We start from the raw sequence: 288,358 nt of genomic DNA on the forward strand, positions 1-288,358 counted from the left end.
CCCTTTTACAAAGTATAGAATCTAAGAAGGGACATAGAAATGTAGAACTGAGGACAGATTTGCGGTGGCTTAAATTGTCATTTGACTTATGATGTTTTAATAAATTAGACTAAAACAACTGCTGTTACTGTGAATCCCAATGAAGTGATAGTGAGACTGTGTTAGACTCAGATGCTAGATTGGTTAAAACCCTCTTACACATCCATTTTACATGGTCTTCAATTTCTGTGCTGAACTTTTGTGAAGCACAACACAGAAACTCACTCTTTGTTTTCTTGAATTTCTTTTTCCTCTATTGACCCTCCACATTGACCCTTCACATAATATGTTGAACAGGGAATACAAGAACAAAAAGAAAATAAGCTAACACTGTTGCTCCAGGCCCTGTGGCTTTTTCCACTTTGCCACATATTGTCAGTAAAGTAAAGGTGACAGAGTTACCTAATACTGAAATGATTACCCTTGTTGATTTGCCCAGTGCTAATGTCATCTTCCTGTAAACATCTTTGAAATGTGCTCATGTACCAAATTCTCTAAATCCCCAACCAGTAATATAGATCTGTGAAATAATTTTGCTCCACTGGGAAGTATTAGGAAGAAAAATAGGTCATTCATCATTGGATCAGTTCTCCCTCTACTCTTTTCTGACCTCTTTCACCCTAGGTTCATATAAGGATTAAAACTGTCTTCTGCCCTTTCATGTCCCCTGACTTTTCAAGTTATCCAATCTCCTTCTGCTCTCCACAGCCCCAAATAATCAGAATATCTATAATTCTGGACAATTCTGGATGCTGTATCTATGTTTTTAGGTACATAGTTTGGGGGTAATGGGTATCAACCTTTTACCTTATCTCTTATCCCCAGAGGTTTCATGATAAAATACTACAGAAAAGAGATGGGCTCAGACTCAGTCTTTCTGATTTGTCTGTCTGGGTTCTTTTACTGTGCCTGTCACTGTAGCATCTGTGTTGCTAAGGAGCTGTGTCTTAATTCTTTTGAATTTTGAAAAAAATTCACATCCAAACACCAACATTGTTGATAAGTGAGCTCAGCTCTAATTGCAATCCACAGTGACAAGCATATGCATTAAAACAAGCCTGGGAATGGCTGCTTCACACATATATTCAGGAAAAGGGAAAGGGTGAGAATGAGATAACAGAAACCTGATATTGCATATAAACATACATCCACACTCATCAAAGAAGCACTGACTGCTTCATTATTAAGGGGATGCAGGGAGGGTATACGTGCAACTTCCCTCTCAAGTGAATGATGAGTCTAGGTTTCCTATTGCTTGAAAAAAAAAACAAGGAAGAAAAACAAAGAAAGAAAAGAAAGGAGAATATATATTTATTTTCATATAAATAAAACCCAAATGCTTACACACTCGCCTTAAAACCTTTGAACTGATACCTACGCTCTTTCCTGATCAAATATTTTTACACATATTGGTAGCCTCAATGTCATAATTATTGCTGTAAATAGGTATTTCAGAGCAGTGTTCTGAATTTATTCTGTATCTTTTAAAAGCAGATATTTTTGGTGTTTATTCATATAACATAGATTTCATAGATGTTTAGGGTCAGAAAGGACCTCAGTAGATCATTGAGTCTGACCCCCTGCTTCCACAAATTTTATTTAAATGCCAGTCATATAGTTAGTACTTTTTCCTCTCTCTGCCTGGGAAGAATAGTGCTTCTCTTCTTAGAGTCATAAGGTGTCAAAAGAAAGAAAAACATATCTTAATATGTATATTTCATGACTTTTCAAAGTATATTCAGATACCATGAATATAGGTCCCACGTAAAATGAAGGTGACATCAAAGATAAGTATTTGGGAATTCTTGGTATTAACACAAAAGGCAACAGCAGAGAATGTCTCAGGATTCACCAGGGAGAGGTGTCAGAACAGATGTTTCAGGTTCAGTTATGGTTTTGTTGCTTTACCTCCTTGCTCGGCTGTGATTTGATATCTTTGCTCACTATATATTGTATTTATACTAATCAGTACAGGACAAAGATGTTACTTTCTTTCATTTCTGTCAAATATTTTGCATACTTATTACTAAATATTTATTAAAATAAACCAGTGATTCTTAACCTTTTAAAACTCAACCACCCCTCAGAAAGTATCAGTTGTGAGTTTTACATAAATGAAACAGGACAGCATCTATTCTGTGTTGATACTTTGTTCTGTTATGCTGAATGTAAGAATAAAAACATCTTCAGATTGCAACAATGTGATTGAATGCCATAAAAGCCTGATGCAAAGGATCATCCTTTTATCCTTTATAATCTTCAACCCCTACCCATCAGATAAAGCTTTGCTTGTGGATGAGACAGCATTATCCTGCTGAACTCCCATTGTATAGAAAAAGTCATACAAGAAGCCAGACTGAATAAAATAAAATGCATTTAAAGCCAAACTTTGTCATTGCACCTACTTCTCTGGATGGGGATCAAATATCAGCTTGCAATCTGGTTATGCATTAATGCATATCAAATGTATGTGCTGTTCTATATTTAAAAATTGTTACTGTTTAAAAAGTAATTAAGAGACTATAATAGAATTTGTTTTTTGGTTGCATCTGTTTTGCTTAGATGACACGAAAGATAAAGTACTGGGTTTTACTGATTTAATTTCTAAGAACATTATGGAATTTAGAAAGAGCTCAATATATAATCCATGATGTAAACATGCCCTTAGATAAATGCCTAAAACCCAAAGATGTCATATTTTCTTAGAGGCTTATGTAAGGATTTCACTTGTCATCGGTTCATTTATTTTTAAGTTAAGAGCTACCATTTCCTTTAAGCTGAAGGAGTTATAGATAAATAATAGTATCAGTCCTAGAACTTTGCATTACATACCAGGGTTTTTTTGGAATGGGAAATTAATCCCATAGATCAATGAATATTTCTTTCAAGGATTCTGACAAACCCAAACCTTGCGTAGGATTTATCAAAAGGGTAACAGAACCACCTTTTATCCATGTACTGTTATGTATCTCTTTTTTGTAACTCTTTGTTATACAAAGAGGCTATCAGCTCTTAGTAATATAAACGTTAATACTAATAGTGTAAATAAATAAATTTAAATAAATAAATAAAGTCAGCAGCTTTATCCATTGTGTGCCTCAGACTGTAAATCTGGATTCAGATATTCTGTTGTTCAGTTATTGCATTTAGTGGCTTTAGTTGTCTTTTCTTGAACAGCAACTTCCACTGGCTAAGTAGATCATAGCTAAGTGATAGGGAGGCAGATTTGGCTTATAAACACTTGACTTTCTGTGGACTACAAGGTACAATTAGAACTAAGTAGATCTGTCAAAATTACACTTTTCTAGAGAGTGAGCAGCATGTGGGGAAACAATTGTAAGTACTGTACTGGTAATGCTTGGAAATGCGCCATGTCTACTAGGGCTGTAAGAAGCTTTGGTCCCTGATTTGATTCAGCCTGATTCAGTGGCTGTGATGCTGGGGTGGATGGAGCATCGCACAGCAGTGCGGGGGCTCCCCAGTGCGCTCAGCAGCAGATTTGGAGGTGGACCAGAAGCACTTCTGGGTCTGCCAGGGAACGTGCAGAGGGCCCCCCTCCCTACAACCCCCCCCGGGCTCAGCGGCTGGTGCCTCCTGGGTCTGGGGGGGGCACACGGGGTCCCCCTGTGGCTGATCACCAAGCCAAGGGGTGCCGGGAGGGTCCCCTGTGTGCTCCTTGGTGGACCCGGAAGTGAACCAGAAGTAGTTCCAGTCCATTTTCAGGTTCACTGCTGAGCATGTGGGGGCTCCCCTTCACTCCTGTGGAGCATTCACAAGCTGCTCCTGGTACCTTGAGGTATGTAGAAAAAACATGTAAAGCTGTGTCTATGTCCGAATTGTGGATTCTCTGAATCAGCATCGAATCTTCAGATCAGATTCGGCTGAATTCAACTGGGGACAGTGATCCAAATCAACTAATTGAATGACTGTCCCTGATTCGGGCCAAATCCAAATTGAATAGTGCCTGTTTTGCAAACCCCTAATGTCTACTGTTGCTGGCTAAGGTATGCCATCTTATCCAGCTGCAGTCACAGCAGGACAATGTACAGAGATCACAGCTAGATTCAAGCTAGCTACTTACCTATTAGAAAGCCGTCTGTCTATCCAAGGCACCCTGGAATTCAGTCCAGGCTACCAGGCTTCTTAGGGTGCTTTTGCAGCTAGACTTCCACTGTTATGAAAATAGTTATTTTAAGTTGGCTTAAGTTTATGTAAACTACACTCCAATTGTGGCTGTGATTGCACAGTCAACATATCCTTAATCGAAAAATTCTACTCATAATTCCAGTGTTTGTATTTAAAGCATAACATAATACTGAGATTAGTATTAGCTAATGACCATCTTTCTGAGATAATGGAAATGTATGAGAAAACAAATCTATATGGATCAAAAGCAATATTTGGATTGAACTATTGTATCTATCTTTCCATTCATGCACACTCCCGCATGTGTACACAAACACACACATACAAGCACACCACTTTTAAAAGTGCTCATTTCCAGACAGCAAGTCTTTACAGGGACCTGATAGTTCCTTGACAAATATTTATATCTTTGACAAATATTTTGAACTAGCATGGGAAAAAATTAATCCATTCCTATTTTACAACATACTGTAAGCTTCCTGTGAGATTTTAACTGAATTGAAAAGTAAAAATTAAGGAAAGGACTATTTAACTGATTGTATGTGCCATGCTTAGAGCTCATAAACAGTTAGGCTGAAATGGTACAAACCTCTACAGGAGCTTTCATGTGTATTTATAAGATTGTAGAGCCGCATTATCTCTTTATTCCTAGGCAACACAGTTGTTCCAAAGTGTGGGCAGTAATTATAATTTGTCACCAACTAGTAGTTTTAATGTTGTGATGTGAGATGGAAATTCCAGTGAGGATTTGGCAGAGCTGTTTATAGGGATCCTTTGTTGAGTTTCCCTAGAACGGCAATAATTGATTGCCAGGAAACTAGGCTGTTGGTATAGCAGGGCACCATCGCTCTTACACTTCCAGGTCAACAGCATGCAGCACTTGTCACATTTTCATCTGATAAGACAATACTTCAGAGATGCCTGAGCATGCCTGGCTGAAGAGGATTAGGACTCGAGTGTTTCACTTACCTCTGATGTGATGTCTCTGACACAAGAATGCAGTGCTTTGATTATGCCATCATGCATTTTCTTTTATGCTAGATCTGGAAAATAGTAGCAAACATTTTTGCTATTTTCCACAGCCATTTGACCCTCACCATGTCTGTAATAACATTTAATTTCTATCTAGAATTTTAGTTTTTATTTATCTAAAACGACAATTTTTCAGTTTTATGTTTTTTGAGAAATTTTCTTTAAAATTTATACAGGCTTCATCATACTAGAAAAGCTTTCTGATCTTCATATTCCTAAAATGGCAGATGATTCTGCAGTAAGATTAGAAAAGAGGATTTAATGTAAGGTCTTTATTTTTGTACCTGGGGCCTAATTCACAGTTGCTCTGCATTTAGGTTTTCACATGCACCAGCATAATGCAAGCATAAAATGCATTCAGAGTGATATACTTGAGTCCCTAATGCCCAGAAGTGGGGATAGTTAAAATTCCTAAGAAAAGTAGATTACAAGAGCATATGCTTCAGAGCTGTCCTCAAAGATTCAAAGGATAGTATTAGTATCAAGGACAGACTGTGTGAGCCAGAGGCTAACGATATAGGTAGGCAGTAGGGGTATGCGAAACAGGCCGTATTCAGTTTGGATTCAGATTCGACCCAAACCAGGGGACAGGGATTTGATTGATTGATTTGGATCACTACCCTGATTTGATTTGGCTGACTCCACATCTGAAGATTCAATGCTGATTTGGAGAATCAGTGATTCGGGCTTAGGCACAACTTTAAATGTTTTTTCTACATACCTTGTCCCAGGCATGGCTCGTCAATGCTGTGATGGTAGGGTGGATGGAATGTCCCACAGGAGCACAGTGGGGTGCCCTTCATGCTCGGTGGTGGACCCGGAAGTGGACCGGAAATACTTCTGGTCCACTGTCAAGCATGCAGGGGACCCCCCCCATGCCCAACGATTGGCAATGGGGGGACCCTGGGTGACCCCCAGACCCAGGAGGCACCAGTCACCAAGCCAGGGTGTGGGGGGAGGGTTCCTTGTGTGCTCTGCAGTGGACCCAGAAGTGGACCGGAAGTTCTTCTGGTCCGCTTCCAAGTCCACCACTGAGCATGCTGGGGACCACCCCCCCACACTCCTGTGGGATGCTTCATCCACCTCACCATTGCAGAATTCATGAGCTGCATGGTACCTTGAGGTATGTAGAAAAACATTTAAAGCTGTGTCTATGGCTGAATCATTGAATCTCTCTGAATCAATTCAGAGGGTTCTGATTCAATTCAGAGAAATTAAAGGTTCTCCTGATTTGATATGGATTCAGAGATTCAGCCACCAAATTGGTCTGAAACTCTGCTGAATTGATTCAGTAACTGAAGCTTCGCACAGCCCTAGTAGGCACCTGGGGCAGCTGTCACACAGAAGGACAGCAGTGACTACCAGTTGCTATCACACAGCCAGCACAATTATGTACCTGTGGCAACAGCCATGGGTGGCTCAAGGCTTTTGAAAAGAGGGGTGCAGGTGGTATAGTACATTATCATGTATAACATAAAATATTTTTCTCCAGTTAAAGAGAAATTAGAAGTATACGATTTTTATGGGGCTAGCACTATATTATTCAATTCAAATCAAAGCAAAAACAAACTAACTAGTAGAATGTGCACTAATTTGTTAGATAATATATAAAGTTAAAAAAATAAAACCATGACAAACATGACAAAAAACAGTCAAAACATATTGTGTCATTAATCCCATAATCAAACAGTTAAATGTACATCTCTTATTCAGATTCATCAAAAAACTCTAGCTTTCTTGAGAGCCTTGACAGTGCCTCCAATGCTTCACTGTCAGTCATTTCTACACCTGAGTTAAGGTTTTTAACTAAAGCTAAAAACAGTCTTCAGGGCTGTGAAATGGAAGAGACATAACCAGGAATGGTGAACAGACAACAAAATTGTAGAAAAAAGAATAGTTTGCATAGTGGAACATCAAGAGCATTAAGGGATAGAGGGTCATTATAACACCTATTGGAGTGGAAAGAGATTAGCAGGAATCAGGGAGATGGTAATGAGCCATGAAGTCAGTTGACTCTCTCAGCACTGTCTGAATAGTTTGAGAAGAGGTAAAGCAGGAATCAAAACGCAAAGGGGCAGAGGGGAGGGGGAATGTAGTCACACCACTGCACACCCCTTCCCTCCCCAACCCTCATCTGCCCTGGCAACAACTCTTTTTTGTATTTCCTAGTTAGTCAGATCCGTGGGCAGCTACCCCGGTCACCACACCCTAGTTACACTGTTGGTGTGAGCTGAGATGTATAAACCCTGTAGGTAAATATTTAGTATTCCATTCCCTCCTTTGCCATCTCAGTGAAAGGATCTATTCCACCTATGAATAGTATAAATACACTTAAAGGCCTAAGTGCAGTTTTAGCCATCCTGCTCCCCCTCATCCCCTTTTTGCTGTTTTTTTGTAGCTTGGTATGACAGTGGGCACATCTACACATGCCCCTCATCGTGCAGTTGCTACCACCATCATTTAGTACCTGCTTTACGAAGTACTAAACAACAGCACAGTAACAGCTGTTACTACACCGATCTGGCAGCACACGGTTATTTTTAGCAGTTACATCACCATAGTGACATGCTATAGTGAGGTAGCTTGTTGCTACAGTGATGTAGCATCAGCATCACGGTTTGTGCCTTCCAATGCTATGTCACCGTAGCTATGAGCTATGTCACTGTACTGCGTTGCAACGGCAACTTAGTGTCATGTGTAGACGTGCTCAGTGTGTTGAAAAAGGAGATTTATTAATGGATTTCTAGAACTTGTACAGGGTGGAACAGAGTCACATATAGGTGCCTAATGTCTACAGGATAGAATAGATCTGGACCAGGGTGTCATCAAAAAACAGGAAAGCCTTTATAAAGGAAATATTTGCAGGATCTAGTTTTTCCTGACTGAACAGATTGGTTTATAGCTTGAGAACAGAATAAATAAACCAAAAATAAAATCACAGACATACAGACCCTTGGCTCAGTGCATCTTTTGGGGTTTGATTTCTTGGCAAAGCATTTGGCATAGGTTCATTGTTTCTCTTCATGCTCTCGAAGTTCCATTAATCGGTCTCTCAATGGTCTGCATGCTTCTTAAGATCTGAATCAATTTATTTTTGTCTTTCAAAACAGAGTCACTGAAGTCCTGCAGGCAGAGCACTGGGACACAAGAGACCTGGTTTCAATTATTACCTCTTCTCATGATTTGCTATGTGACCATGGGCAAATCATTATTTTGTATTCTTCCTACGTGTTAAATGGAGATGATCATAATTACCAACTTTTTAAAAATACCTTAGGACTGGTGGATTTAAGACACTATTATGAGTAATATTAGGAATAGGGAGAGGATTAATGTTCTTTTTATCCAAACTTTTTAATTTTTATCTTATTCTTTGTCTCTCTCCTCTTGTCTTGTACTTTCTTGACAGCTATTTCAAACCCACTCACCCAACTCCCTTTTTCTTATTTTATGGGACTTCATTTTCTGTATTAAAATTGGTAGCAAGATAGTAATTCTCCATGCTAAATATTACAATGAAATATTCTGGCAGACATTTTAAGAATGCAAAGTTAACTTATTTTGACTAGTCAAATGAACTAAAGTAGGGAACTTATATATGTTTGAAGTACAATATAAGTTCCTTCTCATGTATTACTATATACTGATGGCTGACAAATATTGATTTTTAATGAACACAATGTAATTATATCATGCTGCTGAAAGATTCTTATCTTTTATGGTCCATACACACTGGCACTTATGTATCTTCTATCTTCTCCTTTCACAAGTAATACAGTTAATGTAAAAATAGTTGGAAGAAATCTGACTTAAAAATTATTAAAAATGTTAAAAATCAGAAACATAGAGAATGCTTGAAAATCTCAATAACTGACGTTATTAAAGTAACATTTGTTTAATTGTAGTTACCTAATAGATAGACTCTTCCTGACATCACCAGTTTTAATCAAGAATCAAGTTCACTGACATTCAGAAGCAAGCAGCAGTAGTTTGTTTACAGTGAAAGAGTAGAATATTATATGGTGGAGTAAACAATGACACCCAGTGGTCATGTGGTTTTAATGTGCATTTGTGATCCCTTTGGATTTCCTCTGAGCCATAAATATATGGCTTATTCATGGCATACATTACTGTTGGGTCTTTTTTTATAATGGTAGCTGAGTTTTCTTTAGGACTAAATGTTGAAACAGGTTTGATATACAGAGTAACTTCTCTCTAGACAGAATAACTTCAGCATGGCAGGTTTGAAATTAAGTTAATCAGTTTCATGAACAATAACAATTACATGTATAAATCTATATGAAACATGTGAATCAAAACTTACTACACGCAGTGCTAAAGCACAAGGCAAGCTAGCATAGCATAACAAGGTCATAAACCAGGGTTTTTTCTTGTCTTCAAGGGTAACTTGAATATTTTTGGCTTTGTTGCTTTGCATTATATTAATCTGACAAAAAGTGGAACCTCTGTAGAGGATAGAAAAAGGTTTAGTCATGCTTTGCAAATTTGTAGGTGACACCAAGTTGGATGGAGTTGCAGATACTCCAGAAAATAGGGCTAGGATCCAGATTGATCTGGATAAGGGGGAGAAATGGTCTGCAGTCAGTCAAATGAGATTCAACATGGACAAGTACAAAGTCCTACATTTGGGACAGAATAATCACATGCACAAATACAGACAGGGGAATGACTGGCTAGGCTGAAGTATTGCACAGAAGGACCTCAAGGTTACAGTGTACCATAAGCTGGATATGAGCCAAGTATACTCTTGTTACAAAGATAGCCAAGAGCATCCTGGGTTGCATTAACAGGAGTGTCATTTGCAAATCAAACCAAGTAATTCTTCTGCTCTATTTAGCATCAGGGAGGCCTCACCTGGAGTACCATGTCCAGTTTTGGACCCCACACTTCAAGAAGGATGTGGACAGTTTGGAAAGAATCCAATTCTAGTGGACTTCAAGATGAACATGAGTCGGCAGTATGACGAAGCCATCAGAAAAGCTAATGGCACTTTATCGTGCATCAGCAGATGCATGACGAGCAGATCCAAGGAGGTGATATTTCCCCTCTATCGGGCACTGGTCAGACCGCAGTTGGAATACTGCGTGCAATTTTGGGCGCCGCACTTCAAGAGGGATGTGGATAACCTGGAGAGGGTCCAGAGGAGGGTCACTCGTATGGTTAAGGGCTTGCAGGCCAAGCCCTATGAGGAGAGACAGGGGCACCTGGACCTCTTCAGCCTCCACAAGAGAAGGTTGAGAGGTGACCTTGTGGCTGCCTATAAGTTCATCACGGGGGCACAGAAGGGAATTGGTGAGGTTTTATTTACCAAGGCGCCCCCAGGGGTTACAAGAAATAATGGCCACAAGCTAGCAGAGAGCAGATTTAGACTAGACATTAGGAAGAACTTCTACACAGTTAGAGTAGCCAAGGTCTGGAATAGGCTCCCAAGGGAGGTGGTGCTCTCCCCTACCCTGGGGGTCTTCAAGAGGAGGTTAGATAAGCATCTATATGGGGTCATCTAGACCCAGCACTCTTTGCTGCCTATGCAGGGGGTCGGACTCGATGATCTATTGAGGTCCCTTCCAACCCTAGCATCTATGAATAAGACTGTGGCAGGGATTTGATAATGTTCTTCAAATATCTGCAGGGCAATTACAGAGAGAATGGAGACAGACTTTTTTATGGCCATAGGGGACAGAACTAGGAGCAACGTTCGTAAGCTGCAGCAAGGGAAATTTAGATTGGAGATTAGGAGGAAGTTTCTGAGGGAAGTTACATAGAGAATTTGTGGACTCTCCATCCTTGGAAATTTTCTAGAGCAGGTTAGACAGATGCCTTGCTGAGATAGGTTAGTTACAGATGATCCTGCCTTGAGCAGGGGGCTGGATTAGATGACCTTGTGAGGTCCCCTCCAGCCCTAGTTTCCTATAATTCTATGATCAGGAGAGATGGATTACATGAGTCTGACTGGAACTAAGAGAAAGTTTAAGAGGATTCAATCTACTGAAATGTGTTGCAAAATGCAGGTATAGAACTTCTTATCTGGCTCTAAATTGGTGTTCTGAAATCAGTTCCTGAGATACTCTATCATGCATCAACAAATACTAGATCTCTCAGGCCCCTCTTGTGTGTTATTTTCTCTTGCCATGTGCTACAGCCATGCATGATCTTGTTTATAAACCATTGTAGATTTTCTTATTAGCAGGGATCCTGTTTTTTTCTGATAAAAAAATCCCTGATGTTTCGGTTAAAAAAGTAACCCAGAATATACACTTTTCCATAATCAAAATGAAATACTACTACATATATGTGTGTGTATGTATATGTATCCACTAATATATATATATATATATATATATATATATATATATATATATACACACACACACATGTATCTACTAATACATAGATACATCTATCTATCTATTAGTGTTGTTTCCTTTTAATCATGGAAAAATGTGGATTTTGGATTACTTTTTTTAACCCAAAAATTGGGGATTTTTTTATCAGAAAAAAACAGGATCCCTGCTTATTAAAACAGAAATATCAATTAAACTGCTGTTGGGGAAAATAAAGTTTTATAATGTCTTTATCTCTGTTTTGGCAGGGTCAAAATTCACATCTATTTTTAAGTGTCCCATCATTGACTGTGCTGCCAGAAATCATACTAAACACTTGTTCCAGGTTTTAATATACAGGCAGTCCTCGGACTTATGACACAATTGGTTCCTGAAAACCACGTCTTAAGTCAAAACGTTGTAACTCAGAACCAATTTTGTCGTAAGAAACAATGTTATAAATGGTGGACTTGTTCCTGAACCAAGGCCCGATACCTTATTTTCATTTAAAATATCCCAGAATTTTGTACTCAATCAATTATAGATGAGTAATATAGCTACATCAATGTATTTATATTGTAAATAGCAATCATATTGATTTGGAAGGACTTCTTTGAGGTGACTTTGCCGGACTTTTTGAAGGGCTCTTGTTTGGACTTTTTTAAGGGTTCTTGGCTGGAGTTTTCTCAGGAGTCTTGGCTGCAGGTTTTTCTGGAGTCTTGTCTGCTTTCTTAAAGAAAGTGTCCAAGGAAGTTTGGACAGATGTTCTCCAGGGAGATGAGCAACGCCGTAAACTTGTTCGCTGGCATGGCATGACATTGGATCAAGCGTTGTAAGTTGAAACTGGCATTGTAAAGTTGAAACAGGGTGCCAATTTATAATTGTTGTAAGTGCGAAACGTTGTAACTCAAAATGTTGTAAGTCGAGGACTGCCTGCAATTTCTTTCCCTAATGGGAGAAATCCCTCAAGAAAGATTCAGAACTGTAAGCATGCATTGTTCTTGTTTTATTTTTCTATACTTGTCCTGCCTTACTTGTTTCACAACTCTCTCTTTATTATGATCTTTAACCTGAGCAGAGACTGCTTGATTTTATTTTGATTATACATATTTTTTTTATGTATAAATATCATGAACCCTGCTTGTACTGTACATAAATATGTAGGGAGAAAAATTCAATTTCTCTTTGTGTGCTTAAGTCTCAGTAGATGTTTAGGATTATTAGTAAATGTTTAGGATTGTGAGTCCAAAAAAAGGTGACAAAGCCAGTAGGGAAATACAAATTGCCTGACAAACATAAGAGGGATGGGGGTGAGGAGGGGAGCACAACTAGGTTACAGAAAATACAATGTTAGCCAACTAAGCTAACATTGTAGGTCCGCTGGTCCTGTGACATCTACGTGGAGCACTTCACAGGCCACCATCAGTACTCCGAGCCCACCAGACAGACTGCCGCCGGACCGAACCCCGCTCTGCACCTGATGGACTTCACTTGGAAAGGAATCTTCAGCAACAGATCACCCCGCTCCACCCAAAGAGGACCTCCATGATGAGACCCTATATGGACTGAAACATGTTACATTTCTCCCTGGATAAGTTGTGTCATGTTTGCCACAGAAGAAAAGTACCCTAGGATTGGTATGTACAGTTTTGCCCTTTTAATCAGGGTTTAGTGAGCGACAGAATGCAGTACTGATTTCCTGCCATCGGCTCAAAGATGCAATCCCAGGATAACTGTACAGGCATACTTGGCTATATCCCAGGATAAATTGTTACTACCTGCTTTTTAGGAGTTATCCCAGGACAACAGATGTAGATGTCTGTACACTTGCCCTTTGTCGTGGGATACAATCATTTATCCTGGGATAAATGTGATGTCATTTTCTAGCCTAACTGGTGGTTTTTGGTGTGGTTTTGGCACTAACACTGACGTTGCACTTCTACTATCCCTTCATTATAGATGCATGAGCTTGCACACACAGGCTAAGTAAGTGTAATGGGCTACACACTTATAGCACTATGTATCAGCATATTCTAGTGAAAGAGCAAGAAACAGTAGTGTTGAGAAACTCGAGGCTAAGCCCCCAGGGTTTTTATCAATTAAGATATTTAGTAAGAAAGCAGGAGACATGGGTTCTAAGCCCACATCTCTCAGAAGGAATTTGATCCTGCATCTTTAACTTCCCAGAACAGTGTTCTAACCATAATATCACAGGCTAAACATTAACCAGTGCCTTTACCAGTATTTATTTTGAAGCTGAACTACTACCCCTTGCATTTAATAGCCATTGGGTAAAATAGATGAAGAACACTGGAGAAGTTTCTGACCTATTAGGTGGAAGACAAGAAACCACTCCAGTGCAGCAGCCTTTTCACTGAGCCACACATCCTCCAGCTTGCTGTTTTCCTCGTGGTACCACATGTCTCTTAGTTGCCCAAACTTCAAAAGAAGCACAAGAAATGTTGCCTAACCAGCAATGCAATGTTTACAGCATTATGCTAGAAAGGCAGAGTGAAACAAGTCCCATACACCAATTGCGGAGTGACACTGAAACAATACACTCACCCTTGGGAAAACACGCCACCCTCCCCCCGGCTAATTTCAGAAGTATTCTGGCCTCTGATCACTTGGTTTGTGCTATGTAGAAATCGCTAAAGTTTTACAGCAAGCTATCATTATTTATATTAGTTATAAACCTAATTGTTCCAGAGGTCACTAACATCTCAAAGACACCATTTAGTGAAAGGCTAAAACCTGTTTTTCAAATTCATATTGAGAACAATTCTGTGACATGTTTTCATCTCTTATCCTTATCAGTGTCTCTAAAGATATTCTGCCTAGAATCTGTTGAGAAAACTCTTGATGTCTCCAGGTCCCAGACTCTTCCAGGTCTTGGAATGAAGATTGTTCTTGGGAGACTTGCATTCCCCTCATTGCCAGCTCCCTAGCTTGCTTGTCATTATAGACTGAACATTTTAAACCTTCAGTTAAATTTAAGAAAAATGTGTGGAAATCCTGACTACCCTGAAGGTAATGGAAATGTTTCTATTTAATAAGCTGAGGATTTTACCCTTATAGCTTATTTTCATTAACAGTGTTTTCCCATACCATATATTGTTCCACTGCCACATTCCTCCTGCTAGCAAAAATGAGGCAAACAAGTCCCTAAATTCATACATTGCCTTTGTTTGCCTCTGCTGTTTTATTGCCTGCTTTTTTTTTCAAATTAGACATGAAATGCTCATGACAGTAAAGACTAGGGAATTCCGTATCTTTGGATTCATTAAACTCTGTCTCTTATGGAGGTACACAGGACAGGCTTTTAATTCAAAATGCAAGTTAAACCAAACTGTCAGTTCTGTTCAGTAAAAGTGAAACCAAAAATGTGATTGCCATGGCTACAGAAGTTGTCTCTTCATGTGATGCCCATGAGATGCTGTACAGAACACTTCTGAAAGAAGAACTCATAGAAACAAGTTGTCTAGAAACAAGCCCTTACTTCCCTCTGGAATTTGCTTAAGGGGCCTGTGAAACCTATCGCTGCTAAAGTTGTTGCCCTACTCCCCTTTCTCAGCTATGGAGAAAACTGTTGAGAGCTTAATTTTTTTATATAGGCCTTACTCTGGGGGCTTAACAGTGTGTTGATTTAATCATGGTATCACAGAGAGAGATTATGAGGAGAAGAGCTTTGGGAGCTTCAGTATGTGAATAGCAAAAGGCCTTTTGGTATAGATTCAGAAGATTATATAAGCCAGGAGTGCTCAATCTTGTTTGGATGCTGGGCCAAATAGCCAGTTCATATGCAGGCCAGATCTGACCAGTGGTTTCAAACTGGCACCTGGGGTGGTCACAGTGGAACAGTAAACAGGGCAAGCAGTTTGCAGGCAGGTTTCTGGGAGCAAGAGGAGGAAGGGGAAGGGGAAGAGAAGCCAAGGATGAGATCCTGCCCATAGAAGGGAAATGATCCAGAGTTACCTATGCCTTTGGCTCGCTGAGGGTTGTTTGGTGGGTTGTGTGTGTGTTTGGGGGGTGTGCTCTGAGAAGCTGGGAGTGTTGTTAGCTGAGTAATTGCTGATTGCTGAGTGATTGCTCCCTGGGCCTGACAGAAGCCCTAACAAGGGGCTGGAGCCGGTCCAGGCCCAGCAGAGTATAAAAGGAGACTTCCTGAGGAACTGGGGACCCAGCAAACAGGAGTAGCAAACAGGGCAAGTCATTTGCAGGCAGTTCAGTAGCCAGTTCGCAGGTCACTTTGCTTTTGATTCTATGACCTGGCCCTAACCCCGCCCCATGGGTGGAGGGGGGCGTGGTCTGACCCTGATCCAGCTGTGTGGAGGGGAGGGGGCCCAGCCCCAATCCAGCCATGTGGAGGAGAAGAGGAATGGTGCAGTCCCAACCCCTTATGCAGGACTTAGGCTTTGGTAATTTGGCAGTGCGGGAGGGCAGCCTTATTAATTGCCACTGTTCCCCCATCACCAAATTACCTGACTCATGGGGAGCCCCATGGGCCAGATACTATGGCTTTGAAGGCCACATTTAGCCCACAGGCTGGAGGTTGAACAGCACTGATGTAAGTTAATATTTTCAAGTGTATTTACTCAATTAACAGGCAAAAAGTTTTGGATGCTCAAAGGGAAGGACCAACAGCTGTAGGTGCTGAATGTCTGAACTGAGTTTCAACTGCTTAAAGTAGCTGTAGCTGCTTAGCACATGTGAAATGGATTGTAGGTGGCTCAGATCTCAGCTCTTAGAAATGAAAGCACAGCAGAGTGCTCATTTTTTACTATGTTAACCTTAAAGCCTCAAATTCTAATCTGTAAAATTGGGATAATGATCCTTGCTTCCTTATCTGGATGAGGTAACGATTAATTTTCTAGTAAGGAGTTGATAACACTTTTAGCACTTAATCCCTCTTTAAAATTATGATATTGGTGATGAAGATGATGATGATTATTTTCTATAACAGGTTTCATTCATTAGACTTATGTAGAAGACAGGCGTTTGAGCTGATAAGCTGTACCCAGAATGATTCATAAGTAAAACTGTTTACCTTTACTCTTATATTCATTGTCTACCATGATCTCTTCCTGGCAAGAATCAGTGACCTTTGAAAAATTAGGACAGGATCATCAACACTGCTCATTCCTGAGATAATCCTGCTCTCAGTGAGGTCACTGATAAGCACTTTTGAAAGTCCCACTTTAGTGAGGTTCAAGAAGGCTTTTGTAAGTGTTAAGTAGTTTGTTAGGAGTTCTACAGAGTCTGCCACATACAATATTATATCATTTTTTCCCTTTAAAATAAGTAGTAGGAGCAGATTCACTTTGTGAATGGATGGAGGGGGTACCTGCAGAATGTGGATTATGCAGTTGTGGCTTGCCTAAAAGTGTGTGCAACATAACGTCAAAATATCCACAGTTTAAGTGATTTCTATGTATCACAAATAAGATGCATCTCAACACAAAATTCAAGTTTATGTATGAAGATTCTCCAGAGGTAGGAACTTTTCAGACTGAGATATGTATGAGGCTACTACAATGATTGTATCCAGATATGAACTTCTGTAAAGATCATGGGTTTTGAGATAAAAGGTTTTATTAAGGGCCTGGTCTTTCAGTGCTCTATATTTATGTCTAATTTCTATGTTGATTCAACAGTATTCTTAGCTACGATGGATGTTACTATGTCCAGGGAGACATAGTACTGAATACTGAATTTTATAGATACTGAATTTTAATATCACTTTTTACATCTTGCATTTACCTAAATTAATCTACCTTAGATATTAAAAGATACATGACAAATGATACCTGTCTGACTGGAGAATGCAAGGTTATAGGCATTAGACAGTTAGCTCATGGAGTCTACCTTACTTCCAGTTCATAATATGAATCCCCAGGGTACTCAAGAATTAGACATAAAGCTGTTATTTAACAATATACTTTATTTTAAGACAAAAGCCATGAAATTGATATAGTAACTGGACGCTGTATTCAAGAAGGGAAATCAAAGCTAATTGTGTTGGTCCACTGCCTTAGATACCACATTTAAGATCCAGTTTACTCACTTGTCAAAGCTTGTTCTTGGGTTTGAAGTCCTTGATATATTATACACATATGCGCATGCACACACGCGCGCGCGCACACACACACACACACACACACAATAATGAGAGTACTGTTCAAGTGGGCATATTTCTCTTAAGGAAATATATACAGTCACTGAGCTGAATGTTAGCAGGCTACTGTAACAGACTACAACAATGAAAAGAGGAAAAGGTTAGACACTGAGAAAAAAATGTACAAGTCTATTGAAAGAGATATGGAATGGACAGGATATTTTTTAATAAAAAATCTTAATGAAAAACTGTCTTTAACAAAGTAATGCAAATACAGCCTCCTCTCCATTCCCCAAAATAGGATATCTACCTCGTTTAAATGATGAAATTACCTTGTTACATATAAAAGCAGGATTAGGTTACTGTCTCAATCCACAAAGGGATGTATGTGCCTACATGCTGCTTTGTTGCCACTGTAGATGCTTAGGTGCAAAATACAGATCTTCAAAACTCCGTCTCACCTAACTCTGCAGGTGCCTAAAATCTGTAAGCACCTGAGTTTCTGACAATAAACAATGTATGTGTTTAAACATTTGCTTCCGGCCATAACTAGAACTGCAACCAAAGTGGTAGTGGTGGTTCCTTCTTTTACTTCCTACTACTGGTTGGTAAGAATAATATTTAAAAAATTAGCTAAAGTATCCCAACATGTAAACTCAAACTCTCATTACCTAGTTAACTCCTTTCACCTGCTGCACTGATTCTCTACTCCCTCTCCTGTTCCCACCACTACATTTCAGAGGTTTAGTCATGTATCCTTGGTTCCAACATCTAATGCTTTCACCCTGAGTTAGAGGCTAAACCAAGATGGACTTCTTTTTTAGATCGATGTTCAATGCTTCTCAAAGTAGGGTCGATCTCATTTGGAAGACTGAATTTGTGAATTTTCCATTATGTCAAATTTCAGGTATTCACTGTTTCAAAACTTTCTGAGAACTGCTTCCTATGGATCGCCAGTGGCTACTGAATTCTGAACTGGCACTCTAACCCCTGGCTTAATCCTAATCTATGTCTACATTTGAATTGAAACCTTTGGCCTACCTGAAAATATGTCAATATTCTGATAGCTAAATGTTAGCATTAAACAATAAATAGGATTTACAAAACTGCATACCTGTTAAATATATTCAAAATGCATACAACACCATACAAACAGAGGCCTATTCACCCTGTTCAATGCAGGGAAATAAATCTACCTTACATAACACATAAAGGGAAACTAGACCCCATTCATTTTTGTATAAGGTAGAAAAAATTCATTCATTATATCCCTTACCTTCACAACTCCTAAGCACTTATTAATTATTGGCTGTTCCTACATGTGCGAGGGGTTGTTTTCTATGGCTCTTGTATAACTGCTGTAATAGCTACATAGCATATTCATTTATAACAGTTTTCAGGAAAAGAAAATCGTACATTTTGTTTTCTGAAATAATATTTTATTAAACACCACAATTATATCAGAAAGCATTAACATGTCCCAAGAAGTAAAAGGCTCCATTTCTTTAACATCTCTCCCTCTATTTTTTTTTTTTAAATGAACATAAATTAGAGCTGCTTTAGGATGGAAAAAATGCTGCCTGGTGTGCAAAAAATTCTCGATTGAAAACAAAACAAAATAGGCCTCCAAGTCATCCTAGCACAAGGAGACAGACTGAATAAGTCAACACAGAACTTTTTTAAGGAAAACAAATAAAAGTATTTTAAAATGCTGGTTTTGTTCTGAGCTCACAAAGTCTCTTTCTTTTCCTAACTGGTTTTACACTTGAAAAAAATAACTTAACCCACACTATTAGCTATATCACTATCAATCAGTGTAGTTAAGGGACCATTAGTATTTCCATTCTAGTAAAACTTATATTTTTACTAGTATAAACCTGAGGCCAAAACAAAAACAGCAATGTTTTCACAGCATATAATTTAAGGGTCAGTCCAGGCCATATAAGCTTCTCTGCCCGTTTTTGAGCTGTGCAGGAGAGTGCGCCCTGTTATGATACCCAATTTCATTAATTATGTTACATGATAACCAAGCTTCTTACTTTGGCAAATGGATTCCCCTTCTCTTAACTGTCATGTTTATCAGCTATGGTGAATAGACACATGTATAAAGTAATTTTGAATTATCATTAGGAATTACTGTTTCTAGAAAACTCAAAAGATATAAATATATTTTCTGAGTTATGGTCTACAGTTGTCATATAAGGATACAAGAACATACACAAAGAAGGAAATGTTATAGAAAGATTGATGTTTGTTTGTGAAACTTCATTTCAAACATTGTTCCAGAGGTGCTTGAATATTTTTTTACTTTACATTTTACATTGCAAAATACTGATTTGATGAAATTTAAAGGTTTTACAGAAACTTTACAGGAATCACCACACTGCAGTTATATCAGAAAACATTAAAATATTAACAAATGGGGGATTATAAAGATGTTTTGTTTTAAAAAAGCCAAATTAGAGCTGCTCAAAATATGTTCAATATGGTTTTTTTTCATTAAAATGTTCTGTTTTGTCAGAATTGAAATGCTTTGGTGAGAAATATCAAGTTGGATTACATTTTTACTGAGAAAATTTTCAAATTCAAAGATGGACTCTCAGATTATTGAGAAAGTTGGGAAGGAGGCAAAAAAAAGCTAAACAGAGAGAAAGACAGAAAAATCCAAATAACACCTTATCTTCTTGATTAAAAAATGAATGTTTTTCTCTGTACAAATACTGGGGCAGTTTGTAATCCAGGGTGTTGCATACACATCTCAAGTATTCCACTCTTCCTTAAGGACTGATACATTACCCTGCTTTTCTCTCCACAAGGAGATTATCTGAACCCACTGGTACATGGGGAAAACAAATTTCTGAACCAAGGAAAAGGAGTTTTACAGGCAGCTCAACGTGTTCTGCCTTCACGTCATTTGTTCTTTAATTTGTGGTAGACGTAGTGCACAGAAAGTAATAATTCTGGCTTCCCTCTGGTTTTAACTGAGACCTGGAGAGGCTCTACTTGTGCTTCAATATCTAACTGATATTGTCAATAAGGGAAACAATTAATGGCAGTTATTAAAAGGAGTTTGAGAAATGACCTATTTCTACTAAGAAATAGAATGAGTTCTCCAATGAATTTATCAAAGGCTATAAGGCAACCGTTGAATGACCCAATATTTGGATTAGTCCTGACCTAAGCAGGATTAGAATAGGCAACTGGGATTGGTAAACCTGGTTGTTTGCCATAGTGTCACAGTATCCATGCTATTTTTCTTTTTTCAGGAAAAAATAAATTGCAGATATTCAAAACATCACAGTACTCATCTCAGACCAGTAGCAGTGCTAGGGTCAAAACCATGCACTGTGTAGAACCCATCAAAGAGTGGGTTTTTAAGACTCAAACAGAGCTAAGTCAGAGGCAATATAAAGGAAGTGGCAGGATTTTTAGTAAACTTGTCATCTAAAATAAAATGTTTCCCACCTGAGTCATCTTTAAGGCTTGAAAGAAATAGTTATTTTTAAAGAATAGGTCAAAAGAAGGGGGCAATTAACATGCCCTCTATTTGTCATGTCTATTTTGTCTTGTGTTCAGTATATGTATAAAGTAAAGGATGAATAGTTTCAAGCTGATTTGTCACCTCTGGGTTTCAGGCAAACAGTACTCAGTGTTCAGAAACTTTTCCAATGAGGTTTAGAAATACTTATTTTCCACAGTTTTATTCCTGGAGTAAAATTTGGCTCTAATAAGTCAATGAGAGCTTTAACATAGACTTCAATAAAGCCAGGATTTCGTCTGAGCAAATAGATCCCTGCATCTGTAGTTTCCGTATTTTATCTCCTGTGAAATTCTTGATGCCTGTGTTTCTTCAGAGAAATGTAAACTTTAAGCCATGAGATTTTACTGAAAGAACATCTGTTCCTATTAGCATTACATAGAAGGGGATAGATACAGGGATGTGAGGTCTTAGGGATCCAGTAAGTACAATTTTAAACCAAACACAGCTGGAGGAAAGTAAAAGGATCTTCCCTGTGATGGAAGGGCTATACTTTCACATTTGATTTACCTAAGCCTTTGTATGTTATAAGACTAATAAAACTTTTGTCAGATTTTAGATCCACTCAAAGCCTGAAAGCAAGAATCTAATTTGCATCTTTTTTCCTAAATCCATTTTTCTGCCAAAATTGCTTTAAGTTGGTGCCTAACTCAATTTGTAAAAATACCACTTAACAATGGGAAAACTTAAAAATGGTTTTGCAGAATCATGTTGAATTAATTATATGTGGTAACTAATTCTTCTTTTGGTCTGTAATTTGAGTATATATTAGTCACTCTAAAAATAATGTTCAATTAAACAACTATAGAGGTAATTTTAATATTTTACAAAATATTTTGCTTAATTATTAAGAGCCAGAATTTACAAAAGAAAGTCAGTGGGTAAATCTTTATTTCTGACTTCAATGACGAAGTTACAGAAAATGAGGCCAACTCTAGTGATAAACTTACCATCCTCAGCAATATATTCAAGCATGTTGTCCTGACCAGCAGGGAAGAACTGGTGGAGTATGTGAAGATAATGGGCAACTTGAGAAGAAGTGATCACGATACAATAGAATTCCAGATCCTAACTCAAAGAAAGCATGAGGTCAATAAACTTAGGATGCTAGATCTCAAAAAGCTGATTTCATCCAACTTAAGGAGTTAATGGGCACGGTGTCATGGGAGCATAGATTGAAGGATAAAGGCAGCCAGAAGGGCTTGGGGCTTCTCAAAGTCACAGTAATGGAATCCTAACAAGAAACTGTACTGGAAAAATAATGGCAAGAGCCAATGTAGCTACATGAGGAGCAAATACCTTAAATGCAACAGGAAAGCATACAGGCAATGGAACACTGGGCAGGTCACCAAGGACATGTATCAGGAAATAGGAAGAACCTGAAGGGACAAAATCAGGAAAGCAAAATTTAAGAATGAGCTGCACCTTGCGAAAGAGGTTAAGGACAACAAGAAATGGTTCTATAAGTATGCTGGCCAGAAAAGAAGGAGCAAGGAAGCTGTGGGTCCTCTGTTAACAAGCCAGGGGGGGACTCCTAACAGAAAATGCGAAGAACGCAGAGCTACTCAACAACTACTTTGCCTGCGTCTTCACAAAAAAATTAAGCTGCAGACACACACTTAATAAGGGTTATCTGGATATGGATGGGGCAAGCTGAGGGAGCAGACAACAAGAAAGAGAGCTTTTGTTGGCTCTGAATGAATTCAAGTCATTAGCAGGGATCCTGATTTTCTGATTTAAAAAATCCCCAATTTGGGGGTTAAAAAAGGAACCCAAAATCCACATTTTGGGGTTAGTAAAATGAAAATGCATGCCACTAATGTATGTATGTATGTATGTATGTATGTATGTATGTATGTAGTGGTGTTTCATTTTGATTATGGAAAAATGTGGATTTTGGTTTACATTTTTTTACCCCAACGTTGGGGATTTATTTTTTATCAGAGAAAACCAGGATCCTTGGTCATCAGGGCAAGGTGGGTTTCATCCTAGAGTACTGAAGAAACTAGTAACAGAGGTGATCTTGGATTCCTTGACAATGATCTTTATGAAGTTGTGGGAGACAAGCCAGGTACCAAAGGATTGAAAAAGAGTCAGTGTAGTGCATTTCATTAAAAAAGTCAAAAAGGAGGACCCAGTGACCACAGACTGGTTAGCCTTACCTCAATACCCAGGAAGTAACTGGAAGATATCCTAAAAAATACTCTTTGCAAGCATTTGGAGGAGGAAAGGCTGATCACAAGCAGCCAGTATGGATTTATGAAAAACAAATCATGTCAAACAAACTTTATCGTCTCCATTGAGACAGATGAAGGGGATGATATGTATATAGTATATCTGGACTTCAGAAAGGCTTCTGACAGGGTCCCGCAGAACCTTCTCATAAACAAATATTGGCTAGAGAAAATTACCATAAGGTGGACTGGACAGATAGCTGGCACAATAGTCACAAAAAAAGGATAATTATTAACAGGTTCATGTAAAAATGTCAGGAGGTTTCAAGTGGTGTACCACATGGGTGTCTCCTGGGCCCGGTGCTGCTCAACATGTATATTGATGATTTGGATGCTGGCATAAAAAGCTCTCTTCCCCCACTGCTGTCTCTTCCCTGGCAGGCCTCTCTTTCCCTGTGGGAAGATTTTCATGAGTTCCTGCCTGTTCCTCTCCACACATCCTTCCCCTTAAGATGTTGCTAGGCACCTTATTCCAGCCCCCAGTTGGTTTTTGTGGATCTGTTGGACTCACCCAAATGGGCGGTGTGTTGCTCTTCATGATCCTCTGCCAGATGACACCAAGACAGGAAGTCAGCCACCGTATTGTCACGGCCCAGCTCAGCCCAGCCTAAATTCAATGTTAAAACAAAACGGTTGTAAAGCGAGGGCCCAACATATTCTCTGGTCATTGTCTGTCTGTGTGTTTTTAAGTCAGCCTAGACTCCATTTTTGCCTTTCCCATGTGCCCTCCCAAGGGGTTTTCATGGGCTAGCTTCAATAGTGTGGCTTGGTAAGGTTGAGGGAGCAAGAGTTGTGGTATCTGTTGCCCTGTATGTTGACCTGATGTGATTCTATGAAGCAGGCCCTTTCTAAGTTCATATCTAGGTAGAATACAGTGCCATCTGGGGCATATTACCTGTTCATCATGTTTGGCCAATTCGGACTGGATAATGGATCAGAACAAATCCTCTACTTTTTGTGCTTCTTGGAAATGGATACTGCTAGATAAACTCTCGAGATCAAATCTGTTGGACTCTGAGGGGACTTCCGATTTTTCCCCCACCAGTCCCAGCCTTTTTTTATTCTGTGCCCTCACCACATCCAAGATGTGGTAAATTTCAGCCCAGTCCCGGCCCAACAACATCGGATAAGTAAGATCCTTGCCTAGGCCAATGGGCATCTCCCTCATGATGTCTAATACCTTCACTCAATAATTCCGTCGAGGATATGTAGAGGGTTCCCACTGTCACAGAGCATGGAGGTGCCCTGCTCCTAGAGAAGGGAAACTGCCAGGGAAAGAGCCCTAGCAGGGAATAAGGAGCCCAGCTGTGGGTTGCCAGGGCAATCAGGAGGTCAGCTGACTGAAAGGGGCAGGGCCTGGCTCCTATATAAAGCACAGACAGTAGGCCAGAGGCAGTTCCCTGTCAGCAGCCAGAGAAGCAGGAGTGCCTTAAGCCAGGATGCAAGAAGAAGCCTGATCACAGTTACAGCTTATGGCAGCTCTAAGATGCTTGAGCAATGTTGTTATAGCCAGGCAGCTTATGTTTAGGTTATAGCCAAGAGGCTCGAGTTTCTGTTTCGTTTTGTTGTTTCACCAGTGGTTTGGGTGAGGCTATTAGGGGTTGGAGAAGGTCTCATAGGGAACCCACAGTAGCATGGGGACCCCAGCGCCAGTAAGGGCGCAGTGTATGGGGTACATAGACCCCAGCTATTTGAGAAGCCCCAGTGCGGGTGTGGCGAGCCCCAGAGAGGGGGCACTATTGAGAAGCCCCAGTGCAGGCGTGGCGAGCCCCAGAGAGGGGGGCACTATTGAGAAGCCCTAGGGTGAGCATGGTGAGCCCCAGAGGAGGGGCAACACTTGAGAAGGCCCAAAGAAGGGGGGCAGCATTACGGAGAAAGCCCCGGAGAAGGCGCAGTGACTGGGAAGTCCCAGTGTGGATGTGGAGGCCCCAGAGAGGGGGCAGCACGGTTGATCACTGGAAGGAAGGCCCGGAGAGGATAAACAGGGGCCTGATTGTGATAAGGCTGAGACAACGGCTATTCCATCGGCGAGGTGTGGACTGAGGTGTAGGGGAGGAAACAGAGCCGCAGATAGAGCCCCCTGGCAGCGGGGCAGTACAAGGGCAGCCTCTTGCTAATTAACACTAATTAATTAATTAACGGCAAGGCGTGGCAGGTGAGAAGGCGGGCGGTTGCCCCAGGAGCAGGTGTGCAGGCCACATTTTAGCCTGGCCCCGAGCGGCCACCTGTTGCACCCACACATGCAAATCATCCAGACTGCTGTCATGTTTGGGGCCCAATATTGAGGTGCTAGGTCCACCTGAATCAGGGTCTGGGAACAACATGCGTCTATGATGGCTTGTATCTTCTTCTAACCCATGCTGGTCCAGACTGTGGGCTTCTCCTTTGTTTCTTCCCAGATTGATTTCCCTATGCTGCAGTCCATCATTTCCATCTGGTTGTTATCCCTTGGTTCATTCCACTACATCCGAGCTTTGAAATGGGACTCTCCAGAGTGGTGTACTAGTTGGGCGGCACTTGTACACTCTCTTGCCATGTGCCCCATTCGTCCACACTGGAAACACACAGTTGTAGCACATTGCCCTTCATGGACATCCTTGTGGTCAGTCTCTCGTGGTATTGGATTCGGCCTTCCCTTTGGACCTCATTCACAGTTACCTTCTCCTTGTGCATTATCAAAATCTTAGGCAAGTTACAATACTTCAACAGAAGATTTCAGATGACAACACTACACCATCACTGTGTATTTTCATCCAAATCTTGAAGAAAATATTCTAGCAAAATTTGGTAATGCAGGTTGACCTTAGATGCCTCTTGTGGTCTTAACCACTTTTCTAGCAGGTCTGCAAATGCTCAGATCCTTGCAGATTTATCTTCCATCTTCTTTTTTGCTTGGAAGACTTGGCAATACTTCTCTGGGTTGATGTAGAAGTGACACATAATTTCCTTTTTTATTTTATCATAATCTACAGCTTCTCCCTGCAGCATAGCTCAGAATGTGGCTTGTGCTCTTCCTATCAAGAGTACCCAGCAGCTTCTGTCTCATCCTGAGGCTAATGCTGCCTGCTTGAAGATTTCCAGGAAGGCTTCCAGGTCATCTTGAGGAGTCATCTTGGGGACTTTCAGCTTGATTTGGTTCCTCTGAGCCCATGCTTGTTGCTGGAGCCACTTTTCTTCAAGGGCGATTTGTCAAGCTGCCTGCTGTTGTTGCTGTTGTAGGAGCTGGCCCACCAAATGTAACATTTCTGAGTGATTTACAGGTTCTGAAAAATAATTTTCTGATAAATAGTAAAAATGCAAAAATGGAGAGAACCATAAAATGTGCATAAAGGGCTTGGTCTTTAGATATCTTCATTAGAGTCTAAGAAATGTGACTTTCCATGCCAGTGCCCCATTCCTGCACCAGCATCAAAGACCCTTAAAATTCATTAAATGTAATTTCTTTCTGCCTTATCGTCCCATTATGCCACAGTGGAGATTGGTAGTATACAACCAGCTCAAGCCACCTCCATCACTGTCCAAGTGCAGGAGAAGAGGAATCGAAAAAAAAAATGATAAAAAAAATCAGCAAATTAACAAGAATCTAAAGGAAAGGATCTCTACGAATTATACAGTGGGTCCACTAAAAAATATCACCAAAAATCCTTGTTCCATATCCTTCCTGGACCTTCACAGCCACAACTTCACTTGTGCATCTACAAGAACCTAGATGCAGCAACAGTAAAGAAGAATGTACTGAGGTAATATTTTAGTTGAAAACAAATTAAAGCTTAATACTATTATTTCTTATAAACCAAATACATTATTTCATACTCTATAAAGGATTCTTTTCTTGAAGAATAATTTTTTCAAAGGCTAGATTACATTGCAAAGAAATAAAAAATGTATTTCTGAAATTATTGCATTTTCCCTGTTTTTTCATTTCTCCCTCAAGTATTACTTATTTTTTAACTAGTGAAAGTACTCAATACAAATTCAATCAGAACAATCTGACTTCATTTAATGTAACAATAATGTCAACCTCTCAGTGAACATTAATTCAAACGTTAAAATTACTTCTCTGTCATTGTATAAGCTATAGTTTATTAGTTTGTTTTTAAATTGGAGACTTCTGAGACATAGTTTACGCTGGCAAGTGAAGTTAGAAGCATTGACAAGTTATTATTGGACAATGCTCCATTGTATTAATACTCTGTACAGTGACTTGGCACAAACTCTGACACTCCGGAGAATCAAAGCCATTCATGGAAAGTGCAACAGGTAGCTTAATTTGTATCTCATGCATCTGCAGAGCACAGCTAGGTTGAAGCACAACATTAGGCCCTGTCCTTATATGTATTCTCCTTTGAGGAGACTTTACCTACTTCTAATTATATTCCTTTTAACTCAAATTTAAAATAAAGAAGAAGTCAAAGCAGAAAAAAATAATCCCAAATAAAGATGAGAAGAACATAGGTAATCATCAGCTATCCCTTGATATGAGAAGGATGTCTGCTGGGCAGGGGAGGAGAGAGGGGAAAAAGTCCCAGGCTGTGATAGGAACCTGAGAAAAGATCAGCCTCAGTGTGCACCAGGATAACACAATTATCAGCATACTGAAGGTCAGTGATGCCAGTCTTGGTAACTTTTGTTTTGCTGTGAAGGTGCTGCAGGTTGAAAAGCTGACTATCCATTTGATACTCAACCCCAATTCTGGGAGGAAGGTGGTCACAGATAAGAATCAGAATCACAGCAAGATAGATGGAAAAAAGGTTTGGGGTAATGATGCAGCCCTACTTGACACTAGTACAAATGGTAAATGGGTCTGTCTCTGATTCATTGAAAAGGACTGTGGCAGTCATCCCATCACAGAGTAGCCTGAGGACACTGATGAACTTCAGTGGACAACCAAACCTAGACAACACCTTTCATAAGGCTTCACAATTGATGGAGTCAAAGGCCTTGGTTAGGTCAATAAATGCCATAAACAGCTCCTGGTGTTGCTCTCTACATTTCTCCTGGATCTGTCGTGCAACAAAAAATCATGTTGGTGTTACCCTGAGATAGTCTAAAGCCACACTAGGATTCTGGAAGGACATTTTCAGCAAGGGGGAGGAGGAGATTCAGAAGGATGTAAGAAATTTTCTGGCAATGGAGAGAAAGGTGATGACTTGGTAGTTCCTACATACTGACTTGTCCACTTTCTTGAAGATACGCACAATGTTGGCTTTCTTTAAGTCAGGTGGAACTTCCTTGTTAACCCATATTTTGATAAGAAGGTGATGAAATCTTTGCACTAGTGCTGTTCCACCAGGTTTAAAGACCTCTGAGGGGATATAATCTGGACCTGGCACCTTATTCTTCTTGGTTTGAGTGATGGCACACCAGATTTTCTTGAAGGATGGGGGAATCAGCAAGAGGTTCTCTTACTAGGTGTTGAGGGATGAACTCAATGGTGGCAGCTAAGACCTCAGATATACAGATGAATACAGTCTTGAAGTGCTCTTTCCAGAGTTGCTTGATGGATATATTGTCTGTGAGAAGGGTAGAGCCATTCTGGGATAACAAAGGGGTTGGGCCATTGGAACATGGCCCATGGTTGGCTTTTATTGATTCAAAGAAGCTTCTCATGTCATGTTGGTCAGTGAAACTCTGGATCTCCATGACCTTCACTTGCTACCACTGGTTCTAGATGACCTGTAGCCTCCTCTAAACTACAGCTTTGAGCCATTGGTAAGCCTCCCATTTTGCTGGTTGGAGGGTTCATTCAACTGCACAACATGGCTCTCTTCTGAAGGATAAGTGCTAGGATTTCCTCATTGCTCTTGTGAAACCAATCTTGGTGACAGTAAGTAGAGTATCTAATTGATTCATCACATGCCTTGTGAATAACATTCTTAAGCTCCTCCCAATGTGCCTGGATGACCTTGATGTCATCAGGTAGGTCAAAGAGCCTCTCAGTAAGGCATTGCTGAAGCAACTAGACTCTAGCTTGGTCTTGGAGTGCACTTATGTTAAATGTCTTCCACATTTCTTTCAGTTGTTTATGGTGTTGTGGTGCAAGCTGCATGTCTGTGATTAATCTGACTAAATGGTAGTATGTCCAGTAGTCATCTGCATCTCTCAGGACTTGGGTGATATGGACATCAGTACAATCATTGTCTCTGACAATAATAGAGTCAAGAAGGTGCCAGTGATTGGAGTGTGAATGTTTCCAACTGGTCTTATATTTGTCATTCTGTCTGAAGATGGTTTTTGTGATGAGCAAGTCATGCTCTGTATATTTGCTGAGGAGGAGGATACCACTGGAGTCAACTTTCCCCACCCCCTCTTTCCCAATGGTGCCACTCCAGAGTTCAGAGTGTCACCTGAATCTTGCATTGAAGTCACTGATGAGGACAAGTTTATCTTCCTTAGCAGTGGCAGTCAGGGCTGTGTCAAGAGCATAGTAGAACTGTTCCTTGTTGACGGCTTCATCTCAAGTGTGGAGGGCATATGCACTGATGACCATAGCATACTGGTTGTTACTGAGCTTGAGGAGGAGAGTCATAAGGCATTCATTGATGTCCACAGGGAGTTCTGAAATATGGCTGACAATCTTGCCCTTGATGGCAAGGCCAACCCCATGAGCAAGCTCCTCTTCAAGTGGCTTTCCTTTCCCAAGAGGTATATCCACCTCCTTCTTCTTTTATCTGGCCTTCATCTGCCTAGCAAGTATCACTTAGGGCAGAAATATCCATGTCATATATTGCAAGTTCTCTAGCTACTATGGGGGTTTTTCATTCAGGATGCTCATTGTTCAGAGAGTGTATGAGAGTGCAGACATTCCATGTGGTGAACTTCAGTACTTAATTTTGTTGATTTTGGCAGGAAGTAGGGTGATCCCACTGGATGCAGCAATCCAGCCAAGGGGGTTTGAGACAGCCTACATTTAGGGCACCTTTTCTAGCCACTGCCCCTTTCAGGGTGAGAAGAAGGGATCCTAAAGAGGACTTCTCAGTCACTGCCACAGAGAACCAACATGTCCTTAAGTGCGCTGTTCCACCATTGGGGTCTTCAAGAGTTTGGACCATGCTTAGTCTGGGACCTCACCTCAGATCTGTTCACTGGGGAAAACCCTACCAGGAATACAAGACTCCAGATGACATAGTTCTGAGGGTCATTGGAACACACAAGCCTCTCCACCATGAGAAGGTTACAGTCCTAGGAGAGGACATAGCTAATAAGGAATCAAAATAACAATTTTCAAGAAATGATTGGCAGAATAAAGAGTTGAATAGAAATTGATTTGTAAATCCTTGCATTTAAAGCCTGTTCAAAAATGTTAGATTGCTGTAGCTACTAAAGTTGTTCAGGATTTTTTTATGAGTAATTTTTGTTGGAAAATGATGATTCAATAAATCTCACATATGTGGGAAAAGGTCAGATTCAACAAATGTATTTTATTCATTTGCCATTTTTTTCAGATCAAAAAGACTCTTCAGTGTGAAATTTAAGTCATTATAAAAATTGATGTAGAGAAGGTCAACATTAAGGAACGATGGAGATTATAGCTATAAAGCTATAAAATATGGGGTATAAATACTATCTGAGTTTGATATTATTTGCTTTAAAGTAGAATGATACTCCTCTATACTCCTGCCCAGGCATGTGTCAAAGGTCTGGGTGACCTCTCACAAATACACCATGATCCAAAAGAATCAATGGTTGCCCACTAGAATAATACAACTCAGATTAAAAGAAAGAAGGAAGCTTTAGTACAACTTCAATATAAGAAATGTAGCCCACATTTCTGAAATATATATGATACCAACCTCAAGTCAATTCTTAGTAGCTGAAGAACAATAAGGTGCATTGTCTATCAGAAATCTAATGTTGGTTTTGTGTTTTACAGACACATAAAACGAAGGCAGCAGGTTAAGCATTACATTCTTCTATTTATGCAGGAATTATCTTATTAAGGTCACAGATTCTGTTCCCCATCCCCTGCCAATGTAATCCATACCAAATTCTCCAGTCATTTAATACATACGCCCTATTAAAAACAAGGAAGGAGATGAGGATGGGTGCCAGTTTTGGATAAGTGAACAAGTGAGTAGTTGTGTTATAAATGGGAGTGAGAGAGACATGGCTTTGTGGAGAAGGTGAGTTCAGGAGAGATTCATGGTAAATGAGGCAAGCAGAGACATCCTGAAGGGAAATTAAGAGATGAGCATAGAAAATAAAAATCTCCTGAGAAATTGGGTTTTAAGAAGAAGAGGTACAGAGGAAAGAAAAGAAAAACAGACTGAGACAAACTAAGGATGTGTACAGACCTTACTCTTAGAAGTCCAGGAGGTTAGATCAGGTAAAAAATGGCCACCTTATCTAACTCAGTGATTCTTCAGTTGAACAGTACAGATGCTCATGGACTCTAATCTACAGTTATGCTGCTTACTTTAAGTCATATTATTGTACATTGGGTGCCATTTTTATATACCTTTGTCAGTGCTGGGAGCTCAATCAAAGTATGTCAGGGTGTGGGGAGGGGTGGAAGTGAGGATCTATCTGGGTCCACAGGCAGGGGTAGTGTGACCTAGGGGTGGGGGTTGGTGAGATCAGAGCCCCTCTCTGATACTGCCAAGGCCTACCTGCCAGACCCCACCAATTCCCACAGGCCCCTTAATTCAGCCAAACAGCTCTCAACCCTGCAAACTGCCCCTAGAGATGGTTTTGCAGGTGCTTACCAGTGCCAGGTGCCAGATCTAACTAAGTGGGGGAAGTGGGAGGGAGTGGGTGAATTGGGAAAGGCTAAGACCTCTGCAGTGGGTGGATTGATGTGATCAGGGGGGTAGTGGCTCCAGGGGGAGGTTGGTGGGATCAAAGAGGTTTCAGCCACCCAACCCTCTCCCAATACCCAGACAGACAACCCCTCCCTGCTGCAGACCAATACGCACCCCCCCAATCTAGCCTACCCCTCTCCACACCCCAACTTGCATAGATTTGGGTCCTGTCACCAGTGAACACCTGTAAAATTGGCACTAGGGGCAATTTGCAGAACTGGGAGGGGGTTGACAGGATTGAGGGGGAGCTAGCTGGTTCACAGGGGCTGGTCCATCTAGGAGTGCAAAAGGGCTTGGGGGCTTAAAATAGCCCAGTGGGGGACAGGTAGGGATAGGAAAAGCATGGTCTTTGGGCTGGATCACAGCTGGGTTTTCCTGGGCCCAGAGCTGTGCTCCAAACATGTACAGATGTTTGATTAGATTGGTCTAACCCACTCCTGATCTAACTTAGTGCTCTTCTCATGGGAACTGAGTTAGATCAGGCCAGCCATTTTTTGCCCAATCTAACCTTTGGAGAACGATTGTACAGTTTGAAACTTAAATTGACCTAACTAGGGATCTACAGGTAAGGTCTGCACATGGGCAAACTAAGTTAGATCAGGTAGCCATTTTTTACCCAATCTAACCTCCTAAATATCTGTACACATCCTAAGGAAACAAAGGAGAAAGGAGTTTATACATTAAAGGACAATGGAAAGGACAAAGAAAAAGTAAGGCAACACGTAAAATAAGATGATAACAATTTTAGTGAGAGAATATAAATAGAAAAGGAAAAGGTCAACAAAATTAAAATCAAAATCTGGGATACTCTTACCAAGAAGAGCACTAACCTTGAGGATGATTACTGGGTGGTATACTGCAATGGTTTTAATGGAAACCATAGAAAACAAGGATTGAAGCAGTAGATTAGTTCAGAATGATATCTAGTCTCCAGCAAAATGCAGGCATATGGCATATGCATACAGAAACTGGGTCACTTAAAACTGAAAAGGAGCTCCAGTGAGTGGTGCACTGAGGGCATGCTGAATGACAGTTGTTTATATCCCTGTATTTTACTATTGGAATGGATAGGATATGCTATCTAGAAATCTTAACTCAAAATAACTAGACCTTATTGTTTATTGTGAAAATATATAACAATTACAGAATTACAAATAGTTCTGTATATTAGTATAGTTTATTACAGCATTAAAATAATCAGTTCAGGCTTCCTTCACTCACCAGTCCAGGTCTTGGATGCTGAGTTTGAGGCCTCTGAGAAGTGACTGGGAAAGAGAACAGAGGAATGTCAGGTAGGAGGAAGAGTGAATTTAGAGCACTGCAAATATGAGGTAAGCGTATGTCAGAGGAAAGTGGGCCTAAATCCCTGGGGTGTGGGAAATATAGATAAGAATATAATTAGTCTTAATCCACCTTTGCATTTAAATAAAGGTTGTTTTTAAGTGTCAGGCTTGTTTGTTCTGGAAAAAGATTTAATATGCTATGCACCAAGGAATGTAAATTTTATTTCAATGTGAACCTGACTTTGTTTTAGATTTTTGGAACAAACGTATATAAAGCAGGCAGGGAAATGTACTGAATATGAGAGTTTGAGAGCAGATGTATATTTTATGTGTAAAGAGTTCAATGTTTGCAAGCTTTTACTACTCTGTTCATATGAGAAAAATACCAAGGCCGTCTTCAGCATTGTGGCTGTTCAATGTTAGAGAAAAAAAATGACAGTTTCCTCAGGTTTAGGCTTATAATTTTGCAGCACATGGAATTATGTTTTACTTTATTATTTCTTTTAAAACTGATGTTAGCAAGTTGCAATTTAGCAGCCAATGAGTCCTTCCAACAAGACCTGTATTACAAAAGACATGGGTTAACTATGTGTGTTTTTATAGCGGTTCTAGAAGTCTTTCTGCCTTCCCCGTCTCTAATTTCCATGACAGCATTTTTGCCATCTTATGCTGGTTCTAGAAAGGGGATTTATTACAGGGTGTCTTGGTGATTTACCCAGCCGTAAGTGCATGAATGTAAACAATTGCCTAAGGCAACAATGTATTTCATCTGTGCTGTGAAAGTTACTAAACCCTGGGATTTAAGTTATGTCGACCTAACCTGTGAACATTATCTTCTAAACCTGAAAAGCAACTTGTCATATGCAAGATTTCTTACTTCAAAAGGTTTGTTTTATTTTCACATAGGTCAAAATACAAGCATTCCACTGAATATTTGTCTTGTCTCAGTGATTACATTGAATTTTTAGGCCTTCTCAAGGTTGGGTAGGATGTTGTTGGAAGATGGAAAATATGGAAATAGGCAGTGCTGAAGACCACATTTAAAGTTCATGGCTTAGTTATGTCTTAAAGTTGTTGCCTTAGTTATGTCACCAGGACATAACATCTTGTTGCCTTAGTTATGTCACTTACTGGCACTTTTCTCCAGTTACCTTAATATAGGTGTATTTCTAGGTTGCTGTCTTTTGCTGTTTTCTTACCTGTGCATGACTAGCTTAACAGGGGACTTAATTTTAAAGTACTTCATAAGTATGTTTTACCCTACCTCCTACATGCTGCTTGTCATTACTACTTTGGATTCATCCACAGAAGACTCATTTCTCAGTATGTTATTCCTTGAGAGACTAACAGGAGCATCTTAATTCACTTCCTGGACCCAAATGGCAGTCACCCAGTTACCATTTCTAGGACTTAAAATAGTTTGTGAACCTATTCCATGTGAAGTGTGTCAGAACAGCTACTTAGCATCAAAGTAAGCTGAACTTTGTTTGAACAGGTTCATGGTTTTACACAGCCTCCCTAGACAAGCAAAAGTCATAGAATTGTACCTGGAAAAATATCACAAACTGCATGTAGAATAGGATTGCAAATGGTAGGTAAGTGCCAAACTGTCAAATCAAGTCAAATTAGTTTGTAGCTGTTTGGCTGCTGCTTTCAGGAGCTCTCTCATTGACCCTATTTTCCTCATCATAATTTGAAAAGCTTCTATTTTCTTGCTTAGTTATGTCACCTACTGCCACTTTTGTCCAGTTACATTAATTTAGGTGCATTTCAACAGCTTGTTGCCTTCCAGCTTGCTGTCTTTTGCTGTTTTCTTACCTGTGCATGGCTAAATATAAAGCCTTTTGTTCTTCACATTGGGTGGCTACTAGGTAGCAAGTGGACAAAGGCTGACTGAGTATCTTAAAAAAAAAAAAAAAGATTTCAATCTGAGTAAAAATCCATAATGAGGATTATTTATTTTTAAGGAAGAGTCAGTATGTAATACATATGTAGCAGGGACTTGTAATGGAGAAAATAACATAATAATTACCTGGAGTTACTTTTTAAGACTATATGAAGATCTGTAATCCAATGGTGGGTGTCATGGTACTTTTAAGATATTTGGTAGTATGTAATATGAAGCATGATCTCAGTGGTTAATGTGAGTGAGGTGGTAACTAAAGGGAAATAAGGAATCAAAATACCTTTGAGTATGTGGGTCTTATAACATGGAGTCAGAGGTCCCTGTTACTTAAAGGGGAAGGGACAGCAGGCTAGCCTTGCTGAGCCAAGGCTGGCTGGACTGTGATGAGCTAGATGAATGGTACAGATTTCTAGGCAGCCAGAGGATAAAGTCTGCAAGCAGCTGTGATAAACTGCATCAGGGAAAAACAGGCTGCTGATTAGTTAAAAAAAGAAACTCCCATGCTTGATTAGGGAGTCACCTGACCAAAAGAGGCAGGGCTCCAGGGGATATAAACCCAGCACCTGGAGGAAGGTAGGTAGTCTGGCATGGTGCATTGCAGGGAACAGAACTCCCAAGAAAGAGGGGCTACAGAAGATGCCCTGGCAGGCACCAAACCACCCTGAGAGCTGAGAGCTCCAAGGGCAAGAGGGCTAGCAAGATGACTTTTACCCGGGGGGGGGGGGTGTTCAAAAGTGGCTGCTTCTACTTTTGTTGTACTTAGGTTTACAACCAGAGGACTGGGTGTGGCTATTAGGTGTGGTTAGGAGGCCAAGCAGAAGTGCCAGAGGGGCATGCCAGAGTTGGACCCTGCTAGGATCAACATAGGGAGACAAAGTTAAGCAGAAGCTAAATGTGAGGGTCTGAGGCCAGAGTGGGTACAGGTTACCTCAGGAAGAAGAAGACTAGGGCCTGAGCCCTGGGGGATGACAAGAGCCAAGTAATAATAAGGCTGAGACTGAGGACTCAAGCCAGTGCAGGTGGAACTAGGTTTAGGAGTCCACTAATGGGCCAACACCAAGAGGGCTAAAGCCTGGACAAGCTGGTGTGAGAGTCTGGAGGGACAGCTGTAGAGCATGGGCATGGTTATAGAGGTGGACATAGGCCATGAATCCATCTCATAAGGTGCCTGGTGTCCTTGGACACTAGGGGGGGCCAGAAGGACTACAACTGATAGCCCGAGTGGCAAGTTTGCAGTGGATTGGACCCATCCTGGTCTCTTGGGGCAGCCTCCCAAACCGTTTGAGCAACATCAAAGTGTAGTAGGTGAAAAAACAGGGAAGGGCAACCTGAAGGTTCAGAATGAGCAGGATCCATGTGTCCCTCAGGGAACATCATAGTACCTCTGGGGCGTGGGTCCTGTCACAGGCCTAGGTTTTACAGATTCTGTATATAGGTGGTTTGCAAATAAGTATTTTTGATCTTTTGTAAGTGAGGATTCTTTAGTAGGACTGATATGAAAAGATGCATATAATGTAGGCACAAATATTAGCGCAGGGCAGTGGTCTCAAACATTTTAGACCCAACACACCCTATAACAGGAGGCCCAGTCCCCTGTTATTTTAAGAGAGGCTGGAGCTGCATTCTGCTGGGGACAGTTGAGCTAGGGCTATCTACATGAGTAAGCAGCCAGGAGAAAGCCCAGATAGGGGTTATAGGACTTCCTGTAACTGCTACAGGGAGTCATCTCCATGATAATAGGCAAAAAGGGCAGAGCTCCAGGCAGGGAGGAAGAACTGCAGTTCAGCTGAGCCAAATGCAGTTGAGGAGAGAAGACTGCTCATTGAGGCTAGCCAGGAATATGTGATCAGAAGGGGTAATGCCCAAGGACATATCATCTCAGCTCCTGAGCCAGAGTAAGCAGTCTGGCCCAAGTGTTCCTGGCAGAGCTAAGAGGCAGTGGGAACCATAAGTAGGCCCAGGGTGACTAGAGCTGGGGAGAGGCCAGTCAAGCATAATAGGAGTTTAGGGAGACCCTGGAGAAAGACACCCAGCAGCAACTGAGAACGCTGGGATTTTGACTGTTGTAGGCTGTTAAAAACAGAGATTTAAGGGTTGTGGCTACAGAGGTAGTGGAGATCACTCACAGGTTGCCTGGGAGGCACATACCCTCTCTTATCGGGGACTGAGGTCAGGATAAAACCCTCCAAGGATCAGGGACCCCGTGGGTTGCTTAAGACAAAGCCAAGCAATGCAGGGGCAGTGAGTGAGCCACTATGCAAAGAGGGTCACGGGAACATAAGAGGCAAAGCTAAGGAGGCTGATTGGGCTAAAGCTTACCAAGAGGGGCCAGGACCTGAGTGACTAGAAGATAGTACAGAACCAGAGGATCTTGTGCAGATTAAGTAAGTGAGACTAATGCCCCTAAGACAATTAATGCCCTAAGGCATAGCTAGATAGGGCCAGTAGGCTACAAGAAGTGTTTGTAGATCAGGACAAGCAGGGTGCAGGATGGTTTTGGTAGCAGACTGCAGGTCCATAGAGAAACAAACAGGACCAAGCATCTGGCTCAGTCAGGTAGGTGCAATCAAGATCACTCCAGGACCCAGAGGCAGCCTCTTAATTCATATACATAAAGGTGTGGCAGATGAAATAGCAGGTGAATACACTGGGGAGCTGGAGTGGGAGCAGGATTAGGGTAGCCACTAAGGAGTACCATGACAGCCAGCAGAGGCTACTCCTACTACAACCACTTTATAGAGTCAAGGCACCCCTCAGAAAATGCCATCTCTTAGTCTTCACTTGTTTTTGATTGCACAAAATAATTGAGCAACTCTTCTGTTGTAAAGATATCAGAAAGACCACAAAAAGTCAGAATACTTTTAACACTATAGATTTCTATTTGGGATCTCTGAGTTTATCATGTGAGCCATTTGCAATGAATGCTAACATTCTGCCGCATTCTGTGACACCCTTCAAAGGCTCTGATGGCACCCAAGGTTGCCATAGCACCTTTGTTTAAAATCACCTTATTAAGCATTCATTATAAAAGGGAAACAGAATATTTTCAAGTAATATCAAACAGTAGGGAAGGCAATATAATGTAATATTGAGATTCTTTCCAATCTTCCAAAATTTTCCAAAAGTAATACTTTTTAAAAGAACTTCTATCAATTAATTCCCTGGGTTCTGCCCAAGTGATAGGAAAATTTAAGTTATAAATGAACCAGAACTGAAATTTTACATTTCATTTCACTCACATGATATTGTAAGTTATAGTGGATTAATGCTTTATTTAAACAAAGGATATGTCAGTACAAATTTGTCACAAGCAGATATTTCTCATCTCAATCTAGCCTCGTATATATTTTTTCCATGCTTACCCACCACAGATTCATTAAGCTTCTTTGCTCAGAAAGAGGTTGAAACAGCAGAGGGGCTGCAGCTCAGGAGAAATGTGAACTGGAGGGTTTTTCCCCAGGCAAGGAAGACTACTCAAAATTTGGTCACAATCTAGAGGGTTTTAATTTAAGCCAGATCTGTCCAATTGACAGCCAATAGGCTGTGTGCAGGGGGTTAAGTTGTGGCCTCAAGCTCCTGCCTCTTCACTTCTGTCCCCATTGCTCCAGCTGCAACAACAGCTGGAGCCTCCAGGCTGCCCCTCTCTCCTCTAACTGCTGCCTTCTGCCTCTCCCCCAGAGAGCAGCATGGCAAGCTGAGGTTGAGTTCAGGGCTGCACATGGGTGGAGATGGGGGCTTGTAAAAGAAAGCCAGAAAGCTCCTCTTACTGTAAAAGGAAATAGTGCCAGGCTGATCTGAATCAGAGAGGACTGGCAGATAGGGTACAAGCTGCTAATGAAATGGCTGCCAGCAGACAGCCTAAAGTGCAGGGCACAGGGAGAGGATAATTATGGGAAGGTAACTCAACCTCGGCAGAATAGTAAAAATGCAGTAAGGGCAGTCAGGGAGTCAGCCGAGAAACAAGGGTCTGCAGACAGATGAGCTCTGTTCTAGCAGGGAGAAGAGATAGGTCATCAGGCAGCTTCATAGTGGCTTGGGGAAGAGTATCCCACTTAAACTAGAACCATTAATACCTGCAAGGTATGGGCATTGCTGTAGGGAAGGGCAGAGCCATGATTTTAGCCCTTCAGCCAATGCGTGCATCCAAGTTTGAATGGGCCAGTAGTGCCCTACCTAGTGCCTGAGGGCAGGATGAGGATTGGCAAGGTTTGGGAGGAACCCATTTACTGATAGTAGACAAAGGCTCACTTCAGGACCCTGGGGCAGCCTCCCTTCTCATGAACCAACATTTACATCAAGGTGTGGCAGGAACAAGAAAAGGGAAGATACCTTAGTAGCCTACGCAGGGCAGGGGCTGTGTAGCCACCAGGGGGCATCACGGCTGTCCCCAGGGTCTAAGTCTGTTACAAGGCCTCAAGAGGGAGTGGGGGAATTATGCCTGTACAGGAGTGGGGGAGGCACCTGGTGCAGTGGTAGAGACTGTGCCTGTGAAGGCATGTGTTGCAGAGGTAGCAGAGCATGTCCAGTGCAGGAGGTATGTCAGCATGGGTGTGTAATGCAGTGGGGAGTGCTGGGAGTGTCAATGTGATACACAGCCTTGTGGCCCGTGCCTCAACTGGTGTAGGCTATATAGCGTGAGGCCCCCACTCGTGAAGCTCCTAAGCTAGGTGGGCTACTGAGGGCTTACAAGTTGCAGCCCCGATCTGACCTATTGGTGTCAGTTTTGTGAGCATTAAAGTTCCTCAAAGATATTTTAGAATTATTTCCTAATTCTCATAATTCATTCTGTTTATATCTATCGATTGATCGACTGATCGATTATATAGACATATAAAACAATCTTTTCACCAGTCTGCAAAGACTCTCACAAGACTTTTTACCTTACATGAAAAGTAATATTGTTCTGGTTTAGCTCAACATTGAATTGTAGGGGATGACTTTTTTTTCCCCCCAGAGATTCATTTTATTAATATCTAATGGACTCTGGGAATCATCACCAGGTTCTGGCCAGAACAGACTACCTGATGTAAGGCATTAAACACTTGCCAGCCAATGTCTTGCTAGTACAAATACCAGAGAATACTAAACTCTCTGACATTATCAGTATTTCCTGAAAATCTATATGGTTACTATTTGTAACTTGAGAGTTTTCAAAGAAAACACATAGCCTTTAATAGGCATATAATCCCAAACCGTTGCATTTTTTCATTTTGAAAGCATTGTTGTTTAATTAATTCCAAGATCTCTCAGCTATTTTCAGTAGGATATAGAGGACTGAAATGGATTAAGAGTAAGGTACAGTTTTGCTTTTAGAGATCAAGGCTCTCTTTGATGAAAGTTGCAGCTAACATTAAAAACAACTTAAAAAATACCAGAGAAGAAACATTACAATTCCTTATTGGAATTGCTAATAAAGCAAAATCCGCACTTATTACTCTGGTAAAATATTGATAAAAATTTAGATTTTAAATAAATAAAAAATCATTAGAAGATTCTTGCAATATCAAGAACAAATTGTATTAGTCTAAAATCATAAGATGAACAGTTTTATAGCAATTAGATCTTTGTATTTTAAACAAAAATATGGAATAATATTTAAAAAATGTGTTAATCTAGTAGAATGAAATTGCAGTCTGTTCCAAATAGTTTCTTATATCACTTCCTCACTACAGTATGTGATCACCTTCTATTTATAAACTAAATCACACAATTTATATTTGCCATGGGCTGTTTGTCCCCTCTTTCCCTTTCTCTACAGGGAGAACTGATGTATAGATTACTGTGGTATCTCGATTCTTTCCCCCCGCCTTTACATTAGCATGCTGATCTTTTTTTATGTTAGAGAAGACAAGGCCTTGAAGCAGAAGATAATGAAATTTGTGATGAGTCTTAGTTCAAGTCTCAGACAGGCACCTGAAAAAATCTATGCATAGATTAAAGTCCAATCGCGTGAGAAGATTGGACTCCTCAGCCATGGTTTTCATTCCCGAAATGTAGGTTATTTTTTCAATATTCTAGGCCTATCATTTTGAGTATCTTGAAGATAAGGGACAAAAGCCCATATCATCAAAAGTATTTAGGTGCCTAACCCCTGTCACAACCCAAAGTTGTGATTTTTGTTTGTGTGTGCGCTTCGGCACCGCTAAATTATTTCCCGCTATTTGTCACTTTCTTTGCACGGTAGAGTTCTCTGCTGCAAGAGAGAACTCTGGTGCAACGGGGGATTTCCCACCAAATTACAGCTTCTTTGCAGGGTGCATTTCTTTTGCATCATAGTGATACACGCTGCAAAGGAGTTCCCGCCATTTGTATTCGGATTAGCGCCACGTTATTGGCCAATTCCTAATGTAGGCACACGTGGCGGCTAGTGATTGGCTTGCTAGCCATACAAAAGGCTTGGGTAGTTTCCGCCCAAGCCGGAGGAGGGAGGACGAGTGAGATTCCGTGTGAAGATCTCCAAGCGCTGTGGACCCTCGCGGACCCGACGCGCCTCCCCTAAGCAGGCAATAGAAGCAATAGAACCGAGCCTACGGAGCTTTCGCTTCTAGCCTCTCCCCATCGCCGAGCGCAATCCCAGACGTATCCCTTTCCTGTAACTTCGGACCCGTGGAGCCTAAGTAACTCTGGGGAAACTTTTCAAACCCAACCGAACCGGACCCGCGGAGCTTGAATGATTCCATGGGAGCAATCGAATTTGTCGTGTTCCTCTAGCGAGGATCTAAGCGGGAGCTGTGCCTGGAAACCTATCCAGCCTACACCAATACCATCTTTGGGTGTAAGTAAACAATCTTTTCAATCAACCATTACACCTCCGTAACTAATTCTAACTCGCGTGTGCCGAACCTCTCCACAGTTCTCTCCAGCCCCACGTGCCCGGGCTGCCGGCCACAGCCCGTATGCAATGAAGACAGGCCCGGCTCGCCCCCGGCTCGCACATGGTGATGGGAATGAGATCAGAATCGCCACCGCACATGGCGACAAAGGTGGGATCGGGGCTCGGCCCGCACATGGGGACGAGGATGGGATCGGGAGAGAATGCGCACATAGCGACCCAGACGGGATTAAGAGAGAATACGCTAGAGTTAGAATTGGTTAGGAACTGCCCTTGACGCGATAACCAACGCCAAGTGAAAAGCTTTGAAGAATTAGAGATACATATCGCTTACCACCAGGCGGGCGGAACGGGTGAAAGATTTGTAAGCGGCCGTCTGTCGCTAAAGGGAGAAGAGGGAATCTCCGAAGATGGAGCCCCTAGAGAAAGGGAAGTGTACTTGCTCCCTGCAGCGTTTGGATGTATAAGGAGAGATGAGCGGGTCCTGTTTAGGCCCCTTGATACTGTGTCCCTCGCCGAACCCAACCCGGCGGGCAAAACGAACCTGACTTTCACCCGGGAGTGTGCCCGATGCCTACGATATGCTCGGGAGAGTGAAGAACTGGAGCCAATCGGCCCGTTCTCTCTGTGTATGGTAATGTCTAGATTATGGGGTCACGAGCTTCCATCCGAGCTCCACGAAGATCTGGAGACGGAGGAGCGCCCTGCGAATGAAAGAGTGGCCTTGCGGTATGACAAGAGCGGAGAAGGTAGTGCAACTATTCATACTATAATGAACCTAATGCAAAAGAATTTAAGTTTGAAAACCCAGCTGCAGATGGTGATCCGATCGGTCAAAGAAGTGGCTGAGAAAAAGGAGCCTGAAATGCCAGTTCAAGATGGCACCGAGCAAGAGGGAGACCGCGTGGAAGAACCGGAAAAAAAGGGTGGAGCTTCTAACGAACCCACAAGAGTTCGGTCAGTGACTCCGCCCATCGACGTAGCATCATCGCCGGCAACCCCGCCTAGTGATGCAGCGGCGTCTCGGCCGACCACGCCTTCCTGCCGATGAAGGAGAGAGTCAAGCGGAGGAGAGCATCCGCCCCTCCTGCCTGAAGCAACGACAGCAGCAGTAACCCCCGCGGCAGCAGTTCAGCCTTTAACAGCATCGACTCCCGAAAAAGCAGCTTGCCCTACAGCCACAGTCAACCAAGCAACTGATACACAAGATACTGCCATCAGTCGCATTCGTGTTTGGACAGATCTACAACAATGGTATAAAGAATCTGAGATGGAATCTGATGAAGCTATAATTTCATGGCTAGATCTTATGGCTACGGAATTTAAACGTGATTAAAGAGTAATCTTCTTTGTCAATTGTCAAGACTGCATATCCTGATGGAGCCAAGATTGTCTTTTGATCAGGACTGTCAACACCCGACCAGGCCTCAAGGCACCAGACGACGTGGATCCTATCTCCCACCACTGCCACCGAGAACCCTAGAGGAGCGATACATGTTTGGATTTCTCCTACAGCATTCCGGACTTAACAAGTGGCAGCTTCGGATTTTAGGGGACGCAGGCCAATGGCAGTTAGCTTATGCGTTAGGTTTCCGTTATTTGGAAGAACCAGATGATGAATCTTCGACGATTTCGTCTAATTAAGCCATGAAAATTGTTTAAAATTGTTTAAGTTTGTTAAATTAGGTTATTAATCTGTTCTGAGAGTTTTCTGTTTACAGATCCGGAATTCAGAGCACGTGGCGAAGAGGAGCCTTAAGAGAGATGACATCACTGAGGAAAGTGAGGAGACGTGTGACCTCGCTACGATGCCCACTGAAGCCCTGATCGTGCAATTTTGTTATAAATCAGATTATGTGTTTATGTTGATTATTATTTCTTGATTGTTATGTAACTTGATCCCAGGACAGCGAATTTTATGTTTGTGTATTTGTTTGTTGGCTTGTTGACTCGTTTGATGACCATGACAAACTTCTAGAATGCTCGGAAGAGTATGGCATAATTTAGCTATGCTCTCAGCAAGGGGGGATGTCACAACCCAAAGCTGTGATTTTTGTTTGTGTGAGCGCTTCAGCACCGCTAAATTATTTCTCGCTATTTGTCGCTTTCTTTGCACGGTAGAGTTCTCTGCTGCAAGACAGAACTCTGGTGCAACGGGGGATTTCCCACCAAATTACAGCTTCTTTGCAGGGTGCATTTCTTCTGCATCATAGTGATACATGCTGCAAAGGAGTTCCCGCCATTTGTATTCGGATTAGAGCCACATTATTGGCCAATTCCTAATGTAGGCACACGTGGCGGCTAGCGATTGGCTTGCTAGCCGTTCAAAAGGCTTGGGTAGTTTCTGCCCAAGCCGGAGGAGGGAGGACGAGAGAGATTCCGTGTGAAGATCTCCAAGCGCTGTGGACCCTCGCGGACCCAACGCGCCTCCCCTAAGCAGGCAATAGAAGCAATAGAACCGAGCCTACGGAGCTTTCGCTTCTCGCCTCTCCCCGTCGCCGAGCGCAATCCCAGACGTATCCCTTTCCTGTAACTTCGGACCCGTGGAGCCTAAGTAACTCCAGGGGAAACTTTTCAAACCCAACTGAACCGGACCCACGGAGCTTGAATGAGTCCGTGGGAGCAATCGAATTTGTCGTGTTCCTCTAGCGAGGATCTAAGCGGGAGCTGTACCTGGAAACCTATCCAGCCTACACCAATACCATCTTTGGGTGTAAGTAAACAATCTTTTCAATCAACCATTACACCTCCGTAACTAATTCTAACTCGCGCGTGCCGAACCTCTCCGCAGTTCTCTCCAGCCCCACGTGCCCGGGATGCCGGCCACAGCCTGTATGCAATGAAGATGGGCCTGGCTCGCCCCCGGCGACGGGAATGAGATCGGAATCGCTGCCGCACATGGCAACAAAGGTGGGATCGGGGCTCGGCCCGTACAACCCCCTTGATTTAACACAAGTAAAACACCTAAATCATGAGGATCCAGACTTCATTCTTGAATTTCAGTAAATCTGCTGTGTGAAGTCATTGTAGAGAACTGAAATCAGGCTTCATGTCCCCAAAGTGTTCCATGTCCCTGAGGAAAAGTATTTTATGTATATTAAGGTGATAAGGTAAGAAGGTCCATATAACTGAAGTCTAAGAGGGCAGGGAGTCTCCCTAGCCAACTGAAGATAGTGGCAAACATTATTTAGCTATGCTAAGAACATATTGCAAGTGTAAACTCCACCCTGAGTTGCAAGGGGATGAACAGAGAAGTATGAGGCCACTCCAAGCTCAGGAAATCTAGACACAGGGAACTTGGTTGCACTACAGCCCCCAGGATGCTTTGAAAACTAAGAGAAGGGGAAGTGGGAAAGAACTACTTGAACGTGGGAGCCGGGGGTGAGGGTTAGACTAGCAAAAAATTCAAGAGCATCCCTAAACCTGCTAATATGAAAAAGCTGAACACATTGGAAAAAACACATCCCAAAGACATCACATGTTCATTTCATAATAAGAACCATTTTCATGTTATGTTAATTCCTGTTAAGGGATCTTGCTCCTCCACTCTGGGTCAGGCCAAGCACCACATTTGGGATCAAGATGGAATTTTATGCTGCACAGGACATGGACTAAAGGGGTTTTCACCTTCTTCTGCAGCAGGGAGCATGCTTCTTTTCCTTCTATCTCTTAAGCATATCCTAAACTATTTCCTGTCCTTGCAGTGGCCAGATTTTGATAGTGCCCTTGTCTACTACTTTTCCTGTGGCAAGTTAAAGGGTGTTTTTGATGTTTCAGGCATTATACCTTCTAGTTGCATGTGAGGGATGTTTGCAAAGTTTTCAAGAACAGGTTATACCAAGGGTTGTCAACCACCTCCCCTCCCCCCACAACCCCCAGCTCTGCCAGAAGTGTACCCAGAAGGGGTACACTCCTTAAAAAAGGTTGAAAACCCCTGGGTTATACAATCATTTGTCTTGGATTTTTTAGATTGTTCTTTGGTATATTATACTCACTAGCCACAAATGCTCCTGTTCAATAGGACTAACTATGGGTATGTACAGGTATTACATTTAGGTCAACCTAACCCTGGTTAGGTTGAACTAAATGCCTAGTCATACAGGTGTTCAGAGGGCTTAAATCTCCCTCAAAATGGTTCACTCAATCTAAGTTAGTGCACCTGAAGAGGGGCATTAACTAAACTGAGAATGGTTTAACCTGATCTAAGAAACAGTTAACCTGATCTCCTAAACACCTATAAATGTAGTGTAGCTCCCGGCTGGGAAAGCCCAACCAATCATCCTATCCCAGCGGCTGTCTTATTCCCACTGTTCCAACACTGACTGGCCTATTTTTAAACACTAACACCTCCCCCCCTACTCCTTCCCCAGAAAAGGCAGGAAATGATTTTCTCTTCTTTCCCCCCACCACCCCCGCCCCTTCTTTTTTTTAGAAAATTTGAAAAATGTCCACCAAATTTCCAAATCATCATGTCTTTTCCTTCCCCCTGCAGACTTGACAGGACATTACTAAACCATCCCAAACTTTTTAAAACCTGTCAGGAATTTTAGGGGTGCCACTTCTCTTCTAGCCCTTTGCGACTGTAATTCTTGGAGTCACTAAAGCTGGTATTTAATATCAGCTAGTATCAGTTAAAGTACTAGCTGAAGATTAATTAAGTACTCATGAAGATGAGATGTTGTTTGATCCTGGTAAATTAACACACAAATAGATTAGTTGACTTTTGAAATGTATGTAAACAAAATTTTATTAGGAATACATAGTCAAATAATTCACAATGAACATGCCAAATCCCTAAATATTGGTACAAAACAATTTACTTGACAATCATTATTTGTAAAGTAAGATTTTCAAGCAAAATCTTCTATTCCACTATAATGGCTACAAAGTGGTTAATGAATGTGGGTAATGCTGAACTCTCCAGTCCTTATGTGATTAGAATTTTTTTTTTTTTTAGGCTAGGGTACATCACCTTTTTTAATGCCATTAGTGGTGCAAACTTCATACCACATTGGATTGCCAGATACTTTCCATCAGGGATGTTAACATGGCACAAAATGGACTAGATGAATGAGTACATCAGCATTTGCCTATAGTTTAAATGGGTTGATTGCATTTTGTGGGAACCAGATGATACTGGGCTGCATATGTAAGGGAGAATTGCACTAAGAACCTAGTGAGTTGTACTTAAAAAAAAAAAAAAAAAAATCCTTGCCTGTTCTATTTTTCCTTCCATCTCAGTTCATAATACAGTTCATGCACAAGTATATTCTGCAAATACCTCTGGGAATAAGAAATTATTCAGGGTTGACAAACTGTAAGTTAAAACCTGTAATCACTTAAGTAAATTAAAATTTTGTTATTGACTTCATTGATGTAGATTTTACCCTAAGAAAACGAAGCACAGAGGGTTTAACTGAGTAGAACATCCCCCTAAATTGAGAGCTGTAATTCTTGCACTAGCCATTGGAAAGATTTGGAAGTTTAATAGGATTGGAAACATAAGGAATTTCAAGGAAACAATCCCTCACTGTTTAAAACCAAAGCCATGATGTTCAGGGGACCCTGCCAACCAAAACTGTAAAGAACTGTGCTGCTTTCATATGTTTCAAAGACCATCTGAAGATTATTTGGCTCCTTCTTCTCCATTATCACAAGAGCCTAAGTCATTCTCAACAGAGGAAACATGATTGGTAGATCTACTTTCTATAGTCCACTACATTATGGCTCGGGCTCGAATAGTTTCAGAAGCTGCATGTGGGTGACAGATTCTCCTGTAATTTCACAAATAGGAAGCTGAATACCCTGAGTTATGAGTGAACACTGAAAACTGAAGCTCTGTACATTACAGCACACAACAATGTCAGCTGCTTAACTAGTAGTCCTGCTGGGTGGGAGCAGGAAATTCAATTTTCTACTCTCCCATCACAAGGATGTGTCAGAGTTTTGCATCAACATCCTAATGTTTGAATCCTTTGGGTTTGGGGGGCAACGAAAAACAAAGGGCAGATAATCAGTGCTTCTAAACTGCAGTGGGTGAAAGAATGACAAATTGGATGGAGACAGTTGGAGTTCTTTGCATCAGTCTTGGCTAAGAATTTGATCATCTAGCCAAGTTATGAAAGGAAAATAAAATATTTTCCTGACAGTGTTAGACTGTTTAAGAGTATCAAGAGACTAAATGCGAGACATAGTTAAGGAAATAACTGAGCACTGATTAAGTTTGGGTGGACACTTCAGAAACTAAGTGCTGGAATTGGCATATTACATTAGAATATATCATTTATATATACACCACATTTCCATATTTTGATTTACATTTCAGGAAAAGTCTAGAGAAAGCATTTAGAGATGTGGTAAATTATAATGCCATGCACTTACATAGAATGCCTTCATGCTCAGTAGGAGACGAGGCATTTTGCAAAAGAATTACTGGCACTTAGACAACATTATTGGGAGAGCATAATTCCTGTAGCTTTGGGCAAAAGGATAATGTACCTTATAGGGACATCAGCAAAATTACCTTTCTGGTTGTGGTCCTTTAATTCAATTCAACTAAACTTTTAGGGACGTGGTTTTATGCAACAGACTGAAAGGAGTTGCTAATGAGTTATTTGACTGCTCAGATACTATTTTACCTGTTTGATTATATAAAAGTCTATATACTGTGTTATGTAATGGAAAATTTAAAACATCTTTGGAGTCATTATTCTGGTGACCCTATAGTGTCCTAGAAGATGTCCAAACAAATAGGAAGATAAATACTGTAGTTCTATGCTGTCAACAGAGATATAGTACAATATTACAAATGACATTTTTGTTGCTGTTTTTATACTGAACTCTTATACTGGAGGAGAAAAAAAAAACAAGAAAAGGCATTATTAAAAACATCACATCACACGCTTTCTGAACTGTATTTCAACTAGAAAAGAATCATGATCAACTCATTGCTTCCAGTTTTGTCCTTCTCTGCACACAGAACTTCCATAATTAGAGCTACAGAAGAAACCCTATTTCTGTTTTATGGGCAATTATATGATTTCAATATTTTCTTTTGGTATACAGGGAATCTCAAGATTCCCTGATGAAATTATGGCTCCATCCATTCATTTTTATATTGATTTTTTTTTGTAATATTATATATTCTAAAGTAAAAGGCAGTCTCAGACAAAAAATGAAAACATTCCATTCTGAATGTCAGAACATTTTATCAATTTTTTAAAAATAAAATGTAATCAAAATAAGGTTTGACAAAATGTCATTTTCCAAAAGAAAGGTTTTCCTAGAACTTTTCTGACCAGCACTATGCATAAGTCAGCAAGTTCTTGTAAACCATAATGGCAAAGAATACTGGAGGCGCAGCTCCATGGTTTCCCAGCTCTACACACTTTTAAATTATGTACAGTCAGGCACCCCATGTCACTTGTAGTGGTATTGGCTTTTTTATCTGAATTTACTAGCATCCTATTAGTTCTAGATTTTAGCCAAAAATGGTGATTTCATTGATATCTTCACCCTTCTCCCTGCTAACCCAGAGGCTGGCAGGAAGAACTGGGTGAGAAGACAGCTGTCTCCTGGCCCCAGGGGGCTGCCTGCTGCTGGGGTGGGGACAATGTCCCCCTGCCCTGGCAGCAGGGACCTCCTGGCCCTGGCTTCCCAATAAGGGGTACAAGGCTTGGAAAGATCTATAGGGGAGGGGCAGGTCCCAGGCCCTGCCCCAATTCACCAGGGAGGCAGCCAGCAGCTAGCTAGCTGCCCCACCAGCAGATCAGAACAAGGGGCTGGGACTTGCCCCACCCCTGCAGCTCTTTCTAAGCCCCATGCCTCAATTACCCAAACAGGCATGGGGCTGGGACTTGCTCTTGACCATGACAGTTCCTGGCCAGCACCAGGCTGCATGGGAAAGTCTGCATGTGCTTTACAGCTTCCTACTGTGGAGCCATAGCTCTGGAGGCCTCAGATTGATGCAAAAAATCTTAGGGTTTTCTGAGCTCCTAGCTTCATGATGCCTCCTACTCCAGCAGAACAGAGCAAGGAGATCTCTGGGAATGGTGAGCTAAAATAAATTCATGTCATTCCACTGCAGAGGTTCCCCGTGCAAGCTAAGCCTACCAGGGTAGATGGCCCTTAAGATTTTCCATATAATACTATTGTACAGAACAGATGACCCTATTATTCTCATTACAGGTCAACACCATCTAAGTTGACTCTTATTTTATGGTTGTTTCTGAGGAAAGAAAGGTTTATTTATAATCAGAACAATACAATACCTACAAACAGGGTCAGTAGTAATTTTCTTATTTTATCCAAGAAGTCACAAAGGAACATCTTATTAACTAAAGAGGTTACACAAATATGTCCCTAAAACATGCATCAATAGTGTAGGACTGTACATGATGTTCTAAACATTGACATCATAATTATGCAATTTGTACTAAAAAGCGCTATACAAAATAGCTATGCAGCTGTTCAAAGAGAAGTAGAATGTACTCCTGCATTTCAGAAAGGATCATCATAATCATGTGTAGTAATGTGTCATTGTTCAGAGAATAAACCCTTGATTCTATGGGTGGAAACATACATCTCATGATGTCCTATTCCTGGCTCCATAACATTTTTTTATAGAAGCACAAATGTTTATCAAATATATGTTCTCACCCTTTGTTGCACTACATGAAAGGAAAATCAGTGACACACCAAAGGTGGTAACGGACTCTGCCACTTTATTGCGGTAGATGTATGTAACCTCTGTGGTGCTTCCCTTGCTCAGCCAGAATTATGACCCAGGTCTGGTTGAGTAGGGAAAAGTGCTTTCCCTGGGGCATGGATCTGGCTGAGCAGAGAAAGCAGGGAGATCCCACTGTCCCTTGTCCCACACCATCACAGGTTGGTCAATAGGCAACGTGTTTTGCCCAGTGAAGCAGATCTGCTGTGCCACAACACGTAGTGGTATAGCCGATCTGCTTGAAGTGAACAGTAACACCTTTGCTAACTTCAGTGGAACCAAGATGTACTATACGTCTATAAAATCATCATACCACAGAACAATCTCTGGTCGAAATTAAATGAAGCACTGAAAATCTGAAAATATTAACTGAAATAATTGGAATTTCTTCCAGCTTTGCTGTGCCCCTCATATTATGTATCCAAAGTAGTTATTCATTCTCCAGGTTTGAAATCAGTGCATTTAAAGATGGTCCCCATAGGATTTTTGTTAATGAGAGAGATAATATTCAGACTCTAGTCTCTGGTGATTCTTCAGTATCATTCTGCATTCTGGCTTTGCTTCATGTGAAGTTTATAACAATAATAAAAAGGTTCAGCAGGGCATGATCTCATCTATACATACCTCAGGACTTCCCAGAATACCATTTTCTCTGCTGTGTCCTCCTGTCCTTTGAGACAGTTTACTTCATTCCCACTTCTCCCTCCTAACAGCCAACCTATTAGAAATTTGCTTCATCCCAAATGCCATCCACTCCTGGTGGCCAGATTACCAGAAGAGATTCTGGATGGATTTGTAAGTACATGGCTGGTCAAATAACCTTTCCTACATTCACATCTCAGTGTTGGCTTTTACTTCACCTCTTCCCTTGTGTCACTGGGGAATTTCAGCACTGGTCCTGTTGCGATCCTCTCAAACTATCATTGTTGAGCTTTGCACTCTGTTTTTTGTTGCAGTAAATGGCACATAGAGGAAATAGTGGAGTTTTGCATCAACAGCAACAACATTCATTTTTCTTTAGATCTTAGTTGGCAGCACTTTAATTGTCATGTGGAAAGTTTAGATGTGAATCATCAATAGAATAATGAAAAAAAGGTATAGTTTCTGGTCAGTTTTAAAAAGACTCTGGAATCTAGTATTTGCTTCTGTATTCTCATCATTAAGAAAACAAAAAACAAAACAAAACAAAGCAAAAAAACCCTGAACAGCTATTTTATAGAGATGTTTGCATAAGAACTTGGAATCTAATATAAAGAACCCATTCCTAAAAATCTTGGCCTAAAAATATTCCAGATTTGTGGGATGCTGTTCATCAATGTAATCTTCTTTTTTTAGTTTGTTGAGTATCCTGTCCAGTTAAGACACAGGTCGTTTACTATTCTACATGCCCTGGAAAATCAGGGCAAATCTGCATTTAAACAGATCTTACTACTTGGAAAATATTGTATTCATTTAGGTTTTTTATCTCTCTCTTCCTTTTCCTTTCCTTTTCACTTAGTCCTGGAACCAAATCAGTCTAGCATGATAGAACATGAATAAGAAGAACTGAAAAAGGGGTGGGGGAGACAGCCCCATCAACAACAAGATTCAGGACTAAACTTTGAATCATTACAAAAGTTTGAAACAAACAGTTCGATTTAGTCAATTAGATACCGTTGGTAATTCTTGCGTTTAGTCGTCTGTTTTTCTTAAAGCTGAAGCTCTTGAGTAGAAGCAGGAATGGATTTCTTGTTTACGTGAAGGTATATTGGGTTGGTTTATAAATATGCTAAGCATCAGTCTGATTTTTAAAAAATGTTTAGTGATTTTGTGCACCCAGCTTAACACATTTAAAGGGATTTTGTTTGCAGAAATCACTGAGGAAAAAATTCTCAAAAGGGTCATGCTGAGAAGTCAAATTCACACACTTAAGTTATATGATTGAATTATTACAGCTGCATCAGTAAAGACTCCTACTCCCAGTTGTTTCTTATCATCAGAAGCAGTAGCTAGGGAAGGAAAAATAATATTATCAAGTTAAGTTTCATACATTTAAAACTGCAAAATAAATTCAAGCTCTCCTGAAACTATTCAAAATCTCTCACATTCTTCAATAAATCATTATTGTCACTGAATGAAACAAAATGGAAAATTAGAATTAAATAAAAGAGCAAGTTAGTAACTCAAGGTAGCAAAATAAATTTCATATATAAAAAAGGGAGAGGAACTGATGATGAAGACCTGCCAGAAAATTTTCCCGGTACTTATGAAAAGGTTTAAAATAATAAAACTTAATTTAGAAGTCCTATGTGGTGCTATGCCTCATCTGTACCATATAATGAGGAAAATATATGGTATAAAAGAGGAAATGGAGCCTCTATAAAAAATAATCACATAGTAAATCCTATGAATGGTCCCAGAATTAGAAAAATTGTTATAAACTGTGGTAGTCGAAAAAACTACTTTGTGTTTTTCTTTCAGGGACTGCATTGTCTTTGAGGATTATATATACAGATTAAAGAGAGAGTGTTTTTGTATTCCTTTTGACAGAAAGAGAGATAAAATGCAAGTTGTATTTTGCAGAGTATATTTAAAGGGTGATCCACAATACACCATAAAATTTATAGTTTTGTTGCTTTCCTAAACATTTCCAAGTGAATGAAATACTCCTGATGGACTAATTACACAGACTAATATCAGTTACACAAGCTTTTTCACACACAGCTCCTTTCACTTTCCCTAGCCTTGAGATTTCCAATGTCAGCTCTAAGTGGTATCTTTTACTGAAAAAACTAGGTAGATGGGAGAGGTGTTAGAGAAATTTTCAACACAAAGACTGTAACCTTCTCCTTTCCAAGACCTAAGAAAGGGCACTTTGTGCTCAAACACTTGTTTAACATCTCTAAAGAATCATCAAAAAAATATCCCTTGCACCTCATATTTCCTGAACCATTATGGCTACAGCATTATTCCAACCCTCCTAAGCCTTTCTAGTGCAGAAATTGTCACCATGTGATTTTGCCAAATTTTATTTATTGTTTGCTTAGTTCATAAATTTGTAAGGATTTCTTTTTTATTTCCATATTTTTTTCAAAAATTAAATTCTGTAATTACTATTAATTTATACTACAACAAAAATTGGGATGAAATTGGGCTAGACAGTGTACAACTATAAAATAAAAGAGTCTATGCCCAAAAAGATGTACAATCTAATGCAACTCACATTAAGGCTCCAACATATATCCAAGCTGATAACTGTCTTTATATTTTCATACTTTTCTAGTCAAAGACTCGATTGTACAGTCAAGACACATGTGGGTGAATCTTTCTCCTAGGCGTTAGTGAGGCACTGCACATATGCGTTGGTCTGTTTGGATGTGATTGACACTGAGGGCCCAGATGTTTCTTTTCTCTTTATCATGATACACCATTTAGTTCAGAAATTATTTCACCTATTAGGAAAAACTTAAGAAAAATTAAAAGTGTGCTTGAAAATAATGAATATCATATATATACTTAACTACCGTGGCCCAATATGTGGATAAACATTGCACTTTGGTTTTTTGACCTGTCAACCAAACATCTTTAACACTCAACAATGAAAAAAAAAACCTGAATGATTGCCCATTTGCTGTAGACAATTTTGCCACAGAAAAATACTTGTTACCTTTAATGGACACCTACAAAAAATAAAGATGTTAAACTCTTGTAGTGTTAATAGGAAAGAGCAGTTGTGCTTGTCAAGCTATTTTGATAAGAGCGGTTGACCTTGAAACTGTAATGAGAATTTGAGTGACAGGTTGGACACAGTAATCTAGGTACTCACCCTAAACCGGAAATCTTTCAAAATACATGTGAATTCTTTTACATGCTGCTTGCTGTTTAAATCCTCCTGCCAATATGTTAAAAAATGTCAATTGCCTTAAAGGTAAATATAGCCTCAGGGGTCATGTAATAAGATTAGGAGCAAATTAAAAGGTTAAATTGTAGTCTTGTTGAGAAATTTAAACTCCCATTTGCAATTTGCAGGTTGCAACCTTCCATATAAGCCTTGTATTGGGAACAATAATAATCTATTGATTTTTATGAAGAATCAATAATTTCAAAAATATGATTTCACTTCTGGAAGATAATGATAGGATACAGGATGATACTTAAACCAAATTGAGAAGAATGAAAAAATAGCTAGAGTTAATAAGTTATACCCAGTTACACTATTCTGTAACATTTAAAGAAGTCTGGGGGTTCCTATGAGTAAAAATAGAGTAGTGAGAAAATAGCTACCAGAGATGAATTTGAGGTGGAAATAAGTGCACAGAACTGCCATAAAAATACAAGCCAAGAATCAAGTAACCTATATAAAAAGAAAAACAAACGTGTAAGTCAGGATCTAAATATGAGATTCAATTAGCATCAACACATTATTATTTCTTAAACTATAATTATGAACATAATGTATAAACTAAATAACACCAGAGAAGCTTGAGATATCTAAGACACCAAGTTTCAACTTTTTCCCACAATGAAGTCCTTACATGACAAATATGTTCACTGGACGTATTAAAATGATGTTGATCATTAAAGGAGGCTTACAAACAGGGGGCAGAAGTCACATTTGATTAATCTAGACCTCCCTAAAAGGATGTCTACTTTTCTTTTTTTTTAATATTTCTGCTTTTGACATTATCGTTCTAGGTTTTAACCCACTCATTCTAGCAGGAGAGAATAACAGAAGACCAAAACTAATTTGTCACGTCAGAGTACACATACCACTTAAAGATTAATTGGAACTTGTTTACATAATGCTCTGTTGACTCTGAGCCTGACCGATATGTTTTAATGATTACAAAATTAGGTCTGTAAGTAGTATAACAGCTACAGCATATCAAAGTAGTTTCTCTCAATTACCAAGCTTAAATATTATATATTGGGGCCCATTTCCAAAGGCTTAGTGGTTTCTTTCTGTATATTTTTTTAAATACCCATCAACATAATGCTGTCAATAAAATATGATATTAATTACTATCCAATTGTATTATAGAGTTGCCCAAATGTATATTAGTACGTTAGTTGTCTTTTATAGGAAGCCTTATTTTCAGCATATCATTGCTAACTTAAGATCTGTTACCATTAATGTCATTGGGGCTACTCATGTTACAAAATTAAGCATGTGAATACATTTTTGTGGGATTAGTGAATAATATATTCTAAACTGAAAGATACGTGATTAATTATGTGGAAAGGTTTAGATTGTGATCCCATTTACATCTAGTATAAAGCCAAAAGAAAATACCCTTGAATTTAAACCTAGCCAAGAAGAAAATATCTTTAAAAAAATTGTTTTAAAAGAAAAAACAAACAAACCCCTGCACACCTCTCTTCCTTTAGAAGTGATTTTGCAGTTTTGTTCATGTCTTTATTTCTTCCTTTGCCATAACATTAATCATGGCTGGTGATAACAATGTGTGAAGTTTCTGACTATCAACAAAATGTTTAGCTATGTCTGGTTCTCCTTTAGTACAAGTTATTTTTCTTATACGCCTGTTCAAGAGACTAAGGAGGCAAATAAACTTTTACCTCCCTGCACCAGCTAGCAACATTGCGGATTGGGGAGGAAGATGAAAGTCTCTAGGAACTGTAACACCCTGAGTTGATCACATGGTCTGTCAGAAGTGCAGGACAGCTGCGACCTTGGTCCCCGGGCCCTATACCAATATGCTACCCACAGCTGAGTCAGCCTAAAGGCAAGATAATCTGCTCAAGCCACCATGTGCTTTCTAAACCTGCAACACAATTTTTTCTCTTCCTGAGCAAACCCATTTTCCCTTTAATTTAAGCTACAGATTCAGTTTAACTCACACATTATTAAGCATTACTCTCATGAACTCTTGAATCTACTGCTGTCTTCATAAGTGGGCATGAGATAACAGTTGATTTATGGTTCAAATATAGAAGCATATCACCATGATTCTAAGCTATTTTGAACCTTGTGGAAAACCCTAACTGTGAAATGATTTAAAACTAATAAAACACTCAGCAAGCTTCTCTCCTAGGCATGCTAGCTGTGTATGACATAGACCAATTTACAGAGATGATAAAGCAGGCATCTACTTTTTGGTGGCCATAACAAATGACTGTCTTCTTTCTTGCCTTGTGGTAATTTTCTGTCCAATGTCAATAGATGTGTTTACTAAAGCAATTATTCAATAGCCAATTTTATGCATGTTGTGTTCTCTAAGAGAGATATACCCCTGAAAAGGATGGGAATCAGGACTTCTGATTCTTAGATTCAGAATTGTAGACATGATTGTAATATATCAAGAACATGAATTAAAATTCTATGTAAAGTGAAAGTCTTTGCTGGTGAAATAATGGAGCAGAATTTTCCTCTAGTAAAAGTGATCTGAAAATACTTTTGTGAATTAATGTGCAAGTATTCAGATACCTACCATGTATAAATGGATATTTATAAATACCAATATGTTCATATGGTTTATCATAAATATTTATTAGTTAGAAATTCTATCTAGTTAGGGGTAAAAAATTACATAATAGGTACTGTGAAGTCATGTATTTATTAGAATCAATAGGAGTTTGCCATTGACTCAGGTGAAGGCAAAATGTTATCCATACTTTTTTAAAATGTCATTTAATAAAAGTTACCTTCAGTAGTTCTGTTTTTCAAAAACACATGCTTATAGCATTTAGTTGCTACTCTTAGAGACATTGGTAATTTTTTAAATAAACAAATGAATAAATAAAAACTTGAATTAGATTAGATTAAACAAATTTATGCAGGATAATAATTATATAACCTTATCATTAGGAGTGTTATCTTTGAATTAGGATTTTGTAGACCTGAATTCTTTTCTAAAATAGATGTGGATGGAGGTAGTATCAGACTCAATTGGTTTATGTTAAACTGGTCTATTGAACTTCTGTAACAGATTCCTTCCTGACTCAATTTAGGTCACTGTTCTCTGGCATCCCAGGATGCTTTTTGGTCCCCCCCACTACTCTCCCGCCCTCCCCCCCCAGAAGCCATACTGGAACTCTGCTTGGGCTTGGCAGTTCCAGCTAAATGCCCAGCGGGCCCCACTTCTGAGCTGTCAGCCTCTGGCAGGACAGAAGTGCGGGAAAGTGATGCTTGTGAGCTGCTGGGGGGAGATGGTGTCAGTGGCACACCCTGCATTCGTGGCCTTAGCCGCCGGGGCACATATTGTCTTTCCCCAGTCCCAGTTCCATCCAAGCCCTGGGACCATGCACTGGAGCAGTTCCAGGAAGGACTCAAAAGATTTCCTCCGCCCCAGAACCAGTGCTGAGCTCCAGGCTGATAGGGGTGTGTGTGAAGCGGGCTGTATTCAATTCAGATTCGTCCCAATTTGGGGGACGGCGATTTGATTTACTGATTCGGATTACTGTCCCGATTCGATTTGGCCAAATCCGAATCTGAAGATTCGATTCTGATTTGGAGAATCAGCGATTCAGCCATAGACACAGCTTTATATGTTTTTTCTATGTACCTTGAGGAACCAGGCATGGCTCATGAATGCTGAGAAGGTGAGGCAGATGAAGTGTTCCACAGTAATGTAGGGAGCGGGCCCACAGGCTCGGCAGTGGACCCCCCCCCCCCGCACCCTGCTGGCTCACTGATTGGCCATGCAGAGACCTCGGGTGCCCCTCCAGATCCAGGAGGCACCAGTTGCAGAGCCAGGGAGCAGAGCGGGAGTCCTCTGCGCACTCCACAGCATTCATGAGCCACTTGGTACCTTGAGGTATGTAGAAACAACATATAAAGCTGTGTCTATGGCCGAATCGTTGAATCTCTCCAAATCTCTCCAGATCAAATTGGAGGCTTCAGATTCAGTTCAGAGAAATTAAGGGTCTCCTGATTTGATTTGGATTTAGAGATTCAGCTGCCGAATCTCCTCCAAATCAAATCAGTGACCAAAGCTTCGCACAGCCCTACTGGCTGAAGCCCTTTTCCCTGCATCTGCATGGGCATGGCTGGCCCTTCTCCCCTCTCCAGGAACCAGAGTCCTGCAGCTGCAAGGGAAAGGAAAGAGTTTCAGCCAGGAAATCAGTGCTGGCCAAGGAGGGGTGGGAATCCTCTGGCACCGAGTTTTTCTTCCCCTGTGCTGGTTCCATCTGAACTCTGGGGCCCATGCATTGGAATGCCTCTGGGAAGAACTTGGAGGATATAAATCTGCCTATAGAGAGCTGATTATTAATGTAGATGTAAAAGTTACTTCTGTAGTCAACACAGTATCACCCAGCCAATAGCATAAGTAGGTGTGTGGGCAAGTGGGCACCAGCCTCTGATGCAGATACATAGGGGGTACCAGAAATGCAGCACCTGCAGAGCCTGCACTGAAGGCTTTCAGCAGCAGTCCAAGCTTATACCACTGTAACAGCCTGGGTGCAGTAAGCCCACTTCCTGTCCTCCACACTATTGTGCTCAGTACGATATCCTACCCCTCCTTCCTTCTTCCCAGGGCACCAAAAAAGCTAGCTATACTTTTGCACCTTATACCATATAGCTAACTATCAAATTTTTCTGAGTAATGCTAGTGGCCTAATTTGCCAATGTCTACACTATTTGGAAACGGAGGGAGGTTATTTATGATTTGATTGGTAATTTCTCATCAACCTGTCTAAAGCTCTGAGTTAGAGATTGGAAACACTGGTTGTACAGAAAGATGTAGCCATGCAAACCACTCTGCCTAAAGATGAATTCCTTCCTCTGGCTGCTGAATAGCTGATGTTTCACTATAACAGAGGAATCCAAACAGCTGTAGCAATTAGACATGACAAGACATTTTCCACATACTGTTTTGTCTAATGAACTGTCGAGCAGTGCAGCTTAATTACTACACCACCCACAGTTAGTACAAGTTTACCTCCTTCCTCTGTTTGAAAACTAATCCATCTTCTCAAATGTATGAGTATTAAAAGGAATGGGACCCTGTTTGGACTTGCATTTTAAAGTGTAGTATAACAAAAAGATATAGTTATGTTAAGCAGTGTCTTTGAGGGTGGCCATTCTTTGTTTCCTGTGGGAAATGGTCATTTTTCTTTTTTTAAAGGGACTAATTCTATTCCTGTTTCATGAAATAAGTGTTTTCCATTGACTTGGATAGAAACAAGTTCAGGATCTGTATGAGATAAAGGTTAAGACTGCCTCTGGTAGGTATATTTTTGAATACCTAATTGACTCAGAGAAATCAGAGCTGGAAAAAAAAATGTTAGATCATATGTACCAATATATACCATCCCAAAACCAATGAAGAATTGTTCCTGTAAGCTTATTTTCTTAAGCTTTTTAATATTTAGATTCCATTATTTATAAATAATGTTTTCACTTCACTGGACATAGTCATGTGAAAACTAATCATATCCATAGGTGCCTGCAGGACTGAGGCACAAAAAGATTTATGATAGTGAAAGGTAAATAAAATGAGGGGAGTTATCACCTCTTAAGGAACAATTTGTTCCATCATCTTATGGTACAAGCTGTCAGGATTGTGGATTTCTTGTTAATGGCCTTTTGGGGAGTTTAAATTAAATCATTACTTAATAAAAACTACAGTCAATTAACAGAAAAAAATTATGGGATTTTTTTTTCTCTTCCCATCATGAAAGTTTTATCAAACATGAAAATGACCTTCATAATAGTAGTATAATATAATATAGTAAACAATCACATGGTCATTCTGAAAAGCAGTTGTAACATATTGTATAGGTTCTTTTGCTGCTCTATCGCCAAATACCCCAAGCACATTAAAGGGAATTCTAAGATTCAGTCTTCAAGGATCCTGGCACTGACTTCTAGGTCTGTCTCCCTTGGAGCTATATTTTGGCCTTAAGACTAGGTACATACATTCAAAGAAGCCTGAAGCAGAATTGATCTAAGTTACATTGTTTTCTGTAAGCAGCATAGTTTAGAACAGTAGAACACACATTCACCCTTTGGTGGCGAGGGGCAAAACTTGCACCAGGTTCTGCCATTTTAAACCACTCTGTGTGCCAAACTTCTGTTCTGTTCTGGGTATAAACCAGTCTCCAATCACTAAAACCAGTAAATGTGTAATGTCTCTACCTTGCCTAAGAAATAGGCCACAGCAGGAGCCATGCAGAATTGCACAACCCTTGAAGAGTTCTTAAAGAGTCTGACTCACTGCTAGCAACTGGCTAGGAAGGAGTTGGGTGACAGCTGTAGTACAGTTAGCAGCGATTAAGCAGCGCTACTTTCCACTGTCACAAACAGGACCAGTTTTCCTGAGGAATGGGAGACCAGGGACCCTTGGTTTTTCAGACCCCACATCTCAGAATTTATGGGATGACAGTAAAAAGTCTCTGATCTAAAAGAAAAATTGGAATGGCAGTATTTTCACTTTAAAAACTAGTAAGAGCAGATAGACTGTCGGGTGCCTTGTAGAACAGTCTTGCAATTAAGTGGGAGTCATTTCACACATTTCCCCCCAAAATAAGAATGCACAGAGCCCTAACTTGGCTTTTTCTTTTCCCCTACATGCACAAAGAAAGAGAGTGGAAGCAGGTAAGGAGGAGGCTACAGGGAGTAAAATATCAAAAGATCCTTAGTCTGAGCTGGAAGCAAAGCTTTAGTTTAGTGAGGTGCAGATTAGCAGAATTAGGCACTAAGTTACCTTGTCAGCTCATGGAAGTCATCACAGCCCCTTCCATTTCAATAGAGGATTAGATCCAGGACCTTTATAATGGTCTGAGTTATATTTGAGAAAGAAAAAGGTGCTTGTTTCTTTAGACGTCAAGCAAAAGATAGAAGAATTATCCTGTTTATGGTGTTTTGTAGATGGAGATTTTATTCTTTGTGGCAAATTGTAAGCTATATAAAGGGAATGAGTGGATAGACTGAAGTTCATGTTTTTTTCTGGATAAAGAGCAGAACTGTTCTTCCCCCTGAACTATATACACAACTAGAAATTAGACAGCATAATAAACTGCTGCTATAAGGGAAGACTGACACACAAAAGGTGGAGCACCACAGATACAAAAAAATATATGTAATTGCACTCTCTCAGTAGATGCAGACTCCCCAAAAGCAGTGACTAACACATTTCTCCATGAAATAAGTAGATCAAGTTCCTGTAGTGTCTGGGGCTTGATAATTGAACAGACTGCCTTCTGAAGGAGGAAAAAATATTGTAAACGTTGTTTTAAAAGGGCAGTGTTTTTATATGATAGCGTGATATTTCATAAATCCAGCTTGGTTGACAGAAAATTATACAAAGAAAACATCCTTTATTGTGGTGAAAATGCTATTACATTCTCAATAAAAATAAAAAAAACAAGCAGATAATATGCAGAAATAATCACTTCACTCAAATGTCTGCCTTCCCTTTCCTTGAAATGCAAAAATTAGATCCTTTGATGGAAATATTTTGAACTATACAATGTGTGTGTACATGTATACACCATAAAGCTAGTCTGTGTGTAGTATATATTATACTGAGGGTTTGAATTACAAGGGAGCTGGGGGGGGGGGGAACTCCTGCCCCCCCCCCCCCCCCCCCCCCCCGCTACTATAAGAGACAAGAGTCCCCCTGTAAGATTTGAAAATCATAACCTGGGGGGGGGTTCCAATTTTATTAGGACATTGTGATGGGCAGCCAATTTTTTTTTTTTTTTGTAGACCTGCCCCCCAAGAGTCAAAGTGTAATTCAAACCTTGAGTACACTTAAAAGCACAGGGTATTTCATAGCTGTAACTCACTGTAACATTTCCATCAGAATTTTTATTTGTCAACAAGTACAATTCTACAAAATAAAATAAAACTTGTATAGTAAGCATGAGTAATATTTAGTATTCTTTGACTGAATTACTCAGATGTATATTACTCGCAGATCTGGAGCTCAGCTTTATATACACTTCTGGGACACTTCTAAACTGAAGTGAGTGAAGTTAGGGTTTACTGGAAATTTTGGAATTGTCCCTTTTCCCCCTATTTTTTTAATATGTTATGTTGAGATACTTGAATAATATTTGACACTTGAACTTTGACTCATCCTTCTTAATCAGGTCTTTCATTTAGTGTTCCATTAAACACTCATTATAGCTGTACGCATACTGTTCCAAAATTGTTCTATGACTTCCAACAAAATCATATCTTAAAAACAAAACTTTCAATCATCTGGACTTCACAGAAGCAGACCCCATAGCAGAGGGTTTTGCACTGGGTTAATTCTGTGTAGGGGAGGCAGGAGCCATATATGGCTAAATAGAGCATCCTCCACTGTACACTGTAAATATTCATTACCTTGTGATATATTAAAGTGTTGAGAATGGCTTCTCATTTCACCGCTGGTGATGACACCTGGCAACCTTTCTATATCTTTGGGCGAAAACATGTTCTGCAGCTTTGCCAAACCTTTCTTATAAGTTCTTCTGGCAATGAAGATCTTTAGTCATTATATAAAAAAACCCTGAAAATATCTCTTTAAACCAGAAAAATAATCACATTCAGAGCAGCATCTTTTCCAGATTCATGTTTACATTGTACCATTGAGGAACAGAAACTAGCTGACAAAGACAAAAGAATGTTGTGGTTTAGGTTTATGCAACAGTTATACTGTTAGTCTTTATTAACATTTTCTTTGAGGGAGCCTAGTTTTTGCTCCTGCAACTAACACATCATTATTTTTCTTGAATAATGAATACCTGGGATGTCTGCCAAAGTTGGACTTAACAGATGGTATTTTATCATTTCACTGAATTCTGTAATTTTTCTCATCCTGGTAATAATATTTAAGAGGGAGAATGCAAAGAAAAAATAGACCCTAAGAATAAATTTAATGAAGTCCTGAATGTCTAGAGTGCTGTACCTTGTGTGACTTGCTCTTTATTTTACATGTATTCACCATACCGTACTATGCTTTCTGTTATGATGCCTATAGTAAATGGACTGTTGAGGAAAAATGCATGCTATCTTTCATTTTTGGAAATGTAACTCACTGCAAACACATAAGGAGTCAGGAACTAATATTATATTATATTATATTATATTATATTATATTATATTATATTATATCTCTTGGTTAAATCTCATTTATCACCTGCCACTGGTGTGATTCCATATACCAGATTAAATAGCACATAATTTATATTGTTTTCTGTGTATATGCACACACACACACACACACACACATATGCACAGACATCCACACACACGTGCATATGCTTATTGAGAGAGTTGGTTTGAAGGATTATTTTGCTACTGAAAATTTCTTACTCCTCTTCTTTGGTAATGCAAACTGTCTGTTTTTCTTTCCCTCAAGAATTTATCCTGTACAGTTTTGTTGTGTCATTATCATGCCCTTTGAAATAATCAATTTAATGTAATAGTCTAAGTAGACTCTGTCAAATCTATAAATTAGTAAGTAAATTTGTTTGCCAGTCTGTCAGTTTCCATGTTACAAGGATCATTCAGATTTTTGGTGAAAAGTTTGCTCACTTTGAGTGAGGTTATATGTTTGACCACTACATCCCAAGTCTAATACTGGGACAACTCAAAAATGGGAGGGATGGGTAAAGAATTTATTTCATATTTTATAGGTCAGTCCCAGTGCCAGGTAGTTGAGGGTCTATAGTTTGCAACAGAATTCCAATCCTGAAAGAAGGTACTCAGTGGCTGCCATGTAGCAATTATACTATAGTCATCCCTCTGGAGGCCAGTGATGGGGGAATTACTTATATACAGCCAGCACCTTTCTGATTATGCAATGGAAAGATCTCTCCAGTTAATTAACAGTGGAGAATTACACTATATAGCCAAAAAGCAGAACCACCCTACAGCTTTCAGTGACATTTTTGTCAGGTGAGATGCACTGCCCTACTGGAAAACAATAATAAATCTAACATTACTTTTCCTAAAAATGCATTCTTGGATGTATGTGCATGCATATAAACATACAAACACATGTGCACACTTGCACACACTACAGTGTCTGGGAATGACAGAGGTTTGTCATCTCTCTCTGAAGCCCTATAGAAAATCACATTTTCCCCATCATTCCTGTTCTCTGTTGTTTTCTTCTGATAAAGACATGAAGGTTGTTGAATTGCCCAAGAAAAAAGGAAAGAAACCATAAAGAAAGTTTCAACTAAAACCAATTTTGTTTCCCCTGAGCAGCTTTTCATCTTCTAACCCCATAGTAGTGATATAATTGCTCTGGGCCCTTTCCCAGATTAGCAAAACTGTTCTCAGAATGAGTCACATTGGGCACATCCACACATGAAGTTAATGCATATGAATAAGCTCTGGAGTTTTTTGCTCTCAGGAACGCTGTTTGAACATGCACCTGGGAACAAAATACTCCAGAGTAGATTGCTCTGGATTTTATTTGTGAGCAGAACATTGAGCCCAGTCAGAGCAGCCCTAGAAGGAGGGGCCAGAAGGCAGCCCCCACACTAAATCACTCTCATGCCCCGGCCAGTTGGGCAGCATCTACACATGTGCTGCTACACACAAAGGAACTCTGGCACAGGCTAGTATTTGTATTTAGAAGTACTACACTGCTCCCAATTTTATTAGTTTTATGTGGCCCAATAGAGGCACGCATGTAGACAAAGAGACGTTCATTGTGGAACTGTTTAGGCAGCTCCGCAGTAAATGACTTGTGCAGACGCACCCATTGAGTTCCATGTGAAGAGCTGAAGTTTCACTTGCTGGTATGAAAAACTGTGGTCAGGATGTGTCCTTAAATAAGTGGTTTGGTCAGGAAAGACACATCACCTTTGATTTTCAGTAAGCAGAGTTTTGATCCCTCAAGCGCAAACTATACCAAGGAAGAAAATGTTCTCCGTGATTAGTGAGAAATTGTGTTTGGTAAAAAAATGAAAACCCAGTTGAATGACCAAAGACTTTTGAAGTCAGCAGAAGACTCCCATTGATTTGGCTTAGAAATGAAGTTAGCAGAGTTACTTTTAGCATTTTTGTGAAGCTTATGAAAGATAATTCCGATGATTAAGATTTCCCCAGACTCTGTGGGGAAGCAGATGTTTTTGCCAATATACCATGATATTCAATCCTTGGAAAGGAGAAACACTGGATTTCTGTACAAATTGGGTAACTCTATTTTTGATAGTTTTTACATTAAATTCTCCCATATCCACTCACATTTTTAAAGCCATTTTGTGCCATGGTTTATAAATGCACAGCACACATACTATCAGGTAAATGTAATGATTTAGTGCTTATAAACATGTACTTGTACAGCATATATATCAGTATACTATACAGAACTATAGATAAACTGTGCCAAGTTGAATGCCCCTTCCAAAAACCTTAGAGACTATGATTTCCACAGACATTTGAGGAAATGCTGGCTGATGAAAGAAAACAGTAATGGCTAAGTATAGACATTCAAGAAGCCAAAGGCAGAAATGCTCTGACTGAAGCTGTACTCTGAGAGCCCAAGGTTAGGTCAGGAGCAGCCAGAACTTTAGCCCCTGTGGGGGACTCGGAGCCTGCCTGGATGGGCTGAGTCCAGCAGGTAGGCAGGACTCTCACATATCTCCCAGACTGCCCCACAGGCTCCCCAGGGTGCTAAAGACACCCAAGCAAAGCAAAATGGTCAAGCCACCTCTGACTGGCTGGCAGGGACATAGTAGACACTGACCCGGACCTGATGTGGCAGTGGCTTATCATGACTTTAACCCATCAGCCAATGGTCCCATGTATGCCCACCCAGAGCACTCTGTCTCTATGCTTGCCATGTGTGTGTGTGTGTGTGTGTGTTGGACTCCTGGGTTCTGTGTGTGTGTTTGTGTCCCAGATTCCTTTATTCCGTGTGTGTGTGTGTGTGTGAGTGTGTGTGCGTGCGCGCATATGTGTTCTGGATGCCTTTATTCCCCACCCCCCAGCTGATGCTGGTAGCCCCAGCCCCACAGAGTGGCAAGGTGTCCAGATTCATGTTTAGACACGGCTAAGTAGCTTCTCACCCATGTGGGCCAGGGCTTTGAGTGCCCTGCCCTGGCACTGGGGCATGGGTCTCCAGTACTGGTTTCCTCTGGCCCTGAGCCATGGGCACCGCTGCCCACGCATGCTGTCCAGGCACCATTCCCCTTTCCCTCTCCTCCCCAATCCCCTCCCCCTAGAGGCATACACTGGGGCTGGGGAGGAATGTGGCCTGAGGAAGAGACTTGCCTCATTTTAATCAAATGTTGAAGCTGCCAAACTTTTAGTGTGTTTATTAAACAAAAACTGTTCAACATTGCCCGCTCCAGAATTTGGAAACTTCTCAGTTAACATTGAGCGAGTGGGGAAAGACACTGGCTGCACTGGGTAGTTATGAAGTTGAAGGGGGGAGAAGGGTGGGCAGCCACAGGGGTTGAACATAACAAACATGAACTTGGAGCATCAGGGGGAATGCCACACAGGAAAATGCCTTCCCTTGGTTTAAATAAATGTTGCACCTGCCAACATTTTCCTATGCATAATAAAGAAAAGCTGTGGAATGTTGCCTACTCCAGAACCTGAACCTGAGTCTATGGGGCTGCCTTTCCTTGCAGAGACTGTGCTGCTCCCCTGCAGCAAGACCCAGGCCAAGAATGGTCTGGTCCCATGGGCTGGTAGGCCGCTCCCCCCATCCCTCTACTCTGAGGACTCCTGCACCTTCCAGGACTGGTGTGGGACATCTGTGATGTCCTGTGCCTATGCCATCAACCACCAGCAGCTAAGTTAGCAACTTGACCTTGAATTGTTGGACTTGGCAGTGGGTCTTGGGCAGACTTGTCCCTCTCCCCTTCCCCACTGCTGCTTTCCAGTGGGCCCTGCTGGACACCTTCCTAGCTCCTTGGATCAGGGGCTCCAACATACCATACTTTCTATTCCAGGGCTCCCCAGACTCCAGCATCTCCCAATAAATGCATGGTATGTAACATTCCTCCACAGCTGGAATCCAGCCCCACTCCCCCATGGGGCTCTCAGGCATGTCACCCCAGGGGGGATTTCCTGGAGCAAGGTTTTTTATTGTGGGCCAAGTTGGGTGGCAGCATGCCCCACAACTCCTGCCCAGGACGGCAACAATCTCCCTGGAGGAAGTAGCACTGACTCCACTCAGGGATGTCATAGATGGACCCCAGGAGGTCTTTGACCCTGCACATAAACTTCTTATCATGCCACTATGATTCTCGCAGCTCTATAGCAGCAAGGGTGGCCTCCCTCAGATAGTGGGTGGCCATCTGTAGACCTCATCCTTGGACCTTCACAGTATGTCCCTGGGCCTGGACAGCTTGTTCAAGTGCCCCAGCAGTGTAGGTGCAAGCAGTGACCAACATGTCCATCCCGACCCCTCACATTGAGGGTCCCATTTGGTCCTCATTTCACCAATGCCATCTATGCACATGTCTCTGACCAACCACCCTCAATCCAACATCTTGGGCTCCATGACTGGGCTTCCCACACAAAACTTTGGAGTCTGCAGAGAACAGAGGCACTGAAGGACCTCTGGTGAGTCTCCTGTCCAGACCCTTTCCCCCACCCAGGGCTGGAAGCTGCTCAGCTGCCCACAACCTGGCATTGACCATGTCATGAAATGCCTGCTTTCTGCTTCCCAGCTGGGAAGACCCAGATGCCTGGGTTCCATCTCCCTGCTGTGTGAGCTGGAAGGGCTGGAAGTCCAAGTGTCCAGGGCCAGAAGGATGAGCCTTCTCTGGTTCTATGAGAAAAGGATGAGGGAGGGAGTGTGAGGTTGCAGATTTGCTAAAGAGAATTCCTATTTCCCGCTGCATCTTACCTGCAGCAATGCTCAGAAGTAGATGCTCTGCCAAACAGCAGCCAGAGACATGCCAGCAAAACCCAGAGTTGAGACTGTTGTAACATCTCAGCTGTGGGGCTTGAAAAAAAGTTTTCATTGTTTTTTGGGGTATGTTTGGGTGCAGGTTGGTGTTAAGGGGATCAGCATAAACGTATTGGCCTCTCTCAGGAAAGCAACACAACCTTGAGGGATGGGATGGCCAGTTGTCAATTAACCAAATTTATGGTCCCACTGAATGTAATACAGACTGCTAAGCCCCTAATAACAGTAATTGTGCCAATCCTGGTACCTCAGGGGTACCAATCCTGGCACCTCAGTTTCATTCCAGCCCAATGGTATGGGGGTTGGGGTGATTGAAAGGCCTGAGGTCTGTGGGAAGCATCAATAAACCAGTATCATCACTCTTTCACCTGGACAATCATTGAGCCAAGCACATTGAATCTCAGAGTAGGCAACCACATTCTTACACAAGCATACCCCAACTTACCAAGGAGTCACATTAAACTATTCTCTCACCAAAAACATCACAGTCAGAAGATCAGCAGTAATGGCTAGCTGCCTTAAGACGTTTAGCCAGCATGACATGGGGTGCCAACTTCGAAGTGCTCAAAATGACCTTCCAGATGCACTTGCAGTAATATATACCCCAGCAGATTACTGTGATTCTCTATGATCCAGGAGTTGTCATACTAAAAAGCTTGATACTGTACTTAACAGTGCACAGAGACTCATAACCAGTTCTACAATTTGCAACACACAAATACATTCCCTGAATTCTAGGGCATTAGACCAAGTTACATAAGAAGACAGACTTTAACCACTCCCCTGCTGCCAGGTTTCTGGGCCTGTGGACAGCCCAGCAGGCCAGGTACTGTGGCCTTGTGGGTTGCACTAAATTTAGATAAAGGATGGGGTGAATAGAAATGAAATAATAATTCACAGTAATCCAATCTGAAATCTATTCCTACAGCTTTTTATACCAATACCAAAAAGTCCCACATTGGGCATGACCATGACAGAGAAGTGTGGATCAAGCTGAACAGACTGAGATCTGGATACAGATACTTCAAAACAAGACTGTACAAGATGAACATCTTGGATAGCTCCCTGTGTAAATGTAGTGTCCAGCAAACAGTACAGCACTTAAGTGAAAGCTGCAATCCTTACAAATGCCCAGATGGGGTAGATGGAATTGGCACACATAGTGATAACACCAGACAGTGGCTCATAGCTTGCTGGAGGGAATTGAGGGGAAGTGGAGGGGAGGTTGGAAACAGATGCTTTGCCACCTTGGGTCACTGAGAGCCTGGGGGAGAGGCCGGCCCAGTGCTTGGGCAGACCACCTGAGCTCTCTCTCAGGCTAAATCATTGCCTTGGGAAACGGGAGTGAGTGGGGTACCACAAAGCCCATGGGTTGCCAGTGGAATGCAACCTAATGTGAGTCACGATGAGGTTTGGCACAGATGTTTGTTATGGCACTCTAACCTACAGTGAAATCTGATATCATATCCATTCAAGGTTATCTTAGAGTGAGATTCACCATTTTTACAGCACCCTATGTGCTCTGGCCATCTGTTCGCTTATGGTTGTAGAGCATTTTCTGTACGCTTACCACATAATAAGTGTAACTTCTTTACCCGGCCAATGATTTCAATTGATATTTGAACTAAAAAAGACCTGCTTGAAACCAGATATAACCAAAACTTTAGTTTAGGACTAATACAAAGTTCAAGTTGGAGAGAATTGGATCAGGGTCCACTGTGAGCTTTTAGGAACATGTCCTAACATGATTTCATGCTGAATTCCTACAAGATTTCTGCCATTTGCCCCATAAGCTGACTGTTTTCATGTGAATTTACCATTCTCTGCATCATCAGATAGTTTTCTTTAAGGCTTAAAACAACCTCAAAAGCAGAAATGTAGGATCATGTTCAAATCAGGGGAGTTTAATAATAACCCAACTTTCTGATTTACAACATTTGAAATTTGCATTTGTGATTACACTTTAGATTTATTCCTATTTGAATTTAGCCTAAGATCACAATCAGTGAGTGCATCTACATAAGCACCCAACTGAACAGTTGTTACTTCACAATCATTTAGTACTTGCTTTAAGGAAGCAGGTTCATGCCACCAATGATACGTTGCTATAGTGATGAACTATGTTGCCATAGCTCATCGCTTATGCAATGTAGCGTCTTGTATAAGAGCACGCAGTGATTAGCAATGTCGTACCCAACTCATTTTTAGCATTTATAGAAACTAGAATTTAACTTAAAACACAAGTAAGTTAACTTTTATAACGGATAATTCAAAATGAAAAGACCAGAGCATTTTAGATGTTTTCTGTATAGAGCTGTGGCTGGTTTACATTATAACACAGTGGGCACGCCTACACATCACTGTATGGTGACACTGCTATGGCACCATGCTTTAGTACTTCCCTTTGGAAGAATTCCAACCCTGCAAAGCAGGAAGTACTAAAGTACAGTGTAATATGGGCAGTATTGAACCATGTGTGCAGCATATGGTTAGATTTTGCCGTTATATCACCATAGCGGCACGCTACCCTGGGGGAGCGTACTTTCATAGCGACGTAGCTGGCCATGTAGACCTGTGTGATTACTACATCACCATAGCATGCCATATGGCAATGTAGGATATTGCTATGTCACTATAGGGTGGCGTGTAGATGTACCTTTTTTCATTCTTAAAAAAAATGGGTCTTTTCATAATTAATATTAGCACAATATATTTAATTCTACGAAGATATGAATTAATCCAGTGGCTGGCTCTAGCATCCAAAAAACCTCTTGCTTACTCATGCTTGAAATATTTTTTTAGCTCAAATGAGACTGGCTTGTAGTATTCATGCTAAAGATCTCAGATTCACCCCTTCCTTATTCCTGTGGTATCTGTGAGTATGCAAACAAAGCTGGTCTATTTTGAAGACATAGAATAGTTATTTCTGACTGACCAAGCATCTATATAATAAATATACTCTGAAAATTCAATTTGAGTTTCCAAGTGGTGAGCCAGATCTTTCATTACAGGTAGCAGATGAGTACATAGAACATAACTGGGGCATATTCATGAAAAGGTGGTACAAAACCCACGTTTGCAAACCTATTTGACTCTAGCTATGTCAGTAGCTTGGTTTCAAATGGAACAGTGTGAAGACTGGATTAGTGGCCAAAAAAGAAAACTACATAAGGAAGTTGCTTTTTTTCTAGGCTCATAATCCCACCCACCAGCTGGACTTGTGGTTGCAGGGTAGCAGACAACATTTCTCTGGCTATACCATTATAAGGTTATTCTTCAATGTGGTGATCCCTTATATGATTTGAGGAACCCACTATATTGCTATAGTTCACTTGCATCATGATACCATCTAACTGGAAAATTAGCTTGTTTCTGAATTCCTGTATGATTATTGTGATCCATTTACTTCTTTTTGACAAATCAGAAATATACCATGAGCTGCAGTTTTTGTTGAAGCAGAAAGATAGGGGATCTAAGATAGAAATATTTTTCCAAGAATTTTCCTTCGAAGAGCACATGAAATAGAAACAATATAGCTGAAATTCAACCCATTTATCAATGTTTTCACTGAAAGACAAGGCCATATTTAGGTGAAAAATCAAACAGAAGTTAAAATAGAAACATTTTAAAGGTTTAAATTAATACAACAGGCAGAGACAAAAATAGATTTAGACTCCTTCATCTATAATATCTATATTTCAACCTTCTGTAGTGTTTTCCATCCAGAGGTGCCCTGGAGAAATTATCTGGAAGCATCAAGAAATGGGTAGTATTTCCATGACCTTTAAAAAAAAAAAAAAAAAAAGGCCTTTGTCATTCTGGTGTTTTCTAGATGACAATTTCACAAATCTGGTGGGGGTACTATGTTACTTATAGGTTTAACTAAAACACATTGACACATGGTTTTAATGAATTTTAATGAATCCTTAGGATTTTTTTTTTAACATTAAATCAGTAGTTTGTAATAGTAGCACATGCTAGTATATAAACATCCCATATTTCCATTCCTTAGCTGGCTAAGAATGTACACTGTACAGCGGATGGATAGTTTTCAAGTAAAATTTGAACCTAGGTATCTATAAATAAATGGAAATCTATACATATATTTAGGTCCAGTTTCAATGGTAATAAAGTTAAGCATGTGCAAAACTGTTTGATGGGTCAGGGCCATAACCACTCTTTATAACATGTTCTTGAGTTTGGATATTTCAAAATGCTACGTGTTCAAACATGTATGCAGTTGGCCAAGTAGTAGATTTAAGCCCCAGATCAAGATGAAAGCAATGGGAAGAGTTGTGCTTCCACAAAAACAATAGCAGTAATATGGTCCAAATGAGCCCTCATTCGTCCACGAACCCAAAGGCTGTATGTGGTGCAACAGCAAATTTGCCAACTTCAGTGGAAGGAAGTCTGTGCTTTCCCTTCCTGAACTGATGCTGATTTATCTCTTACTGATCCGTACAGTAGGAAGAGTGCTACACTATCCCCTCCCTCAACTCCTTTTTTAGAAGGGGACCATAGAGATCAGGGATTATCTGCATAGCTTTTGGTCCTTTGTAAATAGTCATATTCACAGCACTTCTTGCTAATAGTATATACAAATAAACTGTTTTGTAAAAATATTTAGAAATGTTGTTCATCAAACAGAATAAAATTGATTTGATTGTGTTGTTATTAGCATAAACTTTAATAGCTCTTATTGATTTGCAGACTATGTGCTAAACAGCTTTGTGAGAAGAATGTCATTCCTACAGTCTCCGCTGAATTCCCTTTCACACAGTGACCTTTCACTTGAGTTTTGAAGGGTCAAAAGGAGTGGAACTTCAGATTTGAATGAGAGACTAGTTGTGCTATAGTGTAGGGAGCTATGCTGGGTCTCTAAATTGCCTTGGCTATGATGTATTATTTCTAGTACAGCAGCAACCAAGGATCAAAGACTCATTGTTTTAGACATTCATATAAAAATATGCTGAAATAGATGCTTCCTTCTGAAAAGGCTCAGAGTTTAGCTTTGGGAAGGTAATAAGTGGATGTAACAGACAAAGACACAGAAGGAGGAAAGGACATAATAGTAAAATGGGCATATTCTTAATAATAAGCAGCAATCTCATCCTGGCAGCTGTTTCAATGGTTAACAAGCTTTATTAATAGATTTTTTGTCTCTTCCCCCACCTGAAGTTCAAAAACTCTTCCACCTACCCCCATGGGAGCTCTGCATTATAGAAGAGCCAATTCAATCTTTTTCCTTCTTTAATGTTGCAATTTAAATGGCTACTTTGTTTCTAACATGTTTGGTTTTATGTTTCACATTTTTTATTGCTGTGTTGTTCATTCTGTTGACTTTTTTGTATAACAAATTTTGGGGATCAGACAACATAATACACCTTCCAAAACAGTCTTTCTTTTTTGCCTTTAACACTAAGGTGAAACAACATTCCCAACACAAAGTATTTCCAAGCGTGCAGAGAGTGGTGCACAATATTCATAATCAGCTATCAGTTCATACAAATGTTGCTTGGTGACCTGTTATTAAAGTGTAACTCACATTGCCTACCTAATTGTTATGGCGAGATCAATGTTTGACCTTTTCCTGTCTCTGCACACTGTGGCTAATTTGATATGACTGGTTTAGAAGAGTTCTGAATGTCTCATTGGTTTGTTATGACAAGTTCTGGGTTCAATTAACTTAAAAATATCTAAGTGTCTTAGTTTCATTTGCTTTGCCAAGGTTTAATTAGGTTGCTGTAAGAAATTATATCAGTCCCTTGGTGTATACATGGAGAGAGTAATTACTTACCTGCAATTCTGCATTTCTGAAAATAGAATTTTAGCAATCCCTCTCATAGGTATCAGTTTTCATCATAAAATAGACTAGAACTCATCAGTTCTCAAAAAGAAAAAAAAAAAAAAGACTTTTGAAACCCTACTATATTCATAAGGGAGCTGTGCCAAATGTAGTATCAATTATATTTTGTGAAGTGGAAAAAATCAGAAGATTATGCAAGGAATTGAGCAGGCTAAGAATGGGGGTTCTGAGTGAGCTAAGAACAGGCTCTCCCAACTTATTCCTCAACTACTGAAGCTGCTGACCTCTAGAGGATTTGAGAAAAGTTTCAGTTCAAATTCCTGTGACACTTAAAAATGTATCAATTTCTAGGAACTATAACCGAAAAATATATTGAGACAGGAGTATATTTCCTTTTCTTCCAGTAAATAAATTTAACACCCTAAAGAGAGATGAATTGGTTGCTGGGCAGCAACTATTCAGGAATCTTTATTACTTCAAAGAAATGAATGCATATTCCAAAGACAGAAAAAAAGGAGACATTTGTCCTAATATATATAAGTGTAATATGAAAAGATTGTTCAAGCAGCAGCTTAAGAGGTGAAAGTAATTATTTATCAGAGGAGTAACTCTGGAACAGATATCAGGAAAGTGAAAGAGAATCCACAGACAGGAGGAACATATACAGATCTAAAAGTGCCATAAACCTCACTCACAAACTGTTCCATAAAAGGGAAACTGGTACTTTCTTAAAGATACCAGGGAACTCCATAACAAAGTGAAGTATTTGTAGCCAGAGAAATGAAGAAGGGAATTAATCATCTTAATTCTTTCCTATCCTGTGTCTAATAAGTGATTTGAATGAATATCAGTTCCTAACTTTTATGCATGTATACAGTATTCTTAAATAATATGATTTAAGATCTTAAACCATGTGATTTTCAGTTGGGTTTGTAGGGTGGGAAAACAAATTTTCCTATTCCTAATTTTAACTTCATTTTCTTTCCTGGTGCCTCCCTACACTTAGTCCTAGGATTACATTTCTAAAACAATCTCAGAAATTGCAACAAGAATGTTGGACATATCCAGCATACACGCTATAGTACATGAAATATCTAGGTTTTGCAGAACTTCTTCAATAGGAATAAAACTGAGATGGAAGCCTTTAAAATTTGTGTTAGCAAACAAAGTTTTATATGCTTGCTAATAAAACCCCACAGCACTATATGCACAGTGAGCACTTGGGTCAGTACAAGTCATTTCTGTATTAAATAGGGAATATGCGGACTCAAAAGGCAAGTAATGATTGGAAAGAGAAGTCCTTTATTTTCCAAAAAACAAAAATGTTGCTGTGGCCACATTACAAACTGCATTGTAATGACATTATGTCTGACCCAAAAGAACAAGTCAGATTTTGATGAAGGAAATTTGATGAAGGATTTTCATATTTTGATGGAGGAAAAATAATTTAATTCCCATTACACTTTAGTCCTAGACCTCTTACACCTATCCAATTTAATAATTGGGGGAATGATTATACAATAGACACTGAGATCACCAAACATATTCAACTTACTGAGAGTACATAGATTTGCCATGTTGTGGGTGGAAACAAGTCAGTGGATTTCTTATTGGATGTGTCAACATGACCAACCTCATCCTTAACAGGTGGAAGGATTGAAACACTGCACCAGGTGGGAAGTATCCTGCCATCTTCTAACAAAGTCTATTTATTTGTACCTTGCAAAGTGTCTAGCATTTTACCCTGTTGGAATCTACTGGAAGATTAATTATAATAATGAGATATAAATACAAAGCATCAAAGATACTTCTAAGGTGTATATTTTGGAATGCTATTGCTTTATTTAAGATAGGATGTATATCAAGTAGAGAAAAGACAGACAATAGACCTGGCAGGAACCTTGAAAGACAACCTATTCTATCCTCATGCCAGAAAGCAGGATCAGCTGTACCTAAAAACATTCCTGACAAGTATTGGTCTGTGGCAGGGCACTGTTTGTGTCTGCCACTTTAAGGGCATGGAGCTGGCAGCTGCCAGGTGCCTGATGAGGGTACTCATTTTGAACCTAGGGATTCCCATATAAATAAGGAAGTTCTGCTGCTGGAGACCAGGCAACAACATTGCCTGGCTGGAGGGCTGCTGGTATGATCTGGAGGTAAGGGAGGAGCTGTAGGGGATGGTCAGGAGGCTCCTGGTCCTGGGTACAACCTAAAACTACACCCTGCTGGGAGTGGGTGGCCTGGTGGGGCTCCCAGTGGTGCGGAAGCCTCCAGGAAATGCCAGGCCAGTTACCACCCTGGTGAAAGGTGGGTTAGGGTGCCTTAACCCCTAGTCCCTACAACTGGGTGGGTTACCCCTTGTTGAAGGGTCTGGAAGGTGGACCCCATGGAGAAACAGTGAGGTCATAGACTCATGCTTGTCTGGACTTCCCCTGACTGGTCCATGCTGGGGCCAGGACTGGAAGGGTCAAAGGGCCAGACGCCCACTGCGAGAAGTGCCCAAGAGCTGCACGCCTGGGGTTCCGGCTAGCCTGGAGGTGGAACAGGGCTAGTGAGCTGAAGGTCCTGGGGGGGACCACATCCCCAGGAGAAGCAGTTCAGGGAGCTATGCTGTCCAGCATGAAGGTAGAATAGACTGCCTGAGGAAAAGAATGCAGGTGGGGTTCAATTAGAAGGATTCTGGGGCCCAGTGTGGGGGGGCAGGTGATTAGAGGAACATTTGGATGCCATCTGTGAGGCTTGGGCTGCAATGTAGGGGAGGAATGGAGCCACAGATAGCGCCACCTGGCATTGGGGCAGGAAATGGGCAGCCTCCCACTTAATTACATCACTTAACTAATTAATTCTAACAAGGCGTGGTGGGTAAGATGGCAGACGCTTAGCCCAGAAGTCACGTGGGTGGGCCACTGGAAGTCAGCCCCAAGAAGGCCCTGTGTTACATGGTCCAAACTCTTTTTTTTAATGAGTCCATGATCCCACAGAGTCTCTACAAAAACCATTCCAGGTTCAGGTGGTTGGTTAACTGTCTAATCTGCTATTCTTTTTGTCTGATCCTTACCATGCACAAAGTGGTAAGATACAAGGATAACCACCACCATCTTGGTCACTTGGGAATTGAACTGGGAAATTCTGGAACTAAGAAGCCCTTGGCTCAGCAAGGGCATTACGCAATGCCTGAGGACTAAAAGGGGGGTGTACAACCAGTGGAAGGGAGGAGCTATCACCAAGGAGGAGTACTCCTCCTTGGCCCGTGAGTGTAGGAGGGCTATTAAGAAGGTCAAGGCAGAGATGGAATTCAGGCTAGCGTCCAGGATTAAGGACACCAAAAAGTCCTTTTTTAAGTACATTGGGAGAAAGAAGAGGGCACCAGGCAATGTAGGGCCCCTGCAAGAAGCAAACAGTAACCTTGTGGCTACGCCAGACAAGAAATCTGATATTTTTAACAGTTTCTTTGCCTCTGTTTTCATGAACAGGGACCAGGATATCCCACCTACCAGAGGTAGGGACAAATCTCAGAGATAGCTCTGTCAGGCGTTAAGTCAGTGCAGATGTAGTTAGGGATCTTCTGGAAGGGCTAGGCATTTTTAAATCTGCAGGTCCAGATGCCCTCCACCCAAGGGTGTTGAAGGAGCTGGCAGGGGTCATCGCAGAGCCCTTGGCCTGGCTGTATGAGCATTTGTGGTCATCTGGCCAAGTGCTGGGGGATTGAAAACTGGCTAATGTGGTCCCAATTTTCAAGAAGGGGAGGAAGGAGGATCCAAGTAACTATAGGCCTGTAAGCCTCACCTCGGTGCTCGGGAAGATCATGGAGAAAATCATCAAGAAGCACATTTGTGGGGGGCCTGCAGGGGAGATCATGCTCAGGGGCAATAAAGGCAGGTCCTGACTGATCAACCTGATTGCCTTTTATGACCAAGTAACTAAATCCTTGGATGATGGTGTCACCATGGACATAATCTTTCTAGACTTTAAGAAGGCCTGTGATATTGTGTCTCACTCCATTCTCATAAATAAATTAAGTGACTGTGGCATTGATGCCTACACAGCTGGATGGGCAAAAAAATTGGCTGATGGGGAACACCCAGAGAGTAGTGGTGGACAGGTTGTATTCAACCTGGAAAGATGTGAGCAGTGGGGTACCCCAGGGCTCGGTCCTCGAGCCTGCATTATTTAACATAGTTTCACAGTTTCATAGTTGGTAGGGACGGAAGGGATCTGAGGAGACCATCTAGTCCGACCCCCTGCCGTGGCAGTGGGGTTCCCCAGGGCTCAGGGGGTGGCTGCCTACCAACTCATGAGGGGAGATCAACATCTTCATTGGCGACTTGGACGAAGGGGTGGAAACCATGCTGTCCAAGTTTGCTGATAACGCTAAGATGTGGGGTGAGGTGGACACACTTGAAGGGAGAGAGAGAGGCTGCAAATAGATTTAGACAGACTACAAAAGTGGGCAGATGAGAATAGGATGGGGTTCAACATAGACAAATGCAGGGTGCTGCACCTTGGGAGAAGGAATCCACAGAATACATACAGGCTGGGGAGTTCGCCTCTGGAAAGCACGGAGGTGGAACGGGATCTTGGAGTCATTATTGACTCCAAAATAAACATGAGCTGCCAATGCCAGACCACAACCAACGAGGCCAGCCATACCTTGTCATGCATCCAAAGGTGCATCTCAAGCCGGTCCAGAGAGGTGATACTTCCCCTCTATGCGACTTTGGTCAGGCCTCAGTTGGAGTACTGCGTCCAGTACTGGGCGCTGCACTTCAAAAGGGATGTGGCCAGCCTGGAGAGGGTTCAGAGGTGGGCCACCCACTTGGTGAGAGGACAGCAGGACAGGCCCTATGAGGAGAGACTGAGGGACCTGAACCTGTTCAGCCTCAGCAAGAGGAGGCTGAGGGGGGACCTGGTGGCTGCCTACAAACTCATCAGGGGAGATCAACAGCAAATAGGCAGAGCCCTTTTCTCTCCAGCACCACCTACAGTGATGAGGAACAATGGTAATAAGCTGATGGAGAATAGGTTTAGGTTAGAGATCAGAAGGCAATATTTTACAGTTAGGGTGGCCAAAATCTGGAACCAACTTCCCAGGGAAGTGATCCTCACCCCTACCTTGGGTAAATTCAAGAGGAGTTTGGATGATTACCTGTCTGGAGTCTTGTGAACCCAGCATTCATTCCTGCCTGTGGCAGGGGGTCAGGCTAGATGATCTGTTCAGGTCCCTCCTGACCCTAGCTACTATGAAACTATGAAGAGGATCATAGAATCATAGAAAATTAGGGTAGGAAGGGATCTCAGATTATCTAATCCATACCCCTGCTCAAAGCAGAACCATCCCCAACTTTATCATCTCAACCAAGGCTTTGTCTACCTGAGTCTTAAAAAACTTCTAAGGACAAAGATTACACAACCTTTCTGGGTAGCTTGTTCCATTGCTTCACTACCCTCCTAGTGAGAGAGTATTTTCCTAATATCTAACCTAAAATTTCCCTTGCTGCAACTTGAGACCATTGCTATCTTCCATCACTGAGAACAGTCTATCTCCATCCTCCTTGTTAGCACCCTTCAAGTAGTTGAAGGCTGTTATTAAATCCATCCCTCACCACCCCTGATGATGGGAGTACAAGGGAATAATCACTTCCCTCAAACTGCCAGCAACACTGCTACTAATGCAGCCCACTATGCTATTGGATCATATTCAGAGTATTGTTCATTGTGACTCCCATCTCCTTTTCTACAGAACTGCTGCTTAGCCAGTCAGACCCCAGCCCATACCAATGCATGCAGTGGCGATACATGGGGGTGCACGTGCACCCCCTGATAAAGCTGGTGCACCCCCTGGTAGCCAGCATTCCTGGGCAGGAGGGGCAGGTAAGAGTACTGGTTCTCCCCCTGAGAGTGCTGGCCAGGGAGTAGGGTGCCAAGAGAAATGATCCCCATAGTTCCCCTGTGGCTGATTGCGCTGACCCAGAAATGGCAGTGGTGGGAACCCCCCCCCCCCCAGCCACGGGGGGGACTCTCTTCTGGTCAGCAGGATTGGTCCCAGGGGGAACCCCCCTTCCAGATGCTGACTGGCCGCTGGGAGGCAAGTGCCCCCAAGTCAGGAGGCACCAGTCACTCATAGGTGAATGGGATTGTTCTGTTCTAAGTGCAGGACTTTGCGCTTGTCCTAATTAAACATCATGAGATTTGCTTTGGTCCAACCCTCTGATTTGTCTAGGTGTCTCCAAATCGTAGCCCCACCCTCTAGCATATCTATTATTTCTCCTAGCTGGTTGTCATCTGCAAACTTACTGAGTATGCACTCCATCCCATCTTCCAGATCATTGATGAAGATATTGAACAAAACTGGGCCCAGAACCAACCCCTTGGGTAATCCACTTGATACCAGCTGCCACCTAAACACAAAGCCTCTGAATCTGATGATCCAGCCAGTTTTCTATCCGCCTTACAGTCCATTCATTAAATCTTTACCTCCTTAGCTTGCTTGTGAGAATGTTGTGGGAGATCATATCAAAAGCCTTGCTAAAGTCAAAGTATATCACAACTACTGCTCTCCACACATTCACAAAGCCCACCATCACAGAAGGCTATCAGGTTGGTCAGGCATGACATGAACTTGGTGAATTCACACTGACTGTTCCTAATCACCAGGGATCTGGGTTCTCTCAGATTAAAAAAAAATCTCCAATTTTCAGGTTAAAAAAGTAACCCCAAATCCACATTTTTCCAGGATTAAAATGAAAGATCACTAACACACACACACACACCCCCCCACATTTCATTTTGATCATGGAAAAATGTGGATGTCTGGTTGGTTATTTTTTTTTTAACCCCAAAATGTATTTGTTTGGGTTTTTTTTATCAGAGAAAAGCAGGATCCTTGCTAATCTCCTCCTCCTCCTCCAGGGGCTTAGAAATGGGTTCCTTGAGGACCTGTTCCACATTTTTTCCAGGGACTGAAGTGAGGTTGACCAACTGTAGTTCCCTGGATCCTCTTCCTTCCCTTTCTTAAAGATGGGCACTATATTTGCCCTTTTCCAATCATCCAGGACCTCTTCTGATCACCATGAGTTTTCAAAGATAATGACTAGTGCCTCTTCAATCACATTGGCCAACTCCCTCACCACCCTTGGGTGCATGCTGTCTGGCCCCATGGACTTGTACACATCCAGCTTTTCTAAATGAGAATGAGAATGACTCACTACATTTTGAACTGAAGGACTAACCCACTTTTCTGGGGATCCTAGTAAAATCATGTCCTCTGTAGATGAAGCGTACAAAAGATCAGGTAAGAAACACTCACCAGTGAGTTGCATATGGTGTTTTCATATGTTTTAGATTATTTTAAATATTGTGAACAAAATAAAAATAATAATATATTTTTTGAATTATATGTATAATGATAAGATTTGTCATCAGTACTCAGAAGGGATCTGAATGTTTTTATGCCAAGTAAGGTTTGTATATACATCTTATTTTCTGATTGAAGACTTATCTCGTTTGACATCAGTGACAAAACTTCAACTGACTTCAAGGGTCAAGAACTCATCTATGCTTTTTTCACAAGAAATACATTACAAGGTTTCTTATAAACTGTGTCATTTTAGCAATTTATTTGGGAATATGCAATATGTGGGAGTCTTCAGTCTTCTAAAATGGACCAGACACTGAATTAATGGCAGAAGTCACTCTTGTCTCCCCCTGTCCCCCTACCAAATGCACAGATTTTCTTTACTTCTCAATGATCTGGCATTAAAAAAAAAAAAGTAGAAAGAGCAGCCTTTTCTCAAACCCTTTTAATAAATTGTTTTCTCTAGATATAAACTTTGTTCTATGCCTTAGAAGAAAAAAGAAAATAATATCTAACCCCATCCCACTTGGTTGACTTTCCCTAGTAATGCATTAGTGGCTGGATGTTGTGGCCTGTTTATTTTTTAAATTACATTCACATAGATTTAATGTGCAAGAGGGACCACCTCATTCGTGAAGCCTGTCTCATTTATATGGAAATTTATTGATCTGAGAGGTCACACAGCATATAAATCTAATAGGACTTTAGCCTTAATTTCTTTAAAATGCATGAGAAACTCCCCCTTGGTGCTTAAGTAGCCATCTGAGACCACACAGGAATGGTCATGTTGTGGTTCAGTCTCCTATTATTCCAGACTTGCAGAGACCTTCTTGTGCTAAATGGGGAGTATGTATGTAATGGATAAAACATGACAAAAGTTGAGTAGCTATATATGGTGTTTCTTCGATTGAAATCTCCTTGCCTATGCCTTAAGTAGCCATCAAAAAAAAAAAAAAGTTAAAAACATGAAGATTTAGGTGCTCTTTCAGGATCTGGACTTATTACCTGTCTCAAGAGAAATGCTGTAAGAATGTAATACTTCCTAGGACCAGGTCAACCAGCATGTTTTGTGTGTTATGGTGAAATCTTAAAGCCTCAGTGAGTATGAGGGGAAAACTTTCAATAATAAATGTGGACTCTATGTTCAGTAAAGGAAGCTAACAGTGATTTCCAGATCTCCAGCTTCAACCATTCCACAAATTTATGATACATTCTCATTAAAAAATATAGAAAACTATTTCAGGAATAATAATGGAAGAGTCTGTATCTCAGAAAATCACTGAACACCTAAAGGTCAAATCCTATTTCATTTCAAAGGTGTAAAAGGACCTCAAATTGGTATAGGATGTCTTGCCTAATAGTTAGACCACTGAGGGAAAGCAGTGGCCTGGGACTAGGTCGGAAGCAGGATCCATATTACCAATGCCAGAGACAAGTTCAGAAACAGAGTCCACAACACAGTCCAGGGTCAGGATCTGGGGATTTGATACCAGGTACCAAAATAAGAAACAATTCACAGGATGAAGTTCGGACAACACAGCCAAACAAGCATAAGGAGCCAGGAAATAGATCTGCAGGGAAACCCAAAGCCGAAGTCCAGAAACAAGCCATACACAAGGGTCAAGAACCAAGGAAACCAGAGCACAGGAAACAGAGACTTGTCACAGCAGAACTGTTAGCTGGCCTGCAAACCCAGGGCCTCATCTGCTGCCAGATGGAGAGGCAGCATTCCCATCAATCAATCAGGATGCTCGCTGTTCCTAAACTGGGGCAGAGTTCACTAGCTGAGTCTTCCCACAGATGTGGCTGCTGAGGTACTTGGGCCAGGTTGGCCTGTCTATGCAGAGTCCCTGACAAGTAGTGCTCATAATCTGTCAAATTTTGTAATCTGTCAACACCCCTTATTTTAGCTTTAGGACTATGTTACATAAAATAGCAAGAAAGAATGGGATCCATGCACATTTTTCATTGGCTTTCCAGCCCCCACCCGCTGCAGCAGTTTTTGCACTAATCTTTTTTTAATGGACTGGGGTAGGATGAAATGGGATCATACTTCGGTACTTCATTGAGATTCATATTGCTATACCAGATACATTAGAGAGACCATTGGCCTAGTAGCCTCTATCTGACATTGGCCAGACATTCAAAGGAAAACCCAAGAATCCCTGAAGTATGCAATTATTTAATATCCTACTGTACAAGGAACCCTTGCCCAGTTACTACAAGAAGACCACAGGGCAACAGGACTGTTAAGAGCAGGGTCTTTGTAGCCTGGGGCAAAGGCAGTTGGAACAGCCAGAAGGTCTGTACTGGGGACTGGCTGGACACCATGTGGGGATAGCAGCCAAAGGTCAGGCAGCTGGCAGGGCTGAGGCTAAGTAATGAGCAACCCCTATAATTGGACCAGACAATAAGTCAGGCTGACTAAAAGGGGAGTGGGGGGCATTCTAGCCTTGCCTAGGGAAGAAGCAGGGCTCCCAGGTAGGCTATGGTAGTATCCAGAAGCAATAAGGGGGTGCTTTGGTGAATAAGGTTGAAGAGGGTTTGTTTGTTTTATCTGCTGCCTTCTCCTTTTACCCAGCCACAGGACCCATAGGGGATAAAGGATTTGAGTTTGCATTGGGTTAGTTTGCGAGTTCCAGGGGCAGGGGAGTATTTTAGTTCGGAGTTATTGCTTACATATTTTTTTTTTGTTCCAGTTTAACTGGAGGACCTGGAGTGACTGTGAGGGGAAGTGAAGATGCCATAAAGTACATTGTGAGTTTGACTCCTTGTTGGGAAGGAAGAGGATTTAACCCCTTCAAGGCTGGGGGCAAAAGGGGCCCAGAGCCCTAACTGTGGAGCCCAATTCCCAGCTGTGCCTCTAGTACTGAAAAGCCAAGATTGGATTAAGTGCACCTAGGGTTGAAAGTAGCAGCTACAGAAAATAGGTCCTGGCCAAGAGAATCAGGGCCTGGGCAACTATAAAAAGGGTAGAACCAAGTAACCCAAGGAAACCCCACTCCTAGTTCGGGATGCTTCCTACATAATTGTTTCCATCAAGGCAAGACAGGTGAAACACAGGGCAGTTGTTCAGAAGAGCCAGAGGTGAGGGGCAGGCTAGCTAGCCACTGAGGGTTATGTCTTCCTGGTATGACTAGACCTGCCACACCTACATATAAGGAAAGATTCATTTTCCCTAAATCTTTCACAGACCTTGGCTTAGTCCTGGAAACAAAACATTCCAAAATTTGGTGTGTTGTTTTCATTATATAATTTGTAGATAGAAAAACAAATATTTTTTTACTATACATGCAATTGTTTGGTGTGTGGGGGAAGTGTCACGGTGGGGTCCTGCAGGAGGGCCGTGATCTCCTTAGGCCCCCTCTCCATGCCTATTCGGCCCAAGGGCACCCTCTATTCTCTCCCACCACGTCTTTGGTCTTGAATTAAATTGGGAGGCTACCTTACGTCTCCTAGGCACGGTTAGCTTGGACCTCCGTCCCCGTGTTCTCCCGGACCCGCCAGGGGTCTCTCTGTACACTGGGTGCGTTCCAGGCACCCTAGCCTTATGGGCTACGCGTGGCTCCTACCAACCAATAATACCACGCCCCAAGCCTTGCAGATGTACTGGACGTTGGACTGTCAAAATACCGGCCCACTCTCCTGGGCCTCTTCTGTAATCTAGCCCGCTCTCAGGCTTCTTGTCTATGACACTGCCCCTCACTGGGGCTCTTCCTCTAATCCTGCCCTCTCTTTAGGGCTCCCGGTGCCCACTGGGGGCCTTCTCTCAAATATACAGCCCCTCTCTGGGGTCTCGGTGCCCTTTCTGGAACTCCTCTAAAAACGTTGTCCCGCTCAGGGACCCTTGCCCACTTTGGGACTATGTCGAGCCTCCAGTCTTTCAGGCCCACTGCATGGCTTCCCCTTTGCCAGACACTGTACCGCTATCCCCTTTTCCTGAGGACCACCACAGCACCCTGTCCTTCTCTTGGGCGCACCATGCTACTAACCCTTTTTCCTGAGGTCCACCGCAGCACCCTGCCCTTCTCTTGGGTTTTCTGCCATGCTAGCCTGTTACCGGGCTCATTATGCCCCTCTCGGGCTTCTCACATGTTGCCCCTCTCGGGCTTGATACACCCGCACTGGGGCATCTCTAGAGTGCCCCTTTCTAGGGCGCACCGCAGCGCTGCCCCCTTCTCTGGGGCCTTCCGCAGCACTGCCCTCTTCTCTGGGGCTTGCTATGCCCACCTTGGGCTCTTCAAATGCCCCTCTCTGGGGCTGGGGTCTACACACCCCATAAACTGCACCCTTACTGGAACCTGGATCCCCACGCTATTGTGGGTCTCCTATGAGTAGGCTGTGCCCTCCTCAGGCACTGGGGCCCCACCCCTCTGGGGTCCCTATGAGGCCTCCTCCAACCCCTTATAGCCTCACCCTTGCCACCAGCCTAATACAAACACTAACCAAACAAAACACAAGCTTCCTGGCTATAACTTAACTTAAGGCCGCCTGGCTGTAACAAGATTGCTCCTGCATCCCGGAGCCACCATCTTTCAGTCTGCTCAAGCAGCACTCACATCCTAGCTTCATATGCTCGTGCTCGTGCTCGTCTGACAGCTAGCAGGGAACTGCCAGCCTGGCTTCAGCCCTGGCTTCAGCCACAGGCAGCTGACTCTCCTTAGTTGCCCCGGCAACCCACAGCTGCACTGCCTAATCACTACTGGGGCTCCTTAGGCACTGCCAGAGCTTTTCCTCTGGCAGTTTTCCCCTCTAGGAGTGGGGCAGTGAGGTGCCCCTCGACAGGGAGTAATAGGAGAAGAACTCAAGAAACTGCATTAGCTCTGCCTCCTCCTATCAGTTCTCTTGACACCTACAATGAGCAAGATTGGCTAGATAATAAGGAAGGTTTCTTTATCCACAAGTAAAGGAACGTTTGAGGGAGGAGTTATTTTCTTCTCAAGTAGCAGATAAGGGAAATTAACTGTTACCATATATAACATGCATTCTTATCCATTTTTTATAGCTTCGTAGCAATTAAGAACTGTCAGACTTGCTACATACTGTCTGACCTACTACATATCACGGGGCATCCCATTTCCTACCCTCTATTAAGCCCAACTAATTTAATAAAACAGATCATTTTAGCCCTTCAGAAACTGAACTGTGCCACAGACAAAAAAGCAGAGCAGATCAAGATGTGATCGATGCACTGGCAGGGGGTTGATTAAGTGAGAGATGCTCAGGTAATCCTAGCAGGTAAACTCCAGTTGATGCAGCAGGAAGGGAATTTTTAAAAATACCCAAAGCTAATATGATATGGTGGGGAGGAGATCCTTCACAATGCACATTTTTTGATTGCATGATTGAGCCCATCAGCAAGATTCAGCCTGGAGTCTAAGAAAAACTATCTGTGCCATCTCACCGGAGTTTCCACATTTTTTCCGATGCCTTTTCTACAGCTTTGGCCAACCTCTGATGCTTCTAACAGGAGGCAGGACTGAGTGGAAGCTAAAGAGACTAACTTATACAGCAAGGTGCAACTTCATCAGATGCCTCTGTGAATGTGAAGGGGGGAAATGACAAAAAGACAACACTTATCCAATTCTTCACCTGGAAAAAAAAAATGATTCTGGATCCCAGCAGGCCCTTCAGCATCAACTTTAATTAATTGTCTTAATTCAGAACTGCATCTGTTATAACCATGTTAGGGGTAATGCAGGCTGTCTCCCTAAGGTCTATGAAAGATAATGGTGAAGACTACAGGAACTGACATGCACAGACAGCAAGTCAAAAGAAAGACCACCACAACCATCCACCTCAACCTATCCCCTTGCTACTATAGAATTTCTCTTCAGCTACTGTACAAGGAAAATGTCTTATATATTTAAATTTAATTACAAAATAAGATGTAGTTCCTAGCAGAATGGGTAATTAAATATTGGAGCAGCTTAGTAGACTCCTATTACTCAGAGTCTTTAAAATGGGAGCAGATAGCTTTCTAAAAGGCAATTTTTAATCTAGCTTCTATCTGTTCCCTGCTACCTCTCACTGAGGGGCTCAAAAAATTCTAGAACATCTTTACATCCTTGTTTTCATATTAAGAAAAGTATATTCTTTCACATTTCTTCATTTTCATAAATACTTGAACAATTTTTTTGTTCAGAATTTTTAAAAAAGTGTTCCTTGAGAACAAACATGGCTAATACAGCTTACTGTATTACAGTTGTACCACTGACATGCTAGAGATCAAGGGCTTGAGGGTGAACTTAAAGCAGTTGGCTGCTTATACACGTGCTCGGAGGTGGGGGAAGAGCATTTTAATAAGAGTGGTTCCTTGGCAACTGCTCTATTTCAAATGACTCATTGTCATGCATATTAAGCCCCTGCACATTTCAAAATAGCCATAGGCTGCTTTATATCAAGTTCATTAGATAAGGTTTAGATAAAGCACCCCCATGGCTATTTTGAAAAGCAAGAGTGCTTAATATGCATGATGGTAAGGCAATGCTGGAGCTTTCTAATTAAAATGTGTTCTAATTAGAACATGAACAAGCACTTCTATAGTTTCATAGATTGTAGAGTCAGAAGGGACCACAATGGATCATCGTGTCCGACCCCCTGCCCCTGGCAGGAAAGAGGACTGAGGTCAGATGACCCCAGCCAGGTGACTACCTAGCCTCCTCTTGAAGTCCTCCAAGCTAGGTGATAGCACCACCTCTCTTGGAAGCCCATTCCAGATCCTGGCCACCCTGTGACAAATTTCTTCCTAATATCTAACCTAAATCCACTCTCAACTAGTTTACACCCGTTATTCCTAGTCACTCCCTGAGGCGCCCTAGTAAACAGTGCATCCCCTATTCCCCGTTGACCTCCCCTAATAAATTTATAGGCAGCCACAAGATCTCCCCTCAGCTGTCTCTTGTGAAGGCTGAAGAGATTCAGCTCTCTCAACCTCCCCCCGTAGGGTCTATCATGAAGGCCACTAATCATGCGAGTGGCCCTCCTCTGGACCCTCTCCAGATTCTCCACGTCCCTCTTGAAGTGTGGCGCCCAAAACTGGACACAGTACTTCAACTGTGGCCCGACCAGTGTTGCATAGAGGGGGAGTATCACCTCCTTTGATCTATTAGTCATGCACCTTCTAATGCACGACAAGGTGCGATTGGCCTTGTTGATGGCCTCGTTACACTGCCAGCTCATGTTCATTTTGGAGTCTATTATAACTCCAAGATCCCTCTCTGCCTCCAAGCTGCTGAGAAGGACACTCCCCAACCTATAGGTGTGCTGGGGATTCCTCCTTCCCAGATGGAGTACCTTACATTTTTCTTTATTAAATTGCATCCTATTTCTCTCTGCTATTGATCCAACATGTCCAGGTCAGCCTGAATCTGCTCCCTGCCCTCTGGTGTATTAACTTTGCCCCATAACTTGGTATCATTTTGAACTTGGAGAGGGTGCTCTCCATGCCCTTGGTCAAATCGCTGATGAAGATATTAAATAATGTCAGTCCGAGGACTGAACCTTGTGGGACCCCACTACCGACCTCCCTCCAGGGCGAGAAGGAACCATCCACCACCACTCTCTGGGTGCAGTCCCTAAGCCAGTTGGCCACCCACCTGACCATGTAGGCATCCACTCCACAGTCTGCTAGCTTCCCAATGAGGATAGGTGCAAAACTGTGTCGAAGGCCTTCCTAAAGTCCAGGAAGATGGCATCAGCCTCGGCTCCCACATCCAGGCAGTGTGTGACCTGGTCATAGAAGGCTACAAGGTTTTTCAGATAGGAACTAGGTAACCACTGTTCTTATCACTTCTCCTAGAACAGCTATTTTTGCCCTGGGAGAAAAATCCTGAATATCTGTATACTGATAGTATCTCATGGGAGAGCAGCAGCTCTCCCAGGAGAAACTAAATATCTGTATGTGGTCTCTGTCTCCAAGCCTTTGGTGCACATTCCAAGAGCATGCTGCATGTCTGACACTGCACTGAGAGATGTTTCATTATTCCAATGAAACTGTACCCTGAGCTGGCCTAATGGAAAATAGTACCCTGGGCTAGCCTGTATTTTGATGTCTCCCCACCATAATCACCTCCCAAGTCAGTCTGCAGGCAGACTCAGATGGGTAGGGATGCAGGACACAGTCTGGTGGGGAGGTGAAGCTGCTTGCACTGCCTGGCCCAGCTAATCCTGAGCAGTGACTGAGGTGGGGGAGCAGGCCAGGTTGGTTACCACGTCTGCCTCTGGCTGGGGCAACACAGGGCAGAGGGAAAGTGCTGCTGGTGTGTGTGTGTGTGGGTGGGTGGGTGGGTGGGTGGAGCCTCTGACCATGGTGCCCACCCCCAAGGCCTGCTCTGCTTGTATCTGTCCCAGATTTCCCTGGCAGCAGGTACCCCAGGTTTCCATTAAAAAAACACAGGATGGTTTTTTCCTTTTTTTTTCCCTCCATTTTCCCTCTCTTATCAGCTTGGAATCTGAAGAAATCATGATTTCACCAGAACACCCAGTTTCTCTCATTTAACCCTAAATATAACCCAGATCAGGACCCATACTTCTCTTCCTTTCTTTGCAAGAAGAGAATAGTTAATGCATAAAATACTTTCATCCATGTGCAGATGAGAAATGTACAACATGGCCCCAAATCAACCTTTTTATAAGATATGGCCCACAGAATTTAATTTTATGAACTAGTATTGGTGATTTCACAGTAGAAATAGTTTTGGTCATCCAGTGGCATTTTCTTCATCTACAGAAAGGCAAAACAACTAGCACTCTTTTGAGACAAATTAGTATTGTCATTAAACAGATGAGTCATATTCCTTCTGAAGGACATAAATATATGTGTTTGGCAGAGCATCTAAATTAAGCTCACTAAAATCACATTGACTTCATTAACATTTCAGCAAAGATTTACAGTTGGGAATTTACCGTGTGCTATTATCGTATATTAATACCAAACAGTCCATATCTGTTATACATTAGTAATATGTCTCTGTTATCTTTTCCTATAAGCTATGAGGATTTAAGGAATCCATATCTTCACAACTTAGGCCTTCTGGATCATGTTATAAAGTTGTTATAAAGTTGCTGTATTGTGGAATAATTCTGTGTTGAGGTGGAATCCACCATTTACCATCAGTGCCATATTCCACCCATCCCAAACCAGAGTGAGGAGGACACTGATAAAAGTAAATGCATGGGATTTTTATTATTTTTGCCCTCAGCTGTTTATATCGTGTACATCTAAATAAAGGCCAATTGTGTTTAAGAAGCCTGTGAAAAGTATGTGTATGTGCACGTTTCTGTTCACACCATGTGCAACAATTATCATGTAGTTCTGAACAATGAGAAAGCAAACCAGAAGACTTATACCTTTTGGGGGTTATGAGAAGAATATAAGAGCTTTTGTGGAGATTTGGGGAGACATCTAAGTTTCAGGACTTAGGCACATGAACTGCATAGTGCACATTTCACAGTGGACTTGTGGACATATGGGCAGGTGCTGTTAGAGCCAGGATTAGTGTGGTGAAGACTTGCCCTATGGAGCCCAAACCATGGCCTTGGGGGGCTTGGGAAGTCTCTGGCAGAGCAGGGTATGGCATGGGAACAGCAATGAGTCCCAATGTATGTGGTGCAGGCCAGGTGTTGGGGAGAGCATGGCTGAAGGGGGAGATGTGTAGGGTTGCACAGAGTTGTTTTCCACCATCTCCCACTCACCAGAACCTCATTCTGCCCAGCCAGGGCTCTCAGGAAGCCTTAACTTTCCCATGGAGGCCCTAGCCCTGCCCTAGTGGCTGAGGCCACAGCTAGATGCTCAGGAAGCATGCTTGGTGGGATGAGGAGGGGGAGCTGGCTGGTTGCAAGAGCTGGGGGGAGCAAGTAGCAACTCTGGTGGTGATCATGAGATACTGCACAGCTGAGCTCCCATGGACATGCTAGGACATTGTGCCATGGGCAGGACCTGCAGCTTTGGGCATCATCTGAGGCTACTGACACAAGAGTCAAATGGAGGACTCAACCTCCCCTTTTTGTTGTGACACCCACCACCATTTTCTTGATGTGCTCCAATCTGTGCATACTGTGACTGCCAGCTGTGGGGCTCAGGGCAGTGGGAGGGCTGCCAGCTTGGGAAGAGAGCTGCCTGCTACAGAACCACCAGACAGGAATGTGTGCCAAAGGCTTGGAGGGGCTGCAGAAGCTACATACAGACATCCAGTTTCTCTTGGGCAAGGTTCTGTTCTCCCATGAGAAACTGAGTGTACAGATGTTCGGGATTTTTCTCCCAGAGCTAAAATGACTGTTCTAAGGGAAAAATAACTCAGAAACAACCTGAGAGGGTAGGGTCACTCCTGGGAGAGTTTCTTTTGGTAGAGACAATATCTATACACATTCTTTTTCTGAGAGAAGCCACAGAACAATCCCCCAGCATGCCAGGGTGCTTTCTTCTCCCCCACCCTTAGGAAGAGCCTGTGTTGCTCATTGGATTCTACTGTTCCAGCTGATCAAGGAGAAGAATAATCCTCTTCACAATCCTCACATTGTGCTGCAGGGAGACACAAGCTGACCCTGAGAAGGTTGGGTCAGTAAATCAAGGGTTTCCTGTGCACTGCTGCCATTCTGTCCCCAGGCAGACTAAGGGAGCCTGCAGAGTATGCTGAGATGTATGCACAAAATTCCCCTGGGTGTGCATCATTCACAAGCTCCCTGGTCTTCACAGGCTCAGCATTCAAATGTCTGTTTAGGGGTTTCTAGGTAATTTTTTTTTCTACCAAAAGAACACACCCAGCAGACTTCTCCCAAGTCATTTGAACATTATGCAGCCAGAGGCAGTAGTTGGACTCTCCTCACACTCAAGAGGCATATTAAGGTCCTGGTGAGGTAGACCCCTTATCCAACAATTTAGGACCAATCAACCAGAGGGGAGCTCTGCCAGAGCTGTGAGTATACTATTTTTCTTTTGTGGGGTTGGAGAGGGGCATATTATTTGTCCCTGGGAGAAGTTCTTTTTATGCTACTTTTAGCTTGTTCCTAATACCAATATACTGAATGAAATCATTCCTTTACTTCCATTTACAAATATTCTTCAATGAAGATTAACTTTGTAGGGAGTTATCCAATACACCGAAAAGGGATATAACTTGGTTTTATTTTGCTGTTTTATACTAACATGGAGTTATAAGAGGTGAAAAACAATAAGATCAATTACAATAAGATCCTTTCTACCTTTGTAGGTTTTCTTTCTTATGAATGGAAAATCTCCTAACATCGTTTCCCACTGCATGGCAGCAGACAAATAATAGGAATGGACACAACAAAATGTGGACAGAAAGAATGAAAAAAGACCTTATAGTTCTACAAACCCCCTCATAGCCAGGGATTTCTACCTTAAAAATGGGAACTAAAAGAGTTTGGTTTAATTAGCCCAGAAAAATGATAAGTGAGACGGAATATGATTGCTGCTCATAAATACTTCAGAGATCAAACACCAGGGGAAAAGACAAGCTTTTAAGCTAGAGGACAATTTTGGCACAAAAACAAAAGGGTATAATCTGACCAGGCATAAGAAAAGGCTGAAAATTAAAAGCAGCAGAAAAGTGGGGTTCTGAAATTGCCTTCCACTACTAGTAAGGAGAAAAAAACATCTAACCACTTTGAAGGTGGAGCTTAGTCAATTCATGAATTACAGGATGGGCATAGGACTAGTCTTTCCTTTCTAATCTTCTTTAATCTTCTAATCTTTAGCATGTTCACCTGCACAATTACACTTGTGTTCATTGGCTTCTGAGAAACAAACAAATAATAAAATGTTGTGTATAGCCTTTTCAAAATATCTGGCTTGACAATGCTAATTGCTCATTATTTGGGTAGCACATAAGCATCCTGTTGAAATAATTCATTAGAACAATGATGATCACCATGGTTGTTTGGAGAACAGAGTTATTTTTAAGGGGGAAAAAGTTAATCTTTTCTTTCAAAATTACAATATTTATATAGATATCAAACTGTCCATGACATGTCTAAAAAGCAGAAAAAATTTGTGAAACACTATCTGCAAAATTTCAAAAATTCTGGTATTTTCCACCAGCTCTAGGGAACTCACTGGAAGTCAGCATAAGACAAAATTCTGACCAGCCCCTGCATAAATGCACAAGAAAAGGAGAGAGGATAAAATAAGCTATCCCCTCACATCCTTATGAAACATTTGGCCAGAATTCCAGTAAAGAGAATCTTAAGGGTGAGTGGAGCCTTTAGAGAGAGAGAGATTATTATGGTCACTGACAGATATGCAGCTCCCTGGTTTAACTCATGCACTTCATAGAAAGCACCATGAGTTAGATGGACTCCCCCAACCCAATAGACATTCATTGTTGGCTCAGGGAGGGAAGGAGGGGAGAGAACAAGCTCCACTTTGGAGTTGATCCAGCTGAGGAGCTGTCTGCCTACAACCTGTCTCCTGTAATCCGACCAGCCCCCTCCCTCCCCCCATGCTGTCTGCAGGAGGGGAGGGGGTGAAGGGAGGAGGAGGGACTGCAGGCTGGGTTTGCCCAGCCTGAGCTGGAGCTGGGACAAGTGGATTGGAGCCCCCTGTCTCAAGAGTGCTCTAATCCACCTGCTCCCACTTTGCTGTGGGCAAACCCCAGCCCACAGCTCCCTTCCTTCTCCCATTCCCATCCTGCAGACAGCATTGGGGCAGCCCCACACTTGGGGCAGCCCAGCACCGCATTAGCCCAGCCCTACCTGTCCACAGGGCCTTACAATGGTTAATGAAGTCATTCCACTTTGGAACACCTTCATCTGAATCCTTATGCAACGAGGGTTAATTTGTCATGCCATCAGGTATTTTTAAAGCATTTTGAAGCCATGCACTTCTGTCAGGGTAGAGCTATAAAGCACTTTCGAGGGGCTGATCACATGACAAATGCCACTTCTGTCAGCGCCCTGTGTATGCACTTCCAGGGAGCCCCCTTACAGTATCCTTGCTGTCTTCAAGAGTTCTTTCTGGGATGTGCAGTTGTAAACAGTCCCTTTAGTAGTCATTCATGCAGTGTCTAGCCTATAACTAGCAGTTAAATACACTGAATTTATAAAAAAAAAGAATATTTCTTAAAGGTTAAATTGTGATAGAAATTTGCTAAAGTTTTCACAATATAATACCTATTTACACAAGAGCTAGTTAAAATGAGAAAAAACCAGAAAGATAATACAGGCAGTTATTTCCATAATATCCGTTTGCCCCTGTGTATCATCATGTTTACAAAAGCCAGTATTCATTTTCAACCAGTATTTGCCTATGTGAGTTCAGCTACAAACTGGTTTAAAATGTCATTTAAACAAGTAATCCTAACTCTCTCTGATGGCTTTACTGTTTGCCCTTTCAATAAACCTTATGTTTTTTCCTTCTGGAATGTGAGCACTTGCACTTTCACCTGCAGTTCAAATCAGCTCCTGGTACTTAGGAAGACAACTGTTTTGCTAGAACAGCTTCACTCTGTAAATAATTCCAGGTGGCTTTTTAAAATTATTATTATTGTTGTTTTTCCCACCCCTTTCCATCCTAGAAAAAGATATTCTTCATCTGATCTGCATAGGTCATTTTGAAGGGTCACTGTCTGTGTTACATTAAACCAGTGTTTTTCAACTAACCCGGTTAACAAGGTTAACTGGAAATGTGACAGGCAGAAGAAAGAAGCTGGACACATGGTATACATTATTTTGTTTAGGAATTAAAACAGATTTCAGTGTGGCAAAAAGGCTTGCCAAGTACACATACACACAAATGGATTGGAAAAAAATCCATTTACCATCTCAGTTTTTTAAGAATGTCAAAGCTCCTAACATCCTTCAGGAGACTCAATCATCTGCCTCTGTATTGCTGCAAACTCATTTAGAAAATTAACATTTCACCTGAAAAGGGAAGTGAGAAGGAGGGATGGGGAATTTAGTTTTGGATGCTGCTGAAAAATGAGACTTAGAAAATATCTTCAACTTCCAATATTCCATCTTCCTGTACTGCCCCATTCCTGGCTCTAACGATTGACTATCTAAAGGATGATAAAAAAAACTTCATGTGCCCTTGGGCATGGTAAAATAATGACTAAAATGTAAAAAGTAATTGCATATGTAGCAAAATTATGTCAAGGATTGTTAATTATTAAATATAATGTAATTAAAAAAATAAGATGTAATTAGCACCTGGATAACTGAACACCTAAAGAATTGTAAGAATGGTTTAAAAGCATAAAATGTGTTCAAAATATAGTTATCCTTTCTGGTACATGTGAAGTGGGACCCATCCTCTACCACCACGATCCCTGCACAAAAAAGTTCCAGTTCCCAGCTGTGTTACATCCACTTTGATTTGCCTCAGAAGAGGAAATCTAAATCATTCTTAGTCGGTTGTGGATGCATCACTCCTGTGCAAAGTGTCTGCAAGAATCTGATTTGAAAGACTATCCAAAGCTCTCCTGATAGACGGTATGCCTAGAGGAAGGGCAGTATATTGCTGGGGTTTCCCTGAACTCTAGTAATTCTCCAGTGGGTGCCTTACTAGGGTATCAGTTGGCATCTCACTGCTGCTAGGTACAACTGGAGACCTCAGACTGGTATGTCAAGAGTGCATTGACAAAAAAGCAGACCTTAAGATTTTTACAGATTTCTAGATATTCTGAGGCAAATCCTGCATGTCTTGCTTTTTCAGCACAGTCACTTCTATGGGAAATCACGAAAAGACTGGGATCATGCCATGGTAAGCACTGTCTCAGGTACTTGCTCTCAGGGAGCTACTGTTTTCCCATTCCCTTCCCTCTCCAGAGGTTCCCATTAGGAAGGTACCCCCCTCACTTGTCTATGGATGGTTGACTTCTGCCCTAGATCACAATGAAGTCCACTACCTCCTCCCAAATCTGGTTCCTGCCTTCCTGCAGGAGTCCAAGGAGGACATACTCTGGTTTTGTTTGGTTCATGAAGCTAAGTGACCACTGTTTGCATTCATAGATTCATAGATGTTAGGGTCGGAAGGGACCTCAATAGATCATCGAGTCCGACCCCCTGCATAAGCAGGAAAGAGCGCTGGGTCTAGACGACCCCAGCTAGATACTCATCTAACCTCCTCTTGAAAACCCCCAGGGTAGGGGAGAGCACCACCTCCCTTGGGAGCCCGTTCCAGACCTTGGCCACTCGAACTGTGAAGAAGTTCCTCCTAATGTCCAATCTAAATATGCACTCTGCTAACTTGTGGCCATTGTTTCTTGTAACCCCCGGGGGCGCCTTGGTGAATAAGTACTCACCAATTCCCTTCTGTGCCCCTGTGATGAACTTATAGGCAGCCACAAGGTCGCCTCTCAACCTTCTCTTGCGGAGGCTGAAAAGGTCCAGTTTCTCTAGTCTCTCCTCATAGGGCTTGGTCTGTAGGCCCTTAACCATAGGAGTGGCCCTTCTCTGGACCCTCTCCAGGTTATCCGCATCCTTCTTGAAGTGTGGCGCCCAGAATTGCACACAGTACTCCAACTGCGGTCTGACCAGCGCCCGATAGAGGGGAAGTATCACTTCCTTGGACCTATTCATCATGCATCTGCTGATGCACGATAAAGTGCCATTGGCTTTTTTGATGGCTTCGTCACACTGCCAACTCATGTTCATCTTGGAGTCCACTAGGACTCCAAGATCCCTTTCCACTGCCATGCCACCCAGCAGGTCATTCCCTAGGCTGTAGGTGTGCTGGACATTTTTCCTCCCTAGGTGCAGCACTTTGCATTTCTCCTTGTTGAACTGCATTCTGTTGTTTTCTGCCCACTTGTCCAACCTATCCAGGTCTGCCTGCAGCTGTTCCCTGCCCTCCGGTGTGTCCACTTCTCCCCATAGCTTTGTGTCATCTGCAAACTTGGACAGAGTACATTTCACTCCCTCGTCCAAGTCACTGATGAAGACATTAAAGAGTATCGGTCCAAGGACCGAGCCCTGCGGGACCCCACTGCCCACACCCTTCCAGGTCGAGACCGACCCATCCACCACGACTCTCTGGGTGCGACCCTCTAGCCAATTCGCCACCCACCAGACTGTGTAGTCATCCACGTCACAGCCTCTTAACTTGTTCACCAGTATGGGGTGGGATACTGTATCGAAGGCCTTCCTGAAGTCTAAGTATACGACATCCACCCCTCCTCCTGTGTCCAGGCGTTTCGTAACCTGGTCATAGAAAGAGACTAGATTGGTCAGGCACGATCTGCCTGCCACAAACCCATGATGGTTTCCCCTCAGCATAATTTGTCCTGCCGGGCTCTCACAAATGTGAGCCTTGATAATTTTTTCAAAGACTTTGCCAAGGATGGAGGTGAGACTGACTGGTCTATAGTTGCCCAGGTCCTCCTTCCTCCCCATTTTGAAAATGGGGACCACGTTGGCCCTTCTCCAGTCCTCCGGGACTTGGCCCGTGCACCACGAGCGTTCGAATATTCCCGCCAGTGCCTCTGCAATTATGTTGGCCAGTGCCTTCAGCACCCTCGGTAGGAGCTCATTCAGGCCTGCTGACTTAAAGGCATCCAGTTCTTCCAAGTGACTCTGCACCATCTCAGGGTCTACTCATGGAAGTCTGGTGCCTTGCTGCTGCCTCTCTACAACCCCAGTGAGAGACTTGTCATGTCCCTCACTTAGGAACACTGAGGCAAAGAACTCGTTGAGGAGTTCAGCCTTGTCCCCCCTGTCCGTCACCAATTGTTTCTCCCCATTTAGCAGGGGTCCTATTCCTCCCTGGGCCTTCCTTTTATTCCCTATATATCTAAAAAACAATTTCTTGTTCTCTTTTACTTGGGTTGCCATCCTCAGCTCCATGGTAGCTTTGGCCCGTCTAACTGCCTCCCTACAAGCACGAGCAGAGGAGGTATATTCGTCTTTAGTGACCTCTCCCCGTTTCCACTTTTTATGTGCTCCCCTTTTGGCCCTTAGGCTGCCCTGGATTTCTCTGGTCAGCCAGGGAAACCTCCTGGCCCCTTTCCCTCTTTTGCCTCGCTCGGGGATCATCTTGCTTTGTGCCCGAAGGATCGTTTCCTGAAGGCACAGCCACCCTTCTTGGGCTCCCATCCCTTCAAAACTCCTACTCTGCAGTGCGTCCCTGACTAATCGCCTGAGTTCATTGAGATCAGCTTTCCTAAAGTCTAGCACTTTCACCCTACTAGTTACTTTACCCACTCGACGTCTTATGTTGAATTCTATTATTAGGTGATCACTGTCCCCCAGATGGCTACCGATCTGGAGGTCCCCTACCATGTCATCCCCCGTTGCCAATACCAGATCCAGTATGGCATTCCCCCTAGTGGGACCGTGTACCTCCTGTGTCAGGTGGAGGTCCTGTACACAGGTTAGAAACCTTCTTGAGTGGTGGGACTTTGCTGTCTGCGACTCCCAGCAGATGTCCGGGTAGTTTAGGTCCCCCATGACTACCGCCTCCTTAGCTTTTATGGTCTCTGAGAGTTGCCTCAGGAGCCCCGAATCTCTTTCTTCCGCTTGATGTGGGGGTCTGTAGCAGACCCCTACCACCAAATCCCTTTCTCCTTGCCCCCCATGTAGCCTAACCCACAATCCTTCTACTTCCTCAAACTTGGATTCTGTCTTGATGAGGGTCAATGTATATTGCTCACTGACATAGAGCGCAACCCCTCCCCCTTTCTTCCCCACCCTGTCCTTTCTGTACAATCTATAGCCCTCAATATGTACCGCCCAGTCATGGGATGAATCCCACCAGGTTTCTGTTAGCCCCACTAAGTCATAGGTGTTTAGTGCAAGCAGGAGCGCTAGTTCATCCTGCTTGTTTCCCATGCTCCTAGCATTAGTATATAGGCACTTGAGCCCTGCGACTGGTGCCTTTGCTGCCCCCCCGCTCCGAGCTTTGGAGCTTTCATAAAAACGTGACAGGTCCCAGTGAACCTTTGGGCTTTTAGTGGGTGTTCAGGATAATGCCATGTGGGCTCAAGTAACAACCCCATGGCAGGTGGGGGTGCTGCCTTGAGGTTGATACCACTTCCCTGGGCAGTTGAGTTCAAGCAGGTAGATAGACAAGCCCTTGGATGGAGATTGAGGGCTAGGAGCAGTGTACCTTGGGAAGTTGCAGGACAACAAATTGCTCATAATATCTCCATTGAGTAGGCTGACAGTATCTAAACAGGTGTTATTTAATACAATCTAGAGATTCTTCTTTCCTGAAAAGTCATAAATTTGCTACAATACAAGCATACTTAGCATGCATTTTACCGTTTGAACGCATAAACACTCACAATTTAAGTGCCTTTAAGTAAGTGTCCCTTGTGACATAGCCCTAAGGCTTTTGCTGCCCATGTCCAATATTCAGATCAACTGTGACAGTGTGGAACCTGCTAGTCCAATCCTACTTCAAACCCAAGCATTGTCCCAGTTCAAAGTCCCAACAATCTAATATGGAGTGAATTTCTCCCTTCATTTAGTCATTTTCTCCCCATGCACTCCACCCTTCCACCCGCCCCACCCAACACCTATCCTTTGTGTTTTCTTGAAATTTGAATTCTGATTTTGGTCATTTCAGTGTGTCCAGAAAGAAAATATTGTTTGTATGAGACAACTCTCAATTGTTTTGTGTTCTCAAAGGATCTTAAAGTTATAAATGTCTTTTACATGTGAGATATTAGGAATACCTGTGAGCTATGGAAAAAAAAATACCCATGATTTGTACATAATAGCATGTACTAATTGAGGTGTTTGTAAATGTGACCCATTATGAACATTTGCCACTCAGGTCAATAAACTCTGACTTTCAGTGCAAAGACACAGAATGCAATTCTCTCTTTAGCCAGAAATGTGTCCTTATCTCAAGATGGAATTTGCAATTTTAGTGTGGAGAATACTTGCATTAAAATGGTCCTCTTCTGCTTATGGAAACTGCCCTTTTATTTATTTTAACTTGTTTCTGTTTAGTAAGGGTCTTTTTTTTTTCTATTTCCTGCCTATTTCAAAAGAGCTGTATTAATGAATTAACCACTCAATTTTTTTTGTAAGCTCAATTTGGATCAACTTGACAACCAGATAGTCAAGATTTCACTGCCTTCCAACCACAAGGCCTCCCCAACAGCACTATTTCTCTGGTGGGGGAACCACATTGGGTTCTGATCAGCCTCAGCCACTAATGGCTTACATAACAGACAAAGATGAAGAAATTTCCCTTTATACCCTTCTGTGCTTGTTTGGATAGGACTCTCTCAGATTCTTATAACATGTTAATTACCAACTGCCTTGAAACTTCTGTTTCTCTTGGGCATCACGTTCTTTTACTTTGTTTATTATCAGAAAGCTACACAAGAGAGTGTGCTTCCAAAGTAAGGAAGTTATTCTACATAAATTTTTTATGGTGTATTCTGGGAGCAAGTTTCACCATTATGGGCCAGTAGCCATGAAAGCTTGCACAATATTGTCTCAGTATTCCAGTTCTCAAGAAAACTGGTGTCATACAGGACAGGAGCTGTGCTTTTGAAAGGAAAATATGAAGAACCAATGGCTACTCCTTAAGTTCAGAGGAAAAATCACCCAAAAGGCACTGGAGCAGAGGTGGACAATTATTTTGGCTAAAGGGCCACCTAATGAGTTTGGGGGACCTGTCAGGGGCCACTTTCATCTCTCTGTCATTTTCTTGCTCTTCTCTTCTCTCTCTCTCTGTCTCTTTCCTCCTCCTTCCCTTCCTCCTCTTCTTTCCCTCCCTCCTTCTTTCCTTCCCTCTCTCCAAATCTGGGTCAAGGCTGTAACTTGCCAGGAGCCCCACTGTTCAGCTGTGGACCTAGGCAGGAGCTTCTGCCATGCTGGGTAGGAGGTGGCTTCAGAATCTGCCAGCAGTGTCACAGCTGATGTTGGTGTCCATCCAGTATGGCAGGAGCTCCTGTCTGGGTCCACAGCTGAGTGTTGGGGCTCCTAGAGAACTACAGCTTCAGCTGGGTTCTGGGGGGAGGGGAACAGAGGGAGAGAATAAAGGGGAGAGGGCCAGAGAGAAGAGAAGAGACAGAGGGAGAGACCTTCCTGAAGAGGGCAACTGGACAAAGGAAAATTGAGTCACCAGTCTGTCTGGGAGAAGAAAATTCCTCATCAAGAAAACTTCATTTCTCATATTTATGAAGCAGTGAGAACCTCAGACCAAAGTTCACTTCAGTCAGGCTCTAGATTTGCTACAAACATCTAATTTCAAGCAGTTCTAACCTTAAGAATTTTGCCCTAGCTAAGTAAACATGGGCTTGTACATACCAGCACTTTTTATCATGCCCATGTTTTGCTTTTAGTGGAGATATTTGAACAACTCTTTGTTTGACAAGCACCATACTGTATATAGTATTACATCAATTTTTCATGACATCTTGTTTGAATATGGGCTGTTGCCAAGAACTAAGACTGGATTTCTATTGACTGCTATAGCACTGAAGTTCCAAGGATGTTGGTTGTAGCCATGTAACCTTGTCTGCCTATAGTACTAAAGTAACTTTCAAATTAATTTTTCTACTTGTAATTTTTAGCAACTCTATTTTACTCAGCGAATAATACAGAAGTCTGCTAGCAACTAATTAAACATCTGTAAGTTCCCAGGAATGAGAGTCTGTGTACACTAGTGGATAAAGTGCCTAACATCCTCTTTAAAGGTTAATTCAAAAAATTAGCACAGTGCTACTTTTATTAGGAATTCTATGGCCATTCTTGTTTCAATGTGATAGTAGGTTAATTCTTCCCCACCACTTTACTAAGGAATAAAATAGAATATACTTGGCACATAAAAATAGATAGGAGAGGACTCTCCATTCAGCTAAATACATTTAAAAAAAGATAACTACTCCAGTAAATCTGGATAATTAAATTGTGAAAAGAAATGTAGTCCGCTTGCCATTTGGGAGCATGAGAGAAGCAGTATCTACAGACACTGGCACAAAGGCAAAATGAAATTATAGCTACCTGTTTAGCCTGGGCCAGTGCCCCAACCCAATGGTAGGGTCTAGTCATAGAAGAAGAATGGGCATTAACAAGCCAGGTATCTGATCTACATGCCAGTGTAACTAATTATCAATCATGGCTGGGATTCAGGACGTGCACCAAGACTACACAGGCACTGTGTTTAAAGGAAGGAAATGAACAGAAGACAGCCAATTTATAGCAACAGAATGAATATAGCCCTTCAGCTACTTCATGAGGGAAGGAAACAAGGCACAAAAAGAACACAGGACCCATTAATTTTCAAGCACATCACTAGGCCATTGAAAAAGGAGGAATAAATTGTTTGTGCCACTCTTAGGGATAAGAGATGCTCCTGGATGGGGATTACATAAACAAATTAGGATTGGGATTAATTTTTGTCCTAATCTGTAAACCTGTCAAATATATGCAGAGCTGCTCTATCCAGACTGTCAAGCTACCACAGTACCACTAGAAGGTGGGGGTTGCATGGCTGGTGGGGGTGTTTTACCATAAAATCCAGGACCCCTAGGCCCCAATGGACGTGAAAACTAGTGGCATGAGGGTGAGTGGGGGCCAGTACAGCCTGAGCCACCCTCAGGCTGCTTTGCCTAGCCCCACCTCCTCAGCCTCCGGTCCCATGCCAGGGCTAAAGCATTCAGCAGTGGTGGTGGCAGTAGCTCCAGCTCTGGCTAGACATATGCAGCCATGGTGACAGCTGTTCCAGCTCCAGCATGGGGTGTGGAGCATATGATGGGAGCCAAAGTTGCCCCATGCCAGAGCTGGAGTTGTCACCACCACCACTACATGGCCTGGTCTGAAATTACCATACTCTCTGAACTAGATCAAGCCTTCAAGGAGCCCTAGAGTCTGTATCCAGGCCAGGGCAGAAAGGGAGTTTGACACCCCTGCTTTGGTGTATAGGCAGACATAACAATTGTAGGGCTATGTAGTGATTCTATTAAGATGCAATCATTACTTCTACATGCTTTTGTAGCAACGCAAGTGTAGCTAAACTATTGCAACTTTAATCCTGTTCCATTAAGTGTTAGAATGATTTAGGTAACTTGTACTTCTATAGGAGCCTGCTGATATGTGCTCTGGAGGGGCAGCTCTCCCGACTCTCTTAAAGAAGTTAGAAGGTATATTTGTCCCTCACCTTTTTCACATAAATAATTCCATGTAATGCAGGGGGCCTACACATACAGGAACCACTCTACAAGGTTTTGTAAGATCAGGCTGACCATCACCTTTATCATGAATTTCTTGTTATACATATGGAGGTAGTTAGCTGTGTTACTATGAAGTCAAGCAGAAAGTAGGGCAGGGTGGCACCTTTGAGACTAACGGGTTCAGAGAGTGTCTTGACCATTTAAACAGTAAACTCCTCTGTAATGTCCAGATATTAAAGATATCCAGATGTATCATTCATTGTAGGACTGCAAAGGGCTTCCTCCTCTCCCCCTTTGAAGAGGGGTTGGGAAGGAGAGGGATGGGGAGCATTTGGTTAGGAGCATGAGAAAAGCAGTATCTACAGACACTGGCACAAAGGCCAAATGAAAACGAAATTGTAGCAATCTGTTTATCCTAGCCCAAAGCCCCAAACCTGTCTTTTTGGCAGCATGTACTGGTTGGAATGAACCTGCATACTATTTATCTATCGCACTCTATTTACCATTTTTCAGACCTATGTCTGCACTAATGTAATGCACTATCAAAAAAATTAATAAAAACAAACCCTTCAAAAATATGTTCTGGTAATCAAATGATTTTGAGTTGAGCATAATCTTCATGAGAGCATTCCTTGAAATCTCAGACTAAGAACAAACTATATGCACTTTTACATTAGGGTATTATTTTTAGACCATTTTTTTAACTAACTAGCAAGTTAGTGTGGCAAGGGTATTTTAATAATTTAATTAACTAAAGCAGGATAAAAACATTTTAAAAAGGATATATTGGAGAATACCTTTGGGCTATTTGGCCTATTGCTTTCACAGGACTCATTTTTAAAGGTCAAAAATCTTAGTGTGTAACAGAGGTGAATACACATGGGGGAATGAAAGATCCCTTGAGTCCTTCAAAGCTTGGAAATGTTATCCTTTTTGTCATCTGGAGAGAAAAACATTTGAAGGCAAGTGTCATGAGCAGATTTCACATTGAACCTTTAATGCCAGCCAGGCCAGGTGCCAGGGAATTGTGCCCTGTTTACTGATCCTTCCTCTGATAAGAGCTGGCAATAAAAGGCCCCTGTTCATTTATAGTAACAATGAGGAAATCCCTTCCTGCACAGAACCTGTCACACTGGCTGCTCTGCCAGGATGTTACCTGCTGAGGGGCAGTGCTGTGCAGCTCAACAGGGCTAGCAGCCCATGACAGGCTATCATTCAATGGCCTCACATTTACCCAACTGACTTTTATGAGAAAAGGAAAAGGCTCAGCAGGAGAAAACAGACAAATGAGAGAATGAGGAGGTCAAATATTTATAGCAGAGCATGAGAGGCCTGAACTCCCACAGCAAATAGAACAAGATGGTAGGGGGAAAAAGTGTAAACATATACCAATTCACTGTAGAATTCAGTGTAACACAGTATCAAATAGCATAATCAGCAATGCTAATAAGTCATGGGTGGTACAAGTCCCAGTTTCCGTCACTTTAGACTTTTGTGTTTGATCACGGGAATTGGCTTTAAAACTGACAGGAATCTTCCCCGATGCCTTTTCTGTAGCAGGAACTGGCTGTATGCTAACATTCAAACACTAAGTTTCTGTTCCATGGAGGAAGAGTTGACAGGGGGCAACTTTCAATAAAAACAGACAGTAACTGAGAGGATGTCAGTTTCAATAACAAATTAAACTAGCTCATTTAAAATCCAAGGACCACAAAAGGTATAGTATATTTACAGTACAGTCTGTTCATTCAGTTTTCACAAAAAAAGATAATTTATGAAAAATATGCACATGTACATAAAAGCTGTTTGCAGGAAATTCATAACAGAGATGCCAACTGGTTTCTGAAGTTGAAAAGCCAAATCCTGCTTCCACTGAAATTAGTGGGAAACCTTCTATTTGACTCCCTCTATCTGTCCACACACATACACACACATAGATGCATGCATGCATACACAGAAACACACTGTATCTACCTGAATCCAAGATGACTTCAAATTTAAGACAAACCTCTTGCCTATAGTTACATTCTATTAGATGGTGTGTTTGTTATAATTTTCCATTTATAGAATCTAATTAGTGGAAGGTTATCTTAAATTTGTCCTATCCATTCCCCTCCTGCTGTGTATGGATGGCAGTGGCAGGGGAAGAGGGACCAGAGCGGCTCCCCTTTCTCTCCTGCCCCTTGTTCACCTGTTCCTGTCCCCACCCTGACTCCCTCTGCCTGTGCCTGCATTCCCTGGCTCCTCTACCTCCTGCTCCCCCCTGCACCCTGACCCTTTTGCACTTGCTGCAATCTGCCTTGCCTCCCCCTCTGCCTGCTCCCCCCACTCCGTGGCCACCCTCTCCCTTACCTTCTGCTGCAGTTTTGCTCCTCTAAGACAGTCAGCAGCAGCACAGCCCTGGCCCAGCCTTAGCCTAGCTCAGCCAGGGAGAAGTGGCACCAGCTGAGCAGGCTTGTGGGTGGACCAGAGCTGGAATACAAAGTAAGTGAGGAGGGATAGATGGGAGCAGGGGATTAGAGGGTTGGGGAGGCAAAGATAGTAGGGAAGGTACAGGTATTGGGGTGGGGGGTGGGGATGGAAGTTGCAGGTCCCCTCCACACCCTGCAATCTCCAACACGCTCTTCATAGCCACATTCCTTTCCTCCACCAAACAAGCTGTTCCAGCCTAGAGCAGGGGGTGACTCAGATTCAGCTTTGATTCCAAATCCAGGACCAAAGCTGCAGCTGAGCCAGCTGGAGCTGAACCACCAGCTGGGCCAGTACTCAGATGCAAGATGAGGCCTTCTAACTCCACAATTGATTGGTGAGGGGGAAACTCATCTTGGATTCAAGTAATACCATTATGTATACATTTACACATGCATATATGTATATGTTTATATGTATACTTTATATATATGCTAGATCTATCATCTATAGCCATGCTCTACATTACAACCAGATCTGCACTTACTTCACCCCACAACATCCAAGACTCATTCACCTGAAGCTCTATCAATGTCATATACACTATCGCCTGCTTACAGTGCCCTTCTGCTGTCTACATCAGACAGGGTGATTTCTACATGTAATAATGAATGAACACTGATCTGACATCAGTTGTAGAAAGACACAAAAGCCTGTGACCAACCTCCCTGGACACTCAGTCACTGACCTCAGGATAGCTGTACTCAAGCAAAAACAATAAAATAAAATTAAAAAACAGTTTGAACTGGAAACTGCAGAATAAGAAATTATCCATAAACTGGTAGCATGGTTATTAAATAGGGACCACAGATTCTTATCTCTTGCTTTTGTAATCCTTTATTCCTATAGGTTTACTGCTTATTTGCTTTTCTCTCCTAGCATTGTCCATCTCCCTTCACCCTCTTCCCACTATCTCACTCTTTCTTTCTCCCCCATGCCCTTGTCTAATTTCTATCTCCTTCTTATACTCTGCTTTTTCCTCTCACTGATGAACTTAAATTTGGCTCATAAAAGCTTGTGTAATATATAACTTTTTTGTTAGTCTATAAAGGTGTATATCTACTCTGCTTTCTGACTAACTTTAAGGCGAGATACAGGCATTACACTTTTACCGGTATAAGTGATCAGAAACCAGTCTATTCCTGTAACAAAACAGGAGTTCAGCAGACAAAACCAGTCAATACCCATAACAGAACATAAGTTTGGCACATGTAGACTGGCTTAAAAGTGGCAGAACCTAGTTTAAGATTTGCATCCTCCTCCACACCGAGGGGTGAATGTGTGTTTTAGTCACTGTCGATCTCAATTGTGCTGCTTACAGAAAGCTGCATAACTTAGATCAATTCTGCCTCAGGCTTATTGAGCGCCTGCACCTAGCCTAGATTAACATGACTAACTAACTCTCTCCATGTGTGTGCGTGCATATATATTATAATATATATATATATGGAGAGATAGAAAGAGAGAGAGAGAGAGGACTGTTTGAGTACTAAATATGTGCTTAAACTGTAAACTCTTCCCTAATGTCCAGATATTAAAGGTACTGTGTCATTATAGGACTGCAAAGTTTTTTTCATACACACACATAATTATGAACACATCTCAAAACTATGTTTTCCAAAACAGAGAAACAAAGCTAATCAAGAAATACATATAATATGAATAGGGACCTACTGAAATCCCAGTGCAAGTGCATTGTATGGCAGCTCCTTTAACCTTACTCATTTCGCTGAGTGCCACCCCTGCCCCTGATTGGCAGAGGGGCCCTGGTGGCCCTGCTGCTTGTTGTTGATTGGCCAGGAGGCAAAAACTACAGCATATTTAAAAACATGGTTTTTGCCTCCTAGCCAATCAGAAGCAAGCAGTGTGGCCACTGGGGGCTCCTCTGCCAGTCAGGGTTGTATAGACAGAAGTGTCAAAATGAGGAAGATTAAAAGAGCCACTGTACAGCACACTTCCACCACTATTTTGGTAGGTCCCTAATTATGAATAAACTAAGGGGCCTATGAGGTACTTCCTAGAGGACCACACAATGAAAATTGTCCAATTAGGACTGAAATCCATAAATAATCTTACGTGAAGGCAAAAGAAAAGTTGGTTGCCCATATACAATACTGACTGCCATCTAAATAAAGGCTTCTAAGGAATAGGCAAAATTCATCCTTAATTTAAATAAACTTTAGTTAAATACCTGTAAATACATAATGTATGATTCCTGCAAGTATTCTTTGTTAAACCACCTTTTGATTACATTTTGAAAAGATAAAAATACAAAAAAAACCTATTAAATCTTTTAATAAAACATTATACATGAATACTAAGAAAATAAGCAAAGACAATAAGGGTAATAATAAATATCAAATCTAGATCAACTTTTGCTTCATACAAAATATAAAATCAAGGGAATATCTGTACAGCAACCAGGTACAACATTAACAATAAACTGTGCCTGTCGCACAGGTCCACAAATTTCATTCAGATTCAGGTCTTGCCACAATACTAACTACACATGCCAGCACTGTACTCTCTCAGGTCAGAAAGCTGGAGTATTTGTGAGGTGGTGTGTATGAGCAGAGTTTACTTCTTGTCTGTGTGCCCTACCTTTTTCAAAATGCAGTGTAGACAAATACCCCCACATTACTTGGGTGGAAGGGCTTCCTACAGGAACTCTAGAATTAAAATGTCCTCTCTTTATTTAATTAATATATTTGTTTCTAATGTTTTAATAAATATTCTTATGGTTTTAAAGTGTAATCAATCACTGAATTTAACCATAGTTTACTGTTCAACAATTGAAATTTTTTATGGCAACATATAATTATTTTTCATTTGAAATAGGCTATAGAGAGATCATATTACACTTTTTTCCAAATATATACTAGAAATCAAGATTTGGCCTTGAATTTAAATCAAAACTAGGTCTTAGGCTTTGTGCTGAAATTGTCTTCTGGGTTCTTCAGAGTTTGGCAAAAAAATAGGGTGGAAAAGGACAAAATAACATATTCTTATGAAAATTTGGCAACACTCAAACTGATACCAGAAAAATACCAGGAGTGGGTAGCAGTCTTCTTGACATAGTATGTCCAGGGCATGAGCATCTACTGGATCCTTCTTTTCTCTAGCATGTGCATTGCATCATACATGTCAAGATGTTTTGTGACACTTCTCCAAAACTCTGGGTGAATATTTTGCCAACTGATTAGTGCCAGTGGCACCATGGATTGAATCTGGTCCAGTGAACCATTTGTAATATTTCATGTTAATTAGCAGTTTTACCGCAATTAGCTACGCTCAGAAGATTCTAGTTTGATCTCCCAGGCACATAATGTTTTTTATAATAGAAAGTAAGAAGCACTTTTGTTAACAGGAACACCCAGAGCTTGAGCAGTTTTCAAATATTTCTGATTTTCTCAATTCCAAAAAGCTAGTCTGGCAACTAATTATGTTTGAGCATTTTTCTAGATGGTGGCCTTTTGTTTGAAATGTATACCTTGGAAGGAAACCCGTGTATTATAGTCAACAAAGCAGTTGATTTAATTATGTGGAAATACACTCTGACTTTTCTGTCTTAGAATATCAACAGTACAAGCCATTTTTCTTGAAATGATTGTTTTAAAGCTACAATATACACGTACATACATTTTTCACATGTAGTTTCCTGAAATAGAACAGAAGAATATGAACTGTCCAAAAAAATCTCACAATGGAATCAGCATGGGAATTATTGAGAAATAATAATGCTATCACTTTACATGTCCATACTGGATAACATATGTAGTATATATAACGAGAAAGTAGGAACTACCAGTTAATGTTCTGTTGATTTCAAGACGGAATTCCTTTAAACCTGAGAGAGAAGAAAGGGGGAAAATGCATGCCTCAAACTTTGATCTTATACCAAAGAATAAATAAATAAATAAATAAAAATGTAGTGGCTCTCTCTTGACAACTCAATATCTATTTTTATGATAGTTAAGATAGATAAGATAAGCAAGTGGTTGTAAAAAATCTTACTTCAAAAATGGCCAAATAGTGTATTCTCCACTCTCTCTCCAGCTCTCTCTAGTGACTGAAATAGGACCTTCGAATCTGGGCTCTAATTGTGTCACCAGCACTGAGTAGAATCAGAGGCATAATTAGCAGGGTACACGCCCTGGGCAAAACCCTACCAGAAAGCTTGGTGGGGATGGTGGGGAAGAGTGTGCCACCAGTACCAGGGATGGAAGGTGGAATCTTTACTTGCCCCATGGATTCAAAATCCCTGGCTCTTGTTGCCGTGGTTTAGTCTGCCTATCCCAGTTGTCACTATTATAGCATCTGCACCGGGTCACCATTCTGCCACCTCATTAAGTAGGTGCCCCACTTGTCCACCCCAGCTTATGCTAATGAGAAGTACACAGAAGGAGCTTCTCCCTCACTCTTCCTCTTCCACTTAGTTGAAAAAATAGAATAACCCACTTCCCTATCACACTCTTTAGGTAAAGCACTCCTGCCTTGGCTTTATGGCCTGCATTCACGCAGGTCCTAAGCTCTCACTCAGAGCAAAAATGTGTCCCAAAAAGCAAGGAAGTCTGAACAAATTACAGTAAGATCTCTATTATCTGGTATTTTACCAACCAGAATACCTTATTAACCAGAATTTCGGTGCCACAACAAGAGCAGTGGGATACACACAGTGCTACACCGCGCCACTCTGCCCTGCTCTGAGTGGGGGCAGGCAAGGGAAGCTCGCACATGGCCACTGCCACCCACCACCCTGCACTGCTGCCGCTCTACACATGGCCACTGCCACCCCACCCCAGCCCCGACCCTCCACATCCAGCCAGAAACCCTGTGACTCAGGTAAACAGCACTTTTAGCTTACTGGCACCCTCCATTCCCCATTCATAGTGGATAACAGGGATTTTACTGTATTCACATTTGTTGAAAGACAATCAGAGATGCTTGCCTGGATGCAGCCAGTTGTTACCAAGTGTAGGGAACATTTTAACAAACATTAGGCTTATTAATCTAATTAAAGGATTGTTTTCACCTGAAATATTTACAAGGTAAGATTCTAGGCTGCATTTCTGAAAAGCATAGCATAGATGTCAAAGCCTATGAGAAGGAGGCTAAGGTAACTTTAAGCCGTTGTTGTGCTCTAGGCTGCTCTGGAAGCTGAAGTGGCATAAAGTTATTCAGTAACTTCCTTGGGCACTTCCCATAAGCAAACACAATGCTCCATGACAGTGCCCTGTCACCAATATGCCCTTCCCTCTTGCAGCCCTCTCCTGGCATCTCCATTTTCTAGGGTTTGTGCAAAGGACCTCAGAGAGGACAGCTATACAGCTGCGTTCTGCAGTTTCTTCACTAAGGGAATAGACTTTCACCTGGATATGGAGTTTCTTGAGCCCCTTTACATCATTTCAGTCCATTTACCTATTGCAAAAGGCCCAGAGTGGGAGGGAAAAGGCTTCCTTTCATAGATTTAAAGGTGCTCATCTGATTCTCACATCAGTGAATTCTATAGAGAAACCCATGCCTTCAAAACAGAGGTCTGAATTACATTCACTTTTAATAGATGTACATAGCTTGTCAAATGGTAAGAGCCAAAGGATTAAACTCAGGTATACTCAATAAGTGGCACTAGGCACATTCCCTATTACTCTGATCACTCCCTTTACATCCTAAGAGAAAATGACACGCATGTGTGACAGCTGAAATTATGTCTGTGTGATAAAGGTGCTTGCTGAAGGCTCTATGAAGATTAGACTAAGTGTTTTTTTCTGTATTTGTTTAGATATTAAGCTATATGTTGTTGCTAAGAGCCTAATTAAAGTTTAAGATGTAGTAAGGCCTTGTTAAAGTAAGGCCTAGTAAATTTAGCAAAGCCTTGAAGTAGTAAGGCCCTGTGGCATAGTTAAAATTACCTTATCAAAGGAATGCAAGGCTTATACTGCTATTGGTCAATCTAAGGACAGTTGAAGTAAAAAGGATTTGAGTGGTTGTACATTATCAGAACCATTCAGAAGCTATAAATTAGCTGAAATATCTGGAAACCATTCTGAGCATTCACAGCTCTGTGAAAAGGATTAATTAGCTGTTGCCTGGATCAGTGGGCCCGTGGACCTCGAGGAACCCAAGGACTGCATTCCAGGGTTCCTCCCAGTACCTCTCGAACAGCACTGATCGGGGAGGCCTGACTTCACTGAACTTTGTGGAAAGAGAAGCTTGCTGTGTATCAGGCATCAGAGGGGACTGCCGATAAGTTGCTGATGCAAATTGCTTTTTTCTGTCATTGTTTGTCTTGTTACTACGCGTAGTTGTGTTTTTGTTAAGTCAATAAACCTTTCTTACCTTTCTACCCCCAACCATACTCTCAATCCCGAACCCTCCGCAGGCGGATGGGACAACATGCCTCTCTCTCTCTCTCTCTCTCTCTCTCTAACATAAAAGACTTGTCTTTTAATAAAGTATCTACTTTCCTCTACATAAATTAAAATTTATGTACATATCTGTTCTTCCTGTTTTTGCAGGTGAAGTTAGATGTCTAACTATATTAATTACAGGTAAGAAATGATATAGGTAAGTGCTGGTACTTTGTTCTCATAAGTCACATTTTCAAAATTAGCCATAGTCAGGCAAGCATGTAAGCATGTCCTTAGGTTTAGGCAAGTGCTTCAATGATTTGCTAAATGAGAGCCAAAGTGACATTTGCAGAGCACTGTGCTGGCCCCAGCAGCCTTACCTGGGGTCCTGGAGGCCTTCCAGAGCTGCAGCCATGGCAATCCTGCTGGGCAGAGCCTGGCCAGCAGTTGCAATTAAGACCCAAGTGGCCCGACTCCACTTTTCATCAGTGCTCGTTGCCCAAGTGTGCGCTGCTTCGGGGGGGAGGAGGTTCTGCATTTTTTTTTTTTACCCCTGGATGTCCAGGGATCAAAAAAAATGTGGAGAAAAAAAACCAGAGTAGCACATACTCAGGCAGCAGGCTATTGCAGTGCAGAGAACTCTGGATTGTATGGTATGTGGCGCTGCAGACGTGTTTACAGTGCCACATACTGCACAACTGTGCTCATCTGGATATGCCCATGGAGTCCAAGATCATGGTGAGAGATGTTCACTCAAATTACAACAGAAACATGACTGAAGGAAACAGCTTGTCAGTACAGTAGCCCCTAACACCATGTACACCTATGACTGCCATGGCAGGACCTGCAAGTCTAACATCAGTCTTTACAGCCACAAGAGAAAATGTACCACCAGTCAGTGTAATAGCTGCAGTATTCACAATCTCTCACTAATGAAGAGATTCCATATGCATCTCTTTAAATAAATGAAACTAGATACAATTAGGCTAAATTCCTCCAACACCCTAGGGGTCATAAACCTATACCTCAGAGATCAAACGTGGAGGAGTGAAAACAAGTAACTCTATTCAGGTCTTGTTTAACTTTACAGTTTCAATTGCTAACTAGTTTAACAATCAGAAGAGAAACTTTGTTATTTCATTGTTAAATTAGCTGTTTAAAGTTTGACACAATAAAATTATAAAACAAATCAGTAGATTTACAAATGATCTACAACTGATTTATGGTTGTAGCAAAAGTAATGTTATTTTTTGACAGGATGATTATTGATTAAACAAAGCTTAGTATTGCCTGGTATAGTTAAAACTCTTTTAAAATCTGTAATTCCAAGTATTACAATGAGAAATATTTTTGTGCAAATTCAAGCTACTGGGCTAAATACATTAAGTTTTTTCTTGAAAATATATATGAGGACCTATGTAAGCTAAATTATATTTATATCCACTGATCTGCAACAAAATGAGAAATGTTTGGCCTAGAAAGTCAGGCCAATATTTCTGAAATCATAACATTTTTACTGTGCTTCTTATAAAGTGATAAACTCATTTAGAGGCCTGAATTGAAACATGCTGAAGTGAATGGAAATATTCCAGTGGATATCAACAAGCTTAGGTTCAAGCCTCGAGTCTTTAATGTGGGATAATAAAGGGGGAATATTATAAATATGTGTAATTAATTACAAATGTAGTTCCCAAAACAAGCAAAATAAAACAAACAAGGCAAAACAGAACTTTTGCCAAGCTCAACTTAGAGCAGTGACTGACAGTCAGTGGAAGGAAAAATCTATAGCTCCTAAGTCATCTCCTGTCCAGCTTCTCATGAAGATGAACTGCTTCATTTCTTGAGTTACAAAATCTTTTCCAGTCCCTCTGTGGTTTACAATACAGGGACTCATCCATCACTGTGAAGATGTGTTATAATGCAAAATGCATTATATTTTGAAATTTAGCTTTCATTCTTGTAATAATATTCTTGTCTAATGGAGACTTGAAATGCACTGCTGTTCTTCTAAGACTGTGTTTGTAATGACTTTCAGGCCAGAAACCAAGATAAAATTAGGAGTTAAGATATTCCAGACAGATGGAACTCTGGAAGAAATGAAATGACTGCTGGAATTAATTTTTGTAGGAGGAACACAAACAGACAGACAACCAGATAATCTCCTGTTATTTATAACTGTTCTGGAATGAATGAAGGCAATTTATTAGGCAGGCACACTCAAACACAATAAAACTGAATGAAAGCTAAAGTTTTAGTAAAAAAAAAAAGAAAAGAAAAGAAAAAGCTTACAATTTTTGCCTTATTTTGTAATGCATTTGGACCATTCTTCTGTTTTCTTATATAATAGAAAGTAGAATTGGGAATCTAACCAGTAGTCTTTATCCCACATTTTATCTAACTATCATACACTCATCAGGTAGTTTTGTATCACAAAACCAATCTGTTTGAGACACATCTTGGACACCTTTATAAGATTTTATAGGAATGATATTTTTCTCTCTCAATCTAGTAAGCCAACTTTACTTATTAACACATATCCAAATATGGAGGCATCAGAAAAAATAGAAATGGTAAGCTTTGGAAACTGCTAAAAATAAGTAGGCAGTAAAACTGCTGAGGTATTATTTGAAGAGTTGGAAACAGTCTTCAGGCCACATGTAACATATCAGTCCTAAATAATAATACTACATATTGATCATCTTGCAACTGCATCAGTATGATTTAGGAGGGAAACAAATAGTTAGTTGAGTATTCTCAGAGGTTGGATGCTAATGTATCTCATGAAGAGTTTAAGGGAACAGAATGTGCCACGAAAGAAGTTTATACCACCTTTCCACAATGTCTTCATTTTTATCCACACACACACACACATTAACAGAGCACCTTGGGGAACTTTTTGTGATAAAAGATAGATATAAGTAAAAGATAACTGCATACATATCTTGCTAAAAGACATGGAAATTCATATGTAGCTGGGTATCTTTCAGTCTGATAGTTTTGTATGAAAGCTCAGCTCTCCTTGTGGATCACCCTACCTATTACAAAATCACTTACCTTTTTCCTCGTGGAATGGGGAGATCAGAGTCCATGCCCAATGCACATTTGAGGGATGATTCTGTTTCTAAACCTGGTGAAATGGTTATAACAAATCTCAAGGTATCTGGTTTTCTTATTAAATGTTCTGTACAAATTCCTTCCCTCTCCAGCGCTAAGTTCATAGCTCACCCTGCCTTGTGGGACAGTACTGTAAAGTCTCTTCTGAAATCAGAATTCTTCTGTGACATTTTTTTCTGCACATCCAATTCCAGTACAGTACGCTCCAGTATCTAGCTGCCAGGACAAAAAGAAGGAACCCTACTACGAGACAGATAACTTATATTGTCAAACAAAGTAAGCTTCTGGGAATCTGGACATATCTTAGCGGAAGTTGAAATTCCTGTTTAAGGTTGCATAAGACATTCACCTAAACTGGTAGAAGTTTAGCAGTTTAGTTTAAGCTGTTTGTACATGCCACAAAGTTGACCTTTAAAATTGCTTACTTGCCCTTTTGCACTGCTTTAATGGCATTGCTGTTTGCACATTTGGTGGTGTATTCTACTTTAATGGCATTGCTGTTTGTGCACTTGGCAGTGTATTCCGCTTTAATGTTGTTGCTGTTTGCATGCTCGGAGGCGTATTCCGCTTTAAATTACTTTGGAATGTAGCAAGATAAAACACCTCCAAGGTGTTTTAGTTTTAGTTTGCTACCGGGGCACTGGAAGCCATTGTGCTTGGGGCTTGGCGGGCTTCCTGTGCCCCATGCACCATCCCTGCTGCCTTCTCCTACCAGCAGCACACCCAGCCACGGCAGCCTGTGCAGGCAGGCAGGCTCAACTAAAGGGGGAAAAAAAAGCAGCGAGGAGCCTGTTCTTTTTTTTTTTCTCCTGGAACCTGCCTGCCTGCCTGAGCTGCACAGTGTCCTGGTGCTTCCCTTTGTGGCTATGATCCCCCCCAGAACCACCTGGGTCAAGTGCCAGCAGGTGGGTATCGCCTGGGGGGCATCACCGCTGCTGTGGATGGAAGGACCAGGCCCCTGCACAGCTCAGGGACTGCTTGGACTACCAAAAGCATGCCGCCCCTCCTGCCGCCCCCTCCCTGCCACTGGAGAGGTAGGTAAGGATTGAACCCCTACCCTTGTGTACATGCCATGGAGGGTTAGTTTGATTTAATTCTCCCTAAATTGAAATGGTGGAAACAGTGGGTTTTTAAAAACCCACCTTTTCAATTTAGGGAGAACTAAACTGAATTAACCCCCCGTGGGATATACAAGCACCCTTAGAAACCCTACTGTCAAAAACCTGTACAAGTCTTCATGGGCTTGGCTGCATACTTTGCAGGTGGCTTGTGCTGCTGACAGGACCCAGCCAGGGAGTCCCAGAGCATGCATCCCAGGATGCTTTGCAGGCTCTCTTGTCTGCCTGGGAACAGGAGACAGTTACCGAGGGGCACAGGTCAGGGTTATGCCTGATGACTACAGGGGACTTGTTTCCCTCTCCAACAACACCCTTCCCTCCCTGAAATTCCACCACTAGAAATGTAATGTTTGTATGCATCCTAGAATGCCTAGGGAATCCTGTACTTCCTGCCTAACTAAGGATCCATTCCCAGAAACACCTAAGTGTTGGAAGACCTATGTGTCTCAGCAAGGCAAAGGAGGATTTACCTCAAGGCAGTATATGAGCTGCATATTTGCTCTGCATTGAAGGCATGTTCCCACAGGCACAGGAGTAACTCCCTGCATCCAGTTGGCTACATTAGGGCTTTGCCAACAGCTACACATTTAACATCTAGTAAGTGAAAGAGGATTTAGCCTTTAGTTTCTGACAACAGATGTGGGCCAGGCAATTCATTGCTTTAATTACAAAGGAGCATTTTGAAGGCTCAAGATAGGAGCTCATGGGATGCGATTTCTGTTTAGGACTCTGAAACTTTTATTCCTGTCTGACTGCAAGTACATTTAACCCTCACCAGCATATATTTGCCCAATTTATAGTAACCCATACATGTATACAATGTCTGCCCACAAATGCATTCTTACACCATGCTACCAACATGGGATTTCTCCAGGGTCCATAAGTAGTGATAATGGAAATCTATTAAAGGAAAGTTTTCATCTTTTGCTCTGATCATGAGATTTAAGGTTCCTAAAATCTTGAATGAATCACCATCATAACAAACCAGGTCTTATATTTTTTAAAAACCTGAATGGACTTACAAAAAGATCTGCTGTTTTTTCATTGAGAGTTTAACCCTTGGCAGTAATCTATATTGTCACAAACTATGGGTTCATAGGATATCTTGCATGATTTTTTGAGTTAATTTTTCAAATATGAAACGTGTAGTCTGAATGTAAAAGTAACATCAAGCTGTATTTAACCTTATTGTCCCTACATTTATATGCATCTTTCGGTATTTGATAATGACTTTCAAGCATTAAACAATGAGTTTCTTTGGCACCTAGGATGGCTAAAAAAAAAAAATAATGGTTTAGAATTAGCATTTCATTCAAATTGTTCACTGTTTCCCTTGAATTTACATTTTAAAGGTTTGACACCTGGCTGATCCAACTATTGAGGAAAGAGAGACAGTGTATTGGATGAATAAATCTCCATGTCTGAAAGGATGCACATAATCTCTTGGTTTTAACTGTCTTGATTTCCACCCCCCCTTTAGTCACTCTCCATTCTTAGCCAGGCAATTCATCCAGCCATTAGTAATCACCATTGGAAGTTTCCTTAATGAGGAATAAAGTATTTTCAAAATTAAAAACACATGTCTAGTCAGACTAGAAGTACTAGAGACAGAAGTTGGAAAGCCAGGCATATTACTAGAGCTGGATTTTTGTCTTAGCCCTTCTCCTTGATGGCTTGCTTCTTTACTTCCCTCATGTAGGCTACCACAACCTGGTTTGCCACCCAGACAGGTAACTAGGTAACAAGAATGCATGTGGTGGGCATCAAGAAAGTATAGGTAACTGCCACCATTCACAGACATTTTACAGAATTTCTTCATATATTGATGTCAGGCCAGATCCAGATTGGTCTCAAAGGCACTTCTATTTAGGCATTGCATCTCTTAAGAATGATGTGAATTATGTGCTGGGACCAGGAGAATAGTGTAGATAGGATTAAGTGCCTCTGCTCCCTATATACATAAAATAGAGATAGGCAGATGTCTCCAAAGCCAATTTAGGAGTATAGAGGAGCTACGTACAGGAATGTATTCAAACTGCCACCCATTTCTGGAACTTAAGCGTGTAACTCAGGCAGCATATATGTATTTCCATCCACTTGAGGAATAGTTTCAAATTTTGCCTAGTTTCTACCCTTAAGGTAAATGCCTGACTAACTGGAGGTATCCATTTTTGCACAATACCCTAATGGCTAGAACACTTGCATAAATTGTGAGGGATGAGAGTTCTAAGTCCCCCCCTCAACTTGAAAGAATCAAACCTGTATCATCAATTTTCCACTTCCCAGTGATTGAAAAATCTCCTAACAACCAGGCTGTAGAAAAGTGTGATGCATAAGTTGGGCTGCTGTGTAGCCAACAGTAAAAGAATCATGGGGGAGGACAAGCAAGTGGAAGCCTTGATCCATGATTTTCTGGTTCAGAAGCATCCCTGAGAGGAGGGGGAGATTTGTGTGCTGTCCCCTGTTCCCAGGTTATTTCTGCTTTTATCCAGAAACTATTTAATGTAAAATGCATAAATAGTCCAAAGAGTATGGACTAGAATCCAAGGATGATCATCATGTCCTGCCCCAGCTGAGAGCCATAACCATTTGGATACACAGGCCATGTCTACATGAGATGCTAAGTGTGCAGTAGCCTGTGACTACTGCGTAGTAGCATTACATCATGTTTCCTGCCTTGTTAGACTTCTGTATAGTAGTTACAAGCTACTGTGCAGTCAGCATCATGAAAAAGTCATGTTTATACAAGTGCTAATTGACTGTGCAGTAACAATTGTGCAGTCATTGTCTTGTGTATACTCAGCCACAGTCTGGTTGCACTGGCCCAGTTCCAACAGGTGGGGTTGTAGGTATCCTCACTTAGACTATTATGCAGGGTCTTGTTAAAGTCTGTGTGCACTTTTAAACTTTAATAACTTAGGTTGTAGGTATGATAGAAACATTCTGTAAAAGGCATTGACAAGCAAATTTTTTAAAGTTTTAGGACATCTAGAGTACACAATGCTAGACTTCAACATAACCACCATCCATCATGATACAGTGCTCAATCTGATCTTCCAACTTCTTGAAAACATTTCCCAGTTGCTCTCGAGTTATTGCATTAATTGCATTGGTGATCCTAGCCCTAAGTTCCACCAAAGAATGTGGTTTTGACAAGTAAACTACACTTTTAACATGTTCCCATAAAAAGAAGTCCAATGGTGACAGGTCAGGTGAACAAGGTGGCCAATCAATTGGTCCACCCCTGCCTATCCACTTCTCTGGGAAAACATCATTTAGGAACTGTCATACATTCAGAGCCTAGTGGCATGGAGCTCCATCTTATTTAAGAATAAATTCATTATTACTTATGAAGTCTAACATTGTATACTCTAGGTATCCTAAAACTGTAATACATTTGCTTTGAAATACCATTTACAGATTGTTTCTATCATACCTGCAACCTAAGTTATTACAGTTTAAAAGTGCACAAGGACTTTATGAAGACTCTGTATAGTCTAGTGGTTAGGACACTGTCCAAGAAAGTGGATAATTTGGCTTTTAGTGTCCTCACGCAGAAGAAAGCCTATAATACTAATCTTTCATTTTCTAGGCAAATGCACTGAGCACTGCACTATTATGCAGTAGGCAGATGGTACTACCACCAGCTGTGTCTTTGAATGAAAGTGACCACTGCTGCTATACTTAGTACTGTGTCTAAGCATGCCTAATACATTGATCTCTAGATAGTAGAGTTTAGGAATCTCTCAGTACCAATCAATCCGGATTGCAACAGAGCACCAGTAGCAGTTAGTCACCTAGGCAATTAAAATAATTTACTTCTGGGTCTGCTTAGATGCTCAACTGTAGGTATCTGGGGAACTTAACAGTCCAAAATGACAACACTGCATTTACCTAGGCACCTAATGAATTTAATGTCTGTTTGGATCATTGGTTGTTACTTAGGCACATGAATTCCATCTTAGTTTTATTTAAGCACCTACAGAATTAACCTAATTCAGCCCTTTGTGTCTTTGACGGTGGACATTGCATAAATTCTAGGTGGTATTCCAGTCTTTAGAAGCAACCCTAGCAGGCTGTGGGGCCTGGGGCAAATCAGCCTGTGTGGGGCCCCACCCCCAGACACGAGGAAGCTGGCAGCAGATTTGGCAGAGGGAAGTGGGGGTGCCGAGCGGCTGGAGGCACCAGATTTGGCGGTGGGGGTGCCAAGCTGCACGAGTCCCCCCAAAGCACAGAGCGCGGGGCCTGGGGCAGTCACTCCAATTTACCCCACCCCCCACAGGGACAGCCCTGCCAGTCTTTTCAGCTATCAAAATTAAAGAGAAGTAGTTAGCTTCCTTATTCTGGTGTCAGGTGGTACCTTATAGACTAACCAAATCAGAGATGCATAACGTTTTCTGAACAAGATCTCACTTCATCTTCATTTAGTATCTGCTGAAGTGAACTCTTGTTCATAAAACTTACGCATCTCTGATTTTAGTTAGTCTGCAAGGTGCATTTTACACTCTGCCTCCTGTAAGGATTGTTGCACAAGCAGGTAATTAGTAGTACAATTAATGTTATTAATACTGCCTCACCATCAAATTTCCAGACTCTGCAGGCTAAGTAATATGTTCTTCATCCCAGATCTGGCCTGAATACTGGACCCACATGCTGGATTCAGATTCGCCTCATGCAACAAATCGGGACCATGGACCAACCCATGCATCTAGCCTATGGATCAGCCCCATGGCACTCATCTAGCCTGTGGGTCCAGGTGAGTTAGACTCCACTGGTTTAGACAGTGATGTTCCTGCACTGAGAAGAGGGTTGTGAACCAGATAAGCTCCAGCCCTATGACTCTATAACTTCCTAAGTTATTACTTACTAAAAATACGTACTAAAAAGTGTATACAATCTGCTAACTACTTACTGATAGTCCATCAATAGTAGCACATTATTTTTACAATCTATGAAATCTCTATCTCATAATTTATGAAAAGATATAACCTCATGAATCTGGCATGCTCGAGACTGAGCACCTGCTGGAAATTTGAAAACTCCAGATTTTTTAAACTAATTCTAGTAGCTTCTAGATGTCCCTCAGGATATTTGTAGACAACTTACACCAGACCCAACAACTAGGTACAAGTGTAATTTGAATGTAGACATATTTTTAATATGCCTAAACTGCAGATTGCCATATACAGCAGCCATACCTGACCTAGTTTTAAACTTGGTACCAGTATTACACTAGCCACTCAGCAACATGGAGCTCAGTTCAACTTAACTGTCCTCTATGTACCAAACTTCTCAGGTGGGTTTTTCAGATCATGCCAAGTTCTATTCTGCCATGTGTAGACAAGAATTATTTCCAGTTTTAAATTAGCTAGCTAGGGCAGGTAATAATCTGATTATGTCTACATTACATTACCAGTAATATCTACCAGTTACAGTGGAAAGTTTGTATGCATGTGTGCACGCACGTGCATGTATATATACACACATAAGTAACTCAGAAACCACTTTTGGAATTTACTTCTAGCATTGTATAAAATTTTCCTTTAGGCTAAAACCCATCATGAGAAATTTCAAGGAAAAAAGTTTTGGCACAGTTAGCTGTGGCAAGGCTTAAAATGAAAATGTCTTACATCTTTATCTTGCAAGTCATCATTACTGTAGAGTCACAATCCATCAAGCTATAACTGAAAAAGCCTAACAAATAGCTACTGGTAGTTATAAAGTTGCATGTTTTGACTTTCACTTAAGAAAATGCCATAGGAAATATAATTTATATATCTTCCTTAAAATCAATATAAAGAGCCAGAGATTATCTGGCAAAACTTCTAAGAAATATATTTTTTCTTGATAGATGGCAGAAAAAATAGCTGTTTAATTCAGCAATACATGCTGTGCTCTATAGAACTTGTCAACAGTATAAAAATATTATTATCTTCCAAATTTCCCTATATTTCATTTTTGAATCTTCTCTAATTATGACTGGTAGTCCTTTGCTTCATATCTACATTAATACGTATTCCTCATATTTCTGATGCAAACATTGGTGTTGTCAAGTCTCTCTCACATCCTTCCCATTACAGGTCTTTTAGTGTTGGTTACCAATCAAAACAATTCCATTAAAGTCAACAGAGATTTTCCAAGATACCTGTGATGGAGATATTGTTCTCATACATATAACGTCCCCCCACCCCACCTTAAATATTTATTATATATCTCTTTGTGATCTTAATACAACAGACAGACACCCAGGCCATGTCCAGACGAGTGGGGTTGTGCTGTATGTGGCACCCCAGACATGTCTGTGGCACCACACACTGCATATTCAGGTGTTCTCTGCACTGCAAAGTAGCAGCATGGGGGTGGGGTTTTGCTCCCAGCAGATCCCAATGTCAAAAAAATCCATACAAAAAAAAATGGGGTGGTGCATGCAAGGGCGGCACACGCTGCCCAAAACTGGAGCCTGGCTGTCCAGAGCCATACCCTGGGTGCCAACCAGGCTCCAAGCAGCAGGATCAAAGAGTCTGCAGCCTTGAAAGGCCTCTGGGACCCCAGGTAAGGCTGCTGGGGTCAGCCCAGTGTTGGCCCCAGCCTCCCCTGCCCCACCTGGGGTAACCTGCCACACGCCAGAGGGCATGTGGCACAGGCCTTCCCCAGAGACAAGAAGCAGAGGCTCAAGATGTGCCACTGCTTCTTGTCCTTGGGAAAACAAACATGCATGCTCATGTGAATGCAGCCCCATGGTCTTTCTATATGCAGAATCGAGTCCTTCATGCTTCAGTTGCTTAACATTTTGGTTCCTGAGGGACTCAATGGTAGGATCAGGCCCTGTATTAAAATTTCCTTAAGCTTCGCAAATCCAAAATCACATATCTTTATTTTTCACCCTCTCCAGATCTTGAAATCATGGAGAGCTTGGAATACAGACAAGCTTTCTGTGTCTCCATTGCCTATCACTAACAGAAGGAAGTTTTTTATTACTTGTTTCCACAGCCCCCATTGAAAAAAAAAGTGGGAGTTCTGAACAATATTTTTCATCCAGATTCAAAGTTCTGCATATTTTTGCAGAGTGACAAACAATGCAAAACACAAACACTCAATGTTCAAAACAAACAAGCTAGAAAGAAGGTCTCCTTTATGTCAGGGGTCTCCTTCAAATACTGATATAATACACTGATGGAACTGGTAAAATTAGAGAATGTCTGGCCTATGCCTGAAGAGAGTGATTTTTTTCTAGGTTTCCCACTCTTTACAAAACAGGGAGTTCTATTTCAAACTCCCCTCAAAGTTCAACTGCCCAAACAGGGTGAAAATATGAAAATATACCTGTAATTGTGTTAGATTGGACGAGGAAGATAGTGGCATGAGGCTGCTTAAATTTACACATTCCATGATAACTAGATTAAATAAATATAACTATTGGTTATATCAAACACTATTTCTACAACCTAGAGGGAAGAAATAATTAGGCTCAGGCCTACATCTTGGGGTCAGTGACCCAAAACAAGGCCCCTTTGCCTTACTATAGTTTCACTGCAAAGATTTTCAGGCCAACAGTCAATGCTGCAGAAGAGAAAATAAGCAATGAAATGGAGAAGGTTGAACTAAATGTAAAACAATTTGCAGTCAGCATAAATAGTCGCTTAAAAATATAGATCTTTAAATGCCTGCAAGATAGACGCTTGAAATGGTGCACCACTACAGGATCTGTGTCAAAACAGGCTTTCTTATTTCTTTAGAATTCTTCATTTTAAAGGGTCCCAAGGTACTAATTTTTATATACAAAAGATTATGAAAGTATAATGTTGCCAATTGCTTCAGCCATAATATTTATTAACAATAAGTTCACTGCTGAATTGGAAGAAACATTTAACTTTCCTCTTTGTTCCCCATATTAGTAGCTTTCTAGTCTTTTTTATGATCAATTTAGACCTGGCTGATGGTCTGGTTCAGGCTCAGACCTGAAAAGCATTACCCACCATGGGCAGATTAAGAACCACCCCTCTCTTGCCATTGTTTATACTGAATTTTTCAAACAGCTTGAAACCTGCAGCTTTTTTCATTTTTCTCTTTTCTTTAGTATTTCCATGGGGTTATCTTTTTGTGGTCGATGTTACTTGAGAATTAACTATTAGCCATCTGATGGGATCTGAAACACCTTTTTAGGTTATCTAATGATCTTGGCATGATCAACATACTGTATAAAACTAATCCTTAGACTGATGCTGCATAATACAATATGAACTGCAAAGTACATAGATCTGATTGCTCAATATATTGTAGTTCTCAAAAATACTAAAAAAGATCCTGTAGGCCCAATACTATGTGAGGGCAGCAGCCTACCAAGCTCCCATGGGTAATCATAGTACATGAATGACCAAAGGTCAATAGGTCATGAGAATACAGTTACCAGATTAGCTCTAGAGTACAGCTACTGTATGTATCACTGAATTCCCAAGAGTGGTTGTGGTGCATGAGTGGCCAGGGGTCACCAGGTCATGAGAAAGTCAGGAACTACTCTGTTAGCTCTAGACTCCACAGGCACCAACCTAACCAGCAATCAGCTGATTCATATTATCTTTCACTTACCTCTTTAGCAATTTTAGGATGCCAGTAAAGTTTTCATATATCAAGATTAGCTAGAAGTAGCAAACATACACAGATTTGAAGTGTAAGACACAGCAAAAATTTGCATATATCACAAATTCTAGAATTCTGAATCAAGCAACCATGCTTCCACATAATTTTCACTAAATATATAACATGTATTTAGAACATGCAGGCATAGCTTAAGCACTGCAATAAAAGTTCCACAGCACGCACAAAAAAAATTTCATAGTTTCGTAACACGCGCGCGCACACACACACCAAAAACAAAGAAAACAGCATCAGAAATAAAGAATGAGTGATGTAAAGGAGAAGGATTATTTTTCGGTTTTGGGGTTTTGAATCTGACACTGACATAGCTCAAAACACAGAGAATCAGTGGGTGCATCTACACATTCATTTAGGTTAGTACTTGCTTAATGAAATACTAACTAAATGTGCAGTAACTACTGTTACTGCATAGTAGCACTGGCACACGGTTTTTTAGTGATGCTTACTGCACAATAGTCTAATACTACTGCACAGTAACATATTAGCATGGTTTTTGCGTGGCATGATACTGTGCAGTGTTATTAGGCTAGTGTACATTAAGTATCTCAAATAGACATGTCCAGTAAGAGTTATTAGCTAATTTGGAAAAGAAAAGCTATTTTAGGACAATGGGAGCTAAAATATAATTATAAAAGAAACATAAAATAGAGTTAAAATAGCTATTTTAAAACAAAATAACAAGAAAGAAGACATTTCAAGGCATTAAACAGGTAGATCATTAGTGTATCGATGTACGCCTTGAACTATTGAGGTATACCGCTAACCTGGATGCCATTGAAAACAAAAAGAACAACACACATAGGGACTTTTTTCAAAGGAAAAGTTTCAGTGAAAGTCAATAGAATGGTGACAGAGCTAAGAATTAGAGCTATATGAAGCTTCAGTCACTGATTCAATTCAGTGGAGATTCAGCTCGATTTGGCGACTGAATCTGCAAATCCGAATTGAATCAGGAGACCATTTAATTTCTCCTAATTGAATTGGAACCCTCTGAATTGATTCAGAGAGATTCAATGATTTGGATATAGACACAGCTTTAAATGTTTTCATACTTCCAGTCCACTTCTGGGTCCAACGCTGAGCATGCAGGCCCGCCCCCCCGCACTCCTGTGGGATGCTCCATCCACCCCACCATCTCAGCATTCACAAGCCTTCCCTGGTACCTTGAGGTATGTAGAAAAAAACATTTAAAGCTGTGTCTATGGCTGAATCACTAATTCTCTGAATCAGCATCAAATCTTCAGATTCGGATTTAGCCAAAACAAATTGGAACAGTGATCTGAATCAATGAATTGAATCACTGTCCCCCAAATCGGGATGAATCCGAAACCAATATGGCCTGCTTTGCACACCCCTACTAAGAATCCTTTTAATGAAAAGAGGTAAGGATTTTTGATGATGAAGAACTGTAGAAAATAAAGGAGCCCTTAAATAAATTAAATACATAGAGAAAATGTTTCTACATATATGAAAAAATAGCATTATTTAATTTTGTATTTTTTTCTTTAAAAAAAATCCAGGTCACAACTTTTTACTCAGTGGGTGCATCTACCCAAGACATTTACTGTCCAGTTGACTAATCAGCTACACAGTAAATGCCTCAGTGTCTATACAAGTACTGTCCTGCTGCAGAGTAAAAACTCAACAGTGCACGTGTAGATGCTGCCCCAGCCAGCCCCTCTGCAGCACACTGACCTGTGGGAAAACAGTCCTGGCTTCTCAGGCTGATCCTCAGAGCCCTCTGCCAGCTGAGGCTGCTCCGCCCAGGCTCCACGTGCTGTGACTGAATAAAATGCAGAGCTTATTTCTCCGGAGTTAGTTGCTCCTGGGAGCACATTCAAATGCCATGCCTGGGAGCAATTAACTCTAGAGAAAAACTCTGCAGTTTATTTAGTCATTGTAATTGCATGTATAGATGCTGCCAGTATGTGTCTGTTGATTTGATTAAAGAGAGAAGGTTAGATACCAGGATAGCAGCCAACAGACCAATAAGCAGCATAAAAAACATCTTTGTTTTAGTGTCCCTTAAAGAATTCATAACAGGCTTGGAGAATAGAAAAACTGTTATTCTTACATTTGGAAATTAAAAACAAAGTTAAGATGGTTCCAAGGGGGGCGGGGGGGGGGGGAGGAACATTTTTAATTTTGCCACAGAATTTTGGAAAAATATAAATTGACCTTTGCTCTCACATTTTCCAGGCAGAGGAATATAGCAATATTGGAAAATAAGAAAGCTAAAAGGAGACCAAAGGAAATATTTAGGAGAAAGATAATAAAATATTTAAAGAGCTTTGAAGATGAACAGAAACTTAAAATATTTTAACCTGTAAATGTTAATTATTACTGTTTTTATACAGGCTGAGTACTGTCACAGACAGTACAAATATACAAGAAGTCTTTATAAGATAGAATTTGGAGAAAAATCCAAAGTTTCAGGGGAGATACAACATTTACTTCATGTTCTTCACAAGCAGAGATTTTGCAAACTGTTGTGAAATTAAAACCAGATGACCCAAGTCTAAATCTTATCCCTTTTCCTAAAACAAACTTAGCATATTTTCACTTCACATCCATTCATTTATTAATTAATATCCTTTCTCCTCTTGTCATACTAGTTTCCTTGATCTCCCTCACACCCCACATTAGACTAAGGCAGGAACTGCTGCTGCTGAAAACATTTGCTCAAATAAATTTGTAAATCAGCAGTAAACTGGTTCTTGATGAGTGACTTCAGGCTTGGGTTAGACTTCTAAAATGTTGCGTCAAGGGGGATACCTATAACTAAACTGTCAAGAGGACTGGAAGGGGAATGACAGAAAACAGGAAAGAGAGAATATTTTCCTGGGTTTGTGAAAAAAGGAGTAGTGACAAAGTAGTAAATGGGAAAAATAAAATGCAAGGTTACAAAGAAATGTGGATAGCTGTTCACACTTTTGAAGAATTTTAGACACTTTTTTTTTTGGAATTTTAGACTGATAATTCAGCTCTTTAGGGATTCTTCAGCCATTTTTAGGGCAGCCAACAAAAATAATCTCTCCCCATTATGACTAATCAGAAGACTGCTTTCTGCTAGGACCCAGCCAAACTGATTAATTCCTTTGAGGACCTTCATCCTTGAATCTTGCAAAGCTCACAGTATCAAGACTAATAGGAATAATTAAATAAGTTGCACCCAGTCTATATCAAAGCAGCCCATCCCCTCAGTGGGGCCAGTCACCAAAACCCCAAACCTCTCTCTTCTTTGCTCATTCTAATGGCTCCTTTAAAACTACCAGGAGAAATTAAAGGTTTCTATTAATCTTCAAAGCTTTTCCAAGATTCATTTGTCTTCTTGCACATGACTTCCTCAACGGTTACATTTCTCAGCCTGTGTGATGCTGTCTTCCTCCAGGATGAAACTCATATTTCTGGTCACATTCTCCAATTTAAAGGAAATTTAATAAAAAGAGTTTACTTTTCTTTTGGAAATCTTAATATTTTAAAGTTTTCCACCCCCAGTTTCCAGAGAGTGGAGCATACAGAGCACCTTCAATGTTTCAGTTTTGGATGACTAGTGCAATTGTAGTTAGATTTAAATAGTTCACCAGCTTATGATTTTGAGGGTGAAAGTCTTTATCTACCCAGTGGGTCATAATTTTATTACTGTTATTTGGAATATTGCCAGCTGATTACTTGTGAGCTGTTTTGCTTTGTTTTCTTCCTCAGATAAAGTTCAGGGTGCAGAAATACTCTTTCATGTGCAACTGAAATAATTCCAATGATAACTGCTCAAACTCAAAGAGTTATTCAAATGTGTGTTTATATGCTGCATACTAGCCTGATTTGTCCTCAGAACAATCAGATTTAGCTAGGAAATTGAGGGTTGCAGAGGATTCAAAGAGGAATGGGATCTCAGGCAAAGGAGATATTTACTCTTGCATGTCTCTGTGAATGACTGAACTTTTAGGCTAAGTACAGACATTCAAAAACCCTGAGGCAGAATCGAGTTAAGTTACTTGGTTTTCTGTAAGTAGCGTAGTTTAGATCAGTAGCAAACAGCACACACTTTTGCCTTTTGGTGAGGATGCAAATCGTCGGCCAGGTTTCATGATTTTTAAATGAGTCTACGTGTGCTGAACTTCTGTTCTGTTATGGGTACAGACCAGTTTTGTGTGCTGAACTTCTGTTTACAACAGGTATAGACCAGTTTCTAATCACTTATATTGGTAAAAGTGTAATGGCTGTACCTGGCCCTAATGTTCAAGAACACTGCAGTGCTGAAGAGAAGGTAGCTGCAGAAAAGAAGAGAATTGCCTACATGGGGGAGCTCAGTCAGATGATCTCATAACAAATGCTTATGGGCTGGAGTGTTTGTTGGGAGGTTTGTTGCTTAAAGGGCTTGGGTCATACATACCTAAGGGGCTGGTATTATGTTTGTTCAAGACATTCACAAATAAATGACTCCAACCACAAGTTTGGGAAAGAGTGCTGCCAGACCCTCAGGCACAGCATATATTATTGTAAACATGAGCAAAACCAATAGATGCTCTTGCATTAGCATATCCAACAGAAAGTAACTTAAGATTCACACATGCAGATTCAATATATTTACATATCTCACAGTTGCCTTCTCCTATATACCTCATCACAATCCCTACGGTCAACCAAGAACAACCTCCTGCAAATACCAGGGTGCTAAGTTTGTTTGGCAAAAACACATGAGAGGACATTTTCATCCTCAGCTTTGAAAGTCCTCCCCTTGAGACACACCAAAGTCCACTTCTGACATATTCTGAAAGCACTGTAAGACCTTCCTATCCAAGCAAGCATTTAGTGAGCAAGGCTAAGATGGAATCTTATTTAGGAAGTTGTTGATTTGATATATTTTTTGAATATTGTAATTGTTTTTATAAATTACATGTTTTATCTTTTACTGTAATCTGTCCTTTGTTGGGATAGGTGGATATAAAACTAATAAATAAAATAAAACAAAACTGTGACAGTGGATGAAAAGAGAAGGATCACCCAGTGTTATTACTGTCTTTTTCAGGATTGGTCAGCAAGATTCCTTCGTTTGCTCTCAGGAACCATAGGGAAAGAAACTACAACACAGGAGAGCTCCAAAGGCAAACACAGCAGTGGAGATGGGAGTAGAAGCCTAGATTAAGCTTTCTAAGGGAGAATTTGGGTGACCTCATGAGTTTCCTCATTGGATTTCCAATAGTGACATTTTGAACCACAATCAGGTTAAGACGTCCTTTCAGGGCTCTACACCACTGAGAAGGAAGGTTAAGATTTGCCCCAGTTACATGATCTCTGGCTAGATGCAGGTTTAGTTGCATACTGACATCCCAATGAGATCAGTTTGCATTGGTAGAAATTCCAGGTTTTAGCTATTTCCATTTAAGGTGGCCCAGAACCATTTAAGATGTTGGTAGATGGATTGTTTACTTGGGAGTGACTATCATATACACAGTCTTTTACTCTTTATACTTTTGAGATCCTTTAACATGACATTCAGTTCAGCATGGGCTATTTTAAGGAGCTAGATTAAATCCTTAGTTGCCATCTAGATAATCAACAAAACATATTTTATATAGGTCATCATATTTCATAATTAAGCAGCTATATGAGTGTAGGAGAAATTATTACAGACAAGTGAAGAAATATGTTATTCACATTATGCTCTCTGAAGTTCAACAGCTACATTCTGCATATCTATCTGGTGGGTTTTTTTCATTCCCCATGTTCATCTATGAGTCAACTGTGTTTTACAACAAAAGTTGTGAGGTCACTAGGTTGAGTGGACTGCCCTGGGTAATTTGGGAAATACAATTTTAAAAAGACCATGTCGCAGGGCACCTTAGTGCCTGCTCCTAGAGAGGAGAAACTGCCAGGGGGAGAGAGAGAGCCCTGGTGGAAAATAGCCGCAGCGGAGGGTTGCCAGGGTAACGAGTACAGCTGCAGGTTGCCAGGCAACCGATAAGGATCAGCTGGCCAGAAGGGGGCAGGGCCTGGCCCTTATAAAGCCCAGGGCTGAGGCCAGGCTGGCAGTTCTCTGCCAGCAGCCAGAGAGGCAGGAGCTCATGGGGCTAAGATATGAGTACTTCTCGAGCAGGCCGAAGTATGATGGCTCTGCAGCGCAAGAGCTATGTTGTTGCAGCCAGGCAGCCTTAAGTTAAGTTACAGCCAGGAAGCTTGTGTTTTGTTTGGTATTAAGTGTTTGTATTGCACCGGAGGCTTGGGTGAGGCTGTAGGGGTTGGAGAGGCCTCATAGGGACCCCATAGGGGTGGGGTGCTCCAGCGCGAGGAGGGCGCATTGACCTCATAAAGGGCCCCATGGGAGTGTGGGGGCCCCCAGCACCCGAGGAGGGCACAGTGTCCTCACTGGGGACTCATAAGGGAGTGAGAGGCCCCGGCGCCAGTGAGGGCGCGCTAGGCCCTGAGAGTTACAGGGCAGAGTTGTGAGGTCAGTTAGCTCAGAGAGGAGCGGCTGAGCCTCATAGGGACCCCAGAGAGTGTGGGGTGCCCTAGTGCCAAGAGGGCGCAGTGTCCTCATAAAGGGCCCCACGGGAGTGTGGGGGCCCCAGAGCCCGAGGAGGGCGCAGTGTTCTCTTAGGGACCCCATAGGGGTGGGGTGCCCCAGCACCAGTGAGGGCGCAGTCTAGTGCCAGAAGGGCGCATCATTCTTACAGCGCCAGTGAAGGCGCAGTTTACACTCCAGTGCAGGAGCAACTGGTGGCAAGGAGCGCAACCAGTGGGTTGCGGGCAGGGAACGAAGACCCCGGGTTGTGTGCGGGGCACATAGACTCCAGCCCCAGAGAGAGGGGTGATTTTATCAGGGAGCCCGAGGTGGGCACGGCGAGCCCCAAAGAGGGGGAGCGCCATATTGAACTATTGGGAAGCCCAGTGTGGGCACGGCGAGCCCCGAAGAGGGGGAGTGCCATGTTAGGAAGCCCAGGACAGGTGCAGCAGACGCCAGCAAGGGCGTCACTTGCGGGGTGCATAGACCCCAGCCCCAGGGAGGGGTGATTACTGAGAAGCCCGGGAGGGGCCATACTGAGGAGCCCGGTTACAGGCTAGCACCGCGGAAAACCCAGAGAAGGGCAAGGTGCTGCAGTTGCCCCCGGGAGGACGGGGAGTAGCAGCACGGTGAGCCCGTACCAGAGAGGGTGGTGGTGCGGTGGGCCCAAAAGACTGGTGGCCAGAGAGGACGTCCTAGAGGGGACTAGCCTAGTATAGAGAAGGCCCAAGAGTGGGCTAGGTTATAGAAGAAGGGCCCGGGAAGCGGGCATGCAGACACAACAACATCTTTCACATCAGCGAGGCTTGGGGCGTGGTATTAGGGGTGGTAGGAGCCATGCGTAGCCCATAAGGCTAGAGTGCCTGGGGAGCACCCATTACACCGGGAGACCCCAGGGGATCCAGGAACACACGGGGACAGAGGTCCCGAGTAGCCGTGCCCAGGGAGTCATAGGCAGCCTCCCAACCTTATATTTACCAGCAAGACGTGGCGGGCGAGAATAAGAGGGTGCCTTGGGCCGGCCTTGACATGGAGCGAGGGACCTCGAGGAGATCACAGCCCTCCTGAAGGACCCTGCCGTGACAGACCACTACTCCAAAACATTTTTTATATTAAAGGTTTTGGAAAAAAAGGAATACAGTACTTGCATGATCCAGAAATAAATTTCTTTTTAATTTCTGTTTCTAGTAAAATATGATTAATCCCTTTATTTTTAGTTTTTGCCCAATGCAGACTGAGGAGTAAGACTGCCAAAATGTCTGTCTCCAGTCATCAGTAAACTTTAACTCTGTCTGAAGATTCTTATTTTGCTGAAAATTGTGTTTGAAGTTTGGTCAATTCATGCAATTCTGCAATTGTTGAGAATCTTATTTTTCTGGAAACTCTAGCTTTAATCCATAACCCCAAATCAATGTTTTTAGCTATTCATTCTTTTGTGGAAGTCTCTCACCAGTAGAAAAAAAAATACTTCAAGGTTAAATGTGTATTTACATGCAGTTTATAAACAAGCAAAATTATTTAGAATATACAAACATAACCCAGAACCTTAGGTAGTGAAAAGTTAATCTGTGGTCCTGACTCTGACTACAAGAAACTCTGATTACAAGAATCTTATATTAAGTTTTAATTGTGTCCTTTGGAAATGTGGTTATAAATTATTTTTGCTTCTGGACTGGGATGTAATGGCCAATAAGGGACTACATACTACAAGGAAGAGTGAAACATCATTTTTCTCCTATTAGGTAACCACTTTTAAGAGGACATTATGTGAGAACTTCATGTCCCTCACTTTACTTGTATATGCCTTGCAACATATAAGTGCCATTTTTCTAGTCACAAATTACAGTTTTGAATTCCTATGCATTCGGCTGTATGAAGGAGTGCCTTCTCTCCTGGAATGTGATCTCCCAAGCAACCCCCATTGGCTCTGTCCCTTGCAGATTTTCTAGAAATAGTTTCTTGGGTGACTTTTTTACATCCACAAATTCTGCTTCAGCGGGCTGGTCTCACAGCTCGGCATAGCAATGAGGTTATTGAGGAAGACTACTGAACCCATATCCGCCTAATCCCCTTCCCAGGTATCATTTTCTATCATAATAGAAAATTACACATCCAGAGACTTCTTGTATTGTACACTTCCTCACTTGTCCATTTCCTCAGCTTTGAAGAAGACTTTTTCCCTCCAGCTTAAATCTTGTGTAATATCAGACAATAGCCTAATTACATCCCAATGTCAGGGAGGAATATTATATTTTACAATTTATAGAAGACTATCAATCCTAATAATCAGCCAACCGTACTATCCTGGTTCCTAAGTCAAAGTGTAGAATGTAGTTAAAATAACAGCATTGAAGGCTGTTCCCAAACCAATAATGAGACACAACAAAAGGACACACTTTCTGATTTCAGAGTGGCTTTTCTCCAGTTTCCCTGCTGTGTCTCAAGATAGGGATGATCCCTTATCATGGAGCATTGTCAGAGGTAAACAGTTACAGCTTCTGATTTTCCAAGCTAAAAAATGTAGTTTCACACAATTCCCAAACAAGTCTTCTGAAGTCATTGTCAGAGGTAGTGATCATGTTAGGCCAGTATCTACCATTCATACTAGAGACTATAGATTAAGACTCATTATTTTGAACAATTAAATCTACCATTGTCTCCACTCAAATTGGGGTAAAACCACATTAGATTTTTCAGCTGGTGCAGGGAATCCTTGAATTGAGATAGGGATAAACCTGTGACTCTGAAGTGACTAGATTTTAAACGCAGATCAAATCATTATGATCGTGTACTTTAGAGCTGTCCAGCTTCTAAGCCCCAAGGGCCACACGCCCAAAGAACTGCATCAGCAGGGGCCACAAGGTGCACCAATTAAACCACAGGCCACTAGGTTTTGGACACTCTATCCAATTCCTCTGCTGAACTGTGCGCTCACATGAGCACCCCCTCTCCACCACTTCACCAGGATCCCCATCCTTGTTGCACTACTCAAGCACATGAGAACTCCTTCCCTTTCTCTTCTGCAATGTGTGCATGTATGTGTATAAGGTCCTCCTCACTGCAACACCCTCGGCGTGTAAGCACAATTCTGCTCCACTTCAGTGTGTGCTCTGGGTAGAAGCAGAAAGTAGCAGCCAAAGGAGGGAGGTGGAGCCCAGAGATTCTAGCTGCAGCCGAAGTGATGAGGGGAGTGATGGCTGGGCAGGAGTCCAGGGTCCTCACCTTAACCCCTTGGCAAGTACACAGTCAAAGCATAAGGCTGAATCAGTTCAACCTTTGTAAGTTAGTCTAAGCTGTTTAGACTGAACAGAGAAGCAAGTGAACAGACATTCCAGAAATCCCACCATATGCCTGCAGTGGCCCAGGACAGTAGCCGAGGGGTACTTGAGCATGACTCCCTGATCAGCTGGAGCAGACAGGTTGGGCCAAAGTTAGCCCACCCACCAGGGGGGAGGGGAGGTTATAGGGGAGGTGCAAAGCATCCTGGGATGCTGGTGACCGCAAATTAACTTGAATCTGGAGGGGATCTCGGACAGAAGTTCAGTAAACTGATTTAACCTAAATCAGTTAAGTCTGATAAATCCATCCAGGTTTATCTTAAACCAGTTTTGACCATTTTGAAAACAGTTTATGTGCACTGAACTTCTGTTGTGTTAAAGATTTGAACCAGTTTCTGATCCCTTCTACCTGTTTATGTATAATTTTTTATGCTTCCTATAACAGGGAACCCTAGCCCTGTTACCAGAAGACAGGTCAGCCCCTTTAAGACCAGAACTTTCTGGGCACAGCGTACTGGTAAGGTGGGAGTTAAAAGTTGAGCCTGGTTAGCTAGTCAGGTGACCAGAAGATGGCAGGCCAGGGCTATAAAAACCCTGGGCTGTGTGGCAGTAGGGGCCAGTAGTGAAAGGGGAAGGAGTGCATTCCAGAGCTCTATGGAGAGGCTTGGTGTGCAGTCTAAAGGCTGGAGGAGGGGAGCTATGAAGGACCCTGGAGAGAGGGCAGCAACCCCAGCAGGACTGTAGTCAATGGTGGGGAGCAGAAGCATGAACCTCTGCGTAAATGTAAGCTGGTGTGCTGCTTTCCTTAATCACATTGCTCTTGGTAGTGGTTATTGCCCATGGACAGGACTGTTCATATTTTTTTTTTGTTATTGAATAACACTGGTGGTTTGGGTGAGACTACTGGGGAAGGAGGAGGCCTCATTGGGACCCCACTACAGTGTGGGGACCTGGTGCCAGTGTGGGTGCAAGATTTGGGGTGCACTGATCCCAGCACCAGAGAAGGTGCAGTATGTGGGATACATAGCCCCTGGTGCCAGTGCAGGGGCAGGATTTTAGGGTGTACAGACCCTGGCACCAGAGGGCATGATCTTAAATGGCCAGGGTGGCCTGGTGCACCTGAGGTGCAGTTTTGTGTCTCTTTTTTTAGACTAGGACAGTGTGGGTTTGGGGCTGTTCCCTGGCCTTGAATTTGCGACCCCCTGGCTGTGGGGCCAGTGGCTGGGCCTCTGAGCCAGGGAGGCTGGGCTCCAGACTAGAGCAGAAAGGAGGTCCACAAGCCTCAAGACAAGAAAAAAAAGGCTGGAGCCTTGGAGTCAAACCCTGTTTGGTGGGTTTAGATGGGGAGGCCTAGCTACAGAAAGGCAGGGGTCAAGGCCCATGGAGGTGGAAGACCCCAACATATGAAATATAATAGGCAGTCTCCCACTTACAAGAACATCAGTATAATAATTTTCCATCAAAATGTGGCAGGAGAGTAGAAAGCGGGACATAAGAAACCTTAAAGGAGACTCCAAGGGTGCCCCACGTAGGGTGTGGATAACAGGGAAGATGGCGCTGGGGAGGGTGACCTGTTACACTTCCCTTGTGAACCATGTGCAACCCCAAAGCCACCAGTTGGACAGCCCTGTTGTACTGAGAATAAATAGAGACCATAGAACTTCTTTCAGTAACTCCTTTAGGGAAATGAATAATCTATCACTGAACTACAGCAGATCTTTTAATAAGTCATTGATTCCTGTAGTATGTACTACTGGTAAATTGTTCCAATGTTTAATAATTTCCTGTTAAAATTGCTGCTTTTTATTCAGTTTGAATTGTTGTCCTTTCAACTTTTAATCTTTTTCAGGTTTGTGTGTGCTAGATGAAAGAGCTTTTCTGTTATCAGGAGAAGTATAGTTACAGGCCTTAGAAGTTGTACCAAATAGGAGCATTCCAAGAAGGAAGATACGATCCATACTGGCAGTTCACAATACCATGAGCATTAACCATAAAGTTTACACCTAAAACTTCTTATCTTCTGAAGACTTTTATACAATCTTAAAAGCAAGAGTAAACAAAGAGAATTTATTTCTAATAGTTATAAAAGAAAAAGAACACTTTTTTCATCATTACCATACACCAAATTATCCAGAGAAGGAATATTTTCCTGGGGAGATTTATGATCTTTCACCTATGGATTGCCCTCAGGGCTTTGACATAATCATGTGTTCTATTCCAAAACCTCTGAGACTTAAAAAATATATGTTATTATTTTTTTTAAATATATCTTGCTTGCAACAGCATCTAAAGAGCTCATAAAGCCACATATCTCTATCACAGAGCATCTATTACAGACCTCACCTCTTCTAAACCGTTCTAAACCAAATCCTTATTTTAGACATTCAGCTTAAGTGCCACAGCTCTGACCTTTAACATTTCCTGGCCCAAGAGAAAAATTATAACAAATGTGTGTCAAGGTGATTTTTTTTTTTTTCCCTTCTTTCCTATAAAGGACTTTACTTGTATTTTGGCCTTCCTAAAGGTTAGTTGGTATTATAGCAACATTTAGAGAGATGCATTAAATGCAAAAAACTGAAACAAAATTAATTGAAAAGACAAACAAGTAAACAGGTTTAACCAAGTAGGAGATGAACATTTCCCTGTTATTTCCTGACTAAAATTCTTGCTTGGAGAAGGGAACCAACTGTTGCCAGAATCTCACTCCTCCACAGGTTTTCTACTTCCAGAAATGTGTTGATCATCATAATTTAATGTTAAATATAACCAAATTGCAGCTGCTTTCAGTTGAAAAACTTGCCAGAAGATATTGATGTCTTAGGATACTCATGTAAAGGTGGGTGCTACTACCTAAGAATAGTAGGTAGTACCATACCTACCAAGTTGGAGAGAAAACAAGGAAGAAATTATCTACAAATAATGTGATAATAACAGACTTTAAAAGGGACACAGACCTGTAAAAGGAAGCCTCTACAAACCAATGTAAGTATTTTCCATACTGGTTTACCAGTCAGGAATGCCAAAGCTAAGCCAATAAGTCATATTCCAAAATGAAGAAATATATTTCCCCCCCACAAAACTTTCATAGAAAACAGAAATAGGTAGGGATTTATTTATTCACCACAATGGCAACCCTTAAATTCTGTAGCTGTTTTTTCTTTTCCAGAACTTCAGGAAGTGCTGGAAAAGTTACTCATGTACTGCCCAGAGAATTTGATATCAAATTCACCCAAGGAACCTTTTCTGCCTATGTCCTTAGACCAACACGGCTAAAACCTATACCCCTGCCCAGAGAAGGCATTTCCTATCCTATGTAGCTAGCCATTCAGGACTCCAGAAACTTTTATGCAGTCTTGGCAAAGTCGATTGCTGGGACTCAGACATATGAAGGACAAGCTGAATCCTATAATGAAGATTCTTTGTTGACCGTAGGTCAGTTTGTGTTCAGGAATCCACACAAAATGCAGTTTTGGAGTATACTCTCAAACACAAGCTGCCAGCTTGTTAAGATGTAGCCAGTAGGCCTGTGTAAATAAGGACATATTTGGTTCAGGTTCAGATTCAGCCAATTTGGAGGACAGTGGTTCAATTTGGGGATTAGGATCATTGTCCCGAATCAATTCTGCTGAATTGGCTTCCGAAGATTCAGAGCTGATTTGGAGAGATTCGGTAATTCAGCCATAGACTATAATGGGGAATCACTGAAATACCTATAACTTTGTCATTTTTGGCAGATGAAAACAGCAGAGATGGTAGCCCTTTCTGAGGTGCCTGCCAAGTTTCATGGAGATTGAGGTACAGTTTCCCAGAAACCCCTGCGCCTAACTGCTAAAAGCAAAACTCATGTCACCTGTGCGTGCTAAGGCAGATTTGGATGAAAACAGCAGGGATGGCAGCATGTAACAGGTGGGCTTCCCAGTGCTGGTTAGATCTCCACCCACCCACCTGTTTTGGGGCCAGCTGCCTGTCCCTCTTTTGCTAAGGCAGAAACAGCTCACAAAAGGGACAGAAATGCTGCAAACAGAGGTTCATCTGATGTTTGTACATCCCTCCCCAAGAGCATTGTGATTGGAAAGGGACTCGGGGAAAGATTAGTCACTGGCCAGCTACAGATGTCAGTCTTCCCCTTCCTTCTTCTCAATTTGTTCCCCTGAAAGACTGCCTTCCGAATCTCTGAATCTTTTTCTGAATATTTTCTGAATTGAGTCAGAGGCTCCAAATTGATCCGGGGGGGGGGGGAGGGGGGGCTGGTATCTCAATTCGGTCAAATCTTCTCCAAATTGAACTGGTGACTGAAGCTTCGTGCATCCCTACTAGCCAGTAGATCAACAGATTTTACTTTGTGGATGAAACCACAACCTAGAAATTAAAATGATCTCTCTTGAAGCTGTGCTGCCTTCTTATTTTTGTGGAGTAATTGGAACCAGGCAAGTTCCAAAATCAGATGATTACTCCATTTTGGAACAGTTATATTTTGCTACCATAACTCACAAACAGATTCATAGATGGTTAGGGACTAGAAGGGACCTTGTAGATCATCAGGTCCAGTCCCCCTGCACTAGGCAGGAAAAGGCAACTGGGGTCAAGAGACCCCAGCGAGGTGACTGTCCAGTCTCCTTTTGAAGATTTCCAGGGTAGGTGACTTTGCCACCATTGCACTGAGTTTATTCCACAGTCTAGACACCCTGACTGTGAAGAAGTTTTTTCCTGGAATTGAGCCTGAAGCAGCCTTCAGGAGTTTGTATCCATTACTCTTGATCTTTCCCAGGGTGCCCTGGTGAGCAGCTGTTCACTGAGTTCTTGATGTACTCCCCTGATGTAGCAGTAAGCTGCTACCAAGTCCCCTCTCAGCCTTCCCTTCTGTAGACTGAAGAGGCCCAAGTCCCTCAGCCTCTCCTTGTATGGCTTGTCTTACAAGTCCCTGATCATGTGGGTGGCTCTTCTCTGGACTCTCTCAAGTTTTTCTACATCCTTGTTGAAGTGCAGCACCCAGAGTTGGATGGAGTACTCCAGCTATGGTCTCACGAGTGTGGAGTACAGTGGGCAAATAACTTTCTTAGTTTTGCATGAGATGCAATGGTTAATACATGCCAGGATGTTGTTTGCCCTGCTGGCCACAGCATTGCACTGCCAGCTCATGTTCATGTGATGGTCAATCACTAGCCCTAGGTCCCTTTTGGCCATGGTGCAAGTCAAATTGTTGCCACCAAGCCTGTAGGTATGTTGGGGATTTCTTGCCCCCGGATGGAACGAACTTATACTTCTCAAGTATAACTTTGTACTTGAACCTCATACTTCTGAGTGTTGAACTTCATCTGGTTCTGGTCCACCCAACTCTCCAGCCTGTCCAGGTCTGCCTGTATCTGCAACCTATCTTCTGGCATGACCACACTCCCCCATAACTTGGTGTTGTCCACAAACTTGAACAGCGAGCTTTTCACTCCTACATCCAAATCATTGATACAGATGTTGAAAAGCACTGGTCCAAGCGCGGACCCCTGAGGGACAGCACTGGCCACTTCTTGCCAGGATGAACCAGATCTGTTCATGAGAACTCTCTGGGTCCTACCATGCAGCCAGTTTTCCACCCACTGAACTGTTGAGCAGTTAAGCCCACAATCTTCCAATTTTCCCACAAGGATATTGTGGGATACTAGATCAAAAGCCTTTTGGAAGTCTAGGTATATAATGTCTACCTTCTCTGTGCCCAGGTGACAAGAGACCTGTTCATAGAAGGAGATGAAATTGGTAAGATGAGACCTACCCATGATGAAGCCATGCTGGCTGTCATTCAGAATCTTGCCCTCAACGAACATATTGCGCATGGATTCTTTAATGAGTTTTTCCAGGATTTTCCCTGGGATGGAGGTTAGGCTGATTGGCCTATAGTTGCCTGGGTCCTCCCTCTTCCCTTTCTTGAAGATGGGCACAATGTTGGCCCTCTTCTAATCCTCAGGGATCCCCCCTGTGTGCCAGAATTTTAGAAAGAGTTTTGCCAGGAGTTCTGTAATGACCTCAGCCAGCTCCATCAGCACTCTCGGGTGAAGTCTATCTGGTCCTGCTAACATACAAATGTCTAGCTTTTCTAGTTGGTTCTGCACCAGCTCAGCATCCACAGTGGGAAGGCTATCATTCCCATCATGCCGTCTGTGATCCTTATCTTGCTTGTCTTTCCCCTTGGTCCAGTGAAATACAAAGCAAAGTTCAGTTTTTTTCTGAGTGTCCATTACCATCTGTCCTGAGGTGGTAAGCAGGGGTCCCACACTTCCATTTATTTTCTTTTTGCTACCTACATACCTAATGAAGGACTTATTGTCCTTGATTCCCTTGGCTAACTTAATTGCCACCTTGGCTCCTAATTATTTCCCTACAAGTGCAGACCACCATTGTATAGCCCTCCTTGAGGACTGTCCCTAGCTCCCACTGTGTATATGCCTTTTTCTTTCTTTTTTTTTTTTTCTTATTCAAGAGGACCACAATGTCCCTATTGGGCCAGGAGAGCTTGCCAGCCCTTTTGCTAACTGTACTCTTCATGGGAACAGTTTTCTTTTGTGCTTTGAGGATTACGTCGAAGAAAAACGACCACTCTTCTTGTACCTCATTCACCTTCCATCCCTAGTCCCACATCACCTTTCCTACTAATGCCCTAAGCCTGTTGAAGCCAGCATTTTTGACCAACTAACCTGTCCTTTTACAGTAGAATTTGACAGCTAAATTGGCAAGTGTTTCAGAGTCTATTAGCAGAATCACATTTTACTTCATGTGCTCAAGTTGCATTTGCCCACCTACATAATTCTCACTTCTGGGACACACACAGTTTGCACCACCCCCTCCTTGCTCCTCACACTAGGATTGGGCCCCAGGGCTTGGTGCCACACCTTCCCAGCCTCTCACATGCTAGAATCGGGTCCTGGGGCCTGGTGCCATCCCTACACAGCCCTATATTTGGGATTGGACACCCAATCCAGCACATGAAGCCCAGGGCTCATCAAGGGCCTAGAAATCTGGTAGTGGGGGAGCAGTACCAATGCTCTCCTGCCGCCAAATTTCTGGACCTGCGGGGAGCCCTGCAGGCTGCATGACACAAGGTCACAGACCACATGTAGCCCATGGGCTAGAGACTGAGCGCCTCCACACTAAAACGTAGGATTGCATAAATACCAAAATTAGGATTGCAGACATCTGGATAACTGCCATTTGGATAATAAAATGAACTAGGATTCTGCCTTATCTTGATCTACCACCCAATATCTGAATTTGCTCTATTAAATACTGACAAACTATATTTATAAACCAAGATAAACATTTAACAGGCTACAAATCATTCTTTTTTTGTGGGCTAAAACTCGGCTAGAATCATATTCATCTGTATATGGAAATAATTGTTCTTGGGTGAGAGGAAGCCAAGAAACCTATCTTGCAGTACACAAGGATATCTGCCAAGGACTAGTGGAGTCAAGGAAAAATAAAGGATGGAGAAATGGAAAGGGATAAAGAAAGCTAAATCTGAGTGGTACTGTATTCTATCAAATGGAGAGAGAATTCCCTGCCATCATCACCCTTGAGAAATCTATGGAGTGCTCCCTTTACAAATATCAACAGCTCACAGCCCTCAGGTCCTGTCATCTGCTGCTTCTTGCATTAACTGCAACTACATTCACTGACTACCTAAGCCTATCATTTAAAAGAGAAGGAATATTCATCTTTTGGTCCTCAAGACGCTACTCTCCTTGATTATAGATGGTTCAGTAAAATTCCTATCACACCATCTGATCATTATATCTGGGATATATACACAATTATATAGTGTAATTCTTAATAAGACCATTTCCCCGGGTGATAACTTGTCTGAGTCCAAGCCTTAGCATTGTAAAATTTCTCAGTTTGGCTGCATTCATTGGCAATAAGAAGTCTGTATAAAAAACAAAACAACAAAAAACCTAGTGTAGAAAAGACTTTTGTGACAGGGATATAGATTTAAATTCTTTGGCAAATCATATGAGTAATTGTATGTTTTCTATCAGTGCTTTTCCAGATGTATATTAAAATAAAATTATCTGAGGATCAATCCCCTAAATAATGTTCCTATTTAACACATGCTAACCATCTGTACTATTTGTTTGTATGTATATGGTATAATATACACACATCCACATACTACACTTCTTTGTGCATGTATGTATGTGGATGTGTATGCATGTGTGTCTGAACACCCAGAAAAACATATTCTAACATTTTTTTATTTTTTTTTTTTATGCATGAGGCACCATAGAGGGGAAAAAAGGCCAAATAATGTTACTAGTGAATAATAAACAAAAAGCTCTATTGATAAGTGACACTGAAGTCACTTTGTTTATTATTTCCAGCTCCTCTTTTAATACACTGCAGTTCAATATCAGTAAATGCAGGAGTCTGCAAAGAAGTGCTTCATTATTGAATAATTTTACATTTTATTTTATAAATATAGTATTAAGAACATTAGAAGAAAAGTTTTTAGTGGCTTCTCTGTAAATCTGGCGCCATGCTGTAAAAATAAAAGTAATAAGAACCAAGCTGGCTGGCCTCAAGTCATAAAACATTATCAAGACATACTGATAAAAAAGAACATCCTTGCTTCTTTTATTGCTGCTTTTTATTGTATTGCAATGCCCCCTGCAGGATTTTTTTTCTATAATCCCAATCAAGCTATAGCACTGATATTACATCCTGGAATGGTGATTTTCATTAGATGAATAAAATCAATGTTTCTGAGACTTGTCTTAATTGTAAAACACTGTCTGAATTCGATTGCAAGCATACATAAAGCAGAAAACAGGAGCTGAAGGGGGCTGGGGGAAGGCTGATTTAGTCTGCATCTCAGAACCAGTACAGAGATAAAAATACAGTGACATATTTTAATGATCCCTTATGCCCCAGCATTAATATTTTAAGTCTTGAGAGGTTCAGACCCTGAGGGAAAATGTGACAGTACTATCAAAATCTATTGTCAGTTCCAAACTACTGACCTCAACTCATTGGATTCATAGATTCATAGATGCTAGGGTCGGAAGGGACCTCAAAGAATCATCAAATCCAACCCCCTACCCATGGCAGGAAAAAGTGCTGGGGTCATGTGACCCCAGCTATATGCTTGTCCTGTCTCCTCTTGAAGACCTCCAAGGTAGGGGAGAGCACCACCTCCCTTGGACGCCCATTCCAGATGCTGGCAACCCTAACCATGAAAAAGTTCTTTCTGATGTCCAACGTACATCTACTCTCTATCAGCTTGTGGCCATTGTTTAGGGTAAAAACATACAGCTAAACTGGATATTTTTTCCTCCTGGAATGGCCAGTAATGGTGGGGGAGGGGGGAACTATTAACAATGTTACAACGTTGGCACACAACTTTAGATATCACAGATGGGCAAATCATGGATTGGCATATCAGATATCATGGCGTGGCATAATCCCATTGAATAAGACCGCACCAGTGTATGCTAACTAAGGAAATAGCTGTCAGTATATAGAATTCTATGATGAATAGCAGAAACTCACACATCTCTCATGACAACTGTGACATTCCTCTAAAAGGCCCTGATAAATAAGCTTTGCATAGAAGATATGAGTGGTGATGAGGTGGGAAAAAATGTTTCAACTTCCTGACTAGTATTATGACTTGAAAAAAATAAAGCTTTATGGACAGTCTGTATTGTTTCTTTCCTGGTATACTACTTTTTTATACTATTATAATCACCTTGGGATATTCAAGCATTCTAAGAAACGAATTTGGTTACCTCTATGGACTGTATGTAAGTAACAAACAGCATTGTGTTCAGGTGTTATATAAAGCAGGGCTATTCAACTGGCAGACCACAATTTGCATGCCATCTTCAAGGGTTAAATTGGGGCCCCTTGGCTCCTGCCTAGCTGCTATTCCCCCATTGTTCCCACTGCAATAGCAGCCAGAGTCTCCAGGCTCCCCTTTCCTCCTTTGACTTCTGTTTCCTGTCTCTGCTCTCAGGGGCAGAGCAATGAAGCATGAAAGAAGAGTATAAAGAGTTGAGGGTGAGTCTGAGGGGGGTGGGGAGGGTCAGGGGAATTGCAGGAATGACATGCAGCAGTTGGCCAGGGGTTGTAGAAGCAAAGTGTATCACTGAGGGGAGTTCATGGGCACACAATGCAGTGGTGAGGGTGGGCACAGTGCACCAGGAATGTACACATGGGATGTGTAAACTGGAGGAGACTGTGGCTCACTCTGGTTCAACCCACAGGGTGTGCAGCCTCACGTGGTACCACCCATGAGACATGCAGCCCCCAGCCATTTGGAATTTGGACAGACCTGATATAAAAGTACCCAAGATGCTTAGGTATTTTGGTATCAAATTCTGTATAACAGTATTGAATCCTCTTTCATCTTATTGGTCTAAGCCAGGGGTTTTCAACCATTTTTTAACTCAAGGCATTCCTCATTGGACTAAAGGGACCCTTCACTGGAATCAAGGCACCTCTCCAAAACTTGTGAATTGAGTGACACCCAATTTCAAAAACAAATGTTACAGTACTTGTCTCCTTGCAGACAGGTCGAGCAGTGCAGTTGAGAGATCAGGGAGGCAAGCCTGAGCCTCCTTGCACTTCTTAACAAAGGATTTGGCCACATCCCAGGCTGCCAAGGTACTTTGATTGGGAATTGCTGATCTAAATGGCTTCCCACAACACAGCAAGGCTTTTGATATGGTCTCCCACAACACTCTCACAGGCAAGCTAAGGAAGTACAAGCTGGATGAATGGACTGTAAGGTGGATAGAATATTGGCTGGAACATCAGACTAAGAAAGTAGTTGTCTATGACTTGATATCTAGTTGGCAGCCAGTATCAAGTGGTGTGCCCCAGGGCTTGGTCCTGGGGCTGGTTTTGTTCAGTATATTTTTCAGTGACCTTGAAGATGGCATAAAGTGCACCCTCAGCAACTCTGCACATGACCCCATGCTGGGGGGAGTAGTAGATATGATGGAGGGTAGAGCTAGGATTCAGAGTAACCTAGACAAATTGGAGGATGGGCTAAAAGAAATCTCCTGAGGTTCAACAAGGACAAGTGCAAAGTCCTGCACTTAGGACAGAACAATCCCAGGCACCAGTACGGGGTGGAGACTGACTGTCTGGGCAGCAACTCTGCAGAAAAGGATCTAGGAATTACAGTGGACAATAAACTGAGTATGAGTGAACAGGGTGTCCTTGTTGCAAAGAAGGCTAACAGCACACTGGGCTGTATCAGTAGGAATGTTGCCAGAAGGTCAAGGGAAATTATTATTCTCCTCTATTTAGCACTGGTGAGGCCACATCTGGAGTACTATGTTCAGTTGTGGGCCCCCCACTACAGAAAGGATGTGGACCAGTTGGAGAGAGTCCAGTGAAGGGAAACAAAACTAGTGAGGGGACTGGGGGATATGACTTATGAGGACAGACAGGGAACGGGGCTTATTTAGTCTAAGGAAGAGGAGACTGAGAGGGGACTTAATGGTAGCCTTCAACTACCTGAAGGGAGGTTTAAAAGAAGATGGTGTTAGACTGCTCTCAGAGAGGTGGTGGAGGTTAAGACCTGGCTAGACAACACTTTGGTTGGGATGATCTAGTTTGGAATGGTCCTACTTTGAGCAGGGGGTTGGACTAGATGACCGCTTGAGGTCTCTTCCAACCCTCACTTTCTATGATTCGATAAACCCCTGTAAATGAGATTCAGGAAAATATTACATTTGGTCATAGTTCAGTTTACAATGCAGGCCCATCACTCAGACTGTATGTCATGTATAGTGACTATTTTTTGATTATGCTAATGATATAGTCTTTATATTAGGTAGGTAAATAAATAAAGAAGATTAAATGAAAATATATTTTTGATGCCCAGAAATTTCAGAGGTATTCGCATACTAGGCTGTAAAAGTAATTTAGCAGTCACCTATATTTCATTTTTGTATGTAATGTATATGATGTATGGGCTGGACATGTTTAAATCCGCAGGTCCAGATCCTCTCCACCCCAGGATGTTTAGGGAATTGGCAGGGGTTGTTGCGGGGCCCCTGGCATGGCTTTATGAGCACTCATGGTGCTCTGGCCAGGTGCCAGAGGACTGGAAAAAGGCCAATGTGGTCCCCATTTTCAAAAAAGGGAGGAAGGAGGACCCAGGTAAGTATAGGCCTGTTAGTCTTACCTTGGTCCAGGGAAAGCTCTTTGAGAAAATTATCCAGGAACACATCTGCGAGGGGCCAGCAGGGGAGATTATGCTCAGGGGCAACCAACATGGGTGCATTAGGGGCAGGTCCTGTCAGACCAACTTTGTTGTCTTTTACGAACAGGTCACAAAATCCTTGGATGCAGGTGTCACGGTGGATGTAGTCTTTCTGGGCTTTGGAAGGCCTTTGACACTCTCTCTCCCCCCATTCTCATTAAAAAAAAAACTAGGTGACTGTAGCATTGATGCCTACACAGTCAGATGGGTCACAAATTGGCTAAAGGGCTGCACCCAGTGAGTGGTGGTGGATGGGTCATTTTTGACCTGGAGGGATGTGGGTAGTGGAGTCCCCCAGGGCTCAGTCCTCAGGCCAGTACTGTTCAACATCTACATCAGCGACTTGGACAAGGGGGTGAAAAGCACCTTGTTCAAATTTATGGACGACACTAAGATGTGGGGAGAGGTGGGCAAGATAGAAGGGAGGGACAGGTTACAACTAGATCTGGACAGGTTACAGGGGTGGACAGATGAGAACAGGATGGGTTTCAATACTGACAAGTGCAGGGTACTGCACCTAGGGAGAAAGAACCAGCAGCATACCTACAGGCTGGGGAACTCCCTTCTCATCAGCACAGAGGCAGAAAGGGATCTTGGAGTCATTTTTGATTCCAAGATGAACATGAGCCCCCAATGTGAGGACATGGTCAGTAAGACTAACCGCATCTTGCCATGCATCCACAGATGCATCTCAAACAGGGCCAAGGAGGTGATCCTCCCCCTCTATGCAACACTGGTCAGGCCACAGTTGGAGTACTTTGTCCAGTTCTGGGTGCCGCACTTCAGGAGGAATGTGGACAGCATCGAGAGGGTCCAGAGGAGAGTCACTTGCATGGTCAGGGGGCAGCAGGGCAGGCCCTATGAGGAGAGGCTATGGGACCTGAACCTATTCAGCCTCCATAAGAGAAGGCTGAGAGGGGATCTGGTGGCTATCTATATACTTACCAAGGGGTACCAGTGGGGAATGGGAGAGGCCCTGTTCCCCCGAGCAATACCCAGAGTAACTAGGAATAATGACCACAAGTTGATTGAGAGTAGGTTCAGGCTAGACATCAGGAACCACTACTTCACAGTCAGGGCGGCTAGGATCTGGAACCAACTTCCAAGGGAAGTGGTGCTCACTCCTACCTTGGGGGTCTTCAAAAGAAGGCTAAATAATCACCTAGCGGCGGTCATTTGATCCCAGCATTCATTCCTGCCCATGGCAGAGGGTCGAACTTGATGATCTGCTCAGGTCCCTTCCGACCCTAACAACTGTGAAACTATGAAACTATTATCATTTATCTAAATGTTCTTTAAAACCATTTGAAAGATTAAAACTACCCAGCTAGATCTTTTCTCTTCAACGCCAGAAGAAGAGTCTCAGGAGCAGGGCAAACAAAACCTACATTTAGAAGTGTGGCTTAAACAAAATATTTTAAGGGAAACGGTGTGCATTTTATTCCACCTTTATGTTGTTAACAATGCTATCAGCACCTTCTTCCACTTCTCTAAAAGGCTTTAGCTTCTAAGAGATACCTAAAAGTTGTAAGTGCCCCAGCTTCATCTGACTAGCATCTAATGTAAAACCACCAATGTGATTCTATGTTTTCAAAGCAATTAGGTTAACAGATCAGCACATGTGATTGTCACACAGCCCATGCCTTAACATTGCACCTAGGTATTTGCATTAAGGAATTTTTTTTCTTTTCTTTTGGTTTGGTTTTGTTATTCTTAATACAACATTCATGCAATTATATAGATAATTCCTCAAGATCAGGGACAAGAGGAGTTGCACTAGCCTAAAAATCAGACGAAGAAAATGTGTTTTTGAATTTGTCCCTAGGTTGACCTGCCTGAGGAGTGTAAGAGTCTGCAACATGCTCCAGTGCTTTCAGAACATGCTCTTAGAGTGACATTTATCCTCATTTAAAAAGTTACTAAAAGTACATGAAGAGTAACCTTCTATATTTTGTGTTGACAAATAACCTGTCAGCAGGAGAAAACCTCCATGAAGAGGTCTGCATAATCTGTCACTCTCTAACGCACAGTACCCTCTCATGGCCTGGAAATAGGACTAAGCTAGAAACATCTTGGCACACATTCATGCATTATACTATGCCTTGGACTACTGATTACTTTTCTTCCCAGCTAACCTTCAAAACATATCCATATGGAAAATCTTCAAATAAAATTGGTACTACTTTGGCCAGCCACGGAGAATAAGCTAATGATCTTCAGAGCTGACAAACCCATGACTTTACAGATTATACTAAAGAATGTTTAACAGCTGAAATCTCTTCAGTATTCACAGATATTGTCAATGCCTGCCTTAATAAGGACATTTTATGATACTTATGAACAACTGGCAAAACTTTAATTAAAGCTTTGGATATAAAGTTAAATTTGAGGTGGTTGGTGTGTAGTAGGCTTTGCATATTCAAGATATCTGACAGTTGCCATGATATGAACACTTCTGCTGTGGCTGCCAAATACTGTGTCTTCAAGAGACACCAAAGGGCTAAATGGTAACCACCACCACATATCAGGGATGAAGCTCATGATCCAGAGACCACACAAATGATATGGCAGTGTAATCTTCATTAAACCTGACCTTGTCATCAACACAGCAGCTATGGCTGATGATGAACATATTAAAATTCTAATCGTAGATACCTATAGAATATATATAACATTACATCAGTCTACAAACCACAAAACAAAACTTTTAACTTTCTAAGTCCATTAAAACTCAGTCATGATTAAATATGAGTTACCATTAGTGACTTGTACAGTCATAGTTTTAACTAGGGATACAACACAAATAAACAGATGGAGAATGGGTTGAAACGTGGACAAAGGCAGTTGTGCTTCATTTATGACCTAAAGCTACCCAGTTCTTTTAATAGTAGCTCCTGGAAAGGGGACTACAACCCTGACTTGGTATTTGCTAGTAACATCGGGGTATGTATAGATTGATTGTTAAGTTGATCTAAATGCCCATCTATAAAGGTGTTCACGGGTGTTACATTGGGTAAAAATGGTGGGCCTGATCTAAGTAGTTCCTCAGGTGAACTAACTATTGATTGGGGTAACCCATGCCTGACCTATTGAACATCTGTGTGTATTTGGACAGCAGCCCCAGAGCTGGGAAAGCCCAGCCTCAAGTCTGTACTCTTTTTCTCCCCTCCCAACTCTGATTGGACTATTTTTAGCACCCTGAGCATGCCCCCCGCCACTCCCCCAACCACATGAACTTAAACCAGGTGCAGTAATCACCTGTATGCACCCTAAGCTGTATTTTGTAACAAACCTATTGTGGAACCTATTCCCCACTCACAGCATAGGCTGATCATCTTTACAAATCAAAACAGTCATAACATTAATCTTAGTTTCCCTTTGATGCTGCTTCCAGAAAGCAAAGTGGAATGATTTCACTAACTACTTTGCCACCATAGTAAGCATTCAACCGATACCAGAAACCTATGAGCAGTTTGTAAAAATGCTATGTAGTATCTCAAAAAGACGTATCTCAAGGGGTTACAAAACAAACTATGTACCAGGACTAGCACTGGAATCAGCTAATAGAAACAAAAATAAAATAAAACAGTCTGTATAAAACAGACCCAATTGTAGAGGAAGCTATTGCTGCTGGTTGCTTTACTACCAGAGGAAGGGAGGTAGTTGTGGCAGTACCTCCTTGAGAATATGGCTATGACACACAATAGCAAAAAAGCATGGGCAACCATCTAGAAACATCCAAAAATGAAAGTACAACACTATAATATTACTAAGATTCAGATTGTATGTTAACTGATTGAAAATACTGGGACGTCAAATAAACTTCCCAAGTTTGATTCCAGAGAAAAGACTGAGGAGTTCATCACTTTGGTACATATTTTACAATGGCTGAATTAAAAATTTACTGAATATAACAATAAATACTCTTAAACATGCCAAAGCTGCTGACTTTGATGATATTCATCCAGAACAATTAAAACACTTTTGACCAACAACAAGGACCTTGTTATTCCAATTGTATAGTATGTGTATAATGACATGCAAAGTACCCAAGATATGGCAGCAACCAAGAATTATAGCTAAAAATGGGAGAAGATTGCTCAGACCCAAAGAACTTCAGACCTATATCTTTACTCTGTCATCTTTTCAAACTCAATGAATGCTTTATCTAAAACCTTTTGTCACTGGTTGTTGAAGAACACTTAATCCCCAAGCAAGTTGGCTTCTGCCTAGGGAAATCATGCACAGGTCACTTATTAAACATTACACAGCACATCAGAGATGATTTTGAGAAAGAAATGGTAACTTCTGACACTGTAAACCACCAGAGACTTTTTGCAAAAGTATATGATATGACAAAAGATTACCAACTAGGGCCGTGTGAAGCTTCAGTCCCTGGTTCAATTTGGCAAAGATTCAGCCCTTTGGTGGCTGAATCTCCAATCCAAAATCAAATCAGAGGACCCTTTAATCTCTTGGAATTGAATCAGAACCATCCAAATTGATTTGGAGAGATTTGGAAAGCTTTGGTGATTCAGGCATAGACACAGCTTTAAATGTTTTTTCTACATACCTCTAAGTAGCAGGTAGCTCATGAGTGCTGCAATGCTGGGGCACATGGAGTGTCCCACAGGAGCACGGGGGACTCCCCATTGTGCTCAGCAGCAGACCCGGGAGTGGACCAGTGGACTTCCGGTCCACTTCTGTGTCTGCTGGGGAGCACACTGTTCCCCCCCCCCCCCCCGCATCCCGCTGGCTTGGAGACTGGTTCTTCCTGGGTTCTGGGGGGGCACCCGGAGTCCCCCTGCAGCTGATTACCGAGCTGAGCGTGCACTTCCCAGTAGACCTGGAAGTGGAATAGAAGTACTTCTGAAGTACTTCTGGTCCACTTCCGGGTTTGCTGCTGAGTACATGGAGGGCCCCTCACACTCCTAAGGGACACTCCATGTCCCCCAGCATCACAGCATTCACAAGACACACTGGTACCTTGAGGTATGTAGAAAAAACATTTAAAGTTGTGTCTATGTCCGAATCACCGATTCTCTGAATCAGCATCAAATCTTCGGATTCGGCCAAATCGAATCAGGGACAGTAATCTGAATCGACGAATCGAATCGCTGTTCCTGATTCAGGCCGAATCTGAATCCGAATCAAATAGGGCTCGCTTTGCACATCCCTATTACCAACTAGTATGAATAATATGATCTTTGCTAGAAAATCAACAATTCTATGTCAAATTTTGTAAGACATGGAGTCATTGACAAAAACAAAGGAATGGTCTACCTCAAGGGAGAGTATTTTTACCTATACTATTTAACACCGACACCAATGATCAGCCAGATAACCCAGACACAAGACATTTTATTTATGCAGACAATTTTTATACCACCTGGCAAGCTAAGAATTCATATCGGCATCAGTGTTCAATGGGGTATCAGACTATTACATCAAAAATCAAGACATTTTATTTATGCAGACAATTTTTATACCACCTGCCAAGCTAAGAACTTCTCCCAGGTTGAATTCATATCGGCATCAGTGTTCAATGGGGTATCAGACTATTACATCAAAAATCAACTACATGCCAACCCAAACAAAACAAAGGTACTAAAATACCACTCTCAGAACTGAGATATTAATTAGAGACTCAGTCTAACCTGGAGGAATAGCCTTCACCCAGTGCCTGAATCTTAACTATTTGGGAGTGACACTAGACCACATGCTTTCATATAAAGCACATGTTGAAAAGACAAAAATGTGAAGTTAATTCTTGGAACAGCATTTTAAAGAAGGCCATCAACTCCAAATGGGGGGCTAATCCAAGAATGTTCTGAAAGCTGCACTTGGACTTTGCTATATGACAGCTGAATACACATGTCCAGTGTGGGAAAGATCAGCACATGCAAAGAAGCTAGACACTATGGTAAACAAAAGTTGCTGGTCCATTACTGGAAGCCTTAAACAATGAATGTCAATAATCTCTATCTACTCTCCAGAACTGCTGCACCAGACATCAGGAAAGTAGTAGCAAGCAAAATAGAATGTATCTGGCAAATTGAGGGCAAAAAGGTACCACTATTTGGCCACACTATGGCTCCCACAAGGCTCAAATAATGGGAAAAAATCCTCTCTACAATGCAGGCATTGAATGAAATACTGACAGCCACATGACTAAAAAGGTGGTAGTCATGACTACAGATGATCCAGAAGGGAGTCAGGATGAATAACAGAACTGCCAACTTTCTCTGTGCTGGTACAGAGCTTGATTGGCCAACACGGAAGATTAGCAGTTGTCTATTAGCACAATAGCTGTATCCACACCCTGACATACCACTAACATTTCATCTTTATCCAGGGAGAATATATGAAATGAACTGTTGTAAGACACAGGAAAAGAGAAGTAGATTCTTATTAAACCTCCATGACATCCACATAAAAAGTGCTCACTCAAACTATAATCATTCTTAGGACTCTCTTTAAGCTACTCAATATTACACATTCGAACTCTAATTGAACTAGGTTTGATCTTAATTACAGGAATATTACATACCAGTCTCTCTTTGCCTGTAAAATTGGGCCAGTATCAACAAGATCCTCCCTACTTCTGTTAATCGTGATCATCCTCACTAACACTCCTTTTATTAAACAGATATTTACAGAAAATATAATACATAATAGTTGGTATGTCTGCTATCAGTCAAGATTGTACACACTTTATTAATTCAACCCTGTACTATACATCTCAGAAAATCTCCCGCTATTTTAAACACCTCCTAGAGCAGTGAGCACTAAACTTTTTGTTTATGATTTGACTTCATTACAGTGCTTCAATCCACCTAATAAACCAGAATTTTAAGGATCCCGAGTTGGAAGAAGAAGAAGGCACTGGGAAATGTGGGGCCTCTGCAAGCTACGCTGGGCAATCTGGTGGTTGTGCCAGAGGAGAAAGCAGACCTCTTTAACAAATTTTTCACCTCCGTTTTCTTGTTCAGGGACCGGGACTCCCCCACTGTGATTCAACACAGACTCGATGGGAATGCCTCCAGACCTAAGGTTGAGGAGGACCGGGTTAGAGTGCTTCTGGAGGGGCTGGACATGTTCAAATCAGCAGGTCCAGATGCTCTCCACCCCAGGGTGTTGAGGGAGCTAGCAGGGGTTATTGCAGGGCCCTTGGCATGGCTTTACAAGCTCTCACGGTGCTCAGGCCAGGTGCCAGATGATTGGAAGATAGCCAATGTGGTCCCCATCTTTAAAAAAGGGAGGAGGGAGGACCTGGGAAACTATAGGTCCGTCAGTCTTACCTCAATCCTGGGGAAACTCTTTGAGAAGATCATCAAAGAGCACATCTGTGATGGGCTGGCATTGGGGATGATGCTCAAGGGCAACCAGCACGGTTTCATTAGGGGTAGGTCACGTCAGACCAAGCTGATTGCCTTTTACGATCAGGTCACAAAAGCATTGGATGCAGGTGTTGCCATGGATGTAGTCTTTCTGGACTTCAGCAAGGCCTTTGACACTGTCGATCACCCCATCCTCATTAAAAAACTAGGTGACTGTGGCATTGATGCCTACACAGTCAAATGGATTGCAAATTGGCTGAAGGGTTGTACTCAGAGGGTGGTGGTGGACGGATCATATTCAACCTGGGGGGAAGTGGGCAGCGGAGTCCCCCAGGGCTCGGTCCTTGGGCCTGCACTGTTCAATTTCTTTATCAGCAATTTGGATGACGGGGTGAAAAGCAACCTGTTTAAATTTGCTGATGATACCAAAATTTGGGGTGAGGTGGGCACGCTAGTAAGGAGGGAAGACTGCAGAAAGACCTGGATAGGTTCCAGGGGTGGGTTAACAAAAACAGGATGCGCTTCAATACTGACAAGTGCAGGGTGCTGCACTTGGGCAGTAGTAACCAGCAGTACACTTATAAGATGGGAAACTCCCTTCTTGAGAGCATGGAGACAGAAAGGGATCTTGGAGTCGTTATTGACTCCAAGATGAACATGGGCCAACAATGCAAGGTCACGGTCGGCAGGGCTAACCGGACCTTATCGTGCAGCCACAGGTGCATCTCAAGTAGGGCCAAGGAGGTGATCCTCCCCCTCTACGCAACACTGGTCAGGCCACAGCTGGAGTACTGTGTCCAGTTCTGGGCACCCCACTTCAAGAGGGATGTGGACAACATTGAGAGGGTCCAGAGGAGGACCACCTGCATGATCCGGGGACAGCAGGGCAGACCCTACAATGAGAGGCTACGGGACCTGAACCTGTTCAGCCTTCACAAGACAAGGCTGAGGGGGGACCTGATGACCATCTATAAACTCACTAGGGGGGACCAGAAGGGTTATTGGGAGACCTTTTTTCCCCTAGTGCCCCCCGGGATAACAAGGAATAACGGCCACAAGTTGTTGGAGAGTAGGTTTAGATTAGACATCCGTAGGAACTACTTCACAGTTAGGGTGGCTAGGATCTGGAACCAACTTCCAAGGGAAGTGGTGCTGGCTCCTACCCTGGGGGTCTCTAAGAAGAGGCTTGATGCCTACCTGGCTGGGGTCATTTGAGCCCAGTTTTCCTCCTGCCCAGGCAGGGGGTCTGACTTGAAGATCTACAAGGTCCCTTCCGACCCTGCTGCTATGATTCTATGACATTTGTAGCCAACAATCATACAGATTAAAAATCAGTATACATGTCATTTAATCTTGTATATTAGAGCCCAGGCTCCCAACTAATAGATTTCTGTGGGGCTTGGAACTATCTCATAGCTTTTCTTTCTTGGATGGTATGTGTACATCCTTCAAGTATTATCAATGTGCCAAGTTCATGTGACAAAAACGTGGAAAATTGCTCGATAGTTATCCTCAGTTTCCCCTTGAGAACCACCAAAACCTGATCCTGGGGATCTTCCAGAAGTGCTCTCAGACTTTCTTTTTTGAACATATGTTTAGCAGTTAAGCTAAACTAAACTATTATTTGGGTTGTGGGGAGGGGTGTTCTATGGGCTCTACTGGCAAAAAGACATGATTTGTTTCTCTTGCTTGTTTAAAGTAACTTCATTTTGCTCTCTTTTGTAAGCTGCCCTAAACCATTGTTGGGAAGGTTGACCTATATATGTAATAACTAAATAAATAAATATGTAATCACCCGTGGGAATCAACTGGTGTCATTCTCAGGTCCAGTCTGCCTAATTTGTAAGACAGTAGAAATCAATGTTTTTAGGGTGAGGTATCCCACAGATGCCTCATTTTTGACACATCTACTAGTTAACTTAAAGGTAGGGTGACCACACATTGTGGATTTCCTGGGACCATTCTGGATCTTATAGGCTGTCTCAGCATCCTGGCCATTGGAGGAAATTGAAGCAAAAGCCCCAGATTGGCAGGAACCTGCCTGCACATGCCTGACTCCTGACTGACTGCACTGGCCAAGTGACTCCTGGCTCATGGCCCAGCAGAGTTGGGACCAATGAGCAGCTGCCACCCAGAACCCAGGTGAGGACAGGACTTCCCAGGGTGGTCAGCTCAGACCCCTACCCTGAGGCTGCTGGGACCCATATTTGCTGGGGGTGAGGGGAAGGGGACTCTGGGTTCTATCCTGGAATAGTGCCCCAGCCAGCCATTGGCAGCCGGGGAAGGCACCATGTGCTGTGCAGCACAGGTTGGCAGATCCCAGGAGGCATCCCACAAGGGCCAGTTCCACCCACGTCCAGCCTGTGCATGCAAGGGATGAAGCCCGACCACGGACCTCTGTGCTGTTCCACCTAAGCTCACTATTGGAAGCCATGGGGTTAGAAGGCTGTAGGTGGTCTGTGTGTGTGTGTGTGCCATGCTGTCTTACCTGGCCCTGCTCCTGGGAGTTGTGGGGTAAGGGGTGTGTGTGTGTGTGTGCGCCAACATGCACTGGTGCTCCCTGGCACCCTGCATTCTGGATTTCCCTAAAATTACCACCCAAGAGCTCTAGAGGCTAGAGACAGACATTCAAAAAGCTGGAGCCTGAACTGATTCAACCTTTGCAGGTTAGACTAATCTCCCTAGGCTGAACAGGTTTGTAACAGGACAAACATGCTCTCTGGACTGAGGCAATGCGGGTACATGCCTGCACTTGCTCAGGACAAGCGCAGGGGGTGCTAGAGCTGACCCCTGACTGCAGGGAATCTGTGCTGGGCCGTGGGGGCCGTGGGCAACCCAGGCTGAACTGGCCAGAGAGGAGTTTAATTTCCCCTTCCTGTGGCACTGGCAGGGACCTGAGCTGGGTCTGCTCACACTCCCCCCTCACTGCTGCAGCAGTGGGGCCTCATGGCCCCTGAGGCAGAGCGGGGCAGGGAGAAGAGTTCATTTTCCCTCTACTACATGGGCAGCCAGGTGGCTCCTTACCCAGAATAGGCCCCCGGCTGTCCCCTTCACCGGAGACCAGAGGAATAACTCTGTCCCAACACCCCTCCCCAAGGGGCCCAGCCTAGCCATGCCCCCTCCCCGCTGCTGCAGTGGGAGGGGCAGAGCTCTTACTGGGGGTGGCAGCCCCTGTCACATTGTGGGGGAGAGCAAGCCCCTTCCCAGCAAGGGGCTGCACTGAAAGCTTGCCCTAAGCACGGTAGCACTGAGGCCTGGGGTGGACCAGAACCCTACAAGCCCTTGCAGTGCTGCTGTGCTCGACAACTGCTCTGCCAGCCCCACAGTGAAGACCCACCAGGAAGATGTGATGGGCTCCTACCCGTCAGCATTCACTGCTCCAGCTGCTGGGCCAGAGAGGGGCCGGTCCCTGCAGCTCGTTCTGTGCCAGAGCAAGCCGCTGAGGGGGTTTATTCAGCCCCCAGTATTCTCCCCTCCCCAAGCTTCAGCAGCAGCCTGGCCAGGCACACCGCACAGGAAGGGGGTTATTCAGCTGTTGGCTGCTTGCATCACAGTAGGGTCTACCTGGTCCAGCTGCTGCTGCCCTGTGCTCGGAGACAGCTCCTTGCCAGCAAGAAGAGGCTTATTCAGCCACTGTCTCTGAGCACATGGGAGCAGCGGCTGGGCCAGGCAGACCCCACTGGGCAGACCCTGCTGCAGTGTGAGCAGCCCCTCTGTGCTTGGAGAAAGACCCTCCTAGCAGGAAGGGGCTTATTCAGCTGCTGGCCACAGGGTCTGCCAGGCTGGGCTGCAGCTGAAGCTTGGAGGGGAATAATGGGGGCTGTATAAGCCCCCTCAGTGGCTTGCCCCAGCACAGAATGAGCGGCAGGGGCCAGGCCCTGTTCCCGCCCGGCAGCTGGAGCAGCAAGAGGTGAGTGCCAATGGGCAGGAGCCCATCACAATTTCCCAGCAGGGCTGCACTGTGGGACTGGTACAGTGGCTGTGGAGCATGGCAGCACTGCAGGGGCTTGCAGGTCTCTGGCCCCAGACCCCGGTGCTGCCGTGCACAGCCTGAGCCCACAGCACAGCCCCTCATTGGGAAGGGGCTCACTCTCCCCCGCAGTGTGACAGGAGCTGCCATCCCCAGCAAGAGCTCTGTCCCTCCCACTGCAGCAGTGGGGAGGAGGCACAGCTAGGCAGGGCCCCTGGAGGGGCAGGGGTATGATTATTCCTCTGGCCTTTAGTGGAGGAGACAGCTGGGGCCTATTCCAGGCAGGGAGCCATGCAACTACCAGTGGGATAGAGGGGAAATGAACTCTGCTCCCTGCCCCCCTCTGCCTCAGGAGCCATGGTGCCTCCCAGCTGCAGCAGCGAGGGAGGAATGTGGGCAGACCCAGCTCAGGTCCCTGCCAGTGGCACAGGGAGGGGGAATGAAACCCCTCTCTGGCCAGACCCCTGGTCCCTGCTCGGGCTGCAGAGCAGAGGGGTCAAGCCAGCCTGGCTGGGCTAGAGCAGAGAGCCCCAACCAGAGAGCATGCTGGGAGGCTGGGGGTCTCTGATTTAAATCAAATCAGCAAAGGGTCCGGGACAGACAATGCATAAACCAGTCTGAGCAAATCTGTTAAGTCTGATACTACATTCAACCAGGTTTATCTCAAACTGGTTTCAGCCATTTTCAAACTGGTTTATGCACACTGTCTGTTCTGTTACAGGTTTAAACTGGTTAGTTTCTGATCACTTAAACTGGTCTATGTGTAATGTCTGTCCGTGGCCAGACCATTATCGACTGATGATTTCTTCTGCAGGCCTATTATATGGGAGGAAGTCTCACATTTAAAATGCTAGCTGGTATCTATGTGGGAACAGAAGCCACAGTACTTCACACCAGAGCATATGGGAATTATCTGTTACATACAGATCAGTTTGTTCAGTTGTTATCATTATACTGGCAATAGTATGGTGCCTTGAGGGACTAGTCACATTCATAAGGCTCTGGACCTAAGTGGATAAGGGTTGTTTAGAGAGTGTAAATTGCTTGATGCTGCAGTTCATAAGTATCACATTTTTAGATTAAATCATATTAGTCATTGGAGGTACTACAAAGACAAAGGCTGAAAGCGGAAAGTGGTAAATAATAATAATTCACATTCATAAGGAATTTCTCATCTCCAGATCTCCAGTGACTTAATCCTCACTAAGGATTATGACTGTAACTACCAGGGGAACTGCAGCAAATAAGAAGAAGAAGATATGATCTGGATTACTGACCTAAAGGACTTTGTCAGGCATTCACTTGCAACAATTACAAATCATAGGAATATAAGGCCTGCATTGTTCTCAAAAGACATGGGAGTTGAGTTTATAGAACAATAAAGCTTGTTTATTCTGAGAGCCATGCTCTGCCTGCTGTTCTGCTGTTCCCTCCTGCAATCCCTGGGGAAATGTAACAATTTATATAAAATACTCCATATGTCTTCACCCTTTACATGTAACATATCCCCTGTAATTCTAACCTTAGAAGTTTAGTTCAGCCCATTGTTAAAGCACATTTTAACAGATCTCTATTAGTCTTTGTGTTCACCTTTTAGCTCTAAGTGATCTTCTGAGTTTCTCTGCATTCTCAATCCTTATTGGTTCAGTTCTTGTTTGCTTTCCTTGTTCGGATGCCTCTACTTCTGTGTCAATTTTCGAATAAGTCAATGCCCATGTGATACCACGGGCTCCTCCATGACCATCATGGGCTCTTTTCTTTGCACTAATCTATGTTTTAGGCATGTTGTACAAGCCTTTACAGAATCTTCTATGTCATTATTTAGGTTGGGCCAATATAGAGCACCCTGGGCTCTCCTTTTGCATTTTTCGATGCCTAGATGACCATCATGTATTCTGTTTAACGTGTCTGTCTTTAGCACTGCTGGAACAACAAGTTGTGAGCCTTTGAACAAAATGCCACCCAGTACTGACAGCTCTTCCTTGAACTGAGAATAGGGGCTAGGTGTATGTTTTCCAGATCTACCAGCATAAATAGCTGTTACCACTTTTTTGCAATGTGGCATTCTAAGCAGTAGCTTATGCAATTAGTGCCCACATTTTGTGTGTGACAGGAATCACTCTTTTAATTAGATTAACATGTACTATGTCTTGAGTCTGGAATTCTGTCATTTTTCATTGTGTCATATGCTCTGGACAATGTATCTGCAATCAGTAGATGTTTTCCTGGCATGAATTGTATGTCTAAATCATACATTTGCAGTTGAAAGAAAAGTCTCTGTAAACTGGGTAGCATGTCTGATAATCCCTTTCTTTGCTATAGTTACCAAAGGTTTGTGAGTAGTTTCAGCTATCTCAGGCCTTCCATAGATGAATATATGAAATTTCTAACAGCCATATAGCAGAGCTAAACTTTCTTTATCAATTTGTGCATATAGATACTCTGATTTAGAGAGTGCCCTAGATGCGTATGCCACTGATCTCCATCTATCCCCATGCTTTTCAAGCAAAGCTGCTCCAATGCCTTCTTTAAATTGTTGACAATTTAATGGGTCTTTTAGGGTCATAGAATATTAACACTGGAGCTTTCATTATTTTTTCCCAAGTTTGTAAATTTAGCATCACATTCATGTTCCTGTATCCACTGAGCATTCTTTTGAAGGAGTGATTTCAAGTGTTTGATCTGCTCTGCAAATGTAGGTAGATAGTTCTCTACAGAATTGATCATTCCCAATAATCTTTACACTCTTATCTGTAGGGGGTAGCATTTTTGTAATGGATTTAATCCTTGCAGGATTGATTTGAACCCCTTTCTCAAAGAGCTTTTCTCCCAGCTATGTTATTTCTTTGACCCTGAATTTGCATTTTTGTTTGTTCAGTTTCAAACCTGTTCTGTGAGCTTTTTCTAGTACTTTTCTTAGCCTCAAGTCATGTACTTCCACAGTATTTCCCCAAACTAATATATCATCAGTATAAACCATAGTTCCATCAAGATCTTAAAAAAAATTGTTGCACCTTTCTGTGAAATACTTCAGATGCAGAATATAAGCCAGAAGGAAGCTTATAAAAGCAATGCCTTCTGAAGGGTGTATTAAAGGTACATAATCTAGTTCTTTTCTTTTTTAGGGGAACTTCCCAAAATCCAGGAGAGTCATCCAAAGTGGAGAAATATTTAGCTTCTGCCACATTGCCAAAAACATCTTCCCTGGTGGGAATGAGAAAATGCTCCCTTCTGATGTACCTATTCATTTGCTTAGGATACAGACACAATCTCAAGGATCCATCTTTTTTCTGTTATGACCAGTGAATGAACCCAAGCAGTTGGTTGTTCTACTTTTTCTATTATGTCCATTTTAACTAATCTTTCTCATTCCTTTTTCAGATTCTCCCTTAGTAAAAGGGGAACATTTCTTGGAGCATGTATGGTGGGAGTATTTGGTTCTCTTAATTCTATCTTGTACTCAGTTGACAGTTTCCCTATCCCTTTAAACACACCATGAAACTCCTCTTCTATGTTCTTGCTTTCTGGTCCCTGAATGCCATTCATTGTCTTAATCAAACTTAGAGTTTTACATGTTCACAACCCAATAATTGGCACTAGCTTTCCTAGGACTGTTACAAACTGATTTTTTACTATATTACCATTGTGTCTAACATGCAGTACACAAACGCCCTTGGTTGCAATCATGTTCCCATCATATGCTCTAAGTCTCATTTTCTTATTCTCATAGCACACAGGTTTAGTTTTCATTTTTTGAATAATGTTTTTTGGTATTACATTGACCTGTGCCCTTATATCTAATTTAAAAGTCACAATCAGTCTATTGGTGTCCAGTCCCCAGAAGAATGTACTTTTTCTTGCATTGTGCTAATAAGGAATTCTTCCTCTTCCTCGTTGCACAGAGCATGCACCTGCTGTTTCTTGTGTGTTGCATCCTGCTCCTTTCTGCAAACTGTTGCAAAGTGATTGAATCTTTTGCATTTGTTGCAGTGCTTACCAAATGCAAGGCATTGGATGGGCTTGTGGTAACCCCCACAGCATCTGCAGCTGACCATTGTTTCCTCAAGCAATTCTCTTTGGCCTCTACTTGCCTGCTTCATAGTGAGATCCTCCTTTCTGTATTTTTTGTGTGTTGCCTTAGGTTTTTGCAGTCTTGTAATTTTATCTAGTTCAGCTTGCTCTGTTTTTTCCTTCAGTTCCTTCAACCTGGCATTTGTTATCTCAGCCACTTGGCACATTCTAACTGCCTTTTCCAAATTAAGCTCAGGAACCTCTAGCAGTCTTTTCCTGAGGCTTGTATCCCTTATACTCAATACTATTTTGTCTCTGATCATGGACTTTTTTAGGTCTCCAAAGCTGCATGTCTGGTTCAGCAGTCTGAAGTCTTTGACAAACTTCTCTATTGTCTCTCATAGTTTCTGCTGTCTCGTGTGGAAATTATACTGTTCAAAGGTTTCATTTTGTTTGGGCATACAATATTCCTCAAACATTTTTATTACTGTACCATAACTTTTCTGTTCTGCTTCTGCCAGTTGTAGGCTATTATAAAAAGAGAGCTCCTGGGCCTTGTATTTTTTTTTAAATTGCTATCTTGAGTGAATCTTCCATCTCTGTAGCTCTAGTGGACATCATATATATGGTGAAGCTCTGCTTAAAATTTCTTCCAGTTTTCTGCTGCATTACTGGACAGCTTTAACTCCTCTGGAATTCTGAGATGCTCCTTTTTTTGTTCTTTCTTTCTTCAACCCCACTCCTAGTACCATGTGTTGTTCTCAAGAGACCAAAGAGTTAAGCTATAGAATGATAAAGCTTGTTTATTCCAAGAGCTGTACGCTGCCTATGGTTCTGCTGTTCCCTCCTGCAATCCCCAGGCAAATGTAACAAGTTATACATAACACTCTTAAAGATATCCACACAGTGACCATTAAAATTAGTATGGATTGGGTGCATCTACACGAGATGCGTTAATGAGCATTAGCCTAAGTTAATGTGCATTTTGGGTATATGTCTACACATGCAGATCCTTAATGCACATTAACTTAGGCTAATTGCACAAATGCAGGTATCAAATTTAGGCGCGATTATTTAATGTGCATTAATGCACATGTAGACGTGAGCCAGCACTAATTGTAGTGCTGAGTCTGCCCTACTACTAGGGGGCCAGCCTGAGCTCAGCCCCAGGGAACATCCAGGTTTTGGGGTGCTGGGCACCTGCCCTGGGACCCTGGTCCCTAGCCCTCCTGCTCTCCCACAGCCCCCTGCTCTGGAGTGGAAGACACAAAATCTTGTATATAGTTTTCTTCTTGCATATAGTTTCTCCCTTGTAAATAGTTTCCTGCTTGTGAGGTTTTTTTTTATTGTTGGTGAGTGGGTGGAGGGGTTCTGTTGGTTGAGGAGGGAGGGGGTTCCATTTGTTGAGGGAGACACGGGAGGGATGGGGTGGGTGTTGTGAGGGTAATAACGTTTTTTTGTTTCACCGATGTGTATGTCCTGAGAGTGGTGCTGGAGGTGGGAAGGGAGTAGGGTGTCTGTGGGTGGAGAGGCTGGAGTGGTGAGCCCAGGAGGAGGGGGTCAGGCCTCCTGCAGCCAGTGCCTTGGCCCCCACTGGCAGGTGTGCAGCTGTTCTGGGGCCAGGGGCAGGGGCTACTGGGGCCAGCACCATAGCTAGGAAGAGCACAGGGTGCTGGTTTTCACTGGCAGGGGCTGAGGTGGATCAGCAGGGCACTGGGTGTTGCTAACAGGGGCAGAGGCTGGAAAAGCCCTGGTGCTGAGAGGCATGGTAGGCAAGGATAGGGTTACCATATTTTCAGTTTCAAAAAAGTGAACACCTGTGGGGATTAAGGGGGGTATATGATTCTGCGGGGGGGTGGAGGGGAGAGTAGTTTCATAGTTTCATAGTTGGTAGGGTCGGAAGGGACCTGAGCAGATATGCCTGTGTCCTTCCCAGGGTTCCCTCTAAGCTGCGCAGAGTGCACAGCCATGCAGGTGTGCCTGGCAGTATGGCATGAGTGTGCCTGAGCAGCGGCACATGCCATGCAGCTTAGGGGGAAGCTGACCCTTCCCCCACCCTTCACTCCCAAACTACAGCCCCCCAGCCCTGCTGCTGCCCCTCACTCCTGACCCACAGTACCCTGCCCCCCAAACTGTGCTGCTGCCCTTCACTCCCAACCTGCAACCCCTCTGGCCCTGCTGATACCTGTCACTCATGACCTGCAGCCCTCTGCCTCCCCCAGCCCTGCTGGTGCCTCTCATTCCTGACCTGCAGCCCCCTGCCCCCACCCCCAGCCCTGCAGTCCATGCAGCTCCCTGCTGCCCCCAAAGAACACCCAGCTTCCCCCACCCTGCTGCAGCCCCAACACTGGCAGAGTAGACACCTGCCAAAAACTGCTTAATGCTCATTGTCACAACCCAGTGAGTTTGGTGCCTCGGCACTATGGAATTTTCTTGACACACGAGAGCCTCTTGCACAGCGAGGGTTTTTGCTGCATAAAGAACCCGCATGCAGGAGAGAGTTCCCGCCAATTTGCAGCTGTCTTTGCAGGATGCATTTTCCCTTTGCAGCACAGAAATGCACGGTGCAAAGAGTTCCCGCCATTCGGATGCAAATTCGTGCCCCGCAATTGGCTAACGCTAAATTATTCACACATGGCGGCCGGTAATTGGCTTGCTGGCTGTTTAAAAACTAGTGTGACTTCTGCCCAAGTCGAAGAGCTTTGAGCACGCTGCAGAGTGCCTCTTAGAGATCTGACTTGCGGCTAGCTGATCGATAGACTGATCACCTATCGATCCCTCTTCCCGTTGCCGAGCGCAGTCCCAGACGTACCCTTTCCCCACCTGCTTGAATTACGGACGGATTTACTGGCATTGGCCTCGCCAGCTGGAGCAACTCACATTGTTGTCCAGACGACCGAATCGTTTCCGTCGCAGCCACCCGCGACGTAAGTAAAGTTTTTTGCAACCATTAAGCCTTGTCAGCCTCTCCATTCACCAGCCCGCCCTGACGAACGGGTAAATTCTGAATCACCTCGAGTCGGCTCAGCCCGGCCGAGACACTCATTAGCTTAATGTGCATGGAATTTAATTGCACTTAAATGCATGTGTAGATGTGCCCATTAGGAAATAACCCTCACCTGAACAACTCTGAAACACAAGGGCACATAACTTGCTAACCTGCTTGAAAGTAAATCTGTTTGGATGGTAACTTCACTTAATAACTATTAAGTTGAATGTGTGACACCAGTGGCATAGCAAGGAGTGGGGTGGGGGTGAGTGGGGTGACCATTCTGGGTGCCGAAGTGAAGGAGCATCAACAAGTGCTGCAGCAGTCTGACTCCCAAAGCAAAGGGTCTAGAACTGTGACTGGCTCTGTGTTGGTGCATATGGCGATATATAGCCACGGGGTTGAATCCAAGCTAGTCATCCAAAACATGTTCCAGAGCCATATAACAAGCTGAGTAGGCAACTAAGTGAAAAATAAAACAAAAGTTAATGCCAAAACATCACAGAACTATGTTAGTATGTCAGTACATCACTTTAATCTATTTTATATGAGGTTCCAGCTAAACATTATTGGATGTTTTATCCAAGTTTAGTTATCTGCATTGCTTTCTAGTTTATTAAGATTACAAATGGGTACTTTGTCCCATAAACTGAAAAGATTTTTCAGATAAAGAAAGATATGCAAACTAAATACTGCTGAAATTCCTAATTGCATAATATATCCAGCAAAAGTGTACTGTATTTGGTGTTTTGAGAGAAGAGTTTTCTGTCTTCTTACCATATCCCTGGTAAAGCAACAACATTTTGTTACAATGTTATCTAAAGGCACTGATCTACTTTTTCCTACAGTTGATGCTTCTGAAAATAAACTGCTCCAAGCTATTTTGTACCTGACTTGATTAAACACACAGAAGATCAAGATCAGGCTGTTCAGTGACAACAGTGGAGTCTCTTGTCATTTCACAGCATCTGATGAAGTAAGCCATAAGCCACTGGTTACAAAAGTTTATGCATTTCTGATTTAGTTAATCCACAGGGTGAATATCTACCCCACCGTCTGCCTGACTTCAGTCTATAACACAGCTAACTACCTCTCTCAAACAGCTGACATAAAAAGCATCCTGGCTGTAGACTGGACAAGCAGTTTGGACCTTTGGACTGGGTTCATTTCTTATTAGATCAGATAACCAGCTGAAGTGAATTCTCCATACGGTTACTTAAAATTGTTCACAAATATATCCACCATAAGTAAAAACATAGGCACTTGCGACAAAGCTGGTTATTCACAGACAGTTCTACTTTAAGAAACTCAATTAAATATGGATCTGGGTTCATGTTTCCAAGCAAAACTGCTTACCTTTGCTTCCCGAGTGCGTGCACCATAGTCAAACCAATTTTTGACGTCATAAAGATAACTCAAAATACCCTACCCTCTGCCTGTTAATCTTACTATAAAGTAGCTTTTATCTTCATAGAAATAATGTTAAATGGTGGGTACTGGATCTCACTCCATTCTATTTTGCTTTCTACTATGCTTGCGTTTGCTTTTTCAGTGCTGTTATGATGAAGTTTTTCTGCTCTAATCCAGACAAGATTAGTCAAGCAAAGATCAGCTGAACAGAACAGGCAAATATTAACTGACATAGAAACACAGAAACACACAGACAAGGCCATTAATTCTCATGTTGTTAATGCACAAATCAAATGGTTCTGGGCTTAGACTAAGGACCTTGCTGTAGTTATTTCCAATTTAGGGAATATTTGCATGTTGCAATTTGTACTATGCTTTCTTGATCTTGCACAGCTTGAATCTACCACACGAAAATGATTTCCACTTAGATTAACCAGACTGTAAAGCACAAATATCCAGAAGCCATAAAAATATCTATTCTGTCAGTGTAACCCTCCATTTTATATCAAATACAAATTAAAGCTCTGATGGATAACAAACATGAATCTCTTGGCAGAGATTCCACTATTATATCCTGTCTGAAACCCAGATACCTTACACAACTTTTGATGGTTATAAACAAGTTAATTGGTTTTTACTGAATAACTTTAACACCTCCTGTTGCTGTATTCATATGACTAAATGTCAGATTTATAACACTTCACTGTCTTAGTTCTTAAAGTTCAATGACACCCAGAGGTATTCATATTTATTGAATTCATATTCAAACAGCCAAAGACTTCCTGATGAGGGAAGTGACAGAATACATACAGGAATTTGAAAAGTATAACAGGATCATTTAAAAGCTTATTAGATTTATGTGTCTAGGTCTGTCCCATTGAATAAAATGGGGCTTTATCTATTCACTAAAATGGAACTGGATCAGATGCTTAATTCACAATAAGTACATTTCATTTAATAGTGCAAGTGTCTTCACATTTTCCCCATGTGTGCACTTCAGCCATGACGTAGCGGGGACACATGTAAGGGGGATACTATTTAAGTTCCCAGGTGCTTTCAATTTTTGCCATCTCTTCAGAAGCCATCCCTCTTCAGGAAGGAGTTTGCAGCATATTAGCTACTGTATGCAGACTCCTGTGTACATGATTTCACTTCTTAGTAAATGAAAATTATGTTGTTTACCTTACCTCTCCATGACAGGAGGGTAAGATTACATGAGCTAGCCTTCACTTACCATGGAACAAGAGCATGTACACAGGCAGTTACCACAGAGTAGCTTTGTTGCTTTGTAAAAGTCCCCATCCTCATTTAGCTCATGGAAATATATAATGATAGGATTATGGGGTTGGAAAGGACCTCAAGGGTCACCTAATCCAATCCCATGCACAAAAGCAGAATGAATTATTGTTAAACCATCCCAGACAAATGCTTATTTAATCTTTTCTTGAAACTTCCAATAAAGGAGATTCTATGTATAACGTTGTGGTTGGTTCCCATCACACCTTTAGTTGGACATATGGCCAGTGCTCCGGGCCTCTGGAGCACACTCCCATATATTCCAGAGGCTGGGAACACCGATGCTCAACTAATCCCTTGGCTAGGAACCCCAGTGAGCTGATGGACCTCTCACAGGGAGTGCATAGTGCCCCACCAGCTAAGATCTCCAGTCAACTGAAGGGACTCCCAGCTACAGGATCACATGGTGCTCCCCTGCTGTGAGCTCCAGTCAGCTGACGGGGATGTCAGCTATGGGTATGCATGGTGCTGCCCCAGGGCTGGGAGCTCAACTGATGGGCAGCAAAGATTGGGGGTTCAGTGGGAGCCTGGGATCAAGATGGCAGGGTTTCCCTGCACCAGCAGTATGGCCTGAGACTTGACTCCACAGGCATGGCAGGAAACGCGATTGTTGGGATCACACTCAGATCCCATCATGTCTTCTTTTTAACATCTGCCAGTGGGACCTCAGTCTCTGTTTACTGGGCCTCTGGACCATCCTTGTAACAGCCCTCAACAAAAATCTTGACACATGAACAGTCGTCAGTCAAATCTTCAACCCTTCACATGCATTCACTAGCAGGCAGAAGTGCCTCTTCTCTTGATGGACTCAAGTTCCTTACAAGAGAATTCTGTTCTCCTCCACAGTCAGGATCAGCAGATCCCTGCTGCTCAGCATAGAGATTTCCCATTATCTCATTTCAGAGCACCTGCCAGAGACAAGGCCATAGGCCAAAGTCAGCTGTTTCTCATTTGACCATTGCTGCTTCTGCTTGTAGCCCACAGCTTCCTCTTGATTGCTTGACAAGGTGTTTATCCTAGCACCAGTGATGTCTGCTGCCCTAGCTACCCGCTCTCAGAACTGTAACTACCTTTCTCTGCCTTGCAGTGGATCTCCTGGGAGTCCAGTTCCCCGTTTTGGAGTCCTTGCCTCCTTGAAGCCAAAAACCCCTTCCTAGTTTTAAAAGGCCATGCAGGTTTTTTCTGGTTTCTCATTTCTTTTCCCTTTAACAGGGCTATGGTTTCCTGTTACACTTTCCTTGTATATTTTTCATTCAAAACTCTTTATCTTTTTGTCATTTGCCTCTGGATCTTTTCCAGTTTCTCTACATCCTTCTTAAAATGCATAGTCCAGAATTGCATACAGTGCTGCAAGTGTAGCCTGAGCAGCTCTGAATAGAGTGGTATTATCCTCTCCCATGTCTTACATGTGCTACTTATGTTAATGTAGCCCAAATTTGGGGGGGGGGGGGGGTATGGCAACTGCATCATAGTGTTTATTCATGTTGAGTCCATTGAGTATATGGTGTGCACCAGAACTTCATAACCTTCTGTGAGATTCTTCTGGTCTAGCCAATGATCTCCCATTCTGGATTTCTGCACTTGCAACATTTGTCTTGTTAAATTCTGATTTATCTTGTTATCTTGTTTATTTTCTGATTGTCTTGTTAAATCCTGGCTGGTTCTGCAATTTATCAAGATCCTTTTGAATGCTAAGCCTACCCTCCAAAGTGCTTACAAGTTTTAGAGCATCTGCAATCTTGACCATGAATCCTTCTACTCCTGCATCCAAGTAATTTATAAAAATGTTAAACAATCCATATCTAAAGCAAGCTTGTTGAAACCACCTCCCATTCTGACATTGATCCATTTATAGCAAGTCTTTTCTTGCACTTATTTAAACAGTTATATATCCACTTAACAGCAATTCTGTCTGGCCCACATTTCAACATTTTACTTATGAGGTTGTCATATGGGACTGTATCAAGTTTTATGACAGTCCAAGTATTTTATGTCCATCACATTTCCTTCATCCACCGTACTAGTTATCCTGTCAAAAAAGGAAATCAAGTTGGTATGGCACAATGTGTTCTTAACAAATCCATATCTTCTACCAGTCATCACTACTTCTTCCACCACCCCCTTTTTGTGGTAACTTATTTGTCCATGCTCTACCTTATAGCAAAGTGTTTAAATTATTATTTTCAGATAATCCAGAAGTTCAACTGAATGCCTGAATATTTACTATTATACTATCACTGTAGGCATGATTGTCTGTATGCCAATTATTCATAGCCCCAGTCCAGAACTGACCGAAAAATTAAAAGTGTCTTCGGTCATGGGTAGACATACAGTCTGTCCTAAGATATTCCCCTCCTTCAATCCCCACTGGAACACTTAAAAATTACCATTATGGCATGAAGTGGTACACTTCCTAGACAAAGGGGTTGCTCTGTCTTATGGCTCTACTCCCCTTCCACCCTCATATGAGGGGGGATAGTGGGGTGGAGAGCTATAAGTGCTCTCCTTTCTGCTCAGCCTCCAGCCTCCTGGCTCTGGAGGTCAAAAGGCATGCAAAGAATCATTCTCTTCAGCCCCAGGCCTGGAAAGAATGTTTCTTTGCATACCTCTTAGGCTCTGGAAGTTATGGAGGATGGTCACCTTCCCTGTTGGAACCAGAAGACTAGAGGCCCTACATCTCTCCACCTGCACTAGGGGACCTCACCTCTCCCTACTGGAAACCTGTATTCCAGGGATTCCAGATCTCCAACCCAGGATGGAGAGATTCCTCATATACCTCTTGTGCGGGCCGGGCCCCGAGCCCACCCTCGTCGCCATGCACGGCGGTGATTCTGGTCCCATTCTGGCCGCCATGGGCAAGCCGGGGGCAAACCGGGGTCGTACCGGACCCGTCTCCGGTGCATGTGGGCTGTGGCCGTCAGCCCGGACACGCGGGGTGGGAGATACCGCGGGATGGTCTTGTGCACGCGAGTTAGAATTAGTCACGGAGGCGTAACGGTTGATTGAAAAGATTGTTTACTTACACCCAAAGATGGTATCGGTGTAGGCTGGATAAGTTTCCAGGCACAGCTCCCGCTTGAACCCTTGTTGGAGGATTCTGACAAAACGATTGCTCCCACGGAGTTTGCTAGGCTCCGCGGGTCCGGTTAAATTGAGTTCGAAAGCTTCCCCGGAGTTTGCTAGGCTCCGCGGGGTCCGAAATTACAGGAAAGGGATACGTCTAGGATTGCGCTCGGCGACGGGGAGAGGCTAGAAGTGAAAGCTCCGTAGGCTCGGTTCTATTGCCTCTCTCTGCCTGCTTAGGGGAGGCGCATCGGGTCCCCGAGGGTCCACAGTGCTTGAAGATCTTCACACAGAATCTCTCTCTTTTCCTCCCTCCTCCGGCTTGGGTGGAAACTACCCAAGCCTTATGTACGGCTGGCAAGCCAATCGCTAGCCGCCGCGTGTGCCTAAATTAGGAGTCGGCCAATAACATGGCGTGGACTCTAATACAAATGGCAGGAACTTGTTTGCGGCGTGCATCACTATGATGCAAAAGGAATGCACACTGCAAAGAAGTTACAATTTGGCGGGAAATCCCCCGTTGCACCAGAGCTCTCTCTAGCAGCAGAGAGCTCTACCGTGCAAAGAAAGCGACAAATTTGGCGGGAAATAATTTAGCAGTGCTGAAGCGCACACACAAACAAAAAATCACAACTTTGGGTTGTGACACCTCTTTGACTCTAGTAGGAATATGAAACATGGCACAAAGGGACAGGTTTCACTTAGATTTTCTATCAGTCTTTCTGAATGTCCTATCAGCATGTTTAAATGTAAAGAGGGTGCTCATATACTGATGTGCCTTCAGTGCAATAATTTCATCTCATGGAAGTTCACAAAAGAATCGTCTCACATTTCCCTAATTATGGTTTCCAGAAATCTTTGTGTATGTTCTACTTAGCATTGTTGCAGTTAATCAAATATTTAAAGGAGCCTCTTGATTGACCAGTAGATTGTAAGAGAATGTATTTGAAAGAATTTTTTTTGACATCTTGATTTTGAATTTCTGGTTTACCAAAAAATGTTTAAGGAAGATTTATTTTGCTTCAATTAAAAGGAGTGTCCAGTATCATGTATAACCTGTTCTGGAGTATCATTATTATGCTGATGTATTTCATTTGGAGTTTCAATAGCCAGTAATGCTTAGTGTAAGTAATAGTTTGGGGAATTAACTTAGTATGAAAAATGAAAGCATACAAAAAGTGACCTCTTGCCAGTAACTTAAGAGGCAGCCAAATATCACAGTATTAAGTCTTATTCAGACATTGTGTACTTATAGCACAAGCCTGCCAAAGCTAGTCATGCACCATTTCCAGCACTTAAAAATGGCAATAAAATGGCATATTATAGTGGAAGGATTGCAATATTTTGAAGTATGTTTGCAAGGAGAGAAATATTTTTAGTTTAGATTTCACCTGTGAGGCTGTCCAGACACTTGAACTGTGAAATTATTTTGATATTCAAATCACTCTCTGGTCTTCCTCTGGTTCCCAGCCTTGTCACAGTTTCAGACTAGGTACAGAAGTGGGAGCACTGCCATGAGGGCACTATATGCACACGCTTTCAGGTTAGAACCTTCTCAAGGGTCATCTTCAGACAATCATGATCTGAGGCCTTACTCCAGTAGGCCCATTTGCCCTCTGCTGCTACATTTGCCCTGCAATTGGACATTACTGTCTCTTGTTTCTTTTCCTAGTACAAAATGCTATAAGACATTTGCATCAGAAACAACCCACTCAAAAAAATCAGTCATGTCGAAGGTGCCTAAGTACACCTCAAATAGGAATATGGCACAAATGGACAGGTTTCACTTTGAAAGTTTTTTCATTTTGTTTTTACTTATCACTAAATAGTATTTTTCATCCAAACAAAATCATGTTAGTGGAATTGACTAGTTTTGACAGAGTTTCTCTCAGAAAGGATCTGTTAGGTCCAGGGCTCTTGTCAGGTCTAGGATTGAATTATTGGTGACGAAGAGAAACCCCCAAAAGCACGGGTTAGTAGTGTGATTTGTGAGAATCAGGTTTAAGTCCCTGCTTTCCTTGATTGGGATTAGGGACTTGAACAAGTCACTCATCCTAGCTGAGGGTATTGATCACTAGGCTAATAGTTATTCTAGGATGAGTCTCTCAGCATCTACTGAAGACTTTCTCTATACAGAAATATTCAATGGGCCAGAGGGTATGTTTATATTGCAGACTGTACTTTAATGCAGAAGTGGCCAAACTAGCTTTGAATAAGCTAACTTGATCACAGGCTTAGCCACATTGCAAAACTTGGAGGGGCAGGGTGAGCAGGTCACAGTCCTGGGTGTCAATTCAGAGGGTCACCAGACTGGCAGCTTCCTAAGAGCCTGTGCCACTGCCACAACCTGCAGCGTACTGTGAGTGAGGAGGTAAGTGCTCACTCCTGACCCACCCCTACCAGCCTCTGTAACATGGAGTCACAGCGGTCAGCATGGAGTAATTTACTCAGCCTCTAAAGAAGGTAAGTTCTATGCTGAATTCTATTCTGTGTGACTATACTGAATCTGATACGCAAGCTACTCAAGGATAGAGAAGTTAGTGTGTGCAAAAAAAAAAATTCTCCTTGTGCCACCAGAATTTTTTGTGGAGGTGCCACTTACAAGAAAACAGACACCCTAGCCCCTTGGCACGCTTCTAGGGTGCCTGCCTATACATGTGACATTTACACCATTTAAAGTATTCTAAAGCCATCACTTAATACACATGGGCGACTTTAGAACATTTTAAAAATGGTGGAAGTTTCCTTAATTAAACTTCATATAAATGTTTTAAATTAAGGCAAACTGAAGTAGTGCATCCCGGCTAACCTAGTTCACCTTAACTGCATGTTTATTTAACTGGGGATTTTCAAAGTGGTAATTACTAATCGCTACCACCTGCTTCCTACTCTACAGAACTACAGCAAGGCACAACACTTGCACCAAACCATGGAATGTCTATTAAGTTTTATAGTGCTGTACCTAAAGCACTTCAAGTAAAGTGCAAAAGTTACAGTGTCTTTGGAAGTGCCTGCCCTTATATGTATAGACACCCCAAATGTCCACAAATGTTGCTGCAACCAAAGGTAATAAAAAACAACAATCCAAATATATCTTTTTACTATAATGATAAATACAATAAGAAATGAACAACAAACCAAACATGAACGCGTTACAAAGAAAAACATTTTAAAAATCACAGGATTCACATGCATATATTCTATCACTCCTTGGTAGCAGAATTCATCCCAACCCCATCCCCTTGTCTTAGGTGCTGTGAGTCTCAGGGATGGCCCAGGGAGCAAAGGGAAATTCCTCCGCTCCTGCACATTCGTTTTGCCTCAGACTCACAGCAACTAAGTCAAAACTGGCTGTGGAGGAGGAGAATTTCCCTCCAATCCCTCAAGCTGCCTGAGACACACAGGGACTAAGGCTGGTTCTAAGACAAAGTTCAGGAGGGAATAATTCCCTGAGCTTCTTGGGACTGCCCTGGGCTGGGGGATCCTGGGATGGGTAGGGGGCAGCCCCCGCCAAGTCAGAGGCTCCCTGGTGTCCCTATGCTGGGCTACAGGGGCAGGCACCTAGCTGGGAGGACTCCTTCTCCCTTTCTTCTGGGGCAGCCACTGAAGCAATCAGCAACAGGGGTGAGGCGAGGATTGCCAGGGTCTGAAAAGCCCTCACCACAGGGGCTTCCCCGCCTCACATGTGCTGTGTAGACCCTGGCTCGGGGGGGGGGTGCCTGTTCCCCTGCCCCTTCCCCTTCATGCCTCTGGGACAACAGACACAGGAAGGAAACAGGCTAAGGAGCAGAAGGGCAAGGCAACCCCTGCTCCATTGAAGCAGGCAGCTTAACCCAGGGCTGCAAAGCATTCTGAGATACTAGGGGGCTGTGAGTTAACTTGAACTGGGAAGGGATCTTGGACAGAAGTTCTATAAACCAGTTTGACCAAAATCAGTTACGTCTGATACTGCAGCCAACCAGGTTTATCTTAAACTAGTTTTGGTCATTTTGAAAGCAGTTTATGTGCACTGAACTTCTGTTCTGTTACAGATTTAAACCAGTTTCCAATCACTTACACTGGCTTGTCTATAATTTCTGTCCCTAGCCTTAGAGTCAAATCCTTATTGTGAATATGCAGAACAGGGTCTTGATTTATAGTCACACAGCTGAATGTTCAAACCACCAGACTTTTAGTCATTCTGATCTTGTTCTCTGCTGTTCCACAACAAAAATATCTTTGTTTCATCCTGATATGCAATAGGAAAGCCTTTGAAAGTTCAAAAACGTTTTTGCGGGACAGGAAGATTGCTTCTTGTTCAGATCCATTTTGAATATAACTGGTTAAATATATGCTTCAATTTCCCCTTATTTTCAATTAGCAAAACTTCCAGTTGTCACTTACTCTAATAACCTGTCTGACAGCTTGAAAATCAAGAAAATATAGCTCTTGTTGTAGGATATCTTAAGTTAGGCAGAAAATAGTATTGTAATGACTATTCCTTCTTCATCAAAGACCTGGTTTGTCAGGGAAAAAATCTCCTTCTCTTGGCAGATAATGTTATCATAAGAGTCTCACTCTTCTCACCCCTGTCTCCCCTGCAGATTCAGTGATGGTGTGAGGTTTTCCACAAAGGCTTCTTCAGGATTTTTCAGAATGCCACAGATTCTACTTTTTCAGGCTATCAAATTATTTTTAAACAAACTTTTAAAACTTTATTTCTGAGACCTTCTTTTTTGTCTATTCCTTCTTAGCTTCAGTAGGCCTGTCACTCAGTTTCTCCATTTCCTTAACTATGCAAATATCCCTACCTTTTAATGTAATGAAAGGCAATTGCCTTGAATACTATAATTCTGTTTATTATTCACAATGAACAGAATTTCACAGTCTAAAGGCTACAAGTTGCCAGGGAAGAACAGTCACAAATTGTTTATAACATGGCTGGAGGCCTTTAGAAATTTTATTTTGTCTGATTTTGTTTTCCTTCCCATTAATAATTTTAAATATAATTAATCTATATTTATACATACACATTTACTACAATATTTCCATGTCATATAGCTTCCAGAGCTTACTATGAAGTTACACCGATTATAATATATCTGATGTATGTATCAGATTAGATAGTAAAATCCGGGTAAAGCCTTAAGAGTTTTTAAAAAATTCACCCCATGCTAGTCAGATTTGAAGACTTGTCATATTTGTTTCAAATTAGATTGTATCAGATTTTGACATACTATTGTACTGAAGAAAATGTATTCAGATCTTTAATTGGTAGATGTTTATTCTATGCAGATTGTATATAACAGTTCTTTTGCTGTCACAATGCTATCTTGTAGTATTGCTAGATGGGACATATTTTTGCAGATAAAGACATTTGTATTAAAAAGGAAAATCAAAATTTTCCTATGGTAATAGTTATGACTATCACATCCTTGCATTAACTGCAGTGGAGTTTACCACGGACGCTTTTGTTCTCTTGCTACTGTACTCTACAGAGCAGCATCCTATCCATGTATAGCTGTTTTCTGCTACGCACTCGTGGGAAGGTATATTATCAAAATAGAAGCTGAAGTGGCAGAAATCTAAGGGAAACTAGTGACAGGCACACACTTTTTTCCCCTTGAATCCCTCTGTTGCCATTGTGCACTTCCATTGAAGTAGTAATATAACTTCTGTCTACAGCTGTTGCAAGTATTTGGCATTCTGGCTTTGATTACTGAACCAGTATTCCAAACCTCTGACTCTCATTTGATGCCTTTGAGTTCCCAGTGATCGAGCACATCCATGACAAACCTGAAACTGTTTCTACAGAAAGGAACTCTCTGCTAAGGATAGTGTGTAATCATAGGTATCTCAACTATATCACAACCATAGAAGAAATATAAACAAAAGCAAAGCAAAACAAAAATCCTACAAACACCACATTTAGAATTCAGGTTATCATTGTCTTCAGACTGCAAAATGATAAATTACTGCATATCACAGTAACCAAATACTGTATTGGACTTTTTTGGGCTCAAGAACATAGTGAACAGTTTCTATTTAAAATGGAATAGGGAAAAAAGGAGAGAGGATAATTTATAGTTCTTAAGCACAAGCAATTGGAAAGTAAATAGTAATGATGACTTGATGATCCTTGTGCTTGATATTTGCAAAGTTAATGCAGACCTTAATCCATGTTACACAGATTATATATTTCTGAGGATTTAGTATCTTAAAACATTTATTTCAAAAGTGTCACATCTTACCATATTCCAGTGTGGATAGCTGAATTTTGCTAAAGTGAAATTGCACCTGCAGTATATAGAATTCTTTTTTCCTGTTCCACTGACCAAAGATTTGGGATGGCTGCAATTCAATACTGGGAGACAATGGTTCCTGCTATAAAAAGAGTAAATTCTTTAAGACCTATTTCTTGCTTTTGTGACTTGGTTTTCTGACAGAACTGACAAGTAGCCCTAAAATTCTGTCATTTTTCCTCTTTCTGGTTGAGTATATACTGTGTACATTACATCTGTCCATGGGATTCCTGTACAGTGACTGCCTTCAGAATACTGTTAGATAAACAATAGATGTTTGAATAAAGGGCTTGAAAGCACCTCTTGTTGATGAATGGATGGCTCAATTACAATGTTTCAATGGCAGGGATCTGCAGTTTTGACAGGAAAGACTCACTGATTGAAAACAAGTGAGTTCTCTGTTTCTACTCTTTTAAGTACAATAGTCCACAGTGGCAATATGCACCCCCTAAGACTGCTGGTGCACCCCTGACAGCCAGCATTCCCAGGCAGGGGGGGAGGTGAGAGCGCTGGTGCCCTTCCCTCCCCTCCCCCCCCCCCCGGGGAGTGCTGGCTAGGTGGGGGCACCAGGAGAAGTGATCCCTGTGATCCACCAGCAGCCAATCGAGCTCACCCAGAAGGCCGTGGGGGAGCACCCTGGTTAGTGGGATTGGCTGTGAGGGGGTCACTGGGGGAGAAAGTGTCCCCCCTAATTCAGGAGGCACCAGTCACCCATGATAGTCAAGTTTCAAATAAGATTTAAAATTAATTTGCCTTTTCATGTTAGGCAATATGTATATAAGTTTCACTAATTTATTGAATATTTACAAAAGAAAACATATATACATGTATGTGTATCCATGTGTATAATCATACTGTGTGTATTGTATACGTGCATAATAGATATGTATACATATATGTACATACATAACAAATATATGCACACACATGTTTGTATGTGTGCATACTTCTATTATATATCCATGAAGACAAAGATATAAGGTAAGAATGCACTGATCAGAGTTGGGAAGAGATAGTGGTATTTGGAATTATGTCAGCATTTAAGATGCAAGCTCTAGGTCAATTCAAGGCTAGAGTTATGGGTTTTTACTCAGTGAGACCAAAATCTTTTTAAATCTCTTAAGCTGCTTTACCATTCTAGTAATTCTATTGCCATCTTACCCTGCAGCCATTTGGGTATATATCCATTATCTACTAAACCTAAAGTGGTTTCACGCATATTAGGATTCCGTCTGTAGTCTTTTTTTATTCTCTTGGATCAGATGGCTTCACTATTAGCATTGAGTCCTTCCCCCCAAATCTGAACCACTGTTATTTTTTTATCATAGGTCAGCCAGGCTGCTGTATAACTGACAAACACTGAACCAATGTCAAGAATATAAAGACAAACCATAAGTACAAAGAAATACATGAAAAGACAAGAGTTCAATGGATCTCCTACCCTTTTGTGAGAACATAGACCGTGACTCTCCACTTCCACATAACAATGTCATTGTATAGCAGTTCGATCAGCAAATTTTGCCTTGATCCATTATGGAATCCTGAAGTTGAGGTTATTGTTTGCCAGAATTTCTTGCAAAAAAATTCATTTATAAATAAAGATTTTAAAAAACAGCTACAGTGCATCAGCTGCTATTCTTTTTTCCCCTTCTGTTGAGAATCTCAGCCACTAACAAGATTAGTTAATTGGTGGTGCTGGTACAGTTATATAATATCTATACATAGCAAAGGGAAATCATGTGTTCTTCAGGTATGTTATTTGGTGAAGGAGAGGAGAAACTTCTCAGCTCTCTGAATGCAGTGAAATAGACACAGTGACAGAAAACTTTCACAGAGTTAACAGTTTTCAGGAAGACTGGGCTATGTTTTTAGAGGGATGTGAGGTCAAAAGGTCATTTAGAGATAAGAGCTGATGCAAGCAGACCAAAACAGCAATACTTACTTCTTTGAATGGCTATCCTGGGAAAAAATTCCCCCATCTCTAGCCTCCTTTTGAAGCTGCCCCCCTAGGTAGCTAAATGAAGGAGGTATGTGGTACAAAGGGGAAGGGAAACAGCTAGTGGGTGTGTGGTTCAGTAAAATGGGTGCATCCTACACTGTGAGGGAGCCCTTCATTATTTGCCTAAAACAGTATTTCTTAAACTTTTGATACCTGAAGCACACTTTTTTTTCCCCAGATTAAAACTGGCATCACACTTCACTCCTACGCCTGAAAAGGGGCGTGTATATTTAAAACATAATATATTCCATTCCCCCGCCAGAGGAAATCATATCAGTACTGAGGTGTACTGATGAAGAAATGATACCAAATACATCTTTCTTTAAGCAAAGGATTAATCTCTGTACCAATGGTTTTCAAGATTTTTTAGTCACAAGGGCACCCTCCATAACTTTTCTGAATTTCACACCACCCTAGTTGAAAATCGGGAAGATAGATCTCAATTCAGAAGAGATATGGAGGAGGGCCTTGTAGCTAAAAGTTGAAAATCTTTGTTGTAGCTACTGCCACTTAAAGCAGCATTGCCTTGCTGTGCTCTGTTCCTTCCACTGTCTGCCCACTTTCAATTCCTGCTCTATAAAACTCAGGGGGCAAGGACAGTGAAGAGATGGGGGAAAGAGAAAGAAAGAAGGAAAATCTCATAAAAAACAGAGAAATATGCCTGCCTTTCTTCCATTTTTCTGCAGACAAAGATAGGTGATTATGGTCAACCATCATCCACTATAAATTGTTTTTTCTTCTATAAAGTCAAACAATCAAATCAGTTATTGCACTAAGTTATTATTAATCCTATATTTCAGGAATATTATATGAACTGAAGGATAAGATTCAGCTTCCCATCATAGCAGCTTCAAATTCGGAATCAAAAAACAAGTAGGAAGTAATGGAGGTAGAAAGGAGCATAAAGTGAAGGTGTAAAGCTCAGCAAAATGAGGCTCCAGTCTCTTACTGAAAAAAAAAAAGACTGTTGAAGAATTTGGGAACTTGACTAGCAAGTAGCAGGATGTTTTCAGCCATTAGTTTAGTAGAAGCAGAGGTAGATAAATAAGAACAAATGTGAACATAATTGAATGGAAGAGCAGAAAATGGGAATGGTAAGGAATGATAGGGTATGGAATAAAACAGTATAGTATGGTAAGGAACAACATGATCCATGTTTTCTCTTAGGTAGCATTACTGTGGGAAGGGAAGGGAAACAAAGAGAATGGACAAAGGAAATGGTAGTGAGTTAAATGGGAGGAAACTGCACAGCTGAGTGAAATAATGAGGCAAGTAAGAAAGGACAGGTCTGAAAGAAGATCTAATGGAGCAAAGAACAAAGATAATGAAGGGGTGTAAACTTCATAAGGGAAAAGAGTTTGTCAATAGGGCCCCAGGATTGATATATGCTTCGCCTCAGCTAGATGTTCAAGTGAGTGAATAAGAGGAATGAAAAAAGAGAACTCTGCAAGTGGGATATAAGGAAGATAAAGGTGTAGAAAGACAGAAAAAAGAGAACACAGACAGAGATTGAAACTGGGATCAAAGGCAAGCAAGAGAACAAGAAAGACAAGAGCAATGGCTACAGAAAGAAATGTAGAGAGAAGGAAGGAAACAGGAATATAATAATAGACTCACAAAAATAGATATTTTGTATGGAGGAGATGCAAAAAAAGGAAATGAGAAAAATTTCTTCCAACTTCTCAGGAGCTTTCATAGGAAAATACAAGAATATAACCCAAAAAGAAACTATCAGCAGAAGTCAGGAAGGATCAAGATATAAGAGTTGACAAGAACATCTAAGTAGGAGTGAAAAAGAGTTCCCTGAAGTCAAAGATAGCTTAGAAATGAAATGCTAGCATATAGACAAAACAAATCCATAAGCAAGGGAAGGGAGGAAGTGGGTTGGCAGGAAAGAAAGGTGCAGTATTTTAAATTTAACCAAGGTAAATGCTTTGCAGGCCAGGACTTGGAAAGGGTATTTAGAGATACTGGTGACCCAGGACTAAGCCCCGTTTTGCTTCAGGATCTATGGCATGTCCTCAGTTACATAGCTGAATAGTAGAAGTAGGCAACCATCCACATCATGGTGTATGCATGAGAAGTCACCAGGACTTTCAACAAGTACACCTAGGCAGAAGTATGCAGAAGTAGAGGCTGCCCAGACCTTAAATCCCCCACTTTAGACCATTGAGACAGAATCCGAAAGCCAGACCAAGTCCAGGCACTTGGAGCCTCAATGGCTGTAGTTATATGCATGTCTGGGAATCAAATCTGGGTCTTTCATGTGGCAGACAAGGATTCTACCACTGAACCACAACAGCGGGTTACATAACTGAAGGTTTAGGCAATCACACATGGTTTGTAAATCAGCCCATTGTGTATGGGCCACAGATAGCATTTGAACCTCCTACTTCTCAACAAAGTGCTTAGACTTCACCATCTTTTCTGTTGAAACTGATCTACAGCACATTCCATTTAATATCCATTGGTTAAAATAGAGACCTGGAAATGCAAAGTCCCAAGAACCTGTCTTATTGAGCTACATACTCTTTGGCTTGTTTGCTTCCCCCTGACTCCACTTTTGCCTCCCCTATGGACCAGCTTCAAGAATAAGGTGTAGCAAGCTGTTACTCCTTTACCCAGGCCCAGGAGCCAGCCTTCCCTCTTTCCTACCTCAAATTAAATAGCTACCACCCTATGCAAAGCCCACACCCACAATATTGCCTTTCCTCTCAACTTCACTTCCCATCTGCCCCCATCTCTCTGGGAGCTTTTAACTTCCTCCAGGGCCAGCCAATCATCCCTGTCAGCTGGTCCAGAACAGGCAGGCTGGCTATTACCCTCTAATCCCCCATAGCTTAGCTGTAGCTGTTGTGGCAAAAATTTGGGTCTGTGTAAGTAGGTCACCATGTGAACTCCAGATAACCTTACCCTGCTAAGAATGATGTAAGGCATCTGAGAAGGGTGTTGGATGCAGATTTTGAGATGTGTGCAGAGCCTGGGTAAAAGCTGTGTGCACATCTAGTATAAAGGGCGTGTGTGGACAGAGTTCAGTGTGTGCATGTGTGTCTGGGGTTAGTTTGGTATGTGTTTGGTTGGGGTTTGCCTGAGGCATGACTGAGAGAAGGAAAGAAGTCGGGGTGCCTGTTGGCAGGAAGGATAGAGAGAGACAAGGAGAGGCTGAATGATCGATCAACTGTGTGAACCACGGAGGTTCCTGGTGCTGGGCCCTGTTACCGTGGGTCCCAGGGGCCCTTACCCTGAGAGATCTTTTGTTTGCCACTGGAGCAGAAAGGGTTGGCTTCCCAGGCTCTTCCCTCTGGGTGTGTCTATCATGTAAAGTAGCAGCCCTCTGCTCTGCTCGGTAAGCATTACCCTATCTTGTTCTTCCCTTCTGGGTTGTTGGGCTCTTCTTCTCGGTATGTGTCCAATGAAGATCAGAAGCCACTGCCTGAGGTGCAGTCATCTCTACCCCAACAACTAGAGCCAAACTGAATAAAGTTCTCCTGTCCCTTATAATAAAGTTTAATCCTTTTATTGTCATTGTTGTAATTAGATATTATTGGGTAAGGACTTGTATAGTATTGGTATTAAGATAAGTATAGGCAATGTAGGATTTGATAGGTAATTAGAATTTATAGTGACTGTTAAGACTAAGTGGGTTTCTGTGTAGCTGTATGGCATATGATACTTACTTTTTCTAGTTAGTTTTGTAATAAACCATTGATTCATATCAGTAACATCTTGGTGTGAGTCCTAATTAATCAAATCATAACTAATTACCAGGTGGATTGGGTGGTGATAGATATGCCTTGGTCCATCTGTTAACTATCTCGGGGGCAAAGACCACCTCCTCATTTGCTGCCGGACTGTAGGGGAAAGCAGCCCATTGAGTGACCCTAATTAATTAGGCACTAATTAAGTCCATGCGCAACATAGCCTGTGATCCATGCACTAGTTATAGGTTTGGGCAGTGCTAAGTCTATGACTTGGTGGTTAGTGCCTCTTGCTGAGAGGAAGGTGCAAACTCTTCAGGCTGTGTGTACGTAGAACCCAGATCTTCTGCTTGCTGGGTCAGGGCTCTAACCACTAAGTTATGGGCTAAAAGCTGGTATGGGCTCCCTTCTCACTGTTTCTAGCAGCTGTGTTCAGGGTGATATTCTCCTGTGGCAATATAAAATGTCTCAAGCTGTACATAAGTGCCACAAAGCTGCTTTGGAGTGGCATAAATTTATGCTGTCCAAATGGTGTTTCCCTGCAGTTATGTAGCTACCTATATGCCTTTTAGGAGCATAAAGTGAAACAGGATTCAGCTCTTAGCTGACATAAAGGAAACAATGACAATCTTAGAAGATCAAATCTGGGCAACTTTAAAGATAGATGAGAAGAAATCAAATGGGAAATAAGGGAGGCAGCCAAAAAATGGGGACAGAAGGAATGGAGATATGAAGAGAATAAAACAGATGGAAACAGCCATTGCAGTAGACAAAAGGAATGAATCTACAGGAATTTAAAGAATATGGAATCTATGGCTGGTAGAAAGATTAAGGAATAAAAGAATATAGTGGGGTTAATAGACAGTAGACCAAGAAAAATCTGTACATCTGTTAAGAATTATTGAAAAAAGGAGTAAATTACCAACAGGAACCAGAGCAGAATACAGAGTAAATGTAAAGCAAAAATAATGAACTAGTTTCAGAAAATGAAAGGGGCAGCTAAGCAGCCAATCATGTAGAAATAGGGACAAAGAAAATTAGAGAAACCAGTCACAGCACCTGATATGAAAAGAACACTGCTGTCTTTCAATGAAGCATTGTGGGGTGGGATAGGATGAGAAGGAATGCCACAGAGATGGACTACTTAAATTATTTTATTGGTTTTTAGGAGATATTTTAGTAAGAAATTGTTTTATGGTTAAAAGAATGGGCAAGAAAGATTGTTGAGGTGGGGGGGTCTCATTTTATTTTCTTAGCAGTAACTGTGATAGAGTTTAAAGAATTAGAAAGAGAGTGGACTTAGAGCTAATCTTGCACGGGGATACCCAGGAATATTAATCTAAATTAGTTTTTAAGTGGATTACTTAAACCACATTAAACCCCTTGTGAAAGCACTTTATTTAGTATTAAAATAACCTTATTTTTCTTAGTGTAATTGCTTTGGAAGTGAATCAATTTAATCTAATAACAATTAGATATCATTAGGGGAATTTTTAAAACTTTCTTTTTGGGTGTCTGGCAAATTTAAATCAAAGTAGAGTAGTACAAATTTAGTCAGAAGATGGATATCACGTATCACTTCCAGGAGGTGGAAGTCACTAAAAATTGTGAAAGAGATTTGATGCAAGAATGTTTAAGAAGTTTTCTCTCTATGTACTTTCTACTGGACTTATGCTTTAGAATAGTGATCTCCAACCTTTTTAAGTAGATCACCTTTGGTATTTAAAAGCTACACCAGATCTACCTGCTGCCACCCCATGCCTCCCCCCCCCCCCCCCAGCCCAGCAGGTAAGTCTGTGGGGAGGGAAAGGGATGCCAGAGCAAGGCAATGGGAGAAAAAATTATTTTGGGGCGCGCCTCCCCAGCAGGTAAGTCCTACCTGGCCAGGGTCCCACTCAACTTACCCCTGCTCCTGCCTCTGCAGCACTGTCCCTCACCACGGGGGCCTCAATCTAGTCCCTGCCCCTTCCCTCCCCCATGGACTGACCTGTTAGGCTGGGGTACGCACATGGGCACTCAGCTCCCCACACCAGCCTTGGATCAACTCCAAGATCTACTGCAAGAGGCTTTGAGATCTATTGGTGGATTGAGATCCACTGGTTGGTGACCACTCCTTTAGAAGGTAAAGAAGAACAGATAAAATAATAGGTAGGTGAGGAAGAGGGAAGAATTGAAAGAAAGATGAGAAAAACAGGAAGGAAAACAGAAGAAAATTATGATAAATGAACAGGCAGAAAGGAATCTACATATCAGAAGCGTTGTCAAAAGTATGAGAGACTTCAGAATCTTTTAGCAGCTCAACGGATCGGGGGAAAGCTGTCCTTTGTAAGTAGGAAGAGAAGTTAGAAGTAGCCTCAAAGAAAGAAATGGACACACAACTGGAACCTTAAGGATACACAGAAAATGGTAAATGATAAGTATTAGGTATATTATAGATTGCAAAGCAGACCAATGTAAGTGCTCAGATATTAAAATTGGACACGTGTAGAAATGGTAGGATCTCCATTGCAGGAGATGAATCTTAATGAGCTGCTGTTTTTGCCTATAGCCTCCTTTAAGTTATTTTCTAGGGACTAAATTCTACTTTGCTTCTAAGATATCACTGACTTAGTCATGGAGAGTTGTTCTTTTTGAAACAATCTAAGTGCCTTTAAAATATTACAAGCAGGGAGGGTACAGATGTTCATGTCTGATGAAAAACCTTAAAAAACAGCTAAACCACTTCAAAAAGGATCATCAAAAAAGAAGGAACATCTTTGAAGTGCTTCATTTTGAAGTGCTTCATGAAACGTGTACCAACCAGAGGAGGGCGGCAGGGGGTTGTTCAGTCTGCCAACATCTCATAGTGCTCTGCTCTCCAACCCATCTCCACACAAGAAAAAGGGCACACCAGGGCAGAGACCCAATAGGCATTCTAGTAGGACCCCAGCCATCCTTGGGATCCTCTGGAGATTGAATGCAGAGAGGCATGTGGGTTTCCTGCTTTCTAGCTGTAGCACTCATGCTTTCAAAGACATTTAGAAGCAATCTGGGGAGAGGGGAGACTGGAGATTACACATTTACATGGTGTTAAAATAAAATGCTCCAACTCTGAAGTGCTTCAAGTGGGAGTGGCATTAAGAGCTTTTCAAATGAATGTCCCCTTTGCCTTTCCATTTTTTTTCCAGTTGAATGCAACCAGGTACAGGGAGGTGCAGTCTATGTCCCTTTGCAGAACTGCATAGCTCTCCCATTCATTTTATTGGGTAGGACTTGCACATCTCCAGAGACCAATCCCCTGTTTCCCAGGAGGGATATCACTCATTGTAATGGTGCAATTTAATTTATGTTTAGGATCCACACATAGGTAGATCTATACCTGTGCCTGACCTCCTGTGCCCCCTGCCAACCTGAGACTGACCCCTGTGCCCCTGCCAGCCCACAGCTGCCCCCATGCCCCTACCAGCCCAGAGCTGACACCTGGGCAGCTGCAGCTGAAGCCTGGAGCTCTTCCTGGCTGCTGCAGGGGGCAGCAGAGCAGTTTAACGTGTCTGAATTTTCTGCAGAGAAAATGTAGGTGCATTAATTTCATGTGTAGACATGCCCAATCAGTCCATTTCCATTCCAGACACGTGTTTCTGCAGCACTTCTAGGACTAGTACTGTAGCAATACAGCTAAGCCCAGTCTCTCCTTCAACCCTAAATAGCTGCCAGTGACCTAGAAGCAAACAGTCATTTCAGTCTCCATGGTTGCTTCACTCATCCTCAGAGCCACAGTCTACACTGGGTCAGTTTGCCTTCATTCTGATCTTTTCTGTCAGGGGTTCACTACAGTCTGTGTACACCTCCTGAACACAGTGACATAATTGGCTGCCAGAAAATTGCTTTCCCTGAAGTTCTCACTAGCTTTTTTAGCAGGACAAAGCAATACCCAGACCCCAATTACTAGACAGCTACAGTACCCTCTTGCTTCATCCTACAGTTCTCCCTCATATTAACAGCCTGCTTTTAGTATATAAGCCTATGTAACCTCTGGTCTTCATTCATGTACTTTTGACCCGGGGAAGCCGATCAAACTCTGAAACCTGGTCTGTTACAGGTAAGAAAGGGCTAACACTGTGGCAAGGAGAACATAGTTGAAGAAAGTGAGAGAATGTTGATCAGGCTGAGTCTGGTAAAATTGATTATGAAAAAGGCTCACAACTGTAAAGGGATAAGAAACCAATGTAGAAAAGGATTATATGAAAAAGTACTAGTGGAGCAAAGAGTACTAACAGAGTTAATTTGGGGATTAACAGTTTAGGTGTTAAATGCAGTGCTTGATATAGAATTGGGGTTAAAATTTGGTTCCAAGGTTCATTTGGAAGTGCAGTTAGCGTTCACAGGACGCGTCTACATGAGACATGTTAATGCTCGTTAGTGTAATTTAATGAGCAATATGGGCATGTGCCTACACGTGCAGGCCCTTACTGAGCATTACACATTGTGAAATAAGGCTAATTGCACCTAAATTTGATACCTGCATTTACACGAGCACCTGCCTGCCTAAATTTGATACCCCACAGGTATCAATTTGATACCCTGCTCCCTCACTGGTGGGGCCACGGCTGTCCTGGGTCCTGGCCAGGGGGTGCCTGCTGGGGCCAGCACCCTGGACAGCAGGAGCACAGGGCATTGGTCATCTCTGGCAGGGGCAAGGGTGGAGCAGCGGGGCACTGGGCATCGCTAGCAGATGCAGGGGCAGCCATGGCATGGAGTGGCAGGGTGGGGAAGGAGGGATTTGGCACATGCTGCCCCTGCACTGAGCGTGCAGCCCCTGGGCAGGGAAGGGGCTGGTCAGGCACCAGATTTTCCAAGATGGCTGCCAAGTGCAGGCTGCTGGGTCTGGCTTCAACATGGCTGCCAAGTGCTGGCAGCCATGTGGCTGGAGGCTGGAACTCCCTCTGGTGGCTACAGGGGCACATGGCAGGACTGGAGGGACTTGGGACTAATTTTAGTCCCAAATTCCTGCACATGTAGACACCTATGAAAAAAATCGCTTAATGTGCATTAGCTTAATGTGGATTAAATTTAGTTACACTGATTTTCACCTGTAAACACACCCATAAAGAAGGCTCAACATTAGCTCTGGCTTGGGTGGGGTGGGTATATGTAGTGATTAGGGCTTCCTAACATGGTCAAAATAGGATAAACTTGAGAACTTCAGAGGTCATCTTTTAAGGAGGAGAAACTGAAAGCAGGGAGTGAGTGAGTTTGTGAAGGAAAAATACATTTCAAGATTGAATGCCAATCAGTTCTTGCCAGACACTCAAAGACAAAAACAGTACAAGAAATGTATAAACGGATTTGATTGCACCCAAAATAGCTGTTTGCAGCTACAGTGAAAAAAACAGCTAGTGATCATCATGCAGGGCACTATGGCACCCAGGGTTGCCTTGAGATCCTTTCAAGGGTGCCCCACGGTGCCATGCAATTTTAGCACTGTTAGGTATGCAAACATGATTCATAAAATAAACCTAGAGATCCACAGTGTTAAAAACATTCTGACCTCTTGTGGTCTTTCTAAGTTTTTTGCAACAGAAAAACTGTTCTATGGTTTGTTTGTATTTGTAGTAAAAAAAAAAAAAAAAAGTAAAAACTAAGACCTGGCATTTTTCAAGGGGTGCTTTGAATCTAAAAAGGTTGAGAATCACTACGTTAAAGTCACTGCAAAACTGTATCTGTGGGTTCTGTGGTACTCCAAGCATGTGACAGAAGTCTAACATAAAACCTGAATCGCTTCCAAGAGAGTTACAGTTAAATCACCCAATGACCCTAGAGGTAGTTATTTTAATTATTTGTGTTTTTCTTGGGTGTATTATTTTGTGATTGTATAAGCTAATTATACGTTTGAATTTAATTTCTCTGATATTAGTGTCTAAAGCTTGGACAAATTTGCATTAATTACAGTGACTGGTATATATGTGCTGGCCAGTAAACCACTTTTTAACAAAAGGTTACTCGACCATTTTTCTCTTGGCCCCAGTGGGAATTTTAAATGATAGGAGATTTGCACTTGACAGCACAGGCAACCTCATCTGTTGCTCTAAGTCTTATGTGTCAAAACTTGAAAAGGAGGATTTTAAAAGATGATTTGGTTAAAATTCCGGTCTCCCAAACCTTTACTATTTAGACAGACATCTATAGAAACTGCAGTTCTAGAATCAGACTGCACACATCTCTGACTGTATCTTCTTTGCTAAAGGCTGGGTTTATTCTTTTGGTGGAGCGGAGTTGCAGTGATTCACAAAAACCATCTGACAATTGCATTCGGTGTTGATTAGCTCTCCAACTTCAATCATGTTTTTTTATTGTACCTCAGTTTCAGCGGCTATCAGATTCAGCAGAGTTAAATACATTTTATGCATCACACTATGAGAGTACCAGGAAATTTTTAGAAGAAAGTTTGTAGAATATGACAAAATTCTGTTTAACATTGGTTAACTGATAATTGTTCCCTTGTTATATTCTAAATTAATTATCTTATAACAACATATGTAGCATACACATTTGCATTTGAATAAGATTTTTATTTCTGCTGATTATAAAAAGAATGAGCTCCTTGACTAGAATTAATGGAATCATTTAAGTGGAGACTGAATTACATGGAAAAAGGTAGTTATCCTAGGTAATTACAACACAGCTCTACACATTGAGACAAGACAAACAGCAGCACCACCTACTGCTTAGATCCCATTCTCTGAAACATCAAAAACCTGTGATCTGATATATTTTAAGGTTTGTGAGGTCTCTTCAGATAAAGGTTAAATGTGTAATAGATACAATATTGCTAAATAATATAAAATAATACAAAACTCCTGGAGAAGCTTAGATCACTACCCCATAGTATATCCTTATTTCACAAGCTGATTTTTTAATAAGGAGAAAAGAATATTCATAAGCCACAGAGACAGTAAGAAAGCAACTCTTTCATCACCAAATGGTTCTCTAATTTATCACATGGCTTTGTAATGTATCACCTTTATAAAATTAACACGTGTATGTATGGAGATATTGTGTACTATTAATACATATAGTATATTATACATGCATGCATATGTAGAAACTGTACCGTACTGAAAATGTAAATTTCAGATCAGTGATTAAAGCATATATTGAATAATAGCACAGTTTTTATTTTGAGTGTATGTTTATACTGAAATTAGAAATAAATTTGATTGAGCAGGAAGGTTCAACGTTCAGAATCATTGTTTTCCCCTCCCATTGAAAGAACTTTAGAATATTCTGCTAAAATACAAATCAGTATAAGTTAAAAAGGTTAATATTTTAAATATGCTTAACTGTTGTAAGTATTGGCTTTATCTCTTGAATAATTAAAAAGGAAAAAGGATCTGAGGGATAAATTCAACATTTTAATGTGCATTAAAGCATCACAAAAAAACATGTGCTTTCACTAATGCACATTAAAATAGGCTTATGTGTTTTCTAGTACCTTACAATGGAGGTACTAAATTGAATGAGCATTTGCAAAGGAGTATTATTGTGTAGATGCACCCAGTATGTAGTTTCTCCGATATCTTTAGGAATGTTGCCAAGCAGTGTGTCTACATCCATTTTCTTTTGCTCTGCACATACCCAACTGGGAAATGTAATGGTGAAGTCTCCCTGGAAGTGACCTCTGCTGATGCTCTTAAAATTTCTGTATCCAGAATGCTTGTGAGTATCAGTATTTTTAGGAGCTCTCCTGAAGAGTCTTTTCCACCTTGTTTCTAAGTTTGGTTATGCTGACCAATAATGGGTAGGCAGAGCATGTTTCCTGCAAGTGTTCTCCGGGTCCCTGCTGAAGCAGTACAGAGATACCCTCTCTCACCTACTCAAAATGTGGCCATATCAGAACTGAACAAAAGGACAGAGAACCTACCCAGATCATGACCAAACTCTATCCACCAGTTCTTTCTTTTTCAAAAGAAAACTACAGAAACAAGTTCTGCCTCCAATCTATGCTTGTATAGAAGAATTCTCACACCATTCTACCACTGAAAACATCATATGCCCAAATGCCTCTCAGCCTTGTATTTGAGTTTAAGATAAGATATAGCCACACTATATCTCATTACTACTTAGGATTCTAAAGGTGTGTACAGACATTTGGGCAGGTTAGGGGAAGGTTAAATCAAGTTTTAAATGGCAATCCAATCTAAGGTAAATTGGGACGGGGTAGGAAAAAACACAAAATGTTTGGTTTTCTTGGGAAAACAAAAATCAGTTTTCCACACAGCTCATTCCCACATCAGCAGGTAACTTTGTTAAACCTCTTGAGAATCTAGGTATAGTAGACTTAGTTGAGACTAGTTGATACCATTTCATCTCTATTTGTTTGAACACAGCTATAAATATTGGCATCTGCAGTGCACTTAAATTGTTTTTTTTGGCTAAAATCCAAAGAATAGAGAGGTGACCTTGTTTACCTTAAATTCTCAAACTTAGAGAAGAAAGGACTTTGTAAATACCTTTGAAACTCACTTGTCTGAAGACCTTCTTATGATCTCTGACAAAAATATGAATTTTCAATTTGGTTTTCTTTAATCAATTTGTCAGCTTGCTGGCCTGAAGTTCAAAAGGGCTTCTCAACTGGTGAAATACAATAAAAAAAGGACAATGCCCCCCTTGAGTATCTCAAATGGCAAAAAAAAATAAAAATGCACCAAGTACTTTAAATAAGGGTTCCCACTAAAAGGCTTTTCAAATAGGATAATATAATGGACATCTATTTGAGGCACACTCTAAGGAGTTTAAAGCAGGTGAAGCACTGTGTGAAGAGCCATAAACAACAATAGGAAAAAAAAAAGCAGACATATTTCCAATTACTATTATTAGAGGACCAGAGAGCCCTGATACAGGCTGCACCCTAGATGTTCCAGTAATGCAGGGATTAAGGTGCTGTTGCCAAGCCAATTTGGATCCAAAGTTTGTCTGAACTGTGTTATGCTATATTACATACAATTTAGCATTTGTATGTTAAATATTTCTATAAGCAAGGAGAAAAAAACTGAACAACACAAGAAGTTTGTGATCGAAAGGAGTTAAAAAAAGACTGACATCACTTGAATGGTTACCTTTGTGGTGATAAAGGTTAGCAAGGAACCAAACACTTATTATTTGAAGTATTTTGTAGTACTTTTTATAACATTGTGATTAATAATATTATATGAAATTAATATATTTAAATAATGGGGGGGGTGCAACCACATGCAAAATATGTCGATAGAAAATAACTTGAGATGTCCAATTCATGACATTGACAGAGCACATATGCAATACATGACATAAACAATCTTATACTAAAATCTTTGCTGAGGTGAGTGCTGCAACCAGTGATGGAAAGGACACCTGCTTTGTGCTGAGTAAGTCTTCAACAGATCTCTCAGAGACTGCAAGGCCCCTTACCTAACTTGTTCTTGTCGATCTAATTTAATTTTCTAATACATGGTTCAGGTTCACCTAGTTATCTGAACTCTATTATATTCACCCAGTCTCTGCGATACTATGCAATATAAAATACACATAGAACTTTGAAAGAAAGGGCATCTGTCTGAGCCACAGATTCCAGCTCCCTCTTGCTTATTCTTCTATCCTGATGATGCTCTTGCCTCTTAGCTATCTATTGACCCAACTTCATCCAGAAGGTGCTTTTTGACCTGGGGGTCAGGATGTTGCCTTCTGAGGTGGAGGTGATATGTAGCACCACCTAGTAGAGGTTATTTCAGATTTGACAGTGGTGAGACTAGGTTAATGTCCCATAAATGGGGCTGGGTAGTGACAAAAAATTTTTGAAGAGTGTTGGAGACAACTTCCTGTTGCATGTGTTGGAGAGACCAACTACAGACCGTGTTCTTCTAAACCTACTGCTCACAAACAGGGAAGAATTGGGATGTAGAAGTAGATGGCAAGGTGGGCAGCAGTGACCACAAGATGATTGAGTTCAGGATCTTGAGAAAAGGAAGAAAGGAGAGCAGCAGAGTATGGACCCTGGACTTCAGAAAAGCAGACTGACTCCCTCAGAGAACTGATGGGCAGGATCCCCTGGGAGGTAGGGCTAAGCAGAAAAGAAGTCCAGGAAAGCTAGTTGTATTTTAAAGAAACCTTACTGAGGGCTCAGGAACAAGCCATCCCAATGTGCAGGAAGAATAGCAAATGTGGCAAGTGACCACCTTGACTTAGCAGAGAATTCTTCAGTTAGCTTAAACACAAAAAGGAGGCTGATGTGATGGGCTAGCTGGTAGTGATTTTGCCCAGGGGTTTTGAAAGGGTAGAAGATGATTGGAGGGCTTGGGATTCCCTTTCCTCACCAATCAGGCCCCAGAGACTCACTTCCATGTCCCCTGATTGGCCCCTTGGGTCACCTGGAGGGAGATAAAAGGGGCAGCGTGTCTGACTCAGGGGAGACCAGTGAGGGACCACAAGGAAGGAGTTTCAAAGAGCCGGCAAAGAGCCAGGCCAGTGGGGTGGGAGCAGTTGCCCCCGAAGCACCTGAAGGAGTGGAACCTGTAGACAGCAGTTGGACTCTCAGCAGTGTGGCATGCAGCTGGCAGGAGAGGCTCCCCGCTGGGCTCCAGGATCCCCTACGAGAGGGTGCGGCCAGCAGGAGAGGCTCCCCAGCTCCAGCAAGCATCTTGTAAGGTTCGACCTAGAAACTACTATGCAAAGCCTAAGCAAAAGTGAATGTTATGTGACGAATGCCCATCTGCAATGATAAGGAGCAGACAGTCTTAGATAGAGGAAGCTTGAAAACAAAAACAGAATCAGAGTTACTGGAACAAAGAGCTCATTAAAATACTAAAAATCACACCCCTAGGCGGGGAAGATATATGCTAATGAAACATATATGTATGTTAATGAGATACATAGCTAAAACACAGGTATAGAGACATGCTCAGTAAAGAACTCCTTGTGTCACTCCTTTATAACTAATTAGCAAACAAGGATGCTTATGAAGATTCAAACTCTTGTATATAAGGGGCTTAGTATTGCATATATGCTGTGCTTGTTTTGTGAAATTATTCCGCTTGCACCTTTTGTTGCTAGCAATAAATCTTTTTTATACTTTCACCCCTGGTATCTTTATTGGCCTTTGCATACCGGGCACGAACCCAGACTTGAGCTGGGGCCTAACAATCTGAGCAGCGACCTGAGAGGTTCCCAGCTCTGCTTCAAGCTCCTCCAGCAAGAGGACAGGCGGCTCGATGTGAGGCCAGTGAAGTGACAGGGAGAAATTCTTATTGCAGTGGAAAGAGGCCATTGTGTTTTCCCTCTTCCCCCTCCCCAAGTTGGGTGTTAGGAAAAACTCTCAGTAGGAGGGTAATGAAGCACTGGAACAGGTTAATTAGAGAGGTGGTGGAATCTCCATCCTTGGAGGTTTTTAAGGCCCAGCTTGACAAAGCTCTGGCTGGAATGATCTACTTGGGGATGGTCATGCTTTGAGCATGGGTTAGACTAGATGACCTCCTGAGGTCCCTTCCAAACCTAATTTTATATCATTCTATTATTTTCGTGGTGGATGGGTCGGTTTCGACCTCGAAGGGTGTGGGCAGTGGGGTCCCGCAGGGCTCGGTCCTTGGACCGATACTCTTCAATGTCTTCATCAGCGACTTGGACAAGGGAGTGAAGTGTACTCTGCCCAAGTTTGCGGATGACACAAAACTGTGGGGAGAAGTGGACACGTTGGAGGGCAGGGAACAACTACAGGCAGACCTGGATAGGTTGGACAAGTGGGCAGAAAACAACAGAATGCAATTCAATAAGGAGAAATGCAAAGTGCTGCACCTAGGGAGGAAAAATGTCCAGTATACCTACTGCCTAGGAAGTGACCTGCTGGGTGGCACGGAAGCGGAAAGTGATCTTGGAGTCCTAGTGGACTCCAAGATGAACATGAGTCGGCAGTGTGACTGTCACAGCGGGGACCTTCAGGACAGCTGTGATCTCCCTACGGCCCCCTTACCGTGCCAAGTCGGCCCAAGGGCACCCTCGAATTCTCACCCGCCACATCTTTGATGTTGAGGTAAAGTTGGGAGGCTGCCTACGACTCCCTGGACACGGTTAGCTGGGAACTCTGTCCCCGTGTGTTCCTGGACCCCCTGGGGGTCTCCCAGTATGATGGGTGCTCCCCAGACACCCTAGCCTTATGGGCTATGCGTGGCTCCTACCAACCCCTAATACCACGCCCCAAGCCTCGCTGATGGGATAGACGCTGGTATGTCTCTTTACCTATATACTGCCCGTCTCTCAGGCCTCCTCTACGTACTCTCACCCACTCTCTGGGCCTCCTCTACTGGGTTGCCCTCTCTTGGGCTGTCTGAGCCCACTCTGGGTTTCCCTGGAATGTCACCCCTCTCTGGGGGTCTTCTCTGTAATGTTGCCCCCTGTCTGGGACCTTTGCAATAGTGCCCCCTCCTGGGGCTCTCCCTGCAATGCTGCCCGAACTCGTGCTTCTAAAATACAGCCCCCCATCTGGAGCTCTCTGCGCCCACTCTGGGGACTTCCCGGCAATGCCCCCTGACTCTCGGGCCCATCGCACTGCTCCCCCCTTCTCTCAGGGCTCACCGCGCCACTACCCCCTCTCACCGGGGCAACCGCAGCACTCTACCCTGCTCCGGGGTTTGTCACAGCACTAGCCCTTCTTCAGAGGCTCACCGTGCCCACGCTGGGCCTCCTAATAATATTGCCCCCTCTCTAGGGCTTGCTGTGCCCCTATAGGGCTTCCTAATAATACTGCACCCTCTCTGGGACTGGGGTCTACATACCCTGCACACAACCCGGGGTCTATGTCCCCGCCCTCAACCCACTGTTTGCGCTCCTCACCGGCACCACGCCTTCACTGGCGCCGGGGTTCCCATACCACTGGGGTTCCCCCTTAGAATACTGTGCCCTCACTCAGGCGCTGGGGCCCCATCCCCTGTGGGTCCCTATTAGGACACTGCGCCCTCCTCAGGTGCTGGGGCCCCCACACTCCTGTGGGGCCCCTTTATGAGGCCTCCTCCAACACCTATAGCCTCACCTAAACCACCGGTATAATATCAAAGCCTGAACATAAACTCGAGCCTCCTGGATATAACTCGAACTTAAAGCCTCCTGGCTAAACCATGGAGCTCAAACCTCTCAGAGCTGCCATCCTTCTCTCAGCTACAGCAGTTCCTGCATTGCTCGCCTCCTAGCTCCAGGAGCCGAGCCCGAGCCCGAGCCCGAGCCCGAGCCCGAGCCCGAGCCCCTGCCCCTGCCCCTGCCCCTGCCCCTGCCCCTGCCCCTGCCCCTGCCCCTGCCCCTGCCCCTGCCCCTGCCCCTGCCCCTGCCCCTGCCCCTGCCCCTCTGGCTGCTGGCAGAGAACTGCTAGCCTAGCCTCAGCCCTGGGCCTTATGAGGGCCAGGCCCTGCCCCTTTCTGGCCAGCTGACTCAGATTAGTTGCCCTGGCAACCCGCAGCTGTGGTTATGTTCTGCCAGGGCTCTCTCTCCCTGGCAGTTCCTACTCCCTTGGAGCAGGCACTGAGGTGCCCTGCAACAGTGACAAAGCCATCAGAAAAGCTAATGGCGCTTTATCGTGCATCAGCAGATGCATGACGAATAGATCCAAAGAGGTGATACTTCCCCTCTATCGGGTGCTGGCCAGACCGCTGTTACAGTGAGCAAGGCACTAACCCCAGGTGCTAGAATGGAGCTGGAGTTGTTCCTTCTCCTCCTGTGCTCCTGCACCATGCACTGCCACAACCCAGGAAGCAGAACTGGGCAGTTATGTCTTTTGCTCTTTTGCTTTGTGGCTGGGGGAAATGGACATTGTCTCCCTGAGCTGGGGAGTAAGCCTTTGATTCCAGTGTTGTTTGAGCATTTCTCATTACCAAGTCATTGGAAAATTGTGTAAATAGAACTGCACTGGGGCAGACAACAGATTTCCTCCTCACATAATGCTCCATCTGCTTGAAACTCGTTCCCAGGGGCCTGAAACTTATATAGATATGCTTTCTCTGCACTTCCTTGTTTTTGAAGGGCTAAGATTTGCTGAATATGAGATTGTTGGAAGGACGTGAGATATTACTGATCAACTTTGATTCTATATTAATGAAGTTTTATGTCACTGAATATGTAATTATTGTGGGCAAGATAATTTCCTGTCCTACAAGTGGGAAATGGACAGAATTGATGTGTTTGACCTCACCATACCTTCCCAATATGCCAGCTGACAGATTGAAGTCAGCACAGAAAGGGAAATAAATTGCTATTGATCTATATTAGTACAAGGAGAAACAGGGAATTAATTGTGGTCCCTGGTCTGCTCCTGAAGAATCACAGCTATGTGATACCCATTCTCAGAGCAATCTATGTCACTTTGTGTGTGTGTATGCATATATGCATATAAAGTAAACATATATATCTAAAAGAAAATCAGTGTTTCAAAAAAAACCCTATATCCCCAAATAAACTATTATCTAATCAGCCCATTCCATACAATTAGACAAGTTTAATTATCCCCCATAACTGTTATTGCTTCCCTTCCAAACTACCAAATGTATTCAAATCTAAGACAAGGTTTTTGCCTCCTCCTACCCCCGCCCCAACAACAACACGGGGAGAAGCCTCATCTTATATTTAAGTAAAGGCCCAGGACAGGTGGCAGCTCAGCTCTGGCTTTGACCTTGAACATGGAATGGGAGCTGTCCCAGGTTAGGGTGGCTTGTGCAGCAGACATGCTGCTGAGAAAACATGGGGGAGACCACATGGTGGGAAAGGAGAGGACATGCAGGGGAGACCTGCCTGTTTGGCTTGAGGGGAGACTGCACACCCCAACCCCCTTGCTTGTCTTCTGCTCTGGCTCTCTAGCCCTAACTCAGACAGGCCTAGAGCTGCCGCCACACCTTCTGCATGGGCAGGGCTGGGGCCATTGCTGCTGACTGCCTCGGAGCCAGATCAGAGCAACAGAAGGTAGTAGTGCAGGGGGGATGGTGGTGGTGCAGGGAATGAGTGGGCAGGAACAAGGTAGGACAGGTAACAGGGGGGAGTAGGGAATAAGGAGGCATGAAGTGGGTGGGGCAGGCACAGGATGGCTAGTAGCAGGAGAGGGAAACAGGAGTAGAGTGCAAGGAGTGGAGGGCTGGCCTAACAGCAGAGGGGACAGGTGTCAGGAAGGTAGGCACAGGCACAGGGAAGGGGACACGCAGCAGGGGGTAAGTTACCAGGCAGAGTTATGGGATGGGCAATGGGCAAACAGGGAGGGCAAAGTGCAGGGGTCTGTCCCCTCTCCCCCTGGGGCTGCTTTCTTCACCATAGTGGGGGGGGTAGGGTAAATTTAAGATGCAGATCCACTAATTTGATCCTATACATGAAAAATTGTAACAAATTTATAATTTTCCATGTATACAATCTAATTACTGGGGGGGGGGGGGGGGGCTTAAATTTAGAGTAATTTTGGATTTGGTTAAATATGGTATATGCTCATTCTACAAATATTTACTATAAATACTAGGGCTCATTACTAGCTCATTACTAGCTACCTCTATACTAGTCGCAACAGTAAGCAGTACACTTGCTACAAATACTAAGGCTACACCTGGTATTATTAGGCTTCATGTCTTGAATTTGATCAAGAAACAAGTTAAGTGACTAGGAGCCCAACTTGAAGCCCGTTCAAGTCAAAAACTTCCATATATTTGAATGGTCTTTGAGTCAGGTCTCACCAGAATCAGGTAAGCTGTCAAAGCATCTTCAATTTTAGGGCCAGGATCTGATTCTCTTCTTTCATTAACAGTCCACTGATTTCAAAAGAAACAAATACCATATTTACTTGAATCCAAGATGCGTCCCCCCACCCTCTTCCACATGGAGTGCGGGGGGGAAGCCCCTTATCTTGGATTTTAGTACAAGGAGGGAGGCAAGTGGGTGCTATGGCCCCAGGCCCTGCCTCTCACCTGTACTCCTTGTCTTCTCTCGTAGTATATGAAAGGGCACAATTGAAGTTAGTAAGCTAGGCTGCCTCTACATGTGCTTGGAGGCCAGTGGGGATATTTTAATTAGAGCAGTTTCTGGGCAGCCGCTGTAATTAAATGCTTGACCATCATATGTATTAAGCCCCTGTACATTTAAAAATGGCTGCAGGATGCTGTATCTAAACTTCACTTGACAAGGTTTAGTTAAAGAGCCCCCTGGCCATATTAAAATATGTATGGGCTTAATTCACATGACGTTGCACCAATGTGGCAGTGTTCTAAGTAGCACATGGAACAGACTCAATTAATCGATTCCACTCCAACGTGTTCTAATTAGAACACCAACAAGCATGTGTATAGGCAGCCCTAGTGTATGTCTGTTGATGAACTTTACTAAAAACAATGGAATTGCATTGGAGTTATACTGTGATCAATCACACCTGATGTTTGCAATCATAGCATCTTACTGATAAAGTTGCACTTAGGGAAGAACATAGCAAACAAGTATTTAATTCCAGTTTTAATGCCAGAATTGTAGGGAATAAAAAAAAACTCAAACAAAAAACCCAACAACAACAAAATAAAACTCTTTTTTTAGTCTCAGACAACAGTGTCTACAGCAGATAGACAACTATGATGGTTTATTGTTCCCAGAAAGGGCTGTTACTTAATGACAGCTTTAGATCTCCATCTTTGTTACTTGCATAAAAGTAAGTCTGACTCATGAACCAGATTTTTCTTAAATGCTTCTAAATTCTCCCTTCTTAAATAAGCACTCTTTATTCCACTTAGAACAAATGTGTTCTGATAATTAAATTCCCGTTCCCCTCAAACATCATTTAACTTAAAAACTGACATGACATACAAGCCATCACATGAAAAAACAAATTATGCCAGCTCATCAGTTTCAGCATGAACAGTTCATAAAGTAATATATACTTGAATGTGACAGCCAAGAATTTCTTAGGGGGAGAGCTTGTATTGGATCAAGTGTACAGTTAAACTAGAGTTAGATAAACTTTCAAATGCAAGACTTTTTTCATCAAGTCAGACGAGTTTGCAGGGCTAGCACAAATATGATTGTTATACATATATTTGCCATTAAAGTTAGCATGTTTGAGGCTGAACGAGGATAAAATGTAATTTAAAAACCATCCAAAAAGTAAAAGCCACCATTCGCAGTAGTCTTACCACTACTGAATTCAGTGAGATAAGCTGGCAAAACATTTATTCAATGGGGCTGGAAGGAAGATGCCATCAAGATTTTTCCTGCCCAAATAAGTTCATTTGAAGCTAGCAGCCTGAACTTATTTCACAGCCAGGCACCTGGCCCCAAATAAAGCCAAACATCTCTTTCCTTCCAAAATGGCAAGTGGATTACAAGGGAACCCTAAGTAAGGGCAAAGACTTCTGCTTATAGTCAGAAACATAATCCAGGAATCCTGCATTTTTCTCTGATTACAAAAAACAATCCCCAATTTTCGAGTTAAAACAAGTAACCAGAAATCCCCATTTTCCATGATCAACATGAAACACCTCTAATGCATAGATGAAGTGGTGTTTCATGTTGATCATGGAAAAATGGGGATTTTGGGTTACTACTTTTAACCCAAAAATTGGGGATTTTTTTTTAAATCAGAGAAAACCAGGATCCCTGATAAGGACGCTCCCAAGAGGTGCAGCTGGGGGGCGAAGGAGGTTGTGGTTCAAGACTCGTGTTGACAGACTAGTCTTTCCTGGGTGCCAAGGCAGGCAAAGGGACCTTTGTCATTGCGCACGCGCTCTAAGCAGCGGGGAGCACCACCCCCACCCCGCGTTCCGTTGCTGCCGGTCATAATTGTCCCCGCGCGCGCGCGCACTGGCACTTTCGCGGGGTTTCGGGGAGAGGTGGGAGGGCTAGCTGGGCGCGGGTGGCGCCTCTGCTCGACATCCTAGAACGCTAGGTACGTCACAAGGCTGGGGGCTCAGCCTGTGGGGCGGGGATGACTGTTGCTTGGAGACGCCCTCCCCCCCCCCCCCCCGCCAGTAGCAGCGTTGCGTCACGCGGAGGGAGGGGGAAGGGAGGGGGCAGTGCGCCTGCTCGCTGAAGGCCCCGGTCGTTACCAACCGCCTGCGTGGTCTCCTAGCAACCGCCCCCTTCTCCCCTGGCCCGCTTGCGGGGGTTGCTGTTAGTGGCTCTGCTGTACGCTGCTGTCCTCTGCTCTTCAGCGGGGCTCCCACAGACAGAGAGGGCACAGGCGCCTCCTCCTGCCCCTGCCCTCGCCCTCGCCCCCTGGCTATGGGGGGCTTCCAGCTGCTGCCACCCAGACTGAGTGTCCCTAACCTGGTAGCTGTGCCAGAAGGGCCTTTTCTGTAAGGCTGGATCATGCTCATAGCCTGGGCTGTATTTATGGCCGATTGGGCGCGTCTACACAAGACACTATGATGCAGTTGTTAATGCACATTTATTTAGTACTAAATAAATGGACAGTAAGCAGAGTTGCTGTGCAAGCATCTTTGAAGTGATGCTACTGTTGGCACTATCTGTGCTGTGCCACACTACTGGACAGGTTTTTTTGGCTACTGCACAATCAGCATCTCGTGTAGACTGATTACTGGGTAGCTCTGAAAATGTCTGTGTCTAGCAGCCCTACTACATGTTCAAATTAAAGCTGGATAGAAACCAGCTATACAGTTGTTACACATTTTTTTTCAGGGTTGTAAGTTGTAGCTGTGTTGGTCTAAGGACATAGGCAGACAGGTAAACTCAATATCTTTTATTAGATCAACTTGCATAGTTGGAAAAAATTCTTCTTACACATTTTTCAAGCACTAACTTTATAGCTGGCTGCCTCTTGATGGCTGAATAGTCATTTTTACCACGTGATAAGCACCTTGCATATGTGACTGAGCTACATTTTTTGTGTGATCAACCAGTTAATTGTGTGATTATTACTGTGCACGTGTGGACAGTCCAAATTTATTGCACGATTAACCAGTTAATCGTGTTATAGATGTCATGTGTAGCAGGGACCTAACATACCTTACCACTATCTTGCAAATTCCTGATGTAGGCTCTGATGCCATGAATAGTCTGCATGTGAACATTGAGTTCAAGTCGGTGGGACTACTGGTGGAAAGAAGCTCAGCAAATGGAGGTTTGCAGGATTGGGGCCCTTTTTTGCCCCCAGTTAAAATTGTATTTTCAGTGTTTAAAGGTAAATTTTGTGTAAGAGTGCTGTAGCCATGGCAGTCCAGAAATTGTGTGACAAGCAAGAATTTCTTAGAGTGATATCTTTGATTGGACCAATTATCGTTGGGATGAAGTTAGAAAAGCTTTCAAATGCATGCCTTGCTTTGTCTGTGATCCCAGGAAGCTAAGCTATTTTAAACTTCTTGTAAAATATATTTTAAATGCCACATTGAAACAATGAAAATTATTTTTAACATTTAGAAAAAATGTATTACAGTTTGCACGCACAGTTCTTGTATGCATTCTGAATTGTTGACTGTTTTGCTACAAAAAATTCAAGAGTGCTTGCTTGCCATGTAAGAATAATGTGGTTATGAAGAAATGACACAAAAAAAATTTTGCTTTTCACTTTTGCATAAACTCATCACCAGAATAGAAGATAACTCTTGCAAATGATCAACTGTTCCATCTATGTTTAGGTGGGCCGGAAACGTTGCTTAAAGCTGCTTTCTGTTCTCAGTGGCGGCAGAAGACAGACCAAGGGGCAATGGTCTCAAGTTGCAGCAGGGGAGGTTTAAGTTGGATATTAGGGTGGTGAAGCACTGGAGCAGGTTGTCCAGAGTGGTGGTGGAATCACCATCGTCAGGTTTTTAAGACCTGGCTAGACAAAGCCGTGGCTCGGGTGTGGGGATGTGCTTTGAGGAGGGGATTGGACTAGATGACCTCCTGAGGTCCCTTCCAACCCTAATTTTCTATGGTTCTGTGATCTTTAGATGGCTTGACAGATTCTACAGGGGGTACCTTTTTAAGTTGACAAGTAATGCGTGAATTCCAATATGACCATTAGTATTATGTTTATACATCTGGAGATGACTACTAAACAAAGACTGGCTAATATGTCATCTGTTAATCAGTAGGATTGGCTTCAATTCTGTGTGTTAAGTAATAACACCATATTGATAATCTATCCCAGTGACTAACCAGATTTTGCTGTAACTATAATGAGCTTTACTTGTGCTTTTCTGTTTTTGTTTTTAAGTTTTGCTTGGCCCTGGTTAGTTTGAAGCATGAACTTTATGGACTTAAGCATAAAGCACTGAGTTTATGAAGGTATATAAAAATACTGACCAGCTCATGGCAGTTTAGGAGCCAGAGACATTACAGAGAGCCAACTGAAGTTCCCTTGTTATTGCCCATAGGTGCTTCATTTCTCGAATAAATATTTCTACAAGTGTAAATATAATCCAAAAGAAATATGCATCTCATTGCAGAATTAGGGCCTTACTGTGGAACTATATTTTGACCACTTAATTTGTATCTTTTGTAATGTTTTTAACTAGGTGTGTGGTTTGTTATTGGATGGTAGGAAGTGTGCCTTATGATCAATGTCTAACAGCAAAGTCGTTCATATGTCTGTGGCAGTAAGATGACCCTGCTCCAAACACATTCATTTTAAGTTCTTTATCATCTGGAAATACAAGCTGCTTTGCAGAGGATGTGGACCACTAAAAGAATATGTAATACTCAAAGGCAATGGATTAAACTGAAAGAAGGTAGACTTCGTGGTTGCATACTTCTAAAATGTCAGCAGTTTCGGACTGGTGTTTTGAACTACAGCAGTCTAAAAACCACACGTTTTAAATCCACATGTAGTGTAAGTATCTTTTTTATTCTTTCTATAGTGCTCTAGGCATGGATGGTGCTCTTCCACCCAGAGACCAGGTCACTTCCTTTAGAACTTACAGTCCCAAGTTTGATCATTTGGCTGCAATCTTGAATTGAGGACTACCTATATGAGTAAAAGCCTGAATTGCTGATTCTGACACTAATTTAATAAAATGACTGAAAGAAGAATAGGGAAGGGAGGTAACAGAAGACATTGGTTTTCCCCACATCTTGCAGTTTGAAGGGGGTTTTTTTCCTCTTAAAGTAAAAATAGATGTACAGTATACTTGATCACTAGTGGAAGACTAACTAAAATGAGTTCTTAAGAGAGCATTATCTAAAGTGATATACGAAACAAAAATTCTTCAGTGTATGTGGGTATGAAACACGCAATAGAAAAAGAGGTGAAGACTAGAAAGGCAGGATCAGAGCAGAACAGATCTCCAAAGAGATGAAATCCAGATTAGAGGGAAATGGCAGTTTAAATTATACAATTCAGCCCCTGTTAGAGGCAGAATGTACTCTACCTGGTTTTAGGCACCTAATTCAGGTTAATATTTTTTTTCAAAAACAAGTAATGTATTGGTGAACCAGCATTCAGTAATATAACACTTGAACCTGCTAAGCACCCACAAATGTACAAAATGTGGAGCTTTTCTTTCTCTTTCTAAAGAAAATGTCTTCAGCAAATTGCAAAGAACTCAGTTACCTCCTGTTCAGATACTTGTTCAAAGTATTTCAGCAAAAAATAAGGTTTTCCTGAACCAATTTCCTTTGTTCTTCTTTCAAAAAATTAACTCTTGATTCTATGGATATAGATTTCTTGGGGAAAGGCTGAGCAGATGATAATGGACATGATAGCAACTGTTAATGCAGAAGGAGTTAAAATAGCATCTGGAAAGGATCCCAAGGAACAATGCGATGAAAAACAACATATACTGAAAGGTATTTCCTTTTTTTAGACTCTGGGTATCTTTTATTTCTTGTCAGGTTATTTTAATATGGATTCATGTGTCTTGCAAACAGATTGGTTCTGTAAAAAGTTGACAATAATCACTCTTGCTGCTAAGTGTTTTTTGTAGTTTTTAACAGTTATTTTAAGAGCATAGAAATTATGAAAAGGTAAAAAGCAGGGTAAAAATCAGGAAAATGACAGTTTAAAAAAATAAAATTTAACATGGGAGAATCTGGATGTATGGTAACCCTATATATATACCATACATCCAGATTTTCCCAGACATGTTTACACAGGCCTCCCCTCCTCCTCCCTGCAGTCCGCGCCAGGGCTGGACTTACTCTGCTGCCTTGAGTAGAAGCTGGAACCACCATGCTTTGGCCTGGTTGGGATGGGGGCAGCTGAGGGACCCCTCCAGCAGGGCTGGGGAGAGCTGGCGGCTGTGGCTTAGGAGTGAGGGGCACCAGGAGGGGCAGAGGGCTGCAGGTTGGAAGTGCGGGGCACTGGCAGTGCCAGGGGGCTGTGGGTTGGGCATGAGGGGCACCAGCATGGCCTGGGTGAGTGGGGCGGACCATGGGTTGGGAGTGAGGGGAACTGGCAGGGCACGGGGTCTATGGGTAGGGAGGGAAGGGCACCGGGGGCGGGCTATGGTTCAGGAGTGCGGGGCATTGCCAGTGCCAGGAGGCTGCTGGTCTGGAGTGAGGAGTGCACCTTCCCCCCCCCCCCCCCTCCCCCCCCGTCTTCTTTTTTTTTGGAACTGTAAATATGGTAATCCTAATAAGTAATAGAATATAATTTACCGTTATAATTCATCGGTCCCATTCTGCCTCTTTTAAAATTCTAAATTAATTTTTCAACTTTGATATTTTTACAGTTAAATTGATTCCATTATTAGTATTTTCATAGTCTTTTGGGATGGAGGAGAAGTGGGGATGATTCTGAAGAAGTTGGAATAGTCTGTTGGACAACAAATATTTATTCTGTCATTCTGAGCCTATTTAATATGTGTGGTAGCACCCAATGTTTGGGAAATGAAGCCTGGCATCTCCTTGGGCCCAAGCCAGAGCTCAGTGAAGTCAAGGAAATCTGACATAAGTAGGCTTTGAATCCATTTCTCTGCATTTAGTGTAGTCCATCCTTTTGGGATTTTCTGGCTTTAATGAGAAACTAGAAGCAGAATCTCAAATGACAACTGCTACTTGATTTCTTGATGCTAATTTAATTGATAGATTTTTACAATCCTTGGAAAGTTATAAACTTACTAGTAGTGGGGCTTGTACATTTATATCCCTTCCTTGCACAGCCTTACTCAAGATAAATTCTAAATTAAAATGGAAAATAACTTGTGCAGCAGACAGTACCTAATAATCAATGTGCTAATATTAAACATTTGCCTTTAGCAATATCTGGTATGCTTAATAATGATTCTCCTTATGTATTTTTATTCATAAAGTTTGTATTGTTACTTGCTTTACATTTTAAGTTATTTAAATTGGCTAAAAAAGCAATTGGGTAAGTTATTTTTTCCCCAGGTTGTAAGGAATTTTATTAATCAAGTCTTTGATATGGTAGAACCCAATCTATCTGGGTGGTTTGCAACTTGCTTAATTCACAGCAGGTTGCCAAATTAAGGATGAGCTATTCAGTTGTTTGATGTGGTTTTTACTACAAAGCGCTTTTACTACAGTTTCTCTGATCAGTTGGAGCTCTTCAGGAGTCTAATACAGCTGATGGGAGGAGCAGTGCCTTTTGAAATAAAAACCTCAACAAAGAGCTAGAGCCTCTGTTGTTCCACGCACTTATTTGCTATGGCTCTGTATACCCTTATTAACTTCAGAAACCCTTCATCTCCACAACAGAATAAGGAACCTAATCCTACAAAGCATATGGGCTGTACTGTATTTGTGTAACAGTACTGCCTAAAATCCCTAACACAGATCAAGTCCTTGTGCTAGCTGCACTAATGGTGCTGTGTGCTGTGAATGAACATTCTAGGAATTAAAAAGAAGTTCTAACCAATTTTTTTTCTGAAGGTGAAAACTAAACATATCGATAATCAGTCTTGACACCTTTTCTTTCCCTAAGAATGAGTTAGTAGACCCATAGGAGTTTTGCTATTGACTTCATTAAGGTAGGATTTCATTTCCTGTATGGAAACAAGCAGGGCATTTAAGTTGAAATAGTGGGAATTGGGGCAGGGGAGGGTGGGATATGAGAACTTTGCTATGTCTTTTATTAAAGAGCTGTTCTGATAGTAACTATCAGGATTCAGCTTTCCAGATACTCAAACTCATGTTCTCATCCTTTACAGAGTTGTTCACTTATTCCTACTGGGCACATCTGCACAAGATGTTTACTGCACAGTTGCCTAATTAACCACACAGTAATTGTCTCGGCATCTATGCATGCATTCTTATTAGGATGCACAAAACTAATAAACTCTGCAGTGGGGTAGGACTTGTAAATACAAGTTCTACCCCACTGCAGAGGGAGATCTTTGTGCGCAGCAGCAAAAGAATAGACACTGAACCGGCTGGCTAGGGCATGAGAGTACTTCAGTGTGGGGGCTGCCTGTCAGCTAGCACTGCACTGAAGCACCCTCATGCCCCAGCCAGCCCCTCCGCAGCAGCCCCAGCCGGCAGAGGAGGTCAGCCTGCCAGCCCAGGGCTACTCCAACCAGGCTCAGTGTGCTGTGCTCCGGGTGTACATGTAAACCACATGCCTGGGAGCTTCCCAGGAGCAATAAACTCTGCAGTTTATTGTTGCCTGTTAATACCATGTGTAGATATGCCCACTGATTTCTATCTTACTTCGTCTTGAAGGAACCCTTTTTTCTTTTCTTTTTTTTTTTAAAGTAGACTTTCACAAATTAGACCATTACACTGTATTACATAGAAGCCTGAGAGTACTGGACAGACTTCTCTCTATGGTTTAAGTGAGTCAATGAAAGCACTCATGGGAGTTTTATTTCTAAAATTTCATTGTGCAAACAGAGACATAACTTTGGTTTGGTTTCTTGTTTCCCACAAATTCTGACAGTAGGCTCAGCCCTATAAAAAAATTTGAAATTTGCTCCATTTAAGACACTTGTTCTCTAACAAAACACTAAAACTAGAGTAGTCTAGGTGCCATCTCCTAAGCTTTCTCCTTGAGGTAATCAAAGACTTGTTAAAAATATATACATATGGGGTTAAGTACATTGCCATAAATAGGTTTATTGAAAGAGGACCTGGGGTTTACAGTGGACAATGAGCTGGATATGAGCCAAGTGTGTCCTTATCATGGTCTAAGGGACAGACAGTCAAAAAGCTTGAGCCTGAATTGATTCAATATTTACAGGTTAGTCTAACCTGCCTAGATTGGACCAGTTTGGAAGTGAACATTACATCATTCATGAAATGCAAGCACATTCCTGCAGTGGCTCAGGCCAAAGGCTGGGGGGTGCTAGAGCAGACCCTTGACTGCAGGAAAGCAGGAGGAGCAGGGGGTATGGCCAGGCCCCAGCAGTAGCCTGGCGTAAACTAGTTGGAAGGGGTTTTCCCCCTCCTTGTCCTACTAGCAGGGAACCGAGCTGGGATCTGCCTGGCGCTCCCCCCTCACTGCTGCAGCGGCAGGACATGGCCCCTGAGGCAGAGAGGAGAGGGTTATTCCCCCCTCTGCCCCTGGGAGACTGTAGCGGGGTCTGCCCACCACAACTGCTGACACTCACTCCATGTGCAGGGCAAGCGGCAGGATAAGCCCACTCCTGTCCCTTCTGCCAGATGCCAGTGAGAGGGGGGAATAATCCTGTTCCCTACCCCCTGCCCAAGGGTTCCTGTCAGCCAGTGTCTGACCGAGCTTCCCTCAGCTGCTGCAGCGGTGAGGCGGCAGGTCCCTGGATAGGGGCAGCAGCCCCTGTTATAGTGTTGGGGAGCTCAGGCCCCCTCCTGGTGGGCGGGGGGGCACATTGTGGGGTGAGCAGAGCTGCAGCGGTGGTGCTAGGGGGGGGCATCTAGCCTCTCAGTGCAGCCCCTCCCCCCCCCCGCTGGGAAGGGGCTTGCGCTCCCTGACACTATGATGGGCTGCTGCCCCCATCAAGAGCCCTGTCCCCTCATTAGGGCCTTTATTCCGCCAGTTGCCCTGCGCAGGGAGTGAGCAGTGGTGGTCAGGACCGGCAGACCTGGCTGTGGTTCCCCGGTGACAGTGGGGAAGAGAAAGTAATAATCCCTCTGTCTCAGGGGCCCTACAGGCCGGCCACTGCACCAGCAGTGGGGGAGGGCCTGGCAGAACCAGCTTGAGTCCCTGCCAGTGGGACAGGGAGGGGGGAATTAAAACCCTCTCTGGCCAGCCCCCAGCCCCTGCTTGTTCCTGCTGGGCTGAGGAGCAGAGGGTCAGGGTCAGCCCTGCTCCACTGGAGCAGAGAGCCCAGCCCAGAGAGCATGCCTGGATGCTGAGGGACTCTGGTTTAAGTTGAACCAGGAAGGGGTCTGGGACAGACATTACATGAACCAGCTAGGTGGTTTCAGCCATTTTGAAACTGGTTTGTGTGCATTGAACACCTGTCCTGTTACAGGTCTAAACCAGTTTCTGATCACTTAAACCAGTTTATGTGTAATTTCTGTCCCTAACCAAGAAGGCTACCTTCATACTAGGCTGCATTAGTAGGAGCATTGCCAGTAGATTGAAGGTAGTAACTATTTCCTTCTATTCTGTACTGGTGAGGCCACATCAGTACTGTGTCCAGTTTGGGCCCCCTGCTACATAAAGGTTGTGGACAAGTTGGACAGAGTCCAACGGAAGGCTGTGAAAAATGGTGAGGGAGCTGGGGCATGACTTACGAGGAGAGGCTGAGGGAACTGGGCTTATTTATTCTTCAAACTAGAAGATGGAGGGGGGATTTAATAGTGGCTTTCAACTACCTGAAGGCTGGTTCTAAAGAGGGATGGAGCTAGACTGAAATAAAATTAATATGAGAGATCCTGCTTTGCCATCATTCAGCTAACTTGCTTGGTTAGCCTCATTAGACTCAAGGCACCTCTTGGAAGATGCCAGCTCTTATTTCTCATTTTTTTTACTATGGAAATAGAGCAATTGTTGTGTTGCAAAGAGCTTAGACTATGACAGGTCAGCATGCTTTTGACACTATGCACTTTTATAAATCTCTTTAACTTGTTAATCATGCATGGGTGTTTGCATGATACGGTGCTGATATTGCCCAGCACACTGCAGCATCTTTGAAAGGAATTCCTGGCATCCCAGGGTACCACAACACCCTGGCTGAGAATTTCTGCCCTAACTGCACATAAATTCAAGGTAGTATAATATTTGCCCTTGAGAAAGAAGCTAAAAACCTAGCTCCCACAAATTTTGTTTAAATAAAATGTTAATCTAAAACTAATAACTCCTTTAGAATATGTACAGTGGCTTGCATTTACTTATCTATAATTCTTTCTCTCGCTCTTGCTTTATCATAGAAGTATTTATAGCTTTTATGTTCTTTCTCTTAAAAACAAATGACCTTTGTATAAATTTCTCAGAATTGTTGGATACTGACATTAACATTGTTAAGTTGTATCAGTTCTAATAATGAAATACTTTTTTTTCTCAGTAGTACTATTTTAGGTTCAACACTGGGAAATATATATTCCAACACTTGTAATTAATTTTGCTCCTGGTTTGTGCCTAAGATGGTTTAGAAATTGTATCTGTGCTTCATATGGTTCTGGAAAATGACCAGAATCATTGTTTCTGTGGTGCATATGTTTGCATCTATTAAGTTTTCTGTGGATGGGAAGTAAAATGGCAAAATGTCGCTCCTGGCTACACAATATTAGGCCTTTTTAAATTAACAAAATAAATAAGTTTACCTAAAACAATGTTCTACAGACGAAATACATTTTCAGGTAGAACAACAGGAATAAAATTATGCTTAACTCAGGTAACCATTTTTAAACACAGGTGCTGTGAGGCTTGGAGCTTCTGAGCAGCTACAACTTCCATTTGTCTTTTAATTAAGCCACTTTTCTTGGGGTTTCTCATTTTATGTAGGTATTATGCAGAAAAAGTAAACACATGTTAAAACACTTAATTGATCTGTTCCTGATTGCAAAATTTTATTTCCACAGAAAAAATGAAACATCTCAATCTATCATTTGCAGCTTGTGGGTTTCTGGGTATATACCACTTGGGGGCAGCAGCTGCTTTTTACAGGCATGGTGAGAAGTTACTGAAGGTTGTGAAGGCTTTTGCAGGAGCTTCTGCGGGATCGCTGGCTGCCACAGTTCTGTTAACAGCGCCGGAAAAAATAGAGGTAACTGGTAGTTTTAGGACATCTTTTATATTTACTGGTACCTTTTAGTTTTCTTGTAGGAGCAGTTTTGAAAACCCTTTGCTTTCCTTAACAAATGTGTGCATGTGTATTCTGTAAACAACTTGTGAAACGTTTACAACAAAATATGCACTTGCTTGAATGTAATACTATTTAAAGTTGTGTATGAATGGATATTTGTTGAGGTCTATAAAGATATAACTATACCTTAAACATATGTACGCACTCCCTTCTAGTTGAGAGTGTATAAGGATAGAAAAGATATGGAGACCTTTTTTTTTTTTTAAATGATAACTTGAAGTTTGCTTTAAAAAAGATTAGTCACGATTTTTTTGTCCTAAGGCTAATTGCTGTTACTATATATTGTAAGTATATATTCCTGCTTGTTTTTAATGAGGAGGTACAAGGAATATAAACTATACCAGTCAAATAAGGCAAAGAACACGTGCATCTGTAAGACTTGATATCACCATCTTGTCTAAGCTCTAGGACTCAGAGCTATTATCTCTAATTTATCTGATTAGGAGGGATCCTCGTTTCCTGATTAAAAAAAAAAAAAAAATCCCCAATTTTCAGATATAAAAAGTAACCCAAAATCCACATTTTTCCATGATTAAAATGAAACACCACTAATTATATATTAGTGGCATTTTATTTTAATCATGGAAAAATGTGGATTTTGGGTTACCTTTTATATATGTAAATTGGATCCCTGCTGATTAGAGAATCAGACAGCAGAGTTGTGTGGTGCTATACCTCCTTCATGTTCCATGCATGTCTTATCCTCAGAAACAATCATGGTTTAAACTTGGATTAGAAACATAAACACCTAGTACAGGAAACAGTACAGCTGCCTTCCCCAACTTTTCGCTGGTGAAAATTCTTCTCCTCAGAAGCAGTTCTCCACCACTGTCTTGGCTTGTTTAGAACCACTTTACACTTTCTTATGTGGCCCAAAGTTGACCTAGTGAACGCATTGAACACATTAATGTAAATATGATATTAAACATTTGGCAAAATTATACCAGACTTATATATTATGGCATACATAAGGGCCCAGGAGGTCCTTCTAATTGTGTTCCTAAATGATCATTCACTGGGGTGCATGTCTTTAAGTGATTTAAAATTCCTTGGTTTTTAGTATTCATTTTAGTAATCTGATAAAAATTAAAGACCCATTAATTGTTCATAACTTGCCTAAAGTGATTTTTTTTTCTCTCTCTAACTTTGTTAAAACAAAGTTAAGTTCAGCTAAATAGAAGTTCAAACGGGTTTTATTAAATTGGAGGGAGGGAGGTAATGCTCATGGTAAGCATGCTATACAGGTCACTTTTCCTTTTGGAGGCTTAATCCAAAATTTTTCAGGCTTTGGGTAAGTTTTTTGAGTCCTATATTTGAATCTGACTACTTTTTCAGGTTAGAATAGATAGAAGCCAAACAAATACTTTGACATTTGCGGTTTGTAAAGTGATTTCATTCCTCGTGAATTTTTTAAACCTTGCAGAAGCATCTGGCTTCTTGCTTTATACTATGCATGATAGCTAACTAGCTTTTACCAACCCAGGGTAGCATTTCTGCTTCCCTTGATTTTTTTGGAAATGGTTGGTTGGTTGTTTTCTTGTTTCTTTCTTTCTTTCAGTCCTATTTTTATAAGGACTTTTTCACATAATGTAGTTTTGGTTTTCACTCTTCTGTTCAAGTATGGTGCACATTACAATAAGTCTGACATCTGATTCATGACATTTTGAAAACAAAAAGATCATTATGTAAACTAGGGCAAGGGGGGCAACCTGGAGCATGCATGCTACAAGTGCAGAGACAGCATTTTTGTGTGGTGCACTGCAGATCAGAGAGGAGGCAGGCAGCACAGCAGCAGATAGGACATGGGGAAGGAAGTGGAACAGTGGATCAGGCAGGGGAAGGAGATTTGGGGTGGCACTTGGGGAGGGCATGGGGCTTAATTTGTGGCATACCTAACAAAAAAGGTCAGTCTCACTGAACTAGTTGAACTTCCTTTGTTCCTTTTTTTAAACTAACCTTTCAGTCATTCTGTTTCAGTTGCACAGAAAATTATGGGAGCTCTCCAAGGAACAAAATACTTCATTCCCATGGATGTCAACCAAAAATAGTGTAGCCTAGTGGATAAAATGTATTTCATTGAAATATTAAAATGATGTTGAAATTTCTATTAACCTTTTTGTTCTTAACACTACAAAAAAGTGTGTGTGTGTGTGTGTGTGTGTGTGTGTGGGTGGGAGGGGAGGTTGAAGGAAGGCTCTTTGAACAAAGAATGTTCTAAACTACTGGTGCCCAACCTTTTTGTGGGCCAGATGGGCAGTGCCAGGTCCATCTCTGGGCTGGACCAGCCAGAGGGCTTAATCCAGTAGGTGTGGCTGGTGCAGTGGGAACTGGACCAGGCTACAGGAGGGGGAGGGAAGGAAGTGGAGGAGGGAACAGGTGGCCTGGCATGGAGGGAAGGAAGAAGGAAACCTGTATGGGTTTGTGACTCTAAAGAGTGAGGCTGAGAGTAAATAAAGCTGTAATTGCATAACTTTTTAATATGAGATTTTTCAAATAGCATTTTCAGAAAGACTTGGGATCCTGAGTATTTGCTGAAAGTGAAACTTAAAGGTCTTGGAGCCAGATTTTACAAAGGTACTCAGACATGTAAAGGTGCCAATAGGCGCTTAGATATTTTACAAAAAAAAAAAACCAAGTGGATTGGGCACTTAACCCTTCTTCATTTCTTTAGCTACTCTTGAAACATTTTCTAAATTTTGCCTAAGTCATTTTTTAAAAAGGAACTTTAAGCTTCTAAGTCATGAAGGAACTTTTGAACATTTTAATTGGTATCTTGTTAGTGTAACTCTAAGTAGTTGAGAAAGAAAACTATCTACTTTGGAGGCAAAACTGAAATATTCTTCTTATGAATAGACTATGACATGTAGTAAAGGAGTTCACAGTAATTAATAAATTTGCATACACACTTGAAAGGAACAGGATTTGGAATTGGCAGTGGGTCTTTAGGGCCCAAATTCAACTTCAGCCTGTGTCCTGGTTTCCATCTAATGATGGTTTGAATCACAGCCAAAATAATTAGTTTCAGTTAAAATATAGTTAATTTGTCAGTGGCACAAAAATGTTTGCCTCGTTTGGCATGAATTGATACCTTTGTTTCTAATCTATACACCGTGCACATGTAGACTGAAGTCCCCGCTCTCACTTAAGCAGTAAATGATTGCACTGAGTGAGGTTTAAAACATGAGTGGAATGGACTACCAGTGCTCCAAAAATTCAAACACGTGCTTCTGCGGATAGGATACTTCTCTTTTCAGGGCTAAGAATCTTTTGCCACTTCTGAGAATTAACTTTATTTTCATTAATAAAAAATGAACACATTTTGTACCCCAGTGACGAAAAAATGACCGGTTTCCTCCCAACAAATTTAATATTTAATCAGGCAGGAAGTCAATAATCAAGAAATATTGAACTATTTCTAGATGTATGACTAAACATTTAAAAAAGTTCAAATTTGAAGCATTCAATATCTCTTAAATCAATTTGATGAATGTGTAAAACTGAACTGTAAGTACTTCAAATCATTGAAATAAATGTAGATCTCTTCACAAAATCCTATGAAGATATAGGTATGAATACAGCATTCCTAACATTTGTTCAGAGTCATGAGTTAGAACTTCAAAAAGCACTATAAGAACTAATAAATGATGGGTTCCTTTTATTTGCCTTCTGGTTTTTGATACATCAGGTTTTACATGGTCAAGCTTTTCTGTGTAACCAGTAGGACTAAAAAGAAAAAAGCTGAAAACTTAGATTGTAATGTAATGGAATCTTAAAATATTAAATAACACAAGGTTTGGTATGAAACTGAGACTTGGCAACCTTGTGAATACTTGCAAGTAAATGTAACTTTTGTTAAGTGATCACAAAAAATACCTTTCCCATACACAAAGTAATTGAATTCAGCTGCCTTAGGGATCTGGTCCTTAGTATTTACATAGTTGAAATTTAAATTATTCAAGTGGTTTTTAAAGTATGATTGTTGCGGAAACCCTAAGGGTAGGTAGTATAGGCTCTGATTAGCCTCTTGTGGGTCACATACAATATGACCTTTTATACACTGCTGTAAATCTGTCTCTTATCCACATTCAGATATACCTGTGCTGCTTATTGTCTTTAGTAAGAGCATACATTTTTAGTTGTATGCTTTTTATTAGCGAGGAAAGAGTCTTTAAATTTTTTCTTTTATACCTGCTGATTTTACTTTGTATATTTGATTTATATAGTATGTGTGTGTTTAAAGTTTGTCACATCCATATTTAGTATTTAACTTGTACTTAGGATAAGAGAACACTATTCACTTGAAATCAGATCTAAAAGCTAACTTTTACAGCATCAAGTTTTGATTACTTCTAAATTCACTGTGTAACAGGTGGCATTCATAGAACAATAGGCTTCAAACTCTCATAGTTCCTAATAAGCAAAATACCTGTGGGATTTCTTCACTTCAAATAGGAATGAGTTATACCTACATAAATTCCTGTTTAAACAGTTCCCATATAATAAACACAAGGTGAGTTGCTGTTCTGTGGAGAAATAACTCATTAATCTTAAGCACATCTGCTTTGTTGATAATGGCACGTAAGCAAATGTTGACTTCATCTGTTGCCTTTTAACTCTTAAAATAAAATATTTTTTAACCATTAATTTGTTATCTGAATGTTAGTTGCTTTAATCCATAACTTTCTAACTTTTGGTGTAATGTAGTTGCATGTGTCTTTCACAACTACAGTATTTTTAATATCAGATACTTTAATTTTCAGGATTGTAAGGAATTTACCTATAATTTTGCAGAAGAAACTAGAAAATTGGACTTTGGCGCAGTAACGCCAGGTTACGATTTCATGAAAAGACTTAGGTACCTATCTTAATGTTTTTTCTTAAGTTTTACTTTTATGTTTAATTTAATAAATGAAAATAGAGAGTATGGAAAGCTTTCTGTGCCGTGGATATCTCAACATTCTTTCCTTCTCCCCTCAAATATTTATAAGCTAGTTAATAATTAATGATGAATAATGTTTATCATTTTCTTTACTTTAGGGGAGGTATAGAGTCTATTCTTCCTTCTGATGCTCATGAGATAGCTGGGAATCGTCTCTATGTATCAATCACCAACACTAAAAATGGAGAAAATTACTTGGTTTCAAATTTTGCCTCTAGGGAGGATCTCATTAAGGTAACAAAGCTGCACAGCATATCTGTAAATGAAAATATATGACTGTCTCCAAAGCCTAGGGTGTATTTTATTAGCTCTGCTAAATCCTGTTCTTACTCCCTCAAGTAATCCCATTGACTCTGCTGGAACTGCCTACATAAATAAGACACGCAAAATTTTGCCCTTTCTTTCTGCAAACTCTGCTAAAAAGGATTCCTTAAATGTATGTATCGCCCTCAGCTTCTTTCAAAATGCTTCTTTATAATTTTCTGTTTTTCAGAAGAGCAGTCTAAAACCATAAAATGCAGTAACCAGTGGTTTCAGTAGATCAAAATAGTAACCTTATTTACCAGATTTGCTCACTGTTTATATGTTTTGATATTGCATTTTATCCTTTTCACAATAAGCAGTAGAGGAAGAGACTGAAGGATTGATTTAAAGGACATAAGCCTATATCCATCTAAATATCACTTGATCTGTATATTTCATTCAGATACTAAGCCTTTGCATAGTATGGTGATAGATAAGCATAATACACTTGTGTAGAAGCCTATAAAGCCCTAAATGATCCTGGTCCTATATACATAAAGGACTATGTCCTTCCTTATCTCCCATCAAATTTTTTAAGGTCAAATAAAAGCAGTGGTGTACCATCTATGCACCAGTTGTTTTCTTTAAAGAAAAACATGCAGAGTGGTGTTTTTGATACTTGCTCTTCAGCTCTGGAACTTACTCCGTGAGGCCTGTCAGAGCTCCAGTTTTGATGTTTTGCAGGAGTGATGGAAAAATGTTCTGTTTGGGCAGGCCAGATTTATTTTGGAGGCATTATTTGGAGGGTAGTTTTTTCATTATATGTATTTTTTTAATACCCTTTCTGGTTTTTTTTTATGCACGCACGCACGCACGCATGCATGCACGCCAGTTGCCCTTCAGGAATGATGGGGGGAGGGGGTGGACGGGGATGGAGCGCTGCCACCTAGCACCCTGTGCCGCACCCTGCACCGCCACTGCCTTCCAGGAGCTGGGGTGGGGAGGCATGCCTCGCTTTCCCTTTTGTCCCCCTCAGCCAGTACCCTGTGCTGCCGCCACCTCCAGGGAGAAGTGCCGGAGGGTATGTGAGGCAAGCAGCGCTGGCCTGGCTCCCCCCCCCCCCTGCTCTGTCCCCACCATCATGGCAGTGCACTGCTACCACCGCCTCCTGTCTGGAAAGCTTTTGGAGCACTCTGTTTTTTTCAGTAACCAATCAGTGCTCCAAGAGTGTTATAGGCAGACAGATAGACAGACTAAGCCCCTATATATATGTGCATGTATATATGTGTATATTGTAAACCACTCTGAGATTTTTTTGGAGTGGGCAAATGAAATACAATCAAATAGAGCTGGGGAGGGACATGTCCCTGGTATTATCTTTTTCTCTTTTCTTGTTTCCATCTTGGATGTCCCCTTCTTTTAGACTTTGGTCATGATTCCAACTATATGCTAATCTAAAATAAATATAAATGATGGTTCTGGGGGCAGGTAGGGAAAATGTATTTTATATTTAAAGAAGTTCTGGAAAACAGTCCCCTACACTTTTGACAGATTGGTGTTTGAAAATATTCTGATTGGGTAGGGATATACGACTGAAAGAAATCTCTTGGGTCATCAGCTCTCTCTCCAGACTGTTACTATCATTCTATTCATAGACTTTTCAAGCTTGTCATCTCCCCTCTAGCCAGTTTCTTACCCACCTTTACAGTTCTTGCACTAGTGCCATCTTCTCCATTTTTAAGTACAGAAAAGCTGTGTTATCTGGCACCTTACAAACAGGCATGCCAGTTGACATGGCAAAAGCGAAACCGGAAGTGCCCCCCCGTGGCACTTCTGGTTTTGCTGAGCCTCCATAGCTCCGGGGCAAAGCAGCCTTTCCCCAGTGTGCCTCCCTCCCTGTCCCCCAGCATACTGACGTGGCAGGAGGGGCAAAGACGCCTCTTAGCTAACCCTCCATTCCCCTTGGTGCTGGATAACAAAGCTTTTGCTGTAATTGTTTCTCATGTAGCAGGCAGATTGCAAGCAGTGGCACTTGTAGGGAGGGTTTCTTTCTTCCTGAACACTTGGAGTCAGTGAAAGCTTGCTTGGTGATTGACGTTCTAGAAATCGAGCTATCTATGTACATTACACAGTGTGACTGTATCAGCCCACCTTTTAGATGCCAGTTTATGAAATCTTGACTATTGTATACTGTTTATGTGGCAGTGTTTTAAAATTAGTGGGTTGTGGAAGAAGAAAGCAGTTGTGTCTTCTGTTCTCAGGGCAAAATAGATTAACAGCAGTACATGGTGAATGACACAGTTCACAATTACAGTAGACAAAAGGAACAATTATTTTTTAGGTACATGTCCCATTGCAGATTATTGTTCTAGTCTCTAGGAAAAGTAAACTACCTCAAGACAAAGTCCTTTCCTTTGTAATGTTGACTGATTACCATACCAGGGCCCTGTTAGCAGTCTAAAGGTTTGAAATAAGCAATACTTTGGAATTATTTTCTATTAAGAAAATTTAGTGGTATTTTTATTTGCTCTTTATTTTACCCTTAAATACATAGGGATGTGTGTGTAAGTGCATTTGTGGATATGTATGTGCAACAGCCAGAATCTGCTTGTTAACTATGGCCATATATGTGTTTCTACTGGGAGAATCACTACTGTCCCAGTAGAAAGTAGGAGTGAGCAATCATTCATTCAATTTCTCCTGCAGCAAACCTTTTTGATTTTGGAGAAAGATCTTCTGAATAAATGCTGGTATGCTTTTCTGCTTGTCTACTCTTCTTGAACTAGGAGGAGTCAAGCAACAGGGATATATTCCCTGTGGCTTTTTGAGACCTGAGTCACCCTGGCCTGGAGAAGGCATGCAGAACAGCAGCAGCTCACCTTCTTCTGGAACCAGTAGGAGTTGGGTGGCTGGGTTCCATTCCTTCCTGAGCCTGGGTCACTCCAGTCTGGACAAAGTGTAGGGACCAGGGGATAGCGTTGACTACTAGAATTCCTGTACTACTGCCACTCCCAAAAAGATTCCTAGACTTGAAAATTGCCCAGAAATTTCCAACATTAGAAATTACCCTTGTTCATACCCTAGTTTATCCAACTTAAAGTTCAAAAAGGAACTTCCTGCTGTCATTCACAGATAATTTACTATATAGAGAGAGGATCACATTAGAGTCATGTTAGATCTATCTGGGCTGGGATGGGGAAATTGGGGATGGCCCTGCTTTGAGCAGGGGGTGGACTAGATGACCCCCTGAGGTCCCTTCCAACCCTAATATTCTATGGTTCTATGTTGCATTGTTGTTTATGTGGTCAGATTAAGTCCAAAGCATTCTTTTTTTTTGCCAGATATTTTCTACATGCATAGTGCAGTATGTTGTCTAACTTTATGTAATGCATCTTTTTATAATGTGTATGTTTTAAATAAAATTTTGATTATGAGAATATAATATATCATAAGATAATGTCCATCTAAAGGTAGCACCGATTCTTAGAAGGCAAACATTGTTCAATTGATGACATGATTCATTTGTATCATGTTCCTTCTTTGAGATGCCATTTGCAAAATTAACCAAACAGTGAAAAGTCTGCCCAATTTTCAGCAGTATGTTGAGCTAGCATGATTAATGTATTCAAATTTCTAATACTACTGGCTCACAGGGAATGATGTAGTTGGTAAAACATCTGGTTGCCCTTGATTCCCCAGCTTGAATGGCCTATTACCAATTGGCAGCCGTGTTAACTTCAGGCAGCATTTGACACAAGTTCACACTGGGGCATATTTGTGCTTCTGGAACCATAACAAAATGTTGAAATAAATATTCAGTATTGGGGTATAGTGAAATAGCTAAGAATGTTTTCATATACACTATATCAACAAACATAAATATGCTTTACAATGGTTTTCTCCAAATATATGAAATTCATATGTTGAATGATTAATATTATGACTTTGACTGTTAACAATTTTTATTTTCTTTCTAGGTCCTCTTAGCAAGCAGTTTTGTGCCAATATATGCAGGAATAAAAGCAGTGGAATATAAAGGAGAGGTAAGATTTTGATTGAGGGGGGGTTGTTTTGTTTTGTTTTTTAGTACTGCTTTATTTCATTACAGAAATCAACTTTTATTACCCAACTTTCAGATGGTCTCTGAGGAATAGTGAGAGGTGCAATGTTCTGTTGCCAAACAGGTGCTATACTTTGAAAAAAGTACTGACCTGAAATAAATCCTCTTAACGTTAATACAGTATTACATTGTTTATCTAATGATTGACTGCTAAGGATTAAAAACATAGCTTGTTGCAGAAAAATCTCCGGGACTGCCTTTAGATGCTTTTAGAGTATTTTTTTTTCCCCCTAAGAGATTTTATGAAATAAATACAAATATATCATTTTGCCTAGTACTGAAATACATTCATCTTTGACAATTTAGTCAAAGAAAAAACTCAAGTTCATGTACCATACCAAAACAGGGTGATTGTGGATATTATGTATATTGTGTCTTGGATATTTTGGATATGGATACATGAACAAGTAAACTAGGCCAGAGTGTGAACTTGTAATTTATTACCTACCTTGTGGTGATACCTACCCCTACATGTATGTTCTTACTCTGCAATAAATACAAAGCAGATTACCCTGGTGAAATAGGGTAGCTGTCTTTCATTTACTGTGGTGTAAGGGCATGTACATATACAGTTACTACAGACTATATTACATGCTGTAAACTTATGCTGTAGTTTACCTTTTGGTAACTTTTATACGCATATCCTTTGATTCTTCTAAAATGATACATGATCATAAGAATATCACCCCATCTAGTGATCTGCATGAAAATAAGACAGACCATCATAAGTATTCTAATGAGGGTATGGATTCATGTTAACAATTGAACTGTTTCAAAATATCCCTGATGGGGAAACAATTCACAATTGTTGTGGGTCAGAGGTGACCAAACCTATGGTGCCCTAGCATTTCAGGTAAAAGGGTCACCTTTTTAGGTTTTGTAGTGCTGTCATTCTGACTCCAGGGGGTGGGAGTGAGTGCTCAGCGTGCCTTGAGGTGGGGAGGGTCAGTGTCCCAGGGGGTGGGCGACCTGTGGTTAGGGATGTTTTCACTTCTGTGATTTCCCTTCTCCAAAGCATGAGTTCAGTGTAAAGTTCAGTAACCTGCACTTGACAAAATTTTGCAGTATGCTGGCCTGGGTTGGGGTGTCTGGAGAAGGGGACTGCTTAGACCCCATGGTTGGGGATTCCAGGGGCCATAGTTGCATAGGAGTGAGGACACCAGTTGTTAGTAGGATCACTTTTATTGAAAAAGGGCAAGGGAGCTCATTGACTTTTAAAAGTGCCAACAAAATTAAGAAGGGCAAGAATGGGAAATGGCAGTAGAGTTTTGTCTGGCCACATAGCAGAGCAGCCAGTTACAGCAGTTGGTGGCAGAGGGAAGAGGGAGAGAAGCCATTCAGTGTGGGAGATCTGAAAAACCAACCAGACCCATATTATGGAATGGTTTATGTCCACACATAACGTTAACCCACTTCACAGCAAACCAGTTCAAAAGAGTACTTGATTTTCTACATGTGTGTTTGTGAGCCATTTGAGGCAGCTTTAAAACTGTTTAACAGGCTTTTGTCTGTTCATTTCAGGTTTAAGCTACATTTGAACTGATCTGTCAGGGATTTAGTGGCAACTTCTGTCTTTGCTAGGTAGAATCTAGGATGTTGATCTATTTATCCAGTACAGGTTGCATGCAGACTGTAAGGAGGACATTATTTAAAAAAAACCTAATTTATTTATTAATCTGATGTCTATATTTTTTGGTGATTGGCAATGAGTTGAAAGGTCAGGTCATTTCAGGTCCGAGTTTATCTGGTCCGACTCAGATGTTTGTTCAAAAAGGGCAAAGAGCCCATTCCAATAGATGAAGGCAATCACTGGCTTCCTTATGCTTTCTATTATTGCCTAAAATGCATGTGGCTGTTGCTTGGCAGTCAATTCACGTTTTTATTGAGCTTTATTCTCTCAATTTAGATGCTAAATCAGTGGATGGTTCAAAGCAAGGAGAGCTTTCATTGCTTATAAATACTCAGTCGTTCTCCTGGAGCTTGTTACTGATTTCCTAAAGTAGAGATCTGGCAATGCAAATTCTGTTAGAATGTATTAGTTCTGCATATCTGTGCTGATCTCTCACTGTGTTTAAAGGGTGGAGAGTTATGAAGAAATTTTACTTGTTGATGATTATTCTGTCACTTAAAGAGTTGCATGCCTACGTTCATAAGTATGGCCCTGCAAAGGCAATACATTTAAAACTGCACTTACTGATAAATGAAGATTCTATTAAGCCTAGCTGCCATGCTTTATATCCTTTCTTTGAGTATCTGGCTTAGTTTTCATTGCACACTATTTCAGACTTCTCCTATTTTAGCATTGTAACTTTTAGCTACTTATAATTCAGAAGTTGTTAAAGCTTCAATAAGCATAACTAGCTATAAGGATAGGGTCTAATGGCACTGAACATAACTGAAGCATGGGCTACCCTACTTTAGTCTATGGAACTAATGACTTCTAATTCAGCCCCTTCTAAAAGCTGCATATGTAGCTTAACAGATGAGGTGAGATCAGTTTTAAGCCAATGCAAGAACATCTTGGAGAAGCAGCTGCAGAACAGACTGCCTCTTCTATGATCTCCAAAAATAAGCTCTTATTTTTTAAATACCTTTGCAATTGAGAAAACCTAAAAAGAATATTAGAAAACTTCCTGGCCAGCTAGTTTCATAGTTTCATAGTTGGTAGGGTTGGCAGGGACCTAAGCAGATCATCAAGTCTGACCCCCTGCCATGGGCAGGAAAGGATGCTGGGGTCAAATGACCCTGGCTAGGTGGCTGTCTAGCCTCCTTTTGAAGACCCCCAGGGTAGGGGCAAGCACCACTTCCCTTGGAAGTTGGTTCCAGATCCTAGCCACCCTGACTGTGAAGTAGTGCCTCCTGATATCTAGCCTGAATCTACACACAGCCAACTTATGGCCATTGTTCCATGTTACCCCCGGTAGTGCTTGGGGGAACAAGGACTCTCCCATTGCCTGCTGGTCCCCCAAGTTTATAGGTGGCCACCAGATCCCGTCTCAGCCTTCTTTTGTGGAGGCTGAACGGGTTCAGGTCCCTTAGCCTCTCCTCATAGGGCCTGCCCTGCTGCCCCCTGATCATGCTGGTGGCTATCCTCTGGACCCTTTCGATGCTATCCACATCCCTCCTGAAGTGTGGCGCCCAGAACTGGATGCAGTACTCCAACTGCGTCCTGACCAATGTTGCGTAGAGGGGGAGGATCCTCCATGGTGATGGCCCCTCCCTTCCATTGGGTGCACACCTCCTTTTTGGCTTTGAGGTGTTCATGGATGCTTTTGGTAAACCATGGGGACTTTTGAGCACTCTTGCCCCCCTTGATCTGTGTGAGGATTGTCACCCTTTGGGCTTGGAGGATCGTCTCCTGAAGGAACGACCACTCTTCTTGGACTCCCAACTCCCCTCCCCTCCAGGACTTCAGTGCCTCCCTGACTAGTTTCCTTACCTCATTGAAATCGGCCCTCCTGAAGTCCAGGGATGCTGCCTTGCTGCAGGCCTTTGACACCCTGCACTGGATGGTGAATTCTAGTAGGTGATGATCACTATCGCCCACGTGGTCGAGCACCCGCAGTCCCCTCACCAGGTCGTTGCCTGTGGCCAGGACCAGGTCCAGGTCCAAGTCCAGCAAGGCATTCCTCCTCCATGCACCTCTTGGGTTAGATGGAGGTCCTGTAACTTGGCTAGGAACCTGTGTGAGCGGGCAGACCTGGCTGACTGCTCCTAGCAGATGTCTGGGTAGTTTAGGTCATCCATGATGACCACGTCCCTTGATTTAACTGCCTCCGCAAGCTGACCTGAGAATTCCCAGTCCAGCTTTTCTCCCTGGTTACGTGGCCTGTAGTAGACCCCCACCATTAGGTCTCTTCATGGGGACTAAAAAGATGAGAACAGGCTGAAATCGAATTAGAGAAGTCTGAGGGAGTCGTGGAATCGTAATTTTACTGCATGGGCAGGCAACGATGTACAGAACAGCAGGTACCCCACAGAAATGGTCTTGGCATGTGCTTTTGTCCTACATTTGCAATGGGATAAAATCATGCATTTCAGCAATTACTGCTGAGTACAAGAGTAACATTAGCAATATCTTGGGAGCTGAGTACGTAGGAAGGCCAGGTAACAGAATTGGTTGCATTCAGAGACATTCAGAAGGAATTAATATATTTCACGATGTATAGGTTAACATGGTGTATAGGTCAACTTCAGTTTCCAAGTTAGAAAAGTTAGGATTTTCATAGGCATGGTGTATAAGTCGGGGCTGGGCTCAGTGCTTGTCTGGCGCAGCCCTATCTCTTGTGAGCAGCCCTGCCTGGGCCGTGCCAGCCAAGCGCCAAGCCTGGCCCTGTCTGCTGTGAGCAGTGCTGCTGAGTGCTGAGCCCAGCCCTGTCCCCTGTGAGTGGTGTCAGGCTCCACGACCGGCAGCAGCACTCACAGCAGAGAGGGACAGGTTTCGCAGTTGGCTGGCGTGGCCCAATCCCCTGTGAACCCAGCGGCACTCTCGTGGGATGGGGCCTCAACAGCCAAGCCCAGCCCTGGCCTCTACAAACAGTGCATCCCCAGCCCCAGCCCTGTTCCTTGCGAGCGGTGCTGGACTCAGCGCTCGGCTGGTGTGGCCCCATCCCCTAAGAGCAGCGGTGCCTGAGCTGCACCAGCTGAGCGCTGAGCCTAACGCCATTCGCAGGGGATGGTGGTATGGTGTATAAGTTGAGGTTGCATTTTCAGAGGCCAAAATTGGGCTTCAAAACCTGACTTATACACTATGAAATATGGTATCCCTATTTTGGGAAGAAAGGCTGTCACACATTGGGAACAAGGTTCCAGTGAAGGTGTAGCAAAACCCCTAGGTTTTTCTTTTTCTTTTTTTTTTTTTTTAACTTAAATACATTTCCTCCGCTTCCTGAACCATTTCTGACTTTCTCTCTGCCCTCTGGATCCGTTTACAGTTGACCCCCAATTTACACGAGTATTGTGTTCCGGGGGAATTTTGTGTAAGTCAACTTTGCATAAGTCAGGATGACTTTCCCCATAGGAAATAATAGAATAGTGAGGGGTCACGTACCCCATACCTACCTTAGTCATAGCTTTTTTTTCCCCTTTTCTCAGCAGAATCACCCTTTGGAGGCACGTCTAGCATCTCACCTATGCATCTTGAGATACCGCTACCACAATGGCGGCACAATAGTGGCACAGCTCCACTTGATTCCGCCTGCAAATCTAGTGAGGCATTTGCGTATATATGCAAATCTCGTGAGCGTTTGTGTAGATACGCTAATGACGTGCATCTTGGGGGGCATTTTGCAGTCCAGACCCTAATAAAAAATCACGGAAACACGAGACATGCGTAAACCTCTTTTATATTGTAAATAGTTTTCTGTTATGTTTGTATTGATTTTTATTGTTTCATGTTGAATTTATATGATTTAAGCCTGTGTCCATAAAGTAATGTCAAGTTTCCATTTTGTAATGTCAAGCCTCCATCTTGTGTCCCCTGCCCTATACAGTAGGGCATACCGTATTGTAAGGTATGTGCTGATTGTGACTCATGTCTAACCAGTCTCATGTAAATTGATTCCTGTATGAATGAAGGTGTTTGAGGTATAATGATAGCAGGCCTCTACCGAATGACCAGTAACGACCAGACCATCAACTCAACGACCTGCCCATTGCTTTGCATTGCCTCACTTAGGAACAGAGACAAAACCCAGCATTTGAAAGATAAAGAACCTACAGGAACCCAACTTTGGAAGACAAAAGACCCTACAGAAACCAGCAACCCCACCACTGTATTCCACCAGACAGTTAGGACACCTGGGTCTGCACGTATGCATCTGAGCAGGACTGGCCCTTCCCTGGGCATGTCCTTCCCATAGGAGACACAAGGTGATCACCCCTATAAAAGGGGTGGTAGAGTGTGACCTCCTTGGGACGCCCTCTCCATCTGGACCAGCATTGTGCCATGCCACCTATCCACCCAGAGGCCCTGATGGCGACACCCCCCCCCCCCGACAACACCTTGCTAGAGAAGACCCCAGCTGACCATCAAGGATCAACTCTCAGCCTGGGATAGGTAGCTATCACCCACCTTCTTCCCCCAGGCAGGGGACCTGAACTCCATCTCTATATACCTGGACCTCAGATCCTTCCATTAAGCCTTTCTTCTTCTGCTACCATTGTGGGGGTGTGTGAGTGTGTGCGTGTGTGGGAACCGGTACCTTCGTGGGGCTGTGTAGCGTGTTGCCTTTTTAGTAAAACTGTTATTTTGGAACCCTGAGTTGGGTTTTTGTCTTACTGACCTCCTGGCCCTGCTCCAATCTCTGCTCTCTGCGTCTCTGACCTTCATTCTGTCTCTCTCTCCCCGCCACCTCTAAAATCCTGGCTCTGCTCTCCTCCAAACCCCAATTTCACCACCCCTCATTTCTGCCCCACTGCCCCTTTACCTCTTGCTCCGCTGCTCCTCCTCGCTGCCACCCAGGTTTCCTCCCCTGACTCCACAGCCCTCTTTGCTGTCTCTAGCCCTGGCATTTTCCCTCGCTTCCACCCCAGCACCAGTAACCCTGGGGCACCGAGTGACCCTAAGTAACCCCACGGCACCTTGACCTCAAGTAACCCTGAGCACCAAGTTACCCCAAATGTCCCCTGGTGTTAACACACAGCTAGAGAAGTGTGTGTTTGTGTATGTGTAGGTGTATGTGAACTCATAGTCGTGTATGTGTAGTTTGTATGTGTGTATATAATTTTGTATCATGCCCTCCTATCTAACAGTGCAATATTGAGATCCCAAGTGTTGATCTGGCGCATGTCAAGTCAAAAAAGGAGGAGCTGTTCCACCAAAGGATGGAGTTTAAGTAGCTCCAGGGAAGCTGTTGAAGAGCAACTACTCTTTCATTGCAAGGATCTTGAAAACAGTGACCTCTTAATTCAAGGACTGTCTTGGTTTATTCCCCTTGTCACATTAAATTATTTCCAGACAGAATAGACACTTCTGTGACTGAATTCCTATAGTGCTCTCATCTTCACTTGTTATGTGGATGAAAATTTGTACTGTTTTGCACTTGAATAATGGGTACTTACAACAGCACAAATGCTAAAAGTTCAGTTCTCTTATAAGAGCTTATCCCTCTTGCTTTTGTTCATAGAAATAAGGGATGAGAAGCTTGCAGACTTCAGCTGCTGGTGCAGCCAAAATGATAGGGGAAGTGTCAGCTGAGTGGGAGCCTGGGGCTGCGACTTACCCCTTGTGGGCCACATGTGACTTGTGGGCCACCAGTTGGAAAGCCCTGTTTATAGATGATATTAAAATAGGTTTTTTTAATAACTGTAGTTTCTCTAAAAGAACAGAACCAATCTGGGTAATGATAAATAATGGTAGAAGACTTAAAAGTCCTTGAATTCCCACAGCAATTGCCTGTAGAATCAACTATTAGCTTTGCAGTAACTCAGAACACTCATTAATGTAATGAAACTACCATAAACAGGTTTAGAAAATTAATGTGTTTTAATATAGTAAAATTAAATGTTATGTTTGGTTTCTTTTATGTTTATGAAGACCTCATACATAATCACCTTTCAGCATTCCCATCGCTTGAGATATAATATGTTTCAAAATCAAAATTGCACAATAGTCTCTGGCACATGATGCACTTAAGATGTGCTTAACCAGTTAATCACGTCTTAAGCTGTTAGCCAGCCACACATTAATGAAGTAAATGGCATGATAAAATTAGGACCAAGCCACTTAAAATGTGTAATAACTTTGTCGTTGGTTCCTATCATGCCATTAATTGAATGTGTGGCCAGAATGGGGCTTTCAGCCACAGGCTGTGCTCCCATGTCTGGGAGCCCTGTATGCTTCTACACATAGAAGTCTGGATTAGCTGATTGGGTTTCCAGTAGCAGAAGTTTATGGTGAGTCCCCACAGCCTGGAGCCTGGATCAGCTGATTGTGATCCCAGCCATGAGAGCTTCCTACTTGCTGGTACAGGTGGAACCTGGGGTCGAGATTCCAGGCTCATCCTGCATTAGCAATAAGGTGTATGGCATGACGGGAAGCACCATTATGGGGATTGTACACTGGATCCCATTACACCATCACTTGCATGTCTGCCAGGGGCCAATGTGTGCACTTCTGTGACTGGAGCTATTATCAAGTTGTCTTGGTATCAGCCAAGGAAATAAAAAATAGAGTTCTTGATTCAGACTGCACTCTTAATATATAAAATCTAATTTGTGTTCTTTTATTTTTGAGAATCCTGAAAGTACATCTCAACTGATATACTTACAAACGTCGAACAGACTGAAAAATAATTATTATAGAGCGCATAGTAATCATTTTTAGATACTTAAGTGATGTGTATTTTACACGCTTTTTATAGTAGGCTCCTGGTCTTATTTAAGGGAGGAACTTTTAATCTAGGGAGTCGCATTGTATAATGTTTTTATTAGATGGCTTCATGCAGCACTCTGATCTTGGCATAGCTGCCGTCACCCTAATCTACCATTTTACCCTTCCGTTGGTGATCCAGAGGTACTTGTATGAGTAATGAGGGGATTATCTACCTGGATTCAATTTTTGTACCCCATGTATGAAGACTGGATTCACTCTGAAGAACAGTTATGCTTTATATCTCAGTTGAATAGCTGTTGTGTCCACATCAACATTCATTGTACCCTTCAGGCTTCATAAAGATTAAAGGGGTGGGATAGCTGCCACTGCCACTCATTGCAAGATAGAACACCAACAGCATGAGAACTTTGTTTAAATAAAAGTACAACATAAAGGCCCCAAGATATGTATGAATAGGTAGAAATTCCAACTTTGGGAACTAACTAGATTTCAAGTACTATTGGGTTTTTTATGTCCATATTCTCATTATACAGTATTAACAAGAAGTGTAAATATAGTGATTTTTTGTTGTTGTTGTTTCTCTCTTAAGTTAACCTGTTGAATGGTTGAGTTATATTCACAGAATTGTACAGTAATAGTATTCCAAGTTCTGTATTTTCTATGAAGAACTTTGGTAAATCTATAACTTAGAGGGTTTTGTCTTACCGATAATGGTGACTTGGCCATTTCATTTAGTAATTGGGGGGAGGGGAAGTTGCATTATTTCAATGTTTAAGACACTGTTTAGGTAACAAGTATATATGAAACTAATTAGTGAAGTAAGTCACTCAATGAGCAATGAGTTCTGTTCACTGTCCAGTCATTAGCATTTTGGATTGACTGGTATTAAAAAGCAAACTGGGCACATCTACATATGTGCATTTACTGCGCAGTAATCAAAATTACTGTGCAGTAGGGGCATGCATCTTCCCATGCACACCCATACTGTGCAGCAAATATGGCAACTTACACCAACTTGAGCGTAAATTTGATACCTACATCATACAGGTATCAAATTTATGCCTGATTAGTTACTGTGCAGTAAAACACCTATAGATGCCTTACTGCACAGTAACTGTGTGTGTATGGACTGACTTAAAACTGAACTTCAGTCCCAAGTCAGTCCACACACAGTGTTAATGCATTTTAACACCTGCATGTCTAGATGCCAACCTATTCCTGCTTACTGCACAGTATCTTACTGCACAGTGAATTTAAGCTGGTGTAAATGCACATGTAGACATACCCACTGTATTTTGTAGTGTTTTGAAAAGGAAGTACAGCAGTCTTTAAATCATTTTTAGGTGTGAAAGGGCAAAGGAGAAGGGTTCTGTTGTCAATCTGTAACTTAAAGATGACTTTGTTTTCCAACAGAAATGGATTGATGGTGGTCTTACCAATGGCCTCCCTATCCTGCCTGTGGGAAGGACAGTGACTATTTCTCCTTTCAGTGGTCGATTAGATATCTGTCCACAAGATAAAGGCCATGTAGCTCTCTATGTTAAAGTTGCAAAACAAGATCTAATGGTGAGTCATTTGTTTTTGTTTTAAAATAGATTTAGTAATGGAAGAAATGTTTGAAAACTTTAAATTAATTATTTTAAGTTTTGCAGATTAGTTTATTTATTAGAGTAGATATCCCAGTCAATTTTACCATTTAGGTGAGGGCTAAGAACCTTCCTTTCTTTGTAATGATCCTTTCTGACCTTAAACACTGAATTGTCTAGGCAGACCTTAGACATATACATTACAGACCATTAATTCAAATACCTCTGTACTGAATCTAATAACTTCAGTTTGACTAAAGGACTATTTTGTCTTTAGCTAAATTATCTTCTAGAAAGTAGAACTCTTGATGTTTCATACTACAGGCATTTTCTTCAGCCCTCAGGTCCATTTCTGTTTTTCCTGTACATTGTCCAGGTTTTTCTTAAAACATGGATGCCAGAGCTGGCTGCACTTTTTGCAGCATCAAACTTAATAATACAGAAAGAAAATCACCTCTTTACTTATTCCTGTGTTTGTCAAAGAATGAAGAACATTTTCCATTTTCTTTATAGTAGCCTTTCAAATATCTAAAAGTTGCTATGTGCTTTCCCTCTTCATCCCTTCCAAAATAAATATACCTTGTTCCTTCATCCTTTTTTTCATGTGACTGGCATTTCAACATCTTTATCATCTCTGTCTGACTCTGCACTGTCTCCAGTTTCTCTACACAATCCTTAAAATCTAGTGCCCCCAAACTGAACATGGTCCTCCACCTGAGGCTTACTAGCACTGAATAGTGGTACTATTTTCTAAGTCTTGCACATAATGCTTCTATTAATGCAATCCAAATGCAACACACAATATATTTGTTTCTTTTTACAACAGCTTAATGTTGTTGATTCGTATTTGGTTTGTGATTTGCACTCAAAAGTGCTGTTGCCAAGCTTGTTACTCCCAATCTCAAAAATTTTGTTTTTTCCGTCCTTACCCATAGCCTTACAGTTGTTTTTGTTGAATTTCATTTTGTCATCTATATAGTTTTCAGATTTATCAAGATCCCTTTGAATTTTAATTCTGTCCTACAAACTGTTTGCATCCACTTCCAGATTTGACTATATGACTGTATCCAAGTCATTAATAAATGTTAAGCACCACTGGACTGAAGACAGACTCTTGTGGAGCCCTACTTGAGATCTCCAGCCAGTGTGACATCAACTTTTTTTTTTTAATATTTCCACCTTATGATTATTTAATCCATTATACGTTGGTTAATATATATAATCTAACAGCAGTTCTGCCTATCCCACGTATCTCCATTTGCAATATGGAGTTTAAGTACGTAAAGCCTAAACTAAGTCCACATTTGCCCACGGCTTTCTCCTCATCCATCAAACTTGTCAGAAAGGTAGGGCAGATTGGCACCAGTTAGACACTAACTGATTTGAGAGGCCTAAGTCTTTGTAGGAAACAGGCTGCTTCACCAGGTAACATTTGACAAAGTAGTCTGTTGCCTACAGAAGCTTATTCTCTACATGATTAGTCTCTAAGGCCAGGTACAGAAACCTGTCTATACCTGTAACAGAAAAGAAGTTTGGTGCACATAGATGAGTTCCACCATTTTTAAATCAGTCTAAGATTTGATCTTCTCTGCCCCACCAAAGGGTGAATGTGTGTTCTGTTCACAACTGATCACAACTGTGTTGCTTACAGAAAACCACATAACTTGGATCAATTCTGCCTTGGGCTTGCTGAATGTCTGTATCTAGCCCAAAGTGCCACCTAGCCTTGCCTTCTTCCTGGCTTCAAACTAACATAGCTAACCACCTCTCCCTGTCAAAGGAGATTAAGTGGGATTAGTATAATTTGTTCCTAACAAATCTATATTGTCTGTTTAATGATTTTTTTTCTGTTCACGTCATCTTCCAGATATTTATAAACTGATTATGTTTAATTTGCATTATTAACTTTCTAGGAATTGAAGTCATGCTGACTAGTCTAATTCCCTTGGGTCATCCTTTTTTTCTGTTTTTGAAGAAGGTTGCTGTCATCCCACTAGGGGACAATTGCAAGTATTCTTGCCAGTGGCTCCAAGATCTCTTTAGCTGTTTCTGCCAGTACACTTAAACTAAGTTCCAGTAGGCTTTGCTGACTGAAACTTGTTCAGATTTGACAGACGTTCTCTAAGGACCTTGTTTTATGTTGCGCTTTGAGCTGCTTAAATGTTTATTGGTGTGAGTTTTAGCTCAAGTTTGGAGCAATCGCTCCTTAATGCTAAAAGCGTCTTAACTGTCCCTGACCTGTAGAGCTCTGACTTGCCACTAGAGGGCACACGAGTAGGAGCCTGACTAGGACCTATAGCTGCAAGTTACCACTAGAGAGCTGGTGAGCCAGGACAGGCTTTTATCTCTGCTCAAGTCGGGGGGTGTCAGAGAGATGGGCTGAAGGGCAGGAACATGAAGCTGTAAGGTAGAAAGTTAGTGGGATGGGGGTGGGTAATGAAATGGGAGGTTGAAGGAAAATGAGGATGGGGGATGATTGGTGAAATGAAGGAAGTTGGCCACTGAAGGATAAAATAAAACGAAATAAAAAATTCGAAAAGATATACAAGCAGTCCCTGTTTAACTCTGTTTCACTTGGTGCTATTTAGCTATAATGCTCATTTTAAATTGATACCTGATTTCACTTAGCGCTCAGCGAGTTTCATTATAATAAAAATTATAATGAATGTAATATAATTACTAAAAACAATTATCAGTCACCATCTTGGGTCATTAGAATCACTTGCAGTCGCCATCATGGGTCATCAAATACTTTTGGTTTTGCTTAATGCTCATTTTTGCTTAATGCTCGTTTTTTCAGGAACCAATTAAGAGCACTAAGCAGGGGTTGCAAGGAAAGGGAAAGTAAATTAAAGAAGGTCTCATGGTTTAATAAATTGGGACTTGGGTTTGAGGTGTGGGCATGCTGTGAGCAGTGAGGGAAGGTTCTTCAGGGGGAGGTACTGTCCCTGCCCTAGGAAGGAAGCCCCAGCCGACAGTGATGCAGTCTGGCCACTACCTCTTTTTTTTTTTTTTTCTTTTTCCCACCCACTCTGTGCCTCGCTCCCAGACCTGTCCACACCCTGCAGTCTGGCTAGCGGGTATGTGCTCTGCAGGCTGTTTGCATGGAGTTGCACTCCTGGTCATGGGAAAGTCATGCTCCTGGGGGCTGGAGGGAAAGTTGACTTGATGCCAGAACACACCTTCCCCCCTGACCCTCCAGGGCAATAGAGTTCAAGGGGTGGAAGGTTTGTCCACACAAAACAGAAGAGTGGGGAAGGGGATGGGACACTTCATCCTGGGATGCTGGATAACAACTCAGGCGGCTCATCTGTGGGCAGTGGCCATGCATTAACAGAACACTAGCTGAGTAGCGCCAACCAGGGATAAACCTGTCCTGGACTGGTGTAGCTTTAAGCTGTCTAAAGTGTGCTTAAAACTAATATCATTTGTGCATGTGTGGATACTTTAGGGGTTAAGAGCTGCCTAATATTAATGTGTAACAAGACTCTAACATGTTCTTTACTGAAGATTATTATCTTTAATCTGTGTCAAATAGCATGATAACAAGCTTCCAGCATTATGCCAGCCCTCTTTTTTTCCTTTTATTTTGTCTACCTCTGGATCTTACCTAATTTAGCCCTTTTGAAATCTAATATACTTGTTTTGCTGTTCTCATGACTTCCTTTTCCTACAGTAATGATTCTCTCATATCATGACCACTTCCTCTGAAGCTTCCAACCACCTCCATGTTCCAAACTAGTTTACCCCTGTTGGGTAGAAACAGATGACCTAGTTGTTTCCCAAACTTCCTGAAATAAAATTATCTGCTGAGAATGTTAAGAACTTTGGGTATTTTGTTTTTCTACATTTTTTTTTCTTGCAACAGAAATTAGAGAAATTTTAAGTAGTCCATTATTACTAATAATTACCATTATTACTAAAAAAAAAAAATCAGTTGAAGAATATCTTGTCCTCCTTTTCTTCCTGATTTGGTGAATTTATAGTAGACCCCCAGCACTTTTTCCCACTTTACCTTTGCCAAGGTAGGTTAAACATATCTTACACTCGCTTTTCTTGGACTTTGGGACAAGTGTATATACATGACATACAGTAGAGCACTTTCTATTCTTTTACAATACCAATATTTATAAACAAGCTGCATCCCCTCAATGTGGGCATTCCAGTTACATTATCCCTTGAATCGTAATTGCACAATTATAGGTAAGTTTTTACCATCCTCATTTGTTGTTGTTGTTGGTTTAAAGCCCTCAAAAAATTACCCATTGCCCAAGGCTGCTCTTCCCAATCTTTGTTATAAGTACAATAATTATCTTTTCTGAAGAATTAGCCTGTTATTGAAGAAGCTAAAGCTATCATAACCATAAATGAAGACATGGAGAGCATACTTATAAGGGTTCCTGGTTTTCTCTGATTTAAAAAAACAAAATCCCCAATTTTGGGGTTAAAAAAAGGAACCCAAAATCCACACTTTTCCATAATTAAAATGAAACACCACTAATACATAAACCTGTATTTTTAAGCTGAAAATTGTGGATCTTTTTAGTTGGAGAAAACCAGGATCCCTGCTTATATCTACACTTACACCTTAATAATCACAAATGTATCTTGAATAGTCCTCAGAGTGTTGGAAACATCATTTTCTTATGCTTAAATAAATAGAGAACAAGAAAATCAAATAGTTTTAGATGTGGACAAATTCAAATGTGAAATATCTCTCTCTTTTAGTTGTCCGTAGATAACTTGATAAGACTTAATCAAGCTCTGTTCCCACCAAGTCAGAAGAAAATGGAATCATTGTTCCAAAATGGATTTGATGATGCTGTACACTTCCTATTAAAGGAAAACTGGTTTGAATAGGTTGTGCATACAAAATTAACAGTTAGATGGTGTTCAAAGCTAAGCTTCATATTTCATGCAGGATCTGCGGAGTAGCTGTTATAATTGCTGTTTATCAAGTGCTAGATAAATGGCACCCATTGGCATCAACAGTGGGGGGGCCTTTATCTGGAATTCGTATGTGTGACCAAGTGGACATTGTTCTCATGGTGAATTAAGCTGCTGTTTGTGAAGGTGTTATACTAAAATATATTAAATTTGTTATAGCTGGTCAGAATGTGTAGCATGTATAACTATTGAAGTTATTGGGTGATATTCTAGGAAGGTCTTGAAAATGTTTCTAATGTTAATCATTTAAGAAACTTATTCAGGTTTCTTATTCCTAAAAATATGCATTGTTCCTAGTTTTCTTAAGTTTTGAATAGTCATTTTGAATCCTGTTTTTGTGCACGTTACATTGACTGGCTACAGTACTGCTATTTATTTTGACTCCAAAATCAGTTTTCTACAGTATATTTTCAAGTATGGAGTCTAATTAAAGAGACTGTAGGGAGGAAAACCCAATTTAATTGCATTTATTATAATTTGTCATTAGCGTTTATTGGCTATTAAATCGGTTCTTTGTCTCTCTAAGTTCTGTAATGTCCATCTGCTTCAGAATTTTAAAAATGTAATACTTCTGTAAATGTAATTCAGGCACAACCTTTTAAAAATATATTTTCATGCAGTTTTTCTTTGTGTACTAAATTTTAATAAACGAATGTATTTTTGGAACCTTGTTGAGTGTTTCCTTGTAAATCTTCACAATTCTCTGGTACATCAATGACTGACTTGGGGCAAACCATCAATTTTGTTTGAAAAAAATGGTATGGAAATGCATGCTTTTTGCCTTTACTTTGTGTACCATTAAAGTTAATAGAACATTTTTCCATTTAACTGAATGTGAGCAGAATTAAGGCCCAGGCATGTAATACATAAAGGGATCCCTGGTAATATAGTGTTAAGTTATTTGCAAAAACTGAAGCAGTATTTTGGGGGCCTGGTTGAAATGTTGTCATCAACATCAGTACTATAAGATTTCTCTTTATAATTCGAGTTGTGGTTTTACTAAGATCTATTACAGTAGCTCTGAGTTGGATTCAAATCCTTTCATGTGATTAGATCATTTTAATCTGCAGCCATAGATAAATAATTCAGTCTTGTATATGAATACTTTGCTGTATTGGTCCAGTGTGTCTTCATTGACTTAGACTAGCAATCAGCAGTGTTTTCTAGTGGCTGCCAAATTGATCCCATTTGTGTCTGACCCAGGCCAGCAGTAGGCTCTGGTTGTTGCCACTTGGCCCCACCACCCAACTCCACTACAGCATGAGCAAAGTGTCCAGCTGCAGAGCGGGCAAAGGCCCCAACTTCACAGGACATCCAGTAGCTCTGTGGGTCTTAGGTTGTTAACACCTGACTTAGATGATTTATATGAGACCCCTGTTTTCTAAGTGTTTTTTTAATATAGAAGTTAAAATGTGTGTTCTATGCATTTGCTTTTTGAGTGATGGCAGGATCTGTCGTAGAATTCAAAGGAAAGCTGGCGCACTATGAAATTTCGTTTACCTGTGTACAAAGACTCAGCAGATTTGACTCAAAGGATGAGGCTGGTAAATAAGAATGTACTAAGAAGAAATGTTATCTACTTTGGTCAAGAAATATTCACTCTTGGTGTGTTACCTTTTAATTTGTATAATTTTGAATGAGTGTTGGTATGTTAGCCACACATACACATACATACACTATCATCTTTCTTTTCAAGGTAAGCAAGAACCACAAGCAAAACAGCAGCATATTGAAAAATTGAATTTCAGATTATTAGTGGAAATCAAGCAATTTTATAAAACTTTTAAAACATTTCAAATAATAGTCACTTTTGTAACTTATTTTTATCAATACATTCCAATGCAGTTTATGAAAGACATAAAGTATTTCCTGAACTGTAAAATAATAATGAAGGCATGGAAAAGTGAAGCAACTTATTTCACTATCCTTTAGTTTGGATGCAATGACCATGACCAAACATCCTTTGACTGTTCTACCAGTACACTCAATGGGTATCTTTGCACATGATCTGGGGATGGGGGAAGAAGGGAGCATTAATTAAAGTGCCCACAATGCCTCATGTATTCAGTATCCTGCACTTCAAAATGTTGATGGGGAAGCTTTAACTAAAGCTCATTTGACGATCAAGTCTGCTCCAATGTGCTGTAATCACAGCCCACTGGAACAGCATCCGCACATGTCTATAGGCACCCAATGGTACTCAGATGTGGTACCTGCTGTAAGCAAGGTTTTTAAATCAGTCTGGTAGTCTGTCACCTCGCCAAAATACTACAAATCTGTCTGTTTTACCTATTTTGAAATCAGATTCCTGTTCCCTTTTCAGTCAACTCTATCGAGCGTATCTAGCATGAGCTTTAAAAAGACCCTGTACAAGCCTTCTTAATGCCAAAGAAATTCACCACTGAATTGACTCAGGAACCGAGTCATCTGCTATTTTTTGACTACTTAAAAGCAGCTACATATGGTCTTTCTTAGATTCCCCACATTGCACAAGATTTTAGAAATAGTAATTGCCCATTTTAGATATTAACCACCAAAGTAAACAAAAATATATTTTGATTTGGTTGTATTTCTTCCTACTTCCTTTTTGCTACTGTTGATAGCTGTATTATTTCTGAAGGAAGTACTGCCACCTAGGCCAATGAGTGCTCTGCTGTACTGAAAATTCCCTACAGGTTAGAGTGTTTCTCTCCTGGCTTGTAAAACCCGACATGGCTGGAATCTGCACTATCAGCAGATAGTGCAACAAAAAGCAGCTGTGACCCAGGAGAAACCTTGATCAAAATGATCTTGTCAAAGAAAAAACTAAGATGAAATCCTAAATGGAATTCTGTTTTCTCCCAATGTTCTTTCTACCACATCCTTCCTCTACCCTTTTCCTCCTAAAAAGAAAATTTAAAAAAAAATATATAAAGTATATGTGTTCGTTCTTTGTTATATATATTTATTTATTTCTTGTTTCCTTTTTGTTCTCTCTTTGGCTCCTCTTCCCCTTAGCAGGAGCTGAATCCAAAAGTCCAGAGCTTATAAGCGCCAAAGGCAAAAACTTCCACTCAAGATTTCCTCTTCAATATTCATTATATTAGGTCATTATATTAAAATTAGTTTAAATAGAAGCCATGTGACTATTTCTTGAACATAGCATCTTAAAACTGGGTGATTGAAATAAATGAATTGTGTTAAAAACTTGTGTTCATTTTGCATCATAATGCCACTGTTTCTTAGCGTGATATTTAAGAAAAAGATTAGTTCCGATACATTTTATTTGTGGTAATATAAAAAATGCTATTTCTACCCATTGTTGAAACATGAATATTAGCTTTATTGCCTGTGTTGTCTAGGGAACCATCATCCCTTCTTTTAAAAGTGTACATTTCATTAGCTTTGTTTTGAAAACCATTAACTTCAAACGCATCCAAAGCTAAGAAACAGAACAGATAATGGAATACAGTATCCTTAGAACGAAAGGATGAGAATATCACCACGCGATCTCAGAAGTAAAATGCGAATATATCTATAGTGGTAATGTTATCACGACCCATGGAATATTAGACTTTGCTGAAGTAGATTTCCCCTTCTCCCCTTAACCACAGATGATGATCTGTTTAGGTGCTAAGGGACCAACGTTATGATTATTGGGCAACACACAGCATCACTGGCCCAGAACCTTTCTTCAAAATTTCCTAGAGGCATGCTTCAGTCCCCTCAAGTCCAAAGGAACCAGATCTGTTTATGTTCTCTAGTCTTGGGTGCGTCATGCTGTAGCATAAAAATGTTTGGGCAAGTGGGGCATGACCCCTGGGCATTGCCTAAAGGGGAGTGGAGACATCAGAATGGAGTTAGGAGTGTGCCTTGCCCTTCCATCCTTTGTTCCCTCCTTCCTGTCCCATCCTTTCTTCCCTGCCCCCCTGCCCCCCGCACCTCTGCTGCAGTTCCAGCAGCAAAGTGTACACAGCAGCGGTAGCAGCACACAGTATCCTGAGCATTGGTACTGAGGGAGCAAGAGCTGGTGGTTCACTGCTGCCGAAGTAGATGTCACCAAATATCTGTATTTAAATAGCTGATCACCAGAAATAGCAGCAGCAAAAAAAAGGTCCCTTTACATCTCCTTTCCAGCTGCTGCTTCTGCGCAGCACTGTCCAGAGTGCAGAATTAGCTAGTTACATCTCTGGCCTCATGTACTGCCTCTGCTCTGGAAATGAGGGAAGATTTTGTTCTTCCAGATTCTGCATAAATTCCCTGTGTAATAGTTTAGATATCTTCAGATAAGGAATGTGGGAGAATGCCTTGTCTTTTTTATCATGTGACAGTACTACTTTAAATATGGAGTTAATCAATTGCATGTACAATATCAATACAGCTCTGTTCAAGACGACTGTCCACCATTTCCTAATTGGACACCTGATAGTAAAGGAAAAGATTAATTATTTTTAATTGCTGTCTGAAATGATTACAAGCAGGAAAACTAGTTATATGTGATCTATTAGGAAATAACACAAAGCATTTAAAAATGTTTCATACTTTCAGTTATTATAAACTGAGGAGCTGTGGCTATATGCAGTGGCTTCCATTTTAATAATAATCTCAGTAAGGAAATGCACTGTGACATCTACCAAAAGTAGATAAGAACAAAACACTGGGAAGTGTAGATTTTCATGTGCTTGTAAATAAGCCACCAGTGAACAATAATATAAAACAGAAGAGAGCTAAAATAATTTACAAAATTATACAAACAAAAAAGGGGAAGAAAATCCCATTATTTAGAATACTTAAAAGAAGCAGGCCAAAAATCAAGTTTGAAGTGCCAATGTTCAAAAAAGATTAATGAAACCTGGAGCTAGTTCAAAGAAGGCTTGCCAAAATTGGCTAGGAGATAGAGTTGTTTTCTTATGAAAAAAAAAAAAAAAGATTAAAGAAGCTTGGTTTATTTAGTTTAGCCAAACAAAGATTAAGGAGATGTATGATCACTCCTTAAAAATAGATTCATAGGGTGAACATTGGAGAAAAGGAGGAGGTTTTTAGGCTGAAAACAACAGCATGAGATCAAATACCTACAACTAGCTACAGATAACTTTAGATTAGAAATGAGAAGATTTCTAGCTATCAAAGTGGAGTTTTGGAATGATTTTCCAAGCAAAGTATTTGGGAGGTAAACAATCTGAATCTCTTACTCTTGCACTGAATTATACACACTGATGGAAGGAATTATTCTGGTTAATGATTGCCTGCAAACACAGGGAGCTGGACTTGATGTTCCAGGAGGGCCCTTCCAGTCAAGTGTTCCTTAAAGAGCCACTTAAATCATCAAAATATATAAAACACAGCAAGGCAAGCTTTTTTGGGTAAATGTGATATCTTTTATTAGACCATTTGAGTAATTGAAAAAATGTTCTTTGCAAGCTTTTGGGCACAAGCACCCTTCCTCAGACAGTAGGAATGTGCTAATCCTGTTTCATTCCTCCTGCCCTTAAATATAAAAAGGATTTAGTTCTTTGTTGTTGGAGAAGGAAACCTAAAGTGAAATAGAAGATTCTATACTAGAACGTTACATAGAAATAGTAAAAATACTAAGAGCCAGGAAGTTGATGTCGAGCCAGCAGCCAAAAAACCTCCTGTGTGGTGTGTGCTACCTTTACACATTTCTCTTCTGTTAACAGTCACACGGTTGCTTAAGACTATAGCTAATGTGAGGTGTCATAGTTCCAGAGAGTGGTACACTCCTTTCTGGTGGCTCAGGCCAAACCCACGGAGGGCTGTGAAAATTAGAAAGGAGACCTTGAATTTGACCTCATATTCAACACAGCCTGTGGAGTGACCTGAGCATGGGGGTGATGTGTTCTTTAGTGACCTGTATTACTGAGAAGGTGAGGACTACACTTTGAATTAATTGAAGCTTTTTTCCAAGGTCAGTATCTTCATTCCAAGGTTCAGTGCATTGCAATCACCAAGGCTAAATATTCCTCTCCTCTCCTAATATGCACTGTCTTTCTCAAATGCCTTACAAATTTTGACTGATGCTCTGATATTTCTGTCTTGATGCACGTGATTATGCTAATAAGGCTCCTTCTGGCATTATTACTCCTCTTAATTCTGCTCTAATTAGTCAGTTTTACAACATAAACTAGTAGGCAACCATCGATCCTCTGGATTGTGGTGTACATGTAAGAGGTCTAGTCAAATGCTGGATGAATCTGTTTGTACCTGACAAGCCCAATTCAAGAGCGACGGCTTGTTACAGGTTTCACAGATCCATGTGTTGTCTGAGTTCGAATCCGAGTTTACAAAATGCTGCTTTCTTTTTTCTCACTTTGCTTCCAACCTCTGGATCAAGCCACTTCATGTTGAGTAGCACTTACTTAATGCCAGATGTTCCCTCCATACTGGGTGGGATTCTGCACACTCCTCCCAGCTTTCTACGTTGATATTGAACAACTTCATTTTTACACACATCATGGTCCTGCCATAGAGGCAACCTCACTTTCTAGAGCCATCTCGAATCTTGCTACACAAAATATTCTTGGGATACGGTTTCCTCCCACTCTCTTGACATAGCCAATCCATCACAACCTCCTCTCCTTGATAGTGGTTTCTAAGTTGTCAGTCCTGCATGCTCCAGTACCTCTGTGTTCGGTACTCACTTTATTTTCAGTATCTTACGCAGACGTCTCATGTACAAGCTGTTCAGTGTCTCGATATGCATAGCATATGTAGTCCACATTTCTAAACCATAAAGCAGAGATCACAGCATACAACTCTTCTAGATTCACATCTTCACCTTAGCTGATAGTTTGCTGTTACTCCATGCAAATTTCTGTAATACTCCAAAATTTTTATCTGCTTTTCTGATTCTGTTAGTTCAGTCTATTACAAATAGATAATCATTAGTGAAACATATACTTAGATACATTAATATTGGATAAAGTCATTGGAAATTATCGTACATTCAGCCACGGTTTTCCTTTAGATTGGCTGTGCTGCATGGTTCCTATTTTGTGTCATAGGATATGTCTGAGAGACCTAGGATAACATTCTGTCTTTATTGAAGGTAGGTAGTAAGAATTTTTACTTTAGTGAGGTCAAGAGTTCATGCCTGCTCTATTCAGTGCTGAGTAGGGCTGTGTAAAGCTTCAGATCACAATTCAGATTCAGAGATGATTTGGAGGCTGAACCTATGAATCTGAATTGAAGCACTGCAAGCTTTAGGCTTTCCGAATCCATTCAGAGCTTCTGAATGGATTCGGAAAAGATTCGGCAATTTGGCCATAGGGTATAATGGGGAATCAATAAAATATCTATAACTTTGTTGTCTTTTGGCTGATTTAGATGAAACGGGCCGGGGTGGTAGCCTCCGCTGAGAGCATGATGTATGCCAAGATTCAAGGTGATGGGTGCAGCGGTTTCTGGGAAACTGCACTTCAAAGTCCTGAAAGCAAAACTCATATCACGTGTGTGTTTTAAGCCACAGTTGGGTGAAAACTGCAGGGATGGTAGCTCTTGCTGAGGCCACAGAGCCTGCCAAGAAACAAGGAGATGGGGCAGAGGTTTCTGGAAAACTGCACCTCAAACTGCTGACAATTAATTCATCAATTATAGATGAATAATATAATCAATCAATTATAGATGAGTAATATAGCTACATTCATGTATTTATATTGTAAATAGCAATCAATTGATTTGGAAAGATTTCTTTGAGGTGACTTTGCTGGACTTTTTGAAGGGTTCTTGGCTGGAGTCTTCTCAGGAGTCTTGGCTGAAGGTTTTTTTGGAGTCTCGTCTGCTTTCTTAAAGGCAGTGTCCAAGGAAGTTTGGGCAGATGTTCATCCTGTTCTTTTTCCCTCTGCAAAGTGCCTCATAGGTTTACAATAATACGTGTAGGAGATTTTGAACTCCAATGTAGTGACCAGTCTGAGTATTTTGCTGCCTTTTATAATCTTTATTTAGTGAAAACTCACACTATTCGCCTCCATGATAAATTAAAATTCTTCCTTTCCCCCTGCAACCATCTTTAATAAGATAAATGATTCTGAGAGAGATGCACACAACACAGCACCCTTTTTCAAGGTGCTGACTAACCACCTGCACCAAATAATCAAGGGCCATATAACAGCTCAGAGATGGAGCAAGTTTGCTTTTACAGCACTATCAGAGAAAGATATGAAAGGTTGAGGAAATACTAGTATCAGAGTAAGATGCAAGGCTTGATAAGAGACAGGCCTTAATAAGGAGAAGCTTTAGGGAAGGTGAAAGAGCAGGCCTAGGGTTTCAGGGGGGAACTATAGAATTTTTCCAACATTTGAACTGTTTTCTCAAAAAAGGGGACTGAAATTCTGCACCTGCAAGGAGCTCTATTTCATCTGCAAATCATTTGTACTTGAGCCACATCCTGTAACCTCGCTGCTGAGTAAAAAAAAACCTCATAGCATTAACATTATGGTTTTTCTTTACTTGATATGGTTTTGTTTTAGTCAGCAGGATGTTCTGAATTTTCACAAATTTAATTTCACTGATTTGTCCTCTTGTCATATTGTCAGGCATGGTAAAGTGTGAAAATCAGTGGGGCCAAGATTTTACCTACAGTGTTGTAAAGTACTAAATAGCCACATCTAGAGAAGGTTTTTGTTATAAAAATAAAAATTAAAAAACCTGCTCTTGTATCTTGCCACTGCCGCTTAATTGAAGTAATATTTATTGATGTAATTAAAATATCAAGAATTAGGCTTGATCCAAGTACTCAAAAATATTCATTTATGTTGTACTAGAGGTTTGTAGAATATTGTGTTTGTGTGTGTGTGTTTTCAGGCAAATTTATTGAATTTTTTTGGATTTCAGTAGGAAAGTGATGAGCAGTTTTCTTCAGCTTTTTCATTCAAATACAACTCCAGTTAAGAACTACTGTTACTAAAATAATTTGTTTTACTTTCAAATCCTGATTTCTCATTCCATTTTAATAATCTACCTACAGTGTATGTTTTGCACAACAGGATTCACTCTATTATTTTATGTCCCTTTCCTTAAAACATGGGATAATTCATAGCCAAAGTAAACTGTCTCTAAAACACTATAAATATAAATTTATGTCATGCCTTCCAGTCTGTGGGACTGGAAAATAAATCTCCAACACGCAGGAATAATTAATAAACATAAAAATAGGAAAACTAGAAATATAACTGTAAATATAATTCTTATCTTGATGTCTGATCTACAGAAGCTGTTAGGAGTGTTTCTCAGGGAAATCACTAAGAGGTGTGAAGGAAGAAAATGGGTGGCGGTTCATTTTTGCAATTGGGTGGAATGTGGACAGGTGAAACAGATGTGACAGATGATCTGTGACGACCTCTGGGAATGAGGATAAAAATATCTGTGTGCAATGATCAAGTATCGGTCAAAGACCAGGTAGATTTTTTCTGCTGTGCAAGTGGATTTTTTTTTCTCATCACAGAGGCAAGGTTCTAACTATCTTACTGGTGTGGCATGAGAGATGTGGGCGCAAACAATCGTGCTGACTTTGCCACCTTCTGGGCCTGGTAAGAGAGAGTTACTGGTGGTAATGGAGATCAGATTTTTTAGATGAACTTGGTTTTGTCATCCAGAGTTTGAAGCTGAGGATGCAGGAGGATCTGTCAAATAAACATGTTCAGTTATGTCAACAGTTTAGATATCTTCAGATAAGGAATGTGTAAGAATTCCTTGTCGTCTTTATCATGTGACAGTACTACTGGTCATATGGGTTCACAGGTAAGCCATACCAGAGTCCCATGTCTCCCCCAAGCAAAAACTTTAATTTCTTTGGATGCTAAATAGAATGTTATTCAAATCCAGAGATTTTACAGCTTCCTATTGTATATATTATTCATAACAAGTAGACCTGTAACTGTGCACACTGGCTTAAACTTTGAATACAGTAGCCTTTAGTAACAAAGGTATAAAACTACTAAATATAAAACTATTAAATAAAGCAAGTCAGCTTAAGGATCAAGTGAGACTAAGGCTAGGTACAGACTTCCAAAAAGCCGGAGGCAGAACCGATCTAAGTTTCACACTTTACCCTAAGCACCCTAAGCTAGCTCAGGAGCTATCAGAACAGATGTTCACCCTTTCATAGTAGGGGGCATGCAGGCTGCCTGCACTGGCTGAGGCTAGCAGGTTGGGGGCACTCCTCCATGCCTCCCAGCAGGCTGCTAAAAATGCTGAGCCCATCTGAGCAGCCAGCCACCTCTGACTGGCCAGCATGGCCCATTTTCCCAGCCCTGCACCCCCCCCCGCCACCAACAGCTGGCTATCAGCAGTGGGGGGGGGGAGTGGAGGCCCCCACCTTGGCCCTCCCAGACTTGAACCAGCACAGCTGGAGGGGCTAGTGTGGCTGGGACCTCTGCTCCATATATGCCTCCATGTGAGAAGGGGAGAGCAGGCACTCTCAAAGGTGCTTGGGACACCAGCGGACTATGACCTAACTTGAGTCACTAGAGGATTTGGTACAGAAGTTCAATAGACTGGATTAACCTAAATCACTTAAGTTTGGTACCACATTGGTCCAGGTCTATCTTAGACCAGATTCTGCCATTTTTAGACCAGTCTATGTACAGTACACTTCTGTTCAGTTATGGGTGTAGACTAGTTTCCGAGTACTTTTACCAGTTTATGTGTAATGTCTGTACCTGGCCTGAATGTAATGACTGAACTCAGATCATACCCAGTTTATATTACAAGCTTTGACCTTCTTGCAGTTTAATAGCAACCTAAGTAAGGATCAAATTGTGAGCCCATTTAGTCCTATTGGTAAGTAGTTATTGGGTGCAAGCAAGCATTTGCCACACCTGGTCTAGGTTTAGGTGATTTACCTTAAGCTGCCTAAACCTAGACCAGGAGTGCAGTCATTTACTGCTGCCAGGAGCAGTGTGGGGAGCCTAAGGTAAGTCAGTCAGGCTGGGTGGAGGGGCTGGCAGGATTGAGGGGGACTACGAGTCCTGGGGAGGAGGATTGGCAGGTCCAGGAAGGCCTGGGATATATAACGGGGTTGTGGGGTCAAATTGGATGGTGGGTCCATGGGGAGTATGTTGCCCAGTTGGGGGTGGGCAGGAAAAGCACAGCCCTGGAGCTGGAGTGAGTGGCTGGGCTTTCCCAACCCTGGCTCTGTGCTGTGAATGTGTAGGCATTTTCTATATAGGTTTAACTTGAACTAGGAAGGGAAGAAGGGGTTAATCAATTCTCAGTCTAAGTGCACCTTCTGAGGTGATTAAAATCTTCTGAACATCTGCGGAGTTAGGTCAATGTAAATGTAACACTTCCACTACCCATTCACAGAAATGGTTCTATTGATTTCAGTCTGACTAAGCATACCTAAGCTCACCTATATGGCTAAGGGGGGTCATTATGTGGCTGTAAGTGATGGAAGTCACTGTTTTAAAGTGACTTAGTTCTACTGTGTTAAAATGTCCCTAAGGTATCACCCTGAATAAGTAAAATGGAAATAATTTGAGATCACATTTTAATCATAAAAATGACACATTACAAATGTCACACCTAGCCTGCTCAGACACAGTTTGTTGCGTGTTTGAACTGGTAAAATTAAGTTAAAATTCTTATTTACACAAATAGGTACATTCAGAATTAGAGTCTGCATTTCTTTCTTGTGCATTTACGCTCAATTGCACAGGTTTTGTATGATGCCCAGAATGCAGAAAGTAAATAAGTGGTTCTTACAACCCATAACCTTTTTATTGAAATTTGTCTTACTGAGAAATTTAATACTTCATCCCCCTCTCCCCACCACCACTTATATAATATATAAAATGTTGCAGTACAGATGGCTATCCTTTTTTATAATATCTGACAGTTACCTAGTCACCACAAGGATTTTTGGCAGCCTCTGCTGGTCTCTTCACCTATAAGATAGCTTGTTTTGAACTTGATCTTTTTTCCTAAAGGATGAAGCAGTAGCATAATTTGGGTTGGGGAAGGGTACAGCAGCCCCAGCATGCCAACCTAGGAGGGCTTTTAGAATCACCTCCCAGCCCCATGGAGTCTGTGCCTTGGCAGCAACAGTAGCTCCATGATGTTGCTTTTGCAGTAGCAGCAACCTGGGTACATGGACACCACAATGCTGCTCTAGGAGAAACAGCTGGAGTGAACAGGCCACTCTGAAGCTTTAATGGTGGCAACAGCATCAGCAACACCATCAGCAACAGCAGCCAGGGGCTGGTTTTGAGTTCCTAGTATAGGTAACACTCCTGCGCTTCCTGCTTTCTGGACCCCATCCCTCTGGTGCCCAATGGCACCTCCCCAACCCTGACTCTCCTAGTTATACCTCTGGGGTGAGGTTTACCCCCATGCAACATGCTAGCTTGGAATAACTGCACCCCGGACAAGGTCAGGTTTCTCTCAGAAAATTTCCATACCCATGACTTAAAAAAATATAAATAACAAATCTTCTCAAGTGGCTGAGTTCTCTGCAGTTCTACACAGCTTGGAGGCAAGGTGGGTGGCACATTATAGACCAACTCGTTCAGAGAGGCATGAACTTTTGAAAGCTACTGCCTGCTTTGTCAGATTCTACTATAATCTCTCTGTACACATCTTGTGGGGTGAAATGAATTAATGTGCTGCTAGTGCTCTTTGCTGTAGAATCCACTTTCTTACTTCCTTTATTTGACCTTCTTTTTTTTGATCCCACAACCATAGGTACAATTACTGCCATTTGGAAATATAAGCTACCCACTCTGCAGATGCATTCAAGACCCAATTCAGGCAAGAGCTTAAATCTCATTTTTTAATACCAGGCACCCAAATTTAAAAATGTGATCTCTTGTGACTCTCCTAGCACTTGTTTGGAGAAAGTAAGGTTTTTGGGTGCCTCAGTGTATTGGTTACTCAATACACAGGCCTCTCTCTCTCTTTTCCTGCCCACCCCTGCAACCCCTTCCCCAAAGTTAGAGTTTAGTTTCCTTCATGTGTATCATCTAGCCGCTTCCAAAAAAAAAGTCAGGTACTTTAATGCAATTTGACATAAATTGAAATGTTTTTTAATAGCAACTTTACACATAGAGAAAGGGGATAATATAATTGGGGATGGTCCTACTTTGAGCAGGAGGTTGGACTATATGACCCCCAGATATTCCTTACAACCTATGATGGTATCTATGATACTATCATTTCCAGATAAACATGTAACTTCCTAGAAAAGTACCACAGGAAGCGTTGCTAAGATAGCATTAAACTTAATGTTACAGAATATTGCAAAATCATAGGATAGGTAGCTTGGTAAGGAATTATTTAATTTTTCACCCTGAACAGAGATCACAGGGCCTTGAGAGTTTATTAAAAAGGAAGTGCTCTAGAGAACAACGTCAACAGTTTTGGATATCAATTTATGTAAAAACCTCTTCCTTTCCTGGCAACTTAAGTAATATTAGTTTGCTCCAAGTCTTGCATAAGTGACCATTACCCATTCCATTGTGAAGCTACCTCAAGGAGTACTTCATTACCATGCAAATTAAGGTAAGCTCTTCCCATGTCACCTCACTTGATTATTTTAACATAGACTCCAAAAGTCTGCTGGCACTTTTTTTCTAAAGCCATTGTCTCTGCTTAAAGAGTTTACACTTAAATTTTAGAAACAGCACACGAATAGATATGAAGGAACTTGGAAGATGAGACAAAAGTGAGACAAAGTAATAAGACCGTGTGTTTTTTCATATATATTGTCTGCACATCAGTATGTTTCCAGTAGTTGTTAAATAGGAACAGTGTTTTTCCCTCTGAAATTATTATTTTTATAAGCTACTTTTTCATTTTGTTGGGAAATCTGTAAAGGGAGATTGCAGGTTTCAGAGACTGGGAGAGATTAGAAAGACAACCAGGAGCGAAGTAATGTGTTAGGGTTAGGTGTAAAGAATTCCTCTCAATTACAACTCAGTCTTCCCTCTGTCATCATAACGCACAAATAACCAAAATGCGTGTGGATGTCTGAATCTAACCAAAATCAGAATTTAGCCTGGACTTTTTTGCATATGAGGAATTGGATCATCATTCTGTTGTTGGCTTTATCAAGGAAAGGAAAGGAAATCAGGAGGCATTCCAATAGACAGTTGTCACTTGTAACAGAGATAAAGTGAGGCCAGCATGTATGTTCATGTTATTCAACATAGTCATTCCTTTGTTTTTTTATTAATGTGTTGATAGAAGAGTCACTTGAACACTTGGCAATTCTAACTTAACCACTTTTCTACTGGGTAGAATAAAGTATTCATCACTATACAGGCTAATGTTATGACTACTGTATATACATTTCTTTTTCATTTCATCGTGTGTCCATTATGAGTAAAAGACCTTATTAGTGTCATATCTTCATATTCTTGATTAAATCCATTATTAACAGTTCTGGCTGGTTTGTCATAAGTCCATTCACTTGGCAATGTAGTGCTGCCGTCTGTGGTTCTTGAGTTGATCCTGAACTTTTTACAGCACTGATGAATCTGTTTCAATATTCCACGAAGCATATTGATAAGAAAACACTTTTTAGTCAAACACACTGATGCTTAGAGAACATTTACCTAATTTAAGAACGCTGGCTTCCCAAGAGTTATTTCTGGACTATGTATAATTTCCCATGAACACCACAGAATGAAGTATGCAAAATTATTTACTGCAACTAATAGCTTTTATACATGACAAAAAGCTATTCTTCATAGTAACATTGAAAACAGTCATTGATTTTGGGGGGGGGTGGGGGGACGGGTCAATGAAATTAATTAATTTAAATTCAATTAAAACAATATGCTAAATACTCTAATCCTAAATATTTAATCCTTTAAACCTGTATTCTTATCTTTACACTATGTGTTCCTTTAATAGGATCGGTTTATCCAAGCAGTATTTAAGGGGCTGTGTCTTTTTCATGTTTTGCTCCAGCAATTGGTTCCTTCAGTGTTTGGGCAATTAACATACCGGCCAGAATAATAGCTTGTTCTTCCAGGACAGACAGAGAGACAAAATGGGAGTGAGGATATCTGAATAAGAATAAAAAGGACTAGCTTTAGGAGACTGGGTGGTACTGGAATACAACGGGTTTCACCCTGAGAGTTCATATCTGTGTCATACACAGGTCAGCAACAGCACAATCATAAGTACATATATTTGCCTGGCATGAAATACAACATTTACCATTCAGTAAAGAAACAACTTTTTAAAGTTTCAAATTGCTTTCTCCAGTTCACTGTTCTTCTGTCTTAATTCTGATATCATGAATTACTCCAGTCAATGATACTGTCTTTAAAATGAGGAGTGTAGTGTCTAAATTAGCTCTTTTAAAACTTAAAGCTCCTTTATAACTTCAGCATAGATTTCTAAGTAAAAGCGATATTTTGGTGAGTTATGGCTGTTAACCACTGTACTTCAGAACTGAGCATAGATTTTTCTGCTATTGCTATTCATCTTGGTAGAAAGTGTTGCTATGAGGTGGCTTCATGGCAACAATAGTCAACTGAAAACAAAACACACACACCACACACAACTGTGTACAGTCACAATTAGATCAAACCAATGACTTTTTTACAGCAGTTATTTCTCTCTCTGCTCCCACTGGGCACATCTACACGAGATGTTTACTGTTGACTAATTAACTACACAGTAAACGTCTCGGTGTCTACACATGAACCCCTCTTACAGCACATGAAACTAAACCTCTGCAGCACGGTAGTCTTGTAAAATACAAGTACTACCTTCTGTGTAGGGTTTTTTGTGTGTGTGCAGCAGCACATGTGTAGATGCTGCACTGGGGCACAGGGTGCTTCAGTGTGGGGCTAGCTGGCAGGCTCTAGGGCACCCTGAACCCCAGGCAGCTGCTCAGTAGCACATGGAGATGGAGGGAGCAGCTGCTCTCCCCCCACCCCATCTCCATATGCTGCAAGGGGTCGGGGGTGCTGGCTGGGGCACAGGGAGTCTCAGTGCAGGGACTGCCTACCTGCTAGTCCTGCACTGAAGCACCCTGTGCCCCAGCCAGCATCTACACATGCACTGCTGCACACAAAAAAACTCCAGAGCAAATAAGTAATATGAGAGAGAGTTGCTGGCATAAGGGTATTTTACATTTGGAACTTACTACCTTTTTGCCCAAAGCAGTCCGTTTGTTTACTTTCAAGGTTTGCTGCAAAACCTTTTGTTTTATCTATATTGTTTGCAGAGATAAATCATTTAGGACCTACAAAGACCCCTTCTTTTTTTCTGGTACGAAGTTTAGTCATTGAAAGAAGTTTGAAAAGAGAAGTATGGGAAATGCAGAAGAGGTGTACAATCAGGGAGGATCATTAAGTGTCTGGACTCTTTCAGGTCAGGCACAAGACCAGTACAACCCCACTCCAAGTTTTTTTCCCTTCAAAGACTGACATTGTTAACTGTATTCTTTAGTGAGATCTCATGACTGCAAAAGAAATGTGAATGGAGAAGAGAGAAGCAGGATTAAAATGGGAGTTTTCTGCCTCACTGGTGAGAGCTGTACCTGGCAGGTAAAGCTCTCTGAGGAACAATGATCAGGGCCAAGACTATGATTGTTCCCTTGTAGATAGCACGGAGACAAGTGTTTTAGGGAGGGTTGCTACAATAGGATATGAGAAGATTTAAAAAGAAGCAACAGAATTGAAAAAGGTATATGGACAAGGAAAGCAGAGGGGTTGTGTAGCTAGTGCATGAGAAGGTCTTCAGTCTTGGGAGCATGGAATAGAAGAAAGGCTTAGGAACTGGGGCTGTGTGTAGATGAAATGAGAGAGGTGTGTGCACAACACTTTCAAATGGGCTAAATGCTTTTGCACCACTTTAATGGTGGTGGTGTTTGCACACCTCGGCAGAGTATTGCACATTAATTCCAGCCGCTGCAGGAAATTTGGTGGCATAATGCTCTTTAAATGACTTGGGGCACAGTCTGCTGTCCCTACAGCTGAAGAGCAAAGCACCAGGCTCTATGCAGCTCAGGAGGTCTGCAGGAAGCCATGCAGGCAGCCTGGAAGCAGCCTGAGAAAGCTGCAGTGATCCCTGGGACCGCCCAAGCTGGGTGCCTGCGGGTGGGTGCCTCCTGCAGGCGGGGGGGGCGCAGTGCTGCTGCCGCAGAGGGAAGCACCAGACCCTCTGCAGCCCAGGGACCACTCCGCCCGCCGGCAGCTCGCTCTCCTTTCCCCACCAGAGAGACAGGTAAGTCACTGGGGTGTGCACACGACATGGAGTTTAATTAGCCCCACATTGAAGTGGTGTTTTTTAAAACCCACTGCTTCAATTTAGGGCCCCCGTTTCATCTACACATGCCCTGGGACCCTCACAGTGCCAACTAGTGACTGAAAATTTCTGTAACCTATGGAAGAACTGAGGAATGAAGGGCAAGGATGTCTAGATTTTGTTTTGTTTTGATTTTAAATATACTGGAAGAAGAGTCACAATTAGTCAGGCCAGGGGATCAGTTGCCAGCACACCAATGCAGCCAACTGGTGGAGCACAGAAAGAAAAAAGTCAGGCCCAGACACTTGGCATCGGCTGGGATAAATGGAACATATTTTATGAAGTGTCAATATACCACGCTATGAACCAGCAGGCAAGTACACTAGCTGAAGAATCCCATTAAAGTCAGAACTTTACTGAAGTTTCAATTACTTTCCAAAATGGGATCAGAGAAACACAGAATATTTGGTAGCAACCAACAAATGATTTCCTAGTTTTCAGCAAGCTTGGAAGGAACATACCATACTGTTCTCCTAGGTAATCTGCCCTGCTACAACTTCTACTTTTCTTTGAAAGCCTCACACAGATCTGCACTGTCATGAGCAGGGAGTCTGGGTTTTATTGTGACCCTTTAGGTGATAGAGGTTAAGGAATGCCTTTATACCTGCTCACACATGTGCTCCTGGTTCAAACTTACTCTCCTTTTTCTACCAGAAGTACCCCAAACTATAGAAGTGTTGTGATATTTACCCTCTAAATAATTACTTACAAGGAAACCTATTATAATCATGGTGGCACTAATGCTGTATCCAAGAAGAAGCAGCCACATCCAAATATTTTTATCCGATCTGCTATCATGACATGTAGGCCCTGAAATAAAGAGATGAACAGTTAAATTACCTAAAAAGCAAAAAATTGTTTGCTGTTTATTAGTCAGATGTATTTTTTATCTGAGGGATTAGAGAGTATTGGACAATTAGCCTACCTGCTTTTCCATTTACATTCATCACCCCTCTTTCACTATTTTTTTTCAGGCTAAGAAGATGAGTCTTTCCTGGGGGAATCACAGACTCATTTTACTGCGTTATGAACAGTTTCACTTCAAAACTGAAATGTATGTATCTGATAAAGCTTATTAATAAAAGGGACAGAAAAATAACAGGTCTTAGTTCATTAGTTGTGGGAACTCTGAACATCTCTTGTTACTTGCAACAAACTACTATCCTAAAGAAGACATCCAGTTTACATGGCAACTGACACTTCATTAAAGTTCAAGCAATTACTTTCTTAAGAAAGAAATGTAATCTAATGATGCTGTGAAATTCAGGAGGCTTAATCTCACCCCCTCATCAGAAGTTGCTGTGGCCTCGATAAGTTGCAGTTGAAGTGTCTGCTGAGTATAATTGGTAATCAAGTATTTGGATGATGCCTAGCATCATCTAGCCTTTTTTCCAGGCAGATTTGTCTGGCAAGTCCAGATGGGTGAAGGACCACTCACCACGTAAGAGAGTGTTTTTCAGCCAGTGAGTCATGCTCTCACAGGAGGGTGGTGAGTAACTGAAAATCTTACTGTAATCTGCCACCCAGAAATTCTTACTTATCACTTATCTTTAAACTCTCAAGTTCAACCTCCTGAAACACACAAAAAACAGACTTATTGGGTGTGTTCAGGTGAGCATGCACGTATGTTTCCCCAGGAACAAATAGCAGCTGTACATAGTTGTATCTCTGTTGCTTGTCCCTGGGGAATGCCTGTGTATGTGTGCTCTGGCCCACGGCAAGTTGCCCCAGGTGGGGTAGGGAAGGCTGGGGCTGGCACCTGACCTGGCCCCAGCAGCCTGTCCTGAGGGCCTCCTGGGGCTCCTGCAGCAGCGATCCAGCATGGAGAACCTAGCCAACAGCTGGAGCATGGCTCTGGCTGGCCAGGCTCTGGTTTTGGGCAGCACACACTGCTGCCACGTGCTCTGTCCTGCTTTTTTCAGAAGCAGGGATTTTGACACCAGGATCTCCAGCAGCCTTGAAGATCTCCAGCAGCCTCCACAGGGATCTCCTAGTGTCAAAACAAACCTGCTGCACTGCAAATTAGCAGTGAAGCAAACACCTGTGTGTGCAGCGTGTGTGGTTTGTAGTGCCACAGATGAGTCTGCCGCACCACAAACCCATTTGAGGTGCTGCAAACTGCATGTAGTGTACGTGCATCTGTTTGCCGCACTGCTAATTTGCAGCACAGCAAGTTTTTCTGAGACTAAGAGACTCTGGTGTTAAAAAAAGAAAAGTCACTAAAAAAAGCTAGGCTCCAAGGGACTGAATCACACTCACTGCTGCCTCGGGAGGCCCCCAGGATGCCAAGTAAGGCTGATGGACCCAAGACAGGTGCTGGCCCCAGCTATCTCTACCCGACCTGGGACAATTTGCCCTGCACCAATTCCACATGCAGGGGCATGTGCAGCAGCCAAAAGCAGTAGCACAAATTTGTGCCACTGCTCTTTTTGCCTCAGCAACCGCACATCCCTGCACGTGGGGATACACCCATCCTGGCTGTCATCAATATATATTTTAGAGTAAATGCAAGTACATTTAAGGCAAGTGACAAAGTTTCATTTTTGAATAAACAGTTACTGGTCTGACATGGGTGAGATGCCCTGTTCTAAGAGAACAAATTGCTTGCCTGAAGGCTTTTTGAACTACAGTTAAGCCAGATTAGATACAGAAAATGCAAAACAAAGTAAGAAATGTTTCCTGTGGTAGAAGAGAGAATAGCATTACTATTCCACATTAGTCTACATATTGCAGATTGTCTTCTCCCTCCCCCATCCTGGTTCTGAATTTTTGAGTTGCGAGAGAAAAACATTTAGATGATTTCTATGTACCCAAATACATTTCTGAGACTCACAACGCTCCTTACCATGTACTGTCAGCTTGGTGCCTTTTCCACATTTATTCTGTGGTGGTGGTGGATCAGTTAGTGTCACATCACAGAAATACATGTTACTATCATCCAGCTGAACATTGTTCAGTTTTAAGATTGAAAACCTTTTGGTTGTTTCCTTTGTAATTTGCACCTGTGATTTTTGAAAATGAGAGATGCCTGGGCTTGGTTTGAGGCCTGGCTGATTGCAGTCTGGGCCTTTTCTCCAATAAACCTCTGTGTCAACTGTAGTTTTAGCTGGGTAGTCAAATTCACACAATATCAAAACTGTTGAATCAAGAGAGACGTTGATGTCCTGAGGATATTGTATGACTGAAAGTTCTGATCCACTGCTCACTGTAAGACAATAATGAAGTGGGTGCATAATAGTAAAAAGTTACATTCTTTACATTGGTGTACAAAGAAACCACACTTGCCTGTTTTTAAGATTATGGGCCAGGTTAGAATCTGAGCCAGCTCAATAAATGCGTGTGATAAAACCCTAAAGGTACAGAAGAGTTTTGATCATGAAAATGTGTGGTGAAATTTTGAACCAAAGGTAGTTTGACAAATTGTATCCCTCAGCGTGTTAACTGCTCTGTTTGTCCTCTTTGAGGTATTCAATCCACCTTCCCCACTCTCAGAAGAGTCCCCATCTTTTCCTCCCCATTGTCCTATCCTTTGTATTTAAAGTGCATTTAAATGACTTTACTCCCTTCTATTTAGCATCCCTGCTCTCTGCAGTGCATTCATAGCATCTGACAAAGCAGGCTATCACCTACTAAAAGTTACATATTTCTGAACAAGTTAGTCTGTAGGGTGCCACCCTGCTCTACTTTCTGCCTTAATAATTAATGTATACCATTGTCTTAATACATATAGTTATATGAAACTATGTCCTTATTTGTTGATGGCCAGATTCTGCCATCCTTGCCAATGCAGAGTACAAATGGGAAACAAGAAAACATGATGATGGTTATAGTAATTAGCATTACATTCTCTCAGACATTACAGTGGTATTGTGCTGCCTTTTTGTTTTATTAATAACAATTTCTATATTTCAATGAAATGGCAGTTCGGACTTACAACAACAAACATGTAGCTATGATCTAGGCAATAGAAGCAGTAGCTTTTATCAGTGTTCATCTTGAATAGCTCACAGCATTGCATCCCAGATTTTTTAGTTTTTAGGCCTCTTAAATCAATATGCAATGAAGGCTTATACTCTGAGGTATACCTGCAATCAGTTTTATTGTGCATAGGCCTGCATGACTACACAACATGTCTGGGTATGCCAGATGTGATTATATACTACCTCTGGGACAACCAAAAAAGCCAAGAATATGAATTCAAATAAGATAATTTATTTTAATAACACAGTTTTCTACTTTAAGAAACTTCTTTGGTATCAAGCAGTGCAATACATCTAGAAACAGTACACTACAGGATATCTTCAGATTCCATTTGCCTAGGAAAATCTCTAGGTACAAGAAAATAAATCAACATAGCAGATTGTGCTACCTTCATTTTCTTCAGCAATGTAGGTGCAGTGTTATATATCATATATTGGATATATTGGAAATAGCTACAAACCACCATGCTTGCGCATTCCTGGAGTTGTAGAAAGCCCTACTGGACTATCTTGTTAGTGTAGTTTAGAGCAGTCTTCTGGTGCTGTAACTGTTCTGAGTACTGAAATGACTCCTCAGCTTCCAAAATGATCAGAAGCAAAGTAGCAAGTTACCTATGCTATTTTCTCCATTTCAGATGTTTAATTGTACTCCTTTGAAGTTGAGCATCTAAGCGTATGTGTTTTGAAATAGTACTGAGATGTATTTTGTGGAGGCATTTTGCATTTGCATCCTGTAAATGTACATCCTTCATTTGCTTTGGAATGGAATGCAATTGTCCTTTAGATTTATATCTGAAGTTATATATTCAGTGTAAAAAGAATAAAACTGGACAAATCCCATATTTCTTAACTGTAATGGAAGGATGCTTTTGAAGAATGTAGCAGAACAAATTATAATGGCTGACTTATTTTTTAAAGGTTAGTAGTAGTTGTTTGCAAATGGTAAACTTATTTGAAGTACTAGTCATCTGAATACATTTTTATACCAAGAAATAATTTCATAGTTGGTAGGGTCAGAAGGGACCTAAGCAGATCATCAAGTCCGACCCCCTGCTGGGGTCAAATGAACCTGGCTAAGTGGCTGTCTAGCGTCCTTTTGAAGACCCCCAGGGTAGGGGCGAGCACCACTTTCCTTGGAAGTTGGTTCCAGCTCCTAGCAGCTCTGACTGTGAAGTAGTGCCTCCTGATATCTAGCCTGAACCTACTATCAGTCAACTTATGGCCGTTGTTCCTTGTTACCCCGATAGTGCTTGGGGGAACAGGGACTCTGCCTTTGCCTGCTGGTCCCCCTTGGCAAGTTTATAGGCAGCCACCAGATCCCCCCTCAGCCTTCTCTTGTGGAGGCTGAACAGGTTCGGGTCCCTTAGCCTCTCCTCGTAGGGCCTGCCCTGCTGCCCCCTGATCATGGGAATGGCCCTCCTCTGGACCCTCTTGATGCTATCCACATCCCTCCTGAAGCGTGATGCCCAGAACTGGACGCAGTACTCCAACTGCAACCTGACCAATGTCACAAAGAGGGGGAGGATCACTTCCTTGGACCTGCTCGTGATGTATCTATGGTTGCATGACAAGGTGCGGTTAGCCTTACTGACCGCATCCCCACATTGGCAGCCCATGTTCATGTTGGAATCAATAGCGACTCCAAGATCCTTTTCTGCCTCTGTGCTGAAAAGAAGGGAGTTCCCCAGCCTGTAGGTATGCTGCTGGTTCTTCCTCCCCAGGTGCAACACCTTGCACTTGTCTGTATTGAAACCCATCCTATTCTCATCCGCCCACCTCTGTAACCTGTCCAGATCTAGTTGTACCCTGTCCGTCTCTTCTAGTGTGCTCACTTTTCCCCACATCTTGGTGTCATCTGAGAACTTGGATAAGGTGCTTTTCACACCCTTGTCCAAATTGCCGATGAAGATATTGAACAGTGCGGGCCCGAGGACCAAACCCTGGGGAACCCACTGCCCACATCTCTCCAGATGGATAATGACCCATCCACCAGCACTCTCTGGGTGTGGCCCTCCAGCCAATTTGTGACCCATCTGAATGTGTAGGCATCGACACCACAGACACCTAATTTTTTAATGAGGGTAGAGTGAGAGACCGTGTCAAAGGCCTTCCTAAAGTCCAGAAAGACTACATCCACCGTGACACCTGCATCCAAGGCTTTTGTGACCTGGTCATAGAAGGCCACCAGGTTGGTCTGACAGGACCTGCCTCTAATGAACCCATGTTGATTGCCCCTAAGCATACACTCCCCTGCTAGCCCCTTGCAGATGTGCTCCTGGATAATTTTATCAAAGAGCTTCCCCAAGACGGAGGTAAGACTAATGGGCCTATAGTTTCCTGGGGCATCTTTCTTCCCTTTTTTGAATATGGGGAACACATTGGCCCTTTTCCAGTCATCTGGCACCTCACCAGAGCACCACAAGTGCTCGTAAAGCTGTGTCAGGGGTCCATCAATGACCTCTGCCAACTCCCTAAGCACTCTGGGGTGGAGATCATCAGGACCTGCTGATTTGAACAAGTCTAGTTCCTCTACAAGTTCCCTGACTAGGTCCTCACTGACCCCGGGCCTGGCTGTACCTCCCCTGGGTCCGTCCGGAATCCCAGCGGGGGGGATGTCCCTGTCCCTGCTCAGAAAAATGGAAGCAAAGAATCTGTTAAAGAGATTAGCTTTGTCATCTGGTGCTACCACCAGATTACCAAGCATGTCCTGCAGCAGCCCCACATTACTTGGTACCTTCTTTTTACCCCCATGTACCCTTCCACGTGTCTGGAATTGCTATCTACTGTGTTACCTTTGAAAGAGACTCCATTCTCCTCTTGAAGTCCAACATTTTAAAAGAAAAATAAAATTCTAGCTAATCATTCACAATGCCTCACCTTGCCCATGCATTTAAATAAAAAACATGCTATGTGCAAAAAATAAATGCATAACATTTTAATGATATTCCAGTTTACTAACCTAGTTCAAATTAATTCACTTAGAAAAATAGGTCATTTGGTGAATGTCCAAACTGTTTACTAGCAATAGTGAACTGTGAAAATTCATGCTGTACTTTTTGATCATGCACTGAAACAGAGGTAGGCAAACCCCAGTGCAGGTGCCAGAGCCTGGCATGCAAAGGCATTTTGCTTGGCATGTGTGCCATGGGGCAGACAACAGTGAAGGGGCTGTGTTGCCATAACAAGCATTGTGGCTCCCCCATTGTCTGTCTCTGGCACACTAGCCTCTTACAAGTTAAGGTTGCAGGTGTTCTTGGCATTCTGCCTAAAAACATTGTTGACCACTGTACTAAAACATACAAGAGAAATATAGCAGTTGTTTGAAGGCTACAAAAAAGTGGTTTAATTACCTAACACATATCAAATAATACACTTTAGGTGTATTTACTAATATTAGTCCTTTATTTTTAATGCATTTTAAATTAATTATTTTTATATCATTACCTTTTTAGGCTACCTTTCTTTTATATTATAATACATTCCATAAAACAACAAGTAAATGGTAGCAATAATGGTAAGGAAAATGTATTTTAATTTAAGAGTCAACAAATGACACTTTCATTTTACTTTTATTACTTGTCTTAAGATTTAATGCTGCCTTTCTAATCAATTTCAAGCATGAAAAAAATCAGACAAAAATCTTACCTGAGAAGTGAATACAATAAGGTATTGTCATTAATATGACGAGCCTCATCATTTTCTTGAGATTCCTAATTTTTAGGATTTAAAACCTCAGTTTAAGCACTTAATGCTTTAGTTGCCAGCAATTTGTGCAGGAAAAATAAAGCTCTCTTAAGAACTTAATTTCCCCTTGTATAGAGGGAGGTTCTTTGTGGTTTACTATCTGATCATGTTCCATCCTTCTGAGTGTGTTGCAGTTACCTTTTTGTTTCACAAAATAAAAATTGAATTTTGTCAGGGCTTATTTTTCTACTTTAAAAAAAGGATTATATAGAGAAATAAAGAGTTGTAATCATGTTTGAGGTGAGCCCTCTAGCTTTCTATCCTGAGCTACTCTAAAATTATATCCCCCCTCCCACAACAGTGTACTCAATGGTAAGCAGGATCTTTAAGAAGAAGAAGAAGCTCCAGAGGATGCTTATCCAAATAGAAAATAAACAGAGAACAGAAGTATAAAACAGCCATGGGGACTAACCAGGAACTGCATCCACTAGTCTCCATCTCGGAAGTCCTTCGTTCTGTTCAATTTTTGCCTAATTATACAACAAAAATGTGTTACTCAAATGCTTCAAGGGGTTTCTTTTCTTTTTTTTGCTAAAATGATGGCACCTCTGGCATGACCACATCTACTTATCCTGGCGCTGAATCTAGGAACGTCAGCACCAGGCAGATACTCCTTTAATAACTATTAAAATAATAAATTTTACACTAGAAGGAACCATTGAACCATTCAGTCCAGTCTGACCTACTGCATGCCATAACCTTTAACATTTTACCCAGCTAAGTTGTTGCTTCACAGAACCAGTAAGTGGACTAAAGCATGACCTGCCTTAGCTAAATTGTATTTTCCAGAAAAAGGTGCACCTGAATAGATGGAGAGTGTATTGCTTACCTTGTTACAGTGACTAATCATCCTCATGTTTACAAATTAGTGCCTTATTTCTAGTTTGAATTTCACAGGCTACAGCTCTTAGCTGTTGATCCTTTTTATGCCTTTCTCCACTAAAGAGTCACTTAATATCTTGTCTTTTCTCCCTAGTCAGGACACCTCAGTCTTCTTTTTGATCACTTAGACTGATTTCCTTAAATCTCATACTGTAGGACATTTTCTCCAGCTCCTGAATCTTTGAGTGGTGCTCTTTTGCATCTTCTCTTGCTTTTCAATATCCGTTTTAAAAACAGAAACATCTGACAAGATGCAATTTCAGTATGTGTACCACCATTCTTGTACACAGAAATAAAACTGTCTCCCTACTCTTAGTCATTTCTCTCCTCTTCAGATGTCAATGGTTCACATTAGTTCTTTTGACACAGCATTACACAGAAGCTCACGTCCACAGAACCCTTAAGAACTTTTCAAGATCATTGATTTCCAGAATACAGTCTTCATTTTATAGGTATGGCCTGCATTTCTTGCTTTTAGGTATAGACATTTTCAACTTGGTCTACTAAAAGTTTTTTTGTTTGAGCTGAGATTATCTTGTGACCCAATTTGCTCTGTATGACTGCCTTGTCCATACTATTTTATCATTTTTTCTGTCATCCACAAATTTTATCAGCAATGATTATATATTCACTTGTATTACTGAGGAAAACTATTGATAATGTTAGGGCTAGTATGAATTCATGGAGATTCCCCACTAGAAACAATCCCATTTGATTGTTAATCCCCATTAAGAATTGTTTGCAATGTGTGTTAGTTCTTACCCTATATTTTCTGTGTGCTATATTGCTACTGTATTGTGTGCATTTTAATCAATGTAATTCATTTGCTTATTAATTTATTTTAGTTATTTAAAGGATGCATCTCAGAATAAATGTTTGTGGCATGTCTAAACTAGCATTTACAGTCATGTCTAGTTTAAATTTATTAATTATCGCTCCAAATGAAAGAGGAACAAAAATGTTATTCTTGACATAATCCAAGTGGCCCTCCGGATGAACATGAAGACAGGGGACAGAACAAGGTCTGGGTCTAAGAAACTAAGGGAAGAAAATTTCAAAAATCAAAAAGAAAAAGTACTTGTTAAACTATCTAGCTTATAGTTTTATAAAGAATGCACTTCCTTCTCAAGAAAACAAGTCTGAGTTATTTTTTGTTAAAATGTGTATGCACGTGCATGAAACAGGTAGCAATGACATTTGATAACGTTCAATTTAAAGAGAAAAACAAAACACATGGAAGTGAGAAACTTTTCTTACCACCTTTTATCAGATATGCCCAAATAGCAAGCTAATTTGAGTTATAACATTTTTAGCAGGTATAATAAAAGCTCTTGAAGAGGCAGATTTAAATAAAGAAAATATCACTCAGAGAAATCTGATTAAAGTCAAAAGCTTATGAGTTAATGCAACCATCTTGAATTTACAAATACATATAGGCAAGTATTCAAATTAAGGCATAATAAACAGAATCTTTCTGAAAATTCTCTTAACAGAAAGCAACAAAAATACTATATCCTATCTGACTCACTAGTTATAAAATATACTTTCATTTTAGATCAACTCAAATTTTACTCATTTTAAAATAATTTTAAACATTTCTTGTAAAGTACATTCAAATTAGGAACCCTAGTGGAGAAATATGAGGTCACATTTTAAGCAGTAAATTCATTTAAGATAGCTCAGAAGACTCAAAGGAATTATAATGAATACCTTAGCAATACATATATGTATACCAAAGGAATTATATATGTATACCTTATGTAACTGTTATGAAAAGTCAGTATTAAAATCTGCTTTAAGACTGAAAAGTTCAAAAAATAGTAAAACCTCTCTTAGGAGTGGCTGAGAAAAAAAGAGATCCCCAACTTGTTCTCAGAAACAATGGCAGAAGGGTATTATCCATTGTGTGAAAAATCCTCCCACAACTTTGAAGCCTTGCTTTAGGAATGCATTAACATTTGTATCAGGGGTGTACTTGGTAGCCATGTTGGTCTGAGACAAAAAGACATACAAAAAACTAGAACTCTTGGTTCCAAAATAATACCTTTCATTAAACCAACTGGAAACTGGCAAGAAAATTGTCCTTTTCTTGCAAGCTTTCAGGAATCGAATTCCCTTCGTCAGGCTCGGGGAAAAGTGTAGATGGTAGAAGATGGTAAAAAGTCCCCATAGGTCGGAAATAAACTTCATTTTTGCACAGAGGGAGCTGGAGATGGAAGTCTGTCCCTCTGGGTCCATGAGTGTCTTTGTGAGCTGTGTTGAGTAGCTCTTTGATGTGTTGATCAGGTAGAATTCCTTCCCTGAAGGTGTCAGATGGTAGGTAGGGAGCCAAAAAAAAACTTTCTTGTTGTTCTGCAATGAAGTTTAAACTCCAAAATCAGCTGAAATCTGGCATCTTCCATGTTTCAGGGGTGTACTTGGTAGCTGTGTTGGTCTGAGACAAAAAGACATACAAAAAACTAGAACTCTTGGTTCCAAAATGATACCTTTTATTAGACCAACTGGAAAATGGCAATAAAATTGTCCTTTTCTGCAAGCTTTCAGGAATCAGAGACCCTTCATCAGGCTCTGGGAGAAGCGTAGATGGTTTTTTGTATGTCTTTTTAACATTTGTACGTGACTTTAAGCATTTGCTTAAACCCAGTCCTTTTTTACCAAGCATGGCGAGAAGGAATTGAAGTCCCCTTGAAGTCAATTAGATTATAGCATATGCTTAAATGCTTTGCTGATGAAAAGTGAAATTAGTCATGTATTTAAAAGGTAAGCATTTACTTAAACATTTCACTAAATCAGGCCAGTGTGAAGTCTGTGGCAGCAAGGAGCATGATGAAAGATCTGGAGTTGGGAAGAGCACTCATAATCAATTCCAAAAGTACTAATTTATGGCAGGCTATAGAAACCATTAAAATGTCCTTGCACAAAGAGTACTTTTACTATGAAACAGCATTGGAGGAGATATTAATCTTTAAATCTTTTATACTCTTCCTCTTGCATGAAATAGCTGACAGAAAAGACCTTTTAAGGTCTTAAGTTTAACACAAATTAAGAACAAGCCTACAATGAGTTTTACCCTCTTAATGAAAGGAGTGTATAACTCTAAGATACCTGGTGATGAATCTAAGTTCTGTGGGACTACTTCAGCTCTCCCTTACACTGGTGAGAATCAGAAGATACCCATTTAAAATAATGGACTGGTACTAGTGTAAAGTCTGTAAGCAAGATCAGATTCAGACACTGTGTCTCCCCTGGGTGTCCACTTACTACTAACTTTGAATATAGTGATGGTCTTTTTGGCAGGCAGGCCACAAAATAAGCCCCACACCCTCCCCAAATGCTGCTTGGATTCCTGCCTAGAAGAGAACCCAAAGGCAGATCCAGAGGGGCTGGGGTGGGCACAATAGCACCCTCTTGAGCTGTGCAGAACATGCATAATGAGCTGATGCACCACCTTGTCAGAATGGGCTCCTGCCAGAGCCACTGCTGTTGTGTTGCTCTAGAGCCCAAACAGCAAGAACTACTACTATTTGTCCCCCTTTTTACTTGATGATGAATTAACTGGTGATAAAATGGGGGTGATGGTGGGAAATGCAAGGAGCACTCAGCCCCTGGACTCCAGCGCTGCAAAAACGTTTTGGCCTCAGCAAAAAAATATGTGCTAACAAGCTAGTGAGTTCACAGAGCTCACTATACATGCACAGAGCTGAAGGGAGCTGTGACTACACCTCCCTTAATTCTCTCCTAGATCTGCCAATGGATGTACGTAAAAGAATTTGCACCCTGGAATGGGGGGAGGTGGGGGAATGAGGGAATGGCTTGAACTTCCAGCCACATGGAGTAGAGTCAGGGCGAGAGACTGTTGTGAAGGCAGGGTGCAACTGCCAAGAGTCAGGTTAACTCTTCTCTCGTTCCACAGTCACCGCAGTTTTGTATAGTGAGTGAGGATCCAAAATCCTTAGTTTGGTGATGGTAGCAGGGCCAGGGAATGGTTAACCTGACAGTGACACCTGATCCTCCTCTGACAGCCACCTCCCCCACTCCACTGCACCTGGCTATTGGCTGGAGTCTCCCTCTGCACCTTCTTCACCTCCTTTACTGAGTGTCTGGGGCTGGTGTGCCACACAGAAGCTGGCCACAACACTTGTGGAATATGTGGTGTGGGTTGGCCACCCCTATTCTAATATAATTTCAGAAATCTACAAATTTGGTTTCCTGAAAAAGGACTATTTTAATGACATCAGTTACTAAAATGAAAAATGGGGGAAAAAAAAACAAACAGGATCCTAACACAAACTTTATCCTGCTCCTTGAGTATTAAAAGGTTTAAGGCATAGCCATCTGGAAAGATGCTTGAAAGGAAAGGCAACATACAATTAGCTTTCATAGTATATTAGAGGCAGCTTCAGGTAAGAACATGGATATTGTATTTCTCTCTTCTGAAGCATTGGAAATGGTTATAAATTCTGAGGGAAGAGCCACACAACCTCAAAGATAAGTATTTTACATCTGTCTTCATATTGGGAAATAATTAAGAATATTTAAGAAATAATTAAGGATTTTCAATGTGTTCAAAAGATAAAGGTTCAAAGATAAAGATACCTTTCAAGATATTCTGAGTGACTAAAGAATCTTATGTGTACTGAAAAGGTCTTGGCTTTCAGCCAGCACTTCACTGTCTGAGTCCATGTCAGTCCTGAAATCACTGTCATGATTGATTATTTCAGTGGTGGTAGTGTCAAAGCCTGGTTCTATAATGGTGTTCGTTGAGAAAACCAAGCGCACAGCAATCCTCATAATATGGACAGGTGGCATGAAAACTGCCTGAGAACCAGTGTTGGTCCTTCACTTTTTTGTAAGAGGATCTTGGTTCTTTACTATTCATCTAGCGTTGCATAGTATCCCAGGTATGCCCACATCCTTTAGCAACAGGCTCAAAAAAGTCCTAGTTACTAAGTTTTTTTCTTTCCTATGTTCTGAAACTTCAACTTTACAAGAGAGTGGAGATTTAGGACTTTGCACATAGTTCCATAAAGATAACCAAAAAGATTTAGTAATTTTATCATGCAGGGTTGCTAGTTATATGCTGACTCCATGAATGTGCAATGGGAAAGGGATTGATCCATGTGTCAGCATTTCAGTGCATAAGTATTTAAGACACTTAAGTATGGGAGAACATCTTCTCACCATTTACAAATACTCAAGAATGATGCAGGCATACACCTAAAAAGATTGGTCAGTCCCAATAAAATGCAAAACAGTGTGTGAGGATAGTGAGAGGGCCACCAAAACAGTGCACAGTACAGATACAAAGGATGTGCAAACATCTTGCCCTATTTATAGAAAGTAAGAATTATACACCTGCAGTACATTTCAATGCACAGTAACTGAATTTAAAATCATAGAAAGTTAGGGTTGGAAGGGACCTCAGGATGTCATCTAGTCCAACCCCCTGCGCAAAGCAGGACAAGTTTTAGTACAAGTTTTTCCTTCCCCAGGTAGACAAGCTCACAAATATTAAAGTTAAATGAAACAGTACTTGAATCATTTAAAAACAATCAAATAAACAAACACACGCACACAACCACACAAAAAGGAACTGCTCCATACCAGAATAGCATCTGTGTAATTGGGTGCCTGTAGACATGCCGGGATGCTGCTCTGATGTGCTTTACTTACAGCACTTCAGAACAGACTGAATTACTCAAGTCTGCTGGAGCGTGCTAATTAGTGCATTCCAGCAGGCTCCACCTCTCATGTATTCAGTGTCCCTGCACTCCAAAATGGCAGTGGAGGCTGTGGCAGAAATGCCACCATCTGTGTCTCTCTTCAGAAACCTGTCCTGGTCAGCTTGGGACACTGGGGTCGAATTCCTAAGGGAGGGGGGATTTTCCTCCCTGCCTACATGACAAAAGCCTGGTGCCGAGGGTGTGGTCCCTCTGGTCACCTAAGTGCGGGGAGGGAAAAGCCCCTGCTCCTCTGCCCAGGTAACCAGTGATGCTTTTGAAATCGGTTGGCTAGTTGGCAACACTGCTGGCTTCTATTGGACTGGACTGCTGAGGTCAGAAAGGCTATATAAGGGCCTGGTCCAAGAAGAAGGGGGAGAGAAGCCATTTTAGCAGCATGGCCCAAACACCAGGACACAGGGGAGAGAGTCTGATCCAACTGAAACGCACTCTCTCTGGAAATCTCCAAGCCAGATCTCTACCATCTTCTGGATGATACTTGTAAGTGTTTCTAGAGAGTTAGTCAGCTTCCAGTGATGCATTTGCATATCAAACAGCTGCGTCAGCCAGACTGTTTTGCTCAGTGGTAATCACTTGATAGTGCTCTACCTCTTACCCTATTCTAACCCTACCCTTTGTAACCAAGAAAGTTCTCCTTTGTGACTGGTGTAGGAGACTTATTGAGGGGTGAGTTTAATTATGCCTAGGAGCCCCCTTAGGTCTGCAGACTAAGGGAGACTATCTTTTTTGGCCCCCAACTTGGGGAGGAGCCCCAAGTACTTGTATTGGGTCGAGTACCCGTAGGACCATTAGGCCTGTGTTTCCCCGAGGACACAGAACTTAGAAGGTCCCCTCTCGGGGTGGTGGTGGCACGTTACTCCCAGACTCTGCGGTGGGGCTGCAAAGGGGACCTGCCAAGGCTTAGGCGCCCCTGGGGAGTCACGTGGAGTCCGGCAGGTGGATGGGCGTAGTGAGGTGGGAGGCTCAACGAAGGAACTCCCCATATTGGCCTGCCACAGAGGTGCTTTAGCTAAAGCTTATCAAATAAGCTTTAGTTAATAGCACCCCTGCTGCCATTTTAAACCATGGAATGCTGAATACACAAGATGGTACAGGCACCTTAATTAATTAGAGTGGTTCTCAGAGCTGCTCTGATTAAAGCATCCTCTAACCTGTAGCATGTATAAAGTCACCCTATGGACACATTTCTAAAGTGACCTGCAAAGGTTTGTGTGTCATGACCTTTCTTGAGGGTTGAATAGTCACGAACTTTTCACTTTCAAAGTCTTGTTTATTTATTGGAAGAAAAAATATATGTCTTTTGCAGCACTCAGCATATTGTTGGTCAAACAAATTTTAAACAAAATAACAATTTTCTCACACTAACCAAGCAAGGAAAAATATTCCTGCTATGAAATATTTTTATTAATTTATTCACTATTTGTACTGCTGTAGCATTCAATGAAAATCACACTCATCAGTCATGATTCTCCTGTTGCAGAGGTTTTGCAAATCTTAGGGTAGTGTCACATATTCAGCTTAACGATTGTTTTAAGTTAAATATTATACTTAGACCCTTCTACGGGCATTTAAAACATACGTGTTTAAAGCTTGTTAAAGCTGTTAAAGCTTGTTAACTCATGCTAAGTGCCCTGAGAATTTTAAAGTCGCACCACTTTAGGCAAGGATTAATTGTGGGACATACTAACTCGGTTTAGGGTAATGTTAGTCTGTTCTATGGGGTAAAATAAGCAAATTGAAGTCCTCCAGCAACCTAGGATGCACTGCTCCTAACCCCCTCCCCACCCCCGCAGAGCAGGGATAGAACCTAAGTGTTCTGGCTCCTACCCATGCCCCTGCTCACCAGCCGTCTAGGGGCAAGTCAGGGTTGTGCAGGCAAGAAATGGTATTAACCCTTAATGTGTAACTGGTACAGCATGTTCCAGCTTTAACACTGCTTAACATTCCACAGATTTAGAATGGTCCAAATGTAATATATACCTTCACCCTTACTAAGTTCAGTTAAAACTCAAGCAGCCCCACATTCAAGCATGTTGTATTAAGAGCCCTCTTAGCATTGCAAAGTTGTTCCCTTTCAGGTAAGCATTCTTTCTTTAACACGTCCTAACTTTACAAGGTCAGTACATCCCAATGATGTGCAACTGCTGCAAGCAAATGTGTGACAAAGCCCTTACCTTTGTGTTCACATCTTCACCTTTCCCTCCCTCCACAAGTTTTAGAAAATATTAGTTATTTGACATGTCTTAAGGTTTAACAAACGCGGGTCATTTAAGATCAGGAGGGAGATGTGAACTCAAAAGTGTTTGACCCATCTTGGGAAAAATATTTTCCTAATCTATTTTGCCTTCCCTATTAAACAAAAGGGATTCCAGTTCTAATGCCTCCACTAACTGTGGCTGCATTGTAGGAGAGTAGGAGAAGAGTAGTCTTTCAAACAGAGAGGTCCCAGACTACTTAGACCTTTGTAGGTCAACACTAACACACCTAAACATCCTTTCAGAAAGTTGGAGGGAGTCAGTCTGGGCCCTCTAGGCAAGAGGGCTCTGTTTCATCCTGCTGGCAGCTCTGTGCTGCTCTCTTTTCCCTTTCTTTCCTGTTGACAGCCATGGAGCTGTGGGGGGCTGCAAGCACCAGCCCAGCTCCACCCCCCTCTGAGTGAGAAGTTAAGCCTTAAGGGAACAGAAGTTCCCTAAGGTGCTGTGCTTTTGAGTGCCTTTATCTAATTCCTGATTTGACACGAGTTTATTTTTCACATGATCAGCCATTTTAAAAGCAGTCATGCATATCTGTTATATCATGACTGTAGAGCACTTTCAGGGACCTGATCAGTGATCACATAAAAAGTGTTACTTGTGTAAGCACCCTTAGGCATAAAAGTAAGTCTTCAAAACTTCTGGATATTTTGAATTTTACCAAAGGCAGGTATGAAACAACAAGACAGCGACTCTGTCCACTAGCACCAAGGTTTCTTGACAAGTCATTAATGCACTGAGATCAATAATACTAAAAATAGCTAGCAGATCTAATAATATGAATATATTACATTTTCTTCATCCATTGCCAAAGATAATTGATAACAAGGTGCTGCCCTTCAGCTCTAATTACTTTAGCATGTCAATTTGAGACATTTCAGGCAAATGATTCATTTTTAGAAAATAGTAACTGTCCCAATTTAACAAAGTTGGACCTGGCCTTGATACCTTTCATAATTCCTGATAGACTGGTTTTAAAAGTGTATCGCTGTGGCCTGAAGTCTTTTAAGGTTAAAATAAATTCAGTAGAAACTGCAGGAGTTCAGCTCCTCTGAAAATCATGCCACAAGCATTTCTCTCTCCAGAAACTTTTCTGCATCCACAGAAGCAGATGAATAAAAAACAGAAAGCATTTTTATGGGAGGTTTGAAGGGGAAAAGCAAAGCATTCTTGCTCATTTGAGGATATTCGTGCAAACATACAGTCATTTCTTCTGTCCCTGAGTATATAGATCTGTAGGAGATATTGGGGCTCCGTTCTTGACTGCAGTCTCACAATCAATCCAGCATAAGTAACTAATAGTCAAACTGATAAGTGTTTGGTCCTGAAATGTGATTTACCCAGTAAAGACAAAGAGCTAGGTTGTTGGAATTGATTTTCCATTTGTTGGCTACTCCTAAATGCATTTCCAACAGCTGAATAAATAACCATATTTTTTATTTGCCTGGGGCTTCCTATATTTCAGAGAGAGTTTTTCCCCCCCTTTCACTACTGTCAAGATGGTAAAGAAAATATTTTTGCTTATTAGAACAAGAAGTACTAAAAGAAAGAAAGACTATTGGCAGGCCTTTGAAAATTCAGAGCATTGGGAAAAAAAAGTAAAACAAGTATTTTTTTTTTTTAAAATGACTTTAAAAGTACCCTCAGGACTCCATATTCAAGTTAGTGTAAGACTTCAGATTCTGGTCAGATTGCTAAGCAAAGAAGCTCATGGCAATAACTTTTTCTAATGCCCTCCTGACTGATTTAGAGATTGGAAAAAGTGATTCAAAACTGAATGAAGGAGGAAAAAAAGTTGGTTAGGTTTGAGGCATATTGGCAGGATGGTAAGTAAGCTTATTCTGCCACTTCCAACTGTACTCAATCTGTATGTAAAACAAAGAAACAAAGGGTTATAGTTTCCACTGGTGTCAATCCACCACCCTTTACCAGCATTACATTTGCTTCAAAAATAGTGATTTGAGAACTAGTCTTGCTTTCCGGGGGCACTTGTACACATGTCAAGGGTTTAGTCCTCGGCATTTTATTCTATAACCCCTACATTGAAATGGTGGGTTTTTAATGAAACCTTGAGCTGGAGCCTGCCTGCGGCCAGGGGTGAGCTGCTGGTGGGCCCTGGTCCTTTCCTCTATGACAGCGGTGCCCCCTGGGGCTGCCCAGGTGGGCTGGTAGTGGGCTGGGTGCTACCCCAGCTCAGAGGCAGCTCCTGATCCAATCCCACTGTTCCCCAACCCTGAGCTGGGGCAGCACCCAGACCACTAGCAGCCCACCCAAGCAGTCCCAGGGGGCACCACTACCACAGAGGGAAGGACTGAGTCTCACATTAGCAGCTCACCCCCTGGCTGTGGGAGAGGCAGGCAGGCTCCACCAAAAAAAAAAAAAAAAGGATTTTGCCCCTCACTGTGTCTGCCTTCAGCAGGCTTTTGCAGCCAGCAGAACGCCTGGGGCCACTCAGGAACAAGCTGGCTTGCCCCTGTGGCAGTGTGGAAAGGCAGCAGGAGGGTGGCTGGGTTTGCTGGCAGGTGGAAAAAGCAGCAGGGACTGTGCATAGGGTACTGGAAGCCTGGGTAGGCTGCTAGCTGCTTGGGTGCTGCCTCAGCTCAAAGATGCCTGATCCAACACTTCCCCAAGCCTGCCCGGGCTTCCAGCACCCCATGCACTGTCGCCACCACACTCTCCGGCCACAAGCACACACAGGTTGCCCCTGGAACAGCACAGGGAGGTGGCAGGAGGGTGGCTGGGTGTGCTGGTGACTGAAGAAGGTGGCAGGGACAGTGCACAGAGCACTAGAAGCCAGGAGAAGAGGTCCCCCCCATAGCCAATCGCTCTCACCCGGAAGTGCCAGCGGGTGAAAGTGCTGGTGCCTCCCCCCTCCCCCCACCCTGAGAGTGCTGGCTGTGGGGTGGGGGTGCCAGGTGAAGAGGTCCCCCCCATAGCCAATTGTTCTCACCCGGAAGTGCCAGCGGGCTTGGACATGTCAGCAGTGTTCTGCTACCACTTGCAGGTTGACAGGATTGGCTACGGGGGGGATCTCCCCCCCACATCACTGACTGTCCGCTGGAGGGGCACCCTTCCTGACTCAGGAGGCAGTCACCCATGAGTGTTCATGGCTAACCACCTAACTATCTGTTTTCTAGCTACATAGAACAGTCAGCAGCACAAGAAACAGATGGGCTAGCAAAGGAAAGACTTCTGGTACATACGTCAGATCAAATAAAACTGCGAATAGGTAGTTTCTGAGTAAATTTAGCAAAAGAATTGCAAAATCTTATACACAACAACTGAAACTGAAACAGCAAGAATAAGAATGATTCCAATCCAACAAGAGAAAATCAGAGCATTCTCACTGCATTTCAAAGATGAAAATCTTTTCTATTGCTATAGATTGCAAAAGTCCCTTTTAATTTTTAGATAAAACAGAATATACGTAAGTTAAAAAAAAAAAGCAATAAAGTTCCCTTTTTTCTTTTTCTTTTTCTTTTTTTAAAGAAAAAGAGTCCTTCAAGAGGCTTATACCACAAGGCTAGTTTTAAGAGCTAAAACAATGTCTTCCATTTGTATTGTATTTAAATTCTCACCAGAGAGAACTATTAGAATTTTAGTGATTATGTATCAGTAAAACTGTTTACAGGATACTTTTCAATTCATCTCTGTTTCTGCCCTTTTTTGCTGGGACAGACAAGACTTTTATAAATTGGTAATATTTTCTCCCATTTCTTCTCAATGCTATTTTGTAAATCTACAGCAATTGTTATAGCACGGAATGCTTAGGAATGGCCAATTCTATTTGTTAAATTAAGAGTTGGTTCTTTCGGTGGTCTATATCTAGAATGACAGTTTCAGAGTTAGTGAAAGACTAGCCCCATATTTTTCCCTGCCTGTTTATTTTAAACTGAGTTTGGACCCACACTTCAAGTTAGAAAAAAATCATACTAAGAAAGCAGAATAAGCAGTAAACAGAACAAATAGCCTTCCAAGTCCCACAATTAGAAAATAAATTATTATAAGTTTTGATTAAACTTTGATTAAATTTAATATAAATTTCCTGGTTTTTGAAGACATTTTGGTATATTTTCAAACACATAGCGGCCACATCTACAGAAGACACTGACTGTGCAGTTGTTACTGCACATCCATTTAGTGACTGCACATTCATTAAATGACTGCACAGTAACCAGAGTTGCTGCGCAGTAGTGTTGAATGGCTTTTAGGTGACACTGTGCATTAGCTAGTTACTGCTGTGCAATAGCATTGCATCAAGCTTTGTGCCATGTGCTGCTGCTACGCAGTAGTAATGAGCTACTGTGCAGTTAGCATCTGGTTTAGATGCAGACACTGAGGCATAATCTAATTGGTACTACTCTGCTTACTAGAGAATAAGGGCTGTGAAAAATGAAAATACAAATTAATAGTAAGACTACTACCAGTACTAATTTCTCTACATGTGCCAGTATTTCTGAATTCTAAGCTTGATTCTGCAGACTATTTTGTTGGTGTGAGGCATCTGAAATTATTGGAGTTACACCAAGGTAAATCTGTGGATTCAAAGTGGAAAATCAGGTCCTGATTTAGTAAAGATCTTGAGCCTGTGTTTCTGGCTCTGTAGTGCAGAGGGGAAATCCTGAAAGGAATTATAATGGGCTAGTTCTGAGGCTCTTTGCTGTAGAATTTCTCTCTTCTCCCCTTGAGTAGGATACAGGTGTCTTACATTAATAGCAAATCACCCACTGCATGTGCTTTTGTCTTTGTACTGTGGAAGTTGAGGTCTTGACACAGATTTCTTTGAAGTTTGAAAATCCAACTTTCCAAGAGACTGTTGGGACACCACTGATATTCTGTGAGAAAATACTTAAAGGTTTTAAAAAAAAAGAGAGAGAAGAAGAAGAAGGCTGACCTATGTGATGAAAGATGAGATGGTCGTTTGGGGGAAAATCAAGGAGGTTGGAAAGATGAAAATGGCATAGTATTCCCCTATGAGCAACCTTTCCCCTCCATTTTGTGCTTTATGTAATTCACTTCTCTCTTCTTTGAGTTGTTGAACTGCTGGGTTACTGTGGTGAATAAGCTGGAGTTTTCCACCCTTGTCATTTTACTCTCTTCCACATTTTAGCATTTCAGTATTATTGACTGCCTGGGTATTGAGCAAAAAATGATCCTAATATGAAAATCATACTGTTAAATGGCCTGTTCCTTTTTCATTACATAACATATTTTTGGAAATTAAATTACTCCTCTCCTATATACTATTTATGTATGCATGATCAACTCAGCTTTGTTCCAGTTCTAATAATCACACTTCATTTCTCAGTTTACTGTCATCTACCTCATGCATATTACTGGGTAAAAAAAAAAAAATTTTAGAATTTTAAAAGTTCCCCAATGTTTTTGTCAGTTTGATTATCAAAAATATATTATAAAGATATAGATAATGGTCTAGGGAAAGTATCTGGGGAAATTTTATTGTGAGGTCAGACGTCAGTATTCATATACATTGAAAGCACGTACCTTTAAATCACTTCACTTTTTTGCTTCAATTTATCTTTTGTAAAACAGGCAGTGTAATGATTTCTTGTTCTGTCTTGTCTTTCTAGATAGGCTGTCCCCAACTTTTTCTAGCATAGGGGAAACAATACTGAGCAAGTAATGTCCTGTGGGAAAAATCATACTTTGCCATCCCCATCAGCTAGAAGAAAGATTCAGTTATAGAAAGTAAAATTTTGTATGGCTGCAAGCTGTGTTTTGAGGGTTTCTTAAGCATTGTGTTTCCTAATCCATGGTTTGGAGACTGATCTAGGGCTTTGTCACATGTTACATTTAGATTGTATTTTATTTACAATGTAGTAAGTAACTACAAGTTAGAACGTTTTTTGAGTAGTCGCATGGTAATGCTTACAAATGATCTAAACAACGAGTGATGGGGCCATTGAAGGATGGTGTGCTGTGGGTCCCAACCCTTCCACTGCATCAGAGCCTCCTGCTTTTATTACCTCCATAAAGCAGTCAAACATTAGCTTGTGAGGGAGAGGAAAGCCCCTCATCCTCCCCCCCCCCCCAAAAGGAAAGTCCAGTAACAGCTAGAAGAAACTTATCCTGGGCTGCAGGCTCAAAGACAGCGGCAAGCTCTCAGTAGCAGCAAGAGCCCCACTTTGTTAGCTCATGCTCTTTCATTATTGGGGCCCGCTGCAGCCATGGTGGTATTTCCAGTGTGGCAGCACCACTGGAAGTGCGCTGGCACTACAAAGTGAAGACACTGGGCTAGGCGGCACAGCCTGGGCCTGCGGCCAGAACCCCAGAGGATGGGGAAGGGAGCTGCCGCCGAACCCAGGAGCTTGGAGGAGCCCCTGGTAATTCAGTTTGCTGCCTGATAAAGGCTGCAGCATCTGGAGGCTCTCAGGGAACCCCGCCGGACCTTGCAGTCAGTCAGAGAAGGTGGTCACTGAAAGGAACAGGTCCAGGCAAAAGCAAAGGTTTTTTTCTCTTTTTGGGTTTTTTCTTTTCTTTCCAATCCTAGTGAGGAGAATGGGTGCTGTTGGCCTTGACTACTCCTATAGGGAAGGGAGTGGGCAGTTTTGCCAGTTGGACTTTGAATTATAGTCACTGAGCAGGGACCCACTCAGCACCCTGGGGGAGCCTCATGTGGGTGAGCCAGAATTAATTACATGCAGGCACAGCCAAAGACTTGCCCTCAAGTGGACAGTCGGTGAAAGACTCGGGGAACTTTCTTTGCTTAGTTAAGAAACTGATAGAAAAACCACAGGGTCAACTGACTTGCCTGAAAATTGCATTTTTCCATATTTGTTTTTCTTCTTGATCATGACAAGTGTCCCAGACAATAGAAAGCTTGCACTCAATTAGGGTCTTGATTGCCTTTAGAGAGCTGGGATCTTTGGGCCTAATGGGTTCCCAGGGCCGGGATACACACCTGATTTAATTTCTAGAAGTTTTATTGAGCACCAGTAGACAGACGGTGCTGTTCTGGGTGAGCAGCATAGCCTGGTGGACCCAACTCAGGTATAACTCCAAGCTGAGTGACCAGGAAGCCAGAATGTTTGCTGACCTCAGACCTGGACACCACATTAACCATTGTGGTTCCATCTGCTTGGCATGTGGACAGAGTGAAAGGAACCCCACAAAAAGGACCGGCCGGACAGACCCAGGAGGATGAGTGTCTGGCTGGCAGGCCACCTCCTGACATCAAGATGTGGCAGGAAAAAAGCAGGCAATCCAGGTCGAGCATTCGGACCAGGCAGGTCCAGCATCATTACAGTGCACACCCACAAGGTACCAGCCCAGTGAGGTGCCGACATAGTTCACATTAGGTAATACGATCTGGAGATAGCTTTTCTAGTGAGGAGTATGCTATGATGGCTCTTAGCACATCTTTTACTACTTGAACATCCTGAATTCAATGCATAACACATCTTAACTGAAATATGCGACAAAGTACCTAGATAGGTTTTTGAGCCCGAGGATTGTTGCATTTTATGCAGAGAATAGCACAGTAGGAACAATATATTGGTCATTGACTCTAGCAGCTGCAGAAATGTTTAATGTGATGACACGGGTAACCTCTACTGGAGCCAGAACTTATACACAATTTTATACACAATCACCTGACATGAAGTTAAATAAGACTTCTTCTTGTTTTAACATTGTTTTACATGACACAACTCTTGAAGAGTTGGTTCTGATGACCCCCATTTCAAACCAAGAAGTGCCTTTGTTTAATCCTACTCTTAGGGTAAATTTTTAATTTTGCTGATTTTCCCATTCCCTTTATATTGCTTGAGGTCAAAATAGGTAGTAAGAGATGGAAGAAATGAAATGTAGAATGGCTTTGTTACCCTACATTGTTTTAGTCAAGGGAAAACAAAACAGATTTAAGATCTAAAGTTAAAACAATAGTATTTGAGACTGACAGAGGACACTTCCAAGGATTATTTCAGAGATTTCCCAGTTGCTTTGGGTGATAAGAAAAATACAATCACACAGCAGAATATGCAAACTGATTAAAGCCTACTAAAAGTAAAGGAAAAAACCACAGTACTTTTGGCTGTCATTTTTTAACAGTTGGTAAAAGGAAATTCTCATAGTTTTGTAGTCAATAATCTAATAAAACCTTGTTGCATGTTACACTTAAGAGGTGTTAGCCACACTTAAAATGCAAATGTCCACACATCAAAACAGTAAAACATGTGCTAAGTGTGATTGTATACACCAAGTGGGATCATATCATAGCAAAGTTAGGACTTTTGGGGAAGAGGTACCTCACAATCATACCTCTAGATTATATTAAAATGTGTTCAGTTAGTATCTGACCACTCCACAGAGATAATATAAACATAGCTTGTTGGTTGTTGGCCCAGCCCTTGCAAGACACCAGTGTCTTAAGTCAGCTCTGCTGCAGTCCTGGGGGGCAGGACAGAACTGAATATCAGCTGACTGTCAGTCCTAGTCCCCAAACCAAGCCAAAGCCTTGAACTGGGCCTGGTATGCTCCCAAGGTGGGGACTAACAATTGACTCCAGTGCAGTGGTGGGGCTGGGACTGAAAAATCAGCTTATTTGGTCCTATCTCTGGCACTGCACTGATGTCTTGAGCTGGCTCTGTACAGTCCTGCACCACGAAATACATGCTAAATGAAATACATGCTAAGTACCTCATGTGGCATAAGGCCCAAAAGCTTGTAGTGCTTCCTGTGATTTATCTTTGGAAGACAGAAGCAGGGCTTCATTTTTACCCTTGAAACTTGTATCAGACTTTCCAGATGAGAAATATTTCACTTAGATTTCTACAGTCTATAAAGTTGGCAGGTTAGGAACAAGGTCTTTTGCAAGCTACTGTAGTAGAATCTCCAGTGCATTTAAGCTTGGCTTTCATTTGTTGAACCAAGGGTGCTTTACCTGATAAATGGCAGCTCTTGGCATAATGACACATAAGCAATCTGACTCTCCCAGGTGAGCATCACAAATGGGTGGCAGATGGTTGCTAAACTAGCTGTCAGATTCCAATGAACTGGGGTCAGAACAGCATCTGTGTTGGCTATTGAATGCTTGCTGACATACAAGAAAATCTCATTTAAATTTTTCTGTTAATTCAGGAATGGAATGCCCTGTAATGAAAGTATAAAATGGTATACTGCAAGTAAGTGCTTCCCACGTAGAACGTTTGCTACAGGTGTGTCTCATTTATTTCTGAAGTAGGAGTTGCATTGAAGCAATTTCCATCAAATGCATGCTCAAAACTGTTTTCTGATGATGCTCAAAGTTTGACCATACTCCAAAGATACTCCAAGATACACTATCAGAATCCTACAAAATAAAATGGCAAGCCAGCCTTAGTATTATTTAATTTGCAAGTACTTAGAAGAGCTATGTAAAAGTTACAAATCACTGACAAGTTTTACTTTAAAGGCTTTATGGGCACCTATACAAGTGCTAGATATCTGTTCCAAGGCATCCTAATTAGAATGAGTTGGAACAGACGCAATCAAGACTGCCAGAGCGTGTTAATTAACTCACTCCAGCAGACTCCATGTCATGTCTATTCAGTGTCCCCACGCTTCAAAATGGCTTGAAGCTTGAATGAGCTTTAGTTCAAGTCCTCCCGGTGTCATTTTGAATCAGGGGACATTGAATACATGTGATGCTATGGGGGCTTTAATTAGAGCAGCTCTTGTAGCCATTCTAATTAACCCCCCACCTTCCCTCTTCCCCAGAGCATGTGTATAGATGCCCTATATGATTCATCCAGTCAGGAGAGATGACTTAGAACTACAAATAAGATTCTTGCAGTGTAATTATTGAGAAAGACCTTCAAAAATTAATACATATTTTTTTGTGGTAAGTTTTCAAGATGGAATGTCCTGGGTCACCTGTGAGTGAAAATCGGCATAATTATTTGCAAGCAACTGTCCAATTTCCAAAACTTTTGGCTGACAAAGTTGTCCAACATATTTCCCATTCTCTCTCATTTATATCATTTTTATTACAGCATTTCTGAAAAATGTGCTTTTGAGATGTAGAAAATAAGTGGGTCAACGGAAAGACTAGGAGGTTCTGAACAAAAGATAATTCCAGTGCTAATTTAGGTATGTTTACTACTTGTACTGCCAATTTGTTTTGTGATGCCAGCATGATTCTGGAACATCTGCTTTCAAAATCTGGGCAGCCAGGAATGACATAACATCACTAATGTCTTAACTAATAAGACAGTGTGCGAATCAGTGCATATTTCTGATGACACTTGACAATACCACATTTTAACGAATTTCCATTCTGTCAACTATACTTTTTTTTTTCCCCCTATTACTGTTCATGAAGTACTGTGTGCTACTTTTGCAACCTCTCACCCTATTTCTTTTCTTCCACATCACCACTGTATTAAACTCCTAACAACAACATGGCTCATACAGCCATTTCTTATCCTCTCATTCTACTGGTTGCCTGATCCAATCCATGATATTTTGTTATTAATAGTAGTAAGATACTAAGGACACGTTCCATATGTGACAAGCTTAAATAGGAAGTCAACAGAACTTGAATGAATGAATTCAAGTGAGCAGAACCTAAAAATAATTCATCCCAGGTTACTGAAGGAACTACCTGAAAAGATCTCTGAACCAATGGCAATTATATTTGCAAAACTATGGATGACAGATGGGATCCCAGAGAACTGGAGAAGAGCTAATACAAAAGGAGGAAAAATAAATACCTAGAGAATTATAGACCCAGTTATCCTCACTTCAGGATCTGGGGACATTTTTACACATGTTCCAGGGGTGGATGGGGTGCTTTAGTTACAGCAGCTCTGTGAGCCACTGTAATTAAAGTGCCTACAGCATCTTGTGTGTCAGTGTCCCCATTTGCAAAATGGTGGCGGGACATTTATCTAAAGCTCATTGAATAAGCTTTAGTTAATGTGCCCCCACCACCATTTTAAAGCGTAGGGATGCTGATACACAAGGTGCAGAGGCTGGTTGGCACATGTTAATTAGCGCACTCCAGCAAACTTGATTAAATTGAGTCTACTCTGACATGCTGTAATTACAACATGTCAGAGCAGCCCCCCAGCACGTGTATAGGCAATGTGGGAAATTAATAGAACAAGTTATAAAGCAGACACTCTGTGACTTGTATACTCATAGGAATGACACACTGAAAGCCAGATGGCAGGGGCCATCCTGAGCTTGCTGTCTTGGGTGAAGGAGGAGTGTGCACTGGACTTTGGTATAGTGTAACAGCTTACTATTAAAGGGCCTAGGGGCAAAGAAAGCATGGCAGTTTTGCCAAAGCATGGCATTATGTCTGTGGTATTTGACATAATGCCAGATTACCTCAGTATCTTATGTTTTCTGGGTCTCCTTCTTCTAGTGTGGCAGTTGCATATAGAAGCAAGGCAGCAGCCATCCCCTGAGACTCTGGACACCATTTGTCTTCCTAATATGGACCCCCTTCCTCACCATGACCTTCTGTTGCCTCAGCTTCAGCTGTTTCCTTACTGTCTCCATTTCTTAGATCTTCTTTAGCTCCATCAATTGCTCTCTTACAGTTCCTTAGCTTAGCTCTCTTCACAGCCTGTCAGCAGGGGATGCTTCAGAAACTGGGTACTCACAAACCTTTCTGTATACTCAAGCCTAAATTTTATTTTTTCATGCTCATCATTTGATGTTTGCTCTATGACAAGAATAATTCTTACCCCACATGAATGCCCTTCAACTACTTCTTTCTTGGCCTGCTTACCAGCTGAAGTGTTGGATTGCTGATTAGGAATCATCATGAGATGTTATTACTTTGCTGAAAGGTAGTACTTCTTGATGGTCTCCTGGACACATGAAACTGGAAACATTCATCTCCCAGTAACTCGTAAGGGTTTCATTTTTACATTTGTGTGTCTCAGTTCAGCGTCTAAATTGGGATTGTGTAGTGTCAACAAGGGAAATCACTTGCTTCAGCATTGTAGACAGGTATGTTGCAAATTGTCTGACGACTAATGCTGGCACCATTCCCAGAATATAAGCAATGCAGATGGCAGTCTAAGGATGAGGAAGGGGGATTTTAGAATCCCAGAGATTTTGAAACCTATTGGTTTCAAGTTCTGCTGAAATAGCTCCAGAATTTCTAGATAGCAAGCCATAAAAACTGAATTAGTTAGGTCATCATTTACTCTTCTGGATGACAGTCTTCAATGCTTATAACTACCGCTAGTGTTAATGCTGATCTTTTTCTTCCCCCATGGTATAAAATGGCACCTACTTGTTTCTGGAAAATGTTAGAATGTCTTCATCAGAACTACAAAACCTACGTGTGTAAGAAGGGGAACTGAAAGTGATATATATCACAGTACATGAGCATGTACACACACAATTGCATGTGCGTGTGATATATAGATATCTATTTATCACATCCACATCCATGTAACTGGGTCACTTAAGTTCAAAACAAATCATTTAAGTTTAAACAAAATTACCCCTGACACCAGTGAGAGCAAGACTAGGTATTATGATACTCAAAAGGAACATTTGGCCATGAATGTTTTATTAAAAAAAAAAAATTAGAGGTTAGATTTTTAATAATCAGAACATTTAGATATACCAAAGCTTGCACAGTAACACTGTAATTGACAACTTTAAATATATTTTGGGTAAATATCAATAAAGTATAAACACTATAGTGTTGCAATTAAGTAATAAGATATTTACAGTATATACTGGAGTTCATAATTATAGAGGCCAGTCAATGAACATGGACAAAATATTTCTATTGCCACTGCATGTCCTGAACAAGGACATATAAAGCTCCTGTCCTTGGAAGATACACAGACCATTCCATAGCATAGTGGCAAATTAAGTTTACAGTCCAAGCTCCTCTCCTCAGTATGCCAACCCACCAAATGAACCCATAGCATGCTTCATTCTAAATTATACTGAACCCTGATGATTCACTCTGTTCACAGAAGAGCTCAGTGATACTGTAGCTTCCTAAGTCAGGTATACTCTATGGCTGTATCCCCACAAGCAGGGGTGTGCGGTTGTTGTGGGAGGAAACAAGCAGCACCACAAATTTGTGCCACTGCTTTTTCCCCCTACACATGTCCCTACACATGGCGTTAGTGTGGGGAAAAATGCTCTGGGTGGGGTAGGGGAGGTTGGGGCCAGCACCTGGGCTGGCCCCAGAATCCTTGCTTGGAGACCTGGGAGCCTCCTGGGGCTCCAGTAGTGGTTTTTCAGGCGTGTGGAGCCTGGCTGGTAGCTGGAGCATGGCTGTGGCTGGCTAGGCTCCAGTTTCAGGTGGCACATGCTGCTGCCTTGTGTGCCACCCCATTTTATTTTCCATGCTTTTCTTTCTTCTTTTTTTTTGATACTGGGATTTCCTGGTATCTGAATTTGGCTCTGTACTACAAATATACAATGCGCAGAACCAAACCATATGTGTGGGGTGTGTTTTGCAGTACCTCAACAGCTTTTGAGGTGCTGCAAAATGCACATGCACGTTTGTGTGGATGTGGCCCAGGAGCTTACCTTGTAGCAGTATTGACTAGAACCACCCTGTGCCTGAGTAGGTAGCATCTACATAGAATACTGCAGCCATAAGTCATAAGTGTATTTTCCATATGCACAGACACAAAACCTCTTACTTTAAGATTCATTGCAACTAAACCTATCTAAAACAATTAACGTAATATAATGTTAGTTTCTCCTCAGCAGGATTCTCAGTTTGTAATGTTCATCAACAGAAGTAAACATCAGTTTGGCAGAGTTCCCAACAGATTAAAAAAATTGAAGAGTTTCTTTGCGTTAGCCATATGTGTTAATATGTCAATGTGTGATTTGATCAGGCCCAGCGTTATATCTTATCAAGAATTTAAGTATTTTCTAACAAAAGATCAGATCTCATCTTGTTGTCCTGTGTTCAACAATAAAAAGAAATAATCTGATCAAAATAATTTTTAGAAGCTTAATAACAATTTTCTTGATCCATATCCACTGGCTTGTGCTAGATGCATGCCTGTTAGCAGCCCAAATATGTTTGCAAAGGTGCAAGCCCTACACAGAGTCCAAAAGGGACTTACTTCGTATCTCCTCTAAAAGAACAACAGTAATCATATAAGCAGTATTTTAAGATTCCATGGCAATTTAATGAAACTTAAGAACAAAGCATGAAGCCATTTATACAATTTCATAGTTGGAGGTGAAACTATATTAGGTTAGCCCAATCACTAATAATTCAATCCCCTTAGAGGAGTCATTTTCTAGGAGCATCCTACACAATTTATAGTTTTCCTTGGACTGTATTTGATGTAGCTGTAATGATGAAGGCTCCTCCACCATTAGAATCAATCCATACATCTATGGAATGACCAATTGCAGGCTGAAAAATTGGCTTGGGATCTCAGGTAAGTGTACTGTGCCTCATGCTCCTGCTGCAATATGCTGCTGTTAGCATACAACTTAGCTCATGTAAAACAAGCTGCAAACAAGTCTTTGACAAGCGTAGACATGCTAAGGCAATGGGAGCCAACCTTTTTGGCAAGCAAGCTACAAATTAGCCCTGTATCCTCTTTAAGTACCACTCTGATTCCTTTCCCTTAATCAAGCTTCTGCTCTGCCTTTTTCTCCCTACCCTATTTGTCACTGTGCTGCTGTCCATTAGGGCTGCGAGAAATTTCACTGTGTTCTGTTTCAAAGCTGTTTCAACACATTTCGAGCTCAAAACAGTGAAATCAAAATGAAACAAAAAACATTGAAACAGCTTTGAAATGAAATAAGGACACTCTTAATGTTTCAAAAGTTTCAAAATGTTTTGAGTTTCAAATCAGCCCAGAGGTGGGAGGCAAGGGAGAGCCAGGGCTGTGCTCCAAGTGGTTCCACAGCCCCATCCCCATGTAGCACAGCCCAGCAGGGAGCACAGCCCTGGCTCTCCCTGCTTCTTGCCTCCGGGCTGTGCTCTATGGGGAGCTTCATGGAGTTCAGCCCAGTGGCAAGAGGTGGGCAGAGGCAGCTCTGTGCACCACCTCCCGCCACTAAATTGAGCTCCATAGAGCTGCACTGGGCACAGGCTGCACCCAACACCCATCCCAGGTGGCAGCAGCAGCAGCCCCATGTCGTCCAGTGCAGTCCCAGGGGCCCACACCCCCGGGAGGACTCTGGGTCTGTGCAGGATTCTTCCCAGGGGTGTGGGCCTCCAGATCTGTGCCCAGATGACAGGAGGCTGCCACTGCTGCCTGGGGCCAGTGACAGCATCTGTCTTCCCCAGAGCTGGGTGTGGGCTGCGCCCAGCGCTGGTCCCAGGTGGCAGCAGCAGCATCCTCCTGTCATCCAGCACAGATCTGGGGTCCTGCACCCCTGGAAGGAGTCCAGCACAGCCCTGCACCTCAATCTCCTTGAAACTTGTCAGGCTTCATGCCCTCAGAGGGGGCTGCCACCCCTGCAATTTGCATCCAAATCAAGCAAGAAATGACAACGTTTTAGGCATTTTCATGATTCCCCATTATAACCTATGGGCAAGACAGTGAAACAACAAAACAGTTTTAATGAACGGAAACAGGACAGTACTTCAAAACGAAATCACGAAACAAAACAGTGTCCCTTTGAAACAACTAAACAGACGTTAAAATGAAATGATGGTGTTTCACGCAGCCTTGCATCTCACTGTTTCTTTTGTAAGGTGGGATCTTCCCTATTTTAACCAACTGTAACCAAGACAATCATGGAAGAAAATCATCCTCAACTACAAGGGAATGCTGAAGAAGACTGTAAAACTATTGAGCACCTGCCAGTGTTGTAGGTCTTGAATGTAGGTCTTACATGTGAAAAAGACAGCAAATTTAGGTCCATATTCTCCTATAAATTTAGTAGGAAAAATAAAGCTATCAAAATATATCAAGGCAATATAGCATTCTATAATATTATAAAAAGGCATTGTTATGGATCACACATTCATGCATTCAGGTTCTCATGTAGACATTTTGTTGGGAGTATGTTACTGCAATTGGCTACAACTTCAGATAATTGCAAGTAGATCGTCAAATCTATATAGACACATAGTAACTCTTATATTTTCTTCACTGCATCAATTAAGCAAAGACACAGCTCTTAAATGAGCATCAATTTTGTTCACTAATTGAATGTCTTTAACAAATTTTCTTTCCCCATGGTTTCATTTTGTTTACAATGTTCTTAAGTGCTTTTCATGAATTTAAAGGGCCGAGCATCTGTTTTTATGGGAAGGTTCTATTATGACCATAATAATCTCCACTTAATTGCACATTAAATATTTATTTCTTACACATCAAATTAATGTTGCAGGTTCAGTGAGAGGGAGAGAGAGAAAAAAAAAGCACATCATTTTGGCAACCACCACCTATAGAGGCATGCAAGATTTCCAATGCAGTTTTGGCAGATATACTTTGATACAGATCAAATTTCTTTGGGAATATTGCCATAATGTAATTGCCAGACGATGGTGATTTTTACTAACAAGAAATAAATGAGTCATTTAAAAAAATTCTCATATGCCAAGTCATTGTTACAAAAACAAATTGAATGCTAGTAATTCTATTACAAATGTTACTTACACATATGGATTTTATTAGCAGTATTAGAAGAAACATTTTATATTTCATATTTCTATTGTACCCTTTCCTAGCTGCATATATAAAACATTACTTTGGTTTACAGTGTATAAATTAAGTTTTGTAAACTCCATTTTGATTATTATTTGTAAGTCATTGCTTATACCTTATCCACCAGTGCTTATGACCATTATTATGGTAGTGGCTGGAAGACCCATGATGGACTAGACCTTATTGTTCTAGGCACTATACCAACACAGAATTGAAAAACAGTTCCTGAACCAAAAGATTGAACACTGTAGAAAACTTGGCTTTCATAATTAGGCACATGCCCAAGAATGAATTCTTCAGCTTGTAAAGACAAAACATGATTTTCAAATACCTGAAGGATGTTTATAAAGAGAAAGGAGAGAGAGAGATTACTAAGAGAGATTTTAGAATCTCCACCCTTGGTAGTTTTTACGAGTGGAATGGTTTGGATGAGGATGATCCTGCCTTTTGGAATAGATGACCTCCTGAGGTCTCTTCCCCAATTTTTCTCCGGTTCTAATTTCAGTAAGAAGGCAGGGAAAGTAAACTCTAAGTACAGCTGGTCAGCAATTTTGTGACTAAGTATTTTTCACTGGGCAATCATCAATTCATTAAAAAATAAAAACTTAATGGAAATGTTCCAAAATCAGCAAACCCATATCAGGTCCTGGGTAGAAGCAGGGTATAGAGTGGGCACTATTGCTCAGCCTCTCCCTCAGTCTCTCCTGCTGCAGCCGTACCACTGTGCATAGATTAATTGGGCTGGAGAGCATAACATGCTGGCTCTATCCTAGTGATTAAGGTTAGTGGTTGGTGTGTAGGAAAATCTAGGTTCAGGACCCTGTTTCAAATGAGATAGAAAGAGAACCTTCTATGGAAGTTTCCCACATCCAAAATGAGACCCCTAACCATAAGCCTATTCTGGGGTCATTCTCTTTTCCTCTCATGTTTTGTCATAGAAAATTTCAAAAAGTCTTCTCTTCATTGCACATCAGAAAAAAGAGTATTAAAATGTTTCATGAAATTATATTTTTGGCAAATTATACTTGCCATTTCCATTAGGTACACATTCTAACAGTTTTTACCTTCAGTCAGGAAGAACTAAAAGTAACTTCTTTTTGTAAATCACAGGCACAACCAGTGTTTACTGATCTTCACATAAGTAATCACCAAGGCAATGAAAGTATTTAACTAACTATCCTTTTGATATTCCCCTCCCTGACTACTGTACAAAGATTCTCCATGCTTTAGTATATACAGATGATGGTGCTTTAGGCAGCTGCTTGGAAAAAAACGTTGATTTAATAGTCTGGTATAGAAAACAATAAAACTGACAAGAGTAGGCAGAATTGCTATCTCTACATCTAGCCCTCTAACCACTATGGCTTGTTTCATATCTAACTAAATAGTTATGTCTTTGTCCTTGCCACAGTATTTTCCCCATGTGAGCTTTATTACCTTATCTCTCGCCCTGTGTTCCACTTGGTTGACCAGAGGATCTGGCCCAGAAGCATCCAAGGTAACATCCCAAATATAAAAACTTTAGCTCTTTAAATAAAAATTTTACCTTAGAACTTGTAGATTGTTTAACCATGAAACTTGATATTACACATTTTGACCTTAAGTTACCTAAATCTTCTTTGAAAAATATCCTGCTGTAAGACATTTTTTTTTCTCATTTTACAAAAGATAACATTAAAGAAAAAACCCAAACACTGCAGTGTCCAGGAAATGTCTT

The 288,358-nt window shown here is 41.8% G+C and overlaps 2 protein-coding genes and 2 long non-coding RNA genes across 9 annotated transcripts; 1 reads left to right on the forward strand and 3 right to left on the reverse strand.

Moving 5' to 3' along the window:
• Nucleotides 1–17,562: 17,562 nt before the first annotated feature.
• LOC109285016 (uncharacterized) lies at nucleotides 17,563–34,108 on the reverse strand. Its single transcript, XR_002092697.2, has 3 exons — nucleotides 33,468–34,108; nucleotides 23,957–24,052; nucleotides 17,563–23,838 (listed from the first exon to the last, which is right to left on the reverse strand). It is a non-coding gene; the product is annotated as an uncharacterized LOC109285016 (long non-coding RNA).
• Nucleotides 34,109–46,983: 12,875 nt separating this feature from the next.
• LOC132247755 (uncharacterized) lies at nucleotides 46,984–167,679 on the reverse strand. The gene is made up of 3 exons (XR_009459150.1): nucleotides 167,474–167,679; nucleotides 72,512–72,590; nucleotides 46,984–52,980 (listed from the first exon to the last, which is right to left on the reverse strand). It is a non-coding gene; the product is annotated as an uncharacterized LOC132247755 (long non-coding RNA).
• Nucleotides 167,680–201,665: 33,986 nt separating this feature from the next.
• On the forward strand, nucleotides 201,666–236,827 carry PNPLA4 (patatin like phospholipase domain containing 4). 6 transcript variants are annotated; one of them, XM_014602727.3, is made up of 10 exons: nucleotides 201,668–201,754; nucleotides 202,865–203,008; nucleotides 204,324–204,637; nucleotides 205,467–205,593; nucleotides 211,708–211,892; nucleotides 216,752–216,846; nucleotides 217,029–217,164; nucleotides 221,151–221,216; nucleotides 231,042–231,194; nucleotides 235,943–236,827. In XM_014602727.3, the coding sequence occupies exons 3-10, from the start codon at nucleotides 204,479–204,481 to the stop codon at nucleotides 236,072–236,074; spliced, it is 1,053 nt and encodes a 350-aa protein (XP_014458213.1). In that variant the 5' UTR covers nucleotides 201,668–201,754; nucleotides 202,865–203,008; nucleotides 204,324–204,478; the 3' UTR covers nucleotides 236,075–236,827. The 6 variants fall into 6 exon arrangements, with proteins under 6 accessions (XP_019350671.1, XP_059576914.1, XP_014458213.1 ...); XM_019495125.2 differs by having other exon boundaries at nucleotides 202,865–202,948; XM_019495126.2 differs by lacking the exons at nucleotides 231,042–231,194; nucleotides 235,943–236,827 and adding an exon at nucleotides 226,388–226,618 and having other exon boundaries at nucleotides 201,666–201,754.
• A 12,348-nt stretch (nucleotides 236,828–249,175) lies between these two features.
• Nucleotides 249,176–261,149, reverse strand: LOC106737694 (uncharacterized). Its single transcript, XM_014602728.3, has 4 exons — nucleotides 261,046–261,149; nucleotides 256,266–256,625; nucleotides 254,130–254,230; nucleotides 249,176–250,632 (listed from the first exon to the last, which is right to left on the reverse strand). The coding sequence occupies exons 1-4, from the start codon at nucleotides 261,095–261,097 to the stop codon at nucleotides 250,453–250,455; spliced, it is 693 nt and encodes a 230-aa protein (XP_014458214.1). The 5' UTR covers nucleotides 261,098–261,149; the 3' UTR covers nucleotides 249,176–250,452.
• Nucleotides 261,150–288,358: the final 27,209 nt, after the last annotated feature.

The sequence above is a fragment of the Alligator mississippiensis genome, chromosome 1, assembly GCF_030867095.1.
Source record: "Alligator mississippiensis isolate rAllMis1 chromosome 1, rAllMis1, whole genome shotgun sequence".
Lineage (NCBI taxonomy): Eukaryota > Metazoa > Chordata > Crocodylia > Alligatoridae > Alligator > Alligator mississippiensis.

Excerpts from the sequence above, each read along its gene's own strand:
- LOC106737694 (XM_014602728.3), bottom strand. The coding sequence starts at position 261,097 with ATGATGAGGCTCGTCATATTAATGACAATACCTTATTGTATTCACTTC. Across the intron at positions 254,231-256,265 it reads CACCAAGCTGACAGTACATG|GGCCTACATGTCATGATAGC; the intron begins GTAAGGAGCGTT and ends TCTTTATTTCAG. Across the intron at positions 250,633-254,129 it reads TGATTATAATAGGTTTCCTT|ATTCATCAGTGCTGTAAAAA; the intron begins GTAAGTAATTAT and ends ATATTGAAACAG.
- PNPLA4 (XM_014602727.3), top strand. The coding sequence starts at position 204,479 with ATGTGGACCACTAAAAGAATATGTAATACTCAAAGGCAATGGATTAAA. Across the intron at positions 216,847-217,028 it reads GATTTCATGAAAAGACTTAG|GGGAGGTATAGAGTCTATTC; the intron begins GTACCTATCTTA and ends TCTTTACTTTAG. Across the intron at positions 217,165-221,150 it reads CTAGGGAGGATCTCATTAAG|GTCCTCTTAGCAAGCAGTTT; the intron begins GTAACAAAGCTG and ends TTTTCTTTCTAG.